The sequence below is a fragment of the Pipra filicauda genome, unplaced genomic scaffold, assembly GCF_003945595.2.
Source record: "Pipra filicauda isolate LSUMZ 115617 unplaced genomic scaffold, ASM394559v2 scaffold155_size1731166_pilon, whole genome shotgun sequence".
Taxonomy (NCBI): Eukaryota; Metazoa; Chordata; class Aves; order Passeriformes; family Pipridae; genus Pipra; species Pipra filicauda.
This window is the reverse complement of record NW_024104051.1, coordinates 838,784-1,094,334: the sequence shown is the minus strand read 5'-3', so window position 1 is coordinate 1,094,334 and position 255,551 is coordinate 838,784. Positions and strand designations below refer to the sequence as shown.

The 255,551-nt window shown below is 41.9% G+C and overlaps 8 protein-coding genes across 30 annotated transcripts; 6 read left to right on the top strand and 2 right to left on the bottom strand.

The window, feature by feature from the left end:
• Positions 1–30,883: 30,883 nt before the first annotated feature.
• Positions 30,884–88,195, top strand: KCNG2 (potassium voltage-gated channel modifier subfamily G member 2). 4 transcript variants are annotated; one of them, XM_027721528.2, is made up of 3 exons: positions 30,884–31,202; positions 60,856–61,679; positions 85,804–88,195. In XM_027721528.2, the coding sequence occupies exons 2-3, from the start codon at positions 60,924–60,926 to the stop codon at positions 86,596–86,598; spliced, it is 1,551 nt and encodes a 516-aa protein (XP_027577329.1). In that variant the 5' UTR covers positions 30,884–31,202; positions 60,856–60,923; the 3' UTR covers positions 86,599–88,195. The 4 variants fall into 4 exon arrangements, with proteins under 4 accessions (XP_027577329.1, XP_027577328.1, XP_039235034.1 ...); XM_027721527.2 differs by lacking the exon at positions 30,884–31,202 and adding an exon at positions 31,596–31,638; XM_039379100.1 differs by lacking the exon at positions 30,884–31,202 and adding an exon at positions 31,920–31,994.
• Positions 88,196–92,051: 3,856 nt separating this feature from the next.
• On the bottom strand, positions 92,052–165,862 carry SLC66A2 (solute carrier family 66 member 2). 3 transcript variants are annotated; one of them, XM_027721502.2, is made up of 6 exons: positions 165,726–165,862; positions 152,345–152,684; positions 144,026–144,159; positions 139,815–139,868; positions 112,900–113,116; positions 92,052–94,862 (listed from the first exon to the last, which is right to left on the bottom strand). In XM_027721502.2, exons 2-6 carry the CDS (start codon positions 152,545–152,547, stop codon positions 94,655–94,657), a joined length of 816 nt encoding a protein of 271 aa, XP_027577303.1. In that variant the 5' UTR covers positions 152,548–152,684; positions 165,726–165,862; the 3' UTR covers positions 92,052–94,654. The 3 variants fall into 3 exon arrangements, with proteins under 3 accessions (XP_027577303.1, XP_027577305.1, XP_039235033.1); XM_027721504.2 differs by lacking the exon at positions 165,726–165,862 and adding an exon at positions 153,072–153,170; XM_039379099.1 differs by lacking the exons at positions 139,815–139,868; positions 165,726–165,862 and adding an exon at positions 153,072–153,171.
• Positions 165,833–168,415, top strand: HSBP1L1 (heat shock factor binding protein 1 like 1). Of its 2 annotated transcripts, XM_027721511.2 has the most exons (4): positions 165,839–165,996; positions 166,176–166,242; positions 167,154–167,251; positions 168,045–168,415. In XM_027721511.2, exons 1-4 carry the CDS (start codon positions 165,946–165,948, stop codon positions 168,048–168,050), a joined length of 222 nt encoding a protein of 73 aa, XP_027577312.1. In that variant the 5' UTR covers positions 165,839–165,945; the 3' UTR covers positions 168,051–168,415. The 2 variants fall into 2 exon arrangements, with proteins under 2 accessions (XP_027577310.2, XP_027577312.1); XM_027721509.2 differs by having other exon boundaries at positions 165,833–165,996; positions 167,154–168,415.
• A 2,720-nt stretch (positions 168,416–171,135) lies between these two features.
• TXNL4A (thioredoxin like 4A) lies at positions 171,136–181,088 on the bottom strand. The gene is given in 5 exon segments (XM_027721508.2): positions 171,136–171,701; positions 172,402–172,505; positions 180,621–180,794; positions 180,985–181,050; positions 181,053–181,088. Coding segments are annotated over 5 exon segments (552 nt in total). The 3' UTR covers positions 171,136–171,529.
• Positions 181,089–181,151: 63 nt separating this feature from the next.
• On the top strand, positions 181,152–197,902 carry LOC113988170 (probable 2-ketogluconate reductase). 13 transcript variants are annotated; one of them, XM_039379092.1, is made up of 8 exons: positions 181,152–181,234; positions 182,147–182,427; positions 182,948–183,189; positions 185,347–185,731; positions 186,973–187,144; positions 187,947–188,125; positions 188,859–188,955; positions 190,716–190,849. In XM_039379092.1, exons 3-8 carry the CDS (start codon positions 182,995–182,997, stop codon positions 190,750–190,752), a joined length of 1,065 nt encoding a protein of 354 aa, XP_039235026.1. In that variant the 5' UTR covers positions 181,152–181,234; positions 182,147–182,427; positions 182,948–182,994; the 3' UTR covers positions 190,753–190,849. The 13 variants fall into 13 exon arrangements, with proteins under 13 accessions (XP_039235026.1, XP_039235029.1, XP_027577283.2 ...); XM_039379095.1 differs by lacking the exons at positions 182,948–183,189; positions 190,716–190,849 and adding exons at positions 184,060–184,515; positions 189,353–189,719; XM_027721482.2 differs by lacking the exon at positions 190,716–190,849 and adding an exon at positions 189,353–189,719.
• A 1,353-nt stretch (positions 197,903–199,255) lies between these two features.
• Positions 199,256–204,420, top strand: LOC113988172 (probable 2-ketogluconate reductase). 4 transcript variants are annotated; one of them, XM_027721498.2, is made up of 7 exons: positions 199,256–199,358; positions 199,598–199,882; positions 200,375–200,759; positions 201,670–201,841; positions 202,867–203,045; positions 203,627–203,723; positions 204,103–204,420. In XM_027721498.2, exons 3-7 carry the CDS (start codon positions 200,378–200,380, stop codon positions 204,254–204,256), a joined length of 984 nt encoding a protein of 327 aa, XP_027577299.2. In that variant the 5' UTR covers positions 199,256–199,358; positions 199,598–199,882; positions 200,375–200,377; the 3' UTR covers positions 204,257–204,420. The 4 variants fall into 4 exon arrangements, with proteins under 4 accessions (XP_027577299.2, XP_027577302.2, XP_039235031.1 ...); XM_027721501.2 differs by lacking the exon at positions 199,598–199,882; XM_039379097.1 differs by lacking the exon at positions 199,256–199,358 and having other exon boundaries at positions 199,370–199,863.
• An 8-nt stretch (positions 204,421–204,428) lies between these two features.
• Positions 204,429–213,665, top strand: RBFA (ribosome binding factor A). Its single transcript, XM_027721481.2, has 7 exons — positions 204,429–204,988; positions 206,106–206,148; positions 206,783–206,959; positions 208,203–208,315; positions 209,523–209,607; positions 211,293–211,366; positions 213,014–213,665. Exons 1-7 carry the CDS (start codon positions 204,441–204,443, stop codon positions 213,390–213,392), a joined length of 1,419 nt encoding a protein of 472 aa, XP_027577282.1. The 5' UTR covers positions 204,429–204,440; the 3' UTR covers positions 213,393–213,665.
• Positions 213,666–233,013: 19,348 nt separating this feature from the next.
• Positions 233,014–253,886, top strand: ADNP2 (ADNP homeobox 2). Of its 2 annotated transcripts, none has more exons than XM_027721516.2 (5): positions 233,014–233,167; positions 238,110–238,265; positions 239,923–240,042; positions 244,542–244,631; positions 248,566–253,886. In XM_027721516.2, the coding sequence occupies exons 3-5, from the start codon at positions 239,935–239,937 to the stop codon at positions 251,551–251,553; spliced, it is 3,186 nt and encodes a 1,061-aa protein (XP_027577317.1). In that variant the 5' UTR covers positions 233,014–233,167; positions 238,110–238,265; positions 239,923–239,934; the 3' UTR covers positions 251,554–253,886. The 2 variants fall into 2 exon arrangements, with proteins under 2 accessions (XP_027577317.1, XP_027577316.1); XM_027721515.2 differs by having other exon boundaries at positions 238,110–238,269.
• Positions 253,887–255,551: the final 1,665 nt, after the last annotated feature.

Sequence of the window (255,551 nt, the reverse complement as noted above, 5' to 3'; positions counted from 1 at the left end):
AGCCAAGCAGCCTGTTGACACTCCAACAACTGTTGACACAGACAACTCCACTCAGGTATCCCTAACATCCCGTGCTCTCCAGTCCTTGGAGTGGGGTGACTGAGCACAGGGAGAGTCGAGAGGCACCAACCCATTGCTCACTGCCAGAGCAACCCAGAAGGCAGGGAGCCTGCTTTCTGCCTGGAATTAGACTCCTGCTCATTCAAGTGGCTGTATCTAGTACACTGGTCACCAGCATCTCTGCAGAGGCAGGGGAGAGAAACGGAAAATTTAGTAGATGATAAGTTAAATGCCCTGGCTAACCTGCGACCAAGGAGTCTTTGGATGTATAAAATTGTTACTCACTCCCACCAACTTACACTTCTTCGAAGATGCAGGAGCATCCTTGGAAAAGCAACAAATGTGATTTCTGAAATGGCCTTAACTCTTTATTTAAGTGACCTGGTTGTTTTATCCTACCTTTCTGACCTACTTCTGTGCATTAGGTAGCTAGCAAGGACCTGCTGCTAGCAAGGGCTCTCTCACAACTGAAGCAAAGAGCAGACTCCCAGTGACGGTATTGAACTTAGTGGGCAGTGCTGGTTTCTGAAGGTACCAGGCGTGGAAATGAGCACAGGAGGGGCATACAGTGTACCTTGCTTCATTAAGCTTTCTAAGCATGGAATATTGCTGCTGGCCAGGGAAGGTGGCTCCTAAGATCTGATGGTTATTTAGGAACTAGGAAGGGCCATCATTTTGATTTAAAGACCAGCAGTTTTCCTTTTTTTTCAGTTTGCCCTAAGTAGTTCTTATGAAGATGAGAAGACATCACAGCTGTGATGGGGATCATAGAATAGTTTGGATTGGAAGGGGCCTTTGAAGGTCACCTAGTCCATCCTGCAATGAGCAGGGACATCTTCAACTAGACCAGGTTGTCAAGGGCCCCGTCCAACCTGGCCTCGAACGTTTCCAGGGATGGGAATGTAGTGGGACCCATGATAAAAGCAAAAAGCATTGGGGAGTGGCCAAGCTTTTCTCCCTATGCATGTGCTGGGGAGGGGGGGAGATGAGGGGATGGTGTCTCTTAGCACCGAGATGTGAAAAGCTCCAAGCATGTAAATACTTTCACTGTTGAGTTTTGTGCATATGTGAATTGGGTCCTTGAGTCTTCTCAGTGTTAGATAGTAACATCCTCTGTGAAGGGTGGGAAGTCTCAAGTTTCCTTCTTGGCACTACTGTTTGCAGAATAGGTGACTGTTTTACAAGTGTGAAAATATACACAAACCTGGAGCTGTACCTAAAGATTTCTCAAATCTGCCTAATTTTACTATAGTGAGCATTGCAGTAGATGACAAGCCGAAGAATGAATATATAGTGGTCTTGTTAAGCAAGTGGATCTTGTCATGAAACTGAAAATTCAGCTTGAGAAGACTCCAAGTTCTCACTACTTGCAAGCAAGCTTTTTATACATTGTTTTTCCTATCCAGTACCACCTTCTATTGTCATTTCAGAAGTGTTTGGAGCCCAGCACCCAGCACAGCCTCCACTCTCCTCCCTCTCTGATGAACAGGAGGCAGCAGTATCTAATCCCCCAGGCAGCATCACCTACAGCAGGCACACATACTTACAGGTATGCTGCAGCTGCATACCCTATGCTCTTCCTGTTGAGCTGGCTGGTTTTTTCTGCAGTTTTTTTCTAACGAGATCTTCCTACTCACACACCATTAATAGTTGTTAGTTTATCATATTGTTCTACCAGCCTTTCCACTCCCCATCTAAAGTACACAAAAAGAACATACAGTTTATGCAGCGCCTCTTCTTGCAATCACATCACATATCTGATCTCCACATAAAAGTTCCAAAACCAGCACTAGTTGTAATACTTCCGTCCCCAGCCCAAGCTTTATCAACAGGATTCTATTCATCCTGGTGTGCTGCTGCTATCCCAGCTGCTGGCCCAGCATAAGCCTCGTGATCCCCAAACGTGAACCCAGTAGATACAGAGGCAGCTCTCGGGGACAACCACACAGGTAAGGTGTAGAATCATAGAACATGTTGGGTTAGAAGGTCATGTATTCCAACCTCCCTGGAATTATAAGGGGCATCTTCTGATGACCAGGCTGCTCAGAGCCCCATCCAGCCTGACCTTGAGTGTTCCCAGGGATGGGGCATCCACCACCTCTCTGGGCAACCTGTTATGGTGTTTCACCATCCTCATTGTAAAAAATGTCCTCTTTATATCTAGTCTGAATCTAGTGTCTTTTAGTTTACAACCATTACCCCTTGTCCTATCACAACAGGCCCTATTAAAAAGCCAGTCCCCATCTTTCTTATAAGCCCCTTTTAAGTACAGAAAGGTAGTCCTGCTCAGGAGCAGCAGGAGTACACCATCTAGGTAAGTTTCAGTTTCTACAGGTGGAAAGTAGCTACCACAGTTGTTTTAACTCAGTCATCAGCTGGCTTTATTTTATATACATTAGATAGACAGACAGACAGACAGACAGACAGACAGACAGACAGACAGACAGATAGATAGATAGATAGATAGATAGATAGATAGATAGATAGATAGATAGATAGATGAACTATAGTAACAGAGCATTGACAAATAGATAAGTGAAACCACTGCCGCCTTGTAGGCTGGGTGTGAGTCCTTCCATGTGGAGGGAGGAACATCTTTCTTCTAGGGAAATTTTGATCCTCAATGACATACAGCTCATAACCATATACAGAGAAATTCACCTTTGCTTCTGGTCTGGGCTCCCATGTAAATCAACTGAATCATTCCCAGCAGCTGTTAAGTCATTGTCCGCAAGAGCTAGGCCTGGTGCTTTCCTCGGTCTCCACTGGGCCCACATGTACCCTGTGATCTTTCTCCTCCAAGCAAAAAGAAAGTCAAAGTCTGTTGTCATCAATATATGCATCACAAAATGGCTGAGGTGGGAAGGGACCTCTGGAGGTCATCTTGTCCAACCCTCTGCTTAAGCAGGGAGGGCCAGGATCATGTCCAGTTAGTTTCTGGATATCTCCAAGGATGGAGAGTTCACAGGCTGTGCTCAATCACCCTCACTTTTTTTTTTTTTTAAGGGATTTGGTGGGCAAAAAGAATAAGCACAAGGAGCATGATTGCTGTTGCATATGTCATATAAGCTCCTTAACTATTCCGTGCTGGCTAAGACAGTGGAGACATAAAGCAGATGTGGTCGTCACTCTTGGGTTTCTGAAAAAGCTGAAACTTTTGGATGAATGATTGCCAGAAGCGTATTGTCTTCTAAGTCCAGTACCAGACACTGTACTGGAGAATTCCCTTCCTCATGTTAATGAGAGTGTGAATATATGTCATGGAGTTTTTGAGCCACTTGAGATTTTATATGGGAACAAGATTTGAGGAGGATGCCAGGCACTTGGAACACAGGATTGCTAGAACTGTGGAGAAACAGAGGTGAGCTAAAAGCCAAGCCCTCTGTTTCTGGTACAGTCAATTATCCCTTCTGCTCTTCTCATTCTTTGTGACTTTCTTGTTTTGCTGGAGGGGAGCAGAGATGGCCCATGACCTGATCCCAGGAGAGAATGGGGTTGTGCGTAGACCCCAACCCCAGAGCACTAAGATCATGTACCTGGGGAGGTGGAGCCTGATTTTGAAACATACTCTGTAGTGTGCACTGAGCAGAGGACAGGTTTGATGTGTTTGCATTACTGTCCATTGCTGACTTGCATGGGTGCTTTAAACCCCCTGGAGTTCTCTCCCCCTGCAACTCTCATGCCCACAGAGCCTATGCTGTTACCTAGTGAGAAAAAGCTCCCTGGGCAGAGGATGTTTCCTGCGTGATTAATTCTCTTTTCTTTCCATCCTCCATCCTAATTCTGTTTCCTGGCAAGACAAGGAGCCACATCTGGTAGACATAAGCATGTATGGCACTTCTAAAGATCTCCATCCCAAGATGAAGCTAGACTGATTTAGCCATTGGGGAGGTTTAGAGGCATTTTAAAGGTCAAGCAGATGCTAACCTGTAACACCAGAGGTAAAAGTGCATTTTGTTGCCCTACCTGTGGGATGGACAGCTGTGTCCACAGGGTGCTATAAGCTATCCTATTCCACTGAGCTGTCCTCCATGAGTCAGCGTGTCTCATCAGGAGACTGGAAGGCGGAATAGAGCCAGACCTTCCTCCTGAGTCACCACTGCTCTCTTCCTGAGCCAGATCTTCTCCTCCTGAGCCAAACTCTTTCCAGAGCTGGCAGACAGTAACTGTATTGCAAAGCCATGTAGGTTTAATAGGCAATGACAGAACACCCATCCTTCTCTAAGTCTACTGCGGGACACGAGCAGTGCAGATGTTTCTCCTCTGTCCCTTCTACATCTGCCATGGGAAGCCTTGATAAAGCAAATCGCAGTGACGAGTGTCTACTGATGTTAATCATGACTCATGATGTTAATTATGAGTCCATGGCCAAGGACTATCAGAAGGACTGAGTCCTCCTTCCCTTCCCTGCTCTGAGGGAGACCAACATCATTAAGTCCCCAAGATTGTTTTCTGGCCTTGTCTGTCGGACTTTGGATGTTGTTGCTCTTTCACAACAGGCAAGCTGTTCTTGCTGAAGCACAACCTACCATTGCTATTGATCAACTGTAAGCAACAAAGCCTGTAGGCAGCAGCCTCCTCCTCATCATGCTGCCTTCAGACGAAGCTCTGGTGCTTTTTTGGGCAGGGAGTACAGCAAGAAGTTAGAAAAGCTTTTTATCTTTTCAGATCTACCAAAATGGATATGTATGACCCTTCAGGACATAAGTATTAAATATGTCACTTAGTGCCAATATAAATGGTGCTTGGGAAGTTCTCTGTTTTAATTAAGTGAATGTATTTGGTCCTCAGAGACCTCAACATGTACTTGGGTGAATAAATGTTTTAATAATTCAACTTCATCTCTCCTAATCTTATAGCTGCAACCCACAGAAAAACTTTATTTTCCTTGACACTGAATACCAAACGAAGAATGCTCCAATTGATTTATCTGCTTTTTTACTTTCTGTCCTTGGATCCACGTTCTCAGCCAGCCTCTTAGACCAAGGGGGAGCCCCACCACAGGACCCACATGCACAGCAGCCCTACACCGAGTCCACAGGGTGCAGCCATCAGCCAGCATCCTCCTTGACTCTTCCTCTGGGTGGAGGCTGCCCGAGGAAGCAGTGTCACCTCAGAGCCTACCTCAAAAAGCAAGAGCTGAGTCTTCCAGCATCCATCTACCTCACTGATAATCACTTTTCCCTCACCGGTCAAAAAGGCATTTTGGTTTGCTTGCACAAAACACATCTTCCCCCACAGATGGCTCCTCCTGTCAGTAACCCAAACCACTTCTCAGCGCTTTGTTTTTGCATTGCACTTTAAATCTCTCTTCTTTTTTAAAATTCATAAGGCGGCTAAGGGGGTGAAAGCAGGCCCCAGGTGGGCTGTGGAATGGAAAAGAAGTTTAAAGTTGTGCATCTTTCGCAACAGAAGATATGTTTGGCTTGCATTTCATCTGAACATACCCATCCAGCAAGGAAAGGTATTGATCAGGCATTGTCACCATTCATGGTACAATCTCTAACTATTCTGGATGGCCCAGAGATGTGCATTGGATTTAATGCTGCAATTTTGTGATGCTGGTGTTGTTCTGTAAGGTTGTACACTTGCAGTCTGAAACAAAGATAGAAGGCTATCTGCACAAACTGTATTTTTCTGGGGGAATATGGAACACCCTCCACTGCTCCACGCCCTACCCACCAACATTTATAAGACACCACTATACAGATGTCTGCATGTTACAACTCTGGGATTCTTTTAAGGACAGGAGAAGGAGGAGAAGTCTGGTGTGTTGAACAAAAGCTGGACACTGTGTCCTTACATGAGAGAGTCCTCAGTCTATAAGGGGAAGGAGGGTGGCAAAACAGCAGTTCATTGGATTAGAAATTGTCCTCTACAGCACATGCCCGGGGCTGGATGCACCCAACACCTACTGCTGTCCTTGTAACTTGCACAGGCTGCTGAGTGGAGGCCCCTTGTTTGCTTCATTACAGGAGGGTGGCTCTGCTCATCTGCCTGCCAGTGGGTGCAGACTGCTGCACAGGGGGTTAATTTCAGCTGTGGCCTTACATAACTTTTAATTGCCTGCATTTGACATCTGTGAGGCTAAGGCACTAACAGCCGCAATGAAAGTGCTGAGGAATAAGTCCGTGAGTAATTCCAGTTTTATCCCCAGCTTATATCATTTACCTCATTACGGTACTGCCTGCAGCCTTCAGCTGCTCTCTGCTTCCCCAGAGTTAATAGATTTCACATGCCTCTTTGCCACGTCCCTCTCAGCTGAACTACTAACTCTCCACATACACACACCATGTAACCTTCCCCCATGTCCACGGCCAGTGTGTTGGTGTGAAGACAACCCAAGCGCTCTGTAGGTGGGATGCAGCAGCTGCCATTTGAAAATGCACTATGTTCAAAGAGCAGCCCTGGCCACAGTGCTTTGTTGTGATGCAGGAGCAACAATGCACAAACAGCTACTGCTTTCAAAAAGCAAACAGCAGAAATGCTGCTGTGCTGGAGAGGGGCAGATTGCAATTGCACCATGCCTCAGTCACCTTGGGCTACAAGCACCCTGGAGCAACCCCGAGCAGGACATTTTGGGCCCCTCACTACAAGATGGTCATTGAAATGCTGAAGAGTGACCATAAAAGGGCAATGTAGTTCGTGAAGGATCTGGAGCAGAAGTCTGATGAGGAATGGCTAAGGGAACTGGGGATACTTAGCATGGAGAAAAAGAGACTCAAAGTGGGGATGTTATTGCTATGTACAACTACCTGAAAGAAGCTTATAGCCAGGTGAGGGTCGGTTTCTTCTCCCTAATAACAAGGGATAGGACAAGAGGAAAGGATGTCAAGTTGTGTCAGGGGAGATTTAGTTTGATCTTCGGAAAAATTTTTTCACTGAAGGAATGGTCAGGCATTGGAACAGGCTGCCCAGGGAAGTGGTAGAATCACCCTTCCTGGAAGTGTTCAAAAGTCGTGTGGATGTGGCATCTGGGGACATGGTTTAGTGGTGGACTTGGCAGTACTGGGTTAACAGTTGTATTTGATGAGCTTAGAGGTCTTTCCCAACCTAAACTATTCTATGAAACAGCCCCTGTACATGGATCTCTGCCTGGGTTTGGGTGAAGCAGGTCCCTATGGTCAGCATGAGCTCCATCATCCTGCACCTTCATCTGGAATCCAGATCTTGGTATTAGGGGCACAAAATGTATCACTTTTTTGAGATCCCCCATTGCTTGTTGTCCTCATGCTGCAAAGGGCTTCAGGACACCATGGGGGCTTCCAGAGGCAGCTCCTGCCTGGTGGAAACTGCCGTGGCTCCTTTGCGGGAACTCTGACACCCTCCAAGGAGCTCACACTGGCTGAGGATGTGCTCTCTGGCATCCCTGGAAGCTGTTATGGACCACTTTCCAGATCAGAAGTAAGAATTTAAAACTAATTCAGGTCCTCTTCTGGGTCATTGTGGGAGTATTTGGAAACCTAGAGAGCACAAAGGAGAAAATACTTTCATCGCTTAGAGTTTCCTGATGTGACACTAAAGGCTCAGTGCTTGTAGCTCTCATGCTATGATGTTTGCTTGGCTTTCTTGGAAGATATTTAGCTAGTCATTATCAATGAATAGAGTTGTATCTGTAAATATAGCTGCACAACACTTGGACATACTTTTGTGACACAGCTGGCTGTTACCAGTGCCTTTCCATTTAAAACAATGGTTCCTGGAGTCTGCGACCTACAAGAATTTCAATTTGCACTGAAAGAAAATGTGAATTTTCTTCTCTGCTCCTTCAGGTTGTGAAGCAAAGTTTGAAATCATGTCTTGGCAGCACCGTGAAAAAGCTCAGCACTAACAAGTATACCTCGTGATTTTTAAGCTAAGCTCACAGCTCTGTGAGGGTTTACATGCAATTTTGAATGTGAGGTGCTATGAATAACAATAGTAGTCTTGAGGCAATGAGGTGTAATGGGGTAAACAATATGAGATTTTTCCAATGGGTTGAAATGAGACTACTTCAAATCTTTTGTGAAATTTTAACACAGTTCAAAGAAACGTTTTCTGAGGAACATGTGGGCTGCAATAGTGGGAACAGGTTCTTCCAGTGTTAACGAGGAAGGATACTGCCTCAGAAATTACATCTAAGCATTTTCAGAGCTGAGTATCTTATAAATATATTCTTTATGTTCTGATATGTGAAATCAGGCACTGGAGGGTGCATCTGATTTCCAGTAGAGAGGATCTGAATGATGTAGTTCGAAGAGGAGCTAGAGCTCAAAAATAAAGTCTCACTGTGAAGTATCCTACGACACAAGAAAGCTAGACCAAGATTCAGACATATTTGGGGTGAGAGGTATGCAAACCACACCAGATACCAATGCAGTGGCATGAATATGAGTCCCTCACAAAACTCATGACTATCCCTTGTTTTGGACAGTTTTTGCCCTCATAAAGTTTACCTCAGATGCAGGCTCTGAGTAATATTTGTCTAGGGCAATTAGCTGAATTTCCACTTGCTAATCCCTACCCATTACTTAGGCATTTGGGGCCAATTGTTTTAAAGTATTTTTAATGTCCCATCTTGAAATTATCAACATGCAGTTCTTCATTGGTGCTTTCAAGATCAGCTGAAGGGCTACCTATGTGCACAGAGGTAGCCCTTGCACCTGCTCCTCCTCTATCTTTTCATGCCTCAAACTAGAATCCTAATGTGGCAAACTGTGTTAAAAATTGTACAGGGTGCTGCACCTGGGTCAGGGCAAACCCCAGTACCAACACAGGCTGGTGGATGAAGGGAGAGCAGCCCTGCCAAGAGGGACTTAGAGGTGCTGGTGGATCAGAGGTTGGACGTGAGCTGGCACTGTGCAGTTGCAGCTCAGAAAATCAGCTGTATCCTAGGCTGCATCAAAAGCAGCGTGGCCAGCAGGTCGAGGGAGGTGATTCTGCCCTTCTACTCTCTGGTGAGACCCCACCTTGAGCACTGCATCCAGCTCTGGGATCCTCAGCACCTGTTGGAGCAAGTCCAGAGAAGGGCCATGAGTATAATGAGAGGGATGGAACATCTCTCCTACGAAGATAGACTGAGAGAGCTGGGGTTGTTCTGCCTGGAGAAGAGAAGGCTTCAGGGAGACCTCATTGCAGCCTTTCAATTCTTAAAGAGGGCTTATAAGGAAGATGGAGAGAGACATTTTAGCAGGGCCTGCTGTGATAGGACCAGGGGTAGTGTTTGTAAACTAAAAGAGGGTAAATTCAGACTTGATATAAAGAAGAAATTCTTTATGGTGAGTGGTGAAACACTGGAACAGTTTGCCTGCAGAAGCCGTGGCTGCCCCATCCCTGGGAACATTCAAGGTTAGGTTGGTGGGGCTCTGAGTAACCTGGTCTAGTTGATGTCCCTTCTTAATGCAGGGAGGGAACTGGACTAGATGACCTTTAAAGGTCCTTTCCAACCCAAACTATTCTATGATTCTATATTCTATATTCTATATTCTATTCATCAAGGCCCTGAAGCTGAGCTGCTACACCAAGTTGATTTGAAGCATAAATTTTGAAAATATAAAAATAGGCTTTTAGCAGCCTGCCTGACAGAGGTAGAGACATTGTGTGGGCAAGCTGTTCCAGAACACGGCTGTGCAATGGTTATTAAGAACTGTACTTCCATAATAACAGTGCTGGGAGGCTTCCTTAGTAAAGAATGATAAGCAAGTTTCGACTTCTTCCTTGCTGAGACCTGGAGGCAGCACTGTGCTTGGTTAGCTCTGGTGCATTATCCTTTAATAGCTAAGCAATATACTTCAAGTGAAGGATGAATAATAGAGTGTTTGCTCTCCCCTCCCCACTCCCTACCACTTCACTTTCAGAATAGCATCTTCCATTGTTGGTTATTGTCATTATCAACTGATTTCCCAATGACTGCTCTAACCATCATTTCCTAGCTTCTAGGCATTAAGCAAAGATTGCTGTAGCATAATTGGATTAATTTAGAGACTGACTTTGAACAGCATAATTGATCTGAATTTTATTCTTTTTTCTCTAGCCACTTTTTTCACTAAAAATCACAACATGGCAATGCCTGTGAGCCCAGGCATGGGTTCAAGTCTTCTTCAGGCAAAGCCTTTGTGAGTGAGTGAGCCCCACCCTTGCTCAGTGGGTACCTTCACCCATACTCCATGCACCTCATCTCTGGGGAGGGGTTCCTGCTGGTCTTCATGCTCCTTCCTTCTGCTGCCCTTTGCAGGGCTTCAGGTGCCAGAAGAATCATGAAACAACTCACTTCTCTACCATCACTGCAGGGGTTGCTTCATGCTGAAGGAAGGGTTTTGTTCTCTGGCACAGGGCGTGTCATTGCTGTGACGTGGGGTGTGGGCGATGCCTGCCCAGCTGTCCCCACACAGAACCTGCTTTGGGAGTGCTCTGCAGCAGGCTTGTCTCTAGCATCATGGCAACATTTCCAGGCATTTAGCCGTGTTGCTGCAGCACCCAGTGCAGGAAGCTTTGCATTCTGCCATGGTTTCTAACAGGGTTTTGATTCTCTCTGTCACAGGGATGCAGGCGCAGGAGGGGAGTGCCCTGCAGACACTGCAGAGGTCCCCAGTTGGTACCTTGTCAGATCCCTGAAGAAGCATGCACTCACCAAGGATCCCCAAAACAAGCTCCTTGGTTCACTCCCATAGCTCTTTTTCCATGTACAACATCTTCTCTTGATTTTCGTCATGCATCTTCATTGGTTGTTAAAGAATGAAGTTTTGGGGTTTTAGTTATAAAGTAGAATAATTATGAAAGTCTCAGCTGAGCAGCGTGACTACAACCCACCAGCCTGGGTGCATCCTCTGAACTCTCCGTGACATTTCATCTCCTCTTGGATGACTGCAGAGCCTGCCAGAGGTGCTCAGCATGTGCCCTTCCTCTTATGGGAAGAGGCTTGTCTAGGACATTGGGGTAGTGGTTACCTCAAAGACAGACCTGCCCAGGACTAGGATAGGATCCTAGCATGAGTTACCCAGGCTTGTAAATATTATTTGTCACAACTTACACACAGTGGATGGAACTCTTGTATTGCCACCAAGCCCAAGGTTGCCATCCTACTAATTTCAGCAAAGACAAAATGTCCTTGCCATGTCTTTGGAGAGTGCCTGGCTCTCATATTCATGTGTGGCAGCACACTGCTGTGATCACATCCCATGATTCCCTCTCAAAGTAGAAAAGGGAAAGGGGTACAGCTGTGTTACTGCTTCCCCCTCCAGTGCAAAGAAACAACAGAACTAGAAGCAGTGTTGATGCTGAGGGCTACTGACCCTTGTCCTTCCTATTGTTTTGGCAAAAAGGAGTGATGCTGCCCAACATGCTGCCCAGTATACTGCCCACCATGCTCTCGAGTCCAGTCCTCTGAAAACCACACAATTCTATGCCTGCAGCAACTTGGTATCCTGTTTCCAAATAAATTAGAGACAACGGGGATGGAGACAAGTCAACTCCCACTGCCCAGTGATGCAGGGCATTCCCTTGGAAAATCAGCTGCTCCTCAACTGTCCGCATGTCCTGCTGCAGGCATCAACCTTGGAGTGCATGCCCCTCCCTGCACTGCTGCCTGCAAGTGCCACAAGACAAAAAACACCTCCCCTTGTGTTTTTCCATACAAAACTGTGTATGTGCACTTTCAGGTGGAGTTCATGTCCTTTTGCACATAAAGGCCAAGATCATTGTAGAAATGTTCATAAAAACATACTTGCTACAAGGCTCACAATAGATTTTACCCACTTCTTCTCCTACTTGTATTGTCTTGTAATAAATTTCTTAATGATTTAGTTGAGTTAGTGGAAAGAATCCACGCTAACAGTATTAGCCAGTTCCTTAGAGTAAGGTTTTCCTAGAGTAACCTCCAGCAAACTGATGCCCAGAAAGCTTTTCCTTCCAACACCTGAACAATAGTTCTTAGGGGTCAGGTTTGCCAGTTTTTTAACCTCGCTGCTTGCACTCCTCAAATGCCAAGAATGTCACAAACACTTCAGTCTTTTGTGGCTCTTAGCTCTCAGGCTTTGGTAGGAGGTGCACCTTTAATCTCTTGCCTTTTGGGTTTTGCTTCCAGCTTTCCAGGTTCTCTCTGGTAGAACAAAGCCAAGAAGACAAAACAAGACTGCAGAAGTGATGCTGCTGCTGGGCACACACAGTGCCCCATTGAAACTCCTCTCCCCAGTGTCTGGAAAACTTTATCCTTTGCCTGTATGTGCCTCTTCCTTCTCCTCTGTCTCAGTTAGTCGTGCTCCCCTTCTCACATGCACACTTTTTTCCATGCAGATATTACGATTATGCAGGAGGCTGGAACGCATTGTAAAATTTCTTTTTCCTCCTCCACAAATATCTAAACTTATCCCTAACTACCTAGCTAATCTGTCTATTAGATCCAAATGTCCCCAGTGTTTGAGGGTGTTTGGGTTTGGGATTCTGATTCAGGTTTATCTAGGGAGAACATTGAAAGGTCACTGCATTTTAGTTCATCTAGCAAATGAAGCTGAAAGGCACTCAGTGCTACTGTATGAATGTTCTATCTGGAACCAATATCTATCTGCAAACACAGCGTGACCAATTTGGGTCTGAAAGACTTTTACGTAAGTATTGTTTTACTTTTTGTGTTCTCTTTATTTTTCATCACTTCTTTACACCCCAGTGAATACAGGCTTTCTCACAAGATGATGCCTTGGCATACTCACTCAATGATATTGACTTCCTAATGGCGGCAGGGGAATGAAACGGGAGATTAAATTGCCCCATCGATTGCCCTCCTGCCCGTAGTATGTGCGTTATTTCCCACTATACACATTCAACATTGCACTCTATGACCATTAACACAGTGGATGCTGTTAGACAATGAAATGTTAGAAAGCAGCACGCTAATAAAAGGTGTAATGAATAACATGATATCCTTACTGACAGCTACAAAAAAGTTGGTTTAGGGAAACAGGAACTGTGTGTTGGGGTACGTTGTACGTGAAATAGGGTTGTCTGTCCTAATAAGTAAATGCTCTTTTTTCACAGGGCTGGTGTGGAAACGTTGACCAGGAGAGAAAACTGCATTTGAGGGAAATGTCCCCTTGGATTAGAGAGATGGACAAAGCATACGTTATCTCCTAGCAACTTGCTTTTGATGCCATATGGCTTAACGTTGCAGCAGGACATTAATGCCAAGAAATTTAGCAAGCGTTTTTCCAGTTTGCACTTCCAGGTTGCCAAGCGTAAGTCCTTGATCACACAATTTGCCATTCAAATCTTACCTGCTGCTCTCTTCTGCTTTGTGAAACAGGGCACAAAACTGCACTTCTTCCCAAAGAGAGGGTCAGCTTTGCAGCTGCCCTGTTAGGACTTCTCACTCCCAGCTGATACCCTTTCCTACTGACGCTCTTGTAATTGCCAGACTAGAGAAATCTCATGAGCATCTACTGAACAGCCTGGCTTTGGCACAGCTGGATTTGCAAAACAAGCAGAACCATTCTTCCCACACAGACTCATTGTATGTCCAGTAAAGACTTGAACCAAGACAGGCAAAGACTGACTTCCAATTCATGCCTGAAAGAGTTTCACAGGGAGTAAGAAGCAGTTACCCGGCCTCAGGCAGGGCAGGGGCCACCAACCAAGGTCTATGCATACCACTGACTTGTGATGGGGCCCTGGCAAGAACTGAGGGGCTGAGGAAGGGCAGGGAGACATCAGTCATTTCCAGCTGGGCAGCTGAATCTGTCTGCTCCCAGTTGTCTTCTCTTGCAGGGTTTTTCTCAGGTTTTGAATGGGCCAAGTGGTGTTTCTTTCATTATGTCTCCTGTGAGATCACTGTGCAAGTTAACAGTATGTTGTTAGGAAAGGGACTGTTGACATATAGTCTGACCTCCTCTTTTCCTAGATTCACCTCTTCATTTATGATTGCTTTGAATTAGCTAGCTAAGTCCCTTTATCAACATTATTTATAGGTTTCATATATTTCAAGATTGCTCATTTGTTCCTAGACTGTACTTGTCTCTTAATCTAACTAATCATCTCATGTGTTTTGAAGTATTTTCACTCTTCCTCGTAAACCAAACTTTGGACCTTGATGAATCCATTTGCTGCGCTGATCTGAACTCTCTCCCTTTTATCATATCTTCTTCATCTGATAAGGAAGTGAACAGGCTATTCCAGGTGTGACTGTGAAAAGATTTTATCTATATATTACAGCCTTGTTATATGTTTCTCTGGCTGTTTTACCTTGTTATCCTGCATTGCAAAAACAGCCCCCTAAGATTCTTTCCATGTAATTTCTCTGCAGGTTTATCTGATGGTGGACATCTTAGGTTGTTCTTTCTCCTTGTGATTTAGAATAGCTTTTCATTTTGATTGGATTTTATTCCATAAGTGGTATCTCATTTTCTCACTTTCTCTCTTTATTTTTTTATCTGGATGAGTTCTATCCTATTTTTTCATATCTTCTTTGTATTAGTAATTTCACTCAATTTAATATATCTGGGACTTTGATTAATATATTCTTTATTCTCTAGATAATTGGTAAAAGCATAAAAGAAAAGATGCATGTTATTTAACAAATGTCTCTGCTAGTGTCCCTGCTGACCTATAAGTGGTTACTTTCACCATTTGTTTATAATCTTGAATTTTGTTTTCAAAAGACGAGATCATCTCTTAACCCTAGTATATAATGTTGAAATGAAGACTGAATGGACATTCTCATAGAATATTCAACAAATAACTTCAAATATAACAGTATGAGGAGGTTGTAAGAAATGACCGATGCAGATTCTTTCATCTGTATTATGTGTTGTTTTCCCAGAGCTGTTTATTTTGTAATTTTGCTGTTATCTATTAGCCTTGACCAAAAGAAGGGTGCTCAGAAAGCCATGACATTTCTGTGCTTTGCATTATTGACTGTTGTTTTATTTTTTAATTAAATTCTGTGTCTCTGAAAGGATAACACCTTCCAAAGGAAAAAATAGATTGTCTTCCGTCTGTGACAAAGCTACACCAAACTACTGGAATCTAGAAATTACTTTTTCTAGCATCAGAAGCTCAGCAACACCTTCTCATAACTCTTTGTATCTCCAATTGCCATGGTTCAGGAATAGTATTCTCCAATTTCATGCTCCCATTGAAACCATACACCGCTTGCTCACTTCCCCTTCACCTTCCCCTGTGGCAGATGGAGAGTAGAATTAAAGTCACAAAAAGCAGAGATCATGGGTTGAGAAAGGAACAATTTACTGGAAACAGCAATGAGATAAGAAAACAAACAGCAACAGCAACAATATTAATAACAAAAGTGTACAAGTGAGAGAGAGTGATTCACATGCAAAATGCTTACTACACAGCCCAGGACAATGGTGCCATACTCCCCTGAACCAGAAGTGAGCCTGTTCCCAGAAAATGACCTGTGATGGCATAGAATAATCTCCAGGTCCTAGCCATGCCCCCTCCCGGCTACTGCAAAAATTCACCAGAAGCAGGACACCAGTGAAATTAGTCAGAAATCTATCCCAATGCTGACTGCTATGGAAATCACCCTGTGAAAGTAAAATTCTGGTTTTCACAGCATAAGACAGGGTCTTATTTTTTGAAACATAATTCAGTTCTTCCAATAACTTCTTGGAAAATGATTGGATCCCTCTATATTTTTCTGTGTTTTAAATCATATGTACAAGAATAAAAAAAATTTGCAATGCATTGTGAGCATACTGTCCCAGAACTGCAAAATGGGTCATTTTTCTGCTTCAAGAGGAACAAATCATCCCTCTTTCTTCATTAATAAATGGTGGATAAGCAGTTACTCTTCTACTGTTCTATTTTCTCTTCTGTATTTGTGGCACTCCCTGCTCACAGCATCCCAGACTCCATGCTATCAGAAATGGTCTCAAGGCTTTCAAGACCTACATGCTTGCACGGAGAGTGGCTGTTCCTCTCACGGTGTTCATACCGGAACCTAGAGCAGGAAGTCTGAAAATCACGTATAGCTTTTTCTGATCTTTAACCTTCTAGAAACCTTGGGCTATGCCAAATTTCTAATGTTTACATCTGTGGTATGGTTTCTTAGCCAATACTGCTAGAGACCAGTTGGGTTTCATTGATTCTCACTGTTTAGTGGGAGAAGCAGGACACTTCCAGATCCCTGGGACACTCCCCCTATCCCGATACTGAAGGAATTCTGCAAAAGACATTTGCAAAACAATATTTCTTTTAATAATGTGGTTTTGGGTTTTTTCCCTGTAAACTTAGAAACAGACTAAACAGCCCACACATCTCACATTACTATAATTTGCTTATTTAGAGATCACACCTGCATTTTGTGGAAGCATTGCATATATACCACACCTTTCCTTTGTCTGCTCTTCTTTGTGATGGAAGATTTTTCTGTGTGGCTATTCAGCATCTCAGCCATTCTCCATTCATCATTAATTTCAGATCCTTTGTAATTTGGAAATGTTATTGCAGAATTGCTCACACAAACACTGTAAAAAGGAAGAAATACTCAACTGAGTATTCCCTACCTCTACAGATATTTGTGCTGAGGGCAGCATTGTAGGCCTTACAAGAGCACCAAATATTTCCAAATATTTGTTTCTGCAAAATGAAACTCACAGCAAAAAAACACAGTGCCAGAAATGCCTTGAATTAATGTAAAATAAAAAATGACACGGTAGCACACGGTAGCAACATGGTAGCACATGACAGTACACAATTAAAGTGGTCCACAGGCAGCAAGTGGCTGTCAGGGTACATACATTTGTTTTAGCCTGTAATTACACAGACTAAGCGGATTGGTCTGACAAAAAATAAAAAGCAACTGTTCTCACTCAATTCAGTATTTCCTGCTGAAGAGATATTAATAAGTGATAGTGCATAATTTTGCTAGGGGAACTTGAACTTTTTGTTCGTTTCCCCCTGGTAATAAGAAAAGCCAATTAATCCCACATGTTGAGCTGGTGAGTAACAGTTCCTTTTAGGTACAATGATGTCATATGCCAGTATATATGCCAGCACTCTCTTAGTCTCTATTCATCATACAGATACCAATGACAGTTTACTGAATTTTGTTGTTCAGTATGCTCCACATCCAGTAATTTCAGGTCGTTTAAAGTAGACCTTACACAGGAAGGTGAGACTAAGCAATAAAAGCTGAAGACAACTCCATAATTAAATCTACAATTAAATATAAGGATTATAGAGCACTGATGCAAAAAATGTAAAAGAAAGCTTCATCTTAGCCTTGAAAGTTGGTTTTAAATTAAATAAGTCATATTTTATAATACAGAACCCTTAAAATTGTTTCCACATTGTAAGTGGAAATAAATATGTACTATAAAATCACAAGCACCTGTACCTATAACAAATTTTCCTGAGAACAGTTTCTGAGGTTTATTGACACTTTCTTCTATTTCCTTTATCATAAAACGGAAGCAAAATTTTAGTTGCACTAAAGACAGACAATCAGAGAACAGTTGCTCTCATTAGATTGAAAAAACTCCCTGTATGTCACCTCAACAAAAGCACATGCAATACCAACGGGATTGAAAATAGTTTGGTCTGTGCTCCACTTCTTCACAGCCTTGAAGCTTTGAGTCCATCGCAAGGGCTATGGTGAGGACCCTAAGGAGGATGACACACCCTTCAAGGTACCTAAAGCTGACCAAAGCCTTGCCATGCCTCTGCCTTTGTTTAAGGGATGCCTGAGCTGCTGGCCGCAAATCTAGTCTTTCATCAACCTTATATGTTGATGCTTTGCTCAAAATGTGCTAGTGCTGCTCTGACTCCTGGCCTTGCCCTTGGCTACTAGATCCCACTTGAGTTCCTTCAAGCCCATTGCAGCTCCCCAGATCCTCACCTCAGTCCCATCTCTGCTCCCTGCTCTGGTGGCAGAAGCCTCTTTGAAGCCCAAGAGCAGCAGTCACAGGACTGATACACCAAATTCTGTACACCAAGGCCCCATCTGTGCTGGGTCCGGTCTGCGGCTCAATGAACAACCCAAGTCTGCTCAGCCCAGCATACTAGACATTGCTCTGGAAACAGAACAGCACTGTAAGTTGAAGAAGTAGCTGGAAAATCAGCCACACTGCACACAAACCTAAGCCTGTGCTGAGCTTTACTTCTAGCTCCACACAGCTTAATGACTGATTTGATTGGAAATCTGCATCCGTCTTCCTCTGAGGTGCCATCTCACCCATCTACAGGCTGTCTTGAAAATGCAAGTGCTGTCCTTTGCACACAATTTTTTTATTGCTCACATGCTCTCCTTTCTGAAAATAATGAAATGTTTAAGCTAGAAGAAAGAAAAGAAATGGAAACACATTCCCTGAAACTCCAGGAGCTGGCACGCTTGCCTTGCACATTGGCAGACATTTCCTTACTTACCTCCGCTGTGGTAGCTCTCTGGTAGCACACAGCAGCCTTGTCTTTTCTCTTTCAAATGTAAAATCCTCTTCTGGGTGCATGGTGCAACTACTGTCTAATACTCACTTGGATGGCATTGTCTGACAGAGCTGGCTGCCACAGTCTACAAACGCCACGTCAGAAACACACGTAGGACCTCGGTTTGTGCTCTAAAATATGGGCATGTGCAAGCCCTCTGCTGACTTGGAGGCAGGGAAAGGAGAATGCTGGTCACAGAAACCAGGATATTTTAAATGCAGTTGATAACTTCGCATCACACTGTATCCCTCTGCATACAGAAACGGCTGGTAGGTCCCTTGCTCTCCCAGAGGATGCTGCTATGGGCATGCTGCCAGCTGCCTCCCAGAGCTCCTCTGTTAACTCTGTAAGACCACCAGTGAGTGGCTTTGGAGGTTAACAGTCAATTTGCTGTATCAGTCTCCCTGGCAGTCTGATAATTGCAATGTTGAAAACTGAACCACGGGATCCAGAAGGATTTCTGGAACAGGCAGGCAAATTGGCTCTCAGCAAGTTTCTGACTCCTGTTATGGAACACCTGCAACATTCACAAAAGAGCTCTGTGACTGAGCAGTGACCTAATTGTGAGATACTGCTCTCAAAGGCCCTGTCTCCTGTTTGCCGTTTAATGTAATTTTGCGGAATTCTACTTTAAAGGCATTTTCTTGAAGCACTACTCTGGCTTTGTGCTTACGCCAACAGCCTTCAGGCTTTGTCTACACTGAGTCTGGAAATCTTTCATTCCCCTCTACCCAAGCCAATCATGTTCAAACACAGCATTTGTGGAGAGGTGCTAATGTGCTTTCCCAGGCCTCTTCAGTCATGATTTAAAACCTGGTAGTTCAAAGCATAACATAGAAAAATGCATTTGCAAAAGGATACATTTTTCTCCCACTTTTTCTTCTTCTAGTTTTCTCTGAAAAAACTGAGCCAGATCTCATTTGACTGTGCATACTTTGCTTATAGCTGAATTAATTTAACTGAAGATGTATGGTGGTTTGGGGTTTTTTTTGCATCACTGCTGTAAGTTCTGTGATGGCTCTCCTTCAGACTTGACCTGGCTCACCTGTGGATCAGTAATGTGAGTAATGTGTGATGCATAATGAAACTGAAGTGATTTAAGTTTCATTTGAAAGATGGTGCCTTCCATTTTTTAAGTAAAACTTTATCCTAGTTTTTCACTGGCAGTCCAAGATTTTCTGTAATGTCCAGCTCTTCTGATATTTTTTTCTTTTTATTAACTCTTTCAGACAATACATTTTTCTGTCTGTAACTGTATTTTCCTGTTCAAGTAATACCTTGGTATTCTGTCTTCTGCAGAAGAATGCTATTTTATGGCCAAGTTTCAACTTTCAGAGATGAAACAAACCATACTCCCTGATTTGACTGAAGGCTTAGCACTTACTGAACTTGTTTCTTTCTTTCTGCACCTTTGAATGTGTCAACACTATTTTTCCTTGGGATGAAGCTGCTCTTCTCTCGCTCTCAGCCACAGTTGTCCCTACCTCTCTGCGGCTTCCTGTGCTGAGGGGTCGAGCTGAGTGGCCCCTTAATGGCATTTGTTTTGTTGATTTTTATGACTTTTGTACCTGCCTTTAGCCCCTGGAGATAGACCACCAATTCCTTTTGTATCCAGGCCATTGAGTCAATGTTTTGGTGACTTGCAACTGTCTTATTATGGCTAACCCAAAAGACTGAATAGAGTTTAGCCTGTGCTGGAGCTTGAAACAATGCCTATTAGATCACAAGCATCTTGTGTCACCACAAGGAAATGAATTATGATGTTTAGGTGTTTAAATCCTGACATGAAATCCATCAGCTTTAATCCTTATCTCCTTATCTTTAATCCTAAACTCTTCCTGCAAGGAGCAGGTCTGAAGATAACTTTCAGGGTCTGCGCTGAAAATTTAAGCTGCAAATGTTGTTCTAACACTTTCCCTGAGACTAGTTTTATTCAGGTTCTGGAGTATGTTCAGTCTGGAAGAGAATAGGTTGAACTTGCATATTAAGTACTTTGTAACACAAAGTTGAACAGTTTGGAGAAAATGCCATCTGTACAGCCTCGCCTGAGAAGTGATGAAGAAGTATCTTCTTGCAGCCTCTATCTCTGTAAACTTGTTAATCAGACTTGCCTGAATGTGCATGAATTTCCCAGGGTGACTTCATTAGGCACATGCTTCCACTGTCCCTTTCAAGGTGGCTACATGCAATGTATGTGAGCAGGTATTTCTTTTTTGGTAACTAATGACCCATAATCCATACGCGAGAAAGAGCTACTACGAAATACTTGCAGATAAAAATAATTTTCTTGTATGCTGTAATAAACTGCACGGGTTTGTGTCATGAATAGTGCAGTACCAGGGAGAATGCCCCTAGTACAAGTTTTTCATACAAGTATCTTTTTTTTGATAGTGGATGAGAGGATGTTATTGGGGGGGGGGAAACCCAAACATTTGATTGGTTTGGTTTTGTCAGCAATTTACTGAGTTAATTTGCTTCCTACATACGAACATGTTCATGCTCCTGGGCAGTTGTTATATTATTATATATTGAATTAAGTAATAGAATGAAAAAAAGCATTTGAATGAATGTTGCTTTAAATGTGCAGAACATACCAGAATATTGAGCCTTATTATGCTCCATTTTTTTAATTGATAACCTGTTGAATGGTTTATTTTTCCCACTGACAAGCTATTTGCTAGATTCTGTAGTAGTGCAAGGTTAAGTCTGTCCAGTGATGAGGCTCTGGTACATGATGTTCTTTTGATCTACCAAGGTGATATCTCTCCAGGGCTTTGGGTGAGGGAGGAGATTAACAGCTGGCAGACTGATGGTGGCACAAATTCCCAGTCAGAGAACTTGGACCCTCTTCCCCAGCTGTGAGTGGTCCTCTTTTGCCCCACAATAGTGTCCTAGGCAGAATGGCACAATGAGAAACACACACAGAATTGGTATCATTCCCAGGTGTAAGCTCAGACAAACCTGTTAACTTCAATGGGGTTATAGCAGAGCATGATATTTATCTCAAAACCAGAAAATTAAATTAGGAATAGCATCTTTGGTAATGTCATAAATGGAATGGGGGGAAAAGTAAATATATTTCTCTTATGCAGAAATTATCATTAACTGTGGCTCTTCTTGGAACAAGCCTTGGAACAAGAAGACAGATAGGAGGAAAAACTGTACCCCTGGAAGGCAACTGTGTTGAGGTTGTCACCTGATGGTCAACTGAAGTCCAGCCACTGTACCTACTTCAGCCCTTTCAAGGAACAAAGTCTGAATCTCAAGTCATCAGAGTAACTTCCTGAGCACCCCCAACTCCCCTGCAGCTCAAGGACTTTGTAGGGCATATGAAGGGCAAAGGGTATCTTTTTTTCTGTGCTGTATTAGGGTAGCTCTTTCTCATAGTAATACTTAAATGCCTTGTTTTCTCAGTATTTCATCTTCAAAGTTAGTGGGTACCAGGAGGTTAAAATGCAATTGTTTGCTATTAAAAACAAAACAAACAAAACCAAAAAGCAAAACAAACACAAAGTCAAAACAAAAAACAAACCCAAAACAAACACAAAATCAAAACAAACAAACCCCAAACAAACAAAAACAAACCCCCAAAAGCAAACCAACAAACAAAACCAAACCAAAACAAAACCCCTACAAAATACCCAAACAAACAAACAAAACAAAAAACCAAAACCAAAACCAAACAAAAAAAACCACAAACCAACAAAAAACAACAACAAAAAAATGGTGCCTACAGCCCACCAGCAAGGCACTGATTCTCTCTAGAGTTTTGGCCCAAATGATCTAACCATCCAGTTTCATGTGTACCACGGGAGTGAAGCCTGCTGAAAGTCAGCATCTTTGTAAACAACAACATCCTTATCTCGACTCTCTTAGGGGTAAAGAACCTGTCAAATTTTTAATAATAGCATTTCTAAATTCTGAAACTACTCATGATCAATTTTTATGTGGCTTTGGGCAATGTACTGGGTGTTTAATCAATTTTAATTTCTAGTTGGGCTTTGAAAGGGTGTTTTGTCATGTGTACTGTAAGGAAGCAATAGCATCATTGAGTTAAAATAGTGAAATAGGATTTAATAGCAAATTACTTATAATAAAGATGAAGCTTATGCGTCTGCTAATTCACTTTAAGAGCCATTAATTAAAAGGAAAAGTGTAAAGGTTGCTGGTGACATTTAATCTGTCACCTTGGTTTTACTGAAGACAGATAGCTAAGGAAAGGGGAGATGTCCTGCTATAGGATGACCTTCTTCGGTCAAGAAAATTCCCTGTTTCCCTGCTGTACTCAGAGCTGTCTCAGCTGGAACTTGTTTGAATGTTTCAGGCATGCTCTTGGGCTCCAAATGAGCTGCCATTTCTCCATTTAAAAAATGCTTAAAAAACAATGTGAAAAGGATAGCTGAGTTCCATTTAAATTGATAAAACTGCATGTCCAAAGAATCTGAAAGAGGGCAGTGGAAAATGAGTGGAATTTTCTGCCTGCAGTGATTCAGCTCATGAAAGCCCCAGCACGAAGCACAGTTTGATCAGGGTGGTGTGAATGCTGTTGGTCAGGTTATAATGCAGATAAGTGAGTCAATTTTGCCCTCCCAAGCAGTTTCATCTCCATCATGACCATTATAAGACAAAAAGCATTTTACCAAGAAGTGGCCTCATCTCCTAGCTCAGGTTAATTACCGGTCGAGGAGGGGCAGCCTGCCAACTCCCAAGCAGCTTAGCACCCACTTTTTCCTGAGCTACTTTCCTCTGAAACTGGCTGCACTTCAGAAAATGAGCTGAAGGCACCCAAAGTGGCTGCTGCTCCTTGACAAACTGCCTCCCTCCTTCTCCTTGCTTGTCCGTCCTTCTGCTCTGAGACAGTTCCCCCACTGTGGAAGTGAGAAAGTTCCTTCATCACAACAAAGGAGAAGGAGCTGAAAACAAACAGCTCTTTTGTGACACCTCCCACTGACACAGCTCCCCCCAGTGCTTTTGAGGGATCACCTCAGTTTTGCAAATTCTGAAAATCGGTTTTTTTTGTTGGTTTTTTTTTTGCTAAAAATGCCCCTGGTGACTCTGGACATTCATTACATGGTAATTCAATCACTTGACTTCCCTGACAATTTTTGTTTGCTTGTTTTCAGCAGCACCATTGCTATCAAGCAGTAAACGTAATAAGCAGTGTAGATAGGACATCAGTCTTGCTCTTATCAAGACTAAACACTGTGAGAAAAGCTCAAGTTATCACACAAATCTGCTTAAATAATTCTGCAGGTCCCATGGCTGAAATTACTCATGTTCTTCACTGCAGTGGCTTTGTTCAGCTTTGTGCTATAGTTCAGCCACTGGCATTTGAAAAAAATAATAATTTAAAAATCATTCAACTTAACAACTCATGTAACATACACCAGACCTTCCTTTACAAGTCTTAGCAGCATCCTATTTTGTTTTTAAAGACACACTGCTAACGTGAGCCATGATGGAATTAATGGGGTAACCACATTCCCCCATCTCCTCAAAACCACCCTCATCTGGATGTCAGCATCCACACCGTCATCTGCAAGTTCTAACTCTCCCTGTTTTAAAAAATCCATATCTGACAGAGTTCACAGATGACACTGTACATATTGCTGCCCTCCCACCTCTTTCATGTGCTATTGTCGTAAGCAGGAATAGGTGAATATCCATGTGAACAATTTACAAACAGCTACCTGAATCCCAAAAGGTGACTGTGCCTTAAGTGGATATTTGAGGTTTGTGTACAGCTGCCTGAGACTCATCTGTGGCCATCTGTTTTTCTCTCAAGCTTAATTGCTATGTAAAGAGCAAAAGCACATTGGCAAGCCTCACAATATTCTCTACTCTGTGTTGCAAGCTGCTGGAGCAGTTGGTCTGTTGTTTTCTTATGAAAAAGATGCCACATATACCAGCAACATGACACTAATAGCAACACGAGCAAATCATTTACCTGATTCCTGTCTGTTGGTGGTAAGTGGATTCAAGGCCAGAAGATGATGCTCACAGCACTGTACAGAGATAACAAATACAACACTGAAGTCAAAAATAGCACATCCTTTCCTGACCCCAGAAATTTCTTTCAAAGCTCTGCAGTAACTTCAGCTTGCACTAAGAAGCAGGAAATTTTATTAATAATATAGTCTTTAAAAAGAACTGGTCAAATTCATTAAGCCCACTGACCTCTTGCTTAGTGAATCCTGTGGGCTGCATGCTCATTACATATAGGAATCTGGCATTTCTGATGCTATTTAATTTATTGTTTCTCGTGGCAAACAGATTGAGGCAAGAAAAGCTTCAGGACCAGTTCTCAATGCAGTCTTTATAGTGTGGTCTTTGCTACATATTTACTTCTGCATCAAGTGCTGTGACAGACTGAATGGTGCCATAGGCATCAATATGATGAGTGCTTTTCTGCATCCTTTCTTCTATAAAATAAAAAATACCAACCTCTCTGCTAACTCAGGGAGTCCCCCAGCCATCCTCTAGCAGGTCTCCAGGACACTGGTCACTCCTGACTCACAGCATACCCCGATAAGTTAGCATCAGACTAGCCCTTCTGTGAAGCCAGGCTCTATTTCGGTATATCTATGCTAGTATTGAAGTTCAGATTAGGACTGTGCTTTTGAAAATAGTTTCTTGATTCTCCCCATTTACTGTGCCTTGCTTCACACTGCCCGATCCAGGGTCTTTCTGCAGGAGCTAAACTGAAAGATATGCTTCAGCCACTGACAGGCTTTGAGACCCTGAGAACACACTGCAGCTACTCTGAAGGAAAAACTCCTGAAACACACAGATGTTGGAACCTCAGCACCATTTTGCTCCTAACATTGACATGGTCATCATTCACTGTTTGTGCTCTGATCCATTTTGTACCCAAACTGCTGCAATATGTGCAAAGCAAGATGAATAATACATAAATTTTTTCTACCTAGATGCATGTCTATAGAGGAAGTTACTGTGAAGTTAGTGAGTGGCACTGCAAACTTACTGTACACCAACTCTTCCTGTATACCACTCCTAGTGATAATTCACTCTTCCCTGAAAAAGACATATTCTCCTTCAACAAAAATTTAAATGCTGCTTAATAGCACATTAAGATTTCCATGCTCATAAGCATCCAGAGAACAGGAATGCTGGATGATTAAACATTAATCTGAATTAACTGAAAGAGTGATTTTTTTAAACTATTTTAAAATTCTATGTATTGACACTCAGAATTAAAGGGGATGTACTTCTTTTTTCTTTCCCCTGAATAAACTGCAGTTTATTGTGAAAGCCATAGTTCTGAATAAGAGAGCCAGTACAAGAGTTTAGCTTGGCTTAATGATCCATTTCAAGAATCTGAAGCTACTGAATTTGGCTTAATTTTTTTCTGAGAACCACAGAGCAGATAAACCCTACAGAGATCATTTTGATATTATTCTTCTCTCATAGTCCTTGATCTTCAGCTAAATGGCTTAGGAGAACCCTTCAGATCACAAAGCCTGTAATGCAGCAAATATAATACTTTGAGGTAAGATGTTGAATTTACACAATTAATTGTATTTAAGAAGCAATTTTGCCCATGGCAGGGCAGGATCAAGCTTAACACTATTGCATTTGTTTTCTACTTGTTTGGCTGCCTGACCATGTCTTTATTCAGTACGTATGGTTTCATCTCAGAGCCTTGTGTGCTGTTTGAGAGACAAAACCTCATTTCCCAATTGCTTGCAGTTTATGCTTTGTATTTCTTCCCATTTATAGAATGTTTTCTGCCTTGGTGTTTTGAGTGGGCAAAAATGTCTACACACTAGAAAAATGTCTTTTCAGCCTGAGTATGGCTTCTGGGATTTGTTACACCAACATGGAGGCGGACATATGTTGATTTTTAACTCCAAACCCATTGTAGACAAGAAATTTCTGAACACATGGTATGGCCTGCATCACTGCCAGCCACCTGGGTTTGCAGCTTGGACAGATCTATACACAGGGACAGTTTACAGCATAAGTTTGCATCTGCTCTGGAAATAGTAACTGAAATCTAGCTATACATGCTGTCTAGCTATACAGTGTTTTAATAAGTGTTAATATGTACATCTGGGTCTCATTCAAATCACAGAGCCAAGTAGCTAGGAGTTTCTTGCTTGGCAGAGTTAGTCTCCCATCCACGAACCCTATGACTCTGGCAATAAATAGACCAAGAAGAAAATAAACACTTTTGTACATAACAAGCTTAGTGAGGTTTCTGTTTCAGGGTAGATTTGCATATACTATCTTAAAATTGAGTTTAGCTTTAATTGGAAAGTGACTTTGTATGCTGTATGTTACCACTGTGCTCTTCAACTGGATGCAAGAGATTATAGAGACACAAATTCATTGTTGTGATCTTCAACAAAGATGCAAAAATATAACCTGATGTCTAATAAAAGAGGAAGCATCAGAGCTGTAACTCATAGCAATATTATTTCCACACAAAAAGGATATGGAGTGTTCATAAGCCACCACCACAGTAGCTCTGTGATGTCTTCAGTGACTTTCTTGATCTCCTTTTTTTTTTTTATTTAACTCTTGTGATTTTTCAACTTGAGTAATTTCCCCTCAAATAATTTGAAAAATTATTTTAATATAAAATGTGCTTTAATATAAATGCACATCCTGCTTGCAACAGGCTTTATAATTTCTATATATAGTTTGCAGAAAATTCTAAATTCTCTTTCTTATACAAAAGAAGATACACAGAAAATATTATATTTATGTAATATATACACATTGACACTGTTATAATAGATCACTAATATTTTGCACATCCACATGGCCACTTTACTCACAGGGAACTTGAGGGGAAAACTACTGTCTTTTGTGGACTTCTGTCATTTGATACAATTATATTATCCTTCCCTACCACATTGATATCTGCAATATAATTTCTTAGCTCTGAGAAATTTTTTTGCATCAGCTGCCCTGAATGGAATTGGTTGCAGTCATGTAAATAGAAGTTCAGCTTAATTATTTTCCTGCTTGAAAAATCACTTTTACCTGAAGCAAGTGATGGTTCATTTCCCTTTCTTGTTTTCCTCCCATACTTTTCCCTCCCTTCAGCTAGAAAAATAATTATCTCCTTGACAGGTACCAAAATTTTGCTATCTGCCTCTCTCTCCCTTCAAAAGCACACTCAGCAGTACTTTGTGACAATCGATCAAAAATATTACAATAATAGCGTTCAACACAGTCTTCACAGACACATTCACTTAACCATCTCAGGAATTTCTGTCTGCTATGAGAGCTGAAGAGTGGGAGTTAGGCTTCCAGGAGCTTCCTTTTGTCCCTGCCACTGTATCCAAGGAGCGAGTTTCTATAACGCACACCCAGGTGCCCAAAGTTCATGGTCACTATCACCCTTCTTTAACTTTTTAAATAGGAGTAACACATAAAGCTCGCCTCCTGCCTGATGCCAGTGTTTCTAGGCATATCCTCTGCAAAGGTTTCCAATTCTCCACTTAGTCCCTCCAGGCAGACGGAGACAATTTTTTATACCAGTTTGCAACTAAACCAACTTGGCTGACTGGGACACCAGGGTGAAACTGTAAAATTACAGCTTTAGTACTGTTGGAGGCAGTAAGAACCTGTTTCTTTGGTCATTGGTGAACTAATTTAACCATGATGGCTCAGTTTCTCCATCCGTAAAACACATGCATAAACTCTTATCCCTAATACTACTTATCCCAAAAGAGTTCTGACACCAAAATCATCATGGCAGTGATAACAACTGAGATGCTAAAATAATCCAAACAAATAATAATAAAAAAAAGTAAGTTATTCTATTTTGCATGTAAAGGAAAAGGTATCCTTTCCCTCTTCACAGCTCTGGGACAATATTCCAGCTTTTCTCAGATTTCAGATTTAAAAAAACCCTACAAGTATTGCACTTAAAGCTGCTTTTTTTTGCTTTATGAAAGTAGCTCTTGGTTAGCAGCTTGAGTGGTATTATGCTATTATGCTACAGTTTTTAAAAACATCTAAACACATTTAAGAAATTTTAAACTAATTGAACAAGTTAAACTGAGCTGTGCCATGTCTTCTGTGTTTGTCATGTCAGTGCCACTGAAGCTGCCATCTGCGGAGCAGAAGCAATTGCAACACCAGTGGGATGGATCAGAAAGAAATGGATAAACACACCTGCAAAACATTTAATTGTACTCCTTTTAAATAGCTGGGACTTGAGATGGTGACTCCATTTGGAGCAGGACCAGGTCCAACTAGAAAATGAAATTTTTTAACTGGAAGACTGACGAGGCTGCACCCACACTCCATATAAAGCGAGCTCCTGGCAGAAAACCATATCAATGTATTTTTAATTGCAGTAGGAAGGCTTGATTGCAAACCAAACTCAATAGCATTTAGTCCAGGCAAGCCCAGGAACAAGAGTAAGAAAGAATGGTGGCCATTGCACTCTTCTGCAGGCATGGGCATGAAACAAAGTTGCCAATTTACCTTTTGTAGCCCAGTTCTGCTGCTAGAGTCTTCAGAAGTAATTGGAAAGGTGCCTGTAGCTTCACCTGCTGCAGCTGTGTGTGCTGCATGAGGCAGGGAATGGCACACATGAGATGGCCTTCCAGGAACAGGAGCACAAAGCAGCACAAAAGCAACAGCACTGTGTCAAGAAGGCTGGCCTCAGAGACCCAGCTTTCAATATCAGTTCTGCCAAGACTGTACCATTTTGATCCTGTCCAAACCAGTTAACTGGTCCATGAAACCTTTTCTCCATCTGTTTAGAAAACTGGAATTGTATTATTTTTAATGGTAAGTGGCACGGACCCCATAAATGACATTCTGCTATTGATCTTCAATGTTACTCTTAACTAGACTCAGAATTATTGCATGTAGTAAAGAATTTGCAACTCAGTGGAACCAAGGGCAGGAGGAATACTGTTTAACACTTTGGAATTACACCTGTGCAGTCATGCTCACTATTCACTTCTGGGGATGCACAACTAACCCCCAGTGCAAACTGAAAGGTAACTACTGAAGATAATAATACCACATCAGTTTGTGAATAGAAGTGGGTTCCTGATGTCCCTAGCCTTGTCAAATTACTTATTAGGAACTGGGGGGGGGCGGGAGGGGAGGAACTAAAAATATATATTAATGTATCAGTATATTTTAGCATAGATTATTTTGAGGAAATACAAGCATTATGGAGGTGAAGCTAAATGGATAAATAGAACTGGCACTGAAAAGTAAATGTATGAAAATCTCATACCAGTGAAAATATGTTACAGCCTATGTGTGCTATCAAGCAGCAAACAATTTAAAATAAAAAAATGTTGCCGTATGAGAAAGGCAAGTTGTTTCAAATAGTTTTTAATATTGATACAAACAAGGTCAGATATTGTGATGCCTGTCTGACTCCCAGACTTTAGTGGGAGAGCAGAGAGGATTGATTCATAGAGAATATGCAAGAAGCAGAGCCAAGATGGAACTGAGAAGGACATGAGCAAGGTTGAATGGGTGGTCCTGTTTTTTTATCTTTTCATAATGCAAGAACAACAAAATATGAAATTAAATTAGAAGGCAATATATTTAAATTGGCAATTACTTCTTCACTGCTAACTTGAAAACCAAATAGCTCAGGAGCAATGAATTGTTCCCTTGAAACTTGATAGATTTTGTAGTGAATGTAAGCTATAATCAGTAAAACCCCTGAAATGCATATATATGTACAAAGAGAACCTCCTTAATAGCAGATACTATCTGTAGATTGTATCAACACAACTACGCCCTGCTTTCTCTGAGAACTGGCTCCTTGCAGAGACAAGGGGCTGCCTGGGACTGGCAGTTTTTATCAAGTTTGACCTGGCAAATTCTTGTAGCCGACTCACTAACTGAGAAAATAAACTAATTAATACACACATAATCTTTGCTTTGGTATTAAGAGGCAAAAATCCTGATAGATGCCAGAACTAGCCAGAATTTTTCCGAAGGGGGAGGAAAGGAAATGTTAAAAAAAAAATAAATTATGAATGAACGCCAGAATCCACACTAAATAAAATAAAATGTGTAAAAACTGACAAAAATCCGGAGGCAGGTACTAGATACAGAGGCAGAAACTGGCCGGAGATAAAGGAGGCACCTCAGGAAATGTAATTCAGTCCTTACAAATAGGCTATAACTTAGTACCTATGGGTGTGGGGAGGACGGGGGAGAGCATCCTCGTTACTGAAACCATAAAAGTTACAAGTGTGGTATGTTTTTCTGTTTGCCTGGTGGAGCGGCATCCTGCGGCGGTGTACAAGCGGTGTACAGGCGGGCAGAACCCGCACACACACCAGCAACCAAAGGCTTAACATTTCCGCAGGCGCCTGCCCGCAGGTCGAACACGTGAAGCAGGGAAATGTCTGTGCCCAAACGTCTGTGAACGTCGCTCCCCACTTTGCCCCCCGAGGGGTCCTGGCAGGGTCCGGCACACGCGGACTCCATCGGCGCTCGGGACAGGGTCGGCGCCAAATCCTGCTCTTCCTGGGCACCAACCCTGCGCTGCGCGGGCTGCCGGCACCGCTCCCGCCCCCGCCTCCCCGACGGGCAGCGGCTGCGCCGGAATTGGACAGAAACTCAGGGAATCGGCTCTCTTCCCACCTCGGGAAGCGCCTCGCACGCACCGCGGGCTCGCTGGCAGCACTCACCTGCCGGGGCACAGAGCCCACCCGCGGGCTGGGAGCGGGGAAACTCACACGGGGCCCGCGGCTCGGCCAGCACAGGTCCGGCGCCCGGCAGAGCGCGTTCGCCTCCCGAAAGCGCGTCGCGTTCGGGCTCGCTCTGAGTTTTGCGGCAACTCGCGCCCGCTGCCCGGGCGGCGGGGTCCGCGTTGCCCCGAGGAGGGGAGGGAGGGGGTGCTGGTGAAGTACATTAGTGACAATATTAACGCCGCTGCCCGGCGAGGACGGTGCCCCGCGGGGCGGGCTGAGGCCAGGCTGCCCCCGGCGCTCCCCGGCCCGGGGCTGGCGGGGCGCGGGAGGGAGGGGGCCGTGCCCCGGCGGCAGGCGGCGCTCCGCGGCCGGCGCTGGGGCTGCGGCGGCGGCGAGCGGGGCCGCGCCGAGACAGAGCGCCCTGGGGAGCCGGGAGCGGGGCGCGGCGATGGAGCGGGGAGCAGCCGGCAGCGTCCCCGGTCCCGGCGGGGAGGAGGCAGTGCCTGAGGTGAGAGGGGCTGCGGGCGGGCGAGCGAGGCCACCCGGTGGGCGAGGGACCGGTGCTGGGTGGCGGCAACTTCGCCGCTGGCCGGCGGCACCGCCCGGCAAGTTGCCGGGTCCGCTCCGTGCTCCAGGTCGTGCGTGGGGCGAGGGCGCTGCCAGAGCCGAGACGAAGCGCGGCCGCCCCGCCCCTTCCCTCCCGCCGGACCCCCGCCTGCCCCGGTCCCGGGGGAGCTGGAGTCAGCCCGGGTGTCAGTCCCGGGTGTCAGCCCTGGAATCAGCGCTGGTCAGCCCTGGGCTACGAGCGGTGCCGAGCGCCGGCCGGCCCTGCCCGGGCACTGCACCCCGTGGGCGGCGGCGAAGGTAACGGGGCTGCGCTGGGGGCGGGGGTCGCCGGGAGCTGTAGCGGGGGCGCGGCCTCTGCCCCTACCCGGGCTGCCCGGGAGCCTTTCTTTGTGCGCTTGCTTTCTTCGGGTTTTGGGGTGTCGATTCCGTTTAGTTACAGAAGCAAGGTGTGCTGAGCTGTCACTGGAATGACGGTGGTGTGCCCGGGCGTGGAACTGCACGGGAGCCCCCAATCCTGTAGTTTTTGCTCAGGCAGAGCTCCCACTGGCTTGCCGAGTCCTTCTCAAGGTTTACACAAAATTAAGTCTCTGGTCAGGTTGCAACATCTACTAAAAAATATGTTTAGCTAACACGATTATGAATTTCAGTTCGAATACTAAGCAAAATTTGCTCTGAATAAGCATAGCAGTCATAGTTAAGTGTTTGCTAAATGCATTACTATCAATTTGAGTGCATATTATTAGTGTGATCAGACCATAAATTGTGAAGGAATGTGAAGGGACTGTCTTGATTCAGATCTACACCGTATGGTTTTAGTATTCCAGCTTCGGCACTGGTCCTGAAAAAAGGGCTTGGGGTTTGTCCCAAGGAAGAAGATATTTGTCAGTAAGACCTTTGGCGACCCTGATCACTTCTAATGGAGTCTTTCGGGAGAGAGATCTCCTTTCTTTGAAGTGCTTGTGCTGGAGTTACTTTTGCAAGAAAAACTTATTACCGCATCTTTATTCCCAGGGGAAAATTGGCTGGGTCCATGAAAAGTGCCAAACCTCCACCTGAGGGCATGTTTTTAGTTCAGCCTGAGTCACCAAGGTTACTTCAGAAGAAAAGGTGTCTTTTGAGTCTGCTTATCCCCTCCTGGCTATTTCCACGGTTCTGAAATGACTTGAGGGTGACCTTCAGAGAGGGAAGTCAGCTTTGCTCAGAGGATTTCAAACCTCTTTTATTTGCTCTTCTTAAGACTTCCCTAAAACAAACAAGCAGAGCATTTGGAAGGAAACCTATGATTGAATATTCAGCAATTCCTTTCTCCTGGGTAAAAGCTGGTAGACGTTTCCACTTGTTTTGGAAAGGTTTTTAGCCAAGCAAGAAAGATCTGATTTGACACTGCCGAAGTAAAGCATGAGGTAAGGCAAAGGAGGGTAGTTTTGGGGGTTTTTTTTACATCCCTCCTTATGTGGGGAAATGGGGTTAAAAACTGGGTGAATTGTTGTAGGGCTTTTTCCATTACACTTTTATTTTGGTGGGTTAATCAGTGTATCAGTTTCTGTGAAAACTCAAGACTTCTGCCTTTTAAAAAACATTAGCAGTATCACCAGATATTTTCAGGCAGTTCATATCTGAGACACTACGGCACTCACTAGAAGATTAACAGCACTTGGCCTTGTGCCTCTGGGCTTGTGCCTAATAATACATCGCAGGAGCACTGCATTAACTGTCAATAAATGTCTGTCATCTCTTTGGGTTTAATTACAGAATGGCTTCAGAACAGCAGATGAAGAAAAGTTTCAGCTCAGCTTTTAAATGTGATACAGCCCTAACTCTCGTGGTGCCTATATCTGTTGTCAGTGTCTCCATTAGTATAGCCCTGCTTTGTTTACCTGGCTTTGGTTTTTGAAGCCCTAAAATGTGTGAATTCATTTCTTTATTTTCCCTTTAGCAGCTCTGTGTTGATAAAACAGAAGAGAGAAGAGTTTCATTAGAATTTCATTTCTTTGCTGAACAGGATACTTAGGCAGGATTGTGATCGTCTTTGGATGCTTCTCATATTTCCCTTTCCTTTGTGTTTGATTTTGGGAGAAATCCTTTTATATGCCTGATGCTAATTTCAGGACAGTCTAAGAAATTGCTCCAAAGTAATTAGATTGTGTCTTGCACTGAACCCATAACTGTCAGGATCAGTAATCAAGCCACTGTTGGATGGATTTTTAGACACTGTGGAAACCTTGGGCTTCTCTAGCAGAAGACTTGTCTAATTGGAGAGGCTAGAGCCAGAAAAACCAACAGGAACTGACGATGCTATAGCTAAACTGTGCTAATATCACACACTGGTACTCTTGGTACAGGATGAGTACTGAGGTGAGGAATTATTTCAGAGTACTGTCTTCTAAAAGCTCAACATAGCTTTTAACTTGTGAACTTGCATGTACACAGCTATTTGATTTCTTGTTTTGAGCAATCGGGGGGAAAGACTGAGCTGGATGTGATCCCTGGGTCCTCAGATTGTTTGCAAGGCAGAAAAAGAGGCAGCATTTTAAGATTGAATGGATGATAAAAATAAATGTTTGATTTGAATGGTTTTAAGAGAAGGAACAGCTAACTGGCTACCTAATTTGTGTTAAATTTGTGTTAAATTTGTGTTAAATTTGTGATACAGATGGGTCTCAGCAGATATGGGTCTCAGCAGGGGGTTCAAAAAACTTTCAGATGCATGTAGATGATAAGGATTGAGATTGTTCCTTTTCAAATGTTTTGCAGCTCTACTAAAAAAATGAAGCCCTGTCAGCTCTGGTGAGGTACCTCTTTAAATACTCAGTGGGCCTTGAATTGCATTGAGTAATTTAGTTGCTCAGTTAAGACATTAGTTTTGCGTTATCTGTTATTGCGTATTTCCCTATTCAGATTAATATCTTCATCGAATTGACTATGACACTCTTTATAATCAGTCCACCTTACTGCTTTGTTTGAATCAAGCCTTTTTAAATACCTATTAATTATACCTAGTGAGTTACTTGGTACTGCTTTCCTGGTATATGCTTCTGTACCACGCAGCTACGTCCAATTTCAAGAGGCAGTTTAGCCCTATGGAAAGTCAGACTCTGTTGCTTCTGTTCCTCTTGTGCAGTGACGTGCCTGTGGAAGACCTTTTCCTTGCTCCTCACTTTTTTTTTCTTTTGCAATAGGCTAAGATGCCAAAGCAGATTAAGATTCTGTGCAGTGTGGTTAAACGGTGAGCAGAATGGAAAAAATAACATTTGTAAAGGTTGTGGTGCTGGTCATATTGGCTGATGAAGGACAAGTGGCTTTTCCCTGACTTCCCGGGAGAATGGGCAGACACTCCCTATGTTATTTAGGATAAGAGAGGGGCCAGAGTCACTCTGCTTTCTTGATATTGTCCTTTTGCCCTTGCCAACTCAAAAATCATCATGGTTTACTAAATGTTGATGTGCTTTAAGATGAGTGCTTTACATCTTCAGACTTTCAGTGCTTTCACTATCCTTGGGTGCATGCATTCCACTGAAGAGCAGTTTCTGGAGAATTTTTCTTCTTATTAAATATTAAAAATCTTTATGTTTTTTCACCCTGGAACAATGATGAGGAGTATACAGCCTCCCAGCTTCTTAACATGAACTGGCATCTCTGATAATCATTCAAGTTATACGAACAAATTTGCTGTTCCACAACCATTTGGGGATAAAATCTAAAGCTTTAAAGCAAGTCAGAGGTTTGTGGTATTTTTTTCCAAATGACAGAAAAATAAAGGAGGAGTTTCAATTACTGTAATTGAATCAAACCGTTCTAATGAGTTCCTACTCCCGAGTAGAAAAGGTCCCAAATGATTTCTTTTTTGTTGTCTTTCAGTATTCTAAATAACTACTTTAAAATTAAGGATAATTAAGACTGTTACCTGTGATGCCAGCTATTGGTCAAGATAAATGTAAAACCACTTTGTTTACAGGATATCTGCACAAATAATGGTTCTCCATGCTCTGTGCTACTTGGTTAACCAGTGTCTTTCTGACTTCTCAGTAGAATTTGTGAAGTTCGTTGAAAGCAAGGGATCAAAACTGAAGTGCGTTAAGTTAGAACTCTGCACAGGTTGCAGGAAGTAAATCGATATTTGACAAATGGGAAAAAACATGAGCATTTAAAAGGGAAAATTTGTACCCAAGATTCTAGGAATATTAAAGCAATAGAAATAAAATAAAAATAAAGCATTAAAAATGTATCCTTTCAGTGTTGTTTCAAAAGGCAAAGAATTACACGTGCTGGTATTTATGGAGATTATTCTCACCTTCTTTTTCAGAGCTTTGTGTTTCTTGAAGAAACAAATAGTATTTAGATTGAGATGGTAGCCAGGAGAAGCACTTTGTAAATACTAACGGTGTAGGGGTTTTTGGCAATTGACTTAGAACCGTTTATCTCAGCCTTCTCTAAATGGTTCTATGAGCAGAATAAATTGTCTGGTCAGGGAATAATGGGTGAGATCCATCTTTGTCTGTGTGCAGAGTTGTGCCAGGATGCCCACTGCTCACCCTTCAGTGAATGGGAACTCCATGGGAATAGTTTGGACTGTACTGGTGATACCCTTTTCTGTCTGAACTCCACTATTCCTCAGGGAGAAAAAGGATCCTTACACATAATAGAATCATAAAATCATTTAAGTTGGAAAAGACCCTTAAAATCATGAAGTCTAACTGTTAACACTACCAACTCCACCACTATGCTGGCTTTGCTTGGTACACTTGGGGTTCAGTCATGGGACTCTAGAGAGGATTTATAAACATGTTTAGTTGCTGAACATGTATATATCTCTTGCCACCCTGTAATTTTTTTAAAAGTGTTTTTAGTCAGACACATTATTGGGATGGACTGAAAATGAGGTTTCTCAGATGTACTGTAAAGCAGACATAGTGTGTTAGCTGTGAAGCAGATTCCTCACGTCATCATTTTATGCATATTTGCCCCACTGCCTGAATTACAAGACATCTGTGATTTTAAGAAGTTTAAGGAGAAACTGGAGAGATTAAGGAAAAAGGTGGAGAAGTAAACCAGTCAGATTTAGGATAAACAATCCTCTAGGAGTTTGGCACAACAGTGAGAATAATTTTCTCATGCCAAGCCTTGTACCCTTAAAAATTAGGCCTAACTTCAAGTCTAGCACATTTCTGAGACTTGTTTGGCATTACTGGGCTGTTAGTGGCCTAAGGCGGCAGGAGTTCATTCACAGATAAACTGCATATGTGTTTACACTGAAGCAACACTGAATTGCATGAGCAATAATATAAGAACACTATATTCAGAATCAACAACAGTGGGAATGTGATGGTTTAACCACACAAGTGATGCAGATTAATGAAGGAAATGATATGTGATTTGCACTAATGAGTCGAGGTCATGTTGTTTGCATGAGTGATATAAAGCAACATCAAATAGGAACCTGTCCCACTGTCTGAAGGTGGTTATCATGATGATGGACAGATTTTTTTCAGTGTATAGAAAAAAGCTCTGGGTTGTTTTTTGTTGTTGGGGATTTTTTAAATATAGTTTTAAAAATAGGAACATCCTGCTTTAGAAATGAGATGGAAACAACTTCTAGAGAAAGTGCAATGTCAACACTGTAAATCATTGAAAATAGTCAGATAAAGGATAGACTGAGCTTGAGGGAAGATGAGGGGTTTTTGAACTTCTCACAGTGAAGTGTAAGAATCCTAGGTACTCCATGCTGAACAGATTGTGATGGACGGCGGAAGAAACAGTTGTTTTCTTTCAGATTATCAGTGCAATTTTTTCATCTGGTAAAGCCAGGAAGACAGAACCTCTGTGGAGACCCTGCAATCACAATATAAATTCATTCAACAAAACTCTGAGTGAAATCCAAGCCTCTTTAGAGCTTTTCAAATATTATTCCAAGGCTAGAGTCTGTATGGGTTGGAATTATACTTTATCCTGACCTGCCAGGATGAAATTTTTACTTGGTTCTCACAAATGAATTTCTTCCCTCACAAACTGCCTGTGATAATGTTAAGAAGTTAGGGAGGAAATACTTGAAAAAGCAGGTATTTCCTCGGACATGGAGCATATCTCAGAAAATTTAGTTTCAATTTCTGACATCAGAAATTATTGCTTTTGGAGATCACTATAAAGTGCTTCTAGTTAATGAAGATTATGGTAGACCATCAAGACTGACTTTTGTGAATTTTGCAGTTATACTTTGATGGCAGACTTGCTATGTGTCTCTGCAGACAGGCTAGTACCATTTTGCTACCATTACTGGACCTTTTGCCATCTTTTCAGTCTGCAAGACTTTGTTGTTCAGTTAAGCTGTTAAAATTGATTACAGTAATGCATGTTGATGTACAATAACGCATGATGATTACAATAATGTATGTTGACATTGTTCTGATCCTGCCTCCACTCTCAAAATAAAGACTGGCCTTACCTGTCTGGCCTAAGCAATGAGCGAAGTCACAAGAGGCTTGTCTGTGGTTTTTATTGATGTGTATGAGTATGCTTACTTTGAATGGTATTATTTATAGAATGGCTTTCAATATACAGAAGCATACAGTAAAATCTTGACCTTGTTATGTTTAATTAGGGAAACAGTTCCTGTGGCAGTACTCAAATTAATATATTCAAACTCTTAGTTTCCAGCCAAGTTTTATATATCTTTCCCAGCTTCCATTCACTGAAATTGTGTTCATTGTTTAAAGGAAAGTCAAATCAGTGCCCTAGGGATGTCTCCACTGTTAAAAGAACCACAGAATCACAGAATATGCTAAGTTGGAAGGGACCCACAAGGATCATCAAGTCCAACCCTTAGACAACCCTGCACAGGACCATCCCCAAGACTCACACCACATGCTTGACAGTATCATCCGATTGCTTCTTGTTCAACCTACAGGAAGGCAGGAACAACTCTAGTTGCACCAGTTCTAGTTCAGATAAAGCTGATTTGCTATAAGTTCTGTACCTAGAATAATTTTGTTACTGTGTTCTCGTCTGTCATGTTTTTCAAGGTCATTTATTCAGATTTGACTTTGAGCTGTAGTTTTTAATGTTATTATATGTCTGCAAAGTCATCAAAGGTTTCAGGAAGGACTTTTCTGAGTATGACTCTAAAACCTGCAAAAACCTTTGCAAATATATATGGAATAAGGAAGCTGACAGGGTTACATATGCAAGAGAGAAAAAAGAGAAATTTTGAAAAGTGTTTTCATGACAAGTTTAAATAGTCTTGAAGCAGGTATTTTATACCTACTGATTTAGAAACAAAAGGTTGAGTCCTGTGAGGCTTTGAAATGCACAGCATGCACAACCTTTTCTTTATCCACCAGGAGTAGAAGCAGCATATTCTCCACACTTTCAAGAGTCCCAGCATTTGGTGATTGTAGATTGCAAATGGATATCCCCTTTTGTATGTATATTCTTCAATGTAAATGTCACTAAAATATTTCTCGGTTTAGTATTAAATTTAGTGTTTCTCTAAAAACCTTATTTTGCTTTCAGCCTCTCCTGGTGGTTTTATGAGGCTTCAAGCCGTGAAGGCTTCCTCTGGCTATGGAAGAACTTGAATTTGTTCTGCAGGATTCTGTTAAGGGCTCTTCAATGGGAGCAATTCCTGGCTGCATGGCAGGGAAATGTTCTGTTCTTTTTGGCTATGCTGCAGTAAATTAGAGGAGCCTGTCCAGACCTACCTTTGTGTAAATGAGAGCACACCTTGTCCTAGATGTTTTTACTTATATTTCTTTGTACTTGTACAGTGGTCTAGAGTTAAAACTCTCAGAGTTAAGGATTAATAATATATTGCCCTTGGGCTAAGCAAGAGTAAAACTCCTGATTTTATTTCTTTTCTAATTTTAAAATTAAAAAAATGAGGAAGGGGCTCATCCTGTCAGACTTTACCCTTAGAATCACAGAATCATAGAATCTCCTGAGCTGGAAGGAACCCACAAGGATCATCAACAATCATGGCAACAATTTGTTATATAGCTTAATTTCCACCACAATCTCCTAGTGCTCTTGCCTAATTACTTTTCAATTAAAGTAGGTGATCCTCACTTAGCTTTTTTCCCTTCACTTTGAGTTCTGAGATGGTGGTTCCTCACTTGGGTCAAGCAAGAGCAGTCTCAGGACTACCTGACTTTGTCTGTTTCTAGACATGCATGATCAGGGAGGCACGCTTCATCTGGAAGTCATTTTAGCAAGATCTGTTTTTCTCCTTCAGGAAGGGAATCAGCATAAATACCTTCAAAACATGCACTTACTTGGACTTGGCACAGCAAAACTATGTTTTCTGTAGGTGAAAATCTTAACTGAGCAGTTGCAATCAAAGGCTGGCTGCTTCTCTGCACTGTCCCAGTGGCATAAAATCATAGAACAGTACGAGTTGGAAGGGACCCTTCATGAGTAATTCTTATTCACACAAACAAACCTACTGCATACATTGGTATCCTGAAGGTGATGGGCTCATTTAAGTACAGGGTTTTGAGAGTGGGTCCTTATAGGACATTTAAAAACCTTTTATTTATCAAATCTCATATGCTCTAATTACTAGTTCAGAGTTCTTATGCTTTGTCATGTTAATAAGTGCGGTGAATCACTTTTCATAACCATTGTCTTTCTCTGTAAGCTCTGATAGTGTCTGTGGTAAACTGACAAATAATACCTGTTCCAATGCTGTACATGTGTATGTGCATACTTTTTTGTTTTATATCAAACATGGCCCCTTGTTAAACAACCTACTCCAATTCTAAATACTGGAATTTTTTTCCTTTTTTTTTTTTTTTAAGATTGTCTAGAATTGATTTATTCCTCAAATGAAGGGATCTACCTTTAGTTTAGGTGAGAGGAGGCTGGTGTATGATCTAAGACTTGTACTTTGATATCTTTTAATGAACTGGATTAATTGAGATTCTTCTAAAAAGTGTTATAAGGGGGCACATTGCCATATGCATGTATGAGTGTGAAAAAACAAAGTCAGATGAGGATTTGTCATGTATAATGACAGCAGACCGATTCTTTTCTGAAGCCTCTGGAGTCAGCACTTCCCTGGGCTCTTCTTGCCTCCTTGTTTGAGAAGATTTTTCAAGCACATTCAAAAGATCAAAGAGGGTTGGTGACATGTTTCCTTTCCCCCCTGTGTTTGCTTCCTTGGCATCCTTTATTCTGATTATTCATGCCTGAGTATCCTTGCAAAAAAGGACAGTGTCCATTTGTTCTTGTCTTATCCCTGGAGATATGGGTAAATGAACTAATTATAACTATAAGCTAAGGGTACTGTTTATTGTAGAAGGCTGACAAGCACCAGGAGTGGGATAAACAGTAGGTGCAGTGATAGCATGTGCCCTTGGTGACCTGTGCAGATTAAGACGTGTTGAAACTTGGATTGCATCTCCCTGGAAGAAGGAAAGAAGCCAGTTACCACCATCCTGGCCTTCATGGTGTTAGCAGCAGCTTAGACAGGATAGATTTCAACCTTCTTTACTGTAAACTTCACCACCATCACTTCAGCAGTGTCTCCAGGATCCTGGCTTCATACACTGCAATCTTTGCATTGAACTTTGTCACAAGAGCTATGTGGGGCCCATAATGACCTACTTGACAGAATTTTGATAATGCTTTCTTTCTCAATAACCTAGTTATTGCTGTGTATTACCTGCCTTAGCTCAACCAACCTCAATTACAGGAAGAACTGTTGAGAAGACAGAATTCAGATCTCAGAAATCCACAGAAATAATTTGCAATCCTGTCAGAGAGCAATATTTTCTTACTTATCTTCTTCCATGAATTCTTGAGAATCTTGAGTATGTCAGTTTATACCACTCTTGGAATTCTCAAAAGCGGACCATTATTAAAACGAAAAAGTATTTGTACCACAGAAAGTTCCTACTCCACAATTTTTAAGTTATTCTATGAATCAGTGGAGATTTCAGTGCAAAATCATGACGCAAGAGACACACAGCTGCAGTTAAATTAAATAGCATAAGAAGGGTATAAAAGAAATCAGGCGCTTTGTTTTCAGAATGTAAATGAAAATGCAGTGTGGAGGTTTAGGGTCAAACTACTCCTAAGAGCACGATTTGTCATGGATATGCATCATGAAGTTCTTTGAACTTTCCAGTGAAGAATGTTGTATTAAATTCCGATTTTTTCAGCCTATTTCCACTTATGAAAGCTAAGACATGGTCTGACTGAGTCATTGTTGGAATTTCAGCTGGCCATTAAATGTATTCAAATAGTCATAATGTAAGTAGAATTTTCCACTTTCACTTAAAATAAGTTAGTGTAAAATTACCACAGACTGGTATTTCGACTTCAAGTTATACTAGATAAAGTAGAACAGTGTTCAGGCTGTTTATCCATGCATTTGGCATTATTTTCTGTCCTCTCTAGTCACAGGCATGAGTTTTGCTCCATTCATTTTGTACATTCACTTAACCATTCACAGGGATAACAGCTGTCACCTTAAGTGGTTTCATGGGCACCAACTACATATTTGTTGGACTGTCTCTGAAAAAAGGTGTGGATCCTTACAAGCTGTGATCAACAATGCTTTACCTCAGGTTTCTGAATGAACTCCTAAGCCCCAGGTAGGGACTGGATGAAAGACAAAGACGAGAGGGAGCACAATACTGTGCCTGCATTGGGAGTGGTATGTAGCTTGTGTCTCATCCAGTGAGAGTGAGGATGAAAGACAATGAATGACTGTGATAAAAGAGTGTCCCTTTGCCTCTTCCCTGATTTCAGCCAAGTCAACTGGTAAGTGTTGGAGTGCCACAAAACAACATGTTGGTTTCTAAGGATCCAAGGATGGATTTTAAAACATTTGTATGTTGCTTATTCGCCCATGTTATATTTCTTCTACACCAGTGGGTTCTCAACAGCACAGCAATAAGTATATTAGCACACTTATGGTTAGGGTTTCATAATTATGTAAAAGGAGTCTCATCTATCAGTTTTTATTTCCCGTCCATATTTTTTACCGTGTGTTCTGAGATGCCACCAAGTGTCTCTGAAACACAGTAGCAGTAGAGGTTATTAAATCCATAGTCCTAAAGGAAACTAAACATTTTTAACAGAAAATAAGACAAAGCCCATTTATGACGTATGTTTATGTGTTAGATGGGTGCATTCTTTCTTGCAGCTGCACTTAGTGACTCTGATACAGTTCTGGCTGCTGCCAGTGCCTGCCTTTCCCCAGAGTGACAGCTGCTCTGCTTCTCGGGGGAAGAGAGGGAAGTATGAGACCTGACTCCTCATTTGCATCCTTTCTTTTTTATTATTTTTTTGAGTGGATTGGCAGGCATGGGTGTGAGAGAGAGTCAAGTCCCTTGAAGCTTTGCAGAGGCAAGATGTGCAAAAAGTGGTACCAAAGTCCCTCAGCCAGGGAGGTGATGTTGGGAGTGCCTTCTGTGAGCTGGCATGCAGGACACAGCAGGAAAGAAGGCTTAGGTGAGGCTGCAAGAGGGAGGTTTTGGCTGGAGCTTCATTTCAAAGTTTTTTTAGGTCAATAGGTTTATTGCACCCAGGAAGGGCTGGGAAGTTAATGGTTGTGTACATGCATGGCTAGAGAAGATAGGAACTAAGCTATAAGAGCTCTATTATTGCACTAGGCAGTCCTGACTCCTTACGTCTTTAAAGTCTGTCTTCATTAGAAGGTACTGCTCAGCCCTAATGACACCTAGTGAAGCTGTTGGGTTTTTATAACATGTTACAGAGAGAGTCTTAGACTGGGCCTAGGAGAGTTCTCCCACTGCCTATCTCTGCTGCTCCCGTGATACAGTGCAAAGGAATCAGAACAACACTGTGGCTTCCATCCACCTTCTCAACCCCATGTGCTACTCACAAGAAATCTGAGACAAAAAAGACAGTGTCACATGCAGAGCGAGAGTCTGTCACTTCCCCCCATCAACCACTTCATGTCTGTGACTCAGCCTGCCATGGACCCCCAGAGAAACACGTGTCCCTGTTGTATCACTTGGTGCAACGTGTGGAAAAGAAGCATCTGCTACTTTGAAGGGTGCCTAAAATGCCAAAAACATATTTCAGCACTTTGGGGTGGGGCGAGAAGACATTAACCTGCAGCTAGGTAAAGTGCATGCCATTTTGGGGGAGACTGAGCTAATGGACTGAAGTACACAAAGCTGATTTCCTCCAGAGAGGATGTGAGTGAAGGAGGGATAGGCAGCAGCATATGGCAGTTCAGCTCTGAAAAGGCGCTGTGTAAAATAGCACCTCCTTATTTAGCAGATCAGCTTCCTCTGTGGGTGCCCCAACTTGATTTTGTAGAAGACCTAATTCTTTCCTTGATAACTGAGTGGATTTGGTCTGGAAATAGAGAATCTCATGGTTCCTCTGACTGAAGATTTTTCCAAAGTGGAAAGACACTATCAACTTCAAGGCAAATAACATATGTTGGAGGAGAATTTTAGGAGGCAGCATATCAAGATTTTAGGCCTTGAGAAAACATTTGGAAAGCATTTCATAAGTAAGTAAATGCAAGATAGAATCATGGGGGGAAAGAAAAAGTCTATTTACTTTCATCCACTCCTTAGCTGGACAAAATCAAAGCGAAATCTTTGCTTAATTGTGGACACATCTTGGAAACATCTGCAGGATGATGCTTCAAATAACCTCCTTCCTCCTGCTCTGAAAGGTCTGCAGGCTGGAAGGGGAAGCACAGGTAGAATGAGACTGGGGCTTAGAAGAAAGACAAATTGTCTTTGGTCTGGCAAGTTGCAAATTTATTGTCATCTGAAGCTCCCTTAGGCTCGATCTCATGCTCTGTGATCACCTAGAAGTCATGGAGCACTGCCAGGAGCTGGCAAGCAACCGATAGTAAGTCACTGGCATAACTAGAGTCATAAGGTTGGAGTAGACCCAAAAGGTCAGTTATGACAAAAATAACTCAGTGTAACTGACAAATTATGTTTTCCTATACGCTGTTTTGGCCACACACCGTTATTTTCCATGTTTCAATTCAACATAAGAAATACTAATCTTCAAAGCAAAAATTTGAGCTGGAGGCATGCAGAATACTCATTTCAATTTTGACTTCCCAACATGTTGCTAATCTAGTACAAAATTTGCTGGCCTCGCCCTCTAGGAGAAAAAAAGAAAATAAAGAGATGGTGAAATAATCTGTATCCATCTGCCTTAGGGAAAGCAGTCAGGTGGTGTGATTTCACTCAAAAAAACTGTAAGTGATGACAAGAAGCAAAACTTAGAAATGTTCATGAAAGGGAAAGAAATGTATATTCTAGGAAAAGATTGCACTTTTGGTTTTATGGTTTGTATAGGATGCCCAAGTTCTACTTCTAGGCATTGAATGGCAGGTGAATTAAGACTGGTTGAGGCTAACTAGAGAGGTGTGGTCGAAATTTGTAGTTATCTCTTGTCAGGGTGAAAGACTATCCTTATGTCCTCTTGCACTGGTATTGAATTTCAGCAGACCAAATTTTGAAAGGTTTTAGAACTGGCAAGGATAATGAATTGAGATAAATCTGTGGAGGGAAAAGAAGTTGAGGAATCATAAAAAGTGCTGACAGTCAGTTAAACTTACTAAACTTTAAGTCTAAAGGTTACATGTGCTATCTAGCAGTAAGAGAGAAGTCTAATCAAAAGAAAGACAGTTTGATACCGGTCCTTGTCCTAGAAGGTAAATGATTATGTGAGAAAGAGGGGCATATGGAAGGTTAAATGTAACTCTTGCAAATACTCACTGGAAGTTTCAAGCAATGAAATATCCAGAATTAAACAGAAAGAAATGGAACAATTTAAAGTAACAGTTATTGAAGCATAAAATAAATAATTGGAAAAGCTCTTAAGAACAATAGGAATATAAGTCAGCAAAACAGAATGACTCTGAAATAAATTATGAATGTACCTATTATACAGGTTTATTTTTTCTGTTTGTGAGAGCACATTCTGAATTTCACAGCAGTCTTTGACCATATTTCTTTTCAATGACTCAAGTGTGATTCTTTTCATGTAGAAACTGAAAATATTATGAAGAGATAGCAATAATTTACAGTATTGAAACTTAGAACGTGTTTCTTAGTGTGCAATATCCGCTAGGTTTAATAGCCAAATCTTCATTTGGCTTATGGTTTGTTTGTTTACAGTCATTCAGGTATGAAAAATCTGCATTTGACCATGTATAGCTGCACTTGAAAAGTGCATTTGAATGAAAAGGTATTTGAATAGCTGCATAACTAATCAGCTGATGCAATTATGTGGACATATTTTGCATATACAAATAAGGAGGTGGTGAAAATGTAACCTTAAATATAATTTATTTTTGCCACTTTTTTGATAATTTAAAGAGCTGTTAGTCATTGCTTTTAGAAAGTGCCAGGAAAACTTCATTAGTTGCCCATGCATTCCCTGTGTGGTAATAGTAACTCACCAGCCCTGTTGCACCGGCATGTTCAGCAGGGAGCGAGGATGAAGAGCAAGTGACATGAGTGCACACACCCAGACATGAAAAGGCAGGGTGAACCTCAGCTTCTGAACCAAGTACCAAAGAAAGGTTTGCTAGATGAAAAGGTAATTTAGGTTTCAGAAATCAATTTCAAGGCCTGTGGGGATGAGATCACAATAGCTTTGAAAGTAGGACTTAGGTAAATAAATGACAAATCACCATTTCCAAAGCCCAACTTCAATAATCTCTATTCAGTCAAGTTTCAACTTTGTGGCTTAGATTTGATGGCTGAAAGTAATTGGGATGAAGTTCTGCAGTGGATAACAATTGCAGGTCAGTCTTTTAGAACGTATGATGACCATAGCTGATTTATATATGCTATATCACATAATGTAATTATGCGGCTGTCTGCGGAAGGAATCTGGTAATTAGGAGGTGGAACAGATGCATGGTGGGTTTATACTGTGAAACACTTATCTGAGGTGAAAGAGTTCGTAAAAAAAGGAAAAGCATGTTGGTCTAGGAAAGAATAGCTTGGGGAGAAAGTAAAGAAATTACTTAAAAGGAGAAGAGATTTGAGAGATTATGAGAAGTAAGAAAAGATTCCACAAGCGACTCCTTTGCCTTTTTTTTTATTAGGAAAATAGCAGAAATTAGGCTAATAGATAGAGGTGTTTTAATCATGCTTTAGGAAAAAAAATGGAGCTCAAGATTTCATTGAGGGGATTGCTCATTAAACACTTGGATGGGCTGTGACACTTTCAGGAGAATTTGGAATGAAAATGTCTCTAACATCTATAAAATTCCTCCCCACTGTCTGTCTAGGGTGGCTTGGCTGGTTTTGTGGATTCTTGACTGCTCCTTTCTTTCTGGGTTGGAAATAAAGGTGTTTAGGAGTGTGAAACGGGACGGAAATGAGGCAACATGTTGTCTTTCCTCTCACCTTGTCCCCATCTTGTCCCTATAATTTTGGACTCAGTGCTCAGGAAGGCTCCTTTGTAGTGATTTCTAATTCTTTGCTTTCTCTTCTTTCTCTCATTTGGTGGAACAACACAGGATCCAATAGGTCTTGCTGAAGCTGAGGAAGCATTTGTTCTCTGTGTGTAAAATCACCATCAGTCGGAAAATTTTAACAGGTTTATATGCAAAAGAAGTGAGGATATTCTACATCCTTCCGTATCCAGAATTAAAATGAGCCTTCATAATTTAGATCAAGTAACCTGTCCATATTGCAAGACTGCACCTACAGTTTGTAGCCGTGTATTTATGATGTTTTATGACAGTCTGACAAACACGCAACATTCCGGCATTCTGAAATAACTAAAAACTAATGCTCATATGATGCATGTACATACATTAAGAAAAGTATCTTGCTTTACTCTCATAGACTGGCAAATTCAATAACTCTGATTTTTCTGTCACTGTAATAAATTCCCAGTTGTCTTAAGTCAGTGGGAATGCAAAGTATACATAGAACAGAGGCAAGAGGCCAAGAGCATGAGATTCTAGCACATGTATTACAGAAAGGGATATCTAGGTGGTTAGCTCTACTTATTTTTTATAGCTGGGCTTTGGTGTTTTGTAAATACAATGAGTAGTAGGATTTCTAGAGTTTGAAGGAAACTGGGACTTTTTTATTGTGATTCATGGAGAGTGCATTTTAGTTTAAAATTCTTCTGCTTTACCCGTTCTGGATCAGGAAGGCTATTCACTGTTTTTAGAAAACAGTGTTCATCCAACAGCAGAAGACACTTACTGACATCGATCCTTTAACTGGCTTCTCTTTTGCTGGTTTGGCTCTCAGGTGTGTGTATGTGCCTTGGAAGAGATGAGTGAGTACTTTGAAAGGAAAAACATAGTCCTTTTGTTATGCGAGGACCATTAGTTTTTCCATAATTACAGCTGTGCCTCTAAGGTGTCTCCCCTCCAAAAACGGGGAATAGTGTGCTCTCTTTTTCAACTCATACACACATCCATATACACATTGTAACTATGCACATACATTATTTCCAGCTGGCTCCCATCACAAGTACCTTTTTTCCTGACCAAGCTACGGACATTGGAAATTTGCACACACAGGCTGGATACATGCAGAACCAGTTTCTGCAGGGATCATATTTGACTTAAGAATTAAGGACTTGTGCTCCATAATGCAAATTGTTGAATGTGTTCAGCTTGGGTAAAACAGGAAGCATTTAGTATTAAATATAGCTGCCTAATGTGAATCTTATGGAAAGCTTCTTCCAGAATAGCAGTTAACTTTAATTACAGAAATTTTCAGGTTTACATGCACCACAACATGGTAGAAATCCACTAATTTTTTTAACAGCACTTCTACTATTTCAGTGAATATCTTATCTCCATGGAGAAATCAGTTGATAGGCAGCACTGACTTTTGATGCAAGAGTGCCATACTTCAAAAAGTTATGAATATGGAGGATCTTTTTTCACTGCCAAGAAATTAAAAATAAATCCCCAAAGGTTCTGTGTGCAAAGATTTTCAAAGGACCTATTTACCTAGGACGGTTTTGTTTGCCCAAAGATGGATATCCAGTGCTGTTTTAAATGTACTAGCGCATCGTACTTGGCATCCAGCTGTTGCTGTTATGGCACTTCTGCCATCCTCAGATATCCCAAGGTGTCTCAAATTGTGCTGGGTGCCTCTGCAGATACCAGATTCAAGCTCTTCATTTCCACTGGAAGCCAGTGAGATATGATGATTGATTTGACCCTTGGTGCTCCCTGGCCCTGTGTTCCTGAAGGCTGTGCCTGGAGACCACAAGCATTTCATGTCGCAGATCTCATGTCTGTCGTTTGCCTGTCTGTTCAGGGGAATATATATTTATGTGCATACACATGCATATATGTAGGGGGAAAATAAAAAAATATATAGGGGAATGTTCACATATATTTATATAAATATAAGCGTGGGCTTAGTACCAGTTATGCATTTACTTAGTAGTGGTTTTCTTAGGTGATATAGCAGACTGAGGTCCTGATTCTGAGAGGCAGAGAGCTTCTTACAAGCTGCTTGGCACTTGTTAACTTACAAGAAAAGTGCATGGATTCAGCATATGCTTGAATTAGGCTCTAAAATAATGCTTGAGTTAGGCTCTAAAATAATGAAGTATCTTCTTTATACCGTATTGATCGCTATCCTTTTATCCTTCTTCTTTCACAGTGTAAATTACATATTTCTTTTTGATTTAGTATTTGTTGTAAGCATAAAACCACCAAGTGATTTTAGTTCATTATCATATTTTATCTCAAAACAGTACAATTTTCATTTCTTAGCTGACCACAAGAGGTTTAGCTAAGTGCTTTCTCTCTCCCACTCTCTTTCTGCAAACCCATCTGTGTTTGCTCATATCTCATATTTGTTTCACACTTTGTTTCCCTTCTAGATCATGAAATTATCCTTTACAGCCACAAAAACATCCCTATAATGATGACAGAGACACAGAAATTCATCTCATGAACTGGGTTTACTGTATAGCATTGGTAGGATCTTTCCCATTCTGTCTGACAAGTCTTCCCAGGGACACCCCCCACTCCACACCCTCAAAAGCCTGAGGATTGACCTCTCTGGAAGCCAACTTCCATAACCCCTTCAATTCCTGTTGATTCAGCTGAGTCTCGGGCTTGTGGAGTATGATGATACACTTCAGCACAGGATTTCTGAGACCAAATGGGACTGCAAGTTCCTGTCAGGATATAGAAGTATTCAACAGGCAAATATAATTTTACTGTTGGGAAAGGGACTGATTGAACTGGAGAGCAACTGCCTAATCAGAGCTTAAGCTAATGATTCTATGTTAGTGAGCTATTGAGACTGAATGCATTAAATAAAATAAGGTAATTTAAAGTGAAAAAAAATAATACAAAAAGAATTATGCAGTACAAATCAGATTACATGCTTTTCTTTCAAACATCTTTATTAAGTAGCTGATAGCTACTTATTTACTGATCTTTATTCAGATTTTTAGATGCTGATATCCATGTTTAGTTTTTACTTGATGAGCAAGCAAAGTAGATATGAATTAATATTTTCTGAGGTGTTTTTTAATTGAAAATTTTCAGGAGGAGAGAGAATGAAAGTTATTTCTTTGCTTATTTCTTCAGTGTGTCTTTTGTGTTAACAGTAAAGGTTGGTTGTTAGCAAAAAACCAATAATAGAATAGAGACCTTTTATTTGGAAGTAATGGCTTAGGTTAAGTAAAATTGAGGTAGATAAATCTGGGGTGTTATGTTATATCATGTGATACAAATATGCAGAGCTGCTGAGCACATAAGCCTTGTGCCTTAGAAACACTTCTATTCAGTGCTGTTACTGTGGAGGGAGATGAAAGGGTCTTTGTAGAAGACCATGCTCCAGGTTCTTCAGTGTGGTAGACATACCAAATATTGACCAAAGTACAGGCTTGAAACAGAGCTGGAGCCTAGCTTTTTGTTAGTACCTATGAAACTCCACCGTCTTTCTCATTTAGCCAAACATCAAGCTTTTCTTCTCTGACTATGCCAGTACCACAGTGCCCCAGCAAACATGGCCTGATGAGTTAGACCAGCTTATTAAACTGCAGAGCACCTTCCAGGAAGCCTCCTTTGGCAGTCAGAAAGCACAGTCAGAAAGAAAAGGAGGTGCAAAATTATTCCTACACTTGGCAGTCTCCAGCTTCTTCGAGAGCCTGTAGGATCTTCTGGCAACAGAAGAAAATGCAAGCAGCTTTCCATTGCTCAAAGTGAAATAATCGTGTATATCCTCTTAGCTGCATAATGAAATGGCTGGTCAGTTAAAGGTGGAATGAAGAAGCAATTTTCTCAACTCTACTGGCCCAAGTCACCATCTTCGTCACCTTCCTCTTTCCATTCCTGTTGCCCTAGCAATTCCATTCCCTAGCTCTGAGTAAAGCCACCTGGACAGGCACTTGAAGTGATGGTTCTGCACAGGTGTCTAGTGTAACCCAGATGGAGGGTAAATGTGGTTATACTACTTCTGTTAATGATGTAAAACCTGTTTGTGTGTCTGCATTGTAACGCATAATTAGCCTCTCTCTCCAGAGCTATGCAGTACAAACATTGCAGTGGGAAATTTGAACCAAGCCAAGAAAGCCATTTCACTGGCAAACCTGAATGAGGCCTGGATGCTTTAGTGAAGTCTTAAACAATTCCTGAACAGAACCTATCTCTTCTTTTTGCACCTACCAATTATAGGTGCCAGAATGAAAACTATTTTGCTGGTAGCTTTTGGTCCCCTGAGGCTGAATGATTTCTGCTGCAGGGCTAGATCTCATGATCCTCTTTGTGGTGTCCATAATATAAGTTGTCTGTACACGGGCTTAAATGAAAAGCTGAGGCTAACAAGACGAGTTCTCAGTGGGATCCTTATGCTGTACAGCTGTAAACATTTAATTTAGGAGTCAGAATTAAGAATTCAGACTGAGTCATAGAGGCAGTGACTTGCCCAAAATGAAGTTTCTGAACACATAAGCTAAGAGTTTGCTTCTCAAGGACCACAGATGAACTGATCACTGCAGTACTAGATTACTGAAATAAAGTATGTATACTCCATGTGACAGTAGAAGTAAATTGTATATTATAATGTTTTCACATGAAAATGAAGACCTACGATAATCACCTTGTGTTTTGTTTTACGTCCTCTGTTTCTTTTCCGTCTCACCTATGCTTGAATTGTCTGTGATATTTCTCTTCCATCCCACTGTTTTCACTGTCTTTTCTGTATCCTCTGTTCTCTGCTCCTCTGTGTTCAGAGAAATGAGAACAGCAGGACTGCATGGATCTCCACTTCTTTTCCCTCTTTTCTTCACTGGAGGGGGGCTTAATACAAATGATAGACTGTGAAATGGATTATCACGGGTGGGTTTAGTTTGAAATAGCTGTGTATGAACCCTATCTCACCCATTCTGTCTCTGTGCTGATTTGACACCCTGCTCAAATGGCTAAATTTAAAGAGTTCATAATGTCTGAAAATTTGGAGTTCTTTTACAGTCTATTTCAGTGAAGGGAACTGACTATATTCTAAGCAATAAAAAGCCATCAGAGCCTGCAATGTAAAGACCGGGCAGAAAAGTTTTTCCCCACAGAATTACTATTACTTGCAATAAAAAAAAACAAAAACAGAGCACCATGTTCAAATCATGTTTTATTTAGCTGCATTAACCCTCATCTGTTTGTAAAATGTGCTTTCATCCTCAGTTCGTATTTCCTGAATGTCTGAACAGAGACACCAGATGTGCACAAAAAGAGTGACGGACTAAACTGGACAGACTTTAGACTGGGAGCTATACTTTTACCAGAGTTACCTGTTTACTGCAACCATGGATTAAGTATACAGTCTTGAAGAGACTAAAATTAAAAGGTATTTTATGCAATTATTTTAATATTCAACAGAAATCATGTTGAATTCAAAGGTAGAATTGTGTTTAAATAGAGATGGAAATATTTTTTAGGTCAATGCATAATTGACTTATGAAACACACATGAGAACAAGAACGTCATCTGCAAATAAACAATGAAAATGCATAAAATCTAGTGTTCTCTAATTAAAGCTAACAAAAGAAGCAAGATGCATCTGTATACAATTTATCTTTTCTGCAAATGATTTCATGTGGAAGTTAAAAAGGCTAGATCTACATCTGAAATCTGTGAGCAGTTAATAAGAGCATTTATTCATAGAATCATTTAGGCTGGAAAAGACCCTTAAGATGATTGAGTTCAACCATTAAACCAGCGCTGCCAAGTTCACCACTAAACCATGTTCCAAAGCGCCATGTCTACACTATCTCCAGGGATGTTGACTCAAACACTTCCCTGAGCAGCCTGTTCTAATGCTTGAGAAGTCTTTTCAGTGAAAAATTTTTTTCTCATATCCAATCTAAACTTCTCCTGGCACAATCTGAGGCCATTTCCTCTAATCCTATTATATTCGAACATATGTGTCCAACAACTATTCATACGAACTTGTGAATGGCCCTGAAAGAGACATAAGGACAGGTACAAGTTGTTAGGAAAAGTGCCCCAGCAAATCAGTGTGAATTTCTGAATGTGCAACTGGAGCAAGGGTGGCATCACATAGTCAAAACTTCTTATTTCCAGTCAGAAATCTGTTTGCTGTATTCTGTACTAAATCAAGCATACTAATCATCTGGGTGGGAAGCTGTTAAATATAGTATTGCAAAATCCAGTAGGATAGATCAGAAATAAATGATCAGTGTTAGAGGAGGAGCAGAGCTCAAGCTAAAAACTGCTTTTTCCCCCTGCAGTGATCTACAGATCCACCAGAACACCTGACTGTTAATTCTATGATTCGCAAAGACACCAAAACTCCTTTGGTTTTTCATGCTTCCAGAATTTTGGCAACAGAAATGAGACAATCTGTTTAATTTCCTGGGTGAGAAGGATAAACAATGCTGTTTTAACATACACTACACAGTCTGTCGCTTTTGCATTTAATAGTGCCATTCACATTGTACCTTAGGCCAGCTGTGGGCATGTAATCATGACTGGAGTAAATATTTTAAAAACTGGATTTTGACGATTGGTTATTCTGAAATACAGCAATCTAAGGACAGGGAAAGAAATATTTCAGATTGGCAATTCACACCGAGTTTAGTACCTTATCTGAGTCTCTTAGACTGGTTGATTAAACAGAATACTAAAAGGATTAATCATTAAAGCCCTTAAAATAAACTTGTATTTGCTTCATGGAAGAATAGAAATTTCACCATCTAGTGGCTGCCAGTCAGGGTCAAAGTTACCCTGTTCACAGGGCTCAATCACTGATCAAGAAAGTGCAGACAGAACACGTTTATATTTTAGGCTCTTGACGCTGTATACTTGATTGCAGTTAACAGGAACTGGATCAAACAACTCTCTATGTGCAATCTAATCTTCTCAGACTTTGAGACATAGAGGTTGTGGTCTGAAGCCTCTTCACTTTAGCACATCAGCCACTTGGTGCATATCTGGTGTCTGTTCACATATTCATGAAACATGAACTGAGGATGAAAGCATATTTTATGAAAGTATTTTTCTTGTAGCCAACTGAGGGTTAATACACTTAAACAAATAAAGCTTGCTTTGAACATGATGCTCTGTTTTGTTGTAAGTAGTAATAATCCTATGGGGAAAAAAACGTACCTGCCTAATCCCCGTAGGATCTGCCTAAACCTTGCAGTCTCTTCTTGTTCATTATTTATAGTTCTGTGTAGTGAAATACACTGGGAAAGTACTCTGTGTTTAGGACTTTTGTGAAATCTTGAAGTTCCCTAGACTGAACAGAATTCTAATTCTGGGGAGAATGCAAAAACAAGCGGTGTTTCCTCTGTCTGCCTTTTATGTAGCATGCCTGCCTTTGTCTGCTGTGCAACTGAAGTGTGCAAATAGCTTCATAGAAATAATAGTTCCATTCTATTTAGGGTACAAAGATAAATGAGCACTGAAAGCTTGTGGAAGTGCAGGATAATGTTGGGTTTTGCTATGAAGATACAAGCAAAGATCCCATTCTTCAGGTAGTTGGATCAAATCTGATTTCTCAAAGATGTCACAGTGTTAATACTCTCACTATAGAACTCTGTAGAACTGTAGTGCAGTGACACTAGATAACTCATAGTCTGTCTAATGGAGACAAATAGCTATGGACACATCAGAATAATTGGTGTCAAGTTAATTTGATTTGTTCATTTAACAAATTGAATTGTTTCAGCTAATTACATAGTGTGGCATAAATGTGATTGGGGATGTTCAGAGAAGAAAAGTATTCCTTTTTTCCTCCACTAAATTAATGAAAATTTTGAGGAAAATGTACACTCAGAGTATGCAACAATGTCCAGCTTCACATGCTGAATTTTGCAGCCTCCATTACAGCATGTCTCTCCTGGGCTTCTGAACTGATTGATGCAGCATCCTCCTCAAGGTCCCCAAAATACTCTCTGAAAAAGACTCTCTTAGCTATTCTGCTCCACGCCTACACAAGAAACCCCCATGTCTCTGTTAGAGATGGAAACATCTCAGCTAGGTGTGTAAGTGGTGTCACTGCTTCCTGTAACCCTGATGAAGTGGACAAAGTGAAGGACTGTTCAGAATTCTAGTACCTTCCAATTTCTTGGTCTACTGCCTTCCCTAAGCAGTGGCTTAAGAGGTCAGGGATATTAAAGTTTGCCGATAATAAATACAGAAATACGTAAAATTCAACTTTTTTGGGTTACATAGAAAATACTCGCTGTGAAATCAACCCAACTCCCCTTTGTCGTTTGGAGTGTGTCCTTTTATAGATTATAGTGGGTTTACTCTGTTCTAATTTCCATTTATTGCTTTTTTTTCTTGAACATTTTGGGAGTAAAGGTGGCAATATATATAGCAAATAAGTTATATTTACATTATTTTGATTTATTTTTTCTTATTATAGACTCTTTTCAAAATTCATTCCAGCACTGATTCCTTTACTTCAGAAAGCTTGCAGAAAAATGCTTGGATGCTTCTGGTTTAACCAATGTTACTTAATCTCACTTTAGTTCCCTGTTGAAACTACACTTTCATGACATAGAAGTAGCAAAGAAGAGTAGCAAAGTAGCAAGGCAGAGTTCAGACTCCTGAGGTGCTCATTGGGGTACAAATATATTGAGGAAACTTGAAATAAAAATTCAAAGTAGAGCGTGAGAGAAATACTGTCCATATTTTTGTATAATGGTGCTTTAACAAAAGTCTAGAGATCAAGGTAGAAAGTCTTGGATCTGTATAGCTGTGGTTGATGTGTTCCCAATTTTGTGTCCAAGTTGTAGTCCCCTGAAAGGATGTTGTAGCTAGGTGGGGTCCAGCCCCTTCTCCCAAGTAGCAAGTGACAAGAGGAAACGACCTCAAGTTGCGCCAGGGGAGGTTTAGATTTGGTATTAGGAAAAATTCCTTCACTGGTAGGGTGGTCAGACATTGGAACAGGCTGTCCAGGGAAGTGATAGAATCACCATCCCCGGAAGTGTTCAAGAGGTATCTATTTTGTTTTGTTTCACTGGGGTTTGTTTTGTTTTTTAAATCTGTGTATTTCTTGCACCCCATCTGTTCTGTATGTTGTAAGACTTGTGGGCAGATGCTTTCCTCTCCATGCTTCAACAGTGCCTGGCAGGGACTCGTAACTGGAAGTCCACGTTCTACTGAATTGTAGTGAATAGAAGAGTAACCCAGATCTCCTGAACCTCCTCACCCAAAGTGTTAGCTGTAATATCACCAACTGGATGATCAGTTGCATGTGTAAAGTTTACTATTAAAGTGATTGTGTGCGTTGTGATTTATAAATCATGTCACAGGCAGAAGTAGGAATTACTTTGGTCCCAGGCAGCAATGTCAGGTTTCAGCACATCTCTGACTGGAAATGGCTGAGCACTGCAGAACAGATTCACTGACTCAACTCCCATTGGAATTGAGAGAAAACATCTTGTGGTCACCCTAATCTATGTTTCCTGTCTGTGGCTTTAAATTATGACACAATAACCTGTACTCTGTCAAAATGTGTTTCATTTCACGAAAGAAATCTTGAAACATTAATTACTAAAAGGCCTCATGGTTTCTTTTTGCTATTGTAGTACGAGTGTAAACCTGCAGTACTTTGTAACTTACAGCAGCAGTTAAAAAGAGACTGTTTACAAAATCATGGAGTAGTTGAGGTAGGAAGGGACCCTGAATTTCATCTGATTTAGTTTCCACTGCTCAAAGTGGCATCAGCTAGAACAAGTTACCCGGGACTGTGTCCAGATGGGTTTTGAATATCTCCAAGGATGGAGACTCCACTACCACTCTTGGCATTCTGTTCCAGTGTTTGACCACCCTCACCATACCAGATTCTTCTGTGCAACTGCACAAAGACCTCTGAATTTTTCTTGTTTTCTCCCTGTCTACATGCATTACTGTACAGGCACTTCAGAGCCACCTAGTCCAGTTGATTTCTCAGAAAAGTTGTAAGTGCTTTGCCCATGACACTTTCCTGTAGGTATACCCTCATTTATGTGCACATACTTCATGCGGTCACCCTCAGCACAAGACCTCTCTTGACCTGCAGTCTTTGCTTCACCACTACCTCCCCATCATCCCTGTTTTAAAGCTCTCCTCGCCAGGCTGATCAGCCTGTCGGCAGGGATGTTTTGCCCTATTTTTCGTTCTTATTCAAGGCAGCTTGAGACCAGTGGAGCCACAGGCAAAGCCACACGTGACTTAGACGCAACAGTACTGATAGAATAGGACAATGAGGAATGTTTGTGTGAGGGGCAGTGATGGGAGTGGAAAAAGTGAGAAGGCAGTAAGTCAGGAAATAGCCCTCTCTCAATTGAGAAAATAATTCAACAAAAAGGGGAAGCAGTTGTGTGCTTATGACATTTATTTAATCTTTAAAATCTTTGATGGAAAATGCTTGTGTTTTGAAGATCTCAGCTGTCTGTTGTTGACACAATTTGGCTGAATTCATGTGTGCATGAATACATATACATACATAGACAGCCAAAGAAAATACTTCTTAGTGAATAAAAATTGTTTGACTCTACTTAAAAAAGAAAAGAATCCACAATATGTATGACCCACCCTGTATATGATCATCAAACTGAAACATTCATGCAGCATTTCTCCCACAGCATTGTAAAATTATGAACAACAAATATAGAATCAAATTCTGTCCTTCATCCCTGTGATGGACAGCTTATTCCAGACTGTGCTTTAATAGTCTCTCCTGCACCCATGTGTCAGATTAAATGGTAGAAATGCCAACTGGATGATAAAGTAGTATCATTTCTGGAAGTATTGGCTTTTAAAGTTAATCTTCAATAGGATGCTTTACTGCAGGCATGTGCATACATCAGATAACCTTGGCATGCAGAGAGTATTTTAAGACCCACATAATTTTCAAATACCCTTTAATATTTAGTGAGAGTCATGATACATTCCATGCACATAAGATCAGAGACAGACCTTCCAGGCTTGTTTTACTTCTCAGGATAGATGCCAAATTGGGAACCCACAGTGATGTATTTTGTTTTTCTCTAGACAGTTAATGTGGCAGAAGAAGCTTTTCCATGTTGTTCCATTGACATCTGAACCCTGGTCTTGGTCAGCCATCTCACAGAGATGGCAAGGAGAATAATAAATACAACTGTCTTCACATGCTTATCTTTTAATCTGAGATTTCCAAAACAAATGCTGCCAACTAATAAGGTATGCTAGTATGGATTCTGGGATCTTGAAGTGTGATGTCAGAAAATTCACTGTAGTAGCTAAACTCCAGCACCTGGTGCTACCAGTACTGTCCAGAATCAACCTGTTAAACCAGAGGCAAATACTATCCATAACTACTTCTGTTCTCTTTCTGTTTATCCACTGATGATACAAAAAAAGAAAAAAAAAAAAGCTCCTTCCTTAAGCTTTACATTTAACCAATGTAATTTTATATCCACACATTCACAAAATAAAAGATTCAGAGATTTTCTAGCAAACAACATGCTTACAGATTTTCACATTGAGCTAGCTGCTACTTAGAAGGAGGAAGAAGTGCATGTAAGATTAGATTCAAAATAATTCTATGAAATGTATCTGGCCCCTTTATGCAGCAACCTGCTACACGAGGGAGAGGAGAAAAGCAAATCCTGGCCTTGATCTCAAAACAATGTAAACCACTTTTAGTATGTTGACTTGTAGAACAAGTGAGGCATGAAAACAAAAGCACAAAGCTCTCAGTAGTGGCAGCGAATATTTTATCTTACCAACAGAAAGCAACAAGAGACTAAATCTTTAAAGCATATACTGTGCTGACAGTGCCCACTCATTGTGGCATTTGCAACCCCAGCTGCATTCGAGCTTGTGCCGTAGAAGCACCGTAAGAGTGTGTTGCTCCTATTGCCCTTTACTGGCCCTTACCCAGGTGAAGGAGCTTTTCTCTGTTGCTCATGCTGCCCTGTATAAACAGATGTTCTAACAATTATTTCTTTCCCTGAAGTGAAATTGGAGAGATTTTAGCATCATTAGCTCTTCTGAAATTTTCACAGTGCTGAAAAGTATCTCTAGATGACTGTAACTTTTTGTATATAAACCAACCTTCCTGACCTTTTGGAAACATCCAATGTAAATGCCATTCTAAAATTCAGTGACTGAGTCCTTATAGAAATGTTGAAGCAGGAGTACCACTGTTATTGCTGTGTTTTTGTTTGAGTGCAATTGGTAAGAATATTTAGAGGATGATTCAGTGCTATGGTAGCAAATATTCACCACTCTCTGTCAGAGATCATTTTGACTAGGTCTAATGAGTTAAGAGTTAGTGCGCTGGTTAAAGATAAAGGAAGATGCTCCTCTGGGAATGTGTTTCAATGTGTGTGCTCTCTGATTTTTCCTGGTACCCACTTGTTTGTTGTTCTCTCCCAGCTGAGACATGAGATTCAGAGGGAATTGGAGAATGTTGCTTATAAATTATGGAGTTACTGCCTCATCCTGTCATCAATTATGTCAGTCTACCCTTCACTACTCAGCTTTTTCTCCTATCTTTTGTCAACTTGTAAGGTTTTTACCTTCCCTGGTTAAGACTGTTCGCCATCACTGCATCCATTCTCAGTCCAGGTCTTTTGTGTGGAATCCCAATAGTCCGACACTGATTTCTTGTTTCCTACTTCATATTTGAGCAATTCAGGAAGTTTTGGGTGATTCACAAGTGCAATTACATAGTAGTATTTCAAGACATCCCCAGTACTGATTCGGAGAGACTGCTTTGAAGAATGTGGGTGACGAGCTTTAGAGAAAGTAAGGAAACGATGTGGATTGTGGTTTGGTAAAGGAGGGGTAAGCAGAAGGCACAAGCTAAATCCTGGAATTATACATAATATGCATAATTCCTGCTAAATGTGACCAGTTGGGTTCTGCGCTATGCAGAAATAAGAGCAGCAATCAGTTCACTTCCAGCTCGGCTTCATTCTTAGGTTTGATATCCCGTTTCAGAGCTGCTGCCAGGCTTCTTGGCACCCTCTCCATCTCCTACAGCCAAACCCACAGAAGAGCCTTCAGCAGCTCCAGCATCCCAGGCAAGCTCTGGTTTCAACTCAGACACAGCATGCCCACCTTCCTACCAGAGATGTCAGTAGTCAGGAAGGCAGGTACTCCAGCATAGAACAAAAGCTTTTCTACCCTTAGAAGTGGGGCTATTCTGGTAGATACTCCCAATATAGCTTTGATCCAATTAGCTGGGGTGCCAGTGGCAAATGGGTCTCCATAGTGCTATGGAGATTCAAGCACCCAAACCTGGGTGCTGGCTGCAGGCTGGATTCTCAGCTCCCAGATATTCATTGCTATTGCTACCTAGGCATAGTGAATTTAAATTGGGAATTACCCACATTTCTGCATTTACATTTCTGACTGTACTGTAGGTGTTTGTTTTATCCTCACACTATGGGCATTTTGTAATAGGAATATTATGTAGATGGGCCAAAATAATAAAAAAAAATTTACAACTAAGTTTCTTTATTAAGTTGCTAAAATGTAAATTCATTCACTGACTAAACTCTCTTGAAGTATCAACATGGCTTCTGACCTGATTGTAGTTTAAGTTCTTTCCCCAAGCAACTATCAAGCAAAGATACTCCTAAAATAATAGGGGGAAAAATAATGCCACGGGGAAAAGTTTCTTGGGGATGAGAGGATAGGATTGTTTATCATCTAACAATGTCCTACTTTTATTGTAATTTTAAAATCCTTTTTTTACAGATAGACTTTCTGGTCAAGCTTCAGATGCTTTTGTTTGAGTAGCCGCAACCTCCCTATGGACTCAACAGATGTATCACGAAATGGCATTGCTCACTGGGAATGCAGATCCTGAGTACAGCACTTACTCCTTCAACAACTTGGAAAACCTGTGTGAAGTGCAAACCAAGAAGGGATTCTTCTACAAAAAGGCCAAACTTTTGCATCCTGGAGAAGACTTGTGCTGCTTAGCCCGCATCGATGACCGGTCCAGGTTTGTGATCATCAATGTAGGCGGTATTAAATACAAAATTCCATGGACCACCTTGGAGAACTGCCCCTTGACCAGGCTTGGGAAGCTAAAGTCTTGCAACAACTATGATGAGATCATGAACATCTGCGATGATTATGATGTTAGCTGCAATGAATTTTTTTTTGACCGTAATCCTAGTGCCTTCAGGACAATCATGACTTTCCTGACAGCTGGGAAGCTGAGGCTTCTCAGGGAGATGTGCGCTCTTTCTTTCCAGGAGGAGCTTGTGTACTGGGGGATAGAAGAGGACCACCTGGAGTGGTGCTGTAAAAAGAGATTACGACAGAAAGAGGAAGAGGCAGCTGAGGCCAGGCTGTTTGAAAGGGAGATGGTATTTAGTGAAACTGCGCAATGTGCCTTCCAGGACACTAGCCGATTGAGTTTGTGCATGAGAAAGCTTAGGGATATGGTAGAGAACCCTCACTCAGGGATCCCAGGGAAGATCTTTGCTTGTATTTCAATCTCTTTTGTTGCCATCACTGCAGTCAGCCTCTGCATCAGCACCATGCCAGATGTCAGAGAAGAAGAAGATCGGGTGAGTGCAGCTTTTTTTGGAGTAAAGCGTGTTTTGCATTTTGTCTCCTCGGGGAAGGTGACAGGCAAAATCATTCCAGCAAATATGAAGGTATTGCATTCAGTACGTAAGGAGTGGAGGGCTGTCTCGGGTAGAGCACACAAAACATTATGTCACTTCAAACTGAGAGAAGATTGGGCCAAACGCTGCCTTGCCAGAACGGCTTTGGCAGTTCACACCAGCAGATAGTTTTGCCCAACAGGTTTGTTTTCTGACATCTCTAACCAGATGACAAACCAGCTATCGTGGGGATAAAAATCAGCCTTGCTTGTGGCTTAATGTTTTGAGATTAGGTTTAGAGTTAACAGAGCAGTTTTCCCTAAGGGTACTTTAACACTTTGAATGAACTCTCAGTACCCCAGTGTAAAAACCATATCTAAAGTATTTTGATGTTATAAGGTGAGATAAAGGCCAAGGAAGCTGAGGTAGCAACTTAACAGCAGAAACAGAGCAATTGTCCCAATTTTCAGATGTGTTTAGTATTCTCAAGCGTAAGCTGTGGATGATTTATGCCCTTGAAAATCAAGTCTTACATATATTTTGTTTATTCTTCAGTTCACCGTATTCCCTAAGGGTTTAGTCCCTTATTTTGTGCAAGCAGTTCACTTTCCTAGGATTAATTCTATGTATGCCAGTGAGAGCTTATCTGAAAAATGATAGAGGAGGACATCATGTTTTATTTACATATAGGCTGAAATGCAGTCTAAGGGATCTGGGAGGTGGGGATGTTTTGAAGTGTTCATGGCCTCTCTGGTTTTACCCAAGTCCAAGCTTGATACTAAATGTGTGGGCTTATTTCCCAGCCCCATGGTCATTAAATGTGGTTGTGAACTTCAGCTACTAACTACTTCACCCCCCGAAGTTCTGCCTCTCAGCTGAAGGCTAAGCGCTCCTGGAAGCAGCAATCTCCCTGTGTGCCATCACCCAGGGGCTAGATGGCTCGTCCCCCAATGCCACTAGCAGAAAAGAGGGTGGTCATTTACTGTTTTGTTGCATTGGAAATAAAATGTATGCTGATGGAAGATGGGTCCAGCCACTGCAGAGAGACCCCTGCGTTTGACTGATTACCTCATGTACCATTAAATCCACCCTTTGCTTGCCAGGTCTGTTGAGATTACATATCAACTGAGTATTTTGATATGGAATCAGACTCACTCAGTAGCAGTCAAATAAAAAGCTGAAACATTTGGTATGTTAATTGATATATGATTTATTATAAGATCTCTATTTTAAAGGCTTTTTATGGTTTAAAAGTTGAGGATACTGGGTACTAATTAACACTATATTGTCCTGATAATTTTAAAAGAAATATCATTTCCAAAACACATGTCTTTTACTCTAATTAACCATCAGTTCTCCAGTATCTTGGAATTCTAAGCACAAGGGATATTTTACTGTTGAAAACTGAGGTGTATTTAGTGTTCAAATGTTCCTGGGTTTAAGTGAGAGCTGAGCAATTACTTTTAGAATTCATAGAGGTTAGGCACCTTATATTGTTATTAATGGTATAAACATAAATAGGGACTCATAATAATTGGCTAATAATGTTTTGTTGGGTGGAGCAGGGTAATAGTGAGGATAAAGCAAGAGTATGAAAGAAGCCTGGATTTCTTGGTAAGCTGGGACCATTAGAAATAGCACATTTTCATAATCAAATGCAAAACTGTGCAATAAAGATGAATGCAGACTTGCTCTTGTAAAAGCAGAGTCTGACTCCCAAAATGAGATTCTAAATAGGATTTAGGGTACAACTACTGTAAGTTCCTATTGCAGCATAAAGTCAGAAGGGTTAATGTCACCCTTGAGTATCTAAGCTGAGGAGCAGTGATTAGAAGCTGGAAGATTTCTTGTGCCTATATTGGTGAGACTGACATTAGAATGCTGCAGTCAACTCTCACATTACTATTTTTAATGGTGTTTTGAAAAAGTGGAAGAGGGTGAAAAAACCTGTAAATCTTAGACACCTGTAGAAAATGCCATACAGTAAGAAACTTGAACATTTCAGTTAATTTACATTATTGGGAGGAAGGTGAGTGGATTAAGCACGTAAGTGTTTTTTTATGAGGGGAGGAGAACTGTATCATCTAAAAGACCTTTAAATTAAGCAAGGAGATGATGCATGGATAAAAGCTGAATCCTGGGAAATTCATATGGGAAACTATATGCCAATTTTTAATACCACAGTGATTAATTACTGGGACAGACTAGGAAGAGAATTAGTGGATTTTGTATTTTTAGACTTTTTCAGTTCAAAGCTCAGTGCCCTCCTGGTAGGTAGCCTTCAGCTAAACACACTCTATTTCGATCAAAAGTAAATTACCAGTCGCAGATCAAGTTACAAAAGCGAAATGCTTGCAATGCAGAGAAGATCAGAATAAATTCTCCTGTGTTTTTCTGTGTCCTTACATTCTAAAAGCACAGAGCTCCTGCAAATAATCTTTGTTCCGCTCTTTGCACAGGGAAGGTCTGTGGACAGATTGGAAAGGGGTATTTTGTTTGAGACAAAGGTGGCTCTCTTGCACAGGGGACAGGTGAAGGATCACTTCTGGCTGGGTAGGGAATCAGGCATCTGCCCACATTGAATCACTTGTAAGGTCAGAAACCTAGGCTGCAAACTCTTTGTGTGTACTCTCTATGTGGCTTAGCAAGCCAATGCAGCTCTTCACATAACAGGTGTGGAGAGAAGAGAGATCATGTGAGTTCAAATTCATGTTAATCATTCTGAGCTGTGTCCCCAGTATCTAGATTAAAATTTGTGCCCAGTGATAGTTCTTTGGTCTGGTTTTGCAGTCTCCTAACAAGCAGAAAATGGATTTTCCAGGTTTTCTGGCTGGCATTACTGTTGTTACGGTTCTGTGTCAGAGCTGGTGTTTTTACAGAAAACAAAAGCTCTGTGTGCCATCTATCTCTCCTGTTATTGCTTCAGGGAAAGACAGAGGAACCAATCATGAAAAAACCCATGCTGTGGTTTTGTTGGGGGGAGCAATTTTCCATACCCCAGTCCTTTAATGCCATCTGAATGGATGAGCTGTTACACCCAGTGATGTCCTGCAGAGGTGTAAATGACCTCAGACAAGATGCAAGTGTGGGATCTTGAAAGTTAGAAGTAATGACCAAGTGGGTGAGGAAATTATTTAAGGTGCCTGCCTATCTCTTTTAAAATACAGCAGAAGACTCAATCATACATTTTGTTAACTTTATCAAATGGTCCAGATGTTCTGGATGACAGTTGCAATCCCTAGTGGTTTAACGAGAATGGGAAGGATGGTGTTCCCCTGTACTGTATATGTCTTGTTCTTACTAATGGTCACCTTGATTCACCTTGTGTTACTCTTTTTGGGAAATAGTATCATGTGTTTCAGATGCTGCACAATTATCAGTAAAGTTAACAGAATCAGATACTAAATTATGTTTTACTTACTGAACTAGGACATATATTTTGTCAATTTTTTCTCATTTAGCTTTTATTTCCTGATTAAATTAAATAAAATCCACTGGTCCAGTAATATGTATAATAGCTGCTTCTGGAAATTTCAGGAAAGGGATACTTCAAATGTATAAAGAAAACAAACCTGTGAAGACAGTCACATTCTTCTGTGTAAAGTAACAAGACAATGCTAATTTTTTAATTTCAAAATTTTCAGAATGGGAGATTTCTATGTAAGATTTAGATTTAATGGTGAAAAGTCTTCTCTAAAGGTAAAATCTGCTGAGATAGAATCATAGCAGGAACCCTCAGTAACTGAGTTCTTTCAAGACCACCACAAAAGTCATCTCCAAGACGTAAAAATATCCAGAGGCATAAAAATATCCTTAAGGCATTTTAGGCGTATGATACCTTTAAGTGGGCTTCTCAACTCTGTAAACAAATGGCCAGGCATTGAGTGACTTAAGGAAAGCAGCTAATACATCAGAGTCTTAAACCAGATGGGGATACATTACAGCAAAAACTTTAAACACAGTAGGAGCTGAACAACCAAAAGACATTGAGAGATTCAACTTGAAGCCAGATGGTCATCATATTGAACTCTTCATTTTTTTTTCTTGTTGAAAACAGAAATGTTGACCATTTCTATCTGAAGAAGTCTTCTTTCTTTTGTTAGACAACCTTCTTCATCACAGAAGAAAGGGTAGTGAACTCAGACGTTAACATCAAATAATTTGTTCTGATTCACAAAAGCATTTATAGGCCTGAGTACCCCTGAGCTCAATCATTTGTAATACCACAGTGTAAAACAGGAGAAGCAGATCAGTGGTTGGGTGCTGGAACAGGCTCCCCAGGGAAGTGATCACAGTACCAAGCCTGACAGAGTTCAAGAAGCATTTGGATGATACTCTCAGGCACATGGTGTGACCCCTTGGGAATAGTCCTGTGCAGGGCCAGGAGTTGGACTCAGTGATTCTTGTGAGTCCCTTCCAATTCAGCATATTCTGTGATTCTGTGGTACTTCCTTCTTCACCGTGCTTCCTAACGTGTAGGGAAAAACTAGCCTAATTAAAGATGCTGTGATAGGAAGTTACAGTTCAATAACCTTCAGCTAAAGAACATTACAACAAAGAGAGAGGTTTATAAATAATGAAGTTAATAATAGCTCATAAAGAAGCCAAAACCATTTAACCTTCTAAGCTTAATTTACACGCTGTTCTTCAACTTTCATAATGTTGATAATAGATAAATGGTGAATGTGTATTTTAAACAATCTTGTGACTAAAGATTTCATTTCACAAAGGTACACACAAAAGTAATCTCAGACAAGGTTAAAAGAGTCTTGTATAATGATTCTCAATAGCTTTTCGTAGACAAGCTGTTGCTGTAAGGGGTGCATGAGCAGACAGTGAGGTGGATTAAAAACTGGCTGAGTGGCCGTGCCCTGAGCATGGTGATCAGTGACAGGAAGTCTAGTTGGAGGCCACTAACTAAACGGCATACCCCAGGGCTCTGTACTGGGTCCAGTCTTGTTAGACATCTTTATTAGTGGCCTGGAGGATGAAGCAGAGTGTACCTACAGCAAATTTGCTGATGACAGGAACTTTAGGTGAGTGACTGATAGGTCAGACAGTTGTTCTGCTGTCCTGAATTACCTTGCCAGGCTGGAGAAATGGGCTCAGGAAGCCTGTGGAACCTCAGCAAGCTCAGCAAGGAGAAATGCAGAGTCCTGCACCCAGCAAGGAACAGCCCCTTACACCAGTACATGCTGGAGGCCACCGAGATGCAAAGGAGCTCAGCAGAATAGGACCTGGGGGTCCTGGTGGACACCAAGTTTACCATGAGCCAGCAATGTGCCCTTGCAACAAAGAAGGCTACCGGTATCCTGGGCTGTGTTAGGCATTGCTGGCAGTTCGAGGGAGTTGTTTTTCCTCTCTGTTCAGTGCTGGTGAGGCCACACCTGGAGCGCTGTGTCAAGTTCTGGGTCCCCAGTACAAGAGAGATACAGGCATACTGGACAAAGACCAATGTAGAGCCATGAAGATGATGGAGGGGCTGAAGCATCTCCCCTATAGGAAAGGCTTGTGAGAACTGGGACTGTTTAGGCTGGAGAAGAGAAGGTTCAGGGGGATCTCATCAATGTGTAGAAATATCTGCAGGGAGGGGTCACAGAGGACAGAACCAGGCTCTTTGCAGTGGTGCCCAGTGACAGGACAAGAGGTGACATAAAACACAAGCATTTACCTCTGAAATACCTTTTCATTGTGAGGGTGGCCAAGGACTGGTGCAGGTTGCCCGGGGAGGTTGTAGCATGTTCATCCTTGGAGATATTCAAAAGCTACCTAGACACAGTCCTGGACAACTATGTGGCCCTGTTTGAACAGGTAGAAGGGGCTGGACCAGGTGATCTCCAGAGGTTCCATGCAACCTCAACCATTCTGTGATTCTGCAGTTATAACTATTGATTTTATTAGGTTTGTAGTCTAAATAGGTAGCTCAATAGGAACACATACAAGATTCACAGCCTCAGTGTGTCAGAAATGTCATTTTGTTGAATACTATCTTATCTCAAAACTCTTGCAGTTTGGGGTCCTTCTAGCTGGGGTTAACACATTTTTACATTAAATCATTTGCTTATTTTGGTGAAAAGTAATGTAAAGGAGTAAAACAATTGTTGGCAGTGCCTAAAATGCCACTCTGCTTGAGACTCTGGAATTAAGCTTTTCATTGCTGGAGAGCTCATTTTTACCACTTTCTCTCTCTTCTGACTGTTCAGTTATCATTCTGCATGTGATAACAAGACCTTGATTTTAACTTAGAGACTCATGTGATGCATAGATGGTTTGTTTTCATGAATGAAAGTCTTAATAAATTGCAGCTTGTGTTTTTCCTTTCTTTGTGGAATAAACTGTTCTAGAAATTACAGCACAGTCAAAAAAACCCATGCATTTAAAAAAAAATCTCCCCGCTGGTATTACAGATAACTATTTATAGTGTATAGGCACTGAGGGTGACTTTTTATAAAAAGAGTCTTGGGGAATTGGACTAACTAATTTCCCTGGGGATCATCTGAGAATTCGTTATACCGTTTTTTCAGCTCTGCAGTTTAAATGCCAAAAATTATGAGCTGTAACAGCATCACCAGTTTTGGCATCTGAACTGATCTGCTGTACTTGTCCCCTATATTGCTTGTTTGCATTTTGTGTTTGCTCCAGACACTTCAGGCCACATCTGGCTGGAGGCCAGGGAAAGACCAAATGACTCACTAGCAATTGTCACCTGCCTTTTCTACATCGTGCACAATGGAGTTCTTATAGACACATGAGATTCATATTCAGTTTCACATTCACATGTCCTTGCTTAAGGGATGTAGCACTCAGAACACTACAGAACTGTATTTTAACTAAAAGTATGGTGTTTCTTTTTTTTTTTAATTTCACAAGCTTAAATTAGGTTTTCTCCTCAGATAGTACTTAAATCAAAATGGTAACACATAACAAATTACAAGCCCTGAGAATGTCTTTTACCCACAGCTCCAGTCATTGGCAATATGAAAAAGTTTGCTTTCTTGTTTAGGTTCTCAATTGGCCTTATGTAGTTCCATCACCTGTTTTGTTTAATCCTGCCCTTAGATTATGAATGCTTTGTGACAGAATGTCTTAATCACAATGTCCATGACCATCATAATAACAGAAATAAAACTACATCTACCTGGTGTTCAGGTACATGGGTACACTCTTTGTGCTTCAGTCTGTGAGCTACATTTCTAAGCAAGAAAACCCTTTTCACAAGTGAGACCAACTTGTGACTCATGCAAGATGCAATTACTGTACGATATCCTTAGAGTCCAAAACTGAGGAATAACTACAAAGTTCACAAGTCTGAGTCATCATAGTATGGTCTGCCAGCTCCTCTCTGATGGTCAGAGAAATTTGCTGTGCAAGTTGTCTTTCAGACAGCTCTGGTTTGTCTGAAAGCAGTTGAAAGTGATGGGGTTTGATAAAGTAATGTTGCTTCTGTGTGCCACACAGACAGCTTTAAATCAAGGAGTCAAGAACCTCTGTACTGCTCAATCTAAAACTTAAATGTCAAGTTCTGTGGGGGATTTTGGAGTGGTGTGCATCTTTTAGCTGACTCCTATGGAATTTATAAGACCAATCGCAGAAAGTTCTTTGCAAATATCAAGAAGTGGTGATCATGTCCTTTGATCATTTTACTGGTGTGTCAGTTTGAGCCACATTAGAAATCCAAAATCCAATTTCCAGGCTCCCCCACCCCTTCCCAGAATTTATCCTAACACCAGAGAGAAACTTTCAGGCCAGAGGCTTCTATAGGGGGAAGGGGAAGTATATACATTTATTTACACAAATAAATACTATATAAACTAAAGGCAACTATATATATATATATATATTACATTTCTATCAGTCCTTTAAGCCCCTCCCTTTAACTTTAGTCCAGGAAGAGCCTTTCAAGGTTGAGAAGTAACCAGTCTGTCCCTTGTGGGAGTGTTCAGGGACCCGAACGCTCCCCCCTCACCAAGCTCCAGCTGTTTGTGGAAGTTTTTCCTCTTCACGAAGTCCAAGAAAGTAGCTTTGAGTCCTTTCTCCTCGGTCTGCTGTGTGATCTGTCTTTCTCAGTCTCATACCTCGGTTCGTAGGCTGCTGTAGTGTAGCTTATCAACATATACATCCTGGAATGTTGATTCCTCCTCTGGGTTTTCGGCTGTCCTGTGTTTAAATCACGGCAGAGACATCCTCCGGGCCTCTCTCTTCGGTCCGTCTCCAGTTTTGCCTGGGATTCCTTTCCCTGGCTCCGAGCTGTTTCGTCAGCAGCCCGTCCACTTGGCTCTGCTTCAGTGCTGAGCCTTAAAATCCACCCCCCACCAGCCTCAATGCAGTGGAGGGGAAAAAGCCCCCTAGCCTTGGCCACAGGCAGCTTGGTCCAGTTATACACTGTCCCAAGTGTCCCGCAGCTGCAGGGGGGGAGAAGAGGGCCTGGTCTCCTCCCTCTTACCTCAGGTGCTGTGAGTCGCGTCCCTCACAAACACTCACTCCAAATGCTGTCTCTAACTCTGGCCTAGGCAGAGTTGGGGGCCACAAGGCTCCCCTTCCCCCCCCCGGAGGGGGGAAAGAAGGAGCCCAGCCACCCCCTGGCCTTCTACACCTACACACAGCAGACACCAAGAGAAGAACAGAATGCCAACAGCTTCAGGTGGCTGTGTATATATGATTTTTAGCAGAAGCGAACGAGTGGTGATTGGCTCTCCAGGGAACACTGCCCTGGCACCCAATCACCCCTGAGCCCCCAAACTCTCAGGGGGGGCCAATCTCAAACTATGACAGCTGGTAACTGTGCTTGTCTGTGAGCTATCTGAATGATACAGCCCTTAATGTAAAAGAATACATGTATTAGTCTATCCTTTGTGGATCTGAATCTAAATCTGTCCTTTACTGGCTGTCCACATCCAGCTGTTTTATCTCAGTATCTGTATTTTACCGAGTGCAGCATTGCTCTCTTCACACACTAGGAAGACACATTTGCTGCTATCAGTCCCCAGCATCGCTGTTGCACAGCACACTGACCACTGCACCAGCTCTGACTGCCACTGCCCAGGACCCCAGCTGCCTGGAAACCCCCTGGTCAAATAGCACACCATATGCCAGCTTTGCCAGCTCTTTTCAGAGATAGGTCTTCCTCCTTGCAGGGCTGCGTTAAGCTGGTAATGAATAGAAAACATTTGAAGGAATGATTGATTATTCTTGTTATCGGTTGTGTGGACAGAGTGCTGGATAACAACAGGTTGTATTTAGTTATGATTATATTTGGAGACTTCTTACCTGGCACCTCTTGGGAAAAAAAGAAATTACTTTCTGCAGTCTTTCCCCTATGAAAAAAAAAAAACAAAAAAAAACAAACCAAAAATCCACCCTTCCTGCTTCACTGAAGCTCTCTAAACTTTAGCGGACACACCTAGTTGTTCCATCGTGGTAGCTTCTTCAAGAGAAGATAAAGGAAACATGGTCCCAGTAAGAAAATCTTTCTCTGTTGTATCAGGAAGGTTAAGAGGAATGCTGTGTTTTCTTTCACTGATAGTTGCTTTGGGATTGTGGGTGGGGAAACAGCACTGTGGAATATGTTTACACAGAGTCCCTTAGTGAGCCTGCAGACCTGCTCAAAATTCCCCCTTTCAGCAAAGTCACTGCCTAAGCTGTTCATGCCTGGCTCTTAACAACTTGGGTCTCACTGCAGCATCTTCTGTTGGGTTGCTTTTCCCAAGTAAAGAGAGACATCCTTATGGGTCAAGGAGCTTCCCTGGAAGATTTAGAGGACAGTAGGTAACAATATAGACTTTGGGAGCCACACTGCAGTCTCTGCAGTGTTTTAGGCTTAGAAGTAAAAAAAAAGGAGAGTGTTCCTCTGTATTGCCTGGAGATGATACAAGAGTTGACTAAGATAAAATTCCTGTTGACTTGTTAATAACTTTATTCTATGCCAGTGACCTCTTTCAGTCTACGGAATATTTTCTCATGAATAAATAGCAGGCTAAGGTCTTCTTTTAAATATTGTATAAGTATGCTGCAATATAACATTACTGGTAAATAATTAAACAGTTAAAACTCTTTCATAGGAACATTGGTAACTTCGTCACATTGTTAACTGGTTTATGTTTGGTGCAATGTGGCTCACCCAGCAAAATATGCTGCATGTTTAAGTTCTTTTAATATCTCTGGTTCCACCACCATAGCTATCTATACCTACCAATAGGTTTATTCTCCAAATTTACAGATAAATCGTCCAGGGGGTCTCTGAAGCAATCTCATGATAATAGTCACTTGGCCTTCAGACATGTTTGTAAAATTACTATAGCTACTCATCATAGCCTGCTGTGTAATATCCTGGGGATACAGCACAGCTTCTTGTACTCCATAGATTGCTCCACTGACTTTTGCAAGAGAGCTTGTGCTCTGTGGGCTTATTGAGCACAGTCCCAGTGTTCTGAAAGAGAGAAATTGTTCATTTATTTGTAATAAAAATATCATCTGGAAATTTCATCTCAGAGCTGCAGGATATGTTGCTTTCAATTCTAGAGGTTTGGAATGAAAGAAAGCAAACAGATTTACATTTGGCTAGACCTCATATAGCTAGGCTGAGGTAATGAGCTGATTCATCTGTGTGGCACTTAGAAAAATTGCACTAAATCATTCAACTTTATAAATGCTTACATTTTTGTTGCTTAAAATGTGGCAATTGAGATGAAATATGAACGTTTTTGAAACTGGGGGCTTGTTACAGTGTCCATGGAGACATTTAGATTCAAGGCAAATTGAGTTAGAAGAGTGGCATACAAATGGGAAAAAAAAAGAAAGTTATACAATTTGTTGCAATAGTTTTTAAATAAAGGCTTGAGAAAGCACCAGGAGAAAACTTTAGGCTGTTGGATTTTCTAAAGGTAAGCATGATATTAGCTCCAAGTAAAAACATCAAAAAGATGGTACTGAGTACAATCAGCCACATTTTTGAGGATGATAGCATAGTTAATTCTAGTCTATGTAGAACATTAATCAAACTTAGTATGATTTTTTTAAGGTTAAAAAGTTTTCAGAAGAAAATAACTTCTGATGTAAGCACTTCTATAAAACATTTGAACTGGTACCACGTGACATTCTTCCTTAAGAAAAAGGCATGTTTCAAAAACTTATCTTCCATATTAAATGTTTATAGAATTTCTCTTAGATCTTGTAGTAGCAGAAAACCAACATAAGACGTCATCATCCAGTGACAGTGCATGCAGAAACACATGCAAGTCTCTGGTGTTGGCCCAGAGCTACTTAGGTGTTTTACTGGTGATCTGGGAGAAAAGATAAAGCAATTTTGAATGAAATGTACAGGAAATGACACATTAGAAGTGTCTGGCATGGTTAGCTGAACTGATTTGAACATGGGAAGGGAACTGCATGGCCATTAGGAGAGTGCAGCCCCTAAGCATAGAAAGCCTAAAGGCCCTGGGACAAAAGAGTCCTTTGGAAAGTGGGGACTCTAAGGATTTGGAGACCCTGGTAAAACTTCTGGCTGTACACGATTTCCCATCTGACATGCTAGTTAAGAGACAAAGTGTGAAGCTTCAGATACTGTCCAGATTGGTATCCATTAAGCAGGCAAGTTGAAAAAAAAGTTGAAAAAATTATTTAAAATCTGAAAGTTCTACTTTATAATGAGACACTAGAAGAGGTTTTAATGTACTGAGAATCAGAATAAGAGAATGTCTGTGGGCAACAGTGAACAATAATTGAAACCTGCGGCTAGAGAAACTCATGCTCTAAATTATAGTATGTTACTGTGTGGGTAATTAACAATGGAAACCATTTATCTAGACATGCTTGCATACATCTCATAGAATTTTTAAATACATTCTGTCAGTCTTTCTAAACATTACAACTCAGCTCAGTTGAAGCCATGCATATGATTCATGAGCCACTTGGCAAGATCCTCTGCTCCACAGGGGATCAGCTCAAGAGCCTCTTCTGACCTTACAGGTCGATGAGCAATTACCCTCCTGTCCCTGACTTGCTGGTGCAGGAGGTGCCAGTGAGGATGATGCTGTATATCTGGGACTTTCTTGGCCCTCATGCATATTCAGACCTGAAGGCATTCAGAAGATGAAATAAGCAGTGACAGTTCATAATTGTGATTAAAGGTGAGGGCAGCCAGAAAAAACTCAGAAGCCTGGAAGCTGTCTGAAGAGGATGACATGGCATGAGTCTGGTCAAGTGAAAGTAGCATCCTAACCAAGGTATCTTGTCCAGCACTGACTATGTTTGTAGGGGGTGCTGCAGGGGCTGAGACATGCTACTGGTGGGGCTTTGCCCCAGCCAGAAACAGGCTGTTCACCAGGATACGTGCCAGCCCACCCCTCTGATGATTCACTCACTCTACCCTCACCTTTCCCTACAGTCACACACATGCACACACAAAAACACTCCCTTTCCCTCCACTCCAGCTCATTTTCTGAGCCTGGATTCAAATAGGAAATACAGAGAATAGTGTGAAGGTCCCAGCCATCCAATGCGTCCTGAACTGTGTTGGAAAATTGGCACACGCTACACTGGGTAGAGATGATGAGAAGAGAAATTGCAGCACCCTCCCAAAAGGTCTCTGCACTGCCTGCCTGTGAGCAGACGCTGCAGATATTTTCTCCCAGTCTGCAGCTAGTTGCCTTCATATACAGTAGAAATACTGGGTATTTTAAGGGAAGTTCTTATATTCTGCACTGCTGTCACAGAAAGCACTGTTTTTACTGTTGCCTTGAGCAGAAAGAGAGAATATGAGAGAGTGTGTGGTTTTGCTGTGGTCAGATCCACCTTGTGAAAATCCATCCTCTTTGCAAGTGCAGCAGCACAACTTCCAGCCTTTCAGTGCAAGGGCAATGTGGGAGCTGACTGCCAGCTGCGCCTGAGCTGCTACCAGCAGGAAAGCAAATCTACCCACAGGCAACATAGGCAAATCCTTCACTTGCTTTCAGATAAGAGTATAAAGGGAAAGTGAGCGGGGGGAGTACGGGTTTGGGAAAAAACATAAAAGGAAACCAGTAAGCTCCGTCCTCCTTTCCTCCAAGAACAAAAACCAGACACCCCCAACTCTTATATCAGGTTACAGAGTTGCAGAAACCAGAAAAATTAATATGGGTCAGTAAAATGGGACTAGCAGTGAGTGGGAGGCAGGAGGATAAGAGCTTGAAAAACAGGAACTGAAAGAATGGAGAAACTGGGAGAAATGAGAGGGAAGATGTACTTTAAAATGCTGTTAAGAATCAGTTATTCTTTAATATGATTAGTAAGAGAGAGAGGGAGAGAACAAGACTGAGATTCTTTTTTAGTGTGAGAGAAGCTTGAGGAGAAGAAAAAGGAAAGAGGATGCTGGGTTTAGGAAGACCACAGTTCTAGGCGCTGTACATCTGTGAGTATCTGTGAGCACAGCCAGGTGCCACCACAACATCATCTTTTCCCAGGTGCTTGGTAGGTGTGAAAGCACTGGGAATGCCACTGCTTTGTCACACAGCCCTGTCTCTCTTGGGCTGGTCCTTTCAGAGGAGTGTGGGGCATAGGAATTCTCATTCCTTGGGGAAACTGTTCCAACTGCACCTAAGTGCCCTTGGCAAGAACTCTGGCCCTGCTCTGGTTCTGCAGTGTTTTGATTTATGCTGCCACTTACAGGAGATAACCCTCATCTTTATTTTTGCAATCTGCCTTATCTCTGAGGAGCAGGTGTGCTGTTAAGTGCCAAGTGCCATTGTTCAAGCTTTTCCAAGTGAGAACTGAGTCTGTCTTGTTTTCAGAGCACTAGGATAGAAAATACAATTCTTCAGAAATCAGATTTGATAAGTTGCAGTGTAACTGGGCTTCTTCACGTGAAAGCTCAGGATGAAGCATTTTCTTAAATTTACAGATACTGGATTTAAAAAACAACAACATTGTAGCTTCCAAGGCTCTGATGACTCTATCAGAGCTAGAAAAGAGAGGGCACTGAGCAGGAAGATTTCTAGTTTGTGTAAAATCAGGGGAAGATGGGGGCGCTTGCCAGCAAGGAGGCTCCTGGTGCTTCATTGTTCTCTTGAGGTTTTTTTACTTTCAATTTCATTGAAAAAATAGGCCAAACCAAAGAAAAACATTCTGGAAATCTGGAAATAGAAAATTGCAGGGTAACTTAAGTCAGAAATACTAAGAACATCAACGTTTCTAAATTGAAGCTGTTCTTTGCAGGACACTGTGGCTTGATGAAGTCATTTTTGTCTTGCCTTACTGTCTCTCTCCGTGGCAGTGACTCTGATAAACAAATCCTCTGTGCTGAACAGCCCTCTGAGACCAGGCTGGGTAGGTCATGCCTGGTCCAAGCACAGCAGGCTGTGTAGGAATTGTGAGTGCACCTGGACAGCTGTGTCACCAGTGGGTGTTTCCCTGTTTCACTGTTTGCTGCAGTGCAAAGACAAGCAAGCCCTAGGGGCTGTGGTATGTGAAATCCTACCTTGAATGCCACAAAACTTGATGAATTTCAAAGATAATAAGCAATTTTACAAAAGTAGTGTTTTGACTTAGAATATTTGTTCAAGCAAATGGCAGTGAACCTATTCTTGTCCATATAGTTGTAATTCTCTAAATATTATTATTAGCCTGCCTATATCTCTACATGCACAGACAAAAGCTGTGGGCCAGCCAGACGGGAATCTCAGACCCCAAGGGGCAGCTCCAGCAGCACCAAGTGCATCATTTCCTTTGCCAGTTGAACATTATGGGCAAGTAGGACTTGGAGGGGTCTTCGAGGTGAGTGCAGACCCCTGTTGTCATGAGAACTACAACACCACCATTCCCAGAAACTGAGAAGTTTCATCTTAAAAGATCTCTGGTCTTCCCTGTTCTTGCAGGGGGTCTTTTTTGGAACCTCATGTGTCTTCTAGAGTGCAAATTCTGAAAGCTGGAGTAGCTATTTCTTCTCCAGCCAACCCTGTTCTTTCAATTACAGGTGGGTTCTCTTTGTACATAGCTAGTAAAACCTGAGCTTGGAAGGTCCCTTTCCTTCCTCTTCCTACCTCCCCTGCTGATTAGAGTTACTTAGCTGATGGTGTTGTCCTTCCCAGCCACTCCTGAACCAAGTCAGCAGTTGTATTACAATGAGCCAGTGTTTGACTTTGCACTGAAGAGGATTAGGGAATGATCATATTTCCCATTCTGTGGGCTGAGCTGTGGATTGTTAACAGACAGGTAGTAAGTAGATGGATATAGCAGTACTTTTGGCAGGTCCAGATAGACCAGAATGAGAACATTTGACAGCCATTGAACAACACTTCTCTTCATCCCCTTGGTATATTCATAGACAGAAAACATGTCTGCCTTCATTTGATGATGGTAAGCAAGCCAAATGCATTTAATTGTCTGTTTTTAAGACAGGTTTTCCATTCCATTAGACATCCAAGCAACTTTGGGTCACTGTCCCAACTCACTCCAGTTTGAATCTACCTTGTTGAATATGGGTGGTTCTTGAACAAATCAAATCCTTCACATGTATTATGGGACCTGTCAGCAAGCTCCATATACAAATGTTGGTTGTTTTACAGGGGTGTGTTTGGTAAGCAAGAAGGAATTGGTATCAGTGCTTGTTTCAAGGGTGAAAACCACAGACTGAGATGCTTTGTGTATGCATTGTGGTGAAGCAGATTATAAACACGAGAAAACCAAAGAAACACAAAGTGAAGGGAATACTAGCCCAGGAGGAGGTCACCAGGCAGTGAGAATGTAGCAGAGTCTCAAGCAGTATCCTCAAAGGAAATGTTACCTAGGGTATATCGCTCCTCCTTAAGTTATAGTATAGCCCCTCTCCACTGGTGTGTGGTGTGATCAGAGTGGGAGATAGTAGCAGCTGGCTGCTGGAGCACATACTGTTCCCTCAAGCTGCTCCCAGCCATGGTTACAGAGTCCAAGGAGTTTTAAGACATTGGATGTCTTGACATTTCACCCCCCAGCCTCTCTGGGTGAGGTACTGTGCTGTTCCTGATAGGAATGTGAAAATCAGGCAAGTTGATGGTGTTCTGTTTCATCGGTATTTTATGATCTGTTTTATTCTTTATGTGTTTCTTGCTTCTTGCTGATTTTAGGTTTTGGTTGCTCTCCATAAAGTAGAGCCAGATAACATTTGTTTCCCTCTAACAATTACTGTTGCTTTTGGAGAAATGTGTGCTGAAAGTGGGTGCAGGCATGAGAAGAGCTGGTTCAGAAGAAGGTACTAATGAAAGGGCATTTTTTGCACCTGTAATACTACTTACCTGCTTTCCATTCTTCCCAGCAACTCTGCTAGGGCAAAAAGAAGCGGGACAGTGGACTGAAGAATATATCTGCGTGTTGCAGGGTCAATAAGTGAAGGAGGCAGGGAAACGGAAGAAAGCCTTAAGATCACAGTAACAGTCTTGCCCAGTAGGTAGGTGTGTCTGTGTATTTCTCCTCAATTCAGATGTATATGCCAAGTCCATGCAGTCAGCTGTTAAGGGAAAAAATGTCAATTGAACAGGTTTCAAGGCTCAGTATTTATGGCTTGGAAACCCAAGGTGTCTAATTTTGGTTGTGCAGTTTGGGGCTGAGATGGCCCAAAGCAGAAGGCTGCTTCTGGTTTGGACAGGGTTACTCAAGGAAACACAGCTGGTTCCCTCTGCAGCCTCCTAGATGTGGAGTGCCATCCACATCTCCTGTCTCTTAAGTCTGCCAGGTTAGTGATAGGCAACCACAGTGCATGGGTAAAGACCTCATGCACGTGGTCTTGTCTTCCCTCCCATTGACTCCCTTCTCCAAGCTTTCCAAAAACACATCCATTTGGCTTCATAGTTGCAATTGGAGGCAGAAATGAAAGGCACATGCAGGTAGCTGTATCTCAGCAGCCCCTTGACTGCACGAGTGCAACTGAGTAGCACATAATGTAATTTCACAAGTTAATTAAACTCTGGCTGGCTATTTTAGCACACCCTGCAGTTACCTTCTAGCAGTTGCTGTAGTCTTATGTCATCTCCTTTTTTCCTGTTGGTGTTCCATGTTTATTTGTTTGCAGCTTCACTGGCAGGATAAAAATGGCAGGCCGAGAGGTTTTGAAAAGTGGTGATTTGGGACTGTGCTGCCTCAGGATCAAAGGAAATTCAGAGAGGTAAGCAGGTGTAGCTCCTACCCACATCCTTGCCCTTTCTCCTCAACAAAGACAAGTTGCACAGGGACAATTGTACAAGAGCTGTCTTGTGTCCATAACATGGCTGCACACCATGAGAGAGAACCCTTCCCACTGAAGGCAAGGCTCTGGTTACCTTTGCTAGCAGCTGGACTGAAGATGAAGCATGAACTAAGCTATAGTTACTGATCAAAGTGTGTATAGCAAGAAGCAGAGGGCCTTTTCATGGCCCCTTGGTGACTTTAAAAACAGAAACTGCTATTTTGACTTCACAGCCAGCCAGCTTTGAGGACAGGCTGCACAGTATCTGAATCATCTTTGTTCAGGAGCACAAGAAATACTCAGAGCGGGCTGACTGCAAGTTCAGCCTGACCCCAGCTTTAATGGCAGATGTACTGAGTTACAATCACCAAGTCTGTGGGTGGTCAGTGGCAAGGGGATTGTGCCTGCACCCCAGGGCAGGGTGGGATGCTGCTCTTCCAACAGTGGGTCACATCACAGGAGTCATGCACTCATCCCTGCTGTGAAAATTATCTGGATGCTTTTCACCGGAAAATCACTTTTCATCAGAAAAATGCCTTTCATCAGAAAGTGCCAGCATGAGCAAAATCTTGGGGTTTTGTTGGTGAGGCATGTTTCTGGGAATGTTGCTGTTTCGCTGGAATTTTTCTTAGGGAAGGCTTTGTCATTTTACAGTGACAGTTGGGACAAGGGAGGGAAAATGACCCAGCACCCCGTGCTCCAGGCTCTCCCACACGCTGGGACAGAGTCAGCTGCAGGCTGCCATCTTGCTGGCATGGGAGCAGGAGCTGAGTCTCTCCCAAACCCAGAAAATGCTCCAAGAGTTGGGCTACTGAATAAGTGGTAGTGGAGGAGTGTCTGTCCTCTGAATCACCCTGCATATGTTCATTTAAACAGGCAGCTCAGCCTCACTTAGATCTGAGGGGAACACCCTAAGCCTCTGGGCTCTGGACTATCTCACAGCACTGGGGCAGACCTTGTGCAGCAGCCTCAGGGACTCTGTCTGCAAGTCCCTTAACGCAGATCTCTGATGCCAAGATCTCAGTTACATCAGAATTTCAAGTTCTACATTGTTGTTAAAAAAGAGTTTGATCTCATGTGCACAGAGAAACACTTAAAATGCATGATCCAAAAGACTAAAGTAGCAAGGGGCAAGTGGAAGAGAACAAAAGAAGTATTTTACAAATGTCATGATTTTAAAGCTTAGTAAGTACTTTTGTATGCAATGCCTCTCATGTTTAGCTTTCTTTTTTCTTAACATATACATTTGACAGGGAGGGAAATCTTCACTACGGGGTCGAAGTGGGCAGCATTTAAACTTCTTCCTTGAAAATACTGTGGAACTGCTGACCATACAAAAATGTGCGTGCAAAGCAACACAAGATCTGGGGCGGTTAGAGGTGAACTGGCTTTTGACATCTTCTAATGCTGGAGGGATTAGAAGATGGTGTCAAAGCCCGCAAGAATTTAGAGGAGAGTCAGAATTTCTTCTCAGGAGACTAGAGGACAAAGGCAGGATCAAAAAGGCACACAACACACAGCAGAGAATTTTTCGGAGGCTCAGTAAGGGGAAGTACCAGTGAAAGGAACCCTGCAAGCCAAACCAAAATGCTTCCGAAAGATGTCTGCAACTTTTAGACAGACTATACAGAGTACAGCTGGATTTGAACTCCAGTGAGAGCAGTTTTTCTTTTTGTAATTTTCCTTTTGCCAAAGGAGCCTTTGGCAAATGAAATGTTTCTCCGGAAGAAAGATATTGCAGTTGGCTTTTTGACAGCAAATTTCTATAGATCCTAATGAAGGTGATTTACTTTAATTTGACTGCACAGAATTACTCACTGAAAGCTTCCTTCATTTGTTTTCTTGTGCCCTGAGTTGACATTAGTATATGGCCTCCCCAAATCCTCTGCAACTGCAGATAATTCCCCATACTCAAGTAATTTCTGCACAGGGAAAAAAAACCTGCTTGCTGTTTGAAAGAAACAAATGTACACACATAAATAAACATACATTTTGTAAAGAACAACTGTTTTCCCTGTGGTCCATTTTCAGAAATCCAGATATGGAAATGTAATGATAAAAATGTATCCATCAGATTACAAGGTGAAGAAGTCTGGTTCATTGGTATGAGAGCCAGCTATTTGGCTTATAAAAAGTAAAAAGCAGTATGTAGTTGTTAATGTACATGTTTATGGCCACAAGCTGGTATAGCTTGATCTTTTTTGAGAACATACAGATTTGATGCAGACCTATTTCGGGCAGGATGCTATTCTATTCTGTTAGGACTTGTTTTTCTTGCGTTCCAATGGCTGATTAAGTCTTGGGTGGGGGTTTTTTTTTCTGTCTGTGCATGTGTCTTTCTGATAATTTTTGTTTTATTTCATAATCAGAAAAAAACCTCGAAACTCTAAGCAGAGTTACAGCATCCGGTGGACTCCAATACAGAGTTAAAGGTTTTAGAGAGAAAAATCGCGAGTTTTTTTTAACCAATGCTGTAGTCAAGGGGGGAAAAAACTGCAAAGAAAAGCAGCTGCAGCTGAAAGAAACGAAGCGCAAAGAGCATTTTTGCTGTTGCTGTTTTTGATTTCATGTGAGGATTATAATAGGTCATAACCAGATGATATTGAAACATGGTCCAAGGGACAGGAAGACATTTAATTAGTGGAAAAAAAGACCTCTAGCAGGTTGATTGATGCACAGATCTGTTTTCTAAAAGCCTATTCAGACCCTCGTATTCTCAGGACAGCCTCTGGACACATCCTAGCTTGTTCAGATTACAGTAGGTTAATAATGATACTGAGAAAGATCAGCACTTTGCTGGAGATAATTATGCCTTAGCTGAAAGTGGGGACTGTTGCATCCTGTTGAAGTGAACTCTGTGTAGCAGAGCATTATCACTCCACTCTACTGGATATAAACATTTTGGCATTCATGTTAGCTGTCAGCTGTGGATAGTGGGAAGAGTGGAAAAAAGCCAGGGCCCAACATCGGCTCTAGGTAGAGCACATTTCAGCTCTTCATTACCTTGATGGGCAAATACACCAGCTTGGTTCTGCTGCGTTGGGTGACCCGAGCTTCAGATACCACCAAGCCTCTTGAGCTCAGCTGAACCAAGGTTACCAGGCTGCTCCTGCACTTGCATTTAGGATGTAGTTTCTGCGGGAAGATTGGAGACATAAATAGCAAAGGTGTAGGTTTGTGAACCTACATAGGATAAATGTGTCAGAGCGTGGGAAGGCAGACAGAGTCTTCCAAAGGTCATCTCCACTAGTAGTCTTTTAATGAGGAACAATTTTCATTCCTGTTTGTTCCCACATCAAAACTCATATACAGAAAGAAACACTTTGGACAGTCTCTTTTCCACACGCAGCTAATAGAAAGTGCTGGGGGAATTAGGTGCCAAATTAGCTATGAGACACCTTAGTGACTTTGTAGGTCTATTCCAAGGCTAAATCCTCCATAGGCTTCAGTGACTTTCCTAAAACTGTTAGTGGCACAAAAATTCTACATTTGCACATCAGCATCCAGAAAGCTTCCTGTCAGATAGGTATCTTAAAGCAAACTCTATATTAGTGTCCATACATGGTGGTCCAAGTAGTGGCATACCTGTCAGAGAAAGCAAATTTGCACATTGGGTTATTTATCTTCTTGTCACTGCTAGCTGCTTTGCTCAAGCCAGAGTTATTCTTCTCTGGGTTGTTATCCTAACATCTCAGCCTGATCCTTCTGTGCACCTGCAAGGGTAGTATCAAGTGCTGCAATTCACCTGCAACCATTGCCTTTAGGTGTGAGAGCAAGCATATCCCAATGAAAGATTCCTAGGAAGCAGGGCTCTGGGACAATATTGGTCTGATGGCTGGTTTCTGAGTCATAAGGAGAGAAGTTGACATCCCTGAAGGCATGGAGGTCCTGCAGAGAGACCACGACAAATTAGAGGACTGGGCAATCACCAACCATGTGAAGTTCAACAAGAGAAACTGATGGATGCTGCACCTGGGATGGGGCAACCTGGATGTTTGTACAGACTGGGGAATGAGATGATGGAAAGCAGTGCCATGGGAAGGGAGCTGGGGGTCCTAGTTGACAGCCAGTTGAATATGAGTCAACAGTGCCCTGGCAGCCAGGAGGGACAACCCTGTCCTGGGGGTCATCAGGCAAAGCATCACCAGCCGGTCGAGGGATGGGATTGTCCCGCTCTGCTCTGCACTGGTGCAGCCTCACCTTAAATATTGTGGCAGTTTTGAGCACCGCAATATAAGAAAGATATTAAGCCATTAGAGAGTGTCCAAAGGAGGGCAATGAAGAGGTGAAGGGCCTTGAGGGGAAGCCATATAAGGATTGGCTGAGGTCACTTGGTCTGTTCAGCCTGGAGAAGACGAGACTAAGGGGAGACCTCACTGCAGTCTACAACTTCCTTGAGTGAGAAAGGGGAGGGTCAGGGACTGATCTCTTTGTGGTGACTAGAAATGACCTGAAGTTGTGTCAGGTGAGGTTTAGGTTGGATATTAGAAAAAGGTTCATTACCCAGAGGGCAGTTGGGCACTGGAACAGGCTTCCCAGAGAAGTGGTCACAGCACCAAGCCTGGACAATGCTCTCAGGCACATGGTGTGACTCTCGGGGATGGTCCTGTGCAGGGCCAGGAGTTGGATTCGATGATCTTTGCGTATTATCCCTTCCAACTGAGCATATTCTGTGATTCTGTGAAGTTACAGTGGCACAGGCAGAGTCCTTCCAGTGACTTTGTGAGCTTTGGCTCTGGCCCACAGAGCCAGATTTGTGCAATGGTGGGAAAGCATCTTGGTTCTTCATCTGATGGGAGAGCCTGACAGCTTAGTTATGCTGTGAGAGGAGCAAAGCTCCTAGAAACAAAATCTGATGTCCTATGTGTTATGTTTGTGACAAAAATACTTACTTACAACCAAATTAGTTTGGTGAGGCAGACATAAATTAAGCTCCTTCTAGTCTTCACACGTATCAAATTTAGGAAGTTAAAGAAAACAGGCTATCTGAGCTACTACACTAGTAAACCAAGATTATCCTTCCTCCCTGAAATAATCTTGACAGCAATTTCAGTAGGACAAGCAGTTTTTCTCTTCATATCTGCATGACCTCCTGGGTAACAGTGGGAGGTACATCATATGCCAATTGAAAGTGAAATAAAAAAAAATCTATAAACACAAGGCACAACAACCTTTTATCATGGTTAATACAAGAACCATAAATGCTGGCTCTGAGGATTCCTTTCCACATCTGTTTTTCCTGTTGACATCTCCTTAGTTGCTGTCTCAATCTCTTCTTGAGTGTAGAATGTGCAGGGTGTCCTGGCATTTGGGTTATCATATTGAGGTAACACACGGCTTTATATTCAGTGTGATGACACTGGTCTTGCTGCTGGTGGTGCAGCAGCCCTTGAAACGTATCCAGTCACTCCACAACATTTTGGGGAATGCTGCAGTGAGCAAAGAGGGCAAATGTCTTAGCACTCTTTTGATGTTTTCTTTCCCAAAAGAAAACATCTGTGCATACACACTGAGAGAGGGATTAAGTTAGGATGTGGGGTTGTGCAGTAAAAATTTTCTTGGCTTTGTGTAGCAAAAGACACCTGTGGTGAGCATGTGGGCAGAACTGTTAATAGATGTGCCAGGTTCCCAGCTTCTTCAGTGGTGAAACGGGGACCAGCTTGACACAGCCTCACCACTCTTGAATGGTATTTTATTGCTATAATTTAGCATAGGCAAGTAAAATGAGGTTGGACATTGGGACCTAATACCTGTTGCATCCAGTGGGAGTCACACACCCCACCAACGTGGATGGACTCCTACATGCTTACAGGAGTTTTCACAAACTGTTCAGAGTCAGACTGGCACACTGAATAAATATACACTTCCCTTAAATAAATATACACTTGCCTTCTACACAAAGCACCCAGAGCATTCACACGTTTATATGAGCATTTAACAGAGAAAACAGCACTAGACCTATAACTGTCCACATCAAAATCTCTCAAAATTGAGAGAAGCTGATTATTATTCAGCTGGAGTTACCAACAGTGATGTAGCAGAGAATTGTCATAGTATTTGTGTTGTTGAATTAATAACTGAAGAGCAGCCATCATCAGCATTGTTGTTTATTGCTGTTCCAATGCACCAAGGCTGGCTTGTTTACAGGCATCATAACTAAAGAGCTAGAGTTCTCTTTATTTGGCACTAAGCAAGCCTGCAGGGAAGAGCACCACTTCCAGTGCCTCAGAAAGCTCGAGGAAGGCATTGTGGTCACTGGTTGTTACAGGTGAGGTAACTAAAAATACTTATCTCTCTGGACCCCCCCTCTATTTTGTGGTATTTTTTCTTCTAGAAATACCTACATTTATCAGTACTTTATATAAGCTTTTGACTGTAGGGCTAGTCTGTTAATAAATGCTCACTGGAATATAAAATATGTTCTATATTCAGTGAATAATATAGATAACTCCAAGCATATAACTTAAAATGCTGTAGGTGCTTATGAGCCATTTATAAGCAATTTATTATTGATCAGGAAGGGAAGGAGGAATTGCACATTTATTACAATCCATGAATCCTGTACTAATCCTTTCTAAAGGGTGTTAAACGTTCGGTTAGAAATGAAGCATGAGCCACTGGCCTTTTAGACAGTGGGCTGTCTGGCTCACAGCTGATAACATCACACCAGATTCTTGGCAGCCTTGGGATACTCCAGAGCATTGTTGACCTGTCCTGCAGCCAAACATGTAGCTAGTACCTCTGGTTTTAGTTATCCCCTCCAACTGCTCTCAGCAGCCATGATTTTACGTCACAATTCCTATCAATTTCACGTGGTACTTTTCTTTAAGAACTGCCACTATCTGTTTCTTTGGTTCATTCCCTGGCTAAATCTCTTTCTCTCCCCTTTTATGTGTTCCCCACTCCTCTTCTCCCCAGGGTGAATGCTCACGGAAGTGCTATGACATCTTTGTGCTGGAGACGGTGTGTGTGGCATGGTTTTCATTTGAGTTCCTGCTGCGATCCATTCAGGCAGAGAACAAGTGTGCTTTCCTGAAAACTCCGCTCAACATCATCGACATCCTGGCCATTCTGCCTTTCTATATTTCTCTCATTGTGGATACGGTCTCCACAAAAAACAGCAGCAAGCCTGGCGGGGGATCTGGGAACAAGTACCTGGAGAGAGTGGGCCTGGTGCTGCGCTTCCTGCGGGCTCTGCGCATCCTGTACGTGATGAGGCTGGCACGGCACTCGCTGGGGCTGCAGACGCTGGGGCTCACTGTGCGCCGCTGCACCAGGGAGTTCGGCCTCCTCCTGCTCTTCCTTTGTGTCGCCATGGCCCTCTTCTCACCGCTGGTGTACTTGGCTGAAAGTGAACTGGGAGCCAAGCAAGAATTCACCAGCGTCCCCACCAGTTACTGGTGGGCTGTGATCTCCATGACAACTGTTGGCTACGGGGACATGGTGCCTCGTAGCATCCCTGGACAGGTGGTAGCCCTGAGCAGTATCTTAAGTGGGATTTTGCTGATGGCTTTCCCAGTCACATCCATCTTTCATACCTTTTCCCGTTCCTACAGTGAGCTGAAGGAGCAGCAGCAACGAGCAGCCAGCAGGCAAGTGCGCAAGTTACCAGAGAACACTGAACTCCCAGGTGATGACAGTACAAGGGGGCTCAGTGCCACATTCCCACCAAGTGTTGCTGGACAGGACAGTCCACCCATGGTGGACCAGTAAGACGAGAAGTTCTTGACCCTGAACAGATGCGAACATACATTGGCAGCACAAGAAGCAGGGGACAAGGGAGGTCAGTTCTGAAAGAAGAACCTCCTGAACTGCATAAATGAGGGGCAGACACACACAAAGTTGTCTCTAAAGACCAACTTTTGATCTTAAGAGCCCTCTGAAAAGTACCCCTAGAAACTCTGCCAAGTACAGCTCTGCTCCATTGCTTTTCTTAGGGCTTTTTTTTTCTATTGAACAGGTATTTTTGGGTATCCCCAAGGAGCAGCTGTTGAACGTAGCCAGCTAGGAGAATGTAACATGAAGCACAGCCTGTACCAGGGTGCCATTTGGCAGAGTAACCAGCGTGCCACCTCCTCCCTGCCCTGCTCGGTGGCACTCACGTATGAGGGGCTGAGTGAGGGGGCTCCCCACGCTGCGACGCCCCAAAGCATGTTTGTTTTGGCAGCTTCACCAAGGAACACAAACCTCAGACAAGCCAAGGGGTGATGAGGGCAAGAGAAGGGTAGAAGCATTCCTTCAGCTTTGCCAGGGGCTTGGTTTTGTCTTCTACAGGTGAGGCAGCGCAGCCAGGGCTGCCAGCGCTGACTTGTGTGCTAGAACAGTTTGCATTATTTAGTAGAGACGTGTATTTACCATCCTAAGCTTTGTATCTTAGCCCCATGACTGAAATATACATACAAACAATCTTCCTGACTGTGGTACTGAACGTTAACTTGTTTTTTTTTTTCCTTTGCCAACAGTTGAATATAACAAATATCATTACAAATCATGCCATTTCCCCACTTTCTGTTAAGTATTTCAGTCTCTCGTATATAAAACAATATGTTTAGCAGATGACTGAACCAAGCTGAACTATATGCAGCCCAAGAAAGGGAGGGTGATGTTAAACCAGCAGTGACTCCCAGCTCCGCAGTCTTCCTCAGCAGTGGTGACTGCACTGACTGCAGTCAAGTGCAAACGGGAGTAGTCCAAACCCAGTGAAGTCAATGAGAAACCTCCAGTGGGCTCTGGCCTGAGCTGCAATGTAGCAGCTGTGCTCTAGTTAACAGTAGCCTTTTTTTTTCCTCCTACTAAGAAAAAGACAATCCTGTCATTAGAATTAGCATTTTGGCTTTTTCATTATTCTTGAAAGATTTAAGTCAATTTAAAGGGAAAATTAATCATATGATGGCATCTGCATGTTTGCTTACTGATGCTGTGAGCTCTCCAGCCCCCACCCTGGAGGAGCTGTGTAGGTGGTCCAAGTCAGGATACTGTGTGGGTCTCTCAGTGCTCCTACAGGCAGGATATGATCAGGGAACGGAGGGAGATGGAACATAACAGCCTCTGGTAACAATGACCCCATTTGTACTAAAGCCATGCAGTGTCACCTTCCATATTCTCCTCCTGCCAGGAAAGGAACAAAAGCTGATGCATTGAAGATGGGATTTGTCTGGTTTGGGGTTTTTTTTTTGCCTCAGTGTACATTGTAACACACCAATCCTACATTAGCAAACTCTCATATTAAGCCATTCCTTATAGGAACAAAGCAAGGGAAATTAAAAGGTTACACTTTATTTTAATAAAAAATAAAAGCTTTGTTGCTGAATGCATGTGTTTGATGATTTGGGTGCGGGGGGAGGTGGTGCTTTGCCATGCTGATGTGAAGCCATGCCCACCAGTCCTCTAGCCAGGGTCCCATGCTGCTGACTCTGTCTGGCCCACAGCAGGGCTGATACTGCTCCTCTGCAGTCACAGTCAGGCCAGAGAGCCCTGGGCAGCATGGCGGGGTCACTGGGGCAGGTTACAGAGCTCAGAGCAGCAGGTGTGTTACACAGCTCGCTGCTGAGTGCTGAAAGAGAGGGAGACAGCAAGACCCTACAGGCTGCACTGGGTCTCCAAACCCCCAGATGTGTTGAACTACAAGCAAACCAAACACAGCCTCACTCACCAGGGCTCTGCCCATCCTTCACAGCCCACCACCACCGGGAACACATCCGCTCCTTGTGCCACTGAGGAGGGCCGAGGGCTGGTGGATGGTGCTTGGGCTGACTCAGACTACTGGCAAAGCAATAACAGCACTGGGTTGCTGTGACTCGTGAAAGATTTTATTGGTTTTTTTAATCCTGGTGCAGGCACTTCTTGGATTAAGGTTTATTAAGATTTGGCATCAGGGATACAGCTTTGCAGCCGGCTGCTTGCAAACTAGCAAAGTGAGTAGCGTGAGGGGGCAAAGTGTGGCATGGTGATAAGGGGCAGCACTGCATTTTCTGGTGGCATTTGGGTGCTCAGTCTTCACGTGAGACCCAGCAGATTCACACCCACAAGTTCACCTTTTATGGTACTTTGGTTCATGCACACAAAGGTGCTAGTTCATGCTCTGGTGTGAAAGAAGAGGCCATGGTTAGTGTGCAGAATACATCTCCTCAAGGTGGTGAAGCCCACGAATTGTCAGCAGCATTAGCTTAATCTTAGAAAAGCCATGTTGGAGTAGACATCCTTGCAGAATGAAGAGTTTCACGCCTGCAGTGCTAGCAAATAACCATGAATGAATGCTACTTTCGGCCCTGCAGCATGAAAAAAACCAGCACTGAGACAGCAAACTGCAGCTCAGCAGCTGTATAGAAAAACAGAAGGATGACACACATCATATTATTGCTGTGCTCCATCAAGTTGCTATTGTCCTACAATAGTAAGTTCTTTGTATTTTTCAAAAGGCACATAATTAATTCCAGTATGCACAGAGTTTTACTAAAGTGACAAAACCCACTCATTATGTCCGTTAGTCAAAGCCTGGCTTTTAATAAAGTTTCATTTCATCTATTGAGATGACAGATGAGGAAACAAATATAAACCAGGAACCTTTTAAACAAATTATTTTTGGAAGCTGTATAAAGTTGTGATGCACACATCGCCAGACATAAAAGATACTCAGAGGAGAGTGAGTTTCACCCAGGGCAGCTGTTGTTATGGGTGATGCTTATTACTTTTGATCAGCTGCTGGAGAGTGTTGGTTTTGTTGTGTATGGTGGTTGTTTTTCTTTCACACAGCACACAGATGATTATAGCCATTTATCTCTAGCTATAATAACTATAATAAATGCCACACATGTCTGCACATATACCAATGCCAGCGGGTAGTTATACTTGTTTCACTGAACAGCCTAGTGCTTCATGATTGTAGAACACCAGTTTTGCCCCAAGGAAAAAGAAAAAAAGAAAAGGAAAAAATATTCCTGTCTCTCATATGGGACAGAGATTCACAACACATGTGAGCAAAGCTGCCTCTTCTACATGTCCACCTTGGTGACAACATGCATGGACCTGGACCTACAAATTGTGGCAGCTGGCAACAATAATAACCTAGAAACCATGACTGTGAGAGTTAAGGATGCATTAACTGGTAAAGGGACAGAGTTAAAGGGAATGGCACAAAGTCAAACACAACTTTGCTCATACAGCACATGTGCACAGCCATCTCCTACCTCATAGCAACTTCAATTAAACACTAATCATAAAAACCATTGACACTGGTATTATCCCCTCCGCTGCAAGCTGGACAGAAGTTGCTGTCTCACAGTGATGAGGCCAGAATGGGCACAGGCTATGGCAGCCTCACAGCAGATGCTTCAGGGAGGCAAAGCATCCTTGGCTCTCCCTGGCACCTACGAGCCACAGCCTTAGAAGGCTATGAAGTCTTGGGCTGGAAAATGACAGGGGCTCATGGAAGGGTTGATGGATAGAGAAATCCAGCATGATTCTGCTAGCCCATCTGAGGCTGAGCAAAGCCCCTCAGTTTCATAGCACAGCTAAGCCAGCACCTACAAGAGCCAAATCCACATAAGCTGGGACACCGAAGGGGCAGGGACAGAGATCTGAAGTCCTAAGTCTGTGTTTGCTATCAGGGCATTTCCAAATGCTGACATTCACTGGGGGACTGGCTGCTCTACAAGGCTGTTTACAGGGAAACCTGCCCCTGCTCCAGGACACATTTTGTTCTAGTCTCTGTCTCTTATTTACTGCTGTTGGCACAGGCATCCAGGCAGTCTGTTTATTTATTGGCATATTGTTGACTTACACATTAATGCCTGCTTTGTCACAGAAAGCCTCCAACAAAGCTACAGTTGTCAGTCAGGTCCTTGAACTCTGCTTGGCTCTCAAGAGTGAGTCTGATCACAACCATATTTAACAAACAGAACCTGTGGGTCAACTTTTATTACCCAGTGCCAAATGTGAGCTTTATTTTTTGTCTTATAATGTTTTTAAATTGCACCTAACTCCATGCATCCCAAACATCTAACCATGAGATCTCTTCCTGTATGGAACTGCAGTGCAGAGCACTATCTGCTGTGCACAGCCAAGGGAGAGATTTGCCTGAGGGTGGCCAGGCCCAGCACTGCACCAGCTAGCAGGACATGGGCCGGGCTGCTGCAGTGTCCAGAGATGGGGTTCCCTGTTGTTTCATTTAGGGACAGCCCCACCACTGGTTTCCCACCAGTAAGCCAGAACAGCAGCTAGTAACACCAGTGCTATTTGGGACAGATGGTGCAGCCACTGTGAGTAATGAGCAGGTTCGGCTGTTGTGGGAACTGTGTGGGTTATTGTCTCCACTGCCAGCAGTGTTAACACAACTAGCAGGTTTTACTCCCCATCCTCATTGTCCTCCTCTTTTTCTCCCCACTTTGCTGATTTACCTAACTTTGCCCTTCAGGTCTTGACTTTCTTTCATTTCCTTCCCTCTGGGAGTCTCTCCCTTCAGCCCCTTATTTGAGCAAGCTCAGTCTCTCCCACCTCTCTTCTTCTGCCCTTCCTGACCCTCTCTCCTGTGCCTCCAGCCATCTTTCCTCCTCAAGTCTTCTTCTCCAGCTTCCACAGCCATTGCACATAGCAACAGCAAAACCACCTCCCCGTGCCAGAGCAGCTGAACAGCCTGCAACAGCAGCCTGGCAAGATCCAGAAGGTACATAGTGGCCACAAGGCTGGTCCTGACAGTTTTGGCTCATTTTTCCATTCTGAATCAACAGGGAGGGTGGCCAAGACTCCTCTTGGGACAGTAGTTGGCCATGAGATGAACGCTCATCTTCCTCCTCATCTGTGCAGAGGCTGCAAAGAGCATGTCCCCCATCTGTGTCCCATCTTCAATCTCGCATATTTTCATGAAATGGTTTTTTTTAAAGCTACCTCATAATCTGTTAGTAAATTTGTTTTTACTATGAGCATCCCAAGAACAAATGAGTTATGTGGTCACGAGGGTTAAGTTTACCTATGGAAGAGCAGGGGACAGAAATCCAGAATCCCTGTTGTGCATCATGGCCTCAGGACAATTTATGCCTTGTGCTCACCCACTCATCAGAGGGGAAAAGCAAACAAATTATTCCTACTGACAGTGCTGTAGACAAGATGAATTACAGTAAGAGGTAAGAAGCACACATTTTGTACCTGAACAAAACAAAGCAACACTGCAATTTATATATAATAGGTAATTTTTATTTAAAAAAAACATTGCAACTGACAGAAAAAATAAACTCCATGAAATGTGCCATACATTCAAAGAGATGTATTTAAAGTAATTGATTTCTTATTCTCTGAGGTGATCATGGATACAGATACTTCCTGACAATTAGAGAACAAAACCAAAGTTCTGTAACACTTTGTCCCTAAAGTACCTTGCAAGATGAAGTTAAAGAGTTCCTGGCCAAGAGTCCTACCTTGCTAAATGCCACATACAGAAGATGACTCAGACATGGTTTCACTGGCTTCTCTTCCAGCATTTGCAGCTCTGGTGTGAATGAGTCTGGTCTGCAGAGCTTGCTGGCTTGGGTATTGATGACAGACTCAAGAATCTGCCCAAGGAAGAGTCCCAAAAGGAAAAAACAGAAGTTGTTATATCCTCAGTAATATCTGTAGTTCAAAGCCAAAGAGGTGGCCAAAAGTGTGCATTCCCAGGTGAAGCTATAACATACAGAAGTATGTTTCTTACAAACCATTAATTTCTTACATCCCTGTTTCACAGAATATTAGAAAAGGACCACCATGTACAAAAATCTTACCATTACAAGTTATTAAAAAAACCCTTCAGACCATTAAAACGCACAAGAAAGTGTTTGTTTGCAAACAGTAGAAATACAATCCTCATTAAAGCAGCATACTGAAGAAGCCAGTTGTTAAGTAAGTTTTCAATTAAAAAAGACAAAAGCCCAGATGTTCCTGTAACACAACCAGAACATTGGAGAAGAAAGAGGAACAAAACATTCATAGTCTGCCATGCCGAGTACATTGTCTTTGTAAGGTCACTTCAGGCCTAAAAGAGTATGGTATTGAACAAAGAGCGTGGAGTCAGTGCCTGGGCAGAGGGTGATTCCCCTCCACTGGACAGTTTGCCAGAGATGAAGACAGTCCAGACTCAAATTGTGAGGTTCCCAAATAAAGCACAGTAGGGGAAGTATCTGATTTATACACTGAAGTTATCAAACCTCAGACTTGCTGCCATCAGTAAGAAAACATAAACTTTTGGGCTATTCTCGGAAAAAAATGTGATTCTGAAAAATCTATGCCAGCTCTAACACCTCTCCTGTGGTCAGACAGGACTCACTGGGCAGAGGGAGGAAGCCTCATGAAGAAGGAAGCAGCAGAGGCATAGCTGTTCCTGGGACTAAGGGTCTCACTGTGGCCACCTCATACCACCTGGGGCGGTTTCATGACTTCAGCTGGCAGAAGCCCAGAGCTCAGTCACAGTCCCCTGTGGGCCCACACCACCTGCAGCTGCTGGTGACACGCAGCTCTCAGAAAGAGCACGGTGACCTAATGGCAAACAGTCATTAGAGACATCATCTACATAAACTCTGCTCTTTCAGCTTTTTCAGTCCCTCTGTCTAAGTACAGCCTGCTGATTCTTCCAAGAGCCTAAAAGTTCACAACAGTAAAATGAAAATGTGGACTCCTTCCTTGGTGGGTCAATGCAGGAAACACCCCAAAACATAAACTGGTTCTTGTTTAGCATTAAACAACATGAACGTGAATCTCAGCCTCAACAAATCAAGCTGTCCGGTGCTAGTCCTACTCCACAGGATACAGCTTTTTCTGTGTCTCAAACTTTTCAATATCTGAGCCAATGGAAGTGGACCTGCTTCTACCTTTGTGGCTCAATTGCCATCTAGAAATACTGGCTTGGCAATACTGGCAACACACATCTGCTGGCCCCTTGGTTTGTGAAAGTCATCCTATAGCCCAGCTCTGTCCTGTGTACAGCCACAGGGGCAGTGCTGCCCCCCAAGTGCAGGATGGGCTATTCCCAAACCCCATCATTTCAAAGCATGACTACCTAAGTTACCTGCAGTCTCCTGCTGGCTCCTCCTTTTGGTTGACCACTTGACTGGCTGTGCCAGCACCATCATGGCTCCAGCATCATCCATACTCAGGCCCCCTTCATCACCTCCTTAATGTGCCCTCCTGCCACACTGATCCCGCAGTGGGGTTGAACACCTGTTCACTTTTTAGCATGTTGATGACCAGCTCTTTTCTGGCTGCTCACCTCTTTGCAGGGCCTCCTGCCCTCACCTTCTCTGCCACCGGACACCCTTACAGAGAAAAGAGAAAGCTCCTGGATTTGCTCTTCTTCCTCCATCGTGGAGATACTGAATGCTAGTATATGCCACAAACTTCCTGCCAATATACAGACTTTATATTATATAAATAGGTAAAAGTTTCAGACAAAATATCCTATAATTTCTGTGGTGTAACATTTTTAAATAGCATTAAAAACACAAACCATCCAGCCCTTGTGATTAAATATACAAACATTTGTGAGTTGATAAGGCTCATAGGTACGTATGCAAAAATAAAGTGCCCCTCCCCCCACCAAGAACAGTTCTGTACAGTTAAGTCTGAAAACAGAGCGAGCAAGTTATTTAAAATAAAACTTCCTGAGCTGGAAGTGCAGCCGGGTTTTCAACCCTTGTTCTCTTCTCTGCTTTCAACTCAGCAACCCCAGAGTATTTACAAGTGGAAGAGGAGCTGCCATGGCTGACTCCACAGCGCTGTTGACTTGCAACCTGTCCAGCTAAGTTCCTCACAGGGCCTTGGTGCTGGCTGGGTGTGCAGTGTGGGACACAGGCTTCTGAGGGTAGTAGCTGTACAAGTAAACCTGCAACAGGATAGCGATGTCCACAAAAACCTGCAGGAGTCCACAGATGGAGAACTGGAAAGGGGCCTGATTCAGGATGAAGTAAACAGTCTTGAATGTGTCCCCACTGGTCCACATCAGCACCATCTTGATGCTAAAAGACAGAAAGGAAGAGAAGAGTATTTACTGAGAAGAACTTTGCTTCAAATTAGACCTGCTGTGCCAGAGGATCCCCCTTTTTCAGCAAGACTTTATACTCAACAGTGGGTTGGGACTCCCCTCAACATGGGCAGACAGCATGCCTAGTCAAGACGTGCAGCACTGTACCTGGAAGGGAGCATCAAATTCTCTACTCCACAAACTGCAGCACTCTTATCTCAGCAATTACAGCTCCAAATACCTGTAGCTATGAAGGTACCCAACATTTTAAAATAGCCAGCTAGGACATTTGACTCAGTGGTGCTCTGTAAACATGACTGCCACATGCTGACAGCATGGACCATAAACCAAAGTAGTACAGCACATGGAAAACAATAGCAATTCATCCCAGCAGTTACTTCTTGTGCGTGCCATTCTGTGCTCAAGCAAGGTGAGGTAACACACAGACTCGCTCCCTCATGCATGCACACCTTTTTACAGTCTGCTGAAACAAACACTTCTGGTAGATAGAAGAAACCACTCCCTATTGCAGAAAATGCAAACCCAAAACAAGCAGAAAGACAGATTGTCCAGTAATACAGAAAGAGGAGAAACAACATGCCTGCAGCTGTTACTGGAAGGATGAACATCACTAGGGATTTTTATCAAGGACACAGATCAAGAGCAATGCTCTTAATAGCCTTCCTTGCTTTCATTTTGCTATACTGCTGAGCCATCCCCTGTCCTGCAGTCCAGCTTCTGCTCCCCCACATCGGGAGAAACTCTGGGGAATAGAAGTGAGTTCAAATAGACCGAATTTTTTTCAGTGTCCTCAACAAAATGCGAATAACCAAACCTTGAAGGCTGTTTCTGAGCTTCATGCACTTTATCAGGAGAGCTTTTTAAGCAGCCGAATAAGCGGCAGTGGACAAAAGCTTTGTAGTTCACAGTATGAGCACTGCGCATGATTCGTCATAATTACAAGCAATTACATTTTGCCAGCACAGACTCCAATTCATCAAACACCGTCAGGTCCATGCAGCAGGGTAGGACTTCATGTTCATTTTTCAAGCATTCAGGCAGGAGCTAGCACAATTCGTATTTTGGACAGAAGCACACAACGCTATTGCAAGCCAACTGCTGCAGTCCACTCTATCCCCATATGGGAAGGGTGGCCAAGAGCATCAGTTTATACAGCCCCATTGCACTATGGAAACAAGAGCTTTTCTGTAACTCAGGTCATGCAGCTGAGAGCATAAAACAAGTCCACAACTGGGACCTTCCAAAGAGTCTCTGTCTAGAAGTGCAAGCAAGGACATATGGTTGAGTGAGCAGCCATTCTCCACCCAAGGTCATTCTAAAAATGTAAATAAATAATCAGAAAAGGAAAACAACTGCTGAACCCACAATATCATTTGTGCTTGGTGCAAACAGCATGCACCACCTGCCCTGTGCACATTCCCAGTCACTCCAAGTCACCTTACTTCACACTTAGAGGAGCTTTATAGATGCAGGCAGTGGTTGGGACTGAGATTTTAATCAGGAAGGGCAATAAGCACTGAGAGTAATAAAACTGGCACCTTGCTTGCTGGCAGCAAACTTTCCTCCTCCTCTAATTTTAAGCTCCTCAGTGTTTGCTGGGCAACTGGTCACAATTTAATCGTGAATCTGTCCTGGCATGGCTGGGGACCCTCACTAAAAGCACATGCCCAACCTGGCCAATCAAACCAACTGCTCACTGTTGACAGATAGGCAATTCAGGGATGCCATGGAACAGCTGAATGGGAATTTAACATGCAAAGGATATTTGTCACATATTCCCCATGGAGAAAGCTAGCTGGGTTTTTTAAGTGATCCTACAGTGCAGTGCAGATGTGGAGAACAAGATACACACTGTCAGAAAATGTACAGCCCACAAAAGAGTTAACCCCCACAAAGAAAGAATAATCAATCACTGAGGGAAACCTTACGGACACCTGCAGTTCAGCAGCATCACAGGAGCCAAGCATACCTCTAGCCGTGTCACATGCTGTGCCAAGTTTGCCAAAGCAATTCTGGGTTTTGCTAGGAAGCCACCTGTGAACTCAACATTCTGCAGTACTGGTTGGGTAACTTGGTGCATGCTCCAACAGCCTTTGATGTTTCAGAGCCCCACTCTTCAGGTCATACACCTGACACTCAAGGAATCATCATCATGCCCGGAGTTCTCTATAGGACATGACAATGCTCTACACACAGGAAAAACTCAACTTGACCTTGGCAAAACTGATTTTAAAAAAGGCAACAGATAGTTTAAAGAGCTAACACCACTGGCCTGCCACTGAGCCGAAAAATATACATCCTCCTCTGTCCAGTAGCTTAGATAAAACAGCAGAGAAAACGTGCCAATCACCAAGGTACTATAAAATTGAAAAAAAAAAAGACAAAAAAACAAACCGAAAACACTTGATGTCCCACAAAACTTCGTACTGCAGCTGCACCAAGGTTCTCAGAGCACAGGGCTGATGCAAATCAGTGACCGTGGGAGTGCCAGCTGCTCTCCAGAGGAGAGAGAGGGACTGAACAAAAGGGACATGTCCAGCACAGATAGAAAGGTGTGTGGGGTAACCACAAACCACTTGGTAAGGAAATGGGGACAGACACGCAAGACGTGAGACAAGGTAATGAAGATCCACAGAGAAAAGCCAAGGAGACATCAGAGAAGCCAAAAGGTTGGTCAGATGAGAACAGGATAGAAAAAAGAGACTAGAGCAGGACAGGGAATGACAGGAATGGAAAGAGAAATGGGAACATGGTACACAAGTCCTTGGAAACAATCTGATTTTGGGATGGACAGACAGAGGAGTAGAACCAGAGACAAGGGTGTTCAGGGTTGTATTGGGTTTGCGTGGCAAGGTTTTGGTAGTGGGTGGGGGAGGAGGGGCTACAAAGCACCCTCTCTAATTAAGTATGTGTCTCATTCCTCCACTGCCCACCCCAGGGAGGGGAAAAGCTACTGCTGTTGGCTCTCTCCCCTCTCAACCAGAACCCATTTGCACACACAGCCTGAAAGTTTCAGCTCACTGAGAAACCTATCAAGTGTCCACGTGGCATCTCATGGGGAATAGAGCTACCCCTGCCCCACTACCACATCACAGGTCCATGCTTCAGGAGGTTGGGAGACGGGGGTGAATGAAGTTTACACCATCAGCATGACTTCTGTCAGGTCCTCATTTCCAGACCCTCAGTACAGTAATGGTCCTCTCCCCTTATCTGGGCTTTGCAATTGCTTTGTCCTTGCTGCATACGCAATGTCACTCACAATAACGCAATGGTGCATGCATGACTACGCGTGATGGATCGCATGGATACACTATCACTGTTCTCATACTTCCAGCCATCACGGTACTTCAGGATGCCACGTGGCACAGAGAAGCCAGTTTTTGTCCACAGCTTCTCAACTTCACCCAGTCACTTGGGGAAGAGAGGCAGTTCTTGTATTATTCTCATTTTCCACTAGACAGCTTTCCAGCCACTCTTCCCCCAGCCTGTAGCGCTGCATGGGGTTGTTGTGACCTAAGTGCAGGACTTGGCATTTGGTCTTGTTGAGCCTCGTACAACTGGCCTCAGCCCATCAACCTTTGCAGTGCTGTGTGCCAGGTGCTGGGAGCTGGCAGGTCACAGGCTACTGGTGCGCGTCTGGTCCTTGGCCTCACAATGCGAGAGAAAATGCTGCGTTGTCAACACAGATGAGGCAGTCAGGGCCCACCACCAAGACCACCTGAGACTGGACAGTCCAGCACAAAGAGGCTGCACGCAGCAAAAATGTCCCAGCCTATCTCACAAAGACCAACTTCATGCTCTCTCTTCCTGACATCTGCAAAGTCATGCAAATGAAGCTGTTCTGTGCAGCACTGGCTACACAGCAAAGCGGAATTTAGGAGTAAATAAACACAGGTATCTTTCCTGAAATAACCCAAAGCTAAGCTGGGGAGATGTGGAAGGCAGGAAATGCTCACCTTGTTCATATGGAGGATATGGTCTATTAGGACAGCACAACTGCTCTTAGAGCAAGTGAGCGAGCAGGTTAGAGGTGAGCAGCGCCTTAGAGCAACCTGGGGATGTAGAAATAAACAAATGGCAGCATTTGGCTGGGTGACAACAGAGATGCCAACTTGAGAAGCAGGAGGCAGGAACTGTGCTCAAATAGCTGGTATCGCCAGAGGCAGAGGCAGATTTGCAGTAAAAATAGCACTTCCCAGTAATGTAAATCAGTACTGCAGTATCCAATGACAACAAACCTCCTAAAAAGCAAGTGCTTTCCTTACAGCTAAGCTCAATATAAGGAGCTGCTCATGTAGTAGCAGTAAGTGTCAAGTCTTCACAAATTGCAACTGACCACAAAGAGGAAAAGCTGGTATTTTTCAACTGCACTTAAAACCTGAAAGAGCAGTTATTTATTCTGCTGTTGGAACTAAATTCTCAGAGACACCAGCACTGCTGATCAGACACTAGACTAAGGGCGGATTGCTAAATGCCCTACGGCACTGCTGTTGTCTACTACTGGTAGTAGATTTCATAAACATGCTGTATACCCATCTTCATTTGCTAAATAAATAAATGACATGCTGGAAAAAAGCATTCACTTCTCTCATGAAACGATCTGATTCATTCCCGTTCCTTGTATGTTGTGTATTGACTTGGAAGTGACAGCAAGTACAGGTAAAACCACCTATCAGTACACTGTGCCTGCAGTCAGCCAACAAACCATAATTTTTACAAAATACCTCTGGAATTATTTAGATGTAGAAAGAGTTTATAAAGTGCACTCAAAAGAGAAAAAAAATCCAAAACATTTTCCATTGCTTCTCTTTGTGGAACAGTCATATCAGCCAGATATTTAGGCTCGATCCATCTTATCCAGGACTAACGCTACTCTAATCAAAGCTTTTCAGCATCTTCATTCCCTCTGCTCAAAACCTGGCTGCAACGGCCTCAAGTCTCTGATTTTCTATCAGAGTCTCTGCACACAACAATAGCCACTTCTTGGTCATTATGCCTTTCTTCTTCCTTCACCTGAAAGAACAAAACTGACCAAAAAGAAGGATCTTGTAAAAAAAGTATGATATGTGAAGCCCCTCTTCCTCCTCCCAGGTAAACCAGTCTGTTTTAAGACTAGTTGCAACCATCCATCAGAACAGCTTACAAACAGTAGCACACTGGAAGGGCTGCAGAGCAGCAGTCTGAAGAACACGGGCTGGTACTCAGCACAAAACCTACACAAGAAGAAAGACACGGCATATTCGCTTCCTGTTTGCACTGTAGATTTTCTCACATCAGTGTTATGACTCTGCATGTTTGCAGCGTAACACACAAACCCAAAAATACCCTGCAAGCTAGAAGACACAGAGAGAATCAGACATTAGACGGTGACTTCCGTTGAGAAATCCTGTAGTGGTTGGACCAGACATTTCAGCACAAATAGCAACAGGAGGTATGTGGTGCCCTGATGTAATTACATCCTGCTACAGTCACAAACGTAGGGCTAATTGTGCTCAGATAGTCAATGAACTCAAAACTCCTAAGTTATTTTTAACAACAGAAAAACTAATAAAACTTATTGACTGTTATCTACTTTGAAAGTTGCTTCTTTTTTCTTCTTTTTTTTTATGTCAGGCAACAGGAACTAAACAGAGAAAGGAACTAAAAAGAGGAAAATTAGTCTGGTCTCTTTTTGTTCAAGAATTAGTGGAAATTCACCACAACTTCCTCTCATCATGGCCAAGTAATAGACCGTAACACAGGTTTTCTGAATCAAAAAATCTGATTAGATTGACACAGTTTCAGAGACATTTCTTCATATATTAGCACTTGACTTTCATATATGTTAAAAATAACGACAGTTCTTTAAATGATTGGGGATATAAAAGCAGAATAAAATCATTTAAGAGCTCAAAAGATAGTATTTCCATCAGGAATAAAGTCCACATTGAAACAGCCTGTCAATGAGTATTTTGAATACTGCATTTGGGTTTGGGAAAAGGGGAAGAGGGTACAGAAGGTATCTCTCCTGCAACCTTTTAAGTCGTTACCTCCCACAAGCCATTTGCAGGGGAATGTCTGGAAGAAAAAGCAGATTTGGTTATAACATCCTGACTTCGGAAAACTTTCAGCTCCCATTTGCAGCTCCAAAATAGTCTGCTTAGAAAAGAAAACAAGAATCCGTAACACTGCACTTCAATCAGAGGCTAGCCTGCCTACAGCAGTGAAACACAGACCAGAAAACACAAAACACGAATGCCATGTTATTTATAACACTGCACAAACCAAACAAAAATTAATAAATAGAGCATTTGTTCCTAACAAAATGCCATATGGTTTAACAAAAAAAGGAGTTCTCCTGATGCTAACCAAATTGTTTTAATCTGCCAAAAATTATTAAAAAAAGAAAAAAAACATGAATAAGAAAACATTGGGATCAGATATCCAAATTGTCTGAAGCTTAAAAATCTGGAAACCCGAAGGCAAGTCTTTCTGTGTGCACAAGCATAGATCTTGTTTTAAATACTGCACAGCCAGCTGGGAATCCAAGCATGAAACTGTTCACAAGTCCTACGTGCTCTACTCAATGTGGGTGCCTTACCTCACTTCTCAACAATTCCTCTGAGGCTGGAGCAGCACCAACCACCTCAAGAGAAAGACATTTGTCCGGCCCCATGATACTAGCAGGAGTTAAGAAGAGCATGCAGGAAGAGAGATCCAGCATTTATTTTGGACCTCTGTAACCAAGCTAAAACAGTTGTTATCCATGAAGAATGGATACCACAGTGGGCTGCAATCCAAGAGCAAACTATCTGAAAGTTTCTGTCATTTTCAGGGACTGTACACATCACCAAGGAAAGACGAAATGGAGGATTTCACTCTGCAACATCATGAGGCAAACAAACCCAAAAAGATGTAGTTAAACAACAAAGTGTCATGGAAAAATAGGGTATGCGGGTATTTGCCAATTATTTCTCCTCATGAATATCTGTCTTCTAAACTCCCAAGAGCGGCAGCGTGTCACACATTTTGACCCCATGTAGCATACCCATCCAAACCCCAGTATTTGTGAGAACATGTCTGTGAAAGGATAGTCAAGGGGAAACTACAAGACATGCCACACAGGGGCTGGTGGATAGTCCTGGATCACTGGTATGGCCCCTGGTTATTTCAAGCAGCTATACCTAAAGTTTAGTTTGTACGGGTCCAAAAACTGGTACACCTTAACAGCTACAAAGTATTTCTAGTACTCTACAACTTATGCTGCTGAAAGAAGGGCAGCAGCTTGAAACACCCAAAGTTCTTGAACGCCCCAAGTTCCATGAAGCAGGTGTGAAAATAAATCTCTTTTGCAGATCAGAGGAAAGACTAGAACCACAAATCACACCAGTGCCCTTCCTACCAGGAGACATGGATACTGGCCAGACTGTTAAGCTCAGGTCTGCTCAGACATGTGGTACAAACATGGATCAGTCAGGCTCTGCTTCTGCTGCTGGTGGACTGGGAAGCTTAGAGATCTGCTGCCATGGCAGGGAGGGGCTTTCCTCAAGTGCCAGGGCAGCAAATCATGCCCTGCACTGCTTGCAGTAATACAGTCAGCTGCCAATGCACTTGGTAGTGTCAATTTAATGAAAATGTGCAGACCACACCTACACTACATCACCCTTCAATCTCACTCATTAACTTGTTCTTGAGGATCTGTCCCCCCTTCCCTGTCTCTCACCTCCCACTCAAGGCACTACCATCAGTGGAGCTGTAGGCACAGCTGTTGGCTCATGCTGCTCTAGATGCTCTCATGTTGCCCATCTTCTCTCCAGCCACTTGGCACAGCCCATGCACTGAAAAGTAGGTGGTAAAAGGACCATCCCCATGCCCTTGCTGCCATGCAGCTGGCTGGAAGTAAATCCCAGGAAGCAGCACTCCTTACCATGGCTTGCTTCCCTGCTGGGTGAATTGGCCCTCCACATCCCAGCTGTTGCAGCCTGCCTGCTGCCAGGAGGGACATCACTGCTATGTCCGGGAGGGCCAATGCCAAGAGATGGCAACATAATGCCCCCATGTAACACTATTCAGTGTATTTCCTTCTCTAGTTCTAAATAACTTGGGACACATTCGATTTGAAAGGTAATAAAAAGACGTGATAGAATAGAGCTTTGCTTCAGCACAGCTGTGTATGCCAAGGCTCAAATCAACTCTTTTAAATCTTCCTTTCAGCCCTAAACAACAAAGAAATCATCAGGCTCTTCATCCAACTTAACGTGAGGTAATTTGAGTGCATTTTCCCTTCATATGGTAACCAGTACATAGCCTGAGCACACTTCTAGTATTCCAATTCAATAACTGCAATTATCACTTTGGTCAACACACACAAGATAGCAGCCCCAGCTTTAGCATTTACTTTGTTCTAGAGGACTAGTGTTCAGTTGTCTTCAAAGACAGTACCCCCAAGGACAAAACCTAATGATACTGCAGTCATCACTTTTCATGAAAAATCACATCCTTCAGTTAGTAAAATGCTCCTTACATTCTAAGAAAACACTGGAGAAATGAAAACCCCAAACACACTAGTGTGTAAAATAAGAGTGATCACTCAGGAACAAAGTCCTGCCTCCCAGTCAGTTTACTGCCTGGAAATAAGGTTAAGATTTTTGCAAGAAACAAAGCTTGTATTCTTCTCCAAAACACCTTAGCATTATAAGGAAATAATGGTGGACCTGGCAGTGTCAGGTTAACAGTTAGACTTGGTGATCTTAGAGGTCTTTTCCACCCTTACCGACTCTATGAAATAACCCCTTGCAAGTCCTATACGACAGAATGTTAGCAGCTAATTCTTCATATGAAATTCCAGGTTTCCCCTTTTCCTTCCACATGCACATGTGCACACAGAGGTACAGAGTTAAGTTAATGGTGACAGTGACACAGCACACACCTGTGTGCTGTTTCTCAAAGCAAGGCCCAGCTGGAAGGCTGTGTTTTATCAGCAGGTACCACCATAAACCAACCCCTTCTGAGCCACTTCCCACAAGCAGTATTACCACTGACCCACAGTGGTTGCAGAACTTTAAAGTGCTTTAAAGCCATGCTGTAGACAGAACTGAACGCTGTAGGGAGGAAATAAAAGCATCACGATCACATCCCACACATAGCGGCATGAAACAAATCTTAAAATTTCAGCCCAAGCAGGGTCTTTGCAGTTCGACAAGGATAGACATCCCCTAGCCTATCTTCATTGCCAAACTCTTGCAATCTGCCCCTTTGCACACTATGAAACCTGCTCTAGAAAATTCTCTAATACAAGACTTGGTATCTGAAGGGACAAGGCTTCTGCAACTACCCTGAAAGCTCACCTGACAATGCCAGGACATCTGGCTTGGCATATAATTCCATTCCCTTATGTGATGTGGACATATATCATTCCCAGCCATCCTCCCCAGAACAAATTAAAACCCTACCTTTGAGCCTTGTTGAAACAGCTTTTTCTGACATCAAGTTTTATTTCTTTCTACATCCCACTCAAGAATGCTACAAGCACTTCCTCCCCTGTCTCAGTTTCTGGACAGATACTCAGTATGTCAGTCTCTGCACTTCCTATTCTTCTTTTTCCTTGTTCCTCCATGTCTGAGGAGCAGGGGACCAAATGCACCATTACAGGTCACACCTGAAACAGAAAATCTCTGTAGCTGACCCACCCGTATCTGCCCAACACTCCCATTTTCTATCCGATTCTTCCTACTAGTCTTTCTGGACCAAACTGCAAAGTCACTTTCTGGCCTAAGGTCCTTCAATCTCTTTCTCCTGCTGTTCTGGTTCATCTATTAATTACTTAAATTACTCACGACTCTGCTCATTTTCAGATCTTCATCACAGTCAGTATTACCATTATGGATATTTGCATCCTTGCATCTCAACCTACATTTCTTCAAACTCAAACCTCAGTTTACTTCCATTCCAAATTTCTAATCCCACTCAGTCCTACTGCACTGAGGGAGACAACTCTGCAACCACATAAGCAGATACCTTATCCCACTTACACAACTGGTTGTCATGAATTCTGGCGAAACAAAACAGGTACTGGAATTTCAAGAATTGAGGCACTTTTGTTCCCAAATTTGTTAGGTAACAGAGGAAAAGGACATTTTTAGAAAACTTTCATCTCTCAGGTGCCTTCAAGACAAGCTCAACTCCGACCTTTTGTGCCTTGACCTGACCTTAACCATGCAAAATACCTGGCATGACACTTAATTGCCAGCAAAAAACGGAGTGCCCAACCTTAATGGAATGGCTTTGCAACAAAAGTACAACAAATTTTCTCTTCTAATTCAGATTTTTAGGGCACAGAGAAAAGCACCAGCTGAAGAGAGCACTCATTAAACATGCTGGCAGAGCTTTATTCCCATTACTGTACAGAACCCTTGAACTATTTGTAAAAGATGAATGCTTTTAGTTTGAAGTCATTGGCTTTGAATTTATTTTTTGAACTGATGAGATGAGGTGCCAAGGGAAGAGAAATGAGAAAGAGGTTCAAATATGTGCAAGAGCTTTAGCAGTCCACACTGTGCTACAATCTTAGGGATGCTTATTGGAAGTGGATACTGCTGCTCACACTGTCAGAAGTGCTGTGAGGGTGAGGGAAGGAAGGTCTCCCTCCTGGATTTTTCCACCTGCCTCTTCCTTCAGTTCCTGAAATTCTCAGATGTGTTGAGTGCACAGGGCACAAAGAACTGTCTTTGGAGCTTCATGTTGTGCTGCTCCAGGTCTTGAGAGAACAGCTCTGGGGAGACACAGCAGGTGAGCAGAGAGGTGAATGAAGTGCTGACCCCAGCAGAGCAACCCAGAGGCCACATATCAGCAGAAAGTCAAGCAGAAAGCACAGGTCCTTGAACCTGGGGCATCAGTCACAGGTCTGCTGTAAGTGAAAAGAGGGTCTGAAAAAGAGGAGAGAATCCATTTGCTTCCTGGGATCAGAACAAGATTGTTTCAGTCTATCTGTTCACATACTAACAGACTGTCCCCTCATCCTGAGTGCACTGACACCAAGTTTGTTTACTTTCCTGATGTAGTAACACTTCCAAGGGAGAAGAAACTAGAAATCTTCTGAGGACTACAGACTACTTTCTTCAGTCTCTTAACTTTGAAACAGGCAGATTCGGGAATGGAATCTGATCTTCCTGGTGTCTATTAGAACCACTAATTAAAAGGTTAAGAGAGAAGAGAAGCTGTTAGCAGTTAAGCCTTACAGTTGTACAAAAACCTGGTCCATCCAGTCATGAAAATTGTTTACTAACTACTCCCCAAACTCTTGCAAACTTGCATATGTATGCAAAGTCCAGAAATGAGAAACCTCAGAATATCTTATATAAAGGCTACAATAAAGGACAATATCAAGCAGCTAATGAGTGCCACAGTAGTGGAAAAAGGAAATGTCATCAAAGCAAAACAATGAAATAAGTATAACTTCTCCGAAAAATTGTATGAATGCTGTCTGGAGCCTCAGAAGCAATGACAATTTTTGTAGACCCACAGATAAAACTGAGGATCTGAGTAGAAAGAAAGAGTATTTAGGAAGACAAAAAAAGACAATCACAGCAGACAGGAATGTAAATGATAAGTATAGTTTAAAACAGGCAATTTGTAAGCACAGTGACAGACAGTTTTCATTAACTTAGTTCAATAGGAAAAGCAGTGAAAGGAAGTAATGGGCCATACAATGTAAAGTACAAACCCCTTTTAAGTAGTGCTAATAACTTTACATTTACCCATTACATTCTGGCTCACGCTTAAGACCTTGATTTTTCTATTTGCCAGGGTCCCAGATTTACCTTTTAGTTCCTAATTAGTCCCTTGAGAACTACTTTCGCTTTTATAAATTAGTCCCTTATGATTGTCTACACAATGCTTTCTGCAGTGAAAATCTGCTTCTTATTGGGTCAGATGATTTGAATCCACAAAGCTATTTTGGCAGGTTTTTGTTTGTTTGTTTGTTTGTTTTTAACTAAAATGGCCCTCAAGTCCAATACCCCTCTTCCACCTTCTCTGTTTTGTGTGTTTAATATATAAACCAGCTGCTATTTTAACAGTAGACACTGTTTAATCAGCACCTGGAGGCTACAACTCCAAAGTTTGAGAGAAACAGACTCTCTCTATTCAGCATCTTCCTTGATGTCCAGACTGGACACAATGTACCACTAACTCAGATCACCACTCTAACTGTGTCTGTTTTGTGTATGTGGCATACTCAGAAAAAGAAATCTCTCACATAGGCATCCATTATCCCTACTCCTATTTCTTTTGGTCTGATCCATGCAATTTCTGAGGAAAAAACCCATACCATTCAATACTGCCATTATCTGCATCATCCTCTTTTAACTTTCCTTCTTTTTAGCATTTTTAAAGTCCTTTTCCAGTTATTTTCTCTCAGTCCTTTACTGAACCTCCCCAAAGCAGCACACATAGGTAACAAAGTTGCCGCAACAGATGTGGATTGTCTCTTAACATCTCTTTTCAATGGAACTAAATTTATTCTTAAGAAGCTAATGCATAGTTGGTGCCTGAGCAGAAACATCCACAACTCTAGCTACTTCTCTCTAGCTGAGGGGTTTGTTTTCTTTTAAATAGCATTACTCCAAAGAAGTAACTCACTGGAGCTGTTTTACTTATTCACAAATAAAAAATTCCCTGAGGCTAAAAAATCCCAAGAAACCACAGCAGTGGCATTTTTAGAGCACTTGCCCAATCTCCTTAAACCTCAAATCTCACTAGAGGAGGTGGCCAGACATTGGTTAGCCAGTCCTGACTAAAGCCTTTTACATCTGTTCACCACAGCACCTGGCTAATTCAACAGAGGCAGAAAAATCTAGCAGCTTTCATTAATCTTCACAGCGTTTGAATAAAGCCAGGATTTTTCTCTGGAACAAACACTGTTCTCAGAAGTCAAAAGTTTCTCTAAAAAATGATATAAAGAGCTGCATGTGTCATAAAGGAAAAAGCTGCAGAGCAGTACTTAAATAAAAGACCCCCACAATAAAATTTTGTCTCCCTAAGAAATAGTGTCTTCTAGTATTTTTAATATTATCTATAGAGGGAAAGAGGAAATACTATATTAAATATAGATGTATAATAGAATACATTTAATATAATTTATTTCTTTCAAACTTCTTTACGCCACACTCATTTCACTGGACACATTTCAGATAAACGCTTTCTCAGAACTAGCTCACAGTGGCAGTGCACTTTGTAAAACATTTCTGAATGGAAAAAGCATTCTTAAAATTTGCAACTGGACTCCAGCAGCTTCTGAGACAAAAAATGCTGATTGTTTCTCCTTTAGTGATTTGTGCTTTTTAAAACAGAATAATCAGTGTGACTGACCCAGTACTGCCACAGGAGGAAGTAAATTAATATTTTCTTTATTTCATAGCACGACAACCTGATTGAATTAAATACTGATTATCCTCATTCAGCCTTTTCAGGCTGGATTTCTCAAGACAGGCTCCTATCAACACACAAGCAGAGTCACGGATTGTGCTGTCTCCAGGCAGTGAAATTTTGAGCCTCTGACCCAACATCAAACAAACATGACAGTGAAAGTTGTGCAGAAAGGAGGTTCCTTTCAAGCAGACTGAAAACTGTCCATGAGCTAGAAGAGAGACACGGAAAACAGCTCGCAGAGGAATGACACAGCCCTTCCCTGGCTGCATCCTTATGACCCTGCAGCTGCACGTGCAGCCCTGAGTCAAGCACAGCAAGTGCCCATCTCGTGCCCAGAGTGCAGTCAGAGAAGAGACAACAGTAGACATCAGGACCTCAACAACTGCTGTAAAAGGACCTCACTTTATTGAACCTACATTTCCAAACTAACAATTGATGAGCACATCCAATGGACTGTGACTTCTGAAACTTCAAGATATGCAGCCCAGCTCAGGCCTGCTGCCAGACCTCTTTCTTAGACCTGAGGAGATTCTGCCATGCAGCAACTCTGAACTCCAGGCAGTGACTGAAAAGAAACCACTGCTCTATTGGGTTGGAGCAGCAGCTAGCAGTCCAAAAGGTTACTGCCAGGTGACTCTGACAAGCTATTGCAAAAAACTTTCAATGAAGTTATTTTTTTCTGGAGCAGGGCAGGGCAACAGACAGGAATGCAATACAACAAACTGTCCTGGAGCAAATGGACCCTCGTGCAGTCCCAGGGTTAACTCATCTTTGTGTAGGACCACACACCTACAGCTTGGTCACAGACTTACAGAAGAACAACTTCCATCCTCCTCCTTTGGTGGAAGGAGGCCTGTTGGGATTATGACGAGTACATCATAACATGGTCTGCATGAGTCCAAGCCTCCCTCAGAGGCTCTCCCACCCCTGCATAAAAAGCACACACTCCACCACCACAGGAGCTCCACAAAAGCTGTTGTCCTCACAAGGATGTGACTTTCCAATGCACTGACCAGCAGGTGTGCACTGACCGCTGTGTGCAGCAATGCTGCTGCCAGATTCAGAGCCAACCTTCTTACCCTCTCCACTGCCTCATGTTAAACACTACCTTTTCTCATGATTGCAGTTTATTAGAAAGAGAAAGTGACTGGGAGTCAAGTATCTTAGAAGGAGTGAGGACACAAAGCTAAAATGACAGAATAAATTCTTGTAAGTTTTTTGTCACAAAGCAAAAGCAGTTAGTAATACGAGGAGCATCAGATTCCAGCTGTAGCAAAGTCAGCATCTGTGACTCCTGCAAGATGGGAGAGGGGATGCGTCAAATTTTGAAATATTTTACTACATAATATAAAGAAAATTTACAAGTAATGAGCAATTTTTTAACCTCATAATGCCTTTTTTTCCTCATATAACAGGATGCCTCCTATATTCTAAAGCTCTTAAACTTTGAGGCTGCTTTTGTCTTTTTTCCAACATAATCATAATTCTAATCCACCCCAATAATTAAAGTCATTAAATTACTCTTTTACTAGGTGACTTGACAGAAGTAGTTTAGTTCTTGAACAGAAATGAAGATTAAGTGATTATTTCTTTGATAGGTATTAACACAATTCATTACAAAAGCCCTTCTGTCAAGGTTAGTACCATAATTTATAGAACTATGACTATACTATTTAGGTTGCAACTTTTAAGAAGTACTTAAACACTTGAACAGAGCTCTAAGTTTCCACAAAGTACTAATTCCAAAGGTAATCAGGTGAATTGTCAAAGAGAACATAATGAAAATTTCTGTTCCTTTGACTAGCTTAGTTGTTTACTTAATCATAGGAAAATTTCCGCCTATCAATCATCAGCCCACCAGTACATACTACACGATCTTCCCTCTACAAAAGCTGTTACTCAGCGTGCATCCCCTTTCTGATTTTACTGTTTCCATCTCTTTCCAACTTCTCCTTTGGCCTCCACTCTCTCAGAACAGGGTAGGATTCTACAGGACCTAGTACCCACATTGCTACAAAAAGAGGGAAAATGAGAGAAGAAGGGAGAAATGAAGACATAAATAAAAATAAGATATGAGGAGCTCTGATCAGATGTGGCCACCTATTGTAACCTTATTCTCCATTTCTGTAAGTTTACATTTATTAAAGGAATTATTTGCTAAATAGACTTAACATATCAGCTGCTTTGTCCCATTCTGTCCCAGTTCAGAGACAGATGCACGTTACTGCTTTTCTCAGCCAAGCCATGAGGACCTTCAAACAGCCCCTTCTCTGGCAGTAATAAAGGCTGTGATCTTTATCAGGGACACAGACCCCACTCGTGCACCACAAGTGACATAATTACTGTGGTTTAAGAAGTTACCACCTCCAACCAGGATGTGATGTTTGTCCAAAAGGTCATTAAATACAGCAGCTTAATTCTCATTGCTCTCCCCATTAAGTTTAAAGTCACACAGACACTTGAAACTCATCTCTTTTACGTTGCCACTGAGGTTTGCTAAGAGCATGGCTGGCAGCCAGCCATTTTGGCCCAGCTGATGGGCAGAGGATCCCCAGTGTAATTGCTTCTGACAGTGTAACCATCCACATACATCTTATTTGTGCACTGAGCAGTAAATAACTGCACAGAGCAGTGGCCATCAGCTAGTCCCCATCTGGTAAACAGCCATGCAAGTTCACAAACTTAGTCCTAAGAGTAGCCTGGCTGGCCTGTTACATGCTCCCTCGGTGCTTCCGTGACTGGGATGTCTTCTCTGATGTGCTTTTAGACAGAGAAGCAGACACAGGAAGGGAAGTTCAGAGGAAGTTTTTCCAACAGCTCCTTCAACAGAAGGCAATACACCAGCGGAAATCACTCACTCTCACAGCAGGAATAGCCCAGTAATGCTTAAAGACAATCTAGTCAATTAACATTTGCACGGGACTAGAAACTGTATGTGGTACCTGCAACATATATAAAACTGCAATTTAGCCTGAAAAAAAGGAATAGCACTAACATTTGCATCTGCATTTGCATGAACATACTCCAACTGCAGTACATCAGCACAGACCTGTGTATTGTCCCATCAGTCCCCAGACTCATCGGTGTCCAATGCCACAGGAAGTACTGTGTCAGGAGTAGAACCGGAGAGGGGAATGCACTCTGGAAAACCTCTGGGCACAACCGATAAGGGGGGTGGCTATCCTTGACCTGGTTCCGTTCAACAGCAAGGGAACATAAGCTTTTATGCTATTTTATCTTGACTAAACACAGCACTCCTGCCAAGCAATTTTAGATGAGAATTCTGCAATTCTATGCTTAAAGCTTTACAAAGAAACTGTTGTTCTGAAGAACAAGGGCTTTTTTTCTCCTTTTGCTAAGTAGCATATACAGGAAATTGGAAAACTGAAACTCAAGTCCCCAGAAAGCAGTTAAGGAAAAGCAAAACACTACCTGGCAGTGGTATGGCATTATGATTCACTGATAAAAAATAGAAAAGGAAAAGTCAAACCAGAGCATAAAGAAGGTCTAGTAGGTAAGCTGCCTTCTGGATATCACAGGAACAGAATTTTCCAAGGCAGTATGTGTATGAAATATACCCCAATATTTTGGAAGTAAATCCTGACTCATTCTGTACCAAAGGGGCTCCCACTCAGAAAATGCTTTAAGCATCAAAGTAAATTTCTGACCATTCCCTCAACAACATTTCAAGCTAGAAAAAAACTTCAAACAGCTAGTATAAGCATGCTCAAGGTAAACAAGTAAAGGGAACGATGTGAACAGAGGACAAAATTGCTTTGGTTTGGGTGTGAACTTGCTGTTGTACTTTTTCTACAAACCAGTGCACTTATGTACGTACCACAGTGAAGGTTTTCTCTCTCAAAAAGCTTTACAAGTTGCCTTTGCAATTTGGAAATCTTAGTGTTATCACTGAGTTATCCAGTAAACAGTATGAAAAGATAATCTAATTTAACACTCCAAGAGTGGGCACAGGATTAAAGTTTTCTGTCCCACACTTTTTTATAAAGGGTTTCCTAGTAATGACTGTAAACGTCTTATTAGAGCTTTCTTAAATGTCAGTTTCAGGCTCTGACACAAAAATAAATACTCATGTTATTTGCTACAAATGTAATAATGGATTATGAAAAAGTGATGAGTAGATATGTGACAAAAAGTGACGAGCTAATATATGAGTTACACTGACAGTTATTTGCTGCAGGCTCAAAATATTTTCATCCTCTGTATTACTTTTGATATGCATGATCTCTTTAGTCCATTTCTAATTGCCAGTGTAGCACGGCTTGAACTGCAATATGTTGCTAATGGCAACAGTGGTAGTTTCACATGTTTATTTCACTAAAACCTGTTTCACCTTGGAACTGTCCAGCTGGACTTGGATAATGGGTCAGACCTCAGAGCTGTAAGGGAGCTCCCACTGCCTTCAGCAGGGCTGCACCAGCTCCTAGTGACAGAGTGTCTACTCTGACAGTTGCCATATTTTCAAGAAGAAATAAGAGACATGACATTGGCCTTCCTGGAGAAGTATTCCAACACTACACAGATAACCTACACGAACACACACACACACACACACACTTCCTTGCTATGTAAGACAAACACCATACCTCATTCCTTCTGTAGATCTGTTCTGGTAGTTGCGGTAGAGCTGGGGAACACCCAGCATGGCCTCGGTGAACACTGCAAGGAAGCCCAGCGTCTCCACAAAGAGAGATGAGTCCAGCCAGAGGTAAGTGATGTAACCAGTCACACCAGTGAAGGTGAGGACACACTGCAGATAGTCTGTAAACTTGCTCCAATGCCAAAAATAGTTCAAGTCAAAATCTGCAACAGAATAGGAATGGAAGAAGAATCAAACATGTTTTCTCAACCAACTCGAAGTTAATCAGGTGGAATTAAGAACAGGGAAGCATGAGGGAGCCACAGTCAGTCTTTGGCCATAGAGCATGGTAGAAAATGAGGGAAATAATTAAAAAAATAAAACCAAACCAACCAACCAAACACGCTCACCAAAAAAAAATCAAACACAAAAACAACATGAAAAATAAAGAGTCTTGATTTCAAAAACATTTTTTGGGGAGTGTTCAACAAGGAAACAATAAAACGAAGTCTTGCAAACCAATAAAATATTTATAAAAATAACTTTTTAAAAGGAAGCATTTTGAAAATACCTTCATGTATAAAATATGAAGGACTCCGGATACTAAGATCCAGATTTGGATATTAAGGGATGGGGCATCCACAACTGGATACTGGACTCTGGCATAAGAAATGTTTCACAAGAAACTTCACAATACCTAGAACAGGCCCCAAGCACAGCAATGTAAGTGTTCTCTCTCTTAGGTCATTATCTCTACCCTCAAACTGCCTCAATCCAAGCTCCTTAGAAGGTCACTTAGAAGTGTCCTGAGAAGTTCACAGTTCTGTTCCCTGGTGCTGTGCAGCTATGCAGCTGCCTGCGGTGAAGGGTAAGCTGCCATGTGCAGCTGGTACAGTTTTACTGAGACAGGTACAAGACTGAGGCAAGATTCCCCTCTGGAACAAGGCCTCCCACAGACATCACCAGTTTCCACTCCAAAGGCAAAATGTGCTTTGCTCTCACCTTTGCCATTACCAACGACTGCAGGGTGCACACTCATTTCTACATTCATCAGAACAAAATGCTGCACCACACGACTTCCTCTCTTGAGAGCAGGAGAGAAAAAATGAACCAACCATGGCATTTGCTTGGCACATTAACAGCATACCACTGGAAGATATGCAGCTATCTTACTGATGACTAATAAAATATAAAACCCCATAACCATTGACTGTATCACAAAATAATAACATCATTTTTAATAAGAAGAATGCAACAATAACTGTAGGTGCTGTTCCTGCCTTCCTTTCTTAAAAGCACTTTAAGTTAAAAATACCTACTTCAACCTACTGTTAACTACCAAGATGATGAACCACCGTCCTAACAGGGTTATTACAACCAGCCCAAATATGTGCAACACACATCCCTAAAAGATTTTTGTCGCTGCCACCTCAGAAGTAGTAAGAAAGCTACAAAAAAAAGTCCTATTTCTAATTCAGGCAATGAAGATACTGACCTCCACGGACTAACAGCAAATTCAGTGCAAATGGGAATACAGGCACTTAGTTGCCTAAGGATACATATACATGTCAAATAATAGTTTCATTCTCTGCATCTTTTCACACCTTCATATCATTATCAGTCTAGCCCTCAGACACTCCTTATTAACTCTTTTTAATACCTGGCAAACTCATTCCTGAGGACACCTATTGACTGCACCCAGCTGAATCATTTTACTTTGCCACACAAAGAGGGAGGTAAAACTGGCCAGGACCCATACCCAACCTGCAGAATTGTCAGCCACCACCCAGACTGAATGAAAAAAACTGTGGCAAACCCACTGTAAATGTAAATGTTGACTTCCAGTATTTTATGGTAGTGGCTCCTCGGCCTCAATAATTCAGGGACACAAGACACATAGCACATGAGCATCATGCGTTTCTGGAGCTTTGTGAAGGTTTTCCTTTTTGGAGATGAAGGAAGAACAAAATAGAATGAAACAGAAAAAGGAACCACAACCATAAAGGCAGGAAAATCATTATTCAATTTATCTCTATTGCACTTTCTGGAGACAAGGAAAGTCAAGGAGAACCTCTGACGAAGCAGAAGGAATAAGAAACATTCAAAACTCCCATTGCTTTCACTGTGCCTAAGCTACACCTGCACAACATAAAGTAGCAAGGGGTGTAACAGAGTAAATTTACGCTACTTTTGCCGGCTACACCAGCAATAGCAAGCAAATGGCCTGACACTACGCAACAAATCTGACACTATGCAACCATTACATTTGCAAGAGATGCTGTCGGGGACAGAGGCCTTTGGGCATACAATGGGGCCAGAACAGTGAACAGCAAAGAAAATGGGATTAAGAGAAAGAAAAGTTGGGGAGGTCTCAGGCCATTTAAAAAAGCAACCTCCAGTGTAGAAAAGGAGAGCTACTGATGTCTTTTAAGACATAACTGCTTTTACCAGATTATTTCTTCAAACCTTTTGAGATGTGCTCACACAGTCTTTAGTTTCTTCACAGACAGCTAAAGCACTGGCTTTCAATCCTCAAGAAGACGTGTTTCATTTTACTTCAGAGCTCTCGCATTCAAACATGCTGAGTGTCAAACATGCTGAGTGGAAAATTTGCTTTTACTTTCCAGCAAGAGTCATTCAACATTGACACAATGTTCTACAGGTCCTATCTCAGACCAACATCTTAAAACCAGCAACCAGTGGCAGCCATAGGCAAGAACGCATAGAATCACAGAATGGCTTGGGTTGGAAGGGTCCTTAAAGATCTTCTAGTTCCAACCCCCTGCTATGGGCAGCAACACCTTCCACAAGACCAGTTTACTCAGAGGCCCACTCAACCTGGCCTTGAACACTTCTAGGGATGGGGCATCCACAACTTCTCTGGGCAACCTGTTCCAGTGCCTTACCACCCTCACAGTAAAGATTTTTTCCTAATATCCAATCTAAACCTATTCTTTTTCAATTTGAATCCACTCCCCATCTGTCCTATCACTACATGCCCTTGTAAAAAGTCCCTCTCCATATTTCCTGTAGGCTCCCTTCAGGTACTGGAAGGCCACAATTAGGTCACCCCAAAGCCTCCTCTTTTCCAGGCTGAACAATCCCAACTCTCTCAGCCTTTCCTCATAGCGGATGTGCTCCATCCCTCTAACCATCTTGCTGGCCCTCTTCTGGACTTGCTCCACCAGGTCAATGTTCTTACTGTGCTGAGGGCACATCCTTTCAGACAGTTCCAGCCCTAGAAGAGACCACATTGACTCTCGAGATGGCTATGCAGTCACTACACCTTGAATTCTGGGCTCAACAGAATTAGTTTGGATCTGGTTGCTGTGCTGCCATGGGCATGCAGGACCCTTGGTCCCTCACTCACTAAACCTTCCTACTAGCTGTCAGGTCTGCCCTGCATACACTGTGGTTTTCCTCCTGCATTCTCTACATGCTCAAGGCTCCTTTTTAAAATACCCATCCCTAGACACCAAATCCTTATTTCCCCAAGTTCATTTTCATAACAAAAATCAAAGAACTAAAACTACATGCGGGGAGCAGAAGTTTAGGAAGTTCATGAAACAAAAAAAGTCAACATTCACATAGCTACCATGAGGCCAGCTACAAAATCCATGGATCCATGCAAACACTTGAACAGATGCTATCGTGTGAAACAGGACTTCAGCTGAAGCAGGAGAGCTAATTACTAGCACAGGAAAGAGACTGAGATTCTCTTTTGCTCAAAACTGTCATGATGCTAGACAGTCTCTGTTGCACTGCACTAGTTTATTGAGTAAGTTCTAATTTCTGCTATAAATTTTCCTTGGTTATGTTTTCAGGGAAGAAGGGAAGACAAAAAGACGTAAGAACCATCACAACCAATAACCTTGGTAACAGCCTTGCAGAAAAACATCTGAGTTATTTTAAAAACAACCCAATATATAATCACTAATTGCTCTACTTAACAGATGTATATTCCAGATGCAGAAGTCTATTTTAGGACACTACACATCACCACACTCTGCATTACCAAAAAACCTGACCTTTCATATGGGTTTCTCTGGCCCTTACTTGAACTGTTAAAGTGTTTTGCCACATGATTGCTTCTTTTTTAATCGAGGCTAAAACTTATTTTCTTTGACAAACGGTTTCAAAAATTCAAAGGGAAAATAATCACATACCCATCACTTCAAGGTCTGGAAATAAACTATGACTCATTTTTCCAAGTTGCTCCCTTCTCAAGGGGGTCCAAACACATTATGGGAGTAATGGGAGCGATATACTTTCAAAGAAAAAAAATGTTGGTTGTGCTGAGTACTGTGACAGGTACATACAAAAAAGGCTTTTAAATGCTAAAAAAAAGAGAAGGAGTTAGTTTTAAGAACAGAACAAAATCCATATGTGTGTGCAGACTAGTCCTGTCCCAAGAAGATAATCAGAGGACACCAATCAGAGCTCCAGAACTGAATGAAGTTATAAATACTACTACAAACATTATTCATATCTGAAGAAAATTATGAATAATAAATATGATATTGGGATTTTTGCCCCCCCCATCATCCCTTTTCTTTAAAAAGGCAAAACAAGGAGTCCCACTGTATCACATTTCTTTTCTAGCAAACATCTTAAAAACTGTCCAAGTTAAATCTGGATGCACATCTTTCTACTCCCTGAAACAGGAAGGCACTGCTTGCATAGCTTACTGCATTCACTAGCTCCCCATCCTGCCCACAGAGAAATCCATGATGTGAGTTTGTGACCATACTCAGCCGACGCAGTCCAAGCAGTAACTCCCAGTCACTACCATCCTGCATGGATCGGAATTGGCATTACTGCTGTGAAAGGTACTGTATCTTATTACCCATGCCTGAGCTCTTTAATCCACTCAGTGAGCTGCATTTTAAGTATGTTAATCCATTGATAGATGAGAGATTTATGTTGGAAAATCCTACTGATGCTGGGGGAAGTAGCAGCTCAGTAGGTTCTTTGTGCACTGACTGGAGACAACTCTACACAGCTTGAGGGTGAAGAGGGATGCGATTAAAAGACCTCCTCTGGGAGGCACATTGCGTGTCAGATATGAAAAACGTAAAGCAGGCAGAGACAGCATTGTAAATAATCATGGTTAGGACTAGTTGGGGCAAAAAGCGAGTAGTAAATTCAAGATTCTGGTGTGGGATAAATGCCAAGCAACACAAAGAAGAGTTCTCACAGTATCAACTTTCACTTGAGGATGACACAGGGGTCCAAACAGTTACATTATTTTTAGTCAAGACACATTTTATACCAAGCCAGCTACCATGCTAGTTCCTTTTGGGAAAGTGAAGCAAAGACTTTGACATCCTAAAAATTATTTACTGTAGCTCTCAATTTCTCTTCCTAGTTGCATCTTATTTTGTGTCTTGACCTTTCTAATTCTGTACCTACATCCTTGTGCTACACTTACACTCATCCCTAGATATTTGACCCAGCTCTCACTTTTTGGTTGGTTCCTTCCTGGGTTTGAGGTCAATGAAAAGCTCACAATTTTACATTGCCTGTCTTTGCAAGGTGGGAGAGTTTGTATTTGAGCCCTTTGTATAGCTTCACCTAGGAAATAAACTCTTTCCTTGTTATGAAGGCTACTGGTTTTACTTTGTTTTCTCCCGCTCCTTATTATACCATTAATTCAGTCATTCACCCAAACTGCCTCCCATAATTAAACTCTTGACCTCCCGTATGAAAAACACTGCTCACTAACTCATTCTAAGAGCACGTTGGACACTCACTACCCCTGAGTGCCTTTCTAAACAGATGACTGTTTACCTCCTCCCCCCAGTATACAACTAATAATTCTTATGTTTTGGGAGACTGTGGTGCTGTCCAAAGAATGTCTAATTTCCATCATCTAACTGTGGACCACAGTGCCTGCCCACCTGACCTGTCTGTTCCCGTCACAATGATCAAAGGAGTCTAGCCTAAGCAGTCAGATGTCCAGCTCCTCCCTTAAAAACACTAGAATCCAAAACCTCAGGGCTTGGATGCTGTGAAGGAGCCTGATAATGGTAATTTAGCCAACCTGGAACAGTTACAAAATGCAGTCATGGATGAGAATTATTTCAGGTTATTATCCATGGTCTGTTTACTGTAAAATGTACATGCTTTAAATATGCAGGAGCTGGAACCTGTAACTCTCCGCTCTCCCTGTGGGTCTTAGCTATTGGGCTACGGTGCAAGAGCCTCCTCCTCACTTGCTTTTTTGCTTGTGTCAAGAACTTGTGGTCTCTGCTGTAAAAGAGGTTCAGTTCTGAGCAGCAGGCAAATATGAATGCCACTCCTCATCCCAGCCTGGCAACTAGGGCAACTCTTCGGACAGTTGGAAGATGCAGACTTGTATCCCCAGGCTGACAAAAGAAATTAACTCAGACCTCTCACACCTCAAATGAGTGCTCTAAGCTATACACAGTTCCTGCACTCAGCAGCGGCATCTTAAAATAAATAAATTTTGCCATGTTCTCTGAAGAGGACTTGGGAGGCACCTGCCACAGAAGGTAGGGCCCAGGCAGTGGATTCTGAAAAGGAGACTTTTACACTTGCAGTCCTCCAGCTGCGGCAAATCCTCAGACTTTTGCCTCAGGCATTAGCTGTCTGGCAATCCCGATTTCAGCTGTCTCATCTTAAAACAGCAGCAGGATTACAGAGAAGGACACTGGCTAGCACTTCTCATCTTGCTCATTCTGAGCAGCTCCCAGTCAGAAGGTGGGTTTCTCTGATCCTCTGTTCTGAAATTCCTGCATACCCAACAGGGTACCCAGGAAATAACTGGGGTGACAAGAGCAGCAAGGCTCTGTAGGACTGTTACCAGGTGATCCATAACTTCTCTCTCTCTCATTATCTACATATCCAGCTAGGCACTTTCCTCTTTTCTTCCAGAAAGAAGGAAGGAAGCAGCATTAGACAGCGAGAATTGACAGATTTGGATTTTCTTTCTTCCTTTTTTAAGAAGTGATAGAAACCTGCAAATGCTGTCTGAAGCCAGCATTTCTTTTACACTCACTGGGACTGAAAAGGGACTTGTTATCTTTCACTCATGGTACAAAAGAGAAGAAGTGAGAGCTTAGCACCAAAAACTTCTAGCTCTGATCCAAACCACTGTCCTTTGAAAAAAAGTTCAGGAATCCACCATCTTGCATCATCTCTATCAGGAGACAGTGTTCTCCATCTCCATTCCTTCAGGCCCATGAACTAGGAATTTCTGTATCTCTGTGTACTTCTAGGTGTCTGCTCAGCCCTGTCACCACAGTACTTCAGCATCTCTCAAACCTTCTCTTCCACAGGCTGTTGTCATCTGGCCTTCACGCTGACTTGTAGGCAAACACTGCCCCTTTTTCCCTTCTAGCGCATCTAAGATGGGAGTAAAATATTCCAGAGGGTCTTGAACCCTTTCTGAAAATATCACCCCAGCCTATACTAAACAAATTACTCCCATTCAATGAAACTCATTTTTGACATCCCTTGGCCCCTAGGGTGCCTTGCCTTGGCCACATATAGACTAATGTCAATTTCCTTAAAGCCAGTCCTCTTAGGATTTCACTCTCCTTAAAGGCCCCGCACAAGTCCTCTAGTTAACAAAAAGTAATCAGCAGGTTTTCATGTGAGAGGGGGACAATGTCACATCTTAATTGCAGAGAAAAAGCCTGAAAGCCTCACCCACATAAAACTTGAAGATCAAAAAAAAAAAAAACTTTTGTTTTTAAAAGCTCACTGGAGGTTTCAGTACTTGATGGGAGGACAGAACACCTGATAGCAGAAGTTCAAGTCTGATGAAACCTCCTCTATATCAACATTACCCCTATCTCCCCTCAGTCATCTCCTCTAGTCTGAAGGCAAATACTTGACTTGATTTTCTTTGCTTCATTTTATGTGTTGTCATCATCTCCTAAAATCTTTTATGCTGGGTCTCTGTTTTGTCACATCAGGTTCATGCTTTTTCCCTCCCATCAGGTTTATTACCCGCTCTTCTTCCTCCTTCTCAAAAAAAATTACACATAAGTGGCCTGACATGTTTTCAGCACTGCCTCCCCCATTCAGGGCTTTACATTCATTTTTCATACTGTCTCCCAGCACAACATACCTACAAGCATTAGCAACCGCTCTGCCTTTCCCCTTAGGAAGCTATGAGATCCACTCTACCTCCTCACCAAAGGGAATTATAAATACCACACTAATGCACTGGTACATATGAAAAAGTCAAACAATCCACATTCTATTTCATAACACCCTGCCTTTCCCATTAATGTGCTACTTCCCTGATTTTACAGCCTTTGGTTTAAGGGAAGCCTCTGAATACCACTTAGTACAGTGGTCTTCACCAGAGATAATTAGCAGTGACACCTATATCGACCATTTTGTGACCCTTAAAGAACAGCAATTTAAAAGTTACACTTTAGTCTGAAAGTTTTAACCCTGCTGCTAACAACACAGAGGAGAAGTAAGAATTAAAAGCTAAATGAAAATATTCATACCCTGGGCACATCCTGTGCAGCTTTTGCTGTGCTATCTGCAGTGTAATTTACTTTGTACAGAGCTTCAGTTTATAGGAGTCTCATGGTGAAGAGGAAAAACAAAAATTTAGAGAAAAATGCAGTTATATAAAGCCACAAAATTAGGTTGACCTTTAACTCATCTTTGAGATTTTCCACTGTCTTACAAGAGGATGCAAAATTGTTTACATCACTTGTGCTGCACTGTTATCAGCCCTGTCAAAATTTTAATTTGTTTGTCTATATATACACCTAAATATACCTGCATACAAACACATACCTCTTCCTCACATTACAACTGCTAATCTTATAAGCACTGAAAATAAAGCAAAATTATAAAAGCAACCAGGGAAGAACAAAGGAGTTTTTGTTCTAATACAGAGGAAGGTTTAGCAAGTATGGTATCTGTGAAGAAGGCTGCAGCTGTTGGGCTCAGAAACTGGTGGTGAATGACAGCTAAGCTGGGAAATCCACATGGAGCAGCACAGCACAGCACAGCCATCTCTGCACATCACTGTGAGTAACCAATTTTGGGGAAGCCAGAAGCAAACTCCTACCCCAGTCCCTCCAACAAAAAGCCTGCAGAAAAGTACTGGTCTAGTCTCTTCCAAAGCAAGGACATTTCTTGGAGTTCTCCAGATGGAAGATCCTTTCGAGGCAATCTTGCAGCAGGTACACCTGCAACCCCCTACCAATCCACCTTGTGCAACATATGCTAACCAAACTCTGTCTCGTTCCCAAGTTCAGAGAGAGAAAACACCAGGTCTGTACTCCTGGAGTATTAGTAGACCACGCTTAATTAGTAAGATTAGGAGAAGAAAAATGACAGAGAACCACCACCACAGATACATAAATGCCAATATTGCTACTAGGGCAAGGCACTTAAGCCTAGATATTTCTAAATCAAGGTAGTTATAGGACTGTATTTCCTCTGTGGAGACTGGCTTCCCCAGCAGCATCACTACTGAAATTACCTACTGTGTTACTGCTACTTTTGCCTGTTCAGTACAGAACTCTCTCCTCTTTCTCTTCTAACGTATTGACGTTCTTAGTCACTGTGTCCAGGAGACTGTCTCAACAGCTGGCAAAAGCAGCAATTAGCTGACATAACAAGCTGACTGACAAAGGAAAGCAGCCTAATAACTAGGCAGATCATGGGGCTTGGAAAGCCACCGGCATGAGATAACTGTGGCCCAAAGGAATTAGTGCTACGGAAAATAAGCCATGAAAGCCTTGAAAGGTGGAGTAAAAGCAGCAAAAACAGCTTCAGAAACCATGTGACTCAGAGAGATGATGAACCTCAGGAGGAAATCCTCCTCTAAAGGTGCAGCATGGCAGTGAAATGGGAAGCCACAAAATGGGAAGCACAGTTTTGATGATTCTGGGCAGCAAATGTTTTCAACACTCCTGATTCTGCTCACCTCCTATACCAAGAGCATCAAAAATCCCACTGCCAGATAAACTAAAGCAGTAAGTCCCCCAACCCTTCATCTGCAAGTACAGCTGTGAAGTAAGGCCTTTGCTCCCAACTGTGCTGATGGTGGAGGCGGTAGATAAGAGCTAAGCTCACTCTTCTTTTGGTCAGATACGCCTTCCTATGCTAACTATAGAAAGAGACTTCTTTTTCTGACAGCAAGATAAGCAGGGATAATGAGAACGTCAGAGCAAGAAGAACGTGTAGTACCAGGTTACTATTTTTACAGTAATTTTAACAATATTTTACACTATCCTCAGCATGGTTTATCTCAGCTATCACCCACAGCGCTACCAGGCAGTACACAAAGGTCTCTAAAAAAGACTAAAATGGAGTAAGTTAAGCACTGCAGAGCAGGCAGCCTTTGCTCTAAAATTCTAGTAGCTGGGAGTTATAAACTCTCTATGAAAACAGTTTAATTTCTTTTGAATAGTACTGAAACTGATTCTTTGCAGTTTAAGTCTCAGAAAATATCAAGACTACTATAATATTAGAAACAATATGCACTTATCATACCCCCTCTCATTCAAAGACTGTAATTAAAGAGATGAGTATTTAGAGAGATTTAAGAATTACAAAGCCAAGCTGTGCATGAGGCCAGATGTAGGTTGCCTCAGATACCACCATGCCAGGGATTACAATGCGAGGTTGCATGTACAACACAGCAACTCTGGAAGTAACTGTCAGGTAATACTTCTCCACCTTTTGAACTGCAGAACTCTGGGGAGAATGCCGAGTAGCCAGTAACGTGCCTAAAGATAAATGATCCCTCTCTTTTTCAGCCTTGTCTGACCTTGACTTGCCTGAGACCCTATCTCCTCTATTGTAAAGACACCACAAAAAGAAGATATTTATGCTATTTTTTTTTTCAGATACTGAAGTCGGGCACTCTTTTGTGCATGTGTAAGTATGTCTACTACACAAAGCTAAACACTCTTCCTAAAAATATAAAGTCGTCTCCTCATTTAGAACTTTTGGGGGAAAGTTTAAACCTAGTTTCCTAGGTAACCCACCACCAGCCAAGACAAATTCTAGCCCCAAAACTGGCCCTACTAATTTAGCATCCAAACGGAATAATGCCTTGTGCAGCTGACTCCTTTGCTAAAATAATGTGACGTGACCTGCTAAACATCTCTTGGCAACTGCCTCAGTTAACCTCAGAATAACTCATTTTAGTATCAATAGTTTAACACCTCAAAATTACTACAAGCATGTAGGAAATTGTAGGAAGCTTTTGGCTCTTTTTTTCCCTCGCCTCTCTCCTCTGCCCAGTCCCTGCTACACACACAAAAATGTCAGACGTGTTTTCTTCAATTACCTGAACTGCATTACAAAGATGCTTATATCCCAAAAAGACAGCACAATCTACTCCATTTCATAGGGCTTTCTTTCAAATATCTATTGTAGTTGATAATAATAGCGTAGGCTGGTGAAAAAGAATCCCGTTTCACAAAAAAATTTTGTATTTCTGGATTTTTATTCTATGCTGGAATAAAAAGAAAGACTTTGGGAAATCTGGGGGAGGATGAAGAGAGAGGCAAACATACAGATGGGATTTAGGAAATAAGTTGAAATTTTTAACATCTCTGATTTGAATTAAAGACCTTCCACCTAGGTTTTTCCATGTCCTGAGGGAGCACCTGGTCATGAGCCTAATGCCCATTCAGGTCTGGAAGCATCTCCTGTCAGCAAAAATTCTGACCAATTTTGACCAAACAAATTAATTGCAATAATTTATGTGCATGTGTTTGTGAAGACATGACAATTCACCAGTGACAACCAAAAATCAATTCACAAATTTCAGGCCAGCAGTAGCAGAAAAATCTCAACTTATAACTTCTCATTTGCTACCATAAACACAATTTAAGTATACCGAAATTTGTAAGGTTGACTATGGAAATTCACCTACTGTGTTTTTTTAAAAAATGTAGGTAGATAAAGCTGGCAATAATTTTGAACTCCGTGTGACTTTCTAGGGAAAGGGGAATAAAAAAGGACTTCTTGTAGTACGTTTTCCAGAACCTACATACCTGCAGTCTTCCCTCATGACCTTTAAACCAAAACTCACTCTATTTTACAGCAGCAAGTCTGCACATATCTAAGTTACTGTATACTGACCCCAAACAGTAGGAATTTCCACCCAAATTACTTCATTGCATTAGCAGAAAGAATTTAAAGGAAGGGAGACCAGTAGAGCTTCACTTCAGTGCTTGCAAACTGCCTTATTGATTACAGCACTTGTAACTGGAAGAGCTGAGACAGAGCTACCCTGCAACAGAATTTCCCTTTCAACTTCCCAGCTATTTAGTCTGACCACAGATAAATCCCTGCTTTGACAAGAGCAGTGGTTGTTATGCAAGATGCCACTTCTGAATACCACAGTTTCTGAACACCTTGTGCCTGTGGTTTAATACTCCATAGTTAACAAATCTTCAAGATCTGATTAGAAAGGCAATGGTAGCAGATTTAAGTAAGTGGCTCTGTCATGAAGAGTTTGGTGATGACATAGGTGTGCATTCACAAATTGTGCACATTTCGCAGCAGAATTTTAAGTCCTTCTCATCCCCCTCAAGCTGTAACAGGACAAATGTTTAGCTCCTTGAAGCATTTCTCACTGAAGCCACAAAAAGTGGGCTTTTCTCTTTTAAGATTTTACACAAAAAAAAAAGAACAAGCCTGTATTTTAAACCAGATCTGTTCACTTATTTAGTTCAAAACATAATTCCACAAACTGTTCTGTCAGTACAACTGAGGGGGCAAGAATGAGTGGGGGGAAAAAAGAAAAAAGAGAATCAAGAATAGCTTCAGCATTGCTGCTAAGCATCCTGGCACCCAGCCATTGCTGGAGGCAAAAGACTTTGGCTGTTATGCCCTTTTATAAATAATTTTACTTTTAAAAAGGACAATAAAAAATCTTCACACCAAAACAGGCAGAAGACAGTGAACTGGCAGTGTTGATCAGTGAGATGACTTTGCCACCACAGGGCATCATCCTTTTATCCCTGGCCAAGTGGTACAGGGATTTGCCCTCCATGCTGCGTCCCTTATGCACTGTGTACTCAGGAGTGCAGGGGATGCAGAGAATGATGACAATGTAGTGAACCATAAACAATGAGCTGTCAAACAACAGTCCTATCCACAAATCTCTCATTAAATTTCTGAGTTCTGCTGTGAAGAAACAGTGAATCTCTTCAAAGAGTGAGCAGTTCTTTGACATCTACTGTACACAGAAATTTATGAGGAACTTGTGGATAAGACTATTTTAAGCCATTTCAATATTAAGTTTGCTCTATTCCCTAAGTGCAGTTACTTGTTCTACTACAACCTACTCTCAACAGGGGGTGAAGAAAGGCATTAGGGAGTAAAGAGTGTCTCTGAAGACACAGTAAAAATTCTAAGGCAAAAGACATTTTCTTAAAATAACTGCTCCTGATTTTCACATGCAAAGACAAGAAAGAGCAGCAGTGGAAAACCTCAACATAAGCAAGGAGTCATTGCAAGTTTTTCGTGGTTTGTATACATGGCCAAAAAAATGAGGGTGATGGGAAGCAGAGAATTTCAAGACCAGTAGCTTTTTTTCCAAGGCTATACAAACTGGAGACAAAGAGGGGAAAAAATTTTTACCTAGCAACAACTGCAGTTTGTGACATTGAAAAAGCAACCTACTAAAAAGTCACTTTAAGTAAGGAGGGGATGGCATAATTTTTATTATCATGAATATAAACGTCAAGTTTCAAAGATTAACTACACACAGAGGCACACACAAAAAACGCAGCAAGCTTGTAAAGGCTACTGAAGTGTGTGTAAAACCAAAGCAGTCTATGTATTTTAGAAACAGCAGCACTGGTCCTTATTTTGATGGGAAAAAATTCTGACACTCGTATACCTTAAGCGAAGAACAGAGATGTTCTGAATATTTAAAATGTTGCATCTCCCAAATTCTCTTCGGACTTTTTAGGTGCAATGGGTTATAGTAAAAAAGACAGCTTTAAGCAGCTATTAAAAATAAAAAAACATTTATCTGAAAACTCAGGATCTGTCTTCCTTTCACTGGTTTCTATGTCTCGCTGGAATCGGACATGATGAACAAGACCATTTTTTTTTAAACGTACAATGCAAGTAAAAATAAATCTGTCAGAAAGGAATTCTGGGATTTGGATTTTTTTCCCCTACCCATGGGAGGGGACATAGGATTCTAATGCAGTAGATGTAATGCATACTGATCATGGAGCAGAGCAAACAGAAAGTAGGGCACATATTAAATGCATCTGAAAGGAGACTTTCATAACTTCAGAAATAATGGTGGTATAGCTGTTCCCCCCACAAAGAGGGAAACATGCTGATTACTAGTAATCTAAGTGTTTGGAGGGAGACTGCGTACACCCTGACTCTCACCATAAATTTCACCAAAAAATAGCACCTTTTCTGCTGTTGATTCAAGAGGATACAGGAAGCAGCTTCTCACGAGGAGCTAAGTTATATCCTTTCTTCCTCAGCCTCACTCAGTATTATGCTACCTCCTCCTACAGAGACTGCACACCATGCTCTTAGTTACAAGACAAAGTAACATTCTGAAGATAAAAACATTTGCTCTGAAGCATAAAACAAAATAAAATTTTGAAATGTGATTACGCACACTTCTAATGAGGCCTATGTTTGCCAACCTATTATTATCATTTAACTCATTACTGCACAGTTTTAACAAGTCAAATGCTACATCTAAAGAATTAATGGCTGGTGCACTGGAACCAGAGCTTAGTAAGCTTTGTCTGCTTCTGCAAGAACAATTTTTTACTTTTTCAGTTTAGCCTTAAAAAATATTCCATTTATTCTAACAACAAGAAACTGATGGGAGCTGAATAACACCTGCTTTGTTCCATGTTTTTGAATAGTAAATGAGAGTAAAAAAAGGATGAAGAAAAAAGTGTAAATTAATTCTACTAAAAACCTATCTAAAAATAATATCCATTTCATTTGTTTGGGTTTTTTTTTAAAGCATTTCCACAAAATAAACCTTCAGAACAAACACTGGGGTTCATTTACATTTTTTAAATTTAAGTTATTTCATATTTGTTTTCAATCAATTTTCAACCCAAATGGCTTGTTATAAGTTACAAGTAAAAGTAATGCAATATGTGACCATTTAATGCATTTTTAACATGATAAAAAATGTAATTTGAATGGATCATTACTAAAATACAGAGGTATTACATTTATACATATTCACCACATGAACCATGTTTTCTTTAGTCAAGACTCAAAATAATTTATTTTATTCTCATATTTCTTGCTTGGTAATTTAAATCATTATTTGCAAAGACAGCTCCAACACCAAATATAAGACTTCCTCGTCACAGCTTCAATGACGTAGAGTCTGTGGAAATCAAAGGGAGAGGATTTGGGCCTTAAAGCAGGAAGAAGTGTTTGTGGGACAAGTCTCTGAAGTGAACTCAGAAACTGATATGACTTAGAAAAAAATTCTTCCACCTGAATTTTCTCTCTTCCTTGACACAATGTCCTGTACGACCCTCCAGCAGTCCAGGTTGCGATCTGGAATGTAGCTGTAAACCAGCACTGCTTACGGACACTCTGCGCTGTCACACCAGTAAGTGGCTACATAATTTGTCCCAAAATCTAACACAATAAACCCTTCTGAGTGCACACAAGAGTAAGGAGTATCAAGCGGGAGGGCAGGGGAGAAGATGATGTACTACCTGGCTTTGAAAGTTGACTGCCACATCTCAGTGAAGATGAGCTAGAGCAGAGTCAATAGTGGTGTTATTAACTTCTATAAGTAGGCCAAGTCTGCGCTACTGCAGCATTCCCCTCAAATAGCCTTCACACTTAATGCCAAGGTCTGTGCCATTTTCCACAGCAATCCCATCTCACAGGAACAGAACCAACAGATAATTCATACACAAATTTCTTCTTTTTAGCATTCATAAGTCACCTCTTTGGGCACCTGTTAACTGGCCAAACATCAGAAGTGACAACTTGGTATCCATACCAGAAGGGCGTTTGGTTTGGTTTCTGTTCTTCAGCATGCCTTGGGCCTGCAGGTTCATAAAAAATGATACAAAAAAATAAACATCGATAAATGTGACTGTGAACTTACTATTGCCAAAGAAAATCAGTAAGAAAAACTTAATATGGCAGCAGGCAGTTTTCCCTGACGCGGTGCTGATCTCAGCACCACAGAACGCAGTATTTATCTCACCAGACCTGACATACTGGAGTCCAACCCACCAGCCTGAGCTAGGGATTCAGGCCCTTTGCAATTCATGCAGAAACACTGACTTGCCTTCAGCTTCTGCAGGCCACTGGGGGAGTCAAGGGTAGAACCAGACAGGATGCCGCCTTCTTTTACAGGAAACATTGAGATTCCAGATGTTTCTCCATCCCAAGTCAGGAGCAAATCACACTGTCAGATACACACATTAAAAGACAGGGGACCAGCAGTACCTAAACAGCCTAAGGGCCAGGATGCCGGCTTCAGGCTCCCACTGAGGGCTCTCTTTCCTCTGACGTGGAACCGTCAGAGCCACTTTGCTCACACTGATACACTCTGGGTTATTTGTGCAAGCAGGAGCCTCCACTTCAGTCTGTCATACCCCAGGTGAGTGCCATGACACTGACTTAGACTGGACTGTTCAGCTCCAGCCTTTACAGGGTTAAAGTCATTCAGGGGCAGAGGCAGACACAAACTAAATGGGCGGTGAGGGCTAAACACAGCTGATTGCAGGCATCCTTTTTACGGTGGTAACAGGAGATCAAGAACATATAGGACAGCAGGAGCATCTAAACCCTCTGCCTTAATTCATCCTTGCTTAGCATTCCCATGGGATACAGATATAGAGCACCTAGTTTCCACTGCTTAATTTTACTGCTTCAGAGTTGGGACACAAACTGGAATTTCCTATGTCATCTCTCAAAAGCAAAGAGCCAAGGGAGACTGGCTAAGATCTCTCTTCTTTCTCACTTGAAATATCCTCCTAGAGTTTGAAAACCCATTTCCAATAAATAATCTTTGGTGCATCACTGCTTGCAAAGTGGGAACATGGAAGGGGGGGGAAATGGAAATCTTTCAGTAAAACAAAGCTATTCCCAATTGTTTTTGTTCCAGGATGGTCAGTATACTACATTACAGATTAAAGCGTGACATTTGTGTCTAAATAGAAAAGCTTTATTTTGTTTTCCCTTGATACAGCAATGAAGATGGCAAGGCAAAAGTCCTGAGCAAATGATGCCCTCAAGGCCACATGTAACAACTGAGCAGCTTTTCAGGGTGACATGTCTGCCTTTCATATGGAGTCCATGTTTGAGGGTCAGCAGCAGAAACTGAATGCAAGCTATGCCGCCATCTCCTGTACAGCACATAAGTTTGACGTTAACAGATCTTGACTCTGATGATGAGTTCATGTGTTGAACTGTTGATTCTATACCACTTACATAAATGCAAAGATAAGGTTCTTTAAAAATACATGAAATCTACAAAATGTAGATGTACCAGAATCTATAACAAGATCTCAAAAACGTGCTGCAACCAGAATTTTTTTTTCCTAGCAAGCTGTCTAGACAATCCATTATGTCTGGGCAGCCAGCACTGGGCAACAGTGCTTCTTTAATCACACACCACATCATGTAGACTTACAAACCACTTAGGAAAATAAAAAAGTGACCTATCTAGGCATCTGTACTAACAACTAAAACCCCCTCAACTTGAAAGTTTATTCTGAACTCTGTGGGAAGTTGAGTTACCCTTTAAATATTTCTTTGCTTATATCTTTTGCACTGAACTGGCAACTTGGTAATCATCTAGAAAATCATTGTTTCTCTTCTCACTTTTTTGCTTACAGAAACTGGAAGAGATCAGACAAGCAGCAAAGCAGGCTATCACAGTGAAAGCCAGATAACTAACTGTCACCATGGCTCTAAACTTGCCTCTTCCCTTCTTGCATTAATAATGCTTTAATGTGCTTTCACTGGTGAGGGAGGTCTGCCCCCTACAGCTCCTCAGCCCTGCTAACAAAGCTGAGGGAGTAAAGCAGTACCCACAGAAGAGGAAAGCAGGAATTTGGGAGTACCTAAATTTATGCAAGCCATCTGGCACAGATGGGATGCATGTGAGGGTGTTGAGGGTGCAGGCTGGTGTCTTTGCAAGGCTAGTCTACCGTCTCTGATAGGTCATGGTATTGGGAGAGATTTTTCTATGACTGGGAAAAAAGTTTAAAAAAAGTCACACCTATCTTCAAGGAGGAGATCCAAGGAACCAAAGGCCAGTCAGGATAACCTCATCCCTGGCACGGTTATGGAAGAAGTCCTCATGGAAGTCATTTCAAAGCACATGAAGCACAAGAAGGTGACTAGGGCAGCCTGTGGGGCTTTACCAAGGGCAAACTGCATCTGACCAACCTGACTGACTTCTGAGATGACTGGCTTTAAGAGCAAGAGGAGAGCAGTGGGTGTTGTTTACAGTGCCTTTAACAAGGCTGCTAACAGTCTTCTACAGTATCTTTATTAACAAAATATTGATTGGTAAGTGGACAATAAGAAAGGTAGAAAATTGGCTGGATCATCAGGCTCGAAGAATTTTCTCTCTCAAAGGAAAAACATATAATTTATGACCAGTTACAAAGCAGCCCACAGTGATCAATACTAAGGCCTACACTCTTCAATATATTTTATTAACAACCTGGACGATGATGAGTTCATGAATACCAAATCAGGGAGAGTGTGCAATAAACAACTTCCTCACAAGGGGAAGTGAAGGGGTAGGCACTGATCTCTTCTCTCTGCTGTCCAGTGACAGGACCAAAGGGGAAGTTTAGGTTGGATATTAGGAAAAGGTTTTTCACCCAGAGGGTAGTTGGGTACTGGAACAGGCTCCCCAGGGAAGTGATCACAGCACTAAGCCTGACAGAGCTCAAGAAGCATTACTCCATGATCTTGCTTAAAGAATAAATCTCACCATTCGGATCTAGACGTGACAATGGCATGTGACAAGCTCAACAAGTAGGTAACTGCAAAAACTTCTCACATCTGTCAAACTGAAGCAGCATCTTTGCTGTATGTGTATACATGTTCCCTGATCTGCAGAACAAGCAGATAAAGCAATTTATTTGAACATTTAGATGTAGCATTGCTGTTGTCATTAAGGCACATAAATATTCTGGGTCCCACCATGAAGGAAAAGATTTTTGCAAAATCTCTGTTTATAAACTATTTCTACAGTTACGACCACAGCCCTGAAAGCAACATCAGACTCCTCTCTCCAGCTGAGTGGCTCAGCAGGCAAGTTTTGGAAACCCCAGAGCACCCTCATGTGGCTAGATGTTGCTAGAAGCTCTCCTTCTTCCACCTAAATTGCATGCAACGCAAGCAAAACTCACATTTTATCCACAGTAAATAGAATAAATAAACACATAAACTCTCCCCGCCACACCACCAACAGGAAGTGCTGCTTGTGCCAGAAGTAGTATTTCTGCTGCCACACAGCTCTTCCAACCTTGTTTCAGTCTCCTTCCCACCACACTACAGCTGGATGACAGGCCTCACAAGGACTGCTGGAGGGCCAGGCAGGGGCACCAGCAGACAGAGTGAAAGTCCCAGGCACCACACTCCAGAAACACAGCGCTGAACCTCCTGTGATACCTCTACGTATTACTGCTCACTCCCAGATGGAGAGCAACCTTTACCACCTCTCCCTTTTCTCCCCATGTTAAAGGACAGATTTCCTTCAATTTAAGGCAACACTGAAATTTCCTGGTAGCAGGTAATGATTTTTTTCTTTCCCCTGCTCACCTTTTTTTTTTTTTTAATAAACACAGGCTGGGAGAACAACAGCTGTACTCCTCCTTTCCAGCTCTCCCAGCCACTGCAGTGTGCTCTTTATGCTGCACAGCAAAGGAAAGGTGCCGCCACTGCACGAGCCTCCCTCACTCCATCTAATCTGTGCCCTGCCTGTCCATTCCCTTTCTCTTTGTAGCAGGTAGGCTTTTGGAATAGACACAGGCCCTTCACATGTTACATTGAACCTGGCAGACCTTCTTAAACTGCACTGTAAACTGCATCAGAAGTAACTAAAAGAACAGCCTGCTTCCAATTTCACATTGAAGCCATTCAAGAGCAGTAGCAAGGTTGGTGTAAGAGAAGGGGTCAAAAGGCTCAAGTCTGAACCTACTGCTCTACCACAAAAAAACATCTTACTGAAACCATTCTGACTCTGAAGAGATTTTACGAGTCTGTGGTTGGTTGTTTTCCCTACTGCCTGTCAGCTCAAAACTTAAATAATACTTTCAAAACGTGGCAGCAGCAAAAACAGAACACCATCCTCCAGGTTCTCTACTCTGATCACGAGTAAACACATGTAACATCATCTTCTCAACTCCCTGTTTTAGGGATAGAGAAGATGTACATTTTTTACCACCAATGACCAGAGCCAAATGAATTAACATGTGATACAAAACATTATAATGCTCATATGGCTGTCAAAGGAAACTACAAATATTTTATTTAAAATCTCACAGTACTTTGGATTGGAAGAGCCTTCTGCAGGACATCTAGTCCTGTCAGTTCAAAAGTAACCTGTTAAAAATTTAAAAACAGAGGACATTTCACTTTACAAAGTGGTACTTTGAACCTTTCAGATTAAGAATCAGTAAATTTTTAAACTATCATGAAGAACCAGTTTGACTACAAGTTACTGTGTGCACTACAATAAAATATAAGCAAAATGTTATTGTCCACATTACATGAGATCAGAATAACACCTTAAGGCTTTGGAGTTTTCAGTTTAAGAACCAAAAGAAGTTGTGGGTAGCAGCTCCAATTTCTCAAGTCTTTTGAAAGAATACTTTCTACAATACAGCCCTCAAAGCACAAAGATGCTATCTGTACTTCTCACTGAATGTAAAATATTTCATTTAGTGTATCAACCGGGCTGGTGAAAAACATATGTGTATGAAACAATCAGCAGTCACCAACTCCCACATACAAACTCAAAGAAAGAAACATTATGGCCAGATAAGGGTTTTGTTGTCAAAGATGCCATCTCTGAGTAAAGTCTCAAAGAACTTTTTTTGTCAAGTTGCCAAACAAGAAGTCTGGAAACTAAAATTCATTCAATGGTTATTAAAAATTATAGACAGATAGAATTATAAATAGAAATAATAATAATAATAATAAAATTAAAATAAAAATTAAAATAAAAATTATAGATAGAACTGATGGCTTCACTGCATGCTAAAAATATAACCTGAAATGCAACTCACCCATCCACATTCCACGGTAGGTGTTTATTCCATTCTCAGTCCCACAGGGAACAATGACCTGACGATTCTTCTCACTTAACTGGTCTAGTAAACAGGCTAAACTTGGGGAAAACATAGCTTCCCAACTGAATAGAGCTTGAAGCTCACTGCTTCTATTTCAGACCTGCACAATGCACACTTTGTCCCCAAGTTGTCTGTCTCTGCCTACCAATTCAAGTTTCAACCTAAATGAAGGTATTAAGTTTCAATCCAAAGCCTGAAATCAGCAGGAGCCTGTTCCACCATCACTGTGCTAACTAAAATCCTGGAAAAACGATTAAGTGTTACCACCCAAACAAGACCCCCCTCTCCTCTCTGAGTTACACTACCTACACAAAGAAAATGGCAGGTCAACAGTCAAAAAAGCTATTTACCTGGCAGATCCAGGTCACTCCACTTTCAGATGAGTCAGACCCAGTAAGATTTCAGCAGGAAGCATATTGACTGAGAACATAAGACTGCAACTTGAAAAAAAGGACCCGTACACTAACATGACATAACAGGCACTCCACAGATTTCACATACTAATAAACCAGCAAGCAGAATTAAGACATAAGCCCTTGGCATTTCTTGGACTCTGAAAAAATACTGCCTTATTTTTGGATATAAACCACATTTCATCACCTTACCTTTCTCCAAGAGGAAACTCAAACATCTGTGTTTAGATAGCATAGGCCTGTGGTATTAGGCACCCTATCAAACATGCCTGCCCTGCTCTGGAGTAGATCAAAACACAGTAGATCCTGTCTGTGCTGGCTCACACATTCATCAAGTGATCACAGAAAGTGTAAGCAGCAGGTTCAAGAGGAAGAAGTGGGGATACCTGGAATTACAGAGTTCGTCTAGCCACGATGAAGCCCTACTTTCCCGGAAATGTCTGAATATTTGCCTGTCGATGGGAATTAGTGAATTAAATCCTTATTTTGATTTGCCTACATGCACAGCTTCTGGTTTACCTATGAAAGTGTCTTTATCTCAACCCAGGAGTTTTCTGACTTTTACCCTTCTGATTCTCCCCTCCAACCCACTGCAAGGGAGTGAGTGAGCAGCTGTGTTGTGCTGAGCTGCCTACTGGGGTAAGCCCATAACACAGGGACAGAAGCATGATTCTTTGTGGCTTTACTACAACTACTGATGTTATGTCTGCAGTTCATAAATGAACAATATATCTGAAATCAGTTTAAGACTTGGAAGCTATTGCCTCATACTTTATGTATCACTCATGCAGGTAATGTCAGTCTCTTCTACTTCTATTGCCAAGGTCATCCGTGTCTCCCACGAACAGAAAACACCTTTAGCCTTTCTTTAAGTGGCCACTTTTATTCTCATGCAAGTCACCACTTACCTCTCAGGTATAAATCTCCTAGATGCCATGCATTCCCAGAGTGACCTGCCCACCTGGATCCCTTACCACAGTATCTCTAAGTCTGTGGACATATTTACTGCAAGCCTCCCTCTCCCCTCCTGCTCCTCCCTCCATAGCCATGTGGTCCAGTTGCCTCCAGCACATGGAAATGGGAGAATAAAAGCAAATCCATTCCTTGACCACCATGGTCAGGAATGTGCTTTTACACAGAGCTCTTTGTTCCACTGGGTAACAAACATGCAGGAAACAGACTGGTCTTATGCCACCGCCTCGCTGAGGGGTGTGTGTTTCTGGGTCTCACCTTAAGGAAACTTCAAAATGCCAGAGGGAGGGGTCATAGCTGCTCAGAGGCCTCAGCAATCATCAAACATTCTTTGGATTTCTCCCTTTACAGCTGTCTTTTCTGAAAGGAAAGTGTCTCGCTGGAATACAGGATTTAATTAGATAAACATATAATCCTGGGTAGAAGGGATCTAAACCCTTCCATGATCACTTCCATGTTCAATTGTGACAGAGGTGTGACAGCTGCAGCCCAGCAACAACTATGCTTTTTGTTATGTATTTAAATGTCCACTGTACAGGGAATTCAACTACTGGGCAGCATGGTATCAAAGTCACATACTTTCAAATGAAACCAAAGTGCTGCCCACAACCACCAGAGGAAAACTGTGTCTCTGCTCAGGTTGTTGGGGCCTGGACAGAGAAGCACATCGTGCATGTTACTTACAGAGCACCCATGGAATATCACAGCCTCCAAGCCCAGTGCCCCTGCTGAACCCAAGCAGACCAAACACTCTGAACAGAAGAACCCAGAGAGCTGATTAAATAAAGTTTACATCTTTCATGGCACATGTACTATATTAGTGCTGTTCTAGAATATGTCAACACTTATTTTATCACATGCTAACTGATGCCCTGAGTTAACTAAAGAGTGTGGACAAAAGGAGAGGTGAAAGCATGAGTTATTCACCAGGCTGTCACACTGCCAGTGGAAACTAAGTAGCAGATGCAGGCATCTGCTAAATTCACATTACTCCTCATTATTATGTAGATACTAAGTCTGTGAAGTCAACTACACAGGCACTTTACATTTTTCCAGCTCTAAAAAAAGTAGTAGAAAATATTTTGCAACAGATATTTGGTGAATCTAAGTTTTTGTCATTTTATTACTACTGTTTTAAAATTTAATGTTACTTGATGAGTTTTTGTTTGGGTTAAAAGCCAGGTTCAGGGTTCAGTAATACGTAAAGTTTTAAAACCACCTTCAGAGAAAGAAGGAGAACCCTTTAGAAGTGTCTTCCAAAACGTTTAACCACCTACCTGGGGAAAAAAAAAAAAATCAAACAACTCACATCCACTTTGTGTCTCCTCTGTCACACCAATGAGACCACTCACATCAACTTCTAAGGCACAGCCTGTTTAGAGCAATGTTTAGTGTTTTGTTACTTATTTAGTGTTTCTGTTACCCCAACTATCTCCAATACTCACAGGGCTCAATTATTCACATTTGTTTTAAGACACCTCATCAAGTAAATAAAACAAAAAAAATCAAACCACTCAACTGCAGCTTTGCTCAGCCTCAGCAGTTGCTTTGCTAACAGGCACTAGGTAGAACTAGATACCTGCATCAGAAAATATAGGGAATAAAGCATTATTCCTTCAGAACTAGAGCTACAAGTTTCTTCTTAATCTGTCCTTTGTCCAGGAAAAAAGGGGGAAGAATTTTATTTCTGTATGAAATCAGGAAACCCTACACTCTGGGGCCATCCTGTAAGCTTTATTTAATTTACTTAGGTCACTCAAACTGCATCAACCCTCTCCCACATCCTTAACTCTCCTCAGTACAGACTGCTAGAAAGTCACTTTTCAGAGTCATGTGCCAGAGATAAAGGCTTTTTCAGATAGCATGTGGAAAAACAGTGGCATTAAGTGGTTTGTTGGATTACTGACAATAAAACTAACCTAAAAGCAGTCTCAGGGAGCACAGCAGGAGTTCAGTTGCTATCCAAAGGGAGGCATCAAACAAACACCTCGGCACTTATCTAACAAGTTCACCTGAAATTCTCTGGTAGACCAGTACATTTTCAGATTAATCATTCAACAGCTCTGTAACGAAAATAGTGTTCATAGATAATCTTCAACTAGAAACACAGTATACAGAGCGTTTACTACATAACCAGAAAAAGAAAGTAATATAATAATTTCTGAAGCCTAAAAATATACTGAATAACATTTTTTACACCACTGAAATAAACAAGGGAAATTTAAAAAAAATAATCTGTTTTTCTAGAACAAAAGTTTGAATTAAAACTGACTAAAGGACACAGTGAGAATGCACTAGCATATGAAAGTATGGCAAATATTCCCCTTACCTAATCTCTAAGTGAGCTTCCCTAGAGCTGTAGCAAAACACAGCACTGCAGGACATAGCTCAGTTAAGCCCTCTGTAAATTGAAGTCTGACATAAAGCATCATGCATCCCACTTTTTAAACCACCAGCACATACTTTTGTATGTATATTATACACAAACACCTCAAAACATTTCTAATTTATTTACACCAGTAAGAATTATCACATTTCAGACTTGCCCACCCCACTCTTTAAACTTCTGAGAGCAGTAGCATAAGACTGTTTTGTTCCTTAGCGATAATTCCATTCATCCCATTTTGCTAAGCAATTTCAAAATGAACTTCAAGTAACACCTATTAACCAAATGTTTCAGACTTAAATCAGATGGATTAAGAGGTATGCTGCTTTACTCTACAACCCTCATCTTTTTAAGCTATCCAACCACCAAATTTTTAATCCAAAAGACAAGAAAAAATAATCTTAAACAAATAGAAGGTCATATTAAGTTACTTATTTCTGTTTAATTTTAACTACTTGAAGCAGACAGCTGTTTCTAGCTCTGACACTGTAAATAAAGCACTGCTGAATACTAGTAAAAGACAAAAGGAATGCAGGCACAAGGAAGACAAGACTGCTTAAACAGGACTGCTTAAACATTACATTCCATTGGTTAGTGTTGCAAGCCAGTGAGAATGACTACAAACTAGAATTAAAGACAAACAGAAAAACCAAATAGCTTGATACCAAATCCAGAAAAAAATGTTTCGAAAACATAAAAGGAAAAGGTGCTTTGCAAAATACTGGTATCAGACCAAAAAAAAAGATAAATTTCCCAAAGCATGCATTTTGCCCCTAAATCTCAAAGGGAGGATCCAAAAGATGAATCATTAAAAGAGAGTCTATGGAACCTTAACAGGTATGGTCTCATGGCTTCGAAAAAGCTTTCAGGTTAATATCACTCCTCAGTAGTGTTTCTCAGAGCTAACTCCAGTTTAATTAACTGTATGTTGAGAAATATAGAAGTAGAGCTTCTCCTTTTGCAGCAGTAATGTTCTTCTTTGCCCTGTGCATTTTCAGTTGACTACTTACTAATTCAAGAATTCCAACAGAGCACAACTGGTACCAATGTGAGATTCTGAATCAATTGAATTAAAATCAACTTTGGGGAACTTCTGTGTCTCTAGTCAGTATAACTTCTTCGATGCAACACCCCAACTTATTTAGAACAAAATTACCATGACTTGACTAAAACTACTAAGAGTTGAAAAATACTGCAAAGCTGGTTTGCACCTAATATTTCCTCTTCCTTAGGGAAATCAAACAACATAGATTCCAACTCTGAAATCAAAGCTCTCATCTTAAGTGTTACTAGTTCTCAAATAACAATTTTGAGTCTGCTCTAATGAAAGAGAGGAACAGGCAAATTTCACAAGGATTCAGGCATTTTGCTCGAACATAAGTGTTGTGTGAAATTTCTTGTCTCGCATTCTGAACAATGGTGAAAGATATTTCTGTATTTTTCATAATTTCCTCCAGAGTTAGAACTGAAGGAAGATGACTGAGTCTGAAGAGGTGGATCTCTGCATCATGTAATGTTTTGTTTGTCCAGCTTGGGAAGGAATAAGGAAGATACCACTGAGACACACAATGTGATCAATTCAACTGTCTTCAAAGACTTGGTTTCTGAAATACAGCTGAAAGCATCTTTTCCTCTATGAATATTAAAAGTGGGCAAGGGAAAATTAAAAAAAAAAAATCAGACACCAGGTTTTAGTATGTCAAGAAAAGGTAATGCAAACGTTCTCCAAAGAAATGATCATGCAATCATTTCCAAAACTGGTCACAAAAAGTAGCAAATCATGAACTATGTAGTTAAGAGGACAACTTCATGCAGAATGGGTTTGTACAGTACATACCCAGATAGGATCTCTTGGGAGGTGCTTTGATTTCTTCATCCTTACTATCTGCAGCTACATAAAAAAATAATTGAGGGGGGAAAAAAAGAAAGGAAAGACAAACAGACTTTTATAATTAAATGCAACAGAGGTTATTTCAGTTTAGTCAGTTAGTACACTTTACTTATTAAAATAATAGCCAAACCAAACCATGTTAGAAATTTTAGTCCCCATGCTTTCTAGAAGGCTCCCACCCCATGATGTTAAGATAGGGTCAAGCAGTAGGAAGTCCCAGAAGAGTCTCAATGCACAAACCTACAACAAGGTACCTAGGAGGGGCAAATAAAGGCTTAAAAAACAATGTAACAGATAGCTTGATGCTTACTTTAGACCATATAAACTCTTATTTTTCATGATCAGAGAAAACAAGCTGTTATCTCAGCAACACTGAGTGTGTAGGCATGTATGTATAAACAGCTGAGACAATACAGTTGCCCTGTCTCCAGTGGAAAATGCTATTCTAAAATACTTTCACAAAGCCCATCATCAAGAATAGAACAGACCTCATCTGCTCCCGTGCTGCATGCTAAACTTTCACTCTAACCCTCCTCCTCTGCCAGTTGAAAACCGTGTATTACACAAGAGTGTTTTCCAGTGCCAAAAACAGAGCTCTTCGAGGGATCAGAGTGCTATAATAAGATACAAGTTATAAAGCAGATTAGGACAACTAGCAGTTGGAAGGAAGACAAAACTGGAAGAACAATCAGAGGAAATCATCTTCATGTAAAAACGCAAGAGCCCATGTTCTGCTTACAGAGCCTGGGCTGCAGTACAGTAAGGAGAGTCTGTTTTTAACAAATGCTGTCCACTAGTTTTCAGTATAGTTCATACACTCAGGGGATTCAAAATCTGACACAATGTCTTGGGTATGACTGAAATCTTTGTTGAAGAGATGTGGAAGGATTATTCATGGAAAGAGAGAAAAGGTTCTTCATAGAGTGTCTGTCTCCATGAATACAGCTCTGGCCTGCCAACATTCTCAAAACTGACCAGATGTTTGCAGCTCTCTGTATCTATGACCACCTTGCCTCAGCCACCTCTTGATTCTCAAGTCAAAACATAGCACATGCACATTTTGCTTTTCAATATTCAGCTCTTTAGCATGCCCCAGAAATAAAACACTTTGAATAAAAACAACAAAAAAACCCTGCCACTGAACCCTGAATCTTTCTACACTGAACAAACAACCCAGCATACATACAGATGCACAGACACCAATTTAAAAGTTGGGAACAAATAAGGAAAGCTATTGTTACCACAACAATGGTACCAGAAGATCTCCATTAAAGCAGTTAAAATGCAATTAAACTAATGTTAAATACAGGACAAAAGATGAGAGGTATTGTTCATGCCTGCTGATTTTATCTGAAGACTCCTTCTTGTAGCTTTCAAAGCATTCATACGCAGGAGAGAGAACAATCCTATCACTCGAGGTTTTAAAATCAAGTTGGGGGTATTTGTTGTTTTCATATTTTGCTTGTTTGGGGTGTTGGTTTTTTCCCAATCCGAACTGTTAAAAACAGGTTACATAGTCCAAGTTTTAAAAAAATAATAAAATAGCTGGATATATAAACAGGACTTACTCTATTTTTGATCAGTACTTGTACTAGAAGGATAAAGTTTATGTATCCAAAACAAAAAATCAGAGAAGGCAGCAGCAGCACAAGATGGGCTCCATTATTTTCAACTTACTTTTACTTTGTAATACTAAAAGTGCAGAGGGGGAATCCCATAATTGAGAAATAACTGAGAAAAGGAAAAAAATTAAGAAAACTTGGATAATCTTTTTAAGGTCTCTATATAGAGTCTACAAAAAAATAATCAAACATTACTAGAAAGCATCTAAGAAGACTGCATTGTTCGTGCTATGATAGTTACCCTACAAATGAAAGCACAAGCATTTTGACTGAATATTTGAATTGCTATTGATATGTATTTTAACCCAGTTACACCACAAAACAGGTTAGAGAATACAGAACAAGCTTGCCAGGATTTGAAGAGACTGCTTCGGAATGCTTCAAGATAGGAACCAGATTCCCTCTGAACTAGTTATTACTTAAGGGACCTTATTTGTGAGAATAATAAAACAAAAGAAAAAAAAGGCAACTCCCAGATCATTCAAAACACACTCGTAAACATATACTTCTGTGACTTGGAGGAAGTATCACATTTAACAGTAATTTAAGAAAACAGCAAACTCCCTTCCACTGAAATACTCTTTCTAAATATTTTAGATTATTTTGCAGAAACATTCAAAGGGAAGATAGAAGTTAAAGAAGAAAAATGTTTAAAATTAAGGCCAGCCATGTGAGAAATAATACATTACATTATCATACAGAAATGGTGTACCTTCCCCTCAGGATTCTGCAAGGTTAAACAAAAACACTGACTTCAAACATAGCTTTTCACTGCCCCAGTAAGCTATGAGGAAAGAAAGTAAGTATACAGATTTATCAGCTTGCCTGAAACACCATAAAATTTAAGAGATAAGATAGGTGTAGGACTAGAAACACAGATCTCACTCCTACTTACACTGTGCTTGAAACATATCATTCTGTGTAGCTTGAAAGGAGCTTTGTACACATCTATATTTTTATTGTGAGCCATCATATAGTTGTCCTTACTAAAAATCAATCCCAGGTAAGAAAAATAATTTAACTCTTCTCAAAGTTTGTGGGAGATGCAAGCCTTTCGATGAAAACAAATAATGAAGGTCCACAAATAGGTAAAATCCGTCTTTCTAGCAAATTCCACGTGACAATCTGAGTTTCTGGAAAAAGGACCAAATGACACAATGCAACCTTAAGGAGTTTCTATCATCTGGCAAGGGAAAGACTGATTATCCTTTAGAAGACTGTATGTCTTTCAGGGAGAGTTGTTTAAAGAGTGCTATATACTAAACTGAAAAGCCTCCCTTTTTGTCCAAAGGTTACCGAAGCAGCCTGCTACAGTGTGCGTGTGTAAATATGCACAAGGATAATTTCCTCCCAGAAAAGGCAAACGGAGAAACCTCTCTGTCACTCCACTAGCACAGACAGCAAAGGAGGAAGAAAGCATACATGCCCCTCCTAAACGTTTCCCGGATTTTAACTGCTGCTAAATCTGGCTGAAAGTAGATTTTAAGTCATTCATCCTGCCAGACTGACAACCCCTGTGAACACAGCAGCTTGTGTTTGGAAGCTGGAGTACAGCTCCTCTTCTATATGAATTCACTTACCTGAATAGTTTCACGCTACACTCCACAATGAGCAGGAATGGGAGTAGCTTCCTTAGCTATTAGATAAATTACCCTACTGCACAGCAAGTAGCTGCTGCCTTCTAATGATGGCTATGGATATCTGGAATTGGATCAGACCCTCAATTATTAGGGAGTGTGGAAGAGAACAGACGGAGAGCGTAAATTATACATCCATAATGGCAAAACAACTGACAAAAAGCTGACAGTGTTAATTCTGTTCTCGTTGGTAATAAGCTGTTACATAAAATGTTATAAGTCAAAGTCAACAAAGAGAAACCAAAACCTACCCCTCTCACATTTCTTATCTGGGGGTTAAAAAACAGGTACTTTCTACAAAGCCTGAACATTTTATTAAATAAAGAATAATACTCTGGCCTGACTGAAATTATCAATGCCTAAAAATTAACAAATAACCAAAATAAAAAATATGTGAAAATTCCCATAAATCCCAACTAATCTCACACTAAATCCTCAGGGTACACAAGAAGACATAGTTTTGCAACTATATGACAGCACCTCCTCTTTTGATAGTCAATAACTCAAGTAAGTAGAAAATTAGTTTCAAAAGCAAATGTTTGCAATAAATTGCAATAAAATAAAATTTCAGATGATAAAGTATAATCATAACTATGAACTCAGTACAAATTACAGCTAAAAAACAATCCAGGTTAGCACAATGGCATAACAACCAGTTCTATATTCAGAGCATGATGTGAAATATTAAGGAAAACTCCAATTTCTAGACTGAACTGAGACCCATCTATACACATTTACCTGAAAAAAAAGCTGTTTCAAAAAAGATGTTTAGAAAGTGCTACACTGAATTATCAAGAAAAGAGACTGGATTGCAATTCAGATAGAACTTCTGTACAAAATACAGCGCACTATACTTTCAAAAACATTTATCCTGCAAAAGCCAGCTCCCGTCACTGACCTGCAAAAGAGCGGCGTTTTATGTTTAGCTCATTGGACACTCGTACTTCAGTGCACAGCTTCAGCATCAGTAACATTGTAATGATCATGATAATGCTTTGCCACAAAAGAGGGGATTCAAAACGCCTTCCAAACCTAAAAAAAAAAAGAAAAGAAAATACATAAAACATTTAAGCATGTGGAAAGGGAAATGCTAACAGCAACAGGTATGAAAGGCTGAGGAAGTTGAAGTCACCAGCCAAACCTAGATGAACATACAGTTGCTCAGAGCAGGAGTATCTGAGAATCTTATTTCAACTGATCCTAGAGATTCTGAAGCCAGAAGCTTAAGACTTTGTTTCCAAAGCCAGCAGCAAGCCTATTATTTTGAAAGGAGAATCACATTCATGAAGGAGTCAAGTCAGTACAGAGAGACCAGAGGGTTATGCCACATTAAAACCAATTATGTGTGCTCTCCACGTACATACTTGGTAGATTCCACATAGACTTCTGTGCAAAACTTACCTTCCTCAATTTTTCAATTTTTAATGTGAAGGCATAAAGACAATAGCACTCTCCTTATAAAGAAATAAATACCTACAGCCCTGTCTGCCTCTAGTCATCTGAGTGGAAAGACCAGGTCTGCAGAATACACGAATTATTTCATCAATTTTTGTCTTATTTGGACCGAGACTGGCGGAAGTAAGGAAGTACAAATGAGGTTGGATGGGGGCTTCTGAGCACTTCCTGTGCAAAACTGAGAGGTAAACTTGTATTGTGGCCAGTCTTGACTGAAGAGCTTACTCTTATGTGATTGCACAAGATCCTGCAACAAGAAAATGAGAACTCTTCACTGAAGATCAGTGATGCACCAAGCTCCTCTTTCTACATTACTTGATGAAAGCTCAGCAATCCTCACCACACACTCAGTAAGTGCATTACAGTCAAAGGGTGGAAGCTTTTCATACGTAGTCCTCAAAATACAGTGCATTACAACAGGAAAGTTGCACACACATCACAGTGAGCTGCTTCTCTGTGCTTATTTCTGCCAGGTATTATGCCTAGAACACAGAGGTGCTGAGGAAGTGATTCGGTGAAAACACATTGCTACGCTCCTTCAGCCAGCGCCGTGAGGCATGCAGGCTTTCTAAATTTCCTAACAGCACAGTTACTATGGTCACTTTCTGACCACATCGTGCTAACTGAGTCCCAAGCCTCACAGGCATGGCAACTATTGCCCTTTACAGATCAACAAAACATACTCATATGAAATACATCTTCCCAAACACCAAGCCCCAAAACAAGTCTTGCAGGCAACACAACCCTTTAAACTAGGTCACATATACAGGAAAACAAACAACTGCCAGCTGCAGAGCAAACACGACATGGCCCTCACCACACTACCTGGATAACAAGACCAGAGGGAATACCAGCGTCAAGGACCACTGTTGGGTTCTTGAAGCTGTAAAAGCAAAGCCAGAACACTCATTTTGCTCTGGGTCATGGACACAAACACCACTCCAAGCTGCTTACCCTACTTTGCATTGATATTAGGGCCTGCCGAAGCAATACTAATCCAGTTTAAGACTCCTCAGGCCAGCCTGAGCCAGGAGCACTGTGAGATGTAAGCCCTGCAGGGAGAGCGTGCTATTCCATGTTCTGCTTACTTTCCGCCTTGCAGACATTATTCCTGTCTTTGCCTAAGCAAGAGCTGGGAGAGGAGGAACATCAAAGCAATTAAAGTATGTTACCAGAGAGATGAAGAGCCTTAGGATACTATAACAGGCTTGCAGAAATTTGAAGCTTTGAAGTCCTGGGGTGAGGGGGTCACCACTATTATTCTGCATTTTCACCCCATAACTACAATGTTGTGTCATAAAGTGAACAGTGACACTTGGAGTATACAGGGAACTCAAGACTTCATGTCAGACTACACTGTTTACTTTGTAAAAACAAAAGAACTCTTTATTTCCTGTACTAGTCAAATGCACAAATAAAGGGAGGGAGGGGTTTACATTTTATCAGTATTTCCACAGCCTTAAAATGACTAAAATTCAGGGTGATGAAGACAAGAGAAGTGAACATTCAAGCCAGAGCAGAGACTAACTAGTCATTTAGAAAACTACTTAATTCCATTGGTACAATTCAATCCTGTTGCAATAATCCTGCTATTCCAGTCCTGGGCCTACTCAAAACAGCAAATGCCAATTGTGCAAAAGAAGCCTAAACTAGACCAAACACAAAAGATTTGCTTATCTCTTTTCCTAAGACACCTCTGAAAAGAAACTGACTGTTGTTGGTGCAAACAGATCACACATTCCTCCTACACTCCACCCATTGGATGCTATAGACTTTTCCTGGTCTTTGGGAAGTTACAGATTCTAGGCAACATGGAAAGCACACAGGATATTCTACACACCACCAGGACCATGACAGACAGCCCACGGTAGCAGCATGGCAGCTGTCCTGAAAGACGTCTGTCAGAGACTGAAATGGTTAATGATTTATGCATTTTAGGAGACTTTTGCAGGCTTTTGACTTGCATGATGAGCAGTCGGGCCCCTCCCTCCAGTGCTGAAGGTGTGAAGTCCTGAAAAGATAAGAGCTGAGCTTGCAGGCTTTCGACTGTTGATACATCTGAGGAGCAATCAGGCCCCTCCCTCCCTCTGCTAATCTTGAAAGGCGTGAACCAGGCGAGACACAAAAAACTCAGCACACAGACCTAGGAGATGTTGGAGGCTCGAGGCATGGCCCGTGACACTAACCATGGATATAACTCATAACTTCTTGGAGTATGGGGGCTTCCCTCCTTTACCCCCAGCAGATCAAGGCCACTTCAACTGACAGACATGGAAGCATCGCTGGACCCCGTGGGCGGTGACTATATACATCTGTCCACTCTCAGCTTTTCTTTCTCTTACTCTCCCTTGCTCTTATCCTGCCTTTCTCTCCCCTATGCATTTTTCTCCTCCCCAGAAAGGTTATGACAGCACCCAAAAATGTTAACTTACCTATTGATTCAAAATTGTTAAAATAAACCTTGCTAGTATGTTTTTAGACACCGATTATTCAGTGTCGTTTCACTTTAATCCACCCCAAGGGAATTATTGATAAAAACCTGAGTTACCCCCTCTCCCCTTTTCCTGGGGCGGGTCGTAACAACGTCCAACGGAATTACAGAATTTAATCAGCAGGAAGAACAAGAAACAAACTAGTTTTGCAACAGGATCTTTTCGTATGAGTTTCTTCTTGATATGTAAACTTCCAAGACTTTATGGTAAACATCCCAAGCTCTTCATTTGGACATACAAAATTCCACTTTACTTTCTGCACAGAAGAGCAATGCATTTTATCCCTGCTCTCCAGCACTTATAAAAAAGGAGGAGGAATTTAATAACATTTTTGCCCTCAATATCTGAGCAAGATTCCACCAGCAGGCCATATATATAAGGTAATCTTTCAAAGTTCTAGTCACACTGTCAGCTTGATTTATACCATCATCCCACATTCCCCACATGGTAAAAGCTGGCAAGATCCATTTTAGTAACAGAAGCCTTAAAAGCAAAAGTTTCTCTTTTTCACAGAAAATCCTACAGACATCACTGCTACACCTTCTGAAGCCAAAGCAACACCAGACAGCAGAGACCTGATCCACACGTGGCACTGTAGGTGTTACAGCAATTCCATAGTTCTCATCTTTTCCCTGACTGTCAGAACTTCTTCCCACAGTTTGTCTTAAGGCAACTGTTTTGTGAGAAAAACTGCAAAGTTGGACGGTTTTATTTTCTGTTGTTTGGATTTCTGTGGCATTGCTGTATGAGGGTTAGGACAGTGGCCTGCAGAATTGCATCTCAAAACCTTTGGAAAGAATATTGTCTTCTTGGAAAATATACAAACCATATTATACTATGACATCCATTTTATGAAATGCAAAACTGAAAAAAAAGTCCAAAAACTTCTGAGAATAGCAGGGAGCATAAGTACTTTTGGCTGCGCTCACTCAAGATACAAATAAAAATGCCTACTGCTGATTTCTAAGAAATCTGCAGTTCCTTTTCCTCTAGCTATTTACTCTGATTTTAATATTAAAAGAAATCATAATTTATCTCATCATAAGCTCCGTTTTAAAAAAGAAAGGGCGAAGAGAGGGGGAAGAGACAGAGAACTCACAAGTAAGTTTTTCTGCATCCTCCACCCCCAACTGATTATACAACTCTCACCCGCCTTCTTGTTCCTGTTCTTGATCATGACAATGCAAAGCTACTCAGCTGGTAGACTGCAGGCCACAGGAACCCAGAAGGTACGTCCATCTTGGTCACAACTGAGCTCATGTGCCACAAAGGAACTCTGAAGCCATCCCACAACTTCAAAAACAGCCTAGGACAGCTTAAACCGATAATTAATCACCTCAAAGCTAAAGCATCAGGTTATCCCTTGAGCAAGAAAACAGAGCTAATTCAGGGAGTACAGTAAGACATATGCTAACAAAAATGTTAATGAAGAGTTTAATTAAAAATGCAGAGGGAAAAAAATCGCTATCAGATTTTTTTGGAGCAGGCCATATACCTTCACATGTACCAGAATTACAAGGGCATTGAGTTTTGCACTGCCTCTCACTCTCTATCCAGAGTGCACACCTTCTCCAGGCTGACCAGTCCAGAGAAACACTGACTGTGGGGCTGGAGAAGACAGACAGAAGGAGCAGTACTGACAGTGGCAGAAGGACTAGAACAAAGGAACAGCTGATGCAATAATAAATTGTGTCCAGCAGCTATACTGGCACCCCAAAATAAACATTCCTTTGATGTGTTATATAAAATTGTAACAAAAGATTACCACTAAAGTTAACTTGGTATCAAGTTTAGTACAGCACAAAATCTACTTTTCACACTGGTAAACAGACCCCGCTGTGTGATGCTGTGAGCACAAACTGTCTACTTTTCAATTTTTATTTTTTTTTAAATTTTGGTTTTTTTAAGAATCCTCTTTAAAAGGGCCCAAGACTTCATCAAGGTCAAACTTCTAGTTTCTTTTTCCTAAACAAAAGCCATGTATGCATAAACAAAATGAAGTAGAATCATGCCCATTGCTATACATACATAGATTTTATTCTTGCAGACCAGCTTTTTCCCAATGTTGTTACACACAGTTCTGGCATGTAACTCATTGTTGGAACACAGTAAGGCCAAACAAACATAAGTGAAAGCAAAAATGTCTCTTTAAAGATGACATTTTGAGATATCATGTAAAAGAGAAGCATGAAAAATTCCTTAATGGGTAATGTGTTACTGTCATCACTGGCACACCCTGAAACTAAGGGATTAGATGGAAGGAAGGCAAGGAGGAGAGGCATTTCACTGAGACTTCTTGACTTTAAAAGATGGCTTACCATTGGAGACAGTCTAATTGGAGGAACCGAATTTGTGAAAACAGGTAAGTCAAAACAGAATTGTTATCCTTGATCTTACTAGTACTTTGTTCATTGACTATTGTAACAGCGCAACACACCAGATGCAAGTCTATTGACACGTAAAATACACCAGAAGATTAGGAAGTAAATACTCTATCTGGAGGTGACACAAAAGGTCAAACTTCACCCACTGCAAAACCAGATGTTAAAACGAAAAAAAAACCCTCTGAGATAAACAAGTACAGTTATAGGAACAAGTGGAATATGTCATTTCACAGCTTGAAAGTGAGGGAATTGCCATCATAGCTGAGATTAACAAGTAGGGACATAGGGCAAGGGTGGGACTGGGTCTGTTCTGAGTGACAAAAATACAGAGAGACCAGCACTACTCAAGAGTGAAAATACAGAGGCAACCTGGCATAAAAGGCAGGAACTGTCTGTTCTGTAAGCCTCAAATTCAATATACAAAATTCAGGGAAAATCTCAAAGTAACAACAGAAATGAATTATAGAAGTGTCTTTGAAGTGAAAAATAAAACAAACAAAAAACCCACCACAAACATCAGCCATCCTAAGAAATAATTAAGCCCTGAAAAGCAATTTTATTAAAACTTAAAAAGTTTTTAAGGTCTACCACTTTAAGTATTTATTTTTGGATCAGGGTGGAGGGGAAGTCAGGAAGCATGACTGGATCAAATCATGTGCTTAATAACCAGGGGTAATGAAGAGAAACTAAAACCAATTGAAAACAGCAGCTCTATGGCAGTAAAGTTTTCAGAAGTGAGACATAGATTAAGACTTGGTTTGCTGAAGGGAAGGAAATGCCAACTGGTAAAAAAATTATACAGAGAACAGAGTTGCTTGTAGGAGCGGTTCTGTTCTGGCACCAGAATGGATTTAATGACTTTATAAATTTAAAACAAAATAAACAAAAACCTTTTCATTTCCTCCAATAAATATTACATACACAACTAATATAATTCTGCTGTTTTGTCCTATGATCGAGAGATTGTGTACCAAATAATGCATCAGCCATAGCTGACATTAACCAATTAATGCAAAAATGGAATTGCCAAGCTGTTCTATGGATGTATTTTAACCATGTTCACAGAAATCAGAGGCTCTTGCTCTATTATCTTTCTTTAATCAGCCATATGCCCAAGGATAACATCCTACATCAGTGCTGCTTTCCTGACTTACTGGTGTTTATAATTAACTACCAGGGATGCCCAATTTTTTTAAGTAGACAAGCAAAATATTCTCTCTCGGGGAACATTTAATTATCATTATGCGAATACTCTTTTGTCTTTTAGTTTCTGCAAGTACAGACAGCAAGGCTTCTGCAGGCTCATGCCTACGTTTCCCCACAGAATGGGCATGTGCTGGGTGAAACCATTCCCTGCCAAGCTCCAAGATGACCAGAGCCTACATAGTGCTTATACACGCCAGGAAGTGATACTATTATGTGGCCTAAATACTCACAGTAAAAAAATCACATACTCCTATCAATATAACTGCATTCTCTCGCTTTTGAAGTGTTGACAAATCTTTTAACATTGACATAAATTACAACTTTTCATTACTCACAGTATTTATTCTTCCGCACATCTCCTAACCAGGTGTACTTAAAATCAATTCATACTGAAGATTTTTCATAGTCTTCCACAGTCTGCCTCCCTTAAGAGATGCATTCACCTGGGTTACCTAGAAACTACCAGCATCTCCATTCAGATGTAAGTACTTTGCGTATTTTGCCTACCTCTGGTGGAACAAAAAATTAGACAATTTCTATTTCTCAAACTGTTAACTCAGGCTTTTCACTTGTCCTCCCCCCGACAGTTCCTCTACTTCCCTTCCACTCTCTGCTTTCTCCAAGAGCTGCTTTTCTCTCCAGAAAAACACAGGTCCAATGCAACAAGTAGCTCTGATCTAGCGATGACTTCTTCGTTTGATTGCCAGTTTGTGGTGCCAGGAAAGGCCCCTTGTTTTCCCACTCCAGTACAGCACTTACGTGTCACATTTGGCTGTAGAAGAACCCAAGAAGCCATTACACAGAAGGAGGGGAGCTTTAGAAAGAAACTGGAAACCGAACTGATAGCCTGTCACCTATCAGTTCTTTGTGGATTACAAAGCAGTATTTTGTAGTCAAAACAGAATCACGGAATAACTGTTCTTAATTGCAGTAACTTCCCAGACCATTTCATCTTTGGTTTTCCATGTACATTCCCAGTGTTGTATCATCTCTATTATTAGAGGTAATAAGGAAGATGTTAATAGAATTAATTCACAGAAATCATACCCTAATAACATTTTCTTTGTCCAGCAGCTAAATATGGAAACAAACTTGCTTTTTCAAATACTGAAACTGGTGTTGAAAACAAAAGAAACTTGCTTTGAAAGGCAGCCCACCTTTTGCCTGCTTATCCAAGAATTAATATTTTCATCTGTAGTTTTGCATCGGAGCTCTACAAGTGAACCCCCTCTGAAGCCAGCTGGCATCCCGGGAAAACGCAAGAACATATGGCAAGTGTTCCAGTGACGTTAATGCCAACTAGACACTAGAATAAGCATGCGGGGACCGAGGCTTTCACTCTGAGAATGGAGCTAGAGGGGCAGGGGAAATGTACAACACAGTCAGCAAGAAAAAAGACCTGACTTAGCATAAACCTCTTTACCAACAAGTTAAAAAGTTACATCTTGGAAATCACTGCACTGATAATCAGATTTGGCAAGGGGAACAGACCGTGCTCCCGAGCCCAATTCATTCTACTTAAAACAGACTGACAAACTGATGGAAAGATAGCATTTTGATCTTCAACAGAGGGGGAGAAGTATGTAAAACACATTGTTTCCTCAAATATTCTAATCAAAGCTTTACAGCTAGCAACCAAGCAAGAATCTTTAGAACTGAGAAGACACACCATCGGCTTACCAAAAAAGTATCCGCAGAATGTTGGCGACCAGCAGCACCAGGCAGACGTAGGTGGAGAAGCCCTCGGCGTTCTGTGTCCGGCGGATGTCCCGGTACTGGGGGATGTAGGGCACCACGCCGCCGAACACCATGGCCCCCGCGGCGCCCCACGACACCAGCTGCTGCATGGGCACCAGCAGCCACTCCAGGCCTCCCGGCTCCATGCCGGGGGGGCGCGGGGAGGCGCTCAGACTGAGGGATGCCCCGCCGCAGCTCTCCGGCCGGGGCCGGCTCTAGCCGCGGGCGGGCTCCTGGCCGGGATGCGGCACCATGGCTGCGCCCTCTCCCGCGGCGCCCGGACCTGGGGAAAGGAACGGGGCGTCAATCTGGCTCTGCCAGGGGCTGCTCCGGCCGCTGCCGAGCCGGCACCACCGCCCTGCCGCGGGCGGGTGGGGGCCGCCGCCGCCCACCGCCCCAGCCCGGCGCCGCACAGGGGAAACCCGACTCTGGCACGGCAGCCAGCGCCGAGGAGACCCGCCAGCGGCCGGGGAGGGCACGGACACACGGACACACGGCGCCGCCGCCACCTCCGCCCAGCCGCCCGGTCGGTTCTCCGAGGGGGCTTCCCCGCCTCCATAACCCACCCGCGCGCTCCCCGCCCCGTGCATCCCGAGCCGCGCGAACGTGCGCGTCCGTCTGTCCACCCGGCTGTCCATCCATCCGTCCCGTCCGCCCGCCCGCCCCGCACCTGCTCCCCCTGCCCCGTCCGCTGCCTCCATCCCCACAGCGCTCCGCGGGCGGGCAGTGCCGTCCCCGGGCGGCCCGTGACGCCACCGCGACCGGCCGCGCCGCCGCCAATGAGCGCCGGGGCCGCCTCTTCCTCCGGCGGGGAGCGGCGGCGAGCTCGGCCCTGCCGCGCTCCCTTTCCTTCTCTCCTGCCGGCACCGTGCCGCCCCCCGCCGCTGCCTGGGGCACCGCTGCCTGGCCTCCGCACCGGGGTGGGCCCTGGACACGCACCGGGACAGGGCGGGCGGCTCGGCCCGGCAGGGCTGGGGTGCCGGGCTCCCCCGGCCACACCTGGGCGCCCTCCCCGCCTCGGGCCCCCCTGAGCCGCCGCCCCGGATCCTGCTCCCTGCCTCAGGCTTTTTCCTTCTACCCAGGAGTTACGGAAAACTCCGTCACGCCTCATAGACAAAGGGGCAATGGCTTTAAAATTAAAGAGGATTGATTTAGATTAGATATTAGCAAGAAATTCTTTACTGTGAGGATGGTAAGGCACTGGAAGAGGTTGCTCAGAAAAGCTGTGGATGACCCATCCCTGAAGTATTCAAGGCCAGGTTGGATAGGGCTCTGTGCTACCTGCTCTACTGTAGGGTGTTCTTCTCGATGTGGCGGAGGGGTGGGGTGTGGAACTAGATGATCTTTAAGGTCCCTTCCAACTCCAACTATTCTGTGTTTCTATTACAATTCTGTGATTTCCATGGCTCTCAGAACCGTAGTCATTACTTAACTACACACAGTTCAACTAACCAGCACATCTTCTGTACCAGAGAGGGGGTTTTCCCTCAGTGGTATGGATAAAAGGTGGTGGTGGAGGGAAAACGTTGCATCTTCTACGCGAAGTGACCAGTGAGTCTGTACTGCTGGTTGCAGTGGGCCAGCTGCACACAGATGTTGCAAGGAGATTGACTGCATGGACGCTGCATCACTGAGGTGATGGCAAACTTCAGCCACACTAAAAAGGATGTATCATCCACTGTGCATCCAAGTGGCTGCACAGCTGTCCTCAAAGCTTGTTCCCTGGGTTCCCCATAATACTTTCATAGACATGCTGCCTCCTACCTTTTAAGTACCCCCGCTTCTCATCCAATAGGTGGGAAATGAGATGGGGTTTCCTGCAAATGTGTAATGTATTATTTTGTGTGCTGTAGCAGCAACTGCAAATGTTTGTTGTGAGTCTTGAAGGGAAAAAGGAGCCGAATTAAAAATAGAAATGTCTGTTTCAAGGCTTTTGGAAGCCTTTTGTTTACTTCCTGCATAGCAGCACCTTGCTCAACTGCAACCATTTCTGCCACCAGGCACGTTCTTGCAGCATAAATGCAGCACATGAACCTACACATTACTGCAGAGTGTATTTTTCAAAGACCACTCTTGGGGTACCATCACAAAAACATCCAAAACACCCTCCTACACAGATGAAGTGACCGGTGATAACATTACGACTCACCTTTCCTACAGGGAAGCAGTAGCTCTGCTACTCAAACAAAGCTGTATTCCACTCTACAGACCTGAAAGTTTGATTGCCAATGTTAAAAATACACAGTGGAGGTTTTGAATTCTAATTTTCGGATGAGAAGCCTGATGTTCCTCACTTCAGAGCATCTGACTGACTCAGACTATAACAATCAAATTATGTAAACTGCATTATTTAAAACATATTTTATTATTTAATGGCTCACTTTCCACATATCACTTGTGCACTGTTATCATCAGACAGTTATGCCAATTTCTTTCCACACTTTTCCTGGAAGCCCTTGCCACATTATTTTTCCTTAAGCACAAAGGTCTGAACAAGCCTCAAGCCTGTAAATAAGAGTAGCCCAGACTAGGAAGGCAACTTTTGTTCATGTCAACATGTATTTTGAGAAATCATTGAGAAATTATCTTGAGAAAATAGGTATTTTGAAGTAATGGTTACCTACATAGAAGAAACTGCCCAGGCTGACATTAGATCTCCAGGCTAGCTTCCAGAATAATTCCAGGATGCTGTTAAGCCTAGGTAATAACAAATCGCATACAATATTAAGATAAGATTCTAAATATCAACTGGAAACAGACAACAACTTTAACTTAAGTTGTTCACCCTTATTTGAAACTCTAAGGGTAAAAACTCTGAATTACAGCATGTTGCTGTGCGAACCTAACTCAGTTTTGGTCACTGAAAAATGTCCTGGTTGTTTAGTAGTTAATCCATGGATGTAAGGCAAACTGATCAGTGACACCAGACGCTAGGTAAGGGGAGGAATGACAGGTTGGCTCAAACTCCTCAAGATAAGCAGCTGCACAAAAGCTTGTGCCAGGATCAGGGGGGGACCCTTCAGGTCTCAGGATATTCTAAGCAGCCAGGGGCAATTTTCTTTGGCAATGGTGCCATCCCAAGGTGCTTGATGATTCCTTTATACCATCCTACCCAGCACATGGAACATCCAATCACAGCAGACCCAGCAAGCCTCCGGAAGGAGAGTGCCTTAGAGGAGCTTTATCTAAAGCTTGGGTGATAACAGGTGTTTGAAGAGAGTCTTGCTTCATCAAGGAAAAGTTCAGCAACCTGCAGGTCTGAGTGCAGTCACATGAGAATGCTCAGCCTTGTGAGGCTTCATATCAAACTAGATTTCTTTATCTGGTAGATAGTGACTGAGAGGGAGCTGAGAAGAACCGCTTTCTTGGTATAAAAGCAGAGCCTATCGTAGCAACAGTACTGCTTCACTGCCAGACAGCAATCTTCTGTTTCCAAGTGAGGAGAAAAAGAACAGGTGCGTTTATTTTTCCACGCTGACTGGCAAAATTCCACCATTAAAAAAAAATAATCTCTATTTGCTAAAACTACATTACCCATTCAGACAACAGAAGCAGACAGAAAGCTTCATATTAGGTCTTTGAAGACTAATATTAATCTTTTTAGGACAACTGCTGTAGGAGAATTGAAATTGAGTATGTGAGCAGCTCTAGCCACCTAGTTATGAAATAGCTTGTAGCAGTTAACATTTTGGTGACAACGTAATTGCCAAACCTCCAAACATAACAAGAACTTATATTTATTCCAGATTAAGAAATCTGATAAAAAAATGTATCTTTGGATACAGTTTAAGCAAGCCGAAAGTGGTGAACAGACATGGCATGTTTACAAAGGGATTTTAACATTGGTAGAGGTGGTAAAAATTATTATATAAGGTTTAGTTTTGCAAATAGGTCCACTGACTTAAAAGACTAAGCAAAGCACCATTTCTACAGCTGGCTCCAGGTGGCCATATTCCTAGCACGACAACACTGAGGCAAACAGGATTCAGGAATCAACCACCCAAGTTGGACCAGTTTCACAAGATTTAGCTACCTCTGCAGTTTTTTACAGGAGGAGGAGGAGGACGGCTGTTGGTGCTTCACTCGTAGTTACTGCAATAGCAAAAATAGCAAATTGCTGCAAGTCTCCTAACCAGTCTGTTGTTCTGTCAATTGATTTTGAAAGATGACTATTAAAATTATTTTGTAGTCTGCATTACAGGAATGGTGTTGCACTGAAGCAAGCACAGCAAGTCCCTGCAAGATGTCAGCTCAAGTGCAGATAAGCTCTAAGTCACTACTTGAACACATTGCACAATAAGTGTTTTCAAAAGGATTATGTGAATTCCTGCAGTAGCCAAATTTCCTTCAATTATCACATTATATCTCATTCTACAATTACAGCCATGAGGAGATTAAAAAGAAATATTCACTGTACTGTTCATAAAACAAGTAAATGCGTCTTAAGTGCCTTGAAACTGGCCATTCCTACCATGATGCATTATCACTAAATCAGCTGCCCTCGTCTCTCCATTTTTTTTATTTTCTACAGCAACCCTACTGCAACTGCTGGCAGAAGCTACCTTCCTGACCCCTTTTAACACTGGTAAGCCTCTGTTTTGGTAACTGATGGACAGAATCAAGCTAGCATTAATAAGAGATACTGTTTTATTGCACATCTTCACCACTTTTTATTTCTCCTTCTGTGCTGGTCTTTGTAAACAGAGGAGTGAATATAAGCATGATGTGGAACACCCACCAGTATGCAAAGGAACAACCTCTTCACCTCCAAGGAGGACCTCTGACAAACATGCCCAGCCTACAAGCTCCTCTCTGGACAGTAGTGACATGCTTTGCACTGGGGAGCAGGAACCAGGACTGTGCAGGCTGAGATAATTAGACTCCTCTCTGTACTTGGACTGCTATCATCTCCACAGACAAATGGAGAAAAAGCCCTAAAGCAAACATGCCAGAACAGAAATCAACCTGAAAGCTGGCAGAAATACATGAACCCCTCTTCAAATTACAGCTTTGAAACAATGGGCAAAGTTCAGGTGAGTGGAGAAATAAACAAACAGCAGTCCCAGTTCAACTTCTTACCTGTGTAATACATATTACTGCTTAACTCACAGCCTGCTCTTCTGTCAAACAGGTCCAGCTGATGACAACCATTTCTTCCCCACCTGCTCTTCATATGCCTTTAGCATGTCCCATGTCCTCAGGGTCACCTCAGCAGCTGGTTGCAGCAGAGGAGCCCACAGGCAGCTCCTGCTCAGCACCAGCCACAGAACCAACCTGCGCATCCTTTCCCAGAAGCGAAGCCAAAAGTTCTCACCTCAACAACCTTTAAGAATGGAATTGTTTTCTCTTAAGAAAATACGTAATAGCTCAAAGGACCAGAAGCGAGGAACATCTCCACAGATGGGATCTGCACAGTGTGTCTGGGTAAAATACCATGCAGGCTCCATTCATTGCTGAACCAATGCATCGTGCTCAGCATCAGAAGGGACATAAGGTCTCTTCACGATCTAGATTCCTCTTTTTATTCTATCTTATTAAAATGCCTACTTTATTAAGCCATTTCTTGTTGGACCTTTCTTGACACAATGCAGAAAGAGCCCTGCAGCATCTCCCTCTCTCTTGCACTTCACCCCTCCCTGGGGCAAAATACTTACTAATTACAGGATCAGTGTGTTTAGCAAGAAGCGGCTGATATTGGAGAGTGAGATGGGAAAGAGGGAGTGTGGTGGGATGACCCCAGGCACCATTGTAGGCCCCCCACCACCTTGCTCACTTGCTCTTCCCAGCAGGATGAAGGAGACAATCAGGAGGGTGAAACCATGGGAAAAACACTCACGGATTGACATAAAAGTCTGACAGGGAATAAAAAGAATAAAAATAATTGATGCAAAGAAAACCAATCATCAACTCCCACTAACAGACCGATGCCCAGAGAGTCTCCCAGCAACAGCTACTTTGGAAGAAACTTCCCGCCCCCGCCCTGGTTTTATTGCTGAGTGTGATGCTATGTGGTCCAACATGTCCTTTGGTCAGTTGGGGTCAGCTGTCCTGGCTGTTTCCCCTCTCACCCACCCCCAGCCTATTTGCTGGAGTGGGGGCAAAGTGAGAAACAGAGAAGGCCCTGATGCTGTGCAAGCACTGCTCAGTGACAGCTAAACCACTGGCGTGCTGCCAACACTGTTTTGGTCACAAAAACAGTGTGGATAAAGTTAACTTCATCCCAGCCAGAGCCAGCACAGGGCGTGAAATGCAATTTGGGAAATCCTTAAACTGGCTATATCTCTGAAGAACAAGTGAGGGTGCAAATACAGTGTCTAAAGTTTCACAAGAACTATCCCTAGCCCGCTCTGACTCATTTTCTCTCCCTTTTGATGAAGCTGTGGAGTAGCTTGGATACAGAGAGATATAAGAAAAATGACAGAGAAACTATAGCTTCATCAGGATTCAAAATACCACCAATATGACCTGGAGTCAGTAGCATTAGAGCACCCAAGCTATTCTTTCTTTCTCTGTTCTAGGACAAGGACAAAAGCGTTTCTGGTGGCATTTACACACTTTAACACAGCCATAGTTTGTTTCTGCTGAGATAAGCTCAGCATCTCTGGTACACATAAGAACATCTTCTACACATAAGAACAGAACAAAACGAAATTTATGCTGCCCTTATCAGGAGCAAAGAGTGCAGAAAGGAGGAAAAAAAACCCTAAAGACCAACATTACTGCATGAATAACACTTGAGTCCAAGACAATAATCTAGATGAGACAGATAAAAACGATGCAGTTTCTGAAACACCAAGGAGATGCAGTTTCAGGTCCTTTTTGACTAATGCAGCATTTATCCCAGAAAGAAAATTAACATCCTCACATGTCCTCTGAGCCCCTCTGGCTAGCCTCAAAAGTGGGGACAGGCTTGGGGGCCCATGCCACTGCACCCCTTCCCCTAGCTCTGCAGGGCCAAGTCTCCAACACTCTTCTGCTCAGCTGACACTTGTGCTAGCCTGTGCTGACAGTGTCCCTTGGCACCCTCCGGTCCCTCTGTGTCCTTGTAATTTCAGACGCCTTTTGCCAGGCATGCTTGAAATATGCACCCACAAGTCTCCTGCTAGCAAACAGCCCTGTGGAGCACTAAATGGAGCAGGAGTGGGAGGGCTCCTATAGCACCAGAGCTGCATAAAATACCTGTCATACTCCTAGCAGCCTCCCCTCTGCCACAAATGTCTCGCAGAAGAAGCAGACAGGCCGCTGTCAGTCAAGGTTTCAAACCTAAGAGCACATTTGAAACAGTTCTTTGTTTCATATGAGAAGGGGCAAGCCTTTCTCTCTCTCAAAAAAAAAAAAAAAAAAAAAAAAAGCCAAATAATCAGATTTCTACACCCTTTGGTTTTTTACTACCCAAACCTTTCTGTTAGAGCACGTGTCCTACAACTGATGTTCCCCAGTGTTATTCTCCATATTTTCCCAAATCCACCCATGTTTTATGCAACCATATGAAGTGCTTTCCAACAATTTGAGGCTAATTTAAACTGCCTGTACCAGTTATCTTCTCTGGGAAAAATTATCTCTGAAGCTGTAAGGAAACATGACCATAGCTGCAGTTTGCTCACAGGGAATTTTACCCATGGTACTTCACAGCTTCTGGAAAAGCAAAATGTGCATCTTCAAATCATAGAATCATAGAATCAGCTGGGTTGGAAGGGACCTCCGAGATCATCAAGTCCAACCCTTGATCCACTACCGCTGCTATTGCTAGACCATGGCACTGAGTGCCACATTCAGTCTCTTTTTAAAAATCTCCAGGGACGGAGAATCCACCACTTCCCTTGGCAGCCCATTCCAATGGCTGACCACCCTCTCTGTAAAGAATTTCTTTCTAATATCTAACCTAAACCTCCCCTGGCACAACTTAAGACCATGCCCTCTTGTCTTGCTGATAGTTGCCTGGGAAAAGAGACCAACCCCCACCTGGCTACAACCTCCTTTCAGGGAGTTGTAGAGAGTGATGAGGTCTCCCCTGAGCCTCCTCTTCTCCAGGCTGAACAACCCCAGCTCCCTCAGCCTCTCCTCATAGGACTTGTGCTTGAGTCCCTTCACCAGCCTATTTGTCCTCCTCTGGACCTGCTCCAGCACCTCAATATCCTTCCTGAACTGAGGGGCCCAGAACTGGACACAGCACTCCAGGTGGCCTCACCAGCGCTGAGTACAGGGGAAGAATCACTTCCCTGGTCCTGCTGGCCACACCTGTTCCTGATCCAGGCCAGAATGCCATTGGCCTTCTTGGCCACCTGGGCACACTGCTGGCTCATGTTCAGCTTCCTGTCAATCCAAACTCCCAGGCCCCTTTCTGCCTGGCTGCTCTCCAGCCACTCTGTGCCCAGCCTGTAGCCCTGCATGGGGTTGTTGTGGCCAAAGTGCAGGACCCGGCACTTGGCCTTGTTGAACCTCATCCCGTTGGAATCAGCCCAACTCTCCAACCTATCCAGGTCCCTCTGCAGAGCCCTCCTGCCTTCCAGCTGATCCACACTCCCACCTTTGCCCTCTTCAACAGAGGTTCTTTTTACAAAATATTTTTGAAAAACACTCCATCACATACTCCACCACGTGCCATGTTTAATCTCTGTGCACAAAACACACATTCTGTACCTGGAAGAGAGCCACACCAGGCTGTGGGATCTGAACACCTGAGGTCAGCTCACTGTCCTTGTGTTGCTGAGGCTGCCTCCTTTTGCCCTCACGGTGGAGCCCTGCCTGTAACACACTGCATTTTCTTCAAAAAGGCTCCTGTGTGCACATGTAAGGAGCAAGGCCGCAGGCTGATTTGAACACAGGCTCCAGATGCAGCGTCCACAATGCCAGCAGTGGGCCACTAGACCAGAGAAACAGACCCCCACTCCCTTTTCCACCAGGGACAAACACCCCCAGCTCCCCCCTGCAGCCTTTCAGGAGATGAACTGCTTGGTGAATGCTCCTCCTCCCTCACTGTCCAAAGACAACGGAACAAGGCTGGAGCAGAAAGCAGCATGAGAAGCATCATCTCTTACCAGCCACATCTGGGAAACATAGCTGGAGATTTCTGTATCACCACTGTGATAAACAAAGTCTTGTTTCTATAAGTTTTTGAATAGGAGTTTATTATATGGTAAAAGCAAGCAGCCGGCTGGGTGACAGAAATGGGGACAAATTTCCCAAATCTGCACACACACTACAGTGTACATTTGGCATTTATCTTAGCTACCTCATGCATATTAATTATATCATATACATATACATTTTACAGGTTTTTTGCTAAGCATTTAATATATGGGTTTTCTTACAGCTAAAGCTAAATGGTTATCTCTACAACTGGTCCTAATTCATGCATTCTTGGACCAACAGGCGCCTAAAAGATTTAAAGTTCTACCATATTTTATTCTTAGGATAGTAGGGAGGTTTTAGGGCCCCTTGACCTTGTAAAGGTCTGTTTTATTTCTTTATGGGGGTGTAATTAAGTTTTACAATCCGTTTGTTTTATTTTGATGTAATCACCCATTTGTTTCATGAATCACAATTATTTATTTATCACAACCACCTAATAATTCAGTCAACAACAACAGCAGCTAGGCAAGTGATTTCACACAGCCAAGAATTACACAAAACCAGTCTCTGTAGTCACCTTTCTGCTGCTCCTCTCCTCACTTAATAGGGAAAACTCTACCCTGTTTTCTGTTACAGCTACATGATGCCCATAGTACACACTGGACTTCTGATAAAGATTATCCTTAACCTTGCCAGTTTTCAGGAGAAACTTGCAGAAAAGGGCTGACTGAAAAATTTCACAGTAAGGGGATTTGTGAGCGGCAGTCCAAAAACTGAACACTTTTGTTAAGAGCAGAACACCTCCATCAGGGATCAGGTTTCTCAACTGCTGGAATTACCCTTTTCTCTTCAAAGATACAGAACCTGAAATTTGAACCCTGAGCAAACATCCAAGCTTTTAATATTCATCCCAAATGTCTTGTCTTTCAAAGGAGCACCAGAGCTGTCTGACACCACTGACCCGAATGCCTTTTCCTCTGCCTGAGGCATTTGCACTTCACTCAGCACATCTTTCCACGCTTTTAAATAACAACAACTTGTTGCTTCTACTGATGTTACCATATGAAAGAAAAGTGGTGTCTTCACCAGGAAGTATTCCAGTGGAACAAGCTTCCAGTGAAGTGCATCATACTGACTCAAGAGATCAGGTAAATGTTAGTAGTTTACTGTAAGAACTATCAGCACCATTTGGGATTTCAGAATATAAAAACTGATGACCTAGCAAAGCCAGACGTTTTTTGTTGCACATTGTGTCCCTCTGAATCACAACTGTGAAGTGACACAAGAGAAGCTACCCAAGAGTGATGACTCAAAGATCAGCCCTACAATTTGTTAGCAGAAACACCGTGACTGTGGTGCAAGAACTAGCTTGTACCTAGCCCTTTTCTCTGCAGAGGAAACTTTTACAACTGACCACGCCCCTGCCAGGAATCAAAAAAAAGCAAACTCCCAAAATTTGCAGTGCCTTCTGATCTATAGCTAAACAAGCTACCATCATGATCCATGAACACTTCCCTTCTTGTCTCATTGCAGGACTAAATTTCCTGTTTCCTTTCTTAACACACATGTAAAATTAGGCTTCTCTTTGAGACATCCTCTCTCTGTCTTCACCTCCATTTCAAAGCAACCCTTAGCCAGTCATGCTTGGAGTATATGACCAGAGGATTCCTGACCCCGGTGTATAAAAACTAATTTGTAAGAAAAGAGAAGGGGGAGGGATTTTATGTAACATCCAAACAACAAGAGCAATGCATTTATACAAAACAATTCCTTTATCGCTCCACACCACAGGCTTTTACAGCTGGCATCATATAGTAGTGGCATTGAACTTGGAGCTTAGGACTATAAATGTTTACACATGCTTTTATTTCCCATCCTGCTACCCTGACTTCTCGTTCCAGCAGTGGAGGGACTGGAATTTCCCTAGGAAAGAGCACGAGAAACATACTTTGGATACCATTTCAATGCACACTGTAAAGAGTTCACAGCACAGGCCTGCGATTCTGAAATAGGGTGGAAGCAGATGGCACCACAGCCTCTAGGTCACCTTATTTTTTATTTTTACTTCATGTGCTTCATACCAAGAAGACATATTTAAACTGAAAGCTACTAAAGTCTAAGGTTTTTACTGAAAGAAAGTAGCACAGAGCATATTTAGGCATGGAAAAAGAATTTCTGTTGTCAAATCTCTTCTGCTCCTTTCTCAAACCCCCTCAATACCTGTTTTTGTATTCATTGCCAAAATGAGCTTGTTGTTATGCTTTTAGTAAATTAAGTATTCTTTACTAATTGCAGTACATACTCTTGTGAGCACTGGTAGTATTGGTGGCTGACTGGTTCTCAGCTAACCCTTTGCTTTTGAAACAAAAAGTTTTTGCGCAGCTTCCCTTAGTCCATGGGTGCACGTCTAACACGGACTACTGCTTTTAAAATATGGCTCATCTTACATTTCCAGATTTCAAACCCTGGAAATGTATGCAACAGCCCAACTCTGAACTACCAAGCCCTCTGAGGAGGGAGAGACAAGAGTACAGCAGAGCAAAAGCAAGCAAGCTAATTCTACTGTAAGTAAATTCATTGTTAAGCAGTCTGTTTGGCCCTGCCGTTTGTCTCCTCTATTCTTAAGCTTTCTGAACTTTAGAACTTTTCCACAACCATTTTTAGCTTTACAGACACTTCCATTTTTATTTCATAAACCCAGCTGTGCAGTATTGGCCTAATTCAGCTCAAGATCTGAAGTAGGAGGGATATTCAAATCAGCCACCAAGCCCACAAAGTAAACGAACCAGACCTTTGGAAAAGGAAATGCATGGTGAAATATTTCCTTCAGTCTCTTTTAACACTTTTAATTGCCCATCCTCCATTGCTGTGCCACCGGGATACTATATTTTTTTTTGTTCTGACTCCACTGACCTGCCTCACAAAAACAAAAAGCTAGTTACCGAAAGCCTTTATAAAATCATGTTTGTTTTCAGTTGAACTATAACCTGGCCATTGCTAAAATGTGGCCCCACAAGGATTTAGTGGAATTCCTCCAAATTGGTTGGATGTATAACACTTGCTCCTTTGCATTTCCAGCTGGCTCTTTATCCCGGCTAGCTCTTCACTGCAAATGGGACTCTATGGCTTTGTTCAAGATAACTGGACACAAGCAGGTAGAGCCTCTTCGACTGCCTCTGGGGGAATATACTGCCACCTAAGAGGAAAGCTTTTGTAGCTGTTCTGGAAGGAGGGAAAACCAGGAAGACTATGGCTGTTATCAGAAACAGAAATGCAAAAATAGTACAACTACTACCTAACCCTAAGGGAAAGAAAATTAGCAACGAATAAACAGGTAAGAAACAACAACTGTTTCTCATTACTTATGCAACAGAACAAAAAACCTATCTGGTTTCAGCTAGTGGCTACATACAAAAGCAAAGCATATCTATATGCATGATATTGTTCAAATTGTTTTATCAAGAAGTTTCCTAGAGCAGTAATGCTGCTAGAGCACTCAAGCTCTGCAAAACTTGCTTGATTTTTCTTTCTACAACAAGGCAAAGAGGAGAACCTGCAAGAGTGGAAAGGTAAGGGTGTAGAGAGGAGAAGCCACAATTATGGGAAGCACACAGCAATGCGGAGGTTGGCTTTGATGCCAGAATTTAACACACTCTCCCAAATGAGGTGGGGAAGTTCAAGAAGGAAAATAATTAAGTTTATGAAGAAAGATTCTAAGTGGTAGGCTTACAGGAGATAATCTTTCCAGCAACTGAGGTCACTCCTAACTCAGAAGATTTTTGTGGATGAAGGCGCATGTTTGGCATACCTATAAAGTAATCGACTAAGGAAATCTATTGCCCAACAGTGATATGCTCCTAACCATATAGGCACAGTAAATTGAAAACCTCTTAATTTACATCAGGCAACAGTTCCAGCACTCAGGTCATCTGCATAAACAACAATACACCTCTGCAATAGATGCACCAGGAGATTTTTATGCTGTGCAGCCCAAAAGTGCAGGGATGACCTACATGCTGTAAGAGGTGGATTCTTGCCGATGCCTTCGGTGTTTACTCCTTCGACATTGGAGGAACTTCAAAGAACTTCAACCACCACGGTATTTTTACCGTATTTACTCCGTATTACAAGACTAGTTACACGGGGGAAAGGAAACAAACCTTATTAGAAAAAACCAACCAACAAACAAAAAAAAAACCACTAGACCTATGAAACCATAAGGCCTCTGCAGATTAAACCTCGGCATCCTTACTTGGTTATTGCCGTGCGGAATTCCGATCTCTTCGGCAAATACAGGAACGGTTATTTAAGGATTCCCCAGCTCTCCCCGAAGCTCCGCGGGGCTCTCCCCGCCCGCCTTTCCCGTGAGGCGGCGTCGGGCGGGACCGAGCGCTCGCTGCCCGCCCCGTCCTGTCCCACCGCGCCCGGGGAGGCGGGACGAGGGTCGCGGCCCGGAGCCGGGGGCGGAGGCGATGGCGGCGGAGGCCGCCGACCCGCGGAGAGCCGGAGACCTGCCGCAGCTGGTGAGCGGGGCCGGCTCTGGCTCTGGTGGGGAGCGGGGCCGAGCTGGGGCTGCCCTGGCTGGGGGTCGCGGCCTGGCCATGGGTCTGCTCGTACGGCCGGGCGGGAGGGGCGGGCAGCCGGGCGGGCCCCCCCCTTCTCCCTTCGCTGTCTTAATTTCCACACACCCACCCCCCTGCAGGCGGAAAATCTGCTGTGTCGGCTGCAGGAGAATTTTCAGGCTCTGACGGAAAAGTTAACGCTGAGAAATATCCTCTTTGGAACGCGGTGTAGTTGCACCGCCGGAAAGACTGCGGCTCCTGCGGCTGGGGTCCCGTATGGGGCGAGCTTTGCTTCTAACATCGGGATGGGCTTCTTTCCTAAACATCAAATTAACGTGTAATGATTGACGTTGCTAAACACCTATGATGTAAAAACAGCTGAATTGCCCCCCCAAGCCCATTTATTTATCCCTTTTCTAAAGAAAGAAATCCCAAAAAAGGTTTTACTAGAAGTAGCGAAGTAGTCTCTGTGCGGCAGTTGTTTCAAATAAGCATCAAATTATATGTAAAGATTCTGAAGGTACATTAAAAAAACCCACAACCATCTTCAAAAATGCAACTCAAATTAGCCATGTGGTGTTGGTTTGAAAACAGCTGTTGGCCTCCTGAGTGTTGCAAGGTGAGCCCTCAAAAAGAGAAATTAAGACCTGAAGGGGCTCTGCGCTTTTTCATTTGATATACTTACAGAAACTATCTCTGCTTTCTGAAACTGCACATTTATTACATTTTTTCCTGAAACTCGGCATTTCAGGAAGCAGCTGCTTTAGTGTAAGAGAAAAATAATGTTTTAGCAGCACTCGTATTCTGATTGTGTAGGTTGACAGTATGGTATCACCTAAAATAGTTCCTCAGAAAGAAAACAATCTTTTAGACAGAAAATACTCCACTCCTGGATATACACAAAGGCTTTTGGTATTAAGAACTTGAGTGCTTGTCTGTTGCAAGAAAGTGGTATTGTCTTGTAACAATACAATCTTGAGCATAGTTCATCGGGCATTAAACGTGGATAAGTAAGATGCTGAGACATCTGAAAAAAAGGTGCTTGTTTTTCTTACAGAAAAAAACCCTGTAAAATTATAGAATTCTTATTTATAAATAAGTTATCTTTAACTTTTTACTGGAAGAAATGGGTGAGCGCATCAATGACCTTGAGAAGCGTGTTGCTGACCTGATGACAGAGGCTGGGATAGAAGAGAACACTGATGAAGACTTGAGAGTAAAGAAACTTAATTAAGTGTTTATGTATTTTATATATTTTATAATTTTGAATGATGGGCAAGAATTAGCATGAAAATAACGTTTGCATATTTACATATTCAAAAGTGTACTTTTTAAAAACATATTTAAAATTATCTTGGATTTCTGTTTGCCAAGAGCCAAAGAATGCTACCAGTTTTACAAAAGAAAAGCCGCATCTTGCTGCGTCTCTTTCAGCTGAGTGCCATGTATGAGGGGGGTAGTGCAAACTAATCCCAAGTATGTAAATTGAGGCTGTACATTTGTAAGGAAATGTATGTGGCTTAAAGTGCTCCTGCCCACCATTCCTGTCCCTCAGGTATGCTAACCTAGCTGACTGAGGATTCCCACTGGTATAAATTTATGTACATGTGCTTTTAAACCTGCTTCAGCTTCCCAGCATGGCTCAGAGCACACCTCTTACATGCACTCTTAGTATTTATGAGACGGCCTTGCTTCCCTGTTCTGTGGATGCAGGTGATGTTGTCTTCCTGTTGTTGCACACTTTCCTGATTCAAATTGAGACACATCAATTATTCTTGTGATTGAGACTGCTTACCCAGTGAAAGACAGAAACGTCTGGAAATATTCTGAAGTAATTTCGGCCTCTATTCATTGTGATGCCTTTTTTGTGATAAGCTATGAAATAATTTTCAGAAACACAGAAAGACAATCTACAAAGTTGTATTTAACTGTAAGAGATCTCCATATTTTCATGCTGAATCACATTCATGAATAATTAAATAACCTACTTACTCACTGTTTCTTTGCAGCATTGAAAGAAGGATGTGTTCAAGAAACACAAAGGCAGAACAGCACTGCATTGACTCCAGGAGTTTACAGTCAGTGTCACATTGACAAAAAATGTAAAGAGACAACAAACATGTTTGCATCATGTCATGACAGAATCTCTTTTTTTTTTTTAAACTATTGCCCCAGAAAAAAAAGTAGAATGATGGGTTTACTTATCTAAATGTGGCACTGTATTTCCTGGAGCTGAAAAAGAACTGTTAGTTTCAGAGAAGGCAAACCCACTATTTTGGATAAAGAACTAAATTTATCCAATCACAAATTTTTGTAATCTATGAAAATGTATTTAATTTATTTTAATAATATTAAAATAATAAGTTTTCTTTGTTGCCTTTTTACCTGTAATGTTCCAGAATAACAAGATCCTTCTAGGACAAAAATTTTTATTTGCATGTGCCATCTTCTTGCTTCTTTAAATGTTTTACATCACAAAATGCACCTTATTTGATGTTACTACAAAGGTGCCTCAGAGGTCAAATGAATATAAACCATTCTGCACTAAAAGAAATGGCAGTATTTGCACAGAGTACAGATGCTCAGTTGTTACTCTTTTCACAAGCCCACCCAAAGCCACACACCGATGCAGATAACATCACCCAGGTATGCGGATTGTGCCAATTTCAGTGCTTTAATGTCAGCTGTTTTAATGAAAGAGTTTATTTTATAAACTTTGAGGTAATGAGGAATTCTAGTTGTCAGATAATTCCTGAACACAATGTGGTAGAGTCAGAGAAAATAGGACATCTGCATTAATGCCAATGCCAAAACATTGGCACTCTGCAGGAAAGATTTAGCTTGAAAGGCAGTGGGAACCTTTTACCATAAATGCAGAAACTGAAGCATTGCCAGGTGAATATCTAATGGGGAATAAATGCATCTATTAGAGTCTTCATTAATATCAAGAAATCATTCCAATCAATGCTTTAGTCAGTGTAGACTTGCAAGTATTGTCACACTGGGGCTGATGTGCTGGAGGACAGGCTGGAGAAATAAGCCATCAGGAACCTCATGACGTTCAAAGGCATGTGCTAAGCTGGGCTCTGGGACACAGCAGTTGTGAGGGGCTGGCTGGCACACTGCTTTGCAGGAAAGGAGTGGGGTCTGGGGGGTGACTGAGTCAGCAGGGTGCCCTGGCAGCAAAGGCTGCAGCCACTTGCTGGTCAGCATTAGCATAAGATGAACCAGCAGGTCCTTCCCCTCGTTCAGTTGCCTTGAGACCACACCTAGAGCATTGTGTCAATTTGGGGGCTCACCAGGTCAAGGTATCTATTGTGAGGGAGTTACAAAAGAAAGCCACCAAGATACCGTGGAGTACAAAGCATACAAGAGTTTGAGAGAATTCTGGAATTCTGTTAGTTCAGCCTTTTGAAAAAACTACGGTTTCCTGCTGCCAACAACTACCCCCTAATAAAGCACGGGGAAAACTTAGAGGACTCTTTGAGGTGTTTCACACCAGAGAGTAATCTGAGACAAGCTGAAACACAGAAAATTCCAGCTAGATACAAGGAACGTTTTTCTACTAGGAAGGTGCACTGGCAGCAGAATAGGCCTTCCAGAAAGGCTGAGGAATCTCCATCCTTAAAAGATCACAGAACCATCAGGGTTGGAAGAGACCTTCAAGACCATTTAGTTCAAACAAAATACTTAACACTGGACACAGTTCTGGGCAACCTAAGCAAGTGGGACCTACTATGACTCGAGTTTGGTGGTCCCTGCCAACATAAATGATTGCAGAATTACCACTGTTGTATTGGGTCTAGCTGAGATAGAGTTCATTTCCCCATAGCAGCCCTCACAGTGCTGTGTTTTGCAATGGTAGCCAGAAAGGTGTTGGTAACACACCAGTGGGTGTTACAGGGTCAGCACTGTAACATTCTTTCCACAATTGAGAGCAAGATCCTGGGAGGGAACATAAGTAGGCCAGCTGACCCACACTAACCAAAGGGATATTCTATACCATATGACATCAGCTCAGTTATAAAGGCTAAGGAAAAGAAGAAGGGGGGGCATCCATTATTTTACAAATATTGCCTTCCAGAGCAACCCCTCCGCATGCTGAAGCCCTGCTTCCCAGAAGGTGGCTGAATACTTGCTAATGGGAAGTAGAGAATACATTTTTTTTTCCCTCTTGGCTCGTGTGCACACAAACTTTCACCTTTGCTTTACTAAACTGCCTTATCTCAACTTATGAGTTGTTTTCCATCTTGTTTTTTCTCCCCGGTCCAGCTGAGAAGGGGAGCAATAGAGTGGCTCAGTGGGCACCTGGCATCCAGCCAAGGGCAACCCACCACAACTGTAAACCAGATTAACTCCAGCAGGAATTGTGTTTTACTTCTGTGACTCATTCTAAATCCTCTAAAATACGCTTGACGGTAAAAAAGCATATTCTGCTTTGTCTTGTGACAAACTGGACCAAAAAGTACAGGTATCTCATTTCTGCGTAGGCTGGTTTGTTTTTTAATTAATCCTGTAAATATGCACGTATCATGTTAAAAAACAAACTCCCACAGAACGCCAACTCCAGAAGTTGGCAGAAATGCAAACAGAAATTTCAAGAGTCATGCCACAGTGGAATCCAGTCCAAGTCTCCCGAGTATATATGCATTTTAGTATACCATTAGACAAACTGGAGATCAAGTGACAGAAAGCATGGCTCGTGGTTTCTTCAGCTGGTGGCTGTGCAGCCAGCTCCAGAACAGCAATTATGCTTTGGCTCTGTAGAATCTACTGAGTACTTTAAACTGCCTCCCGTGTGCACAACCACCATGTAAAAGGAGTCTGTCACCACAAGTCAATTAAGCTGATGGGGAGAGGGTTGTGTGCAAAGTCATGGAAGATGTTTTCTCTGAGTTTTGTCAAATATTAATTATCTGATCTTTGCTAAATATTAATCAACGCACCTTAGAGTTTTATTCCCATTTTTAGTGGAAACATAAGGCTAATATTCTACACAAGTAAATCCTGAGAAAAGTGATAAGCCTTCATCTTCCAACATAATGGATTTGCATCCAATTACATCTGTGTTCATTCACAAATTTAATTAGCTGAAAAAAATTAAAGTGAATATGTGGAACTCTCACTTTATTCTTTTAAAAAGAATATCGTTTTCCCAGATATTTTTGTAACAAAAGCAGACAAAAACAGTCAAAATGTTTTTCTCCAAACAGGCTTTCTGTGTACAAAAATACATAATACCAAAAGGACAACAAAGAGTAAAGTCTTTAAAAAATAAAACCCCAAAATTCAGCTACAATAATACTGCAGTCAAGACAGTCACAGGCTTTGAGTCTTCTACTTTTCAAACAGATTTTAAACCTTTTAAATAATTAAAATTATGCTCAAAGTTCAAGGATTTGTAGGTTGTTTTTTTTAATATACATATATGTACACACGCAATAATAAATTCAAGTGGATGTAGAGTTGAGAGAAAAGGCAGCCCAAAGACACGTCAGTATCTGTATTTAGTGGAATAATCTTTTGGCGATACCACCAAACCTCGACCTTTGCGGGCTCCTCTATAAACAGTTTCTATAATGTCAATCATCTCTTGCTTATCTTCCATTGCCCAGTTGATCTTGTTGTTATTACCTGTACCTAAATCAATCATGATGTGTTTGTTCCTTTAAAGAGAAAGAAAAAAACCTCAAAGTTAATACGGCATTATATTTCAGAAATAAACTTTATATGCCTCTAAAATGCTTTGTAGGATTCAAAAGAAGCCTTTATAACATAAACAGGCTTTCAAAATAAGGATCCAAGAGAGAGTATCCACTCCTGTCAGTCAAGCTCACATTTTACTGCCAATTTCTAAAGCAACAATAAGGACGGCAATCAGGCCGGCAAAAATGGCTACTCAGTGCAATTATCCTTCAGCATATTCCTCATTGTTTGTATATTTCTTTCCCACTACTGTCTATCTCCAGAGAGACTTCTACTCTTGTCAGTAGGACGTTTTTATCTCATCACTGTAGATGCCTTAGCTCAAAAAAACCTTCATACTTTGGATTTATCTTTAAAGCAAATGTGACAAGCTTGACTGCCGTACTACTACACCATTCTGTACGTGTTCTGAGATTTAAAACTAAAAACAATGGATAATAAAATCAGCTTTCACTAATCACTTATCACTAATTTGTACTCTAATCAACCACTGTTACTAGGCTAATTGAAAAACAAGCCATTTTCCTATTTAATCAGTTGACTCTTTTGTAAAGCAATGAAAATATAAGCATCAGTATGCTAATATACATTTAGAAATTATTTACTGAGATACTGTATTTGACAAACAAAAATTAGTTACATTCTAGAACCATCGTGTACCTGAAGAAAAACATGACAGTACAGGGATCGTACAACTCGTACATCTTGTTGAAGTCTGGTACTTCAGTGATATCCACAAGATAAATAACAGCAAAGTTTTTAACCTAAACAGAAGAAAAAGGAAATACAAAAGCAATATATATTACCAAACCTTTCATTATTGGTAGTACCGATTTAAACACATAAGCTTTCGTTATTGTAACGTTAATTTTCTAAATTATTAAGTCATAAAATGACAATAAACAGCCTTGCTTTTATTTTTAACCACTACAACCAATTAACATGGGAAATATTTTTAAATATAGACAAGATGCTCATTTCACATCCAGTATCAAGTGGAAAGATACTATGCTAAATCAACATCCAGAGAAACAAATGCCCTTTATACAGAGCTGAGACCTCACAGTGATGTGCACAGCTGTAAACACATAGAATAACTGCTTTGTGCAAGCCGACACATTTTGCCTCTGTTATCAGCTGCTTATAGACTTCAGAAAATTAATGATGTACAAAGCCCTAGTGCCTGCCCTCCAAGCATTTTTCCCCCTCTATAACATCAAGACTCGTTAAATATAACAAGACTCAATAAATTTAAATTAAAATAAAACTGATTATTTAATTAAAAACCTGGTAGCTTTTTTTGAGAGGTGCAAAGCTAAAACAGGAGCTTAAAAGTGTAATTGCTAATGAAAAAAAGACCTTGATGAGAAGCTATTCTCTGGGCAATTCTGGCAAAACCAGCTTTCATTTTGCAGAGTTACTCAGTTAAATGCACAAGAATCCCTCCCCTTTAATGCCATAGTTAATGCCTTCATTCCTGCAAGAAAACCACATCACATTTTTGTTTCCTAGGTGTAGCATATTTAACCTTAAGTGGAATTAGGGGAAGTTTTGGTTTCTAAGCTTAGCTCATATATGTACAGCAGAAATTAATACACTCATATACGCATTAAGTTATAAGTCAGCAGTCACCTAAATTACAAAAACCTTTAACTGTAAGGTATATTATCAAATCTCATGCATTATACCCTGACTGCACAACTGTGCCTCCCCATCCTTAATTACATGCTAACACAATTTTGGTCCTTCCCATTTGACTACACAGAATTACCAAGCTGGGGTTAAACACACATGGTCTAAGATCTATGGCAAACTTACTGTTTGTGACAGTTCATTTTCCTATCAAAAGTCTGGAAATGCAGTGATGAGTACAATATCTGCTTGATATAACAGTGTTTTAGTTCACAAAACAGGATTAGATTGTATGAGAAAAATATGATACATTGTGTACCCTGTACTTAGACATCTTAGCAGGCACTTTACCTGAGGAAGTATGGGGATGTTTGTTTGCAAAAAAACACAGAAGCACATAGTAAATAAATTTTTATGGACTTCCACTTCAAGACGGTTTCAAAAGTATAAACAATAATCACACTCCAAAGATGTAAGTAAGTATTGCCAGCAAAGAAAGTAAAATCTCTCCTGAAGTGAAACAGCATTTAAATAGTTTTTACTGTGCTTTTATGGAGCCAGTTGTAGTCCTAGGTTCAGTCAGTAGTCTAATGAAAACATCCATTTAAGCCACATTCTAAATCTAAGGCAAGAGGTAAAGCCTTATAAACTCAAGTTAGTCATAACATCAAACCTTCTGAAGGGATCCTTCAAGCCCGTTTCAATTTTATATTAAAGGCTTCTAAGAAGCTTAGTGGGATGTTCAGAGAAGTGACTGAAGTTACTCCCTGGTTCGCCTTAGCAGGCAAAAGGCAGTTGTGGGGTTTTTGGTACTTTTTAAAAAAATAAAACATCTGAAGAGCTGTTTTCATTTTATCCTATCATTTCTTCTTCCACACTTCTGGATTTTTAGCATCAGCACCACATCTTTGCCACAGGGGAAATTTCTACAACATATTCAGGAATTTTGACAAAGCAAACAATCTTTGAAAAATTATTTAATTTGGCGATTAGAAAATATTTTTTAGTTAAATCCAGCATTAACAAAACATTCTTAAGACCTGTTTTGTTCACTGAAAGATTAGTCCAAGGAGATTTACATGTTGCACCAGACTACCGCTACAAAAGCACTGTTAAACCAAAATTTTACTTCAAAGAACTGTGTACGCCAGATAGTACTGCAACAAAGAACCTTTAAAGTTAGTTTTATATTATACACATTTAATTTAGTTGAGCTGTTGGAGAACCAGAAATGCTTGTCAATAGCAGTGAACATCAACAGCCTAAGATTTCATAAGAGAAACAGACTATCCAAGTCTTAAACAAGTTATTATATAAATCCTACTGAAAAGGACTGGCTCACTCAAATCACCTTTGCACAGGCTATGTCCAAGTTATCACCATAATCCAAATCTCCAAGACATTAACTTAATCTTCCTTCTCTCCTACCTACTTTTATAGAAGTGAAACTGATGACAGTCGCCTGCTGAAAAGCTCGTATGAAGTCTAAAGCAGACCTTAAAGCTGGACTCTGAACTTTAGAAGTGGCTCCATTCTTTACCACTCGCTTTCTTAATTTCAAATCTGACAAGATTACCACTCCAAAATGACTTAACTTGCAAGCCCATTGAATAAGGGCGTGTTTTGTTGAGTTTGGACACTGGCTGCCAAGGTTGCTCATGACATGGGCCTTGCACTCCAGTGCATGTAGTAGCAGGTGGCTGGGATTCAGGCCTAAGAAGGAAGTAGATAAAAACATGGGCAAGAGGCTAAATATGGAGAAGGTGATGCAGAAGCGCTGCAGTGGCCGCATCTACCATTTGGAGGCCATGCCAGACTAGGCAAGCTTGTCACCAAGAGGCATTTATTTCAACACGAGACAAGCCCTGCAGAATTACTCAAATGTCTCTCTCTGCACACTTCTGACAAGTTTTACAGCCTGAAGCAGCGCTTACTGTCTCAGACACAATATTGGAGACAAGACAGGAGCAGTACACAGCAGCATCTGAGCTGGCTTCACACACAGCCAGCTCTAATTCACAAAGCTTTAGCTTAGGCTTCAATTTAAGCAAAAGATATTGAAGTATTTGTGGATTCAGGCTGGTATGGATGCAGGAGTTGATCCATACTTGAGCTACTAAGCATGTGGAGACAAACAAGGTTAACCACTCCCTGTTGGGACTTGAATCCATTGCTCAGACAGAGTTGTCAGTTCAAAAACTACATTCCTATACAGAACATGTTTTGCTGTCCTGTCAAGGCAGTGGCTGCTAACAAGTTTTCTTTCTGACTTATGTTGTGACTGAGGATATGGTATGGAGACCTTAGAACAAGAATTAAATACAACTCTGAGCAAGCAAACCACAATAAATAAAAGCAGTTGCAGTTGTAAGAATGAAGACTACACTGAGGTTGTTAATGTAAACCAAAATTTTACTGTACAGACAATAGGCAAAAAACCTTGTGGTATTTTAGAAGTTGAACATGTAATAACACAATTTTATTCTGAAAGTACTTAACCTCATAACATACACTAAATATAGTAAATTTTTTACAGTTAAGTCTGCTACATTCTGAAACAAACAAAACCAGAACTCTAGTGAGAGACCTCCTTTTGGACACCACCACCACCACCTGAAAATAAAAGCATTTTCAGCAGTAAAAAAGAGACAGGTACTAACTACGTCTGACACTCTGACCTCCTTTATCTGTTTTTCAATTCAAAACTCTTTCTTTCCAGGCCATTGTAGCTGCTGTTCATGGGGACAGGATAGAGTAGGAAATTAAGTCAGAGTGGGAAACTAAGTCAAAGAGCAATACAGATTCAAAATTTTATTACTTCCTTTCAAGAGTTGGGGTTCAGTTTTGCTGGTTGGGGTTTTTTCTCCCCCTAGTTACAGTAGCTTCATAGATCAGTCTACATTACTCATCGTCATGGCTAGGCTTCACGAATAAAGATTTAAGAAGGGCTCTACCCATGCTTGCTGCAAACGCACTGGTGGCTAAAAAGGCCAATGCGAGATAGACAAGTCCGGTTGCAAAAGGCACAGCAGAAAGTCTCCTTAGGCGGTATCGGCAAGACATGGTTCTTTCTGCGTTGTCTTTTCTCCTCAAGAGTGATCCTGCGTGCGTTCTCAAAAGAAGCAGCAGCGTTACGTATAATGTCTCCATGTCTCCCAATTTGAGGCCAGAGTAGACCAGTTATGATGATCAATATGGCCAAGGCTGAGATGTTGTTTCAGGGAGTCCTTGTATCTTCTCTTTGGGGCTCCTCTCTTGCGGCAGCCGGTGGCAAGTTCACCATAGAGCAAGATCTTACGGAGGGGGTGGTCCTTCATCCTGGAGACGTGTCCTGCCCATCGCAGCTGTGTTCTCAGTAACATGGCCTCAATACTCATAACCACGGCCTGTTCAAGAACAGATGCGTTAGTCACGTAATCTGACCAGTGGATGTTTAGGATTGTACGGAGGCAGCGTTGATGGAAGCGTTCTAGGAGACGCGGGTGGTGGCAGTAGATGACCCATGATTCAGACTCATATAAAAGAGCAGACAGCACTATGGCTCTATAAACGCTAATCTTTGTAGTTTTCTTCAGGTGTTTATTACACCAAACTCTTTTATGGAGTTTTCTGAAAGCTCTATAAGCCTTTGCTAACCTGTTGTCTATCTCTTTGTCAATCTTACCGTCCGAGGAGATGATGCTTCCCAGATAATTAAACTGTTGGACTGACTTGAGCTCTGATTTGCCAATGATGATATGGGGATGATGGAAAACTTCCTGAGGTGCAGGTTGGGAGAAAACTTCTGTCTTCTCCAAGCTGACTTGCAGTCCAAAAAGCTCAGCAGCATCTGCAAAGCAGGGTGTTAAACACTGCAGAGCTGCTTCTGTGTGGGCGACGAGGGCGGCATCATCAGCAAAAAGCAGCTCCTGGACAAGATGATTTAAAGTTTTCAGTCGCCTTAGGTTGAATGGGCTTCCATCAGTACAATATCGAATGTAGACAACGTTTTCTTCATCGAGGTCCGCCATGGCCCTTTGGAGCATCATACTGAAGAAGATTGTGAATAGGGTTGGTGCAAGAACGCAACGTTGTTTCACATCATTGGTTATTAGAAAGGGCTCAGAAAGTGCATCGCCATATCTGACTTGGCCGCGCTGATCCTCATGAAGCACAGTGATCATTTTGAGGAACTTGGGGACATTACTCAACACACATATAAAAAACCCAAAAGTACATTATTGCCTAGCCACAGTTACAGGCTATTTTAATACTTCACAGAACTGTATCTGCTTGGGGACTACTATTAAATATTTAAACTGAATGGCTCAAGACTATACAGCAGAGGAATCTATAGGACCTTTAACATCAGGGACAGATTCTGTATCCTATCTTGTTGAAGACCACACACTTTGCTGGTATACAGGAAACACTGATGTAGGAAAAATCATATGCCAGTATTATTTATCCTCTGAAGTTCTCCCTCCTGACTTTCTTCAATAATTATATCATTCTAAAAAAAAATTTATGCATTCCTACAAGATGAGATTGACATGGAAATGATTAATGACTGGGATGAACGGCAAAAATCATGAAGTTGTCTGAAATTTCTGTCAGAGGTAAGTAATACTCTTCTTTTTTTTTTTTTGGTTAAGATTTAAGCTGCCCTTGCGAAGCAAACCTTACATCCCAAACCGCATACAGCAAATATCTCAGAAAAACTGAAACAAGATTCCATCTTTTCATTTTCCTAACCAGTTTCCAGACAATGTTTTTTTCTGTTTACATATTTTATGGACAAGGAACTTACAGGAAAAAAATACAGGAACTGAGACTAGCTTTTGCAACATATCATTCAAGTTGAAGGCAACTAGCAGACTAGCATTACTGAACTCAACAGAGTAAGTACAAACTTAAAAGTCTGTATTGAATCTTTTTTTCTTGCTAATTATGCTGTAAGTTTAGGTGATAAATTGCTACGGGAAAAGAGAAAGACATTATACCGCCAAGAGCAACACTTACAGCTAATAATTTTGAAAACTACAGACATCAGTAAATGGATTAGCCTTGCTCAACTTTAATTACAAAATCACCAGTAACTACAATACCAATACGCTTTTTTTATAGCTCCCTCTTTCCCTGCCCCACTTTGTTTTCCTCTCTCACTTTCCACGTAACCTTAGCAGAAATGCAGAGGCACAATTAATGTCTGAGGAAAAGCCACAGCTTCTCACACTTCTGATTATGGTTAAATAAATGCTCAACATTTGAACAATCCTCCCTAAACCCACACTGACCCAATAAAACAGTTATCTGATTTACAGTATTCAGTCATAGATAAATCATGGTTTATCACTTAAACAAGGGGTATTAATTTAGCGAACAAAGCCCTCTATTTCAGGGGATGGGTTTTTATAATTGTGAGTTTCCTTTAAAGAAATAAAAAGTATATTTTGAAAAAAGGTGTTCAAGAGGAAACTTGTGAAACTCAATTCATACATGTTTGGTTGAAACCCTGACAAGGCAAAAAATCTAACATCTTACAATTACTGTTTGTTTTGACATTCAGTGAAACCTTGCTTCTTTTTCACGTAACACTGGGGGGAAAAACAGTCAACGGCAAGTGGAGTACATTTCAGTGTATTTTCATACAGCATTCTAGTTTCCTCCTCCCCAAAAGGATTCCCGTTTTCCTATCATAAAGTACAGATAAATATTACTGCTACCCAAAAATATGCTGCACTCTAAAAGAATAATGCACCATGGTAACAAATGTAAAATATGACTACATTGTCTTTGAATGTCTACTGCAATTACAGCACGTTAACATTCTGAATTATTCTCCAGTATAAACACCTGTACAATTGGAACTTTTACTCACTCTTTAAAACAGCAGAGATCCAAACATGGCTTGTAAGCAAGAGGATGAGGAAGGATCTCCCCCTTTAATTTGCCATTTCTGCAGAGGGAGATTTTTAAATAAGAAGTTACATTGTTCTTTCTTCCCCCAGTCACCCCTAACTGCCAGCATGTCTGCCAAATTGCCAAGCATCCTGCCACAAGTCCATACTAACAGTATCTGAGCATAAAACACTCCCACCACACTGAACACAAAACAACTAAACCAAAACATGTCACAACTCCTTAGTGTATTCTATTATGTCTTAACACATGGCTGGAGGTATAGATCTTTCATTGTGGGGATTTTCAAGACACAAGCTAATTTATTTAAAAATAACATCAGAAGACAGTGGAGTACACCACAAAAAGAATACCCTATCGAGCTATGCAGCATGCCTAGAATTTTATATGAAGGCAGCAAAGTTGTGGATGCCCCATGCCGAGAAGTGTTCAAGGCCAGGTTGGATGGAGGCCTGAGCAACCTGGTCTAGTGGAAGGTGTCCCTGCCCAGGGCAGGGAGGTTGGAACAAGATCTTTAAGGTCTCTTCCAACCCAAACCATTCCATGATTTCTATGATAGCTGACATCTTTTCCTACCCAAGTTACCATTTATGGCTCAGATTTTTTTGCTCCTTTTTTTCATGTGGTTCAGTTATAGAGTTATCAATTTTCTACATCTATCGCTATGCAAAACCTTTAGCAAATATATGAAAAGGTAACTTCTAGCTGATTGTGTATTTTAACAGTCTAATTTTTCTTCAGTATCTTTCTTAAGTGAGCAACCAGCTGTCAGCAAGCATTCAGTTTCCATCTGAAAACAGCTTTAGAGTTTGGCTTCTAAAATTTAATTCACTCCATGCAACTCAAGAGGAATGCTATCTGTCTCCACAAATATCACTGACAGATTAATCAGAATAATAACACTGACAAATTAATCAATACTATCCTGTACAGTTTAGCACCTCACCATTTTTAAGAGTCAAAATAAAAGTAACTTTCCAAGTTATTCAAATGGAAACCTGAAGCTGCTATATATTTTCATTGCAAGTGAGAGCGCTGCCTTACCTAGAGCCACAGCCCTACCATCGAGCACCTGTTCTTGCTTGAATGCTGTCGTTCATTCAATGATGGGTTATTAAAAGGCAGCGATCTTGATTTCAGAAATCTTGTCACCCCATTAAATACTGCAAACATCAGGTCAGTCAGTGACTCTAGGAGACACTCACGAAAGCAAAACAAACAGCTTTCCCACTGCCTCCTAAAGCCAGAATACCTTTCCAGAACCCGAGTTATATACAATCTGCCCTGGGCTTCGAGCAAGCCACGGGGAACACTGAACGCAGAAGGCGCAGAAAGCTCCAGTTTACCTTCTCGGCGATGCTGTATAGGACCTCGTCCATCTTCATGCACGTCGGGTCCCAGTCGTGCCCGAAGCGGATGACCACGACCCGGTCCTCCTCCGACAGGATGGCCTGGTCCACCTGCCACCCGTTGTGCAAGTGCGGCAGCATGTACGACATCCTGGCGGGCGGATGGCGAGCCTGCGGGACGACAGGAATGCCCCGGCTGCTGACAGCCCGTCCTGGTTCCCGCGGCACCCACAGCCCCCGGACCGACCACCCCCACACCCCCCATGGCGCCACCTCGCCGGGCCCCGCGGCAGCAAGGAGTCCCCCCGCCCCGCCCCATCCTTCTCTCCATCCATCCCGCCGCGCCCCGGCCCCAGCGCACCCCGCGGGCGACCTTTCCTCGGAGATACGGGTGGCGGGAAGCGCCGGGACGGGTCGGGACGGGACGGGAAGCGGAAATGAAGGATGGGCACGGCGCAGGCACATACGCGCTTCCGCCCCGCCGGAGGGCGGGACTTCCCCCTTCCCGAACTGGCAGGGGCCCCGTCTGCCCGAGGAGCCCGGTATCCAACCGGGTGGGCACGTGGTGCTGCCTGTCTGCTGGCCAGGGCCTCGGGGATCGCCCCTCGCAGGTGCGATTTGGAGCCGTGCCATGGGGATCGGTGCGGCCGGCCCGAGCAGTGCTGCTGGGTGGCACAGGGAGGATGGAATGGGGATCATCAGAGCCCAAACCTCCGTGTCTCTGCTGTTGGCCACTCTACGATGTTAATAAACTCCCTGTGTCTCCATGGGATTCGATCAAGGAGATATGCCCAGAGAAGCTGTGGATGCCTCAGCCCTGGAACTGTTCAAGGTCAAGTTAGACGGAGCTCTGAGCAATCTGGTCTAGTGGCAGGTGTCCAAAGCAGGGGCATTGGGACTAGATAATCTTTAAGGTCCCTTCCTTCCAACCGAAACCATTCTATGATTCTGTTATACTGCAACAGAGAGAGCAGCTGCATGCATCTCCTGGTTATGGAAGACTTCTCTCAGTGTGTTAACCCACAGGAATGAAAATTTTCATGCACTCATCTCTGATGCACACACACTACACACAGAACCGCCCCCAGCAGTGGCAGCTACACTGCCCAGCCCCTGGCAGATTCACCCTTGCATGCCTTTATTGCTCTCTCATTTGTCTTGCAATCAAAATGCCAATACATGAGCACACTGGATAAGTGTTCCAGTGGAAGTGATCAGCTGTGAAACCAGCACGTTTCAGCATTAGCTTTCAGAATCGAGCTGGCCATTGGGATAGGGCATCCCAGGCCACTCAGTTTGCTTCCTGAGAGGCGTTAGATCTTATTCTACACTGCACACTTCTTTAAAAGCTTAGCTCGCAGCAGACAGGGTGAAAACCACAGTTTCCACTATAAAAAAAACAGTACGAGCTTGAGCTTGGGCTGTGGGGAACAATGTGAATTTGTACCAAATAACTTTGTCCCATAATTGCAGAGCTCTCAAAAAACTATCAAAGTCCTCCTTTGGCTTTATCTCATTTCCAGGAAGTCCAGCGCCGGGGGCGGGAGAGGAGACGAAAGGCAGCTTGGTCTGATTGCAGACAAGGAGAGGCAGCGGCGGGCGGTGCTCCGCGTGCCGGAACTTCCTTGGAAGCCGCCAGCTCCCGGATCGGCGCTGGTCGGGCCGGGCAGGGCAGGGTTAAGCGAGCGAGGCTGGGCAGGAGCGGGTGTGCCCGGCCGGGAGCAGGAGCTGTGAGCTCTCCGCTCTTCCAGCTACCGCAGGATCGAGCTGTGAAAGGCACGTCGTAAGAAAGAAACCATCCCTGGTTAGTGCTTTGGTTGTTGTTCAGGTAATTAGTCACCTTCTTTAGAGAAGTTAGCGGGAGGAATTTATCCTGGATAACTCATGCTGTTAACTTTAATTGAAAACAGAGCTAGGAAAAATCATGTAGGTTTTTTTTTGCTGTGATTTGGCAAAGTCCAAAGTCATACAGCAGTGCCAGCCAAGAAATCTGCAAGTTAGGAGTGACTCAAGCTCCACAGATGAAGTAAGGCCTGCTTCAGTTAGCACTAAAATGAATACTTTAATGCAGTACTTTTTGTTTGCCCAGTTGTCTCAAATTAAGTAATATTTTCAAAATTTTCTCTGCAATGCCAGGACCAGAACTTAGTTCATTTACATTATATCACAGTGTTACATATGATTAGGATTGCTTACATACATAGAAGCATATAATCTTACGTAAATACAAAATACGAGGAGAGACAGTTTAAAAAAAAAAAAAGGGTGTTAGTGGTACTGCAAATGATACTAGTGCAAAACCAAAATTGTCATATCCTTGACAGGTGTTATATTTAGCACACTGGACAAGACATCTGATAACTGAATAATTATGTTTGTGAGCAAGGCATTCAATCTGTTGAAACCAATTCCATTGATGTCTGGCCAGTCAAATTTGGCTTACAAATTTATTCATCAACTTGTTGCTTCTCATGGACGTCGCTGTCACAGAAGTGTGATTTACAAACAGAGGTACAGGACGTGCCCATGTAGTGCTGGAAGACAAACAATAAGTGCTCAGACTAAGGTTGGTATCTGGAGAGCCCCCTTTCTTTTGCAAGATTCCTTTAAGTGTTTTTAGTTTACTGCTATCAGTATAATTTTTTAAGATTGTACCCAGTATTAGCAGAACATCAGTTCTTGAACCAGTGCTGCAGCCTATTAATCGTTCACATGCACATCAAACACAGCTGAAATGGTGGCGAACTGAGCATGCCCACAGGAATGAAAAGATTCATTACATGCAGCCAACCTGTTTCTAGTTCAGCACTGTTTCTAGTGCACCAGCTGTTTGTTTAAAGCTAGTGGCTTCCTCCCTCGTGGATCACCTTTCTGCTTGTGCAGTGTAGGAAGTGCTTCTAAAATGAATGCAGTTCTGACTCTACCCTTCATGGAGGAGGAAGTGGTGATGAAAGCAAATGGTGTAAAACATCACTGTCTTACTGGCATCTGCCAGTCAGTTGATGATATCTGGTGCCCAGTTTTCCACCACTGTTAACAGCATACAGGTTAATTGCCATCTGGTCTGAGTAAATTACTGCAGGAGCATCAGGTTTTGATCAAAAAGCCGGACAATGCTGTCACAATATGACATCATATTGTGATTTTATTGTATTGTATTTTATTCTATGTGTCATTCATTCTGGAGGATGAATCTAGTTTATCCTTCTAAGGTCATGTTGTGTGATACTCTCAGAAATATAGACTACATCTGGGAAAATTTGAATTTTCACAACCACATGGGGCTAACAACCTAAGTTTGCAAAAAATAGATGATATATATTTCAGAACATGGTTTTCCTTTGCAATTTGGTTGCACTATTCATCTCATTGCCTTGTTTGCTGCTGTTCAGAACCAGGTAGTATTATCAGAGACATTGTTTATGATGAATTGCAGACCTGTCCTAACACGGAGACGCCTTCAAGCCCACGTACAGCAGCAGACTGGAACTGAGGAAGAAATGCAAGTCAAGGCCAGGATAAAACAGCATTATTGGTGTTGAGATTGTAAGCATTTAATAGTTGTGGTTGAGATAAGTCTGAGTTTCCTCAGGACAAGGGTAAATATGGTTGACAAAAACTTCCAATCTATGCTGACACTTTTTTGTCACAGGTTTGAATTCTGGTTACTTGCAGAAGGTTTTTGTGAGAGGACTGAAGCAGCAGGACATCTCTGCTCAGTACTGTGTGCCCAGAATAAATCAGCATACTGCTGGGGAAAATTGTTCTGATTCAGTTAGCACAACATCAGGTTTTCTGCACCCAAGCATAGGACATAGTATGAGATGGAGACTGAACATCAGTGGAGCACAGCAAGCAGAATTGTAGGAAATTAGGCACAACTATTGTTAAGGTATGCAGCAAATCTTCAACTACCATTTTTATCAGTAAGGGCTGCCTCTAATTAGATGTTTGGTTATCTGTGGAGCTGGTATCATCTTATTGCAGAATACAGTACATTTGCAGGAGTGTGGTAGAGAGAACTGGGCTCAGAAATGTCTGGGCGGGAGAAAGTTCTAGTATGAAGGACTGTGTTGTTGGCGGGAATTACATTATCACCTCTAGTGCTCTTCCCCACTGGTTCAGCATATAGGCATGGGTGTGCTAAATTTTACACAAGTTCAGGTACAGATCTGGATGTTTAAAACACTGAAGGCAAGCAGTCTAGCAGCTAAGGATGGCCCTTCATCATGCAGATTTGTTAGAGCTAAACCATTCCTGACAGATGTTTGTCAGACCCATCTGGGGCTCAGTGCCACCCTACAATACCTGCAGCTTCACCAACCATTAACCAATAGGCAAGAAACTGTGAACAGCCTCTGTTTCATACCACTGTTTATAGAAGTGCATTGGTAAGTAAGGTTGAAAAGCTGCCAGATTTGTATGAAATCAGTATTGATTCAGGACTGAAATGAAACTATTTGCAAATAACATTTTGTAGGACTGGATTTTGATCTAAGAGTGCGGGTATTCCTTGGTGCTGTAGTCTAAATCAGCATTCGGGAAAAGTACTGGGAAATTGTCTGATGCACCACATTAGTACCAAGTGACTGTGGATTAAAAACAGTATTGAGTTCCATCAGTTCCTGTTTTACAGATGTGAATTTAAATGATCACTATCTCATTGCTCCTTTAAGGGTGTTTTCCTGAACAAAGGAGTATCTCTTCTATTCCACTGTTGCAGGTCATGGCAAAAGAAGAGTTGCCAGGCGTTTTGATTCTGGATATAGGAGGAACTCAAGGTGTGCTAGAAAACCTTGCAGCGCTTTTGAAGAAACACTTTCACCTTATCACCATGAAGGAATTTCTTGAAAACAAAGAAGAAATGAGCAAAAAAATCCAATCTGTTTTCGTGTTTGAGTGCAGGCCAACTATTGACCGGGAGCTCCTAGAAAGCTTGCCTAATTTAAAGGTAATTGGAAATTCTGGAGTTGGAGTTGATCACTTAGACTTGAAAATGATCTCTAGCTTTGGAGTAAAAGTGACCAACACCCCCCACGCCGTGGCAGACCCCACAGCAGACATAGGAATGGCCTTGATGCTGGCCTCCGCCAGAAGACTAGTAGAAGGTAATGTTTTCAATTTTCCTGGATCTAGCTACTTCTTTGGCATATCTCACTTTTGCTATGATTCAGATGATCTGTCGAAATCAATATTTGGGATGCTTTTACAGGGATAAATTTTTGGAGACCTCAGTTTTCAGAGGCATCTGCTCTTCGTGTGTCCATCTTCTTTTTAAGGCAACTGTGACTAGAGAAAGGCCTTTGTCTAAATTATGCACTTTGAAGTCACTTGTGATATCCTGTTTGGAATAATGCCTGGGGATTAATTCTCCTCTGGCTGTTCACTGGGTGGGTTGTTTATAGCTGTAAAAAATGAATACAGAGTGCATCCAAATGGAGTGTCACCACTTTCCATTTCCCCTTGAAAGAAGTGTCAGGAGCTATAGTAAGGTACAAAACATAATGGCCATATCCCCATCTCTAGACTGGTAATTAGTATAACTCCTTTTTTTTCCTGCTTCTGTGATGAGTTTATCTAAACCAGTGGGTTGTATTTGCTGAAGAGCATCAGCATTATGATTAAAATAGCTGATAATCCTTTTGATAAAGTTATTTCACACTGTACCAGCACCATTAGTCTCCTTTCCCCACAAGGGTTTTTTCTCCACATGTCCTTGCTACACAATGCCTTTTTGAGGAAGGAAGGTGTCAGTAGAGACTATCACAAGAAGCTGCCTCTGTCTTCAGGGACTCAGTCTTATTGTCACTGCTGCTCCAACCCTGAGCATGAAATAGCATCTTTCCTGGTGATGTTTTCTCACTATTGTATCTTGTTGAACTTCAAGTTCTGTGTACAAGAGCTCACAGAGATCCTTGGCTGAGCTGGAATTTGCAACCTTCACCCTCACTCAAGCAGTGAGTCTGCTTTGGGTTGTGATCCAGGAGAGAAATGCTGAGATTTACCCCAAATACAAAAAAATTGAAATCAATGCTTGCAGGGTGGTAAGTGTTAAAGAAGCTATTTTTGGATTTCCAAGAAAATGCACCAGCCATGGAAGAGGTACTTCCCTGAGGAGCCATTCCTCCTAGCACAATACCCAGTCAGGACCCCTGCTGTGTTACTGACTCCAGCCCTGGCTGCAGGGATTGGCACCATCCAGGTCCTTCTATGAACTGGTCAAAATTAGCAAGGCTATTTTGTAGGGCCGCTCCAGAGCCTCGCTGCTGTGATGGTGATAAACTTTTTCTGTCCCCCAGACCTGCTTTTATTGCTGATTTGTAACCATTCAGCATGTACTTACATTCAGGCTGCCAGATTGCGGTTTCTCCAGACACGAAGCATTTTGCTGTTGACTGGCTGGGAGTGGAAGTAACCAGAGCGACGCTTGGGATCATCGGGATGGGCAGCATTGGGTACAAAGTGGCTCAGAGAGCCAGAGCCTTCAACATGAGGATCCTCTACCATAACAGAAACCGGAGGTAAAAACATCTGGTTTCTGCGTGTAATTCAGGGGGCAATGACGGAAGCCACAGCTCTACTTGTGTCCCTGGTCTTCCTATGCACTTGTGACAGCTGTAAGCAGCATGAGAAGCACCAGCATGCTGCCACTTCCTCACTTTGGTTCCTGCCATGCCTCCTGCACTCACTCTGCCCTGGTTAATACATTAGCAGTTTGGAACAAGGGCCGTGTACCCTCTCTGAAGATGTTGTCCAGTCAAACCAGGCCTTGTGCCCTTGTGGTGTCCCTTGTCCTTTCAGACTCCTCTTCAGGCTTCTGGCAGCATCCCTGTTCCACCCAGCCAGCCAGTCTCCTCAGCCTAGCCTGATCACTCATCACATCAACACCAATGACAAAGGTCTTAATTTCTCACAGATTTGTAGTTTCCTTTCTTTCACACTTCACTTCCTCTTCATTTCTTTTCAACCACAAGTCCTAACTCACATGTCAGGCAAGGAAACACTCCACAGGGATTGGCATGGACACAGAAGAGAAGAGTGGGATCTGACTACATCCCCAACCTCCTATACCTAATATCACCCATGTGCTTTGCATACATCACTCCTTCAGTGTCCCACCACTTGTCTAGCCTCTTGCTTCCTCTAGCCCACATCCTTCCTGCCTCCCTTCCACTATCTGCACCTATCAGTGTCTTTTCCTTTAAACTTGTCCTTAAACCTCTCAGTCTCTGTGCTGTTCTGGATCTCTCCTGGGGTAATTGATTGTTGAAGCCAGTTAGAAATAGTTGTGTCAGTTTGGGGGTTTGTGCATTTTTTCTTCAGAAGAAAGGAAGAGGAAGAGGCTGTTGGTGCCCACTACTGTGAGAAGATGGAAGACTTGCTGCAACAATCTGACTTTGTTATGTTGATTGTGAACCTGACTCCTGAGACTCACAGACTGATTGGGAAAAAGGAGCTGAGTCTGATGAAACCCACAGCTACTCTTATAAACATCAGCCGAGGTAGGATGACCTGAAGTAACTGTTTGTGGCTCCACACTTAAAGTTGTGTTTTGTTTGATTATGTTGACATTCCCCTCTCCAAGCTCAGTCTGTGATACCCGTCTGTTTGAGTCATGAAGTAGCTGGCAGTCTACAAATGAGTGACTTATCGTGGACCATATGCTATGTGTTCAAAGGTCCTGTGGAAATTAGGGATGCTCAGCAGATGTTCAGTTCTCTTTAGCCTTATCCTAAAGACAGGGTTTTTAGTGGAAGTAACTGAAAGGTTTATCTTAAGCGAGGATGAACGGGGTACAAGGGAAAACATTATGTAACATTTGGAATAGCTTGTAGAAAGGAAGCCTCAAAAGGGATGACAGATCTGTTGGCACTGAACAAGCATATGAAAAAGATTATAGTTTCAGTAAACAAAGCAGAGATAAAAGAGTGGAAAGCATGAAGAGATTACGTGATTTGTCTGTAATAATACAGGAAGTGCCAAAATGAGGAAAAGACTGAAACTAGTCTCATCCCAAGAAACACCTCATGCAGTGGACCATAACCATTCTGTAATTAAAGATTCATAAATCAAATCTCTGGTTTGTTTGGTTAATGGTTGTTAGAAAGGCATTCTGCTTTTGAACATGATGCAGATCCTCTAATTTTTCTCACTAGACCCTTGAGACGTTTCCTTACTCCCCATAAAAATATGTTCATTAACTCATTGTGATACCAAGATTTCATTTCAATACAGGTGCAGTTATTGATCAAGATGCGTTGGTAGAAGCTCTCCAGAGTAAGGTTATTAGGGCTGCAGCTCTGGATGTGACATACCCTGAGCCTCTGCCAAGGTAAAGAAACCTGTTTCCCATTCTTTTAATCTGAAATGTTTCAAACTGTGTGCAAAGTGCTGTCATAATCTTGATCTCCACAGGGAGCCTCTCTCACTGCATAAAGGAAAAACCTCAGCCTGTCTCACACAATCATAAATAAATGACAAAGTATTCACCTTTCCCACATCTGTCAGTTCTTTGCCAGCCTAACTGACAGGCAAGGCAACAAGACCAACAGAGAAAAAAGAAATGGGTAACCAAGCTTCTCACAGCTTTCTGCTAGTTCTGTGCTTGTGGCCCTTTTATCTCAACAAGCCGCTGCTGTTTCCCGAGGTTCCCTTTCTCACAGCTAGCATAGGATAGCAGCAAAGTAAGTTCTCTGTGTAACACATTCTGTTCTTTCTGTTTCTTACAGAGATCACCCTCTATTAAAATTAAATAACGTCATCATAACCCCTCACATTGGAACTGCAACAGTCCAAGCTATCCATATGATGGCAGAAGAAGCAATAGCAAATATACTGGCTGTTCTCAATGGCCAACCCATTCCAAGTGAAGTGTTTCCCAAATGATGTGTGCCAGATGATACCACTAAATCTCCTGTGTATAGGAAGGCACTATTTCTTACAGTACCGCTTTTAAACTAAAAAAAAAAAAAGCAACCTGTTCCTGCACTGCTTGTCTTGATACTGCAAAACTGTCATCTCACTAGACTTGATCTGTACTGTTATTTCCAAGTCTGAAAAATAAAATAGAACCAATAAAAAATATTTGTTTGAAGATTTTAACTGAGCAGATGCACTTTGATATCCTCAGTCTGTTAGTGAATACTCTGTGACGTACTGGATTCAAATCTCACTAGAATATGTAACATTTTTATGTGGGTCAGAGGCAACTCGCTGTGAGGGAGTGGGGTGGGGAAGGGCTGGGCCTTGGGGGACAAGGTCAGAGCCGCCCTCAGAAAGCACTTGGCAGCACCAGACGCCTGCGTGGGGCTGCTCTCCACCGAAAAGGACACACGGGTAGCCCATACCACGCCCCCTGGAGCCTGTGATTGCCTCCAGCACACCTCACTCTGGCCAGGGGGGTACTGAGTGGTCAATGACCTGCATGTCCCGCCTACAAGGCTTGACCATGCTGGCCGAACCTTATAAATGTGGGACCACGGGGCTCACTCTGTGGGGGTGTTTCTCTTCCGGCTGGCCTTGTGTGAGCCATCGGATCCTCGGCTGTAACTATTTTTCTCTTATTCTCTTTCTTCTCTTCTCTTTCTCTATTCTTATTAATCTCTGTTCTTCCTTTACTCTTTCCTTTACTCTTCTTTAACTTTTTCCTTTACTGTAATTTTCTTTGAGTAACATTTTTCTAAACTACTTAGACAAGGTAATTTTTGATTTCGGGGTAGCAAAGGAGATTTATTGCACCAGACTGTTGATGGTCTGAAGCTAAGTAATTGATGAGAAGTAATTGTTGTGTTTTGAGCATGGTAGCAGTAATATGAAATCTTGGAGACCACAGAGGGCAGAACTTGTTCAGGCCTGATTGTGTGAATATCCGTGTGTGTGTATACACATGTGTGTATGTGTATAACAGGTAGTATATTGAAAAGAGCTGCTTTCTTGTCTTGCTTTGCTTACTTTCCTATCTAAATACATGGTTTATAGGATCTCTTGCTATAGATGTCATGAAACAGGACATGACAGTGATTATTCTTTGAAATGTCTGGAAATAATTACATGTCTGTCTTCTGATGATTTGTGTCTTTCTTTTTTGTGCAGATCATGGAAGGAGGAGAACTACCTGGGCTTTTGGTAAATGAAATCGGTGGCATATGTGGGATACTGCACAGCCATGTGGCATTCCTGAGGAAACATTTCTACCTCATCACCATGAAGGAATTGCTTGAAAACAGGAAGCATTTAAGCAGAAAGGTCCAAGCAATCTATCTGTGGTGGCACAAACCAGTCATTGACCGAGAGCTCCTCCAGAGCCTGCCAAACTTGAAAGTGATTGCGAATTCAGGAGTGGGGATGGATCACCTGGATCTGAAACTTGTAGCTAGCTTTGGTGTGAAGATGGCTAATGCTCCACGTGCTGTTTGCAGCAGCACAGCAGATGCTGGGATGGCTTTGCTGCTAGCATCTGCTAGAAGACTAGTGGAAGGTAACATCTCAATTCTTTTGTGACTTCTAAAAGTCATACAAGATTTACCTACCATTAACTTGAATTTTCTTATAGAGTTATGTGTAGTGCACATGGTTTCACATAAAATGTGAATTAAGTGTGATAAATGTACTTAAATTGTTACATTATACATAGACATACATAACCTATATTTCAACCACATATAAATAAAATCATATGAATTTAGTTTTCACAGGGTTGTAAATACTTGACCAGAATCTAATCCTGCTTTATGGACCAAGTGTTCCTAGAAACTGGAATTTAGTTTTTAAAATAAGTATGGCTGTAGAATTAATGTAACAGTTTCAGGTGAACAACACACTGATGTGTGCTTTCTACATACAAAAACTTTAAATTCCATTACCTTCTGCAGCAGTGCATTTTCAGTGACTATGACATTTGACTGACATAAGATGTGCTTTTCAATGTGACAGTGTTACAATGCTATAACCAAAAGAGGGAGATGGCAAAGATCAGACAATCGCTGGAGCCACAGGCTGGCAGAATAAATTAGTGTTTGAGATAACAGTAAAGCAGAACAAGGGTATATGGAACATAGAATAATAATAAGTTGGAAGGGATCCACAATGCTGATAGAGGCATGGGCATATTCTTGGGGACTGAAATGGATTGGTGCAGAATTGGGGCATTTAAGGGGCAATAGAGAGTAATAAAGCAGCTGCTCCCTTTTCTGCTTATAACATCCTTTCTAGTTTCTTCAACAATTTTTTCTTGCTATTTCCCCAAGTAGACCTACTCTTGCCTTTGTTAGAATGCCTCCTGCTTCAGGAAAAAATCCCCCAGGTTTATCCTATTAAATTTACCTGACTTTGACTTGCCAAATCCTGCACCACAGCATTCGTAGAAACTCAAAGGAGGGTTGTCTCACTCTAAATCTGTTTCTACGTAGCAAGGAGGAGACAGATTAAAGGGGAGATTAATTCCTTGTTCCCATCTACTTAAACTATCCCTGGTGGCATTTCTGACAGCTCTGCCCTCACATGACTGAGTTTTTTTCCCCTGAGTCTTTTTTTTTAATACTTTAACAACATTCTGCTTATGTTCTAGATAAACTGGCAATATCAGAAGACTGAAGTATCAGAAGCTTGTGATCTTCCTAGCAGATTAATAAGTTCTGACTTTGTGTATATAACTGTATTTTATGTGTTGTAGAACTATCCAAAATTGTACAGGCTTAACAGGTAATTATGGAAATTACCGCAGTGATTTTTAAAGCAGTTGCACTTTTCTTTCAAAGCAGAGTGACAGATATGAACAGGAAACCTCTTCTTATTCTAAATAAGCAAACCAAATATCTGGTGGTGTTCTCCACGTGACATTTCCAAACTCTGCATTGTTATTGGCAATAATTATTTTGATTGTTGATGAAGAACAGGGCAATATTTTCATGAGTCTAAAACAGTAAAAGGATTTTTGGGAGAAATTACATCAAAAGGCTTTTTGTAGTATAGTAAGAATAAATGAGATATATATACAGGTAAGAGGGAAAGATGATATATTAGGGAGTTACCTAGGACATTACAAAATCATGTGTTTGTAATCATTAGAAGTGTGCTGTAGTAGCACAACAAGTTCAGATTCTTTTGCCTTGTTCCTCTGTGTTGGACTCCATTCACTTCTCATATATGAGTATTTTTCTTGCAGTCCATCACATTGCAATTTCTTCAAGTATGGATTACTGTGAAGCTGATATTCTGGGAGTTAAAGTTTCTGGAGCTACTCTGGGGATCATTGGCATGGGCCGCATTGGATATAAGATTGCTCTGAGAGCCAAAGCATTTGAAATGAAGATTTTGTACCACAACAGGACACAGAGGTAAATATATGTCCTGACCTTAAGTGCAGCAGAAACTCTCTTCTAGGTAGCCAGTATTTTCTTTTCAAGGAATTATGTCAGAAGTGTAGCAAAAACTGAGGGAATAGGGCCAAGATTGAAACAAAAGGAAAAAAAAAGAGAATGGTTGCCTTAAATCAGTCCTGTAAAGAGTTACTTGGTGATTAAACACTTGGAAACTTAATTGAGGTTTTATATTAGAAATGTCAAGGTTTCCTGCAGATATGAGCAGAAAAATGGAAATCAAGCTTGTACTTTTTTTTTTTTATTCTTATCATATCATACTATGGTGACACATAACTCTACCTTTTGTTTATTTTTACTGCATATTTTGAGGGATCTTGTTGAAACTCAGTGTCTGGAAAACTAAGAAACATATGCTTGGCACAATTTGATTAACTTGAGAGCTATTCTTGAGAAAACCCTCTTTCTCCTCAAGCCATTTTAGCAAGTATTTAACCTTATTTCACCTTTTATTTTTAGCCCCTCCTAACTTGTGAGTCTGGGAATCTGATCCTTGTTAGACATTGAGCACAAGGACTCTTCACTGTAAAAGCAAGCAAGATCCCCATATATAACTTGAGGCCCTTCCAATCAGGCAAGGTGCAGACAACAAGCAGAACAAACCATGACCTACCCTGAGAGAACTTTACTCCCTCTGACTGAAGGGAGAAGCTGCAATGCTAGGACATGTGGCTTTCAGTGATTCTCTCCATATGCAGACTGCAGAAGGAGGGTCACTGCTCTAGCTAGCCCTAGTCAAATCAGAAGGGTGAATGAGGCCAGAAATTTTTAGCCTTGCTTGGCATTTCTGTTACTCAGAAGAACAGCTGAGCAAACTCACATTAAAAAAAGTACTAGTGAACACCCGCCTTAAGATCTTTCAGAATTTCTTCATAAACCACTCAAAACAAATACAACAAAAGGCACAACTCTTTTTTTTTCCCCTGTGGATCATCACTAACTTCCTCTGTTTAATATTTTTCAGTCTTTAAAGTAATATTTATGTAAGAGTGCTGTGATGAATGATCAATGCGCAGTGCAACAGAAATTAAAAACCTTTTTATTTTAAAGTACCTTTACACTTCAAGCTTATGTGTTGAACCAAGATGCATTCTGCATGCTGCAAAATTGGCTGTAGTTCCAGTCTGTTCTGTTCCTACGTATTCTCTGGTTATTGACCTGTACACTGAAAGAAACTAATGAAGTGCATGTGTTAGGAGACACATGATCCAAAGTTCTGAAGTTATTTTCTTAGAGTGACCTCTTTATTTCTAGATTAGGGAGGAAATAAAGCCCTTCTCTTGCAATCAGGACCAGAAAATTGTACACAAGATCTCCTGTCATTGCTTCTTTAGGTCCCAAAGTTCAGGAAGCTAAATTTACAAAGAATGGGAGAAATAGCAAGTATTCCTTTTTATTGTGAAAAATTAAAACTAAAAATCTCTCTCTACTTTGACAACTTTTCTGCTGAACACTTAACTCTGTAGAAATCCTGGGGCAGCCAGAAGCCTGGCTAAGAGCTGCCTCGCTGATTTCACTTATGAAAAATGACAGGCTTACTGAGGGTGCCAACAGGATGAGGATCACCAGCATCCTCAGAGCTTACATGGATGAGTTCTGGTAAATAACACTGCTCTGGTTTGAGCACCTTCCCCACTGGGAATCCTGGAGAATGGACCATGTGCTGCCATCTGCTCCAATGCTTAGCCTTAGTCCATTTGCAGACTTTATAAGAAGCCCCTGGACTCTGCACTGCAGTGGCTGAGAGGCAGGCATGCAATCCATCCCCTGCTGTAGGGCTTGAAGCCTTCCAGAAGGGTCTAAACATCCAGCTGAGCCTAAATTTGCCACCTATTTGCTACATGGATGTGATAATCAGATCCTTTAGTTTGTATAGTGGTGACATCAATGAAGAGAATATTTTCATGACTGATGCCCTGAAATACTTTTCCTCCCACTAGGAAAGCGCAAGAGGAACAAGCTGTTGGTGCCACTTACTGCGAAAAGATAGACAGCTTACTCCAGCAGGCAGATTTTGTGATGGTGGCAGTGAGCCTGACACCTCAGACACGCAACTTGATTGGGAAAAGAGAGCTGGAGCTAATGAAACCCACAGCTACTCTGGTTAACATCAGCCGAGGTACCGTCCAGAACAGTTGGCTGGCCAGAAAGCATGGGCCAGCTCCTGTTGTGTTACACACAGCGCTGTGCTGCAGCCACTGCGCAGGTGGTGCACGTAGCGAGGACAGAGTGGGCATGGCAAAAATTCCTCTCTCTCCTCTTTCATTCTCCTTTCACTCTGAGCTCATTACCTGCAACACAAGTTGCACTCATAGACACTCTTATTCCAAACCAGGTGCAGTAGTTGACCAAGAGGCGCTGGTGATGGCTCTGCAGACTGGTGTTATCTGGGCCGCGGCTTTGGATGTAACCTACCCAGAACCACTGCCCAGGTTGTCATCTCTGCTTATTTCTTGGAAAGGATGGGTGAGCCCTGCCGAGGCTGAAGATATCCCTGCAGCAGGCAGGGATGTGGTTGAGGCAGCCCCCGCCGCTCCCTGGGATGGGGGTTTGGATAAAAGTGCCATGAATATGAATGGAATGCAGACCAGATATTGGGGCTGATAACAGGCCAAGGGGAAGCCTGGGTGCCAGAAAACAGCAGGAGGCAGGGAGAGCATTAGACCACCTCTGTAGAATCACCCTGTGAAGCTGCAGCAGTGCTTCACTTGCAAATTGCTTTATTAGAAGGTGCAACTTGCCATGAATGGGTGAAAGCTGCTTCAGCCATCTTTTCTGAGACCTGCTGCATTGCCCCCAGATGTCCTTCCCCACAGGCTTCCTTCCACAATATGAGGCTGAAGTACTGTAGCCCTCTTGGGCCCAGAGGCTGCTTGGCTTCTGTTAAAAGATGCCTCTACCAGGATGGTGCCTCTCAGAGTTAATTGCGCTGGCTGCATTTTGGGTTTGGGAGGAGTTTGGTCTTGTTATGCCTGTGTGGGAATGAATAACTAAAGCTCACACCATTGTGTAGTGTGAATATGTCAGGAGGACTTAATCCTCTCTTCTGACATAGTTTGAATTGCTGCCTAATGGCAAAAATCTGTTTCTGGAGAAAAGAGCACAGTATAAACACTTAACATGTCCTCTTACAGTCCAAAATTACTTCCGCACAGGTGATCAGGTTCTGTGGTTCTAAGTGGGACTTGTTATATCAAATGAACTTCAAATAAAGTGCAAAAGCTAAAGTAGGAGTCCTCTATATTTGGATGAACAACAGTAGATAACAACTCTTTTTTCTTTTTTTCCAGAGATCATCCTTTGTTAAAATTAAAGAATGTCATTATAACGCCTCACCTCGGCATTAAAACAGACAAGACCACTTACATGATAACAGAGGAAGCAGTTGAAAACATACTAGCAGCTCTAAATGGTCTCCCCATGCCCAGTGAAGTGCTCCCTAGTTGATGTGAGAAAGGATAACACATCTCTTTTTATTATTTTCTTTCCCCCTATCAGCTCTAAAGGTTTTTATTCTTATGTTGTTTCCGTTAAGACAAACCTATTTCAAGCTTATGAATATAGATTTCCTGCCTCAGCTTTTTTTGCCTACACATAATGTAGACAGAGGAAATGTACGTCCTTGTCCAGTTTCATGCTTAAGCTAGTCTATACAACCCAGCTGGGAAATGCATACATTGTGTTGCATGACAGTCTTTTAGGGTAACGCAATACTTCAAAAGCCTAAACCTAAGAAACGGTTATTGCGCAAGAACCTTATTAACACTGCAGGCATCAGCTCACCCTGCAGGATTACATGGACACCAGTGGTAATATTTAATGATGGGATGAAGTTCACAGACTATGCAATACTTCACATAGCCACAGACCCATTTCAGAGTGCTCTGTACAATGGTGGTATAACAGATCCCTTTCTATTATAGAAAACTAATAGCACAGAGCAACACAATGTGATTTAGCTGAAAAGACTATGTGGAGGTCTATAAGGTACTCTATAAATTAAATATACTTAGAACATGGTAGTGCTCTGGTACAATTGTCTTCTTCTGTCACATATGTTGCTATACAGATATATCTCCAATAGAGATGTATCAACTCCTGAACTATAGCTTTAAAATTAGATGTTCAAGTTGCACAAAAAAACTTTGAAGCCATCTGATTCTCTCCACATCTAACCACATAACACACCCATTTTCTTCACATTTGATAGGTATATCCTGGATTTTTGCTTAAAAAAGAGTAACATTCCTTTAATTATTATTTTTTGGCTCCTCTAACAAATCGTTCCTTCATTTTGTTCATTCAAATTTGTTGATTTGATATACAAAGGAAAAAACCCCCATGTTGTGCTTTCAGTGGTTTTTTTTTTCCTTCACAACTAAAATGTGTAGATAGGCCTCCATTCTCAATTCATAGGGAGAATAACTTTGAGAGGGACTTTACAGTGGTCCTTTGATCTCAGGTACCAGTGAGCAGTAAGTTAAAAGATCACCCATTACATCTTATCAGCAAAGCAGTTTGGAAGTTTTGGATATGAAACAGGTAATGTGTAAGCATTTTATAGTTTGTTCGGGTTTTTTTAAGGAAGAAAATTCAAGTAGACTTAACTAAGAATCTAGTTGCTAGTTAATGAATTTTTGCTACTTGCTAGTTAATTGCTAGTAAATTTTTCCTACTTGCTAGTTAATGAATTTTTGCATTAAATGTCTGAACTTGAAATTCGTGTAAGCAAATCATACTAAAAAATCATTACCAGGATAACAAGAACAATATGTGGTTTTATATAATTACTATGAAATGTTATTATATTTTATCTTTTTATTTGTAATTTTATAGAGGATTTGGTATTAATCTTGACTGCCTTAATGTTCAGTGTATTAAAATGTATTTGGTAGAATTCAAGATGATATGATTTTGTAATCCATTCTTTTAAAAGCACTACAGCAGTCGGGAGAGACACAGCAGCACCCCATGGCTGGTTATTTCTTAGTGTGGAAGGAAGGAGAGGGATTCCTGGTGCCCACAGCAGTGCTGTGTCCCGGCTCCTGAGATGCTGTCATCACAGAAGCTAGGCCTCCTCTCCAGTGGCTGCTGACCAGCAAGGGGGATCACTTCAACGCACCCTTAGTGAACCCAGTACTGAAGCTGTGCTTCCCAGCCTCCATCTCCAGGGATGGAAGTTGAGGAAGGTGACTCTGCCCTTCTAACTCTGCTCTCGTGAGACCCGCCTGGAGTGCTGTGTGCAGATCTGGGGTCCCTAGCACAGGAAAGACATGGAGCTATTGGAGTGAGTCCAGAGAAGGGCCATGAAGATGAGCAGAGGGATGGAGCACCTCTCCTATGAGGAAAGGCAGAGAGAGTTGGGGTTGTTCAGCCTGGAGAAGAGAAGGCTCCAGGATAACGTTATAGCAGCCTTCCAGTATCTAAAAGGGGCCCACAAGAGAGCTGGAGAGGGACTTTTTACAAGGACATGTGCTGATAGAACAAGGAGGAATGGCTTTAAGCTGAAGGATGTTAAGTTTAGTTTCAATATTAGGAAGAAATTCTTTACTCAGAGGGTAGTGAAGCATTGGAACAGGTTGCCCAGAGAGGTTGAGGGACATCCTTCAAAGTGTTCAAGGCCAGGTTGGATGAGACTTCAAGCAACCTGGTCTAGTGAAAGGCATTCCTGTCCACAGCTGGAGGGCTGAAATTAGATGATCTTTAAAGTCTCTTCCAACCCAAAACAATGTATGATCTACAGTGCAAGTAACATTGTCCGGAAAATTTTCATGCATTTGTTAGCTGGGATACACACAGGACTGCCTGTGGCTGGGGTAAGAGCTGTAGTGCCTAAGGACCTAAGCCTGGCCCAGTTGCTTTACTCTCAAAGAGAGGTTTTGAGGATATTCCGAGAATCATTTAGGTTGGAAAAAACATTCTTGTGTGCAATGAGAGCTATCACTGGTGTTTGCCGGTCAGAGACAACTCTTCATCCCACATTAACTCCTGTGCAATGACTATGTGTAATGACCAACAGAGACACCAGACCACAGCTGGCCTTTGAAGACACTGTGGGGGGGAAAAGTGTGCTGGGCATTAATGCAAAATCCCTTTTATTTTGAAATCACAAATAGCACAGAAACACGACACACTTTTTAAAATCCACACAACCATTTGCAAACTCCCGTTGCTGTCTCTCGGCTTCCCGAGGGATTGGAGTGCAGCTCCCGCGCCCTTGCACCGCCTCTCCTCCCCGCTCAGCCCGGGCGGGGGTGCAGGCGTCCCGGCAGTCCCAGCTGGGCGCGGCGAGTCCCGCTCCGCCCTTGCTCTTCGGGGGTGCGGCTCGGACGCGGCGGCGGCGAGCGGGGCCTGCAGGGTGAGTGAGAGCTGCGGCGGGACTGCGGGACCCCGAACGGGGTACCGGGAGCGCCTCTGCCAGGTGGCCGCCGAGGTCCCTCGACTCTGGTGGCCGCGGCCTCACGGGGGGGTCGGTGGCACCGTCGGTAGCACCGAGCGCGTTGGGCGCGGGGGGCTCCCGCGGTCCTCTGCGACCCCCCGTCGTTAAGGGCCGGACGGAGCCCTTCCCTTCCCGCTCCAGCTCCTTCGTATCTTTAGTCTCACTGGCAGGCCGGCCGGGACAGCTGCAAACACCTCGAGCCAGGGCTCGACCGGCCCTGGACCGGGAATACTCTCCGTGAGGTCGGGGGAGGAGCGGGAGGTGCTGACCTGGCGGTGTGGGAGCGGTGCGGGAGCGCCTTGCCTTGGGCTGACGGGCAGCTGCGAGTCTCTCGCCTTTAACCTGCGGTCACAGACTTGGTTCCTTCCGGAGTCGGCAGAGTGAAGAGTTGTCAGGACACTGAAGGAGACCGAAAAAAGAAAGGGTAAACTTATGTTCAGGAAGTTAGTCGATAATTCCAAAGTTCGTAGTTGACAAATTATAGCTCTGTTAACACTAAATGAGATTTTTTTTCCTGAGCTAATTATTGAATATACTTGCAGAAGTGGCAATCAAAGGCAGAACTTGGGGGTTAAAGTATACCCTTCCACTCACATGGCCACATTCTCAAATTATCAAGACTTTGGCTTTTAAATATTGAATATTAAACATGAGTAACACCTGATAATTCATTTGTCTAAGTGTCAGCATAGTTTGCATGCCAGAAGCAATGTTTTCTTGTATTATTAACAAGATAATATAGAAATTGAACATCCTTCTGAATAACACAGTAAGAACTGAAAAATTCCCGCACGTGGGAGTGATTATCTTTAGCCAACTCTTCCGTAGTGGGAAAACAGCATGTAATGAAGCCAATCAATTCCTGTTTTTTAATTAAAAAAAGCTATAATGGATTGCTTAAGACCATGTCCTTTTGATTCTCGTTGCTTTTGCAGGGCATGGAGGGTCAGGAACTGCCTTATGTGCTAATTGACTGTATAGGAGGGGTGCATGGAGTATATGAAGACCATGTTGGATTTCTGCAGAAACATTTTCATCTCATCACCATGAAAGAATATCTTGAAAATAAGACACTTCTCAGCAAAAAGATCAGAGCTATTTATATGTGGTATCAGAAACCAGTTGTTAACAAAGAGCTGCTCCAGAGCTTGCCGAACTTGAGGATAGTTGCAAGTTCTGGAGTGGGAATAGATCACTTGGACCTGAACCTCCTCTCTAGCTTTGGTGTGAAAGTGTCCAACACTCCATTTATTGTTTCCACTGACACTGCAGACCTGGGAATGGCTCTGATGCTGGCATCTTCCAGGAGACTTGTGGAAGGTAATAACTGAAATGGTTTTAGTGTTTTTATAGAAACAGTGATTTCAAAACCTGCAGAAAGTGTGTGCTGATGCAAAGGTAAGCTTAAAAGTAGAAATGTGGAAAATGCAGGACAAGGAAAAAGTTATCTGTCTTGTTAACAATAACTTGCATTTCCAAAAAGGCATATACAGCAAGGTAGATGTGTTCTTTCTTCAGACAGCCCTAAATTCAGGCCTCTTCTCCCTCAGCCCACAGCCACTTATTCATTGAACTTCAGCTTTGCTTTTCAAGTTATAATAAAAGGGGATTAAAAGGAGATATTTTCAAGGAGGCTTGAAACCTGTCTTTGCCAAGCTGCCGTGTGTGTATGTGAGTTATCACAAACAAGCTGTCCAGAAATCTGTCCACCATGCTCTGTGTTTCTTTTCCTTGCCAACCTTGATGTATCTTCAAGGCTGCTGGGCATCGGATGGCCTTCCTAAAAGTCTTGATGATCCCACAACTGATCCATCGGTTCCACCATTCAGTATTTACAATGTCAGTGACATCTATGGCACTGCCACTTTCATTACCCCTGCTGATGAATAAGAAGCTGAGGTGCATTTCAGTTGTGCAATAATCTGTACTGCAGGCAGAGAGAGATGATGGGCAAGGTGTGTGATGTACATCCAAGGGAGGTTGCTGCTTTGGCCTTACCTCCCTTGTCTGCCAAGGAGAGGCTGGATATGTTTCTATCCTAAGCAAGAAATCAGTGTCAGCAGTCAGGTACAGTGCAGCATTATTCACTTTTTGTCCAGAAACACGATGATATTTTGTTGCTGCTTCTGTGCTTCTGCTTGTCCTACAACAAAAAGTGAAAAAAAACCACAAAACCTCAGATGCCAGAACATCCTTTAAATGACATAATTCCTTCTTTTCCTCCTCCAAGGCTATGAGATGGCAGTCTCCCCTGACACAGAGTATTTCCCTGCCGACTGGTTGGGGGCTGAGGTTTCTGGAGCGACCCTGGGGATTGTGGGAATGGGCACCATTGGTTACAAAGTGGCTGAAAGAGCCAAAGCCTTTGAAATGAAGATTTTGTATCACAACAGGAGTCAGAGGTAAAGCTGGTTGCAGCTCCATGGCAACTCTATTTTGTCACTGCTTTTAAATGTTATTTGTACCTTTCACTGTGCTTTCACTTTTTACTGAGCTCTTTATTTTAAGTGCCAAAATACATACACTTGTTTCAGGATGGTCATTAATTCCCCAATTTATACAGAAAGAAAGTCAGCAAGGAATGGGAGAGATATATCTCACTGGTCTCCCTGGGAGTTGGGGCTCCCTGATCCTTCCTGTCATGGTGGTGACACTACAGTAGACTAAGGAAAGGAGAAAACTGTCTGGGAGGACATAAGTCCTGCAACTTAGGTGAAGCAGGGATTCAGGCAGAGACATCTCACCCTTCCAGAGCCAGCTGATAATAAAAAGCCAGACTTGCCAGTCTGTTTACTGTCTTCTAGCTGTGCTCTCTGCCCCTCTGCTCCCATCAGGCCCATCCCATCCTATTCTTTTGTGGGAATCTGAGGAGAGCCAAGCAGTTCATGCCCCAGACTTGTCCTGATAAAGATCAAATGCACCAGCAGGTCCTGCTGTGCTTGTGGTTTCAGTGGATCAGCACTGATGCACAGAGCAATTAGGCTGCTGCTGACAGAAATTTCTGAAGATTTAACCTCTGCTCTGTCTTGGGGGTTTTCTCAGCAATTTTCACATGAGTTACTTTTCCCAGAGAAGGCAATTCTTGTAATACATCAGTCTTGCTTTTGGATTGGAAAAAAAATCCCTGTTACAACCAGAAGCTGTGATACAAATTAATTTATTTTATCGTTTATTCAGTGCATTTACATGATACTCATTTCTTACTTTCCATCCCCACAGATATAGAACTGCACGTTTGTGTACAGTTCACTTGGTATTATGGGAAACAGCTTAACATTTGTCTTTACTGAATTTCAGTCAGATAACCAGTTAACTGCTTTGCACTGTGGAGTGAAGAAAACAATTAAGAAACTTTTTCTCTAAGGGTGATTTGATCTTTTTCTTGTTTCTTGCGTACTGAAGTTAAATTTTGGCTTTTTCCCCACAGAAAAAAAGAAGAAGAAAGTGCCGTTGGAGCTGTTTACTGTAAAAAGATAGATGATTTGCTCCAGCAGTCAGATTTTGTGTTGCTGGCTGTGAACCTAACTCCACAGACACACAAACTGATTGGGAAGAGGGAGCTGGAGCTGATGAAACCCACTGCTACTCTCATTAATATTAGCAGAGGTGAGGTGCAACATAAACAAAACTGCATTGAGGTTTGCTGGCATGACAAGTCTTGGGAAAACCCAACTCTAATATGGAGTCCATCACTCTAAAATTTTCCACAAATTCTCTGATTACTAGATTATTTAGATGACTGTGGTCGTATCGCAGTAAAACATTTGAGTGTTCCCATAAAAACGAGCAAGCAAGTCTCTGAAATGTTAGTGAGCTTGGAGTGTTAGAGGCTCATGTATACTTACATAACCTCCTACTTAAGCTTTTTATTTATTTAATGCAGTGTTGTTGCACATTAATAATAAATAATAAATAATAATAATAATAATAATAACAACAACAACATTATGGTGGCACAGCCTGATATAAAGCCTGGCACTATACTTTATTTCATGCTGCTAATTCCCGGCTGTTCAACACTGATGCACATACCCAAGCTTTCTCCTCCCACTCCATCACACTCTGCTGCTGCTTCTGCATTGTGATCATGGCTAGCCCTGCTGTTTGCCTGACCACTGTGACTAAAAGGATGGTAAGAGAACAGTACAGAATATGAAAATAAACATAACCTTCTTACTGTAACCCAGGTCTGTTAGTGGATCAGGATGCTTTGGTGGAAGCCCTTCAAAACAAAGTTATTAAGGCAGCTGCTCTGGATGTGACATATCCTGAACCTTTGCCAAGGTAGGACATGTACTTAAATAAAATGAGTGTATGTGTGAGTTTCAAACTTGGTAAAATTTTGTGAGCACATGAGAAGTTGCATAATTTTGTTAGTATGAGTATATGATGTATGTGCACTAGGACTGCAATAGGTCCCCAGTCCTTCTGTCCCAGCCAAACAAAAATCACATTGACTCATTTGGAGGACATGTTGCATAAAACCCCACCAACCTAGGCAGCACTTTGAACTGCTCTGAGTATGCTTGGGTCATGCAATTGTTTTTGTTTGGCTTTTTTTTAAATAATTATTTTAAATATTTCCCTGACTTACCTGGAGGTGATGAAATAGATAACGAATATGCTGTGAGTGCCTAGCTCGGTATTTCTTTTCCTTTCCCAGGGATCACCCTTTGTTAAAGCTGAAGAATGTCATAATAACTCCACACATCGGAAGTGCCACCAAGAAGACACGCCGCATCATGATGGAGGAAATGACAGAAAGCATACAGGCGGGCATTGCAGGTCTTCCTATCCCTCATGAAGTGTTGCCATAACGTGGCTTGCACTTAGCATTAATGCCATTAGTGGCTATCCTGGTTTGACAAAACACTAATTTGATCACTTTTCATGTAATTATCCCATGAGTATTATACAGATAAAATATATAATGTTTAATTTGTTTAAATAACAGACAGCAATTCTGTCTGGAAAACCTGCAGTATTTTGTCGTGACCTTCAATGAAAAACCCCAGAGTCTTGCACCAGTGTAATTTATTTTGCTCACATCCCCCTACAATTGCCCGTGGATGCAACACCGAATTAAAGGAACGTGTAAATCGCGAGTTAGAGGAACTGCCTGGCACAGCCAGGCGCGTTCGAGCGGCTGCTCCAGCCGCTCCAGCAGCAGTCCTGACCTTTGGGTGCACTTTCCCTCTCCAGACACCGAGCCTGTGCACAGCTGCGCCGGCGCGGGGCTCGGCTCTGCCTGTGTGCGAGCCTTCCCCTACCCGGGCCTCAGGTTGGCCCGTGACCGAGGGCGGCTCGGCCTCACCCCGTCCTTCCCTCTCTCCCTCCGGGGCCGGCCCAGGCCGCCGCGCCGACAGGGGGAGCCGCCGCGGGAGCCGGGAGCTCAGTAGGGCCGGGCCGGGCCGGGCCGAGCGCCGCGGCGGAATGTGGGGTGCCCGGGCGGCGGCGGCGATGCCGCGGTGGTGCCGGGCTCTGCACGGCTCCGCCGCCTTGGGTGCCTCCAGGAACCTGCTGCTGCGCAAAATGCTCCGCAAGAACAAGTAGGTGCGGGGCCGGCGGGCGGCGGGGCCCTCCTGCCGGGCCGGGCAGGGCCGTGCCTTGGCGGGGTGGTTTGTGGGCGCTGGAACAAGGGGTGTAAGAGGGGCTGTGGGGTCCCCGGTAGCACGAAGGAGAACCTCCCACCCCGAGCCGCGCTACGGGCACCGCCTCCAGTGCCGCGGGGCTCTTCTGATATCGGTGCTTCGGTGTTGTGCCAAGTCACCCCCGATCTCATTTGGTCGGCAGCGGCTGAACATGAGCCAGCAGTGTGCCCGGGTGGCCGAGAAGGGCAATGGCATCCTGGCCTGTATCAGCAGTATGTGGTCAGCAGGACCCGGGCAGTGACTGCCCCCTGTACACGGTGGCACGGGTGAGGCCGGACCTCGAATCCTGTGTTCATTTTTCGGCCCCTCACTACATGAAAGACAGAGGTGCTGGAGCGTGTCCAGAGAAGGGCGACGAAGTTGTTGGGCGGTCTGGAGCACAAGTCTGATGAGGATGAGCTGAGGGAGCTGGGGGCGTTTAGCCTGGAGAAAAGGAGGCTGGGGGGACATTATCGCTTTCTACAACTACGTGAAAGGACGTTTTAGGCAGGTGGGGATTGGTCTCCCAGGTTACAAGCAACAGGACAAGAGGAAATGGCCTCAAATTGCACTGAGGGAGATTTAGATTAGATATTAGGAAAAAGTTCTTCACTGAAAGGGAAGAAAGGTCAAGCAATGGAATAGGCTTCCCAGGAAAGTGGTGGAATAACCGTCCCTGGAAGCGTTCAGAGAACGTGTACCTGTGGTGCTTGGAGGCATGATTTGGCAGTGCTGGGTCAGTGGTGGGACTCAATGATCTTAGTGATATTTTCCAACCTTAATGGATCTAAGACTCTCCAACCTTAATGGTTCTACGACTGAAGAAACTTTATTCTTTCCCCCTCCTCCCCCTGCTGTCTATGTGCATAGGAAGCTTTGCCACTGCACCCCAGCTGGGGGGAAAACTACTTGTGGGCATGAAAACCTAGGTGGTGGTGTGTGCCTTCAGGGAGGTGGCATTTTAATTACACAGAGAATACATTGTTTCTCTGAGCTGCTGAAAGATAAAACAGATTTCCTTTCCTTTTTCCAAAAGAAAGAAATTTTGGTATGACAGCCCTACCCTGGGATCTAAAATGGTAAGTGCAAGCTCTTAAGATGTTATGTTCCAGTAGGAAAAAACTTGTTGTTCTGCCATTGATTCCAACCTTGGGAAAAGCATTTTCTGAGAGAGAAATGGCAGAATTTCGTGAATGTACACTGGTGCTCCAGTTTCACTGCGACATGCCAGGATTGCCATCCAGAGAAGCAGTTTGGCTCCCCATGGCTGTTTCTTCCTCTGTATTGATTTTTCATCTGTGCCAGCATCAATGCTCTTTTGCATGCTCTTGAGTACATTGCAGAGAACTGATCTATGTTAAAACTTCTACAGGCTTAGTTTAGCGAAAAAGTTTTTTAATGTTTGTTTTTCAAACAAGCAATGCTTTTCAGTCAATACATGCTGTATTTTAGAAAACAGATTTATTAACCTGTATAACTTGCTACAGAATAGTAAGGAAACTTAAGAAACTTAGACTGTAAGACACGAAGGTCAGAGATTTTATGAACAGAAATATTCTTTTTTGAAACACTTGATACATAAGACCTATATAAAACCATCACAGCTGCAATAATGACATTCTAAGAGCATACTTAGTAGAGTGCATAGAACTGTATATAGTTACCTAGTACAAGTGTGTAACTACTGATTAATGTGTTGTTTCGTTTTTTAAGATGTACAAACCAACCAAGTTGGATGCCCTAATGAAAAATGAGCAGACAAAAACTAGGAGAGAAGATAACATACGCTGCAGAGTCTTGAATGGTCTTATTCATAAAGCTATGTCACAGATGGTGACTACCTGTGAAGTCAGTCAAGAATTTTATGATCTCAAGCTGGAAATCTGCAAGGCAAGTGCCAAAGCTACATCTTGTGTTGAGCCACTCTGGCTGTGCCATGAGGTCAGCATGGTGTGCCAAAGGAGCTCCCCTGGGTGTTGTGAGTTTTACTGCATTGCTTCTAATGTGGCAGAATGCAGCCAGATCAGGCTCTGGCGTACACACTGGGAGAGCTTTGTCACTGTTGTACTTGGCTTAGTAGACCTTTGCCACGCTAGTGCAAATACAGCTTAGGCAAACTAAATGGTTATTCTCCTGGTATGACTTTTTTTTCCCTGTTACTCAGATATAAACTCTTTGCCTTGACTTTTCATAAGAAGTCTGGTTTTACCAGAGTATCTTTCCAGGAGTCTTTTCTTCTTGTAGCTGTGTGAGAGTTGTTGCCTCCTTGTGTCACTCACCAGCAATATTACAGGCAGAAAACCTAAGTGAGGGATGAGCTTAGTTCAGAAAAAAGGCAAGCATAAGAAAATGTCATTGTAAAGCAAGATTCGAGAAAGATTTGGGATTTGTACCTAATTGTAGCTAATGGTGTAATTTGTGGGTTTGAAAGGGATGTTAAACCTCTGATTCAGGAACTAAGTCAGTTTCCGCATTCTTGTTTGTTGTCTGTAGTTTTTATCTTCCACATATGCTGTTCTGTAAAGACTAAATTATACTAGTTTTTGGCTTAAAAGCATGATGGACTTATTAGAAGGATGGGAAAAAAATTGCGCGTCATAACTGCATCTGTAAGAAAAGATTTGTTATTTGTGACTGAAATAGATGTTGTTGCCAGCTGAATTTGTTCCATCTTCAGGCAAGTGATTAAAATTACGTGGGCAAGATGAGTCTTTTGGCTCTATTTGTGCAGTACCCTTCATATAATATTTCTGTCTCTTAGGGCTTTGAGGGTTGCTTGTCTAACTTGGATTGCATGTCTGCACATAAAAATACTGGCTGGTGTGGGCAAGCCACAATATTCTCAGGAAGCACTGCTGTAACCAAAACAATTTATAACATGAGAGAGAGAAAGAAACAACCTCCTTCCGAATATAATTCAGATTTTATAACTGCTTAGTTGTGCTGCACTGGAACATGGCAGGGAGTAGGTCAGTCCTGATTTACTCCTGAGCTGATTCTGGTACAATATCATTACTTCTGTTATCAGAAGAAATTTTCTAGTAGGCTTTCTGCAATCCATCAGAGACTTCATTGTACATGAAGCGTGTGTGTGTATATATACAATTTTAAAGATATATTTGCCTTTTTACAGGTGTCCCTGTCATCAAACTTTTCAGCATGTCGTGTGTACTGGAATCCTGCTGCTACTATGGAGAAAGAAAGCTATGTGGAAAGTGTGCTGCGGAAGAGCGCTCCACGTATACGGTACTGCTGTGGGATAAACAGGCCGCTGCATAAATTCATAGCCATGGACTAGTGCCATTTCTTAAGGATTTCTAACAGTCTATATCTGACCTATTGGGATGCTTTAGGTTTCTAGATACTTAGAGTCAGAGCATCTCCTGTGATGAGCCTCACAGGGAAGGGTGGCTGCGACAGACCAGCTGCGTATTCTCTTGCTAGAGCACAGCTGGCTTACTTGGCTCCTGTGCTTTTCCAGGACTGGAGTGGGCTGAGCAGAAAACAAGAGGAGTGTGGATGAGGTTTCACTCCGTTGTACTAGACGTGGTGGGCTGGACATGGTCTGAGTGACAGAAGGCCAGAATGGCATGCTGCACAACGGACTGGCAATTCCAAGTATCTCCTTACAGATTCATTGAGCAATTCTGATTGCTAGGGACAATTTAGACCTCCAGAAGGGGTGACTAATGTTACAGAAATTCTTCACAGCACCAATTAAAAAAAAAATTCAGGATGCTACCATGTATTGTGATGCTTTTACCCATTTTTTCAGCACAGAGTCCAGTGTCCAGAAGTTTTCAGGGTATTATTGAGATTTTTGTCTCTCCCTCTTTCTTGCTTCCCCTCTGCTATCAAGCCAGTGGGTTGGAAGTTCAGGATTTAACTCCATGTGGAAGGTGACATAGGAGCATACTTGTAAACCCTTTTACTTTCCACCTGTTTCCCTAGGCTATGTAATTCCTGCTCCAGCACAATGCTCTCTTCTACTCCCAACAGCTTCCACTTTTTGAAAAGGAAAGTTGCTGGCTGGGAAGAAGACAAGGGGAGCCCTGTCAGTCCTTTCTGCAGCTAGCGTGTAGGACTAGTTGTCTTGCTCTGCTCTGAGGACTCTATCCCCCACTGCTCTCACCCATACAGTGGGGATAAGGATGCCAAATGAAGTGGGAAAAGACTTGTGCATACAGATAGAGACAATCTATTATCATCAATACTAATGTCATCAATACTCAGTGGGATCTGCAGCTGGTAGTTTTTGTATGTTATGCATTCAAAGTTGGGATTCTGCAGTGATGTATTGCTTAGCACTAACTTGAATAGCTACCCATCAGACTGTAACTTTTGCAAACCATATCTTTAATGTGCAGTACTGCCAGAATTAATTTAACACATTTTACTTGTCTTGGAGATGCTCTACTGATACTCATACTGGTGAATGCTGTATTTTTGCCAGGTATCTTCTGAAGAGTCAGCAAATTCTAGGAAACGTACCCCCAGTAATATTTATAAAAGACAAAGAAGCTGCAGCTGTGAAAGAGGTAATTCTATTCTTTGACTCAGTGTACAAATATGATGACTTAGGAGAGAGCTGATCATTCAATTCCTCTACCAATCTATATTCAAAATCACTCTTTATCTGTACCCTTTCTTCTTCAAGTTCCAAAGCACTTTAACAAACAATCTTTAGTAAGGTTGAGGCTTCTATACAATGTAAAAGACTTGTAGGTTGTATCATTAGGTCAATAAAGAAATTCTAAAAAATTTAATTACCTTTTTAAGGAATAGTATAGAGTTGCCTGATGTACATGATAATAGAAATGAGGTTGGAAGAGCTTTCTTCCACATTTTAAATGTTACATGATTTAAAATTCCAGTGAATCTAACCAATGACTTGTTTATTTTTATTTTTTCCCCAATCTTTTTCCATCTGTGAATTGTTAAAATGTTTTTAGGGAAGTGCAGATCTTTACATGGGGGATGTAAGCTTACTCATACTACATTTTTTCCTTCACTTTTAAAATTATCTTTACTATTTCACATTTTCTATCAAGGTGTTGATAGTTTTAACTACTTGAAATATTACTAGAGCAATGATGTTTCCTAGAAATTTGCTGTCATTAGGACCGTGAAGCGAGATCTCTTAAATAGTGAGATTTCCAGAAGAGAAGAATGACATCAATGAGTAGAATTTAATGAAAAAGTCTCCTCAAGCTGTTGATGTGAATAGAAGTTGAAAAGAACATGTTCACATTTCTGTGCCCTGAAGTGCCCTATTCTTACATGTGTTACTATTACAACCAATTAATTACTGTTAGTGACTTATGGGCTCCTGCAGTGTGTGTGAGCAGGGCTGGAAAGAATAGCAAGAGCTTTAGACTCTCTGGAAATGCAGTGAACTGCTTGAACTTTCTGTGGTCAAAAAACTTCTGGGTTTCACACAAGACAAGTATAAACTCTCCTTATATTGCTTCTGTCAGGGAATGACACTGGAAAGCACTTAGATGGATCGTCTTCTCCTACTTTGCAATTCATCAGATTTATATCAACCACAGATTCAAATAACAGGGCTTGAAATAATGTAATTGAACCTGATTTTTAAGTTTCGGAAGTCAAGGAAAGACCATCCAATTAAACTCCTAGAATAATGCACTGAATTAGAATTAGGGAATTAATGTAAAGAAAAGTTGCAATAAAAATTTCAGATGAGACCAAATTTTCACAATTATGTACAGTCTGTAAGCAGTGAATATACTAGATTTGTAGCATTTACTGGATAGGTGCCATGTTAAAAGGGAGTTGGGAACTCCATAATTACGTGTAATAGAAATGCAAACTTGCAGAAAGTGGGAAGAGATGAAAAAAAATCTCAATGTAAGGATGTTATGAAAAAGGATTCACAAGACTGAAGTAAGAGAACAAATAAACCAAAAATTACATGTCACACAATCCCTAGCTAATTGTTTATAATGTACAAGGCAAAAAACTTCCTAGGAATCCCTGGATACATTACACTATTTGACACAAACTTCCCAGGCAAAGAGTGGAAGCTGTTCCATGCTTATTGGAATGATGGAAGAGGCTATTTTAAAATGGTTTTGCTAAATATTTCAAATATGTAGAAAATCAAATATTTGCTGCTACATGCTTGTCTTTTTCTTTCAGGTGTGCATAAAGTAGATTTAATATAGGATCTTTAAAATGTGTTGCCTTCATGTGTTTACAGGTCGAGGACTTATTGGCAATTGCTGATTTTGGACCTCCTGAAGAAGAAGAAGAAATATTTGAAAATGATTCAAGGTGGGTCTTTTTGAATCAGAATTGTACAAGTGCCCATTTTCATCTTTGTTGGCCGACTTAAATTGGGTATCATTTGACATGACAGAAAGTATATTTTAATTAGATTTGTACGTTTTTATTATCTCAGAGTTCAGCAAATTATGTTATGAAGAAATAAAAAGTAGAAGAGAGAGTCTGTTTGGAAGACCTTACCAGAAAAGTATCTCATCTTTTGAAGAGATAAGATTTTTTTAATTGATTTTTTTTTATGTAAGAGACTATAGAATAGCCAAGGACAAAACTAGTATGTAATCATCCCAGAATTTAAATGTAGAAGACAACATTTTATTTTGTGACTTAAGTTTCTTTACCGAAGTTACACCCATTTATTAAAATTAAGGGAAAATATTTCGTATTATGTATGCTCTGATTTACTTCCATATTTTAGTGTAGACACATTTTCATAGGCTATTTTGTCGTTGATTCTTGTACACAGGTCTGACCACAGCTTTGCAAAATATGGAAAAGGAAGGTCTATTTTGTTACGTATAAGTGAACCTCTGTAAAACTGTGGAGAATGACTGAATTGTCACTTGTAGCAGCACAGTGTGTATTCTTTCAGAGGCACCCATAACGTGGTATCAGAACACAGTCTTAGAAATCAGCTGTGTTTCATGTCTATACCTTGAGTGACATAGTCATCAGATTTGTTGCTTGCAGACCCAATACTTGTTCTGGTATTAATATCTTGATTTTTGTGAGGGAAATGAATGTAGAATTTCTAAGATTCCAAGACTTGATGTTGTTCATGATAATCAAATTTTAAAAAAATGCTTTGCAGCAGTAATATTTGTCACTTACTGGTAATTTTCTCATAAGAACACCAGTGCTCCTCTACTTGGCCATTTTTTTCTGATATAAGTTTGGTGTGTTATACGTGAGTTACAAGTTTGCTGACTAATCTCCCTAAGTTAATTTAGCATTCTTCTGTGAGGGATTTTTGGCTATTGAGAGATAGGGCTAAACAGTCTATTGGAATAGTGATTTTGTGGACTGGATGCTCTCAAAGCCAACAGCCTTTGTACTTGGGTGCTGCAGTCTGTTGGTAGAAATGCCTTCTGGGCCCTGGCGTCTCACAGGATGGTTCATCGGGGGCAAATCAGAAATAGCTTCCTGTGGGAAGTCATTGCTGACAGATTTCCCACATGGCACCTAACATCTTCCTCTGTGTCTTGTGGAAATACTGAAGTCCAGCATAAGGTGTCATATATACATGGGTCTGATGTCTTTTGGGCACAGGCTGCTGCTTCTCACTTTTTGGAAGAGCTCAGGAGAAGTCTTAAATTCCTTGGGACTCCAAGGTCCAGTGTTCACTCTGTTACCTGTGTACCCCTCTTTAAAGAGACAAGCAGTTTCATCTAGAATGTCATTGTTTTATTGGCTTTCCCCCATTAAATCTGTTGACAGGCTTATACCCAGACTGTCCTCAGGCATACGATACAATGGTATCTCTTCCTTCTTAACATGGGTAGCACGGTGCTGAACACAGGGAATTTATAAAGTCAAACTGAAAACTCCAGTTTATTTCCATATTACTCAAGTTGTCAAAATTACCCCTTGAAATATGCACAGAGAGAAACCCCCCAATATTTGTTTTCTTTTTCACAGTAAACTGTTCTCTTCAGCAACTCAATCTTCAGGGCCACCCATGCGGTCTAATCTGTTTGGTATTGACCATGAACTGCTGAATAAACAGATAATGGACTATAAAAGACTGAAAGTGTCAAGACATATAGAAAGTATTCCCTGGACAGAAGAGCAGGAGCAGCAGCTTTCTAAGATTCGGAAGAAAATGAAAAAGAGAAAACCAAAGAATCCTGATGATGATGACATTACACCACAGAAATACTTACTGGACAAATATGACGCTGATTACTGGGATGATAACACTGAATCGGTCTCAGACTATGAGTTGGAGGAAGAGGTAAAGGAACTGGAGATGGATGATGGCAAACATTTAAGTCATCCTGCTGATAAACTAAAATGAAGTGAAAAAGCCATTCCTTTCAAAATGGAGGATACCAATAGCAAAAGAAAAAGACTGCCATAGATACTGAAAGGTTGTTTACCTGTTTACCACTTCCATATGTAAGAAAAACAAAAATGCCATTTGTGACATTCTGTTAAGCACCTTTCAAGCTGCTACAGTTGTGGAACTTTGAACAAGAGAGCAGTTTTATAATAAAATACACCAATTGCAGCACTGAGGTAAAACTTCTTGCAGTTGTGCTGATTATTTCCAATAAAATTATAGTTTCTATATTGCAAGAAAATGCCTTTTTCTTTTGAGTGACTTGGATAAAAATTATCACAAAGTGATGGTGTCATTCTGAGGTCAGGAAGGAAGAAGGAAGCAAAATAATGACAGTGCTGTTCAGGCTTCAGCCCACAAAGACCAGGACAGGGTATTCTCTAGAGGACCCAGTCTAATGGAGGGAACTCTTTCTACAAGGTGAAACTCATTGGAATTATGATCAGTAAAGTTACAAATCCGAAAGAAAATAAATTTAGAAAATTACTGTTGTGCAAGGGAAACTGCATCCAGAAGAGAATGGAGAACTGCTCATCCCTTGGGTAAAATCAGGCAAAGCATTGACTGTGACTTAAAAAATGTATTAACAACTCAAAAACTCGAGAAAAAACAACAGGCAAGAATGCCCCAGTAACTGTTTGAGATCTGAAAATGAATAGGAGATTATATAAAGAGTGAGAATAAAGCTTTCTGACTCAAGCACGTAAAAATAACAGCATGATTGTGTAAATTCAGAAGGGCAGAAGCTTCAAAGAAATTTTAATGAACAAGGCAGTAAAATGGAATTCTATGAGAAATACAGAAAATTTAATCCTTTAGTAAAGAAAGACAGCACAGGGGAGGTTACACTCTAGTAGAATCACAGAATGGTTTGAGTTGGAAGGGATCTTAAAGATCTTCTAGTCCCAACCCCTCATGCCATAAGCAAGGACACCTTCCACTAGACCAGAGTCCATCCAACCTGGCCTTGAACACTTCCAGGCATAGGGCATCCGCAGCTTCTCTGGGCAATCTCTTCCAGTGTCTCACCACCCTGACAGTGCACAGTTCCTTCCTCATATCTAATCTAAATCTTTCCATTTAAAACTGTTACGCCTTGTCCTATCACTACCTTTAAAGAACACTGCAATCATCAGTCATGGTCAATGTGGGTTTCATATAGAAAAAGTCCTGTTTAAGTAATTTAGTATCTTTTATAATAAGGTCACCTACCTATGGCATGAAGGGAAAGTGGTGGATGTAGTTTTTCTGGGTTTTTGCAAGGCTTTTGGTATTGTGGGACAAGTTGTGCAGCTGTAGGATGAGCAGGTTCATGGTGTACTGGGTGAAGAACTGGCTGAAGGGCAGAGCTCAAGGGTTTCAGTGAATGGGGCTATATCTGGCTGGTGACCAGTCCCTTGTGGGGCATCAGGGCTCAGTTCTAGGTCAAATTCTGTTCAGTACATTTATCAGTGATTTGGATGCAACAGTTGAATGCGCCATTAGTGAGTTTGCCGATGATACCAAATTGATCTGGATAGATTGGAGCACTGAAGAAGGAGTAATACCAGGCACAAGTCTAAACTGGGAGAGGATTGGCTGGAGAGCAGTCCAGCAGAAAGGGGTCTGGGGTTGGTGGTTGGCAACAGGCTCAATATCAGTCAGCAGTGTGTGCCTGAGCAGCCCAGAGGGCAAACCATGTCCTGGGACACATCAAATACAGCATCACTAGCCACTCAAAAGAGGTGATTATCCTGCTGTATTTGGTGTTGGTGTGGCCTCACCATGAGTATTGTGTGTGGTTGTGGGCCCCACAATTTCAAAAGGTTGTGAAGGTCCTTGAATGCATCCAGAGGAAGACACTATAGTTGGTGAAAGGGCTCCTGTGAGGAGCAGCTCAGGACATTGAGTTTTTCGTGTTAGGAGAGAAGGAGGATGAGGGGCAACCTCACTGCTCTCTACAGCTTTCTGAGGAGGGGAAGGGGAAAAAGGTCCCTCTTTTCCCTGGGACTCAGTGCCAGGTCATGTGGAAATGGCTCAGAGCTATGTCCCTCAGAGGAAGTTCAGGCTTGACATAAGGAAACGTTTCTTTACCCAGAGGGTGATCAAACCCTGCTGCAACAGGCTTCCAAGAGAGGTGGTCCATACCCCAAGCCTATCAATGTTAAAGAGGCATTTGGAAAATGCCCTTGCCTTTTAGCAACTATGCTTTTTAGTTTGGTCAGCCCTGAAATGGTCAGGCAGTTGGACTCAGTGTTCAGCTCAGCTCTGTGATTCAATTTGATTTGATTTGACTCCTGTTGCTCTCTCCTCCTTTCCCTACCAGTACATGCTAAGGAAATTGATGACATTTCTTCCCAGCCCTGCACTGGAGAAGGATGGAATGGGCTGCCATGTCCCAGCCTGGGCATTGGCTCTGTCACTTTGTAGCAAGGAGGCATGTACCTTCTGATGGGGGTGAGAGCTGTGCATCATCTTGAGATGATTTATCCACTTAAACACATTTGCAAAAAGCACACAGAAACTTTGTATTTTGAAAGTCTTCTGTGTTTATCCAGTTTAGCTGGATCTCCACGGGATGTCAAATCCCATGTCTCTGACACTAGGGGACCAAAGATCTGGGCTTTAAGATCAAGCCCTCAGCCTGGAGCAGGAGGTGCTCCAGAACTAAGTGGTTACAAATCATTTGATGTGAGCAATACATGTTCATTTTCCTGTGGATTTTTTTTTCTCCTTGTACTCAGCGGTAGAAATGCCTGAGCTGTTTCCCTTGGAAACACATTAAAAGACAAGACTCAGATATGGCATACAAAATGTGCTCCAGTCACATGGTAAAACTTTCAGAGATCATTGGTGGCTTTAATCTTTCTGAGAGCTGTCTACCTCCATTCATGTGGAAATGTTCAAAGTTTAACCAAAAGCTTGGTAAATCTCTTATTCCTTTAGAATTTAGTATTTTGAGTCTTGAAAGATGAAGGAATGTACTATTCTTGCAATTTTCTACGTTGGGTACAAAATTAGTATGTACATTCAGACTATGTAAATAAGGGCATTTCTACCACAGATGTTCATCTGATTGTGGTGATGACAGAGCTGAAAGACAGGGTTTTGGTTCTTTCTGCATGAACTCTGCAGAGATGTAGAGAGCATGCATGATTTCCTCACCATTCCTTCCCAATGCACCAAGGGACATTTGCTACTACACTGTTGATGGTGAGGTCTTCCTTTTGGAAAGAAGTACTGAATTGTTTTGTGTTCTTGACCATCATTTTCCTTGTACTTCAGCAGCTCTTTTTCTTCTTTGGACTTCATCCTTGCTACCTTTCTTGAAACTGATGTCAGCCCTCTCAGCCTTTGTCTTGCTCCTGCTAGTCATCTTCTTATTCTGTAGGTCCTCCATGCCCTTACTCAGCTGCTTAGTCTTTGTTTGCCTTCACCCCAGGTAGAATTTCTCCTTCTTGAACCTGCGGAATAAGAAATGTCCGCAGTGGTACAGGTGAGTAGAAAAATATGGAGCGCATGCTCAGTGAGGAGTGGTCGTACCTTGGATATGGGTAGCTTTTGGGGTGGAGGTGTTTTTTGGTATTATAATGAGCAAAGTTCATCCACAGGACACGATTTTACCATAAAATTAAGTAATTGCTCATTCAGCAACCAATATATCTCTTATGTGGCAGATGCTATACGGTTTATCAGCTACAGGGTACCATTAACTTCGCATACTTGCAATGGTTTACAACAGAGCCTGGCTGTGGTGTCTCCACTCTGCTCCACCCTCCGTTCTATTTCTCCTAAGGTCAGTGCATCAAGCTTCCCTAGTGCTGCCAACAACTAAGGTTGCAGGCCATCTTGCTCGGGTAACAGATTCCTTACATGCTAACCACATTCCACCCTGGAAATTTCCTTAGGATTACAACTTCTCCTAGGATGTGGATATAACTTTAGTCTCAATAATTTTTCCCCCAGAAATTCTAGTAATAACTCCACACCCTGTGACCTGTGCATGCCTCTAGGGACATTTGCCTAATCCTATATTTCCAGGCTGGAGCAGAAACCCATGGTGCTTCACCTGATGTTGTTCTACCTATTTCTACAGTGCAGTGCTTCAAACCAAGTTCTTATCATAGGATTTAACTCTTCTGTCAGAGCTTCAGCTGGTATGGAATATTTGGGCTGTAGAAATAGATCATGAGATACAGTTCTTTTTGTTTCATGGGTGCCATGAAATCCAGAATATGATGTGGACAAGGAAACCTGCTTTTCTTGAACAATGGTTTTCTGCAATCTAAATTCAAATGACCTGACCATGAACTTCATTCATTCATATATTTGGTGGCAACAAAGCCTGAAAGGTGAAGTCCGAGAGATGTGTTAATGAGGCTTCCACCCATCGGTAGCCCACTGGAGTCCAGTTCCATGCTGTCACAACCAGCAGATCCAGCCCTCTGCCAGCTGGGTGAGCAACGGTGTGAGTGGGCTTCCAACATGAAGGAATTGAATATCTCCTCCTAGAAAAGGAAATAACTACGGCTGGAATTAACTGAATTTCCATTTTAGAAGTTTCCTTAGAGAAAGTGTCAGTCACTGAGAAAGCTCCAGGAGATGAAACACTGGTGGGTCAATGTGATGCAGTTTGTGGCACTGCTGTCTATGGGGATAAGCTTCCATTTAGAAAAAAATTCAACACAGTGATCATTAGCCTGCTCCTGATAGTTATAGTCTGAATATGGTGGCTGGCCAGCTGAAAGTGAGAATTGCAGTAATCTGTAGAATCAATGTTAAGTGTCCTACTCTTAAAATTAATTACTTCTATTGCTACATCTGCCTCTTGATATCTTTTTTTACTGGAAGCGTCAGTTCTGTCAGATGAGCTACATATAATACTGTTAGTGCTCTCCACTGAACTCAGTTTAGTAGTTGTAAAGCAGAGCAATAAATACGTAATTGAGGTATGCTGAGCTAACATTCTTGGATGACTTGAAGGATTGTGAATACAAGTAACATAAATTCAGGAGAACCCATGGATTGTCCTCTCTTAACTAGTTTTATTTTATTTTGTTTGTTTTTTTTAGATAGGTGATAATCCAGTAAAGATATTCCACCAGTTGTTTCTTCCCAGGAACACTAATGACAGCTAGGTTTGTGCCAATCATGTGTTTAGAAAGGCTCTACACAACTTTGCACAAATTATTTCTGTTCTCAAATGGCCATCCCTACAGCCCTCCTTAAATCTTTCCTACACAGATAAAAACACAAGGCCATAGGGCCTTGCACTGTTTTGTGATTATCTCATTTATGCTGTTTTTCCAGCATAAATGAACAGAAAATGAACACATTATCTACATGAATTTGCTCCCCTTACCCCTAGCATATCCCTGAGATCTGCCATTGTGACTATAGGTTAGCAGCTGACAACACAAAAACCTTAGAAAAGTGCTTTGCAGCTTTTCAGTACATCTATGAGTGGTTGCTAACTGCAAGAAAATCCTGCAGTGTTGTGCTCTGCGGATGTATCTGGAATTTCATAGCAACAGGTTTAGAAAACTGATCCATCCCTTGCTTTTCTTTCTCCTATTCTACTGCTGCTTGCACGCTACCCCTTTTAGCCTAACTGTATACAAAGTGGTTGAAGTAGGAACTAATCACAAAAATAACGTCAACAAAAGAAACCTGACTCCTTGCTGTTTGAAAGGGAATAAAATAAAAGGAGTGGATACATGAAAGCCAACTGTATTCTGGGCTGCAACGAAAACACTGTGTCCCCTCTGCTCTGCCCTTATGAGACTCCACCTGGAGTATTGCATCCAGCTCTGGGGTCCTCAGCACAAGAAAGTCATGGACCTGTTGGAGTGAGTCACGAAGATGATCAGAGGGATGGAGCACCTCTTCTGTGAGGAAAGGCTGAGAGGATTTGGGTTGTTCAGCATGGAGAAAAGAAGGCTCTGGGGAGACCTCATAGCACCTTCCAGTACCTGAAGGAGGCCTACAAAGAGAGCTGGAGAGGGACTTTTTACAAGGTCATTTAGTGACAGGACTAGGGGGAATGGCTTCAAACTGAAAGAGATCAAGTTTAGATTAGATATTAGGAAGAAATTCTTTATTGTGAGGGTGTTTAGGCACTAGAACAGGTTTCCCAGGGAGGTTGTGGATGCCCCATTCCTGCAAATGGTGGTTTTGCATGGAAAAAAGGTGTTACTTAAGGCTTGAAGAATATGCAAAATACAAGAAAAACAAATTAGTAGTAAAAAAACATGGATAATAAACTGCACAATAATCAGGGAATTAAACTGAGGGCTAGAGGGAATAAGCTTAGAAGGTTGAGATTTTGTGACCTTTGTGATGGGGCATTGATGATCTAATGGATATAGAGAATCCTAGATGGTAAATTTAAATTAGACATTAGGAATAAATTCTTAACTGCAAGGGTGGTGAGGCACTGGAACAAGTTGTCCAGAGAAGCTGTGGATGCCCCATCCCTGGTAGTGTTCAAGGCCAGCTTGGATGGGGCTTTGAGCAATCTGGTCTAGTGGAAGGTATCCCTGCCCGTGGTAGGGGGGTTGGAACTAGATGATCTTTAAGGTTGTATATATGTACATGTTGAGTGTATGCACTTTAGAACTGATTACTAGTACCACTCTAAAAATCTACTTCAAGACAAGATAAAAAATGTTGAACCACTTATTTACACTAAGTCACAAAATATCTGACTAGCAGGGCAAATATAAAAGCTTCTCTTGGCTTAGCAGATGATTATCAGTACTCATAAGTCATTACTAATAGACACGTTTATGTTACCTAGAAAACAATTTATTTTTCTGCACCCTTTCCTATGTAGCTATCTGACTGCTATAACAATACTATTCCACAAGACAGTGAATAGTTATTCCAGCATGGAAAATTGTGGGCAAACATTATCTGTCAGGATTCATTGGGATTTTTGTTTAGAAAAAGACGTTGGAAAGGGAGACAGGCAAGTTGCAAGAGTGTTTAAAAAGATGGAAAATAAAGCCATTCTTTATTTCTCTGTCAAAGATCTGGGCATTTTTAAGTACAGCTTCTAAGTAATTGAAGTATCTAAAAATTAGTTTCTCAATCTTGGTGCACAGTACTTGTATGCTTTTATTTTTTTTATGGGCAAGAGTAGACCTCAGTGAAGAAGCAGTCTGGTTGCCTAACTGGTTATTATTGCTGAAAGGTGCTAGCAGAGGTGATTATTTCTGTACAGGCTTAAAGCCGATTAGACCATCCAAATGTGTGCCTGATTGCACACATTTGCACTGCACTGTTCTCTGAACTGGTTCATGTTAGCAGGGACAAATATGAAACACCAACACAGTTTCCAGCTCTAGACAGCCTGCTGGCTTCACAACTCAGTTGACAATATAAGAAGGATTTTAGATCAATAATGACATTTTGCATACTGAACCAATTGTGGGGAAAGCCCAAGTCACCTGAAAACGTGAATTTCTGTTCATAGATTTGGCATTCTTCATTTTGAAGGACTTCTGATACTTAGTCAAACGATGTAACTCTGTCACAAATAACAAGTGGCCTTCAAAATTTGCTTATTTTCCCCAGCGATCCGCTGCAGCCAGGAAACATCTGGTACCCATGATAGTTCTGCCACAGAGCACACTTCCCTTCCAGTTCCCCATGAAACTAAGTGGAAGAACACCCTTTCACTGGCTGAATGCCTGGGGGAAGCATATCAGTGGTCATGTATCACAGCTACAAGGATTGGCATCACAAGAGAACTGAGCTCTCTATCTCCCATCCATTCCCAGAAATCACCTTTCACGTTTAAGGTTAAGGTATATGTGAAAAGAGCAGAATCCTTAAAAAATGTTCATACAAACATAGGAGATGCAGAATCTATGCAAACAATTGAAACAAATGAAAGCAGAGCTTTGCCATTCCTGTTTCTTCCTTTGGCACCTAAGCTTCCTCTCATTTTGAAGGTGATGGGCTGCTTGCTGCTCACAGCTCCCTGAGTGACAAGCCAGTCAGCAATTCTGTGCTCTTACATTACCCTTCATGGGAAATGATCTGGAATTAGGGATTGCCACTCCATTTTTTTCTCTAGGAATGGTTATGGCTATTTAGATTCCTATCTTCTGCAATCCTCTGAAGAATTCTTTAATCCTTCCATTGAATGGAAAGGATTTTTGAGCTTTGTCCTAAATGTTGAAGGATTGTCTGGTCCCACTGTAGAAGCACCTAACATACCACAAACCTGAGTTTGCTAACTGACTAGATAACACCTGGCTAACTCCCAACCAGCTTGTTGGCCCACCACGGGACAGAATTTCTTGAGTATTAATCAACTCCTGGTCAAAGCAGTTTTATATGACTCCTGTATTGTATGCAACCATGTCTTTTACAATCACATGTAGGTTTAATGCACACATTGCATTTCTGGGCTTGTGTTGAAGATCAGACACAAAGGTGGTGATAAGAGTGCAGGTGGCTGAGAAATACTGTGACATTTGGAGTGTGCAAGCAAAGCCACACTAAGTGCACTGATTCTGTCTACCAAGCAAACAGCCTTCTGTCCTCTGCTCATGAACACTGATCACATCTGGATCTGCTTTTGAGGAGTCTGGTTCTTTCTATGTTTTTCTTTTCCCGGTTTTTGGGATCCTAGTCAGCCCAGTGTTTGAATCCACCCTAGAAGGAAGTGTCTCACATTCAGGAGGACATGGACGGAAACTGCTGATTGAAATACCATCTGGTGAATGAATGCAAAAGGCAGAATGAGAAATTAACCTTTGTTCAGAAACTCTGGTCTCTTCTTATCCAACACACAGGCAGAGCAGCACCTGAAGTAAGGAACAGGACAGAGCCCATGCTGCTAGAGTCAGGTATGGGGGAAAGTGATGCAGGACAGACTTCTGGGTCAGAGAGCATTAAAAGTGTGGGAGTGCTTTTGTGTATAACAGAGTAGCAGCAGTGGTCCAACACAAGATGTAGTAAGCAGGAAAACTGAGGTGAGTAGGAAAGACTTGGAGGTACTGGTCCAGAGCATACCCTTCTCTACCTGTATTGTCTTGCCACAGTCTCACTCAGGGAAAAGAGCTATAGGGCTGTCCTCCCTTGCTTGTGGTTATGTGAAGTGTGTTTATCAAATTATACATTTTATGTTATGTATGTGTTTCTGGGGAAAAACAAGCTTCCTCCTGTGAACTTCACTGGATCCCATGCAGAACAAAAAGACATTATTTTCTCAATGGGTTAGTGATTGCCTGTAGCTTAACTAAGCTCTAGGAAAACTGATGACTGACTACATATACTGCCCAGATCACTATTAACCACTTTTAACCATGCCAAAGGGAAGCGAGCATTTCCAAGGAGGTGAAAGCTGTCAATTATGCCAGGGAGAAGTATTACAAGCATTACCATTACCTCCCAAGCATTATTGTATTTTAGTAATCTCTGGGAGGAGGAAAAGAATGTGCCTGAACCCAGTGGGTCTAAAAATAGCCTGTTGTGCCAATGGAGGAGGGGAAATACAGGAGGATTCAACCACAGACCATATAGATTAGTAAGAGAGTGGTGTTATCAGCTGGCTAGAAGTAAGAAAAGAGAGACTTTTCACATTTCTTCTGAGTGGAGGCAGATAAAACATGGCTTTCTTTAGTTACAGCTATTTTCAGACATGATTGTGTTGCTTTTCTTAGATCTTGCAAATAAATCCTCTATTTGTTTTAACTGTCTTAGGGTAAAGGTGATTTGCAATTGGTACCTTGAAAACCCTGTCCCTTCAGGAGATGACAAGCCTTTTCACTGGGAACCTGGACCATGATACAGAGCACCGTACCTGAACGACTGACATGTGGGTCTCTGCCTGAGCTGGATGAGTCAGTCTGGGAGCAGATGCTTCAGAGATCCAAGTGACAAAAAGAGGTTTAAAACTGACCACCTGGGTGACCAGGAGTTAGGAAAGCTAACTGTTGTGTTAAGGGGTAGAGGAGCACCACCTGACACCACACTTTCTGGGGATTTTATGATAGGCCCAACAGGTATCTGCAGAACGTATCTGTTTTCCTCAATTGTTGGAGATAGTTGAAGTTAGAGAAGGCACCTAACCTCTGGTAGATGTCCCTCCTTGTTCAGAAGCTCTGCTACAAATGATGGCAGCAGTGGAAAAGGACACATATTTCCCCCATTACAGATCCTGACAAGGATAAGCCTGTCACAATCAAGCTGTCCAAGCTGAGGGTCAGAGCACAGCCAGAGCACAGTAGCTCCACAGAGCAAGGGGAAGCCAGAAACCAAGGGAGACAGCAAGGCAGGCAAGCAGGGCTCCCCAACAAGATGTGGTCTCACAGCACTTGAGCAAGATGACCAGAGCAGGGCTCACGATGGTAACCACAGGTAGTTGTGTTCCAGCAGTCACCAAACAGGTCCATAGGGATGAGGCATGTCTGAGGTCAAGTCAGAGGAGCAAGTCAGCAAGGCAGAGGTATTCCTACAGACTAGTGGAGATAAAGAACCGCATTTAGAGGCTTGTTCCAGCAATCCCAGCAGTTGAACCCCAGGTACTCACCTGGGATGCATAAGAGCTGGACTTGGGTGCAGAAAGACAAAACCCTCAGGTGAAGGTGAGGCAAGAGGTTCAGAGTGTCTTGGAGTTTTCAGGCCCTGACACAAAGAGATATTTTTTTGGTTTCCAATCCCTTTTAACTGTAACCAACATCCCCTTTTGTTATTTAACAGTAAACATTTAGGAAGCTCATCAGCGAGTAGGGAGACACAGCAGGAGCCAACGACTCAAGAGAAAGACCCAGGTGATCCTTTGTTCAGGTTCCCCCCTTTGAAACTACGAGTCTTGTTTCACTGATAAGGGAAGACCCTGTTTCAGGACTCTCTTCTCATTCTCTGTAGTTCTCTTGGCAAATTGTTAACTATTTCTGACTCTTGAGAATGTCAGTAGGACTCTCATTAAAGAAAACACTGCAACATGAACTTGGAGCTTACTTGGCACTAGAAAATCCAAAGAAGAGTGTTGTGGTTTATCCCCAAGTGGCAACAAAATACTACACAGCCTCCTGCTCACTTCCCCCCCAACTCCCTACCCTGGCATGGTGGCAAGGAGAATTGGAAGAAAAGGAAAAATCTGTGGCTAGAGGTAAAAACAGTTTAATAACTGAAATGAAGTAAAATATAGTAACTATGGTGACGATGTTGATGCTGAAGATGATGATGAAAAGAGAGAAAACAGAAAAAGAGAAAAATAAAGCCCAAGCATTCTGGTTTTGGCTGGAGTAGAGTTAATTTTCTTCAAGCTAGCTGGTATGGGGCTGTGTTTTGGATTTCTGCTGAACACAGTGTTGATAATATACAGATGTTTTCATTATTGCTGAGCAGTGTTTACACAGAGCCAAGGCATTTTCTGCTTTACCTACTGCCCTGCCAGTGAGGAGGCTAGGGGTGCACAAGAGGTGGGGAGGGGACAGGACCAGGGCAGTTGACCCCAACCAACCACAGGGATATTCCAGGGCACATGGTGTCATCCTCAGCATATAAAGCTGTGGGAGGAATGGGAATATATAGAGTGATGATATTTGTCTTTCCAAGTCACTGTTCCATGGGATGGAGCCCTGCTGTCCTGGGGATGGCTGAACACTTGCCTGCCCATGGGAGGTGGGGAATGAATTTCTTGTTTTACTTTGCTTGTGTGCAAGGCTTTAGCTTTGCCTACTGAACTGTCTTGATCTCAACCCACGAGTTTTCTCTGTTTTGTTCTTCTGATTCTCTTCCCCACTCCACTGTGGTGCTTGCGTGGTGCTTGGTTGCCAGCTGGGGTTAAACTGAGACGAGATGCACACCACCATGCTGCCTGATGCTCAGCCCACCCCTCAGCAGAGATTGGTCTCTCCCAGTCAACTCCCCCCTGGTTTATATACTGGGCAAGAAGCTCTATGGGCTTATATGGGTTTATATATACTGGGCAAGAAGCTCCCTCACAGTGTCTTGTGCAGCTCCTCACTGTCAGAGCACAGGAGACAGAAAAGCCCTTGGTAAGCACTGCTGAGCAACAACTAAACCATCAGTGTGTTTTCAACAGTAGTCTCACACTGAATCCAAAACACAGCACTGTACCAGCTACTAGGAAGAAAATTAACTCTATCCCAGCTGAAACCAGGACAAAGAGCAAGGTGTTCTGCCAGACCCAGATGTGGAGAAAGCCATGAGGGATGTTTTTACCTTATTAAACACACTGAAACCCAATGACAAAACACTGTTGATAAAGAAAGCCATACATCATTAGTCCATCTATTCTCAAAAGTAAACCCTACTGTTTTAAATAGGTCTCATGCTCAGCTAGGATTTTTTTCATCTAGGATATTGATACTCCTTCTTCTGATTTGGAACCAGGAAGAACAGTCCTTTACCCAGATATCCTCAACATGAACTTCCCTGACACTAGTTATCTCAGTGATGGTTGTTCAAGTAACTGTACCAGACACTTTGGGACTGGTAGTTTTGGTACCTGCTTGAAAACAGGACTTTGATAGTTGGATTAGCTTATAAAAAGATCCAGAGTCTTCTAATTAGATGTGAAACATAGGTCCTTCAGGGAGAATTCCCTAGGCAGCCACATAGGATGAGAACTCCAGAGAACTGTGAGGAAGCTGAACAAATGACCTGTCTGGAAGACGTTCATATTAGAAATTTCAAACACATTCCTGGTATTAAGAACTAGGCTCCTGACAATCACCCCTAGGTGCTGTGCTTTGAAATAATACACGCTTCCTAATCATCACCGTGCTGCTCCTCCTTTGCTGCAACTGGATCCAATTAAATCTATTCAGCTGTATTAAGCCAAATTTCACAACAATCTCACATTTTTTCCACTTTTCTTGAACAGTTTTTGTTGGCTGTGAATGTGCTACTGTCTGTGACCTTTACAAGTTTCCTGAGATTCCAGCAGTCTTCATCTGGATGTCTCTAGCCAAACCACAGTTTGTGGCAAACTATCAGGATAAGATAACATGAAGACCCTAATCTTGATAAGGCAGTCTTAGAATATCATCTAATTGGCCTATTCATCGATGTTCTTTTGAAGCAATACATTGGATTTGAAGAAAAGAAATTGTATGCACCTAAATGATTCAGAGTTTGCTTTGATACATTGACAGAATCAGTCAATTCTTTTTCCAATGCACATATTTTTAGTCAAGACCAGGCACCAAAAAGTTATCTCCTTGCTGTACTATCAGCTGATATGTGTACCTCTCACTCTCAACATAAACTTAATCTCACAAAATAAAAGGTAAACCTTTCTATCTTCTTTAGGAATATGTCAAGATAAGCCATCTGAAAGTCTGTATAACAGAATAACCTCTTAAACCTTTTTAGATATTGTGACTTGGATTTATATGTCAGCTTTGGAAGAAGAAGCACCACAACTTTTTTCCCACTTACCCAGCTGAAGCATCTAATTTCCAAGAGCAAGTCTGCCAGTCATCAGTGCTGGACACTGGGTAAGATGTCTAGAGAGGTTGCAATGATTCCACAGTAAGGGACCTTTATTTCTGGGGGTTCATTTTAGTTTAATTTTGTTTTTTTCCCAGCAATGTTTCAGGAAACCTCTGAATCCACACAAGATAAGGGATTGTTCAGGGTGTCACATAGCTAAAGCACTCTAATTTTAAATTTAAATGTCTGCTATCTTATGCAGAGGGCAAAGGATTTTCAACCCTAGAAATATTCAAATGGGGTTATTTTGTTTTTAAAAAGGAACTTAGAAATTTTTGAGAATGACCATGAACACCATATTTAATGAAATTTTTAATTATTTTGGATCAAAAGCTATTACTTTTCAAATGAATGGGAAAATTCCTTTATATCTGGATAGCACAAGATCAGACATTTAAATATTCTCTTAATTATTACAAGTATGTGTATAACATGCTAACCGGAAAAATGAGTTCTTTGAAATTTATTTCAAAGAACTCCACAAACGTTGGGCAGGGTCTGTCCAAAATCAGCCCTTCTTGAGATTATCTGAAGTATGTTGATTTTACACCTGGCCAATGACTAGACAATATTATCTGTTTGGTTAAGTAATTAAAAAACCTCCTCCACTTAATATTAAATCTAGTGACAACAACCCCCTAATTATTCCCTTATAGACTAGTCCCCAGCTCTGTTAAACATCAGTTATTTTAGGTTTTATCTTATCTCTCATTCAATGTCTAGCATACAACGCTGAGCTGAGCTAAGGTACCCCTCCCACAATATTGCTTGTCCTTAAAGACTACATCCTAAACTACTGTATGAATAAATATATACACAAATTACATTTATTCCAGGAATTTGATAAACAATATTTCTGAATAAAGAAAAATACTTGATACGCAACATGCACATAATTCAGAAAGAAGCAATATGATCCATGTTTATAGCTTTCTCAGAATACCTGCTTAATGGAAACACTGTCTTTAGGGGGACATAGGAAAAAGAGTGAGTAGGTGAATAGGAATCTGCATGTATAAATACTTATTTGTCATGCAAATTGTATATGACATCAAAAAGTATAGGAAAGTTATTTGCTGATTACACAAGGAGAAAATGCAGGTGAGAAAAAATGTAGCTTATTCTTTTATTATCCTCTCCAGTTTAATAAAGTTCAAAATAATGTAGAAATGCTGAAGTTCTAGTAGGTTTGATTAGCCTTTTTAGCCCTACTGTGTGAACCAAATGTGTGCTCCTAACTCCAGTTATGTACCTTTGGTGTTGATAGACATACACCCCTGTACTTCCAGAACAACCTGGGGAAAATTCGATCAAACTTGAATGGATGTTTGACATTAAAAAGGCAATGATTGACAATATCTAATATCTTGTTGTGTACTTTCCAAATGAGAGTTTGAGTTTTAAGGCGTTCTCAAAAGAAAGTCTCCTGCCACCTATCTATGATGGTGTCTCACAGCAAAGAGTGAAATCAGCAAGCTGTGATTAAAAGTTTTATTATGCTAGATAAGAGAATAGTCTCCCTGGAATGATCTTCTCTTTTCATTTTTATTTGTACAATGGTACACAGCTTTTGAACTCAGTCATCCTTTTAATTTCTCCAGCACTGACTTGGCAATGTGCTTTAAGCTGTAGAAACAACCTGACTTTTTGAGTATGGTTACTTTCTGTATTACTTCTGCTTGCCTGGCATTGTGCTTTGCCTTTTCTTTATGCTTTGCTTCTTGGCTTCCTTTTCTTCTAGAAGAGAAGTTCCTTCTTTCATGATAAAAACTTCATTGAAAAGCTATCACATTCAGTAAGGGGCTTTCGGTGGAATTAGAAAAAGGCTCCTGTGGGGAGCAAAAGAGTGATGTTGCAATGGGAGGCTTGGCACACAGCTCCTTTGGAAACTCTTCCCAGGTCTTCTGCTTCTCCGGAATCATGGCAACACTACCACAAGCAATGAAACACATTTTTCTGACAAATTAAGCATAAAGACTATTCAAAGGGAGACCTTGTAACTTCTGCTTTTTGGGAAAAGATTTTGTAAAGTAATTACATTAATCCTTAAACACCTAGTATAGGCCAATGAACATATTCATCAGGCAGTTTTAAAGATGATCACTGGTATGTGCTGCAACATGTTCTTCAAAAGGAAGGGGAATCTTGCTGACTTTACATTAATATAAGCTGACGTAGAAAATGTACTGAAGAGTTGAAGGAAAAATTTATTGGCTGCACATCCTCTTAAAAAGACAGAGCTTCCCTCCACCCTCTTGCACCTTCTCAGAAGAGTTGTCTAGGTCAATACTGGTTTGGCATCTTACTCCAGGACCTGGAAGGCAGCTATAGAAGTTAGTTCTCCTGACTTTTCTATAGACTCTGAGGAGTCCTTTCTGCCTACCCAGGTATTGGCTGTACCCCTGCAGACAGATGCTCTTTGCTCCTGCTGTTCTGCTTGGAGAGAGCTAATGGAAAGCGCTGAAGTTGTGAATTTCACCCACAGGAAGAACAGAGGGCTAAGATGCTCGCCAGTCACTGTGAGCTGCCAAAGCACTCTTGCTGTTGTCCCTCTCTCCAGATCTGAACTGCCCAACAGTATAAGCAAAAATATTACTTGTTTCTGTTAAATGTTACTTGTTGAAGTATCAAGACAAACATCTAACTCCCACATGACAGCAAAGTTACATGTAACTGAAACATAATCACCAAATTTCTTGATGTCTCCTAGCTAGAAAAGTACTCATCTTCAAACGCATGTCCAAAGCAAATGGCTCATCCCATTGGATTTGGTTGAACAAAGCTATTACTTTTATCTAAGAAAAACTGATATTTTTACTTTTTACTCTTCTTCACATTGTGTGTATCTGACTGCTTTTGTCTTCACTGTGTTGTCCTCAAGCCCAGTTATTTTTCTATTGAAATTGCTGTTGACTTACAGGAAAAATGAATACATACACCCCTCCTACCTCTTAACCTTGTCCATTTTTTTATTCTTCCAAATCCTCCTCCTTAATTGATTTTGCATGTTGCTTTCCTGTTGGGGTCTTTTTGTTTTGTTTGGTTTGGTTTGGGTTTTTGTTTTGTTTGGTTTTTGTGCTTTTGTTTTTTTTTTCACAAGGGGAGGAATTTGAAGTCTAGTTGCAGGTTTCACTTTGGAAAATCTTAGGCTTTGGAGGCTAATGGACCTGCTTCCAATGCGTACACTTTGATGCCAGTCCTGCAATGTGAAAATGTAACCTCCTTTCCCAAGTGAATGAGTGCCAACTTCATCCTGTTTAAATAGGACCTGAGTTTGCTAAGTATACTGCAGGATTTGGCAGCTGGTGACAAACAGATAACAGATTTACAATAAAAGTTATTATGTGGGTACACCTAATTTACTCCCTTTATATAGTAGCTCCCATTCTTACTACCTGATAGAAGATGTCTGGGCATACTCAGGGCAATCAGCTCTAGGTGGCCCTCCTTGAGAATGTGGGGTTGAACCAGATGGCCTCGAGGTCTCTTCCCACCTCAACCATTCTGGGGTTCTATGAAAATGAGGACAGTTTTGCTGGAATGTTCAGCCATGACTCTTTCACAAATGTTTTCTCTTAACCTTTCGCTTAATCTCTTTAACATAACCATTATTAGAAACACTGCAATTACTGGGTTTGTTGCAACAGAAGTCTAATGTTGTTGATTATGTGGGAGCCATTGGGTATTTCCATTTTGTCAGAGATATATTCAATTATTTTACTTTATGAATTATTAGACAGCAGTTAATACCTTTATTTTAAATCCTATATTTTAACTAACTGGACATAATCCTTCTTGCACTGTGTAAGAACAATTTTTTATATTGTGGTCCTGTATCTACTATGGATAATTTATCTTTCATAGATGGCTGCCACTTTGTTCATAAATGTTTTTACCAATAACCTTATTGCATATACACTAGTGCTGAAAGTACATAGCTAATGAATTTATATCATATAAATTTTTAATAACAGAAAAAAACCTTAGAACTAATTATATTTCAATGTACTTACTGGACTGTTGACTACAAAGGTTAATGAATCTTGTGGCCACTGCTGTAAAAAAACCCCAGAACACTTTTCTGTCAATGTGAATATTTTATTTGTATTACTTTTTGAGAAGGTACTAGTCAGTCTGCTGCTGCAGCCTTCACAGGCTGGAAATGAGTTGGCCAACACATTGACCTACATGTGAGCTGTGTGTAGACAAACAGCAAAATTGTATGGCTGCCAAGGCCCACGGCAAAACTTCCCTTGGCTTCCATCAACAAGCCTTTCATTGGCATGGCAAACACTTAGGGAAACTCTAGTTGAAGTAATTAGTTTGTGAACCCTTTGGAAACGGCCTGAGTAAAGCCAGGACAACCTTGTGGGGAGGGGGAAGACTGAAAGCTGTCCCAGGAAGGTGGTAGAGAGGCAGGGAGCGGGTCCAGTGTGCCAAGAATGGGATCCAGCAGGGCCCTACGTGCCTTCATTACAGTGCACCTCCTGCCACGACCTGCCTGTTCGGACCACAGAGCCACATCAGATGCCTTGGTGTTGGAGAGCCACCCATGCTGCTGATGTTGTCTTGGTTGGTTTGTCTTGGTCCTTGTGGTACGGCTGTTACCCGTCAGCACAGGAGATTGGTTCTGTTTCACAGAATCACAGAATCAACCAAGTTACCTGTCAGCACAGGAGATTGGTTCTGTTTCACAGAATCACAGAATCAACCAAGTTGGAAAAGACCTCTGAGATCATCAAGTCCAACCTATGACCTAACACCACCTGGTCAACTAGACCATGGTACTAAGTGCCACACGCAGTCTCTTCTTAAATACGTCCAGGTACAGTGACTCTGCCACGTCCCTGGGCAGCTCATTCCAACGTCCGATCACTCTCTCTGTAAAGAACTTCTTCCAAATGTCCAACCTAAACCTCCCCTGACACAGCTTAAGGCTGTGTCCTCTTGTCCTACTGCTGGTTGCCTGGGAGACTGACCCACAGCTGGCTAAAACCTCCGTTCAGGTAGTTGTAGAGAGTGATGAGGTCTCCTCTGAGCCTCCTCTTCTCCAGGCTAAACAACCCCAGCTCCCTCAGCCTCTCCTCGTAGGACTTGTGCTCCAGCAACCAGCCTTGTTGTCCTTCTTTGGACACGTTCCAGCGCCTCACCATCCTTCCTGAACTGAGGGGCCCAGTTTCCATCTCGCGTTCACCAAAACCATCTGCCATCAAGGAAGGAGTAAGAACTGCGTTAGCTGATCAATGCGGAGATGTCTAGTAGATGCAACTCAAGGGACAGACTTGCAGAGATGCATCTTCCACCAGACCTTGGCGTCTTCCAGCACCATGGGTGAGACATGGCCACTCTCCCGGACAGCGTCACCAGCGAGGCACCTGTGCCCAGGACCTGCCCCACGGGTCTCACCCACCCATACCAAGGTGCCCCAGCCCAACCACGGTGCCAGGGTAGCCAATGAGGTGCCAGGGTGGGGAGGTGTGAGCCACGCCCTGCAGGAGCCTCTGCCAATGGGGAGCCCAGCAGCCAAGCCTTGCCTCACCCCATTGGCTGGGAGACCTGAGAGGGGCCTCCAGCACACGCAGGTGAGGCTTCGCCCACCACTCTCCGGAACCAGGGCAGCGGGGATGGGCTGTCACGTGGCGGCCTCGCGTGGTGGGCACGGTGTCAGCAGGCCCCTCCCACTCCGGGGTGACGTCACGGCTCTCGCGAGAGCGCTCACTGCTGCCCCTTGCGGACGCCGGTGAGCCCTGCGCTCGGGGCCCGCCCCCTCATGAGGCCCCGCCCCCGGCCGCGCCCAGCTCCTCCGGGTAGCCAATGGGAGCGTTGCTCCAGTCTCTTCCCATTGGCTGTCCCCCTGGCATGCAAATGAGCCTCGACGTCACTTCCTGGGACAAATCGAGCGCCATTTTCTCTTTCTGGCGGCTGATGCGGCGCGGGCGGAGGCGCGGGGGGCGGGCGCTGAGCGGGGCGCTGAGCGGGGCTCCGGCGGTGCCGCCGCCCTGGCGGGGCGCGCGGTGAGCGGGGCGGGCAGCGGCGGCGGCGGCAGAGGAGGCGGGGCCGCGGGGCGGGGCGGCGGGCGCGGCGCGGCGGGCGGGGGCGCGGCGGCACGGGCAGAGCCGAGGGCAGAGCCGGGAGCAGAGCCGTATCCTTGAGCGGCGGGGGCGGCGGCCGTGCGGGACCGCGGCGCGGCGGGCGGCGGCAGCAGGAGGAGGAGCAGGAGCACAGATCGGGAGGAGGAGCGGCGGGGGCTCCCCCTGCAGCCCGGCCGGGTACGTGCGGCGGGGCGGGGCGGGGCGGGGCGCGGCGGAGGGCGGGGAGCGCTCGGGGGCTGCGTGCGCTCGGCGCGGCGGGAGCTGCGAACATGGAGCGCTTTCGCCCGGAGCGACGAGACCGGACGGGACCCTTTCCCTGCCCGCAGCCCCCGCCGCGGCCATCGAGGGAGGCGATTAGCACCGGGAAAACGCGATGCCTCCCTGTGAGCGGCTGGTTCGCTTTTTATTTGCTAATTCCAGTCCGGACTTCAGCGATAGGGTGTGTAAGGAATGGGCCGAATAGGTTGTCTCGAAGTCTGTGGACGAGTATTTTTAATTACTTCTAGTGGATTGTTCTAATTTGAAGCAGTTTGTAGTAAAGTGTTAGCTTGGATGGTGGGAATGGCTTGCGGGCAGAATCAGCACTTAACCATCAGTTAATGGGATCAGTTAATGACAAAAGTCAGTGGGATGCAAAATTACGTTGACTATCCTTGTGGTACCTCAGCAATGCATGCATTTAAAAACAAAGAATAAGTTTATGAATAGTGTGTACAAACATAGCCCGCAGGATGCAAACCTTGAAAACCATCCAAATGTGCTTGCCTTGTGCTCGAGGGCAGGTAATGGGGAGTTTCAGTTGTCCTGGTTTGTAAACTAAATAAATGGCACGTGTTTGACTCCTGCTGCAGCGGTTCATAGTTCTGTATTGTCAAAATTACAAACAACTCACAACTGATAAAGTTCTGACATGTCAGTTATTGGGGAGGAATTGGTTGTTGTTCTTAATAGTTTTCAATTGTCAAAAGTAAGTCTTTGATCCCCTAAAACTGTAAAGACTTAAAATGAACTGCTTGTAAAGACTAACTCTTGGAATATATACTCTATATTCTAGAAATCCTAGTGCTGCTTTTAATAAACTTTCTGTTAAATTTAGATCAAGAAAAGGGGATTTCTTTAGCACAATATCTAGCCAAACTGTGGGTAAAAAATAAGGTATATTATAAGCTGTAAGAAGACCTGTAATTCCTATGGTTCATTTAATGAAAGTTTTGTAAAAAAACAACAACCCCCCCCCGATTATAGCAAATCTTCAGAAACGAGGAAGAGCACGCAGAATTTTGTAATACCTTTTGTTTTTCGATTGGGAGCTCCTTGATTTGGGTTAAATCCAACTGAACGCTGGTAGAGCTGGCTTGTGTTGAACACTTCAGTCCTTCTGCTGAAACCTGTTTCACTTCTGTCCCCTTGCTGAATTATTAAGGTTTTGTATTATCTGTGCTGTGGACTGTTCTGTGCATCTGTGAAGTGCAGAGTCTTTGGGTCATACCAAACCTACTAGTGCAGTACAAATGCAGTTGTACTTCCTCCTAGAGTAGCTGGGCTTGGTGTGTGACTCTTCTGCTCTCATACACATGGGGCTGATGAGTCCTGCAGGATTTGAGTTGGCTCCAGGCACATGCTTAGGTCACCTGGGATGAACTTGAATCCTGCTGGGTTAAAGTTCTGGCTAATGCCCAGAAGGGACTCCCAAGGGAGTCAAAGTGTTGTGTGAGTTAGTGCTCTAGGAAGGCTCCATGAGTTTGAATGGTGTTGTCCCTTCTTCTGACTAGTCTTGGATAACAGGGATTTGATCGTGTGTTAATGAACCATCACAATAGTTATTTAAACCACAGCAAGTAAGATTAGCGATCTAAATTCGTTTTGATTTGACTTGTTAGGCAAGATGCAGGTTGGTGTGCTCTATCTTTATCTATGTAGTGACATACCTTAGTGCTCTTCCTTGTGTAAGCAACTGTTGAATGATGGCTGTCTTTGTGTTGGGCTACGTGACCTTTTTAACGGGTATGTGATTTCTAGCCATGAGAACAGCAAAATTATTGTGACTTTAGAATGAGTTCTATGATTCCAGATCCCCAAAGGTTTCTGCTTTAGTTGCACAAAGAAAAGTTTAATATTTTTTTAATCTGAGAATTCTATCACATTGTACTTGGATAGAAATTGGAATTTAAGATGATAAAGAGGAATTATGTTGTTGACCAGAACTGCTCATGTTATTTTTTAATAAGGTATATTTTAATTTACAACAAGTTCAATAATAAACAAGAAGAATATCTGTTCTAATCAATTGACTGTTTTTCTTTCTGGGATCAAATCTCCCAAAGCTGTTAAAACACCTAGAGAAGTTGATAGGAAGCTATAAGCATTTCTTCCCTCTTCCTCCATAGGCTGGATAAGCTTTGATGGTGCCGATGTACTTGTAAATCTGGTTAGGTCTCTCTCAGAAGGCACAGATAAGAGTCCAGGAAGTGGAACCGACCATATAATATGTGGTTAAGCAGATACCCAGGTGTGACCTCTTGTAGGACTTGTAAGCTTATCAGAAACAAAACAAAATTGATGAGAGTAAAACTCCACATGGCCAAGCCGAACTCCCATTATTCTAGTCACTTTCTCAATGTCCTCCTCGCTGCTCTCTTTGCCACCCAGTGTTCCTGTGCTTTAGATTTTTAGAAATAGTAGATCACAGGCTCTCATTTCATTTTCAGGAGTAAAGCAGTTTTTACTGTTTTCTCAACCAATACTATCAACTTCTAATGACTTTACTGAAATGAAAATAATTCTTTATTGGTGCATATCAATTCTGATAACTGCTGAAATACAAACTGATAAACAAACCTTTATAAATATTCCCACCCAAATGTCCCAAAACCTGTAAGCCTTTATAAAGATCAAAGTCTTTGTAAAAATCTTTCTCAGTTACTAGATAAAATGTATAAAAACTAAGGCAGATAATATGAAAGGACAAAATACCATAAGCCTTTCATAATTTCCCTAACTATAAGCAGTTCTGTGAATAATGGATTAGTGAAGCCCAGCTTCCTAGGAACACATCTGGAGATCTGGCTTCCGTGTGGATTATCTGGTGTCTAAAAAGGGTTCCATTGCAGCTACTTTCTTGTGGGTCTTCTTAACAGTGTTTCTTTGTAGCTGCCTCTTTTCCTGAATACCTAGAAATGCCTGATTATCTGGTTTACTGGGTTTTGCTCGGAGTTTTCGCATGCACATTGAGGGCACATTTGTGCATCTTCCCTACTCCAGCCCATACCAAGTCTGTATTTAATTTGCTTGCAAATGCCTGCTTTCTGTAGGAACACGAATGAAAGTGGTGCTGATTTGATGTAAGGAAAAAAGCTCTCACTGTGAGCACAGGCTGTTACTGGGAGAGGTTGCCAGAGAGGCTGTCAAACCTCTGTCTGTGGAGATTTTTCAGGATCTGACTGGCCAAAACAGAGAAACAGAGTGCTCTGATTACAGTTAATGGCTGAGCCTGCTTACTGGAGGCTGGACTGGGTGTTCTTTTGAGGTCCTTTCCAAGGTGAAGGAGTATTGTTCTAAGGAGTAGGAGAAATAGGAACTTTCCATTTCGTGGTGACTTCTCACTTTAAAGAGGTGAAATATTAGTATTTTTGCAATTTTTTCTTAATGAGGAGAAACGACAGAAGATAGGTACTTGGTAGACTAGTGACTGACTACTAAGATACTGTTACCTTGTTGTTTAGGCTAGCCTTAAAATACTGCAGTACTACCGGAAGGAAAGAGTTGTATCTGTGATCTTTGCTGAAAAGCTGAAGGTATTTATATGTTACAGTCTATGGTAACAAATGTTGTAGAAATGAATGGAACCTGTAGTGTTGCATAAAACTTCAGTTTGTTGTATCATTATGGAGGTCTTCTCTTAAGAAGCAGCAAATACAGATTTATCTTTTCGGTAGGCAGCACAGTAAAAGGATCAAGACTCGGGCTAGAGTAACTCTGATTTAGTTTTAGTCATGTTGAATTTGCTGGCTAAGAATGGGATGTGTACCAACAAATGGTAGTTATTGATGGAACCAAAATGCAACTTAGGGCTTGAAGAATATCCAAAATACAAGAAAAACAAATTAGTAGTAAAAGATTATGGATAATAAACTGCATAGTAATCAGGGAATTAAACTGAGGGCTAGAGGGAATAAGCTTAGAAGGTTGAGATTTTGTGACCTTTGTGATGGGGCATTGATGGTCTAATGGATAGAGAGAATCCCAAGAGGGTAGATTTTAGATTAGATATTAGGAAGAAATTCTTAACTGTGAGGATGGTGAGGCACTGGAACAAGTTGTCCAGAGAAGCTGTGGATGCCCCATCCCTGGCAGTGTTCAAGGCCGGGCTGGATTGGGCTTTGAGCAACTTGGTGTACTGAAAGGTATCCCTGCCCATGGCAGAGGATTGGAAGTAGATTATTTTTAAGGTCACTTCCAACCCAAGCCATTCTGTGATTCTGGTGTTAGATGAATAACTTAAGAGCCTTACTCCCAAGCAGGTTGTTTAAATACCAACTGACTAACCTTGCACATGATTGCACATGGTGGCCTTTGGATTGAAGACCAACTACTTGAAAACTGAGAAATAACTAATTTTTATCAGGTTTCTTTTTTGGTGTTTGTGTGTGTTTTTCTTTCTTTCTTCTGGATTAATAATTTCCATCTCAGAAAGATTACTGATTAAGAAAACTTGAGTTACATGGATGTTGCATACTACACCATCTTTGTAGACTAATGTTTTTGTTTTATGAGCTAGACATGCCTCAAGAAAAATCTGCTTCACCTTCTTCAGTAGCATCAGTTGAAGGACTGAGATGGAGGAACGGTTTCCAGTGGTGCCTAATTTATCGAACCACATCTTCTGGCTGATCTGAGCATGGTGACATCCAGCCAGCTCTGTTGTTACCTGCAGTGGACTGTGGGGGTTGATGTGCATAACCTTCTATCACAGAGGGACTGATCATAAAGCTTTGACCAGAGACTAAGCAAATTCCCAGTGGACTTCACTTTAAAAAGATGATTTTTTGTCCTATTTTTATTCCTTGGACTTTAATAGAATGCCAGATCAGTTACTCTTGATTTATTGCATTCTTTATAGGGTCCTGTTCTACACCCACCCCAATGGTATCAGAATGTCTTCTGGACTTCCTGCTGATGAAAAACATTAGAAAACAAGACTAGCGTCTGTCAATGGGGTTCCCTCTCGACTTCTCTCTACACACCTTTCCTTTTGGGGGAGAAGAGGAGAAGAATAGTATGTGAGTTGTTTGAATTTTAATGACAAACTCCCTCAATTGTATGTTTTGTACATAAATTAAGGTTTGGGGGGATTACATACACAGTAAAAACCTTTTTAATAATTTTCGTGGGGTTTGTGGGGGGGGAGGGGTTATTGAGGCTTCGTTTGTAGCTGGTGTCTTATATGTGAGGGGATTTTGCAGCTGTTTACAGGAAAGTCTTGTCATCTGAGGCAAAGATTTTCTGTTGACAGGGATCTTGCTTTTTGTAGTCAAGTAAAGCTTTTCAAGACGTTTGAGACTTGTCAAGGACAAAGTGCTGTTTGGGGATTTTCTTTATTTTTTTTTCTTCTTCAGACTTGTCCTGGATGGATGAATTATTTAGAAATAAGGACTAAGGTGGTGTAAATGCTCCTGGATCCTCTGCCAGCTATTTAGGAACCAAATACCTGAGAAGCTCCCAGTGACCTTTTTCAGTGCAGGGTAGTTCTTTTGTATTCTGTGCCCATTTTAGTTTCTTGAATCTTAGTCTAAATTGCACTATGCTGTAATTTAGGAAACAGTTGACACAGCTGACAAAGGCACATACTTCTAAATCTAAGCCCATGGGATACCTGATCACTTTACAAGCTTGTACAGGAAATCTAGATTTTACTAGTAATTATATTTTAAGTGTGTACATACATGACAGCAGAACAACTTACCAAAGACTTCTCATCTTGATGCTAACATTCAAGGTGAAAGGTGTTGGATTTCTCCTTCCTGGGTGAGATGATAGTAATTTTCTGAATAGAACTTAATACAATTCTAGTGTTCATGTTCTTTTACAAAAACGCCACAAGTATTCCTGCCATGTAGATACAAGGAGATCTGAAAGAAAAACTTGGAATTTTATGTAGATAGAAGAAATATAAAGAACTTTTTCCTCAAAAATTCAGATTCTGTTTCCTTTAAGAATAGTCAAGTGATCTACTGGGAAATATTAATGAATCCAGTTCTTTGGCTCAAGAATTCTGGGTTTTCATATTTAAAAAATAGCATCTTGTCCTGTATCAGAAATAGTGTGGCCAGGAGGACCAGATTGTCCCTCCGTACTTGGCACTGGTGAGGCCACACCTCAAATCCTGTGTTCAGTTTTGGGCCCCTCACTAGAAGAAAGACACTGAGGTGCAGTAGCATGTCCAGAGAAGGATAATGAAGTTGGTAAGGGTCTGGAGCAGAAGTCCTGTGAGGAATGGCTGATAGAGCTGGGGTTGTTCAGCCTGGAGAAAAGGAGGCTCAGGAGAGACATTGCTCTCTACAACTACTTGAAGGGAGGTTGTAGACAGGAAAGGGTCAGTCTCTTCTTCCAAGGAGCAACAGATAAGAGGAAACAGCTTCAGCTTGCACCAGGGGAGGTTTAGGTTGGGTAATCAGAAAAACTTCTTCACAGAAAAAGTTTCCAAGCACTGGAATGGGCTGCCCAAAGAAGTGGTTCAGTCCCCATCCCCAAGGTATTAAAAGACATGTTGGTGTGGTGATGAGGGACATGGTTTAATGGTAGACTTGGCAGTGCTGATTCTATTCCATGTTGGTTTGGATTTTAGTTTGTGTTTTAACTGTTCAATGAAAGTGCCTGTGTTTAATTATTCCGTCACTTTTTTGTGTTTGGGTTGTTGTTTTTTTTTTCCTCAGGAAAAGTGCAAAATGTTTCAAATTCCTGTTCAAAATCTTGATAATGTCAGGAAGGCTCGAAAAAAGGTGAAGGACATTCTTGTGGATCTTGGGCTTGACAGCTGCAGGGAATCGTTGAAGGTAAAGCATTTGAAAGAACGTAAACCAATCTGAAATTTAAACCCTTGAAAAATATTTCACTTTCTAGTGTATTTATGATGTTCCTCTGCCATAGATCTTTATGGGTCTATAGATCTACCATAGATCTAATGAGTCACTAATTACTCATTAGTGACTGATCATATGCCAGGGGAGGAATTTCTTGTGTTAGTGTGTAGCATTGAAAGAAAATGTATTTCTCAACAGGATGTGTTATAGATTGGTGCTGCATATTCTCTGCTAGTAATGTTTAAACAGAAGGAACAGTACAGCCTCAAGAAAAACACCACAGACTAAAGAACTTTTATGTTCTATGCAGCAGCTTTTCATTTTTTTTTAAAAATTGTCGGGATTTCTGAAAACAGCCTGGCAATTAAACCCAGTAATCTCGTTGCAGGCCTTTAAACTTTGTGACCAGAGAAAAATACCAAAACTGTTTTACTGAGTTGTAGTTTGGTTTTGCATCTTAAAAAGTATATGCAAGTGTACTAGGGAGATTAAGATGAACCTAGTACCATTGCTGCCCCTTCCTGGAGAAAATTCTATGCAACAATCAGGAGGAATGCACACCGGCAGATTGGCAAGCCTAATACCAGGAAAAGTGCAGACACAGTAATACAACTAGATGACTAAACAGTAGTATATTTCAGTGAGCTACTGCACAGTCTTTTTGGCTTTTTATTCGTGACTTCACCTTGACCGCAGTCAAGAGTTTGGATTGCTTCTGTATGGTGGAACTAAGGTAGGTTTGATACTCTGTAGGACTGCTGTTATGTCTTTTGTGGTGGTTTTTTTTTGAAACTGTATAAGCAAATGATTGGAAAAAAAATTGTACATGCATAACTGATTTTGGAACATTCTTGGTTATTGCAGCTGAACAATGTTGGATGTATCTAAATGTCATAATAGCTCAGGGAAAATTGTAATGTCTAGTAATTTCCATTTACTTACTGTTTTTATTGTGTTATGTTTTGTTTTGTAATCAATCCTCTAACTCAGAACCTGAGTCCGTCTTTACTGAAGTAGAAATGTTTTGATGGTGCCAGGATTTTACTGTGAAAATGCTTGCAGTCTCTTTGATTGCAACATGGACTTTATTGGTGAATGAGGAATGAGGTGTTTTGTATTTGGTTGTTTTTTTGGGGGGGTGTAGTGTGCATTAGTGTGCTTTTTATTGGTTTTGCTTCATTTTTAGTAAATGGTGGTGGTGGGAAAGCCAGCAAACATCTCCGTTTCGGAAAAAGCACTGAGATTTGGGCCAAAAAAATACCATCTTAGGGTTTTTTGCAAATAATTCTCCCTTAACCAAGTTCATAATTTTAGGGATTTTTTTTTTTTCCAGGTAATCTGGGGCTGGTTTTGGTACAACTTTAGCAGCAGGAAGAATGGTTTCTAGAGTTTGATTTGTACTTGGCTCATATGATGATGGTATTTTTTTTTGGCAATATAGGGTGTGTGAGGTCTTAATAGAATGGAATCATAGAATGGCCTGGGTTTGAAGGGACTTTAAAGACCATTTAGTGGGAAGTAGCTAAAGCTTGTTTGTTTTCTCAAATACTGAAATTGAGTTTTGGGCTCCTTGTGAGGAGGCTGGACAATTTAGGAAATGGTATGAAATGATATGATAAAATGTGACTTTCCATCTGGTCTTAAAATTGGTCTTACACTGTTCTAATTAGGCATGATAATGGACAGTAGTTTGTGAGGAAGATGATGGATTTTCACGTATGACTAGTATCTCTTTGTAGCTTAAAGACCAAATTAGTTTTTAGCTACTGGGAAGAAAACATGAGCCTTTTGTGCTAGATTACTAGTTTTATTCTCCAAGTAGTGTGTTCAAGTACATTGTAATGTCAGAGGTTTTCCTTTAATAAACTGTTTTAGCTTCTCTAACATACTGTGATCTTTAGGGCCAAGAAGATGATCAGGGGATCGAGCACCTCTGCTTTAAAGACAGGCTGAGAGAGTTGGGGTTGGTCAGCCTCAGGAAGAGAAGGCTTTGGGGAAACTTCATTGCAGCCTTCCAGTACCTAAAGAGGTCTTGTAAAAAGGAGGGAAAGGGACTTTTTATATGGTAGTGACAGGACAAGGGGCAGCAATGGTTTAAGTTGAAAGAGGGTAGGTTTAGATTAGATGTTAGAAAGAAATTCTTTCCTTGGAGGGTGGTGAGGCACTGGCACAAGTTGCCCAGAGAAGTTGTGGATCCCCGTCCCTGGCAGTGTTCAAGGCCAGGTTGGATGGGGCCCTGAGCAACCTGGTGCAGTGAGTGGCATCCTGCCCATGGCAGGGGAACTGGAACTAGATGATCTGTAAGGTCCCTTCCAACCCAAACCATGTTGTGATTCTATTCTGTGTCTTCATTTAAACTATAAGCTCTTTATCTTTTGTTCTGGAAAACAGTGATGGTTTTAATACAGAAGAGAGAACAGTTCTTAGTTTAAGAATATTTTTCTCTTTAATGTAAAAATACCCACTATACATCAGGATTAGTCAGGCTTCTCTGGGGGTTTTTGTTCCCTTCTTGTTACCTTTCTGATCTGTTTTTCTCCCCTCCTGTGAGAGAGTGAGAAATGTGGGAAGGGCATAACAAGTTAGCAGACCTCTGTTTAAACCAAGTGTTCACAATAGACATTTGCACCTTTGACTGATTGTATTGATAAGAATGGTTACATTTGTCATTAAATATTTCTCTGTAAGAAATAGCTGTTGCAGCAAAATTGTCTAGATGTGTATTATCACACACATTTGGCTTGTGGGAATGTGGTGTTTAAGTCTAGGAGCCTCAAACCAGAAATGAAACATTTTTTGGATAAGCCAGAAACTTTAAGAAAACTCTTTTTAGCAGTGTGTAATTTGCTCCAGCATATTTGGCCGAAGAATTCTTAGTAAATCTCAAGTCTCTTAATTTTCTCTATGAAACGTAGTTCTCTGAAGTTCTGGGATTACTCTTGTTCCATGCAAGAGTTCTTTCTAAGGTGTTTCTGGTTTTTTTTATAAGAAGGTTTGGCTGAAGGGCAAATAGATGACTCATTTAGTGTCTAGGTGTTGATTAGATGGAAACGGATTTGTTTATTGTTGCCCTGAGCTTTTCTGGGTTCTTGTCAGGCAAACTTGACTGTTGAAAAAGCTAGAAAGCTTATTGCAAACTCAGCTACATTTTTCTAAATTCTTGGATAATGTAATTTAAATCAAATTATCACTGGCAAGATGTTCTGTCTTGCTGTAATTTGTTAAACACAAAGGAATACTCATATTTGCAAGGACAGGAACCTAGTGCAAACAGAGCCTGCATGAAGTAGGATTCTGTATTTTATTGATTGCTAGAGGCTTTGTTTCTCTTTGTTGCTTGGTATATCCTCTGCTGATGCTAAATTTCACATAAATACTGCATGGGATTTTTTTTTACCATGAACTATTAGGTTTATGGATTCCACTTCTCTTGTCAGGTGATCTGAACTTAAATGGTATTTATTATCTGCTTCTGCTGTTCCAGTGGTGTTTGGTGTAGAATTGAAAACATCTAGTTCTCTCTAGGTATCTGCGGAATTTTGAGTGAAGAGTGGTTTGTGAAAGGGAAGGAGAATGTGAGGGGCAAAGCGATGCTGGTTTTCTGTGGGTAAAGCCTGGATTCGTAGCCTGTGGTTCATCTAAGGCTCTCTGGTCTGCTGTTGGAGCTAGCCTAGGGTCTTCAGAAACGCCTAGGAAACAGGAATCTAGTTCGGTGTGTGTTTTTTTTTTTTTTTTTAAATTAAGTTTGTGTTTGGATATGTGCGGGCCTTAGAAAACTGAAGACGAACTTTAGGATTTTTAGGGTAATAGCTGGCTTTGGCTTGAGGAACATAAACTGCTCTGATGGGTTGATTAGAAGAAAGCTGTAAGGAAAGTTGCTTCCCTTGACACAGGTGTTCCAGACATGATAATATTGTTACTTTTATAGCTTGAGGAAAAGTAGTGCAGCTCTTGGAAACAAGCTTCTGTGAATGTCTTTTGTTTTTCCAAAAAAGTATAGCAATGCTATGAAGATTTAATACTAAAATCTGTTGCAAAGTAAAGCATTGTGGTAAGTTAATAAATGGAAGTAAGCAGTGAAATATTACAGATGTAGGTGGAAGAAAGTAGAGGGGGAAAATATATTTCAGTGTTCACTGTGAACTTGGCTGGAAACAATGGAATTAAAGTGTAAATATTTTCACTCCATATATTATTTTCAGTAACTATGAAATGTTCAGAATTCCTGCTCTATTGCCAGCCAGACATATGAACAAATATTTGAGGTAAAATAAATCAAAGAGTGGTCAAAGAAGTAATTTCTTTTAACTGAGTTTTGGGACCTATATCTGAATACTGTATGGATTTCTGAGTCATTCTCTCTTTATGTGGGTTTTCTTTTTTTATTTTTCCTTATTTTCTGTTGAGAATTTCTTTATATTTAAAACAGACTGCAAAAGCAGATTATTTCTTTGTTTCCATTTTTCTTTTAGAATCTTCAAAGTTTTGACGCAGGTGAAAGCTACTTTTATAACACTTCGTGGAGCGATGTCTCTCTTTGGGAACCTGTGGGTAAAAGGAAAGTATGTATAAAATTTGCGTTAGAAATTCTGGGTAGACATGTATGTGGAGTTGCTGAATTTTATAATTTTCAGAAATTGGAATACAGTTTTTTATGGTAAAAAAATAGCTTTAAAGTTTTTTTTCTAAGTGCTATTAGTCAGGGAATAATCTTACATTTCCCTGTGTTTTTCCCTGTTATGTGTCTGGTTATAAGGACTGCATGTCATTTGCTGTTTTTAAGGTTATAACCTTGAGTATCAGTATTTAAGATGTCACACTAATGTTCTGCTTTTTTAGCCTAATTTGATGTGTAGTATTAACATGTTCTTGTGTACAACATGGCTCTTGTTTCATTGGAAGGGTGAAAATGAGATTGCATAGATGCAAGTGGATTAAGCTGAAATTATCATTGGTGGCTTGGCCTAGGGTGGCAGTGGAAGACTATTTCCAGTTAGATTTGTGTATGTGAAACAGCTTTTAAAACATCTGCCTCTACCATCTTTAAAACAAACTAAGGCTTCGAAGTGGAATAGTTGCAGCCCCCAGCACACAGGCTGAGCAAACAAAGCCACTCAGTCTTGGCCAAGCTGTCATTAAGTAGAAAGTGATCCCTTCTGCCCATCAGGACCCTTGTCTGCTTTGTCTCCTATTTCTCCCTTCCTGAAGTTGTGTTCACACATTTAAGACTAGGGGTTGATCTGTTCACATGACTTTGTGGATGAAAGAGTCGAATGTGACGTTTGTTTGACTGGGGACACATTGTGTCTAGCCTCTTCCCGCCGCTTCAGATAAGGCTTACAGTTACCTCCAGTAAAGACTACCTTTAGTTTAGGGGAATAGAATAAATCCTGTTAATTGTTATGATGGTTTCTCTTTTTCCCTCCCCTTTTTTATTTCTTCTTTATGCGCATGAAAAACATCTTCTGTTATCAGGTCTGCTGGCCCCATCCAGCATGTTATCTGAGCTCTGGTCTTGCTGATTTTGTCTCTTTTGCCTTTTCCTCTACCTTCTGACTAAAGAAAGAAGTTCAGTGTTGGGAGGTCTGTGTTAGATGAGCAAGGAAGGTTCCCCTTCCTCCTCAAACGTGAAATAGGGAAGAGTAGGATGAAGATAGACCGAGTGAAGCTTATCTTCCTTCACCAGTGCTTTAGGCAAAATGATTTCAGTGAAAATGGAAATGTGCACTAGAGAGGGAATCTTCTTTCCTCCCTATTGTCTGGAGGGAGACAAGGCAGAGAGACCTGATCGCTTACCAGAAGGGAGAAATATGTGTCCTGACTCAGCTAGTCAGCATGACCAACTGTGTCTGTATCTGTCCAAAAAACAAGATTGGAATCTGATCGATGAAATTCAGTGCAGAGATGGTGATATGTTGCTGTGGAGCAGATTTGCCAAGCAGTCTCTTTTGGTTACTAAACTTGTTTCTATCCATTTTCTTTATACAATCATGGTTCTTTGATATATATCATTCACATATCATGTTGCCTAGACTTTAGAGAGAAGACGTGGTCCTTCAGGATGCTCTGTTCCAAAGTTGTTGCCATAAGGGGAAAAGAAGTTGTTTGAGCTACACTGGAAATTCAGTAGGCTGGAGAAGATACCTATTTAAATGAAGTTGGTGGTTTCCAGCGTTAGTACTGCTTTTAGGGAGACATTAACGGTTCGGGAAGAACTTCAGTTCTTGGAGGCTGTTCTGTCTTTCTGCATGTCTCTAGGTTGTGGGGAATGTGAGACTACACAACGGAAAGAGTTACTATGTGCTGGGGTATGTTCTTCGGAGTAGGACTAATCAAGTTTTCCTCAATATCTCTAATAAGCCTTTTTTTGGATACCATTTTGTACAGTTGAGGGTTGTATTGGTCAATCTCTAATATGCTTTGTTTTTCCTGAGGGGCTTAAAATTCTTATTTTGTCAAATTTTCTATAAAACTGGGATGGACTGGTAGACTGTCGTAGCACTTGTGAACAGAAAAGGCAGATCAGATGAGTATGCAAGGAGAACATGCTGGCAAAATTATTTCTAAGATGTCTTTTTTTGTTCTTTTGTGAAGTCTCATAATTTTTACCTCCATCAAAAAAACCGGAATGAACTAAGAAGACATGGAACATATTTCCCTAGACTTATCAGTATGCAGGCACTGGGGCTGCTCGATACTTGTTTGAACATCATTGCTACAGAACAGCAAATTAATTCAGCAGTTGGACCTCTTATCTGTAGAGTGTTCTAACAGCATTTGTTCAGCATCTAACAGCAATTGTTCAGACTTTGCAGGAAGGAAACACTGACACTATGGTACAAGTTTATGAGGACAAAAAGACCCAAACCAGAAATGGGGCAGGGGATGGAACTAAGGGGTCAAGAGGCCCAATATTTTAAAACATATAAGTTTTTCTAAGCCTTGGACAACCAATTAAAATAAGCAGTCACCTCTCTTTGTCACTTAACTCCTTCAGAAGTAAGGTGCATCTTTTAATGATGTTCTGTATGCTTCATTAGTTCAGTAGTGTCAGTGGCCTTTCTCTAGGCAACATACTTTAAAAGTAAGATTGATGCATCTTCTAGTTTTCTCTGTTGCTGTTTACTAGCAGCTGGGATTAGACACCGAAAGTGTCTAAATAGAAGATAATTCAGTGATACCTTAGCAATGTACTTCTTCAGCAGCCTTAGCCAACCAGTGGCATTATCTGACCCCGTCCCTTGCATTTGGAGCTTAGATTTTCGTTAGCATCAGGTCATTCTTGTAGTACTGCTAGTAGATGACTATCTGTTATCTGTAGATGACTGACTATAACCTCCATGGCTATATGAAATGACAAAAAACCAAACCCTGCACATATTTCGTTACCGTTCTTCATAATGTGTCAGTGAGATATATGTGGGTGATCTAACTAGGCTGGATGCTCTACTGGCAGCACAGCTTGTTCCCTTTGGATTCATAAGGGGCAGAAATCAACGAGGTGAAGAACACATATAGAGGGAACAGAGAGATTCCACTAGATGTCTGAGGGGGCACATTTGTCACATGGATGTTGCTGTTATTCTGTAGTTTTTGGCAGAAGTTGATCAGAAGTTGGTCAGAAAAAATGGTTGACAGGGTAGCAGTTTTTCAGAAAGAGCAAATAATGTTCACATGGATACAAAAAGTCATGCCATCATGTGACATATAACTGAGGGACCAAACCGCTGCTTAGTGGAAGATAGTTAGGTATATTCTTATACAGTTAAAATACTTTCCTGAGAAGAATCTGTAGGCTGTATACTGAGTGTGCTAGAGGAAATTTCTGAAAAAAATTACTATGATGGGATGTCCAGTTGGTATGAGACAATACAAAGAGGACATTGCTGCTTTTTCGTAAAAGGGGGTTTTTATTCCTTTCTATTATTATTTTAGCTCTAAAAGAATGTTCTTAAAAAATTAGTCATTTTTGGCTTTGCTGGGAAGGTACTTCTGGAGAGTTTTCAGGGAAGAGTAGGCTAATGAAATACAGAAGAAGGATCCTGCCTGTTCTCTCTTCTCTCTCTTTCTCTAGTAGATGAGAGCTGGCCCTAAACTAAATAAAGCTTTAAAAGTGTCATATTAAAAGGGCTGCTATTCCTAATTGCTAAGGCTTAACCTCCTGTGTATGGTGGCATACAAATTCTTCTTAGCTTGTTCTGTGATTCCCATCTTTAAAAACGGGCTTCAGAATTACTTCTTTTGAACTGGGGTAGAAATGAACTCACTTAAGGCTTCTCAATAAATTATAATGAAGCAAAGTGGGCACAGATGTTTCTCTCTTTAAGTATGTCATCTTTAAATCTGCTTTTCAAAACCAGAAGAAACTGAGAAGATACATGCTATATGTCCAGTGAAGGCATTTTTGACAGGTGATGGTGCAGACTTAGTTTTAAAGAGATAACAGCAATGTAGGAATTGGCAGTTTCTAAGTGGTTGTTTTTGTTTTGTTTGCAGAGATACAGAACAAAGCCGTACTGCTGTAGCTTATGCAAGTTCTCATCAAAATTGCTTACTTCATTCAAGAATCACTTGCATCGTTACCATGAGGATGAAATGGACCAAGAGATGGTGGTTTCTTGCCCAAAATGTGCGTTTTCTTCTCATCCCAAAGTAGTAGGAAAACACATCCGGATGTTTCATTCATCTAATAAAAGAATACAGAACTATACAGTCAGCATTTTGGATGGCATGAAACAATTTAGGACTGACATCATAAACTTCACATGTCTAAAATGTCATTTCACAGACACCTTATATTACAATATGAAGAAGCACGTGCTGATGAACCATTTTGAAAACTTAGTAAGTATATATTTTGGTGAGAAACCTGACGACAGTACAGCAAATTCAGTTGAGTACTACTGTAAAAAGTGTAACGCTTCTGCAAACAGCCCAGATTCTTTAATGTATCATGTCTTGACAGCTGAAACACACCGAGACCTAGAGAACAAACTTCGGTCTCTGATTTCAGAACATATTAAGAAACCTGGACTAGTGAAAAAAATGTCTATTGCTCCAAAGCCTCTCCAAGGTGTGACAGTGGCTGCTCCATCTGCAGGGCCTGCCGTTGTCCCAGCAGGTTCCGTCACAGCTCCAGCTTGCATCCAGCTTTCATTTCCACAGAATAATCAAAACCAGAGTGCAGTGCAGCCAAAAGGAGTTCAAAACACAGTTGGATCACTGACTGTTCCAAGTGCCTCTGGTAGCCTTCCACATACAACTTCTGCTCCCGTCGTTACGCCGTCACACGTCGCTCTCGTACCCAGCAATCCTCCTGTAGGTCAGAACATTAGTATTCAGCCATCTCCTTCCCAGCCTATCATTGTTTCTCATGGGCTCCCTCTTAATCATTCTGTTGGGACCATAAATAGAACTGTGGCCCCTGCAGTTCTTCCTCTTAATCAACCTGTCAGGCCTGGGCTCTTTCCTGTTAATCAACCCATTGGTACTATAAATGGTCCAGTTCCAGCTGGAACACTACCTATTACTCAGCCCGTCGGCCCTGTGAATCGACCAGTTGTACCAGGAGTCCTCCCAGTGAATCAACCAGTTCCTCCAGGAGTTCTCTCTGTCAACCAGTCGCTTGGGAACATGAATAGACCCATTGATCCCAGAGTCTTCCCTGTGGCACAGACGGTTGGGTCAGGTGTTCTCCAACTTAACCAGCCTGTTGCATCTGGTGTGGTTCCTGTCAGACAGCCCATTGGACCTGGGTTTCTTCAGCTTAACCAACCTGTTGCCCCAGCAGTTATCCCAGTAAATCAGCCAGTTCAACCTCCAGTTTCTCAAAACGCAACTTTTTTGACTGCAGGCTCTATACTGAGGCAGTTGATTCCCACTGGAAAACAGGTTAATGGTATACCTACGTACACACTATCCCCAGTTTCAGTTACTTTGCCAGTACCTCCTGGTGGTGGAGTAGCAACTGTTGCACCCCCGCAGGTCCCCATCCAGCTCATGCAGTCTGGGTCGGTGGCTCAGCTGTCCCAGTCTCCAGCCGGCGCACCCTCTCCTCCCATGGTTCTGACCTCTGAGAATGTGTCCTTACAGGCCTCCCCTCCTGGTCCTGAAACAAGCCAGGCTATCAGACAGGCCAAGCAGTGGAAGACTTGCCCTGTTTGCAATGAGCTTTTCCCATCAAATGTCTACGAGGTGCACATGGAGGTGGCCCACAAACCACGCGAAGTAAAAGTAGAAATCCCGGAACCTGACAAACTTGCAGCTTGCGCACCCTTTCTAAGGATGACACAAACGGCGATCAGGTGTTGTGCCTGTAAATGTTTTCTCTGTGAGGAAGAGCTCATGAAACATCTCTTCATGCATGGCTTATCTTGCTTGTTTTGCACAGGTACTTTCTATGACTTAAAAAGCCTCGTGGAGCACAACAAAACCAGACACAATGGCAGAAAGCAATTACATGCGAATTACAGCAACAGAGGATTTCAACTGGTTTACGATGGTCAGGGTAGCCTGGTGTTTCCACACTTTGATTTCAATACAATGTTACCAAATGAAGACATGGGTGAAAGAGAAGTACATTTGGCAGTTCTTGTTGGAATAAGTTCAACGATTCTTGTCCCTGTTTACATCAAAGTGAAACCTCAGACAGCAGAAGTGAATAGGAGATGCACCAGAAAAATGTTTACCTGTCCCTTTTGCTTAGGTACGTTTGCTGGTAAAGAAACCTATGAAAAGCATTTGAAAGAGAGGCATCATATAATGCCAACTGTACATACAATTTTAAAGTCTCCTGCTTTCAAGTGCATCCACTGTTGTGGTGTGTACACTGGAAATATGACTTTAACAGCTATCGCTGTACATTTGCTCCGCTGTAGAAGTGCTCCCAAAGACAAAGACACCAACTCAAGCCTGAAGATGCAGCTTGAGCGTACCGAGAGGAAAGAGCTGCTGTTTGTGAATGGTGAAAAGCACGTTTCTGTGATACTGAAAAGAAGGCAGTCGGATTCCTGCTTTGTTGCAGAAGACCAAAGGAATAAGGAACAGCAGGCTCTGAGCTTAAGTGCTGGCATAGCTCTGTCTCCAGAGAAAGAAGTGAATTCAGGGGTAGTGCCTTTCAAACGACAAAAAATTAGGACTGAGGTGAGGAAGCTTCCTTCTAGTGAGGATCTTCGCTTTCTGGCGGTAGATCCTAATCAGTATGATCACAATTCGTATGAGGCGCAAAAACAGTTCTTGTTAGACTATTTTCACAAGAGGCCATATCCTTCTAAAAAAGAGGTGGAATTACTTTCCTTGCTGCTATATGCGTGGAAAATTGATGTTGCATCATTCTTTGGAAAAATGAGGAATAAATGCTTGAAGGCGATAAAAAATCTCCAGCCATCTGTGCTGCTGGGTTTCAGTATGTCTGAACTAAAAACTGTTAAGCACAGTTTGATTTTCAATGATGAACCATTAAATGATGAACCATTAGATACATAAACAAGCTTTTTCTAACAGCTAAAAACAATCCATAATTGCATACTTACCAGTTTAGCAGTTTATTATATTATTTGTTTTAACTTGCAGACTGACCTGTTGAAGGGTACAGTAGTACAAAAAGTATCGTTCAGTTGTGACTGTTCTTGTGAAAGGCACACGTAGTTGTGTATTTGAAAAAGCTAAAACCTTCAGACGTACACATCTGGAATTTGTTTTAGCGTTTTACTTTTTCTGGAGTAGTGTTGTGGGGTTTGTTTTTTGGGGTTTTTTTTGTGAATTTTTTTTTGTTCCACTTCATTTCCCTTTCTTCCCCTTCAGACTCCCCTTACACTTTTTATACCACCATGTAAAACACTTGTCCTGTTAAAAACAAATTTTATTTTTCTGCAATGTCGTCATCTTCTCTCAATAATAAAATGTGTAAGTTGGTTAAAATACCGAGGTAAACTATGTGAAAAACATGTATGTGATTATTTGTGTTTTTAAGTCCTCCTGATTCTGAAAAAATGATTGCGGCCTTTCCATTCGTTGCCCCTTCAAATTCCCAATGCGCTGGTAGCAATGGCAATCTTTTTTTTTCTTTTTTTTTCCTCCTCAATCAAAATACCTGTGCCATTTAAGTCTAGTGACTTGTAGTTTCTTCTGAGTATTAACGTGGTGAGGATTGAGGGGCTTGCAGGTGCCTATTGAAGTGTTATAATGAACCGACTTTAAATGGTTATTATCTGTTAAAAAGATCTTGCTAACAAGAAGTGTTTACTCTTTTTATTGGTGTTGAAGCCTGGTTGTTTAAATACCTATTGTTCTAGGCTTGGTAGCAGCATTTGTTTTATTTTCTTTTTCAAAAAGAAGAGCTGCTTTGGAGAGTGTCAGGTTGCTTTGATACATGGAGTATATGACTTCTGTGCACACCACTTACCTGTAGAAACCCTATCCAAATATCACCAAAATTTGGTGAAAAATCTGACTTTTATTTTGAATTACTGTTTTATGAGGTAGGAACTGAGCAGAGCCTCTTCCCCAGCAAATTAGATCCCTGGCTTGAAGTCCTTTGGATGAGAAATTGTACAGACTGAAACTGGATTAATTAGTAGCATCAAGACTTTAAACTGTTGAGTACCTGAACCAATGATATTCATGTAGTGGTTGTTTTTTATTAGCCTATAGAGAGCATCAGAATAGTATAAAACTGAAACAGACTTATCTTCAATGTGAAGGAACATCCCTGTTACAGATCACAGAAAAGCTGTTGGGAAGGTTCACTTGACTTGAAGCATGAAGTGGTGGCCACATTGAGGCCTTGTTGAGTACTGTCCTTTCTTTCTGGATATGCTTGTTTTCATCTGGCTTGTCAAAGAGTGCCTCCAGTCTTAATTAACAGCCAGTTACATAATAAATGACCTGTAAGATGAATTATTTTTTCTTCTTCCTCTTCATCCCCCTCTCCCCACCCTTTTTTCTCAGAAGAAAACAGAAGAATTCACTTGGTGCCAGTGTTTGTTACAAGGAAGGGGTGATATGCCCAAGCTTATTTCTGTTTTTTAAAGTAGTGATCATACTTTTGCCCAGTGCAATAGTTTTTAAAGCAGATGCAGAATGTTTTTACTGCTGTTTCTGAACAGGTGTGACATTTTTAGCAGAACTTTCTCCCTGAGGTTCTATAAACTGTTTGGAATTATATTTTGGATAAAATCTTAATATTTTCATATCGATTAGTTCAGAGACTTTTAATGTATTTAATGTATTTAAAGTATGGTTACTAGAGAGGATCTGCTGTTTGGAAAAATGTGGTGCTTTAATAGCAGGGTTAAACAAGTATAAGCACCATTAATGGGATCATCCACACGCCCCACCCCAAAAACTGACAGTGATTAAGAAACAATGTGTTCTTACAGTCTAATAATAACTCATTAAAAAAAAATTATATTTGACCATAGCACAGTTCATAAAACTTTCCAAAGGGCTTTGAGTGAGGAAGAGAGATGCTCCATAGAAGTTCTGAAATGTAGGCACTCATTCTCACTCTTATAGCCTTGGTCCGGTGAGCCCTGTCATCTTTGGGGTAGTTCTGCTCGTATTGGTGAAACTCCAATGGAGGAATTTGGCAGCATGCATCTGGGGAAGGCTTACCATGAGTGATGAAAGATTCTAGCTGTAACAGCATGGCTGTGGGGAGCTAAGAAGTTATTTCAGGGTTCATCCACGCTCGAGGCGCCAAGGGAACAGTGCAGTCTTACCAGAGTTTTTCTACATAGTATCCAGTATTGATGTTAAGCATTTTATTTATTGTACTTTGATTTCACAATTTTAAATAAACCAGATTTCTAACTTTCTCTTAGGTATGTGTGCAAATGATTACCTCTCCTCTCCCTTCCCCCTTTTAATACATTCAGAGAACTTAATGTGAACGTTTCTTTTGGTGCAAAAGGCTGTTAAAAGAGACAAAAGGAAAGTAAGACGTAGAACTTAGATCCAGACGCTTTAGGTAGACCTAAGTGCATGATAGTAGTATCTTTTTATTATGTCATATCCTGATAGCTACATATTTTCCTAGAGACTGATTCTCTTAAATCTTGGTACTAATTTGCTATCACTGAATGCTCCTGCTCTCATTGAGTGAGTACTGTAGAAATAAAGAAAAAACAGATGAATTTTGAAAATGGTGACTGAGAACACAGTGTGTGGTCATGTTTTTCAGGAAAGCCAAGGATCTTGAAATCAGCCAAGATATAAAAAGCAGTGGCTTTAACTAAATTAGGCTGTACGCTTCTCATGTGTGAAGTAATTAGGTTAGAAAGTGTTAACTCTGGGAAGATACTATTGCTGCTGTCTGGGGCTCCACGTCGGCAGTGTGGTAGATACTCTCCGGCACTTTTCTAAGGACAGGGCCTCATATTTCTGGGATGTGCTGTCGGGAATGGAAAACAAAGGAGCTGCCCTCTGCAACAGACTTGGCGAATACAAGCCCTTGAAGCATATGGATGAAGCTCTCTGATACACTGTAAAAGAAACCCAGTTGGGAAGAATACTGATTGGTTTGCAGGATGATTGTAGCAAGTAGTTGTTCCTTATGGGACTGAAAGAACACCAAATACACCTACGTATATTCTGCTTGTCACATGTATTGGTCTGGAGAGTCATCCATGTCTGAGAAATATTTTGTTGTGGCATGAGTTTTGTTCTTGTGAAATAGCATGATGACCTATTATTTCAATATGTAATAGGAAGGTTTATTATTATAATGTGACTTGGTCATGTTTCTTCTGTATATGCCTGTGTGCTGGGAGTTAAGTTAATACTGTTTGGTAAACTGTCGTTTTGGAAGGGCCAGTAACCAAAACACCTTTGTGATTGGTTTTCTGTATTGTATGCTTGTGTAGAGTGTGCCTACCTTCACCATTGCATCCAGCGTTTTTCCCCTTCAGTGCTTAAAGTTCAAGAAAGCTCAGGGGCTTATTTAGATAGGTGTTGGGTATAAAAGATACAAAAGTATCTATAAAAGTATTGTCTACTGCAGCTTGATTTGTCAGATTTGACCCTGGATATGCTTTTGTAGGAAAGATACTTGATAAGTAGCAAAGTACTTGATACTTGCTAAGTACAGATACATGGAGGAAAAAGTTGCAATCTAATAGCAAGAGAAAAAAAAAAGAGACCAAAAAAAGCTTAATGAAAATTATTCATGGCGTTTTTTAAAGGTAGGAGAATTTTCACTCATACCTCTGCAAAATGTATGTGAAAAGGATAAATTGAGGGTATTCATGAACTATGATGTAGTCACCATCACGGAAACATGATGCGATGATTCACATGACTGGAGTGCTACCATGGGTGGCTACAGGCTCTTCAGAAGGGACAGGCAAGGTAGGAAAGGTGGAGGGGTGGCTCTGTATGTTAGAGAGTCTCGTGACTGTGGAACTTGAGGTCAGTAACAATACAGTTGAGTGCCTGTGGATCAGAATCAGGGGGAAGGCCAACAAGGCTGACATCCTGGTGGG

What these genes read in the sequence shown, in the direction of transcription:
- KCNG2 (XM_027721528.2), top strand. Translation starts at nt 60,924, where the DNA reads ATGTATCACGAAATGGCATTGCTCACTGGGAATGCAGATCCTGAGTAC. An exon ending in TCAGAGAAGAAGAAGATCGG is followed by an intron (nt 61,680 to 85,803) that starts GTGAGTGCAGCT and finishes TCTTCTCCCCAG; the next exon opens with GGTGAATGCTCACGGAAGTG.
- SLC66A2 (XM_027721502.2), bottom strand. Translation starts at nt 152,547, where the DNA reads ATGGAGCCGGGAGGCCTGGAGTGGCTGCTGGTGCCCATGCAGCAGCTG. An exon ending in ATTCTGCGGATACTTTTTTG is followed by an intron (nt 144,160 to 152,344) that starts GTAAGCCGATGG and finishes TTTTTTTTTTAG; the next exon opens with GTTTGGAAGGCGTTTTGAAT. An exon ending in AGATCTACAGAAGGAATGAG is followed by an intron (nt 94,863 to 112,899) that starts GTATGGTGTTTG and finishes TCTGTCTTTTAG; the next exon opens with CATCAAGATGGTGCTGATGT.
- HSBP1L1 (XM_027721509.2), top strand. Translation starts at nt 165,946, where the DNA reads ATGGCGGCGGAGGCCGCCGACCCGCGGAGAGCCGGAGACCTGCCGCAG. An exon ending in CCGGAGACCTGCCGCAGCTG is followed by an intron (nt 165,997 to 166,175) that starts GTGAGCGGGGCC and finishes ACCCCCCTGCAG; the next exon opens with GCGGAAAATCTGCTGTGTCG. An exon ending in GGAAAAGTTAACGCTGAGAA is followed by an intron (nt 166,243 to 167,153) that starts ATATCCTCTTTG and finishes TTAACTTTTTAC; the next exon opens with TGGAAGAAATGGGTGAGCGC.
- LOC113988170 (XM_027721482.2), top strand. Translation starts at nt 182,995, where the DNA reads ATGTTTGTGAGCAAGGCATTCAATCTGTTGAAACCAATTCCATTGATG. An exon ending in CAATAAGTGCTCAGACTAAG is followed by an intron (nt 183,190 to 185,346) that starts GTTGGTATCTGG and finishes CCACTGTTGCAG; the next exon opens with GTCATGGCAAAAGAAGAGTT. An exon ending in TACCCTGAGCCTCTGCCAAG is followed by an intron (nt 188,956 to 189,352) that starts GTAAAGAAACCT and finishes TGTTTCTTACAG; the next exon opens with AGATCACCCTCTATTAAAAT.
- LOC113988172 (XM_027721501.2), top strand. Translation starts at nt 200,378, where the DNA reads ATGGAGGGTCAGGAACTGCCTTATGTGCTAATTGACTGTATAGGAGGG. An exon ending in TTCCAGGAGACTTGTGGAAG is followed by an intron (nt 200,760 to 201,669) that starts GTAATAACTGAA and finishes TCCTCCTCCAAG; the next exon opens with GCTATGAGATGGCAGTCTCC. An exon ending in TCTCATTAATATTAGCAGAG is followed by an intron (nt 203,046 to 203,626) that starts GTGAGGTGCAAC and finishes ACTGTAACCCAG; the next exon opens with GTCTGTTAGTGGATCAGGAT.
- RBFA (XM_027721481.2), top strand. Translation starts at nt 204,441, where the DNA reads ATGAAAAACCCCAGAGTCTTGCACCAGTGTAATTTATTTTGCTCACAT. An exon ending in CTACCCTGGGATCTAAAATG is followed by an intron (nt 206,149 to 206,782) that starts GTAAGTGCAAGC and finishes TCGTTTTTTAAG; the next exon opens with ATGTACAAACCAACCAAGTT. An exon ending in AAGAGCGCTCCACGTATACG is followed by an intron (nt 208,316 to 209,522) that starts GTACTGCTGTGG and finishes TATTTTTGCCAG; the next exon opens with GTATCTTCTGAAGAGTCAGC.
- ADNP2 (XM_027721516.2), top strand. Translation starts at nt 239,935, where the DNA reads ATGTTTCAAATTCCTGTTCAAAATCTTGATAATGTCAGGAAGGCTCGA. An exon ending in GCTGCAGGGAATCGTTGAAG is followed by an intron (nt 240,043 to 244,541) that starts GTAAAGCATTTG and finishes TTTTTCTTTTAG; the next exon opens with AATCTTCAAAGTTTTGACGC. An exon ending in AACCTGTGGGTAAAAGGAAA is followed by an intron (nt 244,632 to 248,565) that starts GTATGTATAAAA and finishes TTTTGTTTGCAG; the next exon opens with AGATACAGAACAAAGCCGTA.